The following is a 233501-nucleotide window of genomic DNA, read 5'->3' as shown; positions in this document are numbered from 1 at the left end:
TGTGTGTGTCTCCCCGGATCGATCCTGTCTCGTCTCCCCGTACGCCTGAGGAAAAGAGAAGAATCTCAAGCACATCATACTACCCGTTTGATTTACCATTCTGAAGTCACCTACTCACCTTGCAAGAAACCTAAAGTCACCTGAGTGTCTCACCTGTTTTAATAAACACCTTATTCTCCTTTACCATCTTCGTGTCAGAGTCCATCCATAACAGAAGATAGGACCTACACCGTCACACAGGATGAGCACTCCGGACCCCTTCCAAGAGCTGGTGGATTCTCTTAAAAAGTTGCTCCTACAACTGCCCGCATCAACTAATCCACCAGCTCCACCACCACAACCACCGTCCAACACCACCGTGAGCACTCCTTCCCCGATCGTGTTCGCCAGTCCTGTGGCCAGACCAGCGCCCTTCTCTGGTTCGGCGGAGGATTGCGATGGCTTCATTCTCCAAAGCACCCTGAACATGAATCTGCACCCTCATATTTTCACAACGGATCAATCCAAAATAGCATACATCGTCACCTCTCTCACTGGACCTGCCCTGAAATGGGCCGAAACTATCCTGAACCAAGCTGGACCCGCAACCCAAAGTTTCAATCACTTCATTCATCACTTCAAAGAAGTATTTAGTCTATCGCCTGGAGATTCCACTGTTGGTGAACAGCTATATCGACTTCGTCAAGGTACTCACACCATCCAGCAGTATGCTTTACAGTTCCGCACTCTGGCAGCCGCTAGCGGCTGGAACGAACCATCACTCATCACCGAATTTAGACAGGGTTTAAACCCTCGCCTCCGTCTTCACCTCAGTGCCTACGATGACAATTATGGTCTGGAGAAATTTATCCAACTCGCTATTCGTTGTTCTAATCGTATCCAATCTTGTTCCTTGGATCACACCACCGCCATCGCAACTCCTCCTCCTCCTCGCCGACCAGAGATGGAAGACCCTCCAGAACCAATGCAAACTAATGTGACCCGTCTATCCTTATCAGAACGACAACGCCGTATAACCCACAGATTATGCCTCTACTGCGGAGATGATGGACATTGAATGCTGGAGTGCCCCTTGCGACCACCACGAATCTTGGTGAGTTCTGTCCTCACTCCACTTCCAAAACTCAAACCTCTCTCAACTCACGCCTTGCTTACTGCCTGTTCCAATGTGTTCTCAGTCACAGTCCTCCTCGACTCTGGTTCCGCGGGGAACTTCGTCTCGGGGAAACTCGTCCAGCAACTCCGCATCCCCACATTTGACATCCCAAAAGGTTATGAAGCACAATCCATAACGGGCCAATCTCTCACGGAGAGGATGATTCATCTTTGGACCGAGCCCCTACTATTACAGATTGGTCAATTGCATCAAGAAGATCTCCAACTTCTGGTTCTGGAGGGTTCAACGGTAGACATCATTCTGGGTCGACCTTGGCTGGTGCAGCACGACCCACATCTGTCTTGGAGGACAGGAGAGGTCCTAAAGTGGGGTGAGAAGTGCTTCCATAAATGTTTTCCCAACCTACCTCAACCGAGAAGACTCAAGCAATCTCTTATAACAGTTGGTACCACATCCATTGAAAGCCCTCACCAGAACTTATCCGTCAATATACCTCCGTGCTATTCCCACTTTAGTGACGTCTTCTGTCCGAAGAGGGCTGCCCAGCTACCCCCACATCGGCCATGGGACTGTGCGATCGATCTCCTCCCGGGTGAGCCAGTACCACAAGGCAAAATTTATCCACTATCTCCTTCCGGAGCAAAAGGCCATGGAGGAGTACATTACGGAGGCTTTACAGCAAGGTTACATACTACCATCTACCTCCCCTGCTGCTTCCAGCTTTTTCTTCGTGGGCAAGAAGGATGGCGGCCTACGCCCTTGCATTGATTACCGTAAACTCAATGAAATCACCGTAAAATACCGGTATCCCCTTCCCCTTGTTCCAGCAGCCCTTGAACAACTACGCGGCGCCACCGTCTTCACAAAATTGGACCTCCGCAGCGCATATAACCTCATCCGCATAAGAGAAGGAGACGAATGGAAGACAGCCTTCATCACCCCTACCGGCCACTACGAATACCGGGTAATGCTGTATGGGCTTGTCAACGCCCCTTCTGTCTTCCAGGGGTTTATGCACGAGGTGCTCCGGGAGTTCCTGAACCGGTTTGTTATAGTTTATATAGATGACATCCTCATCTACTCCTGGAGCTTGGCCGACCATCGCCACCACATTGCGGAGGTCCTCCACAAACTCCGTCACTTTCACCTCTACCTCAAGGCCGAAAAATGCACCTTCCACCAACCCTCCGTACACTTTCTGGGATATATCATCGACCAGCGTGGCGTCCGCATGGACAAGGGGAAGGTGGAAGCAGTCACATACTGGCCAGTTCACTCCACAATCAAAGAACTTCAGAGATTTCTCGGATTTTCAAATTTCTACCGACGTTTCATTCCAAACTACAGCACCACCACCAGTCCCCTCACAGACATTCTCAAGGGTGAGAACAAGACCCTCACCTGGACCCCCCAAGCTCAAAAGGCTTTTGACGACCTTAAGCAGACCTTCACCAAAGCACCACTCCTCATTCACCCGGACCCTGAAGTTCAATTCATTGTAGAGGTAGACGCATCCACCACGGGCGTAGGAGCCGTCTTATCTCAGCAGCAGGGGAAGCCTCCAAAACTCCATCCATGTGCCTACTTTTCCAAAAAACTCAGCCCGGCGGAACGAAATTACGATATAGGAAATCGGGAACTATTGGCGGTAAAGTTAGCCCTAGAGGAATGGAGGCACTGGCTGGAGGGAGCAAAGCACCCTTTTCTTGTACTCACAGATCATAAAAACCTGCAATATATCCGAGAAGCCAAACGACTAAACCCGAGACAAGCCCGCTGGGCACTATTCTTTACACGCTTCCAGTTTACAATATCCTACAGACCCGGAACCAAGAACATCAAGGCCGACGCCCTATCCAGGATCCATAGCCTCGAAGAAGATACTCCCGAACCTGAACCCATCATACCTTCTCCCATCATCACAAGTCCCATACAATGGTCCTCTCCACCAGTCGCCTCCACCACGCCTCCCGCCAATCCGCCGGGCTGTCCCCCAAACCTACAATATGTTCCTCGGACCCAACGGACTCCCCTAATCCACTCCACCCATACTTCACTTGGTACTGGCCACCCAGGGGCCAACGCAACTCTCTCGTTGCTAGGAGACCGCTTCTGGTGGCCAAACATGGCCCGGGACGTCAGAAGGTTTGTGCAAGGCTGCCCGGACTGTGCCATATCCAAGAGTTCCCGTCATCTACCAGCAGGCAAACTTCAACCTCTACCCATACCTCAACGTCCGTGGTCACACCTAGGAGTGGACTTCATTACCGACCTACCCGTATCCGATGGTAATACCTGCATACTAGTAATCATAGACCGTTTTTCCAAGTCATGCCGACTTATTCCCCTCAAGGGTCTCCCAACTGCTCTCCAAACCGCAGAACTCCTCTTCAATCACGTCTTCCGATACTTTGGCCTCCCTGAAGATATAGTATCCGATAGAGGACCCCAATTCATTTCCCGAGTCTGGAAGGCCTTCTTCTCCCTCCTAGGTGTGACCGTCAGTTTATCATCAGGTTATCATCCACAGTCCAATGGGCAGACTGAGCGCAAAATCCAGGAGATAGGACGATTCCTGAGAACCTTCTGCCATGGCCGCCAGAACTCCTGGAACCAGTTCTTAGGCTGGGCCGAGTACGCACAAAATTCCCTGCGACAACAATCCACTGGACTTACCCCATTCCAGTGCATACTCGGTTTCCAGCCTCCCCTGTTCCCCTGGTCAGGTGAGCCCTCCAACGTCCCTTCCATCGACCACTGGTTCCGGGAGAGCGAGAGAGTCTGGGACGCAGCACACCACCAGCTTCAACAGGCAGTGCGTAGACAAAGAATGACAGCCGACGCCCACATATCAGAAGCCCCAAACTACCAACCTGGGGAGAAAGTTTGGTTGTCAACTACGGATATCCGTCTACGCCTGCCCTGTAAAAAGCTGTCCCAGATTCGTTGGCCCCTTCACCATACTGGAACGTATCAACCCTGTCACATACAAACTCAAATTACCACACCACTACAGAATTCACCCTACGTTCCATGTTTCACTGCTTAAACCCTTCTCGCCACCTCTCACCACAGGGCCTGACTTGGAGGAAGAGACCCCTCTCCCACACATCCTAGAAGAAGGTACCGTTTACCAAGTTAAGGAGATCCTGGAATCCCGGCGTCGTGGTGGTAAACTCGAATACCTCGTGGATTGGGAGGGATATGGCCCTGAGGAACGCTCGTGGGTAACCAGAGATGACATCTTGGACCCAACTCTACTCGAGGAATTCCATGCAATCCACCCAGATCGCCCAGGACCCTGAGGCAGGGGCAGACCACCGCGACGCCGGGGTCGGCCCTCAGGAGCGGGCCGTGGAGAGGGGGGTACTGTCACGGACCAGTCAGGCCCTTCACTCCACCAATCACATCGCTCCACATCCCCTGAGTATTAATCACACTCACCTGCACCTGATCACCATGCCAATCACCAGCACTATAAAGGATCACCACACACACACTTCAGCGTCCGATCTCGTCATTGCTACGTGGACTCAACCTCTTGGTATCCTGTATCTGAAAAGACCATATCCTTCCGAAAATCTAAGAAATACTTACCCTGTCTGACTTACCTGCTGTGTTCTCCCACCTTGTGTCCTCCTCTTCATAGAGCTCCGTCCTCAAGTGTGTGTGTGTCTCCCGGATCGATCCTGTCTCGTCTCCCGCACGCCTGAGGAAAAGAGAAGAATCTCAAGCACATCATACTACCCGTTTGATTTACCATTCTGAAGTCACCTACTCACCTTGCAAGAAACCTAAAGTCACCTGAGTGTCTCACCTGTTTTAATAAACCTTATTCTCCTTTACCACCTTCGTGTCAGAGTCCATCCATAACAGTGATCTTCTCTTAGGAGATCTTGCGATGCATTTTAAAGCAAAGTTGGGGTTTATTTTGACTTTACACGAACGTAAGTAGAATAAGCTAATTAAATTTTTATGTAATACAAAATATTTTCGTCAGTGATTTAAAAATATGATTTAAAACTGTATTGTTAGCAAGTTTAGTTTGAAAAAGTTTAATAGTAAATAAGACACAATTAAACAGTATTTGAATAAAATAATAACAATAAGAAGAAATATTTATTTGCAACAACTGTTGGAGCGCTGAATGATGCATGCAGGCGCAGCGTTGTCAAGGTAACATTTTGTCCATCATTCCCTTCGCCAAAGGAGTTCCAAATGCTTATATGAGACAGTAATGCCCTACACCCTTTAAAGAACACACTTCAAGGGCTCTGCCCTTCGAAGGGAGTAGGGCATAGGGATGCTCACTTCTGTTTGGAATTTGCCCTATGTCTATGGTGTGGCGCTTATTCTTAGCGTCCATTTCCATAGTGATTCGTCGATTCATCACTCTGTTGAGAATGTCTTGAGTCTTAACCAGGAACATACTCGCAGTTGAATGAACTTACTTTTTGGAACCACATACCTCGAGTAAGCAAGGTTTGGGGTTATTCAACCGAAAGTTCAGGGTTTATCTTGACGGTAAGTTAACCATGCTTTCTGGAATACACCCCTGAGCTCTCCAACCTCAACAGCTTCAAAAACACTACCTGACAGAAACAAGCATATACACTCCCCTTACATGCATAATCATTATTAATATACCAATTTAAGTACTGTCTTAGGGTATGTTTACACGTCAACAATGTACTAAAAGTAGAAACATTTTTCCTGTGCATTTTTCAAACGTTTTTGCATACAGGTGACAACATTGTCAAAACGATCCTGTTTACATGAATCTGCGAGAACTACTAAAACTGCTGTATTATGCATGCCAGGCCAGTAGTTGGCGATGTCACTTTGTAAAGAAACACTACATGCGCATGATGTCACATGCCAAAAATGTCAGCCCAATCAGCAGCAACATGTGTATATAAACCACGTGGTATTAAAGAGACAGCTCGCACAATGGGTCCAAGTGAAGTCGTTTACAAATGTGTCCGCTGCAGCTCGGTATACACAACAATTGAAGATATTAGAAGACATGTTTGTCGTAAGAGTTTTATAGTAACACAGCATATCAACATGATGATGATGAATTTGTAAGTAAATGGAATTAACCTTAAAATAAATTCACAAGAGCAAGTATATTGTTTGCAAAATAACTGAAATAATAAGAGTACAAGTATAGATCTGGAACTTCTTTAAGTCTGTCTAAATATCATGTAGTAATTCCAATGTCTTCTGGTCCATATCCTTTCCTAGACACTGATTAATGTAACATAAAAATACTATACATATTTTGCTATTGTATTGTGGAGTGACACTTTCATAAACTTTTTATGGTCCTCTGATTATATAATGGTAAATATTATTAGCACAACAGTGATCAGCAATAATGAGAAACCTAATAGTTTCTCATTATTGTTTACCTCCTAGTCTCGGAGGTAAGAAGTGGATTATCCTTCACCTGAAATGTTTGTCTTTTCATCCTGAAATGCGAGGCAAATAATTAGGAACCACAGTTTCCACAAATCCCTTCACTCGATTGGGATGATCTCTTTTATTCTGGATATTAAGGACTGTAACATCGAGCATATTTTGCAGAATTAAACACATATTTATCTGTATAAATACATGTTTATTTCTGCAAAATAAGCTCGATTTCAACAGGCTCCAAAGATTCCTCAAAAAGAACACAAAGAATGGCCTTGTCACAGTGCACACACGAGGGAAACGAGGATGAACTCAAAATACAGTCTTCAATCCAAAACTCAACAGGGCAAGACAAGGCAAGCCCGGGACACACAGGAACACAGGGAGTGTAACAAGTAGACCAGACGAAAACTAATTGAACAGGCAGGAACTAATATACACAGGATAATTAACTATACATAGCTGGAACATAATCTAAACAAACTAAACTAGGACAGGAACAGGAAGGACCAAATAATGGCATAGAGGGGGAAACACACAAGACAGACTGACAGGCCTTCTCAGCTGCCATAGTTATTTACGTTGGTCGCCAGCCGCCTTTAAAAACCAAGAAAAAGAAGAAGCAGCTGCCATAGTTGCAACACTTGCGTCATCAGAACAGGGTGTTCAACCCACCACCTTTTCCTTGGTGGGGCTGAACTCAGCCCACAAGTGTGTGTAGAACTTTTCATTACCTAATGGGACACATATAGTGTTATAGCTTTATTTTTGTTTTAAATACTTTGCATTTTAAAATCAACTTCTAAATGTCTGTTCAGTTGATGACATAATTTGTGATCCTTCTAATTAAGTGATAAAAAGCAGCTGCAAGTGTTGTACAAAATAAATATCACCACTACTCATCTTTGTACTAATAAAATGTGCAACACTTTGTTTTTCTACCAAATTATATGTAATATCTAATCATTATATTTAATTTACATTGGAAAGGTTTCCGTAACCCCTCATGAGGTCTCGGCGAAAAGTGTCACGATTTATGTTTATGTTGAGATACACCAAGCCTCGAATAGCACTCTGGGTTGTGTGTGCAAAGGGCACTAGGCTTTGGTGTTTTTAAAACCAAAGACAGGTCTTGCGCATGTTTCATAGTTTACACAAAGACAAAAAACAACTTTTCAAAAACTTGCACTTTGAAACCCGTTTTCAAAAGTTTGCGTTTTAATGCCCCCAAAATGCCACTGTCATGTAAATGAACTACCAAAATGCATAAAACATTTTCCATTTTTAGTTGAAAATGTTGTTGTGTAAATGTCCCCTTGTTGACTCCGTGGTAGAGGAGCGAGGCTGGTGGTGCCTGTGTTAATGAGAATGACCTGCGACACACAGGTCTAAAGGCTGGTGTGTTTGCACAGGTGTTGATCATTAGCACCTCGCTCCCCTCCTACAGCTCTCAGCCTGCCATGCTTCACGTCACAAAGGCCTCATCCCTTCTCTCTTCAAAGTATCAAAGCATTTAAAGGACACAAGGTTTATGTAACCTTCAAACTACAAATTTCTCTCTCAATCTGTCCAATCAGCTAAGGCCTTTAAATTTTCAAAAAAGGTTTTGATATACCAACATTTAAATCTTGCCTATTAGCATTGTGCTCAGAATTGCATTTATGCAAATGTAGTCATTTACCACAAACAAATGCTGAAAATAAACCCAGACTTTCCACACTTGCGGCCTTTAGCCCAATTCGGACGGTTATTGTTTCTCATATGGACGTCTGTAAAAATAAATTTACATGTCACCTCAGTGATAAAACTCATGGATTCGGATGGCGATTTATTCACAGTGGAGGAGTGAGTTCTGTGATCCTACGAACCCGGGAACGCGCTGCTCACATGGTCAGTCGCATGATTGTCTGCTGTAAATAAAATGAATTTTATTTCCAAATTTATTCTTATTATTGTGTAAAATGTATTTTAAAATACTTATTATTATATTAAATGTATTCTTATTATTCCAAGCATATTTTATAATATATAATCCTATTTATTATTTGAAAATGTTTAAAAATAGACTCGCTATAGTTGTATATAATTATATGCAATATATATCTGTTTATAATACACATTTTAAAATTGTATTGCATACGTGCTGCTGCCATAATAAAGACCCATTTCGAATTTGTAGGCTACTTGCTTCCCTTCTCTTTCTGCTCCCAGTCGCTGTGGTGGAGCAGTTATGAAGTATTGTTCTTTTAAATACTTTCCAGTATTTCAGAAATAAATATGTATGCAAATTACACCGACGTACAACAGTTACCATAAGGTGTTCGAGAGTGCTCAAAAAGGGTTTATACACTGAATTTTGAATCGATTTCTTCTCGTAAACTCAGAAATGTGGATTCGGACGGCAATTAAATTACCACACGACCTTGGTGTTTGTCAAAAAACAGTAGGTAATTTGGCCGGGATTTTTACGGGGGTGGTGAGAGAAAAACACTGACATCCTGGATTCGGACGGCATTAAAATCACCAACTACCCCCTGTAAATGGTGAAAATCACTTACGTCCCCCTGAGAAACAATTACTGTCCGAATAGGGCTTTTGACCACTTGACTATTTATATGACGTATTTCCTGTATTTGGCCCAAGTGAGGATCAAGACCACATGTGTGTGTAGAACTTTTCATTACCTGATGGGACACACTTATAGTTTTATTTTAAATTCTTTGCATTTTAGAATCAACTTCTAAATGTCTGTTCAGTAGTCCCTATAACATGACACAATTTAATTTGTGGTGCTTCTAATTAAGTGATGAAAAGCAGCTGCAAAATGTTATATCTGTACAAAAGAAATATCACCACTACTCATCTTTTCACCAATAAAACGTGCAACACTTTGTTTTTCTACCAAATTATATGTAATAATATCTAATTAATATATCAATATTTAACTTACATTGGAAAGGTTTCCGTGACCTCTCGAGAGATCTCTGCAAAAATTTCATGATTTATTCCAAAACATGATGCATGATGGGATACACTAGCCTCGAATAGCACTCTGGAGCGGTAGTGTGGATTTAATGTGCTTTAAGGGCACTGTGCTTTGGAGTTGTTAAGACCTGGGACAGTCTTGCGCACTTACTTTTACTTCCTGTCATTGCACGCGCTCTCAAGTGGCCAAGACCACAAGTGTGGGTATTTGGACAAGGCATGGGGTTATTTTGTTCACTTCATAATCTATGCTTTTCCTGGACTTTGTCTTAGCCAAATGGCCCTAATGTCTCACAATCTTTTCTTTACTTCATATCTGTCTCCTATTTTTAAAGCCCCTCCATTCACCTCTGCATTTGATCAGGGCTACAGGCCTCTCTGTAAGCTGAGCTGTATTGAGGGAGACGTTGGGTGATCTGATCCCCTCTCACGATGACACGACTTCTCAGCACTCAAACCGATCAGATGTCCCTCTTTACCACTTAGAGTCTGTCTCAGTATGTAATAGTGAGAGTTAAGAGGACCAGAGGAGACCCAAAATGAACAGATCAACACAAAGACCAAGTTTCAAGCTAATCAGACAACATGGACTTTACAACTCTATTATTAGGTAAATTAGACGTGTTGAACTTTTGTGTGTTGTTTGTTTGGTCCATAGTGTTATATTACAATCTACTCTACTTACTTCTTAATTCTTCAACTTTGTCTGCTGTCTTTCCCCAGTCAAATCTGAAATCAACTGTATATGCTTGGGTGCTGTTAAGATGAGTGTTTGAAGTAAGTCATGGCTAATCCAGAGGAGCTGGAGTCCACAGCAGGTGTAGATGTTGGGGCTGATATAAATGGAGGAGCTGTTCCTTGTAGAGACACAACACAAGCAGATGGTCAGGTAAAACAACTCATTTATGTTTGCATGTGCCAGTGAGGCTTCAATTATCCTATCGGCCATATGGACTGATTAAAAAAAAAAAAAAATGGTGTAGGATTTACTTTTCACTCAGCTAGTGAATTGCTAGTAAATTTCACAAAGAAACAGTAATAAACAAATTAAATACGACAATGTGAAGTAAAAAGACTGAAATAGGATTTTCTTGTAAAATGCACTCCAATTATCTTTTTTACAACTTTGAAAAATGATTTCTACAGTGTAGTATTATTCTGAGATCTCACCCTTGATCATGATGAATTGTTTTTGATTTGTTGAATTGTTATGATGAATTTATTTCAAAATAATGTAAATATTGACATCAATGACAAAACATATGGAAAGCATTTTCTTCTCCCTTTTAAAATTTAGCTAATTTTAGTATTAGCATTTACATTATTTTCTTTGATGTCCCATCAGAACAGATCCAAACCACTAGTTGAGAACCATTTACAACACTATTTAATCAGTTAATTGAAATAAAGCTGAAATAAAATTAAATATAAACATTACATTAAATAAAATTAAACTTAAAAACAAATTTTAAATGTTGAAGTGCTAATATTAATACAACTAGCATTGGAAAAAAAAGAGAAAGGCATAAAATGACCAAACCAAAAGTATAAAAATAAAAGCTACTTCAAAATATAAATAAATATAATAGTATTTAAATGATAAAACAACAGTGGGTTGACATAAAAAAACCAGAACATTATCCATTAATTTTACTGACATTTCCGTCAATGATAAAAATACAACACGATGCAGTGCAAAGTAAAAAAAAGTTAATTTCTTAATGTTAATACAATACATTGTGCCCTAATTTTTTTTTTTTTGAAAATACCATCTAAGAAAAATCTACACTGTTAGACATTTCAAAGGGTTTTTACAGTAACTTAAGTTACTGTAATTAAGAGTTACAGTAGCAAACTGTATTTGATTTATCAGTATACTACTGTAATTCATTCATTTTAATATAGATTTCATTAGATTTTATAATTTTTATATAGAATTCATTTTATTTTTACTCTACATAGGTACTACTGGCATTCAATTAAAACAGACACAATAATTGCAAAATATCAAATTCTTTATTTAAAACATAATGGGGGAAAAAAGACAAGCAGCCAAATAATACATAGCCATCTGCAAAACCCAGGTGCTGCTCCAAAACGTGGCCACCATCTTTGCTCACCATCCACTTTGACAGAAATGTCTTCTCTGAAAAACAAGCAGAAGAAATAACACACTTTTAAAAGGCAAACCTCACATAGAATACACAAATCTCTCAAAACCATAGTTGTTCTCTTACCATGAATTATCAGTCTCAGGGTGGCTGGCCTGCTCATGTCTTTCTTGATGCTTCATTGCAGTTGCCTTTAAAACAAATACAAAAAAAAAAATCAGTAAATCTTAAATTCCATTAAAAACTATAACAAACTAATTCTAAAACTAGAAAGACAGCTAGCCATAAAACTTGTATAACTTAGCTAACATACAATTTTATTTGCTCAGGGTACTGGCCAACATTAACTACTAACACCTGAACTAAATTTCACATTAGTAAACTTAATGTTAATACAAGATAAGCGTTGCTCGTTGAAATAATTTTAATTCGGTAACTTAACTTAATTCAATAAGCTGACAAAAGTAGTTTGAAAGCGCAGTTTACCATGGTAAAGTTCTGTACCCGCCATGTTGAGGAGTAAAATGTTAAACTGGTGTGCAAAAATCTGACACAAACACACAGACAAACGTACATATATTTTTACCTTGCTTGCTGGTCTTATTCTCTCGTAAGGTGCATCGACACACAGCGTAGATGTTCTCCGGAGCTCTCCCACTCTTGCGGGTTCATCCCCGGCAAAACCCCGCGGCGCTGCCCCGCTACTTCCGTGTTTTCCTCGGAGGCGAGTGGCGCGGCGAGGCGCGACTCGATAAAAAGCAATATAGAACCCATTATATATACTATCCACAGTGGACCCGGACAGTAATGTGATGCCCCGGTATATTTCTGATGTACTCCCAACGCTCTTGCTATTTCTGACACGAACAAACGGATTTTCCAATCATTAGAAGCGATGTAACACATCAGTCAGTCCTAAGCTTTTGCGGCGTTGTAGACACGGTGCAGGGCAAATTGTGTCAATCCAAATGTAAGAAATGAGGAAAATAAAACGACCTCAGTATAATGGCGCCAAAGAGACCGTTACATGAGTATACAGCAATTTAAAAAATATAGTGAGTCTCTGTATGTGGGGTCTGACGTCACGGAAAATTCCCATGATGCAAAGGGTATTACAGTTATTTACTGTAAAGGGAATTTGCAGTATTATACTGGGTGATATACAGTAAATAACAGAAATTGCAGAAATGTCTAACAGTGTATATAAATGATACTTAAGGAAGAATGCTGGTTCACTTTTGAGTGTTCATGCTTCCACACAGGGTACAACCGATCAGATACATCCTGAGAAAATAGAGGTGGTCTCTGTAACTGAGGATGACATTCCTTCTGTGGATACCCCGACCCTGCTCAAGGCCAGTCCGCTGGACAGTTCAAGTGCCAGTCCTGCACCAGATGACAGCACCGTCAAACCAACCAAAGACCCTTTAACAGAAACCCCTTCAGCCCAGCCCAGCCTTTCAAAGCCAGTTACCAAAGTCCAGCCCTTTGTTACAGGTAACAATATACATAATGTGTATTTCATGTTGTACATAGTTTTCTCCTGATATTGATTTGTACAAAATTAATAAAACAAGCAACATTAGCACAATTTATGGCTGTGTGGCTTATAATTACATTCATAATTTCTGAATTTTACATAACCCTTCAATAATGCTGTCAGAAGCATTAGTCCAAACTCACCCAAAAACATTTTAGTCATGCGATACATGAACACTAATTAAGTTTGTTGCTGTCAAGGATTTGCACTACATAGTAAAATACACAAAGATATTCTGTATGTTTCTGTAGCTCAACTAGTAACACGTGATGCAAACATCAACAAGTACATATTGATAAAATGTATCAAGTGTCTTCTAAATCTATACATATGAATCTCTCCCATCTCATGCATCTTATCACCTCATGAAACTGATATCAAGAGGATAAAACACTTAGGGGGAGACTGTTTGCACACAGGATGGAGATACTTATCGGGGCCTGTGTCCTGCTCACCCTCACTATTGTGCTTGGAATTGGATTGGGCGGTGAGTAAATGTCTTTAGGGAGTACTCAGTACACCCAGAGATGTACACTAACACTTCATTGGGTTTTGGAAATTAATATTTTACTTGATTAAAAATATATGAGCTCTTCATAAACGATGTTCCTTGGGTACCTGGTTTCATGTGAACTAGTGTTATAGGGGACCATATACTTTAGTTTAGATTAGTACTGAATGGTTTAGTGTTAGGGACCCCAGGGGACCTTGTGAAGATTGGAAGTATGGCAAGGTGGGTGGAAGGGAAGCTGGAGGAGCTCTAGATCATAACCAACACTTCTTATTACAGTGTTTTCAAAAAGTCAGTGTAAAACAATATTAAATATGTGTTCTGAGTTTGTCACACCACAGAAAAATGCATTATTATCCACCCAGTCAAATATGAATGATAAAAAAATGCCAAGTAAATGAAATAATGTATCAAAATCTTTAAAAAATAAATAAACGGTGTTCTCTGCTCTCAAACATTGGGGGCGTGTCCGCTGTCTGCGCTGAAACCACTGCCTACTCGTGGGAAAGCTCTCGCCTCTCAACTGTCAAATATCGCTACAACCTGAATGGATGACCGAGCTGTTTTTTAAATTATCGCAACCAGGCAATAAGCATTTACGTGATGAAGGCATAGCTAGCTAGCAAACTGTACTCTGTAGCTAATAATTAATGGTAATGATAGTTACTCGCAATGAAGCACTGATGCTAGTGCACTCTAGTTATTTTTAAGCCTCGTTCAGACTGTCAGCCCAAATCCTATTTTGTGCATATCCGGATGGAATCGGATTTGAATAACTGACTGTCCACACAGCATATCGCAACTGTTCATATCCTATTTGTGTGTCCATAAGCCCTCTTTCGTTTTTACTGAATGTGCATTGGTTTCTATGGTAATGCCGTTACGTTGTTATGCCTACGCTAAAAACAACAGTAAAAGCAATACAGTTTGCAATACAATAAATGTTGTCTGACCGTCGCGGTTGCGCTGTATTATTATATTCGTCTTGTGAGGCAGCGGCAGAAACGCAGGAAGCTTGAAATGTGTTGCTTTATTCCTTGTTGCCGTCTCCGGCCGTTTTATTTTTTGGTCTCCGCTGCTTTCAAAACACAAAGAGGTACGTATACTAGCAGTATATTGTTTTTTTCCGCTTGACTTGCACTTCACAACGACACAAGCTTGTTTCTGCAGAGATGTTCAACGCGTCTGATGTGTTTACATTTTATGTGGCATGAGGACGTGAAAAAGCTACGCTAAATCCGACCTGACCGTTCAGACTGAAGCGGATTTCCAGAAATTTAAATAGGATTCCAAACCACATACGAATGTAGCTCAAAAGGGAGAAGCCGAATATTCACCAGAAGAGGCGGACAGCAGCTCGTAAGTGTTGCGATACTTAGTCATAGATCTGTTGTTTAAATTATTTACCTGCTGTTGGGAAGGAATACTTTCGTTTCCTTCTATTTCTATTCTGCATTTTCGTTGAGGTTTCGTTGTTTGATTGCACTTTCTGTTAATTATAATAATTTGCACCTCGGCTAAGAAGGAACCTGGATCATTTTCAGTGCTCCTTGCTAGCGAAGTGTTAGTTTTCTTGAGTTATTTGCACAAGGCTATTGGCTGGGCCAATCAGAAGCCGCCACAGCGACTGTAAAAGTATTTAAACTGCCTGTTCGCTATTACAAGTCGGGAGAAGCCGAATATTCACCAGAAGAGGCGGACAGCAGCTCGTAAGTGTTGCGATACTTAGTCATAGATCTGTTGTTTAAATTATTTACCTGCTGTTGGGAAGGAATACTTTCGTTTCCTTCTATTTCTATTCTGCATTTTCGTTGAGGTTTCGTTGTTTGATTGCACTTTCTGTTAATTATAATAATTTGCACCTCGGCTAAGAAGGAACCTGGATCATTTTCAGTGCTCCTTGCTAGCGAAGTGTTAGTTTCGTCTTGAGTTATTTGCACAAGGCTATTGGCTGGGCCAATCAGAAGCCGCCACAGCGACTGTAAAAGTATTTAAACTGCCTGTTCGCTATTACAAGTCGGGAGAAGCCGAATATTCACCAGAAGAGGCGGACAGCAGCTCGTAAGTGTTGCGATACTTAGTCATAGATCTGTTGTTTAAATTATTTACCTGCTGTTGGGAAGGAATACTTTCGTTTCCTTCTATTTCTATTCTGCATTTTCGTTGAGGTTTCGTTGTTTGATTGCACTTTCTGTTAATTATAATAATTTGCACCTTGGCTAAGAAGGAACCTGGATCATTTTCAGTGCTCCTTGCTAGCGAAGTGTTAGTTTCGTCTTGAGTTATTTGCACAAGGCTATTGGCTGGGCCAATCAGAAGCCGGCCACAGCTGTTTTCACGGTAGTGTGTTAGGCTGTATTTATCAGAGGTCCGGCGCTGGCGGAAGCATCAGCGAAGCGTTCAGCCTCCTCGTGTGAAGACAGGCGAGGGTAAAGACCATCGACTTTTCCTGCGCGACTTTAACCGAGCAACGACTCCGGCGACACACTTAAGTATCTTTTCTTTTTCCCCTTCCCTTACACACTCTCCGTTTCCATCCTCTTTCCTGCCACCTCTATCATGTGTTTCCAAACTATTCCGGTTCTCTCTCAACCACGCTCTAACGTCCCACGCAGACGGCAACGTAATCCTGCTAACCTGCGCCTTATCTCTACCTCCTTCACTACACCTCTTTCCTTCTCTGTGGGTCTCTGGAATTGTCAGTCAGCTGTCAACAAAGCTGACTTCATTTCTGCTTTTTCTTTAAAATCCACGCTCAGCATCTTGGGCTTGACTGAGACCTGGATTCGTCCAGAAGACTCAGCAACCCCAGCTGCTCTCTACTAATCTCTCTTTCTCTCACACCCCGGCAAGTTGGCGGGGTGGAGGCACTGGTCTGCTCATTTCTAACAATTGGAAATACTCAACCCGCTCTTCCCTATGCAATTACAACTCATTTGAATCTCATGCCATTACTGTATCAGCTCGATAAAACTCCAGATCGTGGTCATTTACCGTCCCCTAGCCAAATTCTAGCCACCTTCCTAGAGGAGCTGGACGGGCTGCTGTCCTCTTCGTGGAGGATGGCACTCCACTCTAGTCTTTGGTGATTTCAACATTCACCTAGACAAGCCTTATGCTACAGACTTCCATGCACTCCTAGCTTCGTTTGATCTCAAACGCCTTACCACTACTAGCACGCACAAATCAGGCAACCAACTTGACTTAATTTACACACGCAATTGTACTGCAGATAACATTCTGGTACAACCGCTACATACTGGACCATTTCTTCATTACATTTACATTACACTTTGCTTCTCCTGTGCCACCAACCCCTACCAGTTACTTTTAGACGAAACCTGCGCTCCCTTTCTCCTTCCCATCTTTCCTCTGTGGTATCCTCCTCTCTTCCTTCACCCACCCATTTCTCATCTCTGGATGTAAACGCAGCTACTGAGACTTTATGCTCTACCTTAACCTCTTGTCTAGACGACATTTGTCCTCTCTCCTCTAGGCCCGCACGGGCTGCTCCTTCCAACCCCTGGTTATCCGAGGTTCTTCGTGAACATCGGACTACACTCAGAGCGGCAGAGAGAAAATGGCGCAAATCAAACGATCTGTCGGACCTCAGTAGGTACCAGTCTATGCTCACATCCTTCTCTGCTAAAGTCCACACTGCCAAATCCTCACATTTCCGCAACAAGATCGACAGCGCTCCAGACATGCGTAATCTCTTCAGAACATTTAATTCCCTCCTCTGTCCCCCTCCACCTCCTCCCTCCACCTCTATTACAGCTGATGACTTTGCCACTTTCTTTACAGACAAAACTAGATCAATCAGTGGTCAGTTTTCACCTCCACGCACACAGGACCCTCACCCTACCACATCCACTGCTAAAACTCCCATCTTTTCTTTCTGTCCACTCACTGAAGCTGAAGTATCCAAGCTTCTCCTCTCCAACCATCCTACAACATGTCCTCTTGACCCAATCCCCTCACACCTTCTCCAAGCAATCTCACCCACACTCTTACCTGCACTCACACACATCATCAACACATCCCTACTCACAGGTAACTTCCCCACTGCGTTCAAGCAGGCTCGGGTAACCCCACTGCTCAAAAAACCTACATTAAACACTTCTCTTATAGAAAACTACAGACCTGTCTCTCTCCTTCCGTTCATAGCGAAAACACTTGAACGAGTTGTCTTCAACCAAGTCTCACTGTTTCTTTCACAGAACGACAAACTGGATGCTAAACAGTCAGGTTTCAGGAGGGGCCATTCAACTGAGACTGCGCTTCTCTCGGTCACTGAAGCCCTGCGAATTGCAAAAGCCCATTCCAAATCATCAGTCCTCATTCTGCTGGACCTATCTGCCGCTTTTGACACTGTCAATCATCAGATACTCCTGTCCACCCTCTCATCACTGGGCATCTCTGGCATTCCACTTCGCTGGTTTGAATCCTATCTCACTGGTAGGTCTTTCAGGGTGGCCTGGGAGGTGAGGTATCCAAAGCACATACACTGGTCACTGGGGTTCCTCAGGGATCAGTTCTTGGACCCTCCTCTTCTCCACATACACTACATCACTGGGTCCCATCATACAGGCACATGGATTCTCATACCATTGCTACGCTGATGACACACAGCTCTACCTCTCTTTTCAACCAGATGATCCAACGGTAACTGCAAGGATCTCAGGTTGCCTGGCGGACATCTCGGCATGGATGAAAGAACATCACCTGCAGCTCAACCTGGCAAAGACTGAGCTTCTTGTCCTCCCTGCCACTCCGACTCTACAGCATGACTTCACGATCCAGTTAGGTTCATCAACAATAACCCCATCAACTTCGGTCAGAAATCTTGGTGTAATCTTTGATGATCAGCTGACCTTCAAAGACCACATTACAAAACTGCTCGATCTTGCAGGTTTGCACTATATAACATCAGAAAGATCAGGCCCTTTCTGACAGAGCATGCTGCACAACTTCTTGTCCAGGCCCTTGTCATTTCTAGGCTGGACTATTGCAATGCTCTTCTGGCTGGACTTCCGTCTAATACAGTCAAACCTCTACAAATGATTCAGAATGCAGCGGCACGACTGGTCTTCAACGAGCCCAAAAGAGCCCATGTTACACCTCTCTTTATCTCCCTGCACTGGCTACCAATCACGGCTCGCATCAAGTTCAAGACACTGATGCTTGCATATAGAACAACCACTGGCTCAGCACCCGCTTACTTGCACTCTATTAACAAACTACATCCCTCCAGAAATCTGAGATCTGCTAGTGAGCGACGCCTCGTGATACCATCACAGAGAGGCGCAAAATCACTCTCTAGATCATTCTCATTCACCATTCCTGGCTGGTGGAACGATCTTCCCACCTCTATCCGGAATGCTGGATCCCTGTCAATCTTCAAGCAACAACTGAAAACTCATCTCTTTCGACAGCACTTGACTTCATCCTAAACTTAAAAAAAAAAAAAAAAAAAAAAAAAATTATCTTTACTTATTCCTTCCTTTGGTAGTTTGTATTTATTTGAACAATGTCTGAGACTTGGTGTTGCAAGCACTTCGTATGTCTGATTGCCTCTTCAAGATTAATCGCCGATGTATTCCCCAATTGTAAGTCGCTTTGGATAAAAGCGTCTGCTAAATGACTAAATGTAAATGTAAATGTAAATGTCAAACGGATTTGAACAAATCGGATTTCATGTAGTTCGGATTTGGGCTGACAGTCTGAACCAGGCTTTAGTGTTAGGAGAGAGGCAATGTTCAGTGGCTCCAGTGCGTCATTGTAACAAATAGTCCACAGGAGTCGAGCGTAGTGAGAACCCAAGTGCAGCTTTATTTACAAAAGTACAGTGAAACTCTGGAGGACCTGAGCCATGGAACAGAGGCAGACAGTGAAACCGTGGAGCAGAAGTCAATCAGGTCAGATTCATAGCAGCATGGAGCCATAACGGAGCAGGCAGAGCAGGACAGAAGGGTGGTGCCAGCAGAGCAGGAATCCCAAGGTGGAGCAAAGACATGGACTGTGACAGGACAGGCAGAGAGTTTTTGAGCAGCTTCCATAGCTGCAACATGACAGGCAGAATGTTCATAAACGGCCTCTTTGGTCGTGACAGGGCAGACTATGAGTTCATGAGTTCAGGCGTGGTGGTCTCTTTTGGCCGAGGAATCAGGCATGGCAGCCATCTTGGCTGGGGACTCAGGCGTGGCGGCCATCTTGTGGCGAGACTCTTGACTGGCCTACATGACGTGAGCAGGCTCTGGATTAGCAGGCGTGATGTTAGCAGACTCTGGCTTGGCAGGCATGATGTGAGCAGGCTTTAGCTTGGCAGGCATGACGTGAGCAGGTTCTGGAGTAACAGGCATGACGTGAACAACTCCTGACATGGCGGTCGGGATGTGAAAATGCTCTGGTGCAGAGAGTACAGCACAATTGCGGGGCTCCTCATCCTCAACTCCCAAAGTAAGAGGGGAAGCAGCCAGCAACAAAGCATAGTCAATATATCGCTCCATGACCAATGAATCTTTCCCCCAGGCAACTGAAAACAAATGGGTTCATTTAACCCATTGTGAAATATGTCCTTAAGGGACACACAATTAAAAGCCACCAAATGGTACAGTCCACAAAAGTCCTCAACATAATCCTCTATTGCCCGGTCAGTTTGACGTAGGCAGAGGAGGCGAGAAACTGCTGGGTTCATGGTGCTGGTCGCGTATTCTGTAACAATCAGTCCACTGAAGGCAAGAGTAGTGAACCCAAGCGCAGATTATTTACAAAAGTCATCCAAAAATACAAACATAATCCAAACTGAGACTTGACTTGACTTGAACAGACTTGACTTGGCATGAACAGACTAGACTCACTGTCAGCAGGTTACAACATCAATACACGATGAGAGACAATGGCAACATGAGGGCTACTTATAGCAAACACTAAGGTTCACATAACAAGAACCAACCAATGAGCAAACAGAACTGAGAACCACATGACAGGAAAATAACCAATGAGGAACAAGACACATGACTAGAACAACCAATCACAAATGACACATACACAAGGCAGAAATGCATGAGGGCAAGGGAACACTAACATGACACTAACAGCATGAATCAAATTACAAAATAAAACACATGAAAACAAGAACATGAAACAAACCCCAAAACCAGGCGTGACAGTCATCAAGACATGATTTCAGGCCTGCCCAAAAAATTGTGAGAAAAATGGTGAGAAACTGATGAAAGGTGCAGTAAGTGTGTAAATTTTAGCAGCATCTAGTGGTGAGGTAGAAAATTGCACACATAGAAGCTACGGAGGCCGACACAGGATAAAGATGTTGTTGTCTGACACAACGGTTTCTTTACAAAGGTAAATTAAGGAATTATATTTACTTAATTATTCAGTAAACCGACGTTATTGCAAATTTTATTATTACTTGTTCGTCATTGTGTCAGTGTTTTATTTGCAAGAGCAACATAGTGATGAAACACGCTCTGTAGAGCAGTTTGTCCGTTTAGGGTTACAGTGCATTTCCAATGGCACGTAGCGAGCACAGCGGAGTGAGCGTTTTCAATTGATTCCTATGGAAGTTGAGTTTAAACACACGCACGTGCATTATGGAATTGAAAGCGGCACTGAGAAAGCGCTGAGAGTGGCCGAGAGTGTCAAAAATGCTGGCCATCCCTCGACTTTATGCAAATATCGAGCAAAAAACGCTGGGTGACAACCAATCGCTGTTAAAATAATAATAAGAAACGCAAACAGGGTGTAAACATGGTTTTCAGAGGCGCTCTGCCCTAAATTTGACACTCCCCAAAGCAGTGGCGTTGTAGCGTTGCCAGCAGCTCGGAGCGCAGGTTTGACGCTGTTAGTGATGGGATTTATGGCTCTTTGAGGGGATCCGGATCTTGGCGATCCGTTCCTTTCAAAGAGCCGTTCAAAAGAACGGCTCTTTTTAAATATTTAGTCAGTTTTAAGAAGCCAGCTTGGGGGCATCGCAGTTTATCCTGGAAATAATCACTGGGAGGAATGATGAGGTGAGATTTGTAGTCAAATAATTAAAACTCAGATATCACCAATATCTGAGTTTGAATTATTCTGAAATATTGATTATTACCTCATTTGTCATGTGTGGACTATATTCCATAGGGTTGCATAACATCCCTCTGCTTAGACAGTGACATCACTATTTTGGATTTACCTTTAGTACAAAGTGTGTGTATGTGTAAAGCTACGTTGACTTATGTTATTCATACAATACCTACTCACAAATAAACATCAAAAACAAAGCCGGCTGCAATAAATTTCTGAGCAAAACAGCTTTTACTACAAACACTTCCACACAAGAACATTGTTGTCACACAAGAACATTTTGATAGAATACAAAAAATATTTAAAGTTTTAAATATACTGTAGATAAAATTAGAATAAATAAAATGGAAATGTCTACATACAGTCCACTATTACTGGCGATGTGGTGGGCCCAGTGGGGTCAGAGGCTGCTGTGGCTGCAGTTGCACTTGATGTGGAGGCAGAGGAGGCAATGGACACATCAGTGTCACTGTTGTTGTCTGAGTCTGGCTCTGCTCTCAAACCTGTGACCTGCAGTGTTGGGTGTTGAGTCTTCAAATGCCTGTGTAAATTATTTGTTGACCCAGACTTAAATGAAATGACTTTTTGACAAATGCTGCATGTAGCCTTACTGTTTTCTCCGCGAGAAAAGTGCACCCAAATGCTGCTCCTTTTCCTCTGGCTCATTTTCAGACGTGTCACGTGTGTGTCTTCTTCCTTCGAACGACCCGCTATTACTGACGTTGGCACTGAGACAGAGAGGCACTCGCACGTGTTTTTTTTTTTTTTTTTAAACTCCGCTCCTACCCAATGACAGAGGCACGCAGGAATTTTTTCCACTGGAGTACTCAAGTGAAGGATGCGTGCACAACTATCATCATGCTGTTAGGCAGTAGCCCCTCCCCCTATAACTGTTCTGTCTCGCGGAGGAGCTAATTTGTGTGCATCTGTGTGAAACAAGCATAGGAAAAAAAGAACGACAGAAAGAACGGCTCCCCCCCAGCCGCGACTCGGCTCCCATCGTTCATGTTTATGAGCCGTTCAAAAGAATCGGTTCGTTCGCGAACGTCACAACTCTAGACGCTGTAGTAGAAATGCACCGTTGTAGTAACATGACGGCGCAACATAGCGACTTCCATGTAAGGGGACCCGCAGTGTATGTAGATAGAAATTGACCTTTTTCACATTTCCGGGTTTCTCAGCAGTGGAAGTCGTCATAGTTGGGTAAACTTTGAGAGCAGTGAATGGGAGAGTACCACAAAAATATTTTTTTGCATTCCCATTTGCTCAAATAGAAAAAGAAAAACTCCACGATAGTGTTTTCATGACTTTCAAAAAAAAAGGCCAAAATTCAGAGAGACTGATAACAGCAGTCAGAAGAGAGAACGATGTCAAATTTACTGTCCCTCCGTAGACGCTGCATTAGAAATACCCTCACATTAGCGTTAACTAGTTTTTTGTCATTTAATACAAAGTATAGTGATATAAATGTACATGCATTTAAAAAAAAAATCGAAATATAAAAAAAAATTGCATTTACGATGCTGTTAACCATTGAAATGCATCATCATAGTCTTGTGAAAAGGGTCCATTGCTCATTCTAAGGTAATAAAAACATAACGGTTATTATTTAAGGTCTTTATGCACCTCTGAAAACATAGTTGTGTATATTATACTGCATTTCTGTCAATAGATCCTCCTAAATATTACACACTGCACCTTTAAAGGTCTAACTCCAAAATTCATTGCTACATAGTTCACAGTCTTGGTAACATGTTTTTAGCAATATATTTCTAACACTTTTAATGTGTTTAGTTATCTGAAATTCCTTTACACTGACTTTAATATGGTCATGAACACATTGAGCATCATTGTCAGATATTAAATAATTCATTTGGTAAATTAATTTTTGAATATTAAAAATTAATAATTTTAGATTAAAATAAAGCAATGTATCATCATTAAAAACAAACATGATCTAACAATGAACAAAAGTACACTTAGAAATAAACACTGATCACCCAAAAGTTTAATTTAGCCTATGATCTGCAGAAGAAGAATTTCATACATATTTGTAACAATATGAGGATCAGTAAATGATGATAATTTTAACTTTTTTGTGTGTAAAATATGCCTTTAACTCTTACATATTCTTCCTAACACAGACTCCAGCAACCCAACACTCATCTATGCCATTATTTTTGTTATACAATTTAATACCAGTTATTCAGTTATCAGATAAGTATTTTTCTAATGAGCTGCTTTAAAGTCAGTGTAGATTAAGGTAGGCTATATTTACTTTTACTTAAGTATGACAATGGAAAACTTTATACAACGTAGAACACACCCTTAGCAAAGATGAACCTACACAACTGCATTGAATAATTAACAGATTAGACTGGATTAGATTGCACAACCCAGGATCTACAAACCTTCATAAGATGTCTCCAACTCAGGTTGCACAATCCAGTACAGGCCACAGCCTTGCATTATGGTATCATCTTACTGTATAGTCTTAAAGTGGTGATGTTTTACTTTCATTGAAAGTAGTCAATGAATTCATGAGTCACTAAGCAATGAAACAATGAATGGAAGGATTTACTCACAGTGTATTGTGTCGCTGTCATGTTTCAATTAAAGATAAATGCATGTAATGAAATAAATTACCACTAATCCCACATAATTATTTAATTCTCATATTTCCACTTTAGTTGGATTAAGCTGTACAGGGAAGTTTCGATGTGCCTCTGGGTGTGTTAGCATGTCTGCACAGTGTGATGGGCACTTTGATTGTGAACACGGAGAAGATGAGCTCAGCTGTGGTGAGCACCAGAACACTTAACATTAGCTTTAACGTTCTGTGCTGTTGTTGAATGTTGCTGTTCATATGTCAAGTGTCTATCTGCCTGTGCAGTGCGTCTGAGTGGGAAGAGCTCTGTACTTCAGGTGCTCATTGAAGGCGTCTGGAGGACTGTTTGCGCTGAGAACTGGGACTCTGAGCTTTCTCTCTCTGCTTGCAAACAGCTTGGCTATCTGAGGTACTGAATGCCATCAGGTCTTGACTGAAACCCCCTCCTTTACACACCCTTCCTCTACATATTTGTCCGATCCCACTCCTGGAAGGATGCAGAGTTTAGCTCCCCAACCCCTATTAAACACAGCTGAAACAACTAATCAAGGGCTTTAGGCTTACTAGAAACTTCCAGGAAGGTGTGTCGGGGGAGGACGGTGGTCCACCAGGAGCCAACACCTCTCTTTATATGATGGAATAACATACCCGACATGTGAAAACAGCACAATCGTAACCAAATCTTTAGGTGTGGACTCAAGACTAGGAATTTTGTAGATAAATCATGACAAAAAGCTTGTGCTGACTTGTTAGGTATTGCACTTTCATGGACAGCACCACCTATAGAAATCTGTAATAACCAATTCTGACTGTAGCTCTTTCTAGCTTTTAGCACCAGACTCAACATAGACCAGTCAAACTACAAACATTTTAAGCTTTTGGCTGAGATTTTGTGAAGTTTATCCATTGAAAACTTTCTAAAAATGACATAGACATCTGATAAAAGGATTGGGATACATTGATATTTGATGCTACACTCAGTGATTTATTAAGTAAAAAGTACAGATATCTTACCAGAAAATGACTTTGGTAGAAGTTGGAGTCACCATTTAGAATATTACTTGAGTAAAAGTCTTAAAGTGTGTGATATTTATTGTACTTAAGTATGAAAAGTATTTTTTTTTAAATATTAAACGTACTTAAGTATTGAAAGTAAAAGCACAAGTAAAGGCAAAATGGAAAAGGAGCATATATATATATATATATATATATATATATATAAATGTTCATACTGAGTAGCAAGATTGTGTTTAGTTTTAACTCTTTCTTCCATTTTGTATCTTTGGGTAAGAATAAGAATCTGCATTTGAAGTGATATTTAGATGTATTTACACAGTTCGGTGTAGCTCAGAGGGGATATGAATACATTTAACCTGCAGTTACAGATGCATAAATAGGCCTAATGTTTTGTTTTTAACATAAAATTAATTCAAACGGCTGATTCATTCAATAAGTAAACACCGTCCATTGCTCAGAGATGCAAAACAGTGCTGTGATCTTTGTTTGGAACTTTTTTTTTTGGCAAAATTGAGTTGTCTAAAATGTAAGTCATTTAATGCTAACTTTATTAAACTTGTATAAAATGATTATTACATTTGTTGTCATTCTGATATCTAGGGGAAAAACGGAGACGGTCCTCACTGCAGAACACAAGATCCAGGGGGTGTGGTTGGATCTAGATCAAACTCCTCCCACCTTACATTTACCTAAACCTACCCGTCTCCACCCCCTGATCCCTAAACTCACCCATCTCCACCCCTAAACCTACCAATCTCCACCCCCTAGATGTGGATCCAACCCCGCCCCCTGGATCTTTGTTCTGCAGTGAGGGGCTACTGGAAAAACGGCACTCTTTGTGTGATATAAATTAAGTTAACTATATTAAATTATATAAATATAAAAAGCATACAGAAGCATTTTTGCCGTCTACAATTTGAATGCCTTGAATTTTGTTTTAATAGACTAAATGACATGCGTGCACTCTCTGTGTGTGATTTGGTGATATACTTCGGAAATACCAGATCGCACAACAACACTTTCCATATTATCACATATGATATACTGTATATCGCAGACCCCAGACTCGACTTCATGAGACTGAAATCATGCGCGGTTGTGTGAGCACTTGTTTGCACATAAGCAAAAGTGATTTTAGGAGTCTAACTTGCAAGTGCCAGACCACTGATTCGTCAAACCTTCTTGTGTGCAATTTGTGTTCTTCTGACTTTATTTTGTAGTAAGTAACGAATATGCGTTAGGGAATTGTATCAGAGTAAAAGTATACATTTTAATTAGGAAATGTAGTGGAGTAAAAGTGAAAGTTGGCTGAAATATAAAAACTGTATTATTACTTCGTTACATTACACCACTGGCTACACTGCACACTACCAATATGCTACTGCTGATACCATAACGCCATCAGGTTTTAATACTTTTCTTCTTCTCTCCGTTAGATATGTGGAGTCGAAAGCTCTTCCTCTGTCCTCTATTGAGCAGGACTTCCAAAGTAACCTGGTGTCAATATGTATGAACAACACAAATGTCCAGCAGGCCATCAAGATACACAACATGACCAGTTTCAGGTATAACACCCCCTCTTCATAATTACAGTGTTTGCAAGGCAGCAGTATTCTAAACATTGTCCAGAACTTTGTAAATAGTTTAGCATTTGTTCATGTACAGATCACTTTCAAGCAACAAAGATCAAAGTTCAATTCCAACCCTCCTTCAAACTGCTTGTCCACTTGTTGCTGGATGTTCCTAATTGCTGCTTCAGGTGTGTTTGATCAGGGTTGGAGCTGAATTCAGCACTAATGTAATGATCATAATGATCATAATGTAATAAGCACTAATGTAGATCTCCAGGAACAGGAGTGAACACTCTTGACTTAAAGTGCGGTCACATAGGCTGCATTTGAGTAGGTAGGCTATTTTCTGAATAAGTAATTACTTAAGGAGGGCAGAAAGTGTATGTTCTATAGCAGGGGTACCCAACCCTGTTTTTGGAGATCTACCTTCCTGCAGAGTTCAGCTCCAACCCTGATCAAACAGGACTGAACCAACTAATTAGGATCTGAAGGAGCACTTGATAATTACAGACAGGTGTGTTTGATCAGGGTTGGAACTGAACTCTGCAGGAAGGTAGATCTCCAGGAACAGGGTTGGGCACCCCTGTATGAATGTAATCTGGATGTACTACATTTGCCAGTCAGTGACTACATTTACATGGACATCAATACTCCGATTTTAATACGATTAAGACAATACTCTGATTAAGAATCTACCATGTAAACAGAGATTTTTGATTACCTTAATCCGGCTAAAGTCATAATCGAAGTAAACACAAATTGAATTAAGACGTGGATTATTCCTATTTTAGTCGCATTATTGAAGTGCAGTACAGACATATACACACCTTAATCAAACTATTACCGTTGTGTAGGACTTTTCGCCGCATTTTGCGACAGGATACACATACGGCAGTGGTCAACCGTTTGACGGCAAATAAAAGAGCTTCAACACCGCCGTCGTCTGTATGCACGTACAAATAATTAACTGCACTTGAAGCTTTCATAAAATTAAAAATAAAACACCCAAAACTGTATATGGCATCATTACGAAGACAAACTATATTTTTATATGTGAAATTCTGGAGGGGACGTCGGATGGCATTGCATGTTGACATAATGACATGTGCCATTAATCAATCTACTATAACATGTAAACGGGAACATGAAAGGATTATTCTAAAAGCAACTCATGTGAACACCATCATAATATTGTCTTATTCAAAATAAGATAAATAATTAGATTACTGTTGTCCATGTAAACGTAGTCACTGTCATGTGACCTACCAGCATCAGTTGCGTTGCCTCACAGTCACTGCCAATCTTCTGCAGTGGCCTTATGGGATAGTAAAATGTCCATTACATGCACATTTCAGAATCATGAAGTAGTAGGTCATTCGGGTACTTTTTGCTTATTGTTTTATGACTACTGTAAATTTGGACATACTTCTTTTGTCAGATACTGTTTTTTACCTATGATACTATATAATAGGGAAGTATGCGATTATGGAATGCAGCCATAGTCTATTGTCCATTGTCAATACACCTTTCAATGCAGAAGTAAGCTTTATTCATTAGCCGCTTTGGGTAAATACAATAGTACAATTGTACAAATACTAGTACAATAACCAAGTGCACTAAATGGTAATCTGTGCTACAAATCAGTGTTTAAGATTATACTAATAAATTATAATAATATAATAATAAGTACCAACCAAACAGCATAAATAAGGTGGATAGTGTAGTGAAGTATAAAGCACAGCTCAAACATACGTCACATTCAAACAAAGCAGCTTTCTGTTGATCAATGCATAGAGTTTACACGACCAACGTGAACCTGATGTGATATCTGCTTGTAGCGTTTCGCTACTGATGAACCAGACGTTCTCAGTCGCTCTGTAACTTTATTAAAGCTAGAACTGAAGGAGGTTACTATTTTTGCTGTACCCACTGTCATATATAGATCAGTGGCTGTAACCCACACACAACTGGAAACACACAAAAAAAGATAACACTGCTCTCTGCTCTCCTAACTATCTCTGAACTCTCTTTTTAGCCTGCCCTACCCCCGCGCTGGCCATCTCCCCCACCCCTTAAAGTGAATGAGGTCTAACAGCTATAACCAGTTATTGCTAAATGAACATTGCTGAACATTATGACCTTAACAAATGTCCTTCACATTTGTAACAACATCACAGCATCTACATATATCTTCCTGTTTCCAAATTGATTTATTCAAGTTTCCAAAAGATACAACAGAAGCAAACAGAAGACACGGTAGAAAAACGTCTCTGTTATTTATGTAACCTTGGTTCCCTGAATAGGGAACAAGATGCTGCGATGGCATCATCGCTATAGGAAACACCTCCAGTGTGACGAATGTCTGAAGCCCTTACCATCACACCAATTCATTGGCCAATAGCGCTTAGCACTGCTCTGTGCATATGTCACGTACGCTAATATCAGCATGCTACACGCTATTTCATCAGATTTCCACATGACAAAGGAAGCGCTATCAAAAGTATGGGAATGGCCAGCATCGCAGCATCTCGTTCCCTATACAGAGAACCAAGGTTACATATGTAACCGAGATGTTCCCTTTCATAGGGAGCACAGACATCTTCCATTAAAGACCCCTTAAAGAAAGCCTAAGAAGTAACCATTCACTCTCGTAGAATGAGCACACACCCCTAGAGGCGAAGTCAAGCCACATGCCTCATAGGCCACAAAGACAGCCTCCACTATCCAAGGTGACATTCTCTGTTTGGTGACAGCAGACCCTTTGTTCTTACCACCAAAACATACAAACAACTGTTCAGATCCAAGCCACTGGGCTGTGCGGTCGACATAGATCTACAACGCCCTCACCAGGCAGAGACTCAGAAGTTGAGAAACGTTAGAAACGTACTCAGGCCTAGGTCGCAGTAAGACTTTAATCAGCCCTGGGGCAAAGTCCATTCGAGAAGGGCTGATAGAAAGAGCCTGCAGATCCCCAACTCTCTTAAGAGAGGATAGGGCCACCAAAAGAACTGTCTTAAGGGTCAAAAGTTTCTCTGACACAGACTCCAATGGCTCAAATGGATGGCCTGTCAGGCCTTACAAAATGACAGATAAGTCCCAAGAAGGAATCCATGCCGGGCGGACAGGCCTAAGCATAGCTGCGGAAATGTATTTTGAGCAGGGGGTGCTGTGAAATAAAACCGTCACGTGACGAGAGTGATGCGAGACACTATGATCCAAAAGCGCAACTTTTGTCAATAAAAGTTTCATTTCTTCGTTTAATATAAGCGACATCTTTATTGTTGCTGTGTTTTCATTAAAAATAAATAAATAAATATGACAATGAACCACAAACTAAGCATTTGTTCTAAAAGAGGGAAAACACCTTATTTATTTGGGTTACAAAGGCTATATCCGCCTTATTCATTTTGTTAATAAAAGTTAGATGTTTAATATAGGCCTATGCAAATTTGCCATTATATTATTTTATGGCTGATGTGTTTTAATTAAGGCTAAAAATAAACGACAAACGATCGTTTTAAAGAAAGGGGAAATCCAAAGACCGTTTATTTATTTGTGTACAATACGGGTAAAACAGATTTCCCTTCATATTCATATTGTTAATAAAAGTTCAAAGTTTAAGTGAATTTGTCATTGTACTGTTTTGTTGTATACCCTTTATTATTATTATTATTATTATTAATAATAATAATAATAATAATAATGAGCCAAACTAAGCATTCGTTTGAATTGGAAAATCCAAAAGCCTTTTATTTATTTGTTACAACATGGATATGTCTTTATTCATTCTGTTAATTAAAGTTTTATGTTTAATATAAGCTACTTTGTAGTAGCCTATTGCTGATGTTGTGTGTGGGATTTATTGATTTATTTATTTTTTCATTAAGAGTAATACTGAATCAACCTTAAGCAATAATTTTGTTCCAAGAATAGGGAAGATCTAACGTTAAAGATCAAAATAAGCGCTGCAGATATGAGAATGCAAGATTTCTGCTGAGGTAAATAGATGCTCTTGATCTTTCTCTGCTGTCTCTTTGCAATGGCTGTAGAAATTGTCGTTAATTCTTGATTTGGGTACGGCACAGACAGGTAATAATATGATCAAAAAGTCATGGCAACAAACGACTTTCACAATCAGTTTGATTCAAGTTAATTCGTGTTTTACTGTTGCTTATTGTCATTGTAGGCTTAGGCTTCTTTTTTTCTATTAATTTTAATGAATATACAAATTAACAAAATTAGTTTTATTTATTTTTTGTTACAAAATTTTCATTTATTTATTTTTAACACCGCACCCCCAGCACCCTCAATTTTTCTTGGGCTACACGCCAGGGGGTGCTGCAGCACCCCTACTTCCCGCGGTAATGGGCCTAAGCCATCTCGACCCCTGCATGAAATGGGAAACTAGAGGGTGACGTCCAACGGAAACACCTCCCATGGGTACGTGCTCAGCAGATATGGCTGCCACTTAAACCTTAAGAGTGGCAGGGCCACCCCCTTAGAAAAATGACTTTGAAGAAACTCCATTACCGAGCCTACAGGGCAATGGACTGGGTCCAGATTGCGTTGCCTACATTAGGACGCAAAAAGCGTCCACTTAAGAGCATACAAGCGTTTCATGGAGGGAGCCCTAGAATTAAGAATAGTGTTGGTAATCTCAGCCGAGAGACCAGAAAACATTAACGCAATCTGCTCAGGAGCCACACCCTTAATCTCCAATAAATCCGGACGGGGATGCCAAATCATACTCCGAGCCTGAGTCAGTAGGTCGTGTCTGAGGGGAACCTCTCAAGAAAGGCTGTCTAACAGACTGACCAATTCCAAGAACATTTCTGAGGATAAAGACTGGTCCTGGGCCATTCGTGGGCCATAGCGTCAACACCCAGAGACGACGGAGGAGACAGGGAAGACCAGAACGGGCAATGCGTAGTCATGCTCTGCCATATGAGACTCACCACCTGGGGGTGCAATCTCCGTTCTCCGGCCTCCAAACTCTGTCTTAAGAGTAAGTCTGCTCCTGAGTTCAGGTGACTTGGGACATGGACTGCTCTGACCGACAGGAACTTGGTCTGCGCCCAAAGAAGAACACGTCTTGCCAACCTGCGCAGGGGGCGAGAGCGTAATCCTCCCTGATGATTTAGAAATGAGACCACAGCCATGTTGTCCGTCCTGACCAAAATGTGACAACCCCTCAATTGGGGTAAGAACCATTTGAGTGCTGCCAGCATCTCCAAACGGTTTATGTGATTCAGCTAATATCAGCCAATCATTTAGGTAACTCAACACTCGGACACCCTGGAGCGACAATGGGGCCAGAGACGTGTCCATTCACCTCGCATTCAAGGAGGCAGTTCAAATGGAAGGATACAGTATTAGCAAGCTTTATTAAAAAAGCAAGCCTGAGGAGCTTCCTGTGTCTCTTGATGATCTGGATGCAGAGTACGCAACCTTAGATTGATGGTCACGAACAAATCCCCTGTTCAGATAGAGACAGGATGAACTTCTGTGTCAGCATCTTGAAATTGCTTACTCCAAGCACAAGATTTAGGTCACGCAAATCCAATCAAATGCAAACCAGTCACACTAGAATTCACAGCATTAGTTCCAAAACGGGTAGTCACCGTAGAAGCTGGATGGTGTAACCATACGACTGACTGATCGTACCTCATGAGGCCCCGAGACTCCTGAGTTGCGGGGAAAAACTCTGAAACAGGAAGTAGATTACTAAAATCAGGCAAGCCAGCACCAGCCACAGAACTGGGAGCTTGGATGTCAACATAGACCTTGCACCAATGGCCTTAGGGCTATCCTCTCGATTTCGGAAAGCTAAGTCACGGAGAACAGTCCAAATCAGTCCGAACCGCAACAAGCAGCGGAACAGCTGACAGAGAGGCAAAACACACTTATAGGTTGCCCACATTCATGCAAAATTTTCAGCTTAATGCAACAGCAGAGCTGAAAAGAACATAGTAATTAGTCATGCAAATCACTGCTTGGTAGCATGAAGCGCCCAACGTTTATAGCGCACAATAATGTATATGCTGCAGTCACATAATGCAGCCAGTCATGTGAGGCGAGTGTTGGTAGCATAAGCGCAGCATCAATCACATGAAGTAGGCTGACCATGTAGAGCAGGGGTACTCAACAGGTGGCAGGATGCGGCCCGTCTGCATTAATTTTGTAGCCCCCATCATGCTGAAGATTAATGTATGTTTATTACAATTTGCGCTCAAAATATTAGGCAGTTAGATTGTTTTAATTAAATGTATACAGTAGTAAAAGCTGCTCAGTCTCTGCCAGCAATGTAACTAACGTGCAGTTAAAAAGCAACAGGCGGCACGCCCCAAACAACTTAAAAGACAAGCGTTGTCCAACAAAAGAGGACATTTAATAACATGATTCTACATCAGCCGAGTGTTTGAAATGACTTCATTTTGTGAGCTGATGTGCGGTTTTTGTCACAGAACCAGGCAGATAATATATTCTATACATAATAAAGGCTATGTCGATTAGCATTGGATTATAAATATACTTTATTATTATGAAAATATCAGAAATGGCTTAAAGAACACAGATAAACCATATATTGTCGCGTCATATCTTTACCATCGTATACGGTTGGATAGTAAATAAATAGCCAGTTAGCTAACAGATTCAACCACCCATGCAAACTTGTTAATAAATGACAGGATTGTCTATTAAAGCCCTAATTACACAATGTAACGTTCAAATCTGCGTTCACGCTGCCGCTAATCCAGAGAGAGCAGTTTACGTATATGAAACATCTTTACAAAGTCTTTTGTATCGTTATTTTTGTGTTACAGACATTCAAATAATCACAGAAGTACTGGAATAAAAGTTTATAGCCTGCTGTCTACAGAAGCGATCAAAATAGAATAAATGTGACTCTGGACCACAAAACCAGTCTTAAGTGTCAATTTTTCGAAATTGACATTTATACATCATCTGAAAGCTTTCCATTGATGTATGGTTTATTAGGATCGGACAATATTTGACCGAGATACAACTATTTGAAAATCTGGAATCTGAGGGTGCAAAAAAATCTAAATATTGAGAAAATCACCTTTAAAGTTGTCCAAATGAAGTTCTTCGCAATGCATATTATTAATCAAAAATTAAGTTTTGATATATTTACGGTAAGAAATTTACAAAATATGTTCCGTGAAGATATTTAGTAAATTTCCTACCGTAAATATATCAAAACTTAATTAGAAAACTTGATTAGTAATATGCCTTGCTTAGGACTTCATTTGGACAACTCTAAAGTCCCAATATTTTGATTTTATTGGGACTCTAAAGTCCCAATATTTTGATCAATAACAGATTCAAGTGCTTGGTGCCCCCTTTCACGCTCTTTGAATGAAATGCTTTCACAGCTGCTATGCTTTTCATTTCTGACAAGCACAGGAGATTAGTATGATCCCACAAAATCTTAAAAAAATATATATAATTAATATTTTGTAGATTTACTCAGCATGCATAAACTGTTCCATTTCTGTCATCATTTTCTCACCTCCAATAATACAAACTCTTGATTTTCTTTCTTCCATGGAACACAAAAGGAGGTCGTCTTAGTCATATGATACCTATTCCTCATGTTTCCAAAAAATAGGCCTTCTATCTTCTTTTTTCCCAAAACAGAAGTGGTTTTAGATTAATTAAGCCCATTATGGCATGCCATTTCTTAACCATCTATATCATTTTGTTGACTTCTCTTTCCCCAGTAAAACCCAGTGCAATCTGGGGATGATAACAACACTTAGGTGCATAGGTAAGTAATATCAAATGTTATCATTTACAGGTGCAGTTACTTTAACAAAATTTCTGCAAAACTGTCATAGCGACACATGAAGCACAGCTCACACAAAAGTCATTTTCAAAACAAACAGCTTTTAGTTGGTCAATGTGATGCATCTAAAAATCTGCCTTGATACATTCCTCAATTACATAGTTTACGTTCTTCATTCCCGCTCTGAGATAAATATTCAATATCAATATTCAAGATTGTTCACAATCCTAATGTTTCATACATTTAACATTATAAAGCTTAATGGATGTTTTTTTTTTTTTTTTTTTTTTAATATTAAAGGTATTTTTTCTTTGATAATTTAAATTATTTTACACCTAATGAACAGGACATTTGAGTAATTAATATCATTAAAATGAGGTTAACTACATGACATAAAGACTCCAGACTTTTTCAGTCTTCTAGAAAAAGCAGGTCACCCTCATGTTGGCGCCACCATGTTTATGTCACATTACCAGGTGTGTCGACTTATTATAATAACGTTAAAAATAATATTTACTAGTTTCATTCACATGCCTCAGCCTGTGTGCGATTCACCCCTCTAGACTTAAAAAATACCAAAATATATATATATATTTAGAATATCCAGAGAACAAAATAAAAGATAAACAGAGCTTTGATATGAAGCGGCAACTGTTAATTAAAAAACCTCATACATCCAGGCCAATAGGGGTCATTGTAGAGTTAAAACTATAATAACGACTTTCTTCCTTGTAATTGCTTGCAAAAGTTTATATCTCACAGTTCAGACTTTTCAAAACTGAGTTTATATCTTGCTATTGTGAGTTATAAATTTGCAATTGCGAGTTGATATCTAGGTTTATATCTCGCAATTATGAGTTTTTATTCAGTACTCGAAATTGTGAGAAATCATGACTGAATAGCAAGAAAAAAAAAGTCAGAATTGTGTGAAAAATTTTATTTTTATTTTTTTGTGGTGGAAATAAGCTTCCATACCTTTAAGTGTTTCAGAACTTTATTCATTTTAAAAGATAACCACTTTCTAAACTATAAATTGCAAATGTGAAAAAAAAATCAGTATTAGTAATCAGTAATTAATAAGCAAACATTTGATCTATTTCTGCATAGCTTGTGGTTCCAGACCTAAGTTCAATGCTCGTATAGTAGGCGGTAACCTGTCGGTTGAGGGTCAGTTCCCCTGGCAGGTGAGCCTGCACTTTCAGAACGAGCACCTGTGTGGAGGCTCCATTATATCATCTCGCTGGATACTGACTGCTGCACACTGTGTATACGGGTGAGTTTAAAATGTCCTCATGAAACTATATTCAGGTAGCCACATGGAAATGATCATAGTCTGCTGCTTTCCATGCAGGTTTGCATACCCTGTGCTGTGGAACGTCTATGTGGGTTTGATTGATCAGCCAGTTAATGCAGTCCAGTCTCTCGCTGTGGAGAAGATCATTTATCACAGTCGCTACAGACCCAAGGGCTTGGACCATGATATAGCTCTGATGAAACTGGTGCAGCCCCTCAGCTTCAATGGTACCTTTTGCAAAAGGGGTTCTTTTAAAATGGAAAGTGGTTCTTCTGGAGAACCACATCGGGTGACGTTTATCTCACAAGCTAGTGTAATGATTGGCAGTTACTATGAAAATAAACTTTTAGTCTTATCTTAATAACTTACATCCTCCATGCCCTTGTTTTGCATTCATCGTGACAAATGGCATATCACCAATTTTTCAGGTTTTGTGGAGCCTATTTGTCTGCCGAACTTTGGGGAGAAGTTTGAGGATGGTAAAATGTGCTGGATCTCAGGATGGGGCGCTACAGATGATGGAGGTGAGTCTGGGGATTTAAAGACCATTACACACCAAACAGACATCGAAGAACTAGTGGCAACAAAAGCCAACTATGTTTGCTTGTGTTTGGGCCAAAAAGTTGTGCTTGAACACACCAAAGACTACAGCCAATGGCCAACTAGCACATATTTTCTGCGACTGTGTGTAAGGAAATAACTCATAGAATCTTTAAAATACATCCAAGAGTTTTACACACCGGTCTGTTATTGTGGCAACATTTCCATGCCCCGAAACGTGACGCTGAACGAAAAGAACTGTGACTGGTTGTTTGACATGTCAGTCAATCAGCCTCATGGGCGGGCCTTTGCCAATGAAAGCTGCCATGGATTCCAGACCTTCAGCCGTCAGTCTGAAGGTCTGGCTACGCGAGACTAATCTCATGTTAACCTCATTAATCTCATGATAATCTCATTTTGAGTACCTATAGAGTAGTATTGCATCCTTCATATCGCCGAAGAGTCTTTAGTTTTATCAAATTTATAAAAGACAGATACAGCGTTACGCTTCTCTCTGAAAACAGTGAAGCTCCTGGAGGCGTGCTGTGGGCGGAGCTAAAGCATCACGAGTATGCAAAAGCTTTTGCGTAGCAATTACCTGCAAGATGTGATATTGACATAATTCCCTTAATGCTGGGTTCTTTGGGAAGCTGAACAAGGATGTGAATGCTTTTTACAAGTTGGTATCTTGTAATCAGGGTAATTACGATATGGTTTGAACACACCTTTATTCGAAACCTGAAGAAGTGTCTTTGGCACAGAAATACTCCGTCAAACCCCTAACTCATTTTTGAGACTTTGGTCATGTGTAGCAAAAACGTAGGCCTCAAAGAAAACATTGCATTGCAATGCAAACAGGAAGTCCAGACCAAAACTAACCAGTGTGATTATGTTTTGCTCAGTCAAGCCATTCAGATGAACAGACTGCAATTCTGTTTGGTGCAAAACAATAAAACTACAGTTCACTGATGAAAGACTTTATTGTACTTCTTGTGCCGCTGCTACTTAAGACTGAAATATGCTGTGCTAGCCACAGAAAAAAATGAACAACACACTGATTCTACTGAGTTTGTAAAATGACCCACAAGGAGATCAAATGTCCCATTGTGTTCTATTAGGTGGAGGGAGTGTTTCGCTGCATTCAGCAAGAGTCCCACTGATCTCCACAAAAGCCTGCAGTCAGCCAGAGGTTTACCAAGGTTATATATCACCAGGCATGATCTGCGCAGGATACCTGGAGGGTGGAACAGACTCCTGCCAGGTATATCATCTCACCATAGATTTGTACTTCATTTTATACTGATACTAACATTTTCGTGCACATCAAATTACACTTACTTTATATATTCTATAAGTCTATAATAACCAAATACTGATTAACTTTGGAATATTACTGTGCAAGTCAACATGAAACACTACAGTTTAAAGAAAGAAAGAAAAAAAAACCTTTTTGTCTATGTTGGTAACAGGGTGACAGTGGTGGTCCATTGTCTTGTGAGGATTCCTTCACCTGGAAACTGGTGGGAGCCACGAGTTGGGGGCAAGGCTGTGCAGAAAAGAACAAACCTGGGGTTTACACGCGCATCACACAGTCCCTCACCTGGATACATCTGCAGATGGAGGTCAGCATATGATCATGTCTGTCTGTGAACTTGTGAGACCAGGAAGTTATGTAGTTTGTCAAAACATAGCTATATAGTGAGGCTGTCTCCTTTTAATGAATTTCACATTTTTTGTGCTTCAAATTAAAAGTTTGCAATATTGTGATTCATTCCTTAAAACTAAAATAAAACAAACGAGAAAATACCAGATCCAAAGCACTTGGGAAAAGCTATTTTTGTTGAGAAAGGGTTGAGAAAGGTCATCTTGTCACATGACATCAGGAGTTACGCTAATGATTCAGTGCCCTCTTGTGGTTCGAAAAGAATAATACAATAAAACTATAATTTTCTTTGCCTCTTTTCATACAGAGAGAAGAAATACTGCATCCCTCTGCTACCAGCTCTAATTATTTGAGACATACAGTTTAATTATGGGAAACGCAACATCAGGAAACTGAATCCAGGCAGAGACTCCACAAAAAAACCTGCACCTGTCACTGTATGTCATATAGAGGCACAGCATAAGAAATCATTATATTACATACACTCAAATCTGAAAAAGTTTTATTTGGTGCAAGTAGTCTTATACAGTACTTGCGATTGTTTTAAGAAACACCTGCCAAACACTCCTAGGATGTGTCATGAATGATTAAATACAGAAATATTTCCAGAGACACGCAAGTGACAATGTGCTTGTCTAATATGCAATAAATATGGAGGAAAAAAGGACAAAGGCCCCATCCATGCAAAAAGTATTTTCACTGTTGCAAAACTTTGTAAAGGCTTTAATATGTTATACTATTGTAGTGTTTACAGACAGTCCTTAAATAATTGTTTAAAAAAACAGCACACAATTAACAACATTTAATGTAAAATGGTGTGGCAAAATACTCAGACTTGACCTTTATTTGACTTTCATATGGACATTTTATGCCATAATTCCCAAAGCATCTTTCATAACTCTGATTGTTAAGGGAAGCTTTGTGCATGTTAGATCGAACTACATTAACCTACAGAGCAAAAACAAGGAGGTCCCTCTGAAACGAAGGAACATCTTCAGCATATGGATGACGATGACTGGAAGAGACTGATTTAACTCATCTTACTAAATTTAATCAACATATCAGGCTTTCTGTGCTTATCAGCGGTATAGTTTTACAAAAGAATATGTAAGGCATTTTGTATGTGTGTTAAAACCAATTTACATATTTAGAAATGGTTTATAATCCAACATCTTTTTTTTTTGTTTTTTTCTAAAAAACTTTTAAGTCATCCCCTGAAAACAGGGCAGATAGTATAGTTTCTGTACATAAATATTCCCTATAAAACACAAACTAAAAAAAAAGAAAGAAAAGAAAAAAACAACACTTTTTACAACGTTCATATATAAAAATAATAATCTCTTTTCTCAAACTCCGTCTTGGAGCCTCTCTACAAGCGTGACCATACTGAAGAGAACATGAACATGCAGTGTGAATAAAACCAGCACGACGACAAACTCTTAAAATCTTGGCATTCAAATGAGTTAATATAGAAAACAAAATCATTACAAACATTCACTAAAGAAGCTTAAGAACTTTCCTCTGCGTTCCATTGTTGCAACCTCTATATAAAAGTGCACGCACCTGCACGTCTACGCAATAAAAACAGGTGCTGAAATGCAACAGCTCGCACACTGCATCTTTCAGTAACGTTGTGCTCTCTGTAAACTGTTCGTGTGTGTTTGTGTAACATACAGGCCAACATACAGTACTCTTAATTATTTCTTTTTTTGTAGTGCACAAGTATCAGCTTTGCTGAAAGTCTATGAGGGGACTGGATATCTTGCCACAAGTGTCATGTGCAAGTTTTCCAATGTAAATGTAAGCATGCAGTGTGTGACCTGCGATCCAGGTGTCTTAGTCGCTAACATCTAAACCCAGCCCAGTCATGTTAGCAGATGACAAATCTGCGTCGTCTTCATTGCCGCTTTCCTCCGATTCATCCTCGCTGTGATTTCCCATCATGACTTGCTGCATGGCGAGAGTTGCTCCATCTGATGAAAGCGCTTGGAAGCCATCGACATTCATCCCCACTGTAACCATACTACCTGCACACAATTGCAAAACATATTCCACTGTCAAAAATTAGTCAGTCAATGAAAATCTGTAACGGACTCTTTTTGGGCATGAGTGCTGTAAAAGCACATTGTTTTGAGACGGTACCGTCTGGCATTGTGAGCTGCTGCTGGGTTCCAGTTGAGGCGATGGAGTCAGACCAGAAGCGGTGTAGCGGGCGGCTCTGAGCGGTCTTCTTTTTGGTTTTGGCTATCTCTGAGTTGACATCCAGCATTGGCTGCAAGATCCGTCTTCGAGCATTAATAAACCTACAGGACAGACACAGACAATATTTTGCATCATTCGCTATGCACAGGAGATATATCAGTGCGTGGAAAGTAAATCTGTAGTAATGAATCATTTTGCGAGTTATTTTTAATTCTACATACTCTATTTTAATCATTTTAAATGCGTGATGAACACAAAAATCTGATAAACAGCAACTTTCAAGGTTTATGCAACAAACACGACATCATGTATGAATAAGTGATAGAAAGTAATATTCTTTACATTATGAATTCAGACGTAGTAATTTGGGTTTACTGTTCACATTTTCATTATTTTGCTTTGTTGATGCAACTTCTGTGCATGACATTGTAATTACAAATGCCCATATAGTTGTTTCCCAGCTGCACTTGAAGGCAGGATGTCTGAATATTTTAAGGAAATACATAAATGCACAGCATTTGAGAACTCATTGTAAACGTTTTGTTACACAAGACTAGGAACTTTAAAATAGGTCTGTCATGTTATTTTTGTAAATAAAGAAATGGAAAAATGTGGAATAAATGTGTTTTTGCACATGTAATAATGTGCCAATAACGACTGAAAAAGTATGAAAAAGTAAACCTTATAATTTTAAGACATTATTGAACACTTCTGTTGCAACGCAGATTTTATTGATTGTGTGTTTAATTTCTTAACTGTTGTTGATCCTGTGTAGAAAAGTCAGCCGGAGAGGCTGGAACAGAGTCAATAGCTATGTTTCCATCCAAAAATGCAATTTAAACTTGTGTACAAAACTGGGATATCGCATAAAACATTTGCGAATAAAGCACCGTTTCCATCCAATGAGTCAAAGAGAACAAAATCGTCACTTCTTGATCAACCGGCACTATATATACAGTGAGGAAAATAAGTATTTGAACACCCTGCTATTTTGCAAGTTCTCTGACTTAGAAATCACGGAGGGGTCTGAAATTGTCATCGTAGGTGCATGTCCACTGTGAGAGACATAATCTAAAAAAAAAATCCAGAAATCACAATGTATGATTTTTTAACTATTTATTTGTATGATACAGCTGCAAATAAGTATTTGAACACCTGAGAAAATCAATGTTAATATTTGGTACAGTAGCCTTTGTTTGCAATTACAGAGGTCAAAGCGTTTCCTGTAGTTTTTCACCAGGTTTGCACACACTGCAGGAGGGATTTTGGCCTCCTCCACACAGATCTTCTCTAGATCAGTCAGGTTTCTGGCCTGTCGCTGAGAAACACGGAGTTTGAGCTCCCTCAAAGATTCTCTATTGGGTTTAGGTCTGGAGACTGGCTAGGCCACGCCAGAACCTTGATATGCTTCTTACAGAGCCACTCCTTGGTTATCCTGGCTGTGTGCTTGGTCATTGTCATGTTGGAAGACCCAGCCTCGACCCATCTTCAATGCTCTAACTGAGGGAAGGAGGTTGTTCCCCAAAATCTCGCAATACATGGCCCCGGTCATCCTCTCCTTAATACAGTGCAGTCACCCTGTCCCATGTGCAGAAAAACACCCCAAAGCATGATGCTACCACCCCATGCTTCACAGTAGGGATGGTGTTCTTGGGATGGTACTCATCATTCTTCTTCCTCCAAACACGTTTAGTGGAATTATGACCAAAAGTTCTATTTTGGTCTCATCTGACCACATGACTTTCTCCCATGACTCCTCTGGATCATCCAAATGGTCATTGGCAAACTTAAGTCGGGCCTGGACATGTGCTGGTTTAAGCAGGGGAACCTTCCGTGCCATGCATGATTTCAAACCATGACGTCTTAGTGTATTACCAACAGTAACCTTGGAAGCGGTGGTCCCAGCTCTTTTCAGGTCATTGACCAGCTCCTCCCGTGTAGTTCTGGGCTGATTTCTCACCTTTCTTAGGATCATTGAGACCCCACGAGGTGAGATCTTGCATGGAGCCCCAGTCCGAGGGAGATTGACAGTCATGTTTAGCTTCTTCCATTTTCTAATGATTGCTCCAACAGTGGACCTTTTTCACCAAGCTGCTTGGCAATTTCCCGTAGCCCTTTCCAGCCTTGTGGAGGTGTACAATTTTGTCTCTAGTGTCTTTGGACAGCTCTTTGGTCTTGGCCATGTTAGTAGTTGGATTCTTACTGATTGTATGGGGTGGACAGGTGTCTTTATGCAGCTAACGACCTCAAACAGGTGCATCTAATTTAGGATAATAAATGGAGTGGAGGTGGACATTTTAAAGGCAGACTAAAAGGTCTTTGAGGGTCAGAATTCTAGCTGATAGACAGGTGTTCAAATACTTATTTGCAGCTGTATCATACAAATAAATAGTTAAAAATCATACATTGTGATTTCTGGATTTTTTTTAGATTATGTCTCTCACAGTGGACATGCACCTCGATGACAATTTCAGACCCCTCCATGATTTCTAAGTGGGAGAACTTGCAAAATAGCAGGGTGTTCAAATACTTATTTTCCTCACTGTATAACATATATACATATACATATATATATATATATGAGAAATTCCTTGTGTCTCATAGTGAGCAGATAAAACAATAACTGCGGTCATTGCTTTCAGAGGCGGACGATGCTGTTTAGGAATGAAGTCGTGTAAAACAATTATACAGAAATACTTTGACAACAGACTTGGCTCAGGCGTTTCAGAATGACCATAACAACGTTTTAGATGCTGTGGAACGAGATCGGTCCGCTGGTTAGTCAGGTTTTCCCGTCCCGTCCCGCAAGTCACATGACTTTTTTGATGCGCATGGTGGAATTTATTCGGTAAATGTGTTTCCATCGTAGTTTATGTGCATTTTTTCTTATCGGATAAAAAGTTTATACTACTCAATTGTGCGCACAAGTTTTTAATGCGCATTTTTAAAATTTATGTGCATCTTGTCGTTTCCATCCAGTGTTTTTTTATGCAATATTCCAAAATGTGCATAAAAAGAGGTGGATGGAAACATAGCTTTGCATAGCATAACTTTGTGTTCTTGCTGGATTTACTTACCAGTTGTTGACCTGGAGTAAAGTCAGGTTTGTTTGAGTTGCAATTTGCTTTTTCTCTTCCTCAGTGGGATAAGGATGCTAAATAAAGGAGGTGAACAACGGAGTGTTTATAAATGTATATCAGGTACAACAAAACTTCACGGACTGACTTTAAATGTTTGTTTGCCAACTAACCGCAATGTGCTGGAAGAGCCAGGAGCGCATGACACTGGTAGCCTGTTTGGGGAGAACACCACGCTTGTTTTTAGGGGAGTTATCATCTCCACCAAAGAAACTCAAGTCCTGATTGAGCTGAAGCTGGAGCTGCAGGAAGTAGAAGGAGTCACTGATCAGTGATCATCTGTGTGTGAATGTGTTTGTGTGTGCTCTGCTGGAGTGTCATGCAAACCTGTGAGTTCTGGATGTGTATTGTTCCAGGTGAGATGGCTTGTGTCACCACTTGTCCCTGTGGTGTGACTACCGTCACTGGCTGATACACTGTATTACCTGCAAAGAAACAAAGATTTTTTTAATAAGAGGAACCATCATTTCAACCAAATAGTCACTGATGCCAATTAGACTGAAAAGGCTCACATGTAATAAGCAAAACCTAAAATAATAAACAAAAAATAAAAAATAAACTAAATTAACACGTTTATGCATCAATAACTCTTTCCCCGCCAGCATTTTTGAAAAAAGTTGCCAGCCATTTGATGATTTCCACTAAGATTATGACCCCCAGAATATTTTATTGTATGAATATCTGAACATGCAACACATCAAAATAAAGAACAGACCCAATACTTTATTAAAAAAAAAAAAAAAAAAGTTTCATTCTAGCTTCAAGCATTTTTATTTTAATCAACACTTGAATATAGGTAAGTTTCATTAAAAAAAGGCAACATTTTGAGCAAAAATTCCATGTTTGGCGGGGAAAGAGACCGTAAGTGTATAATTATTTAAATGGAACATTACATAAAAAAACAGCAATGTTTATGTGAAAACATTTGCAAATCAATGTATGAATATATCAACATAAAAGACCACCAATAAATCTGAAAAACATAGGTCTTAAATAATTACGTATAAAACAATTATTTCAGATATAATTATTCAAAATCCCCCATTTTGCAAAAATAGCATTTAAAGAATAATATTGTTGTAGAAATATTGGTCATTTTCACCTTGTACTCAGTTTTGATTCAAATAAACCACATCCAAACAGCTGAACACAACAACAACGTTGTGTTTTAACACAAACTATCCGCAAAAGTTCAAATATGCCACACGATTGTAACCCCACGCAGCTCCCACTTCATAACACAAGAACATGTACCTGCGACCATTTGTGATGGATTGACTGCTGTCACTGTAACATTCCCTTGTTGAAGTCCATGTGAGGGTGCCACAACACCCTGGGGGCTGAGGGCACTTGAGAAAGGGTTCGATAGCTGCAAAAGAATAAATAAATTAAACAATACATACTTGCTGTGAGTGTTAGTGTCTAAAATAAGAGGAAAACGGCCTTTACTTGGTCGTGGCCCGGAGAGTATGGGCTGCCTGGCTCTCCACTCAGTAGTGTCTCACTGTTCATCTTGGTCTTGAGGCAGGAAATGTAACGGCTGCAGAAGTCCTTGCACAGATCACTAACTTTCTCTAGCTCTAACAGATGAATCCGCAGCACCTGGATGGCCTTGACCATCTGAGAGCAAGCATACATTTGTGACACTTGTCAGTGTTTGAAGTTAAGAGCAAAGCTATAGGTAGTCAAGCCAAAAATGATTCAGACACCAGATATAATTTTTTATATTTTTTTTTTACTAGTGGGTGCAGGACACTATAGTACATTTATGTAAGCGAGGATAGCAAAATAAAGTAAACTGTGACATATTATACCCAAAAATTATTCATACAGTGGACTACCAGTAAAACTGATAACCATTTGGGACCAAAAATTATTCAGACACTTAGACCTGACCATGTTCTGCTTAAGTGTTTTTTTCTTTAATTGCCAACGTGACCTTTTTACACCATAGACTGAACCAAATTAAGCATTGCTAAGGGTGGCTTAAAGTATAGTTGTGTAAATATTGTCATACTAACAGTTGTCTGAATAGTTTTTAATACCTTTCTATCAAAGTTATCTGACATTATCAAGATGAACTTGTTCTGACACAGTTTAACTCGGAGTTTTTGTCATATTTTATTAAAGTGCCCCTATTATGGATTTTTGAAAATTACCTTTACACAGCTCTAATTGAATGAAAACATCCTGCAGAGTTTTAAATCTGAAAGTGCACCGTGTAAGAGTCGACTCCGAATCATTGAAACAAGTCGTTTTTAAAACGAATCCCAAGCCGTTTCATGTTGATGTCAACATGAAACATTAGCATATTGCCTGCCCACTTGTTGGTCTTTTCACTTTGGTCTGAATGAAAAAGCAAATTCATTCTTTGCCACTAGGTGCTGCTTTTGGAGCTGTAAAAAAAACAGCGGTTTCCCCGGTAACACTGTACAAGCAGCAGCACTGCTCACAAACGCTGCTTTATCAGGCATTACAGGCGAGATGAATTGAAAATGAGACCAATCAGACCAATCACCGCAGATTAGCGTGACGCAAAGGAGGGGTTTGGAAAAATGAATCATTGAGTGAATCGTTAGGGAGTCATTGAGCAAGTAAGGTAAAAATAAATGCATATTATAAGACAATGAAAGTGTTTTTTGACCTTGCATGCATGTCAACCTGTTGTTGGGACTCCCAAAACCAAAATATGAACCTTTCATTACCCATAATAGGGGCACTTTAACATTTTCTAAACTATAGCGAATAAATTGTGATAATGTGAGAAATGTTGAAGGTGTCTGAATAAATTTAGGTTTGACTGTATATACAGTAATATTAGCTATTTTGTCACCATCTGTCACATCTCTTACCAAGTTGTCAAGGTCTGGGTCTTCACTAAAGAATGCTTTGCCATCTTTCTCCTGACTGCGTACAAAGTTTTCAATGTCAACATCAAAACTGGCAGACGTTACGCAGTCAGAGCCCTGAGTGGACTGCTCACACTTCTCAAACAGCAGGGCTAAGAGAGGGAAGAGGGGATGTCTGTGGAGGAGAAGAACCATGTGTAAGAGACAACACTGTTCAGGGTACTCCTTACAGCACACGCCTGAGAGCAAAATACACCACCCTCCAAAAGCTCAGGGCAGACAAGATTTTTAATGTTTTTAAAAGAACTCTCTTTTTCTCATCAAGACTATTTATTTATATGATCAGAAATACAGTACAGACTGATATATTGTGAAATATTACTACAATTTAAAATAACTATTTTCTATTTGAATTTATATTAAAATGCAATTTATTCCTGTGATTCAAAGCTGAATTTTCAGCATCATTACTCCAGTCTTCAGTGTCACATAATCCTTCAGAAATCATTCTAATATGCTGATTTGCTGCTTAAGAACATTTCTTATTATTAATTATGAAAACCGTTGCACTACATGAATATAAAATAAAAAAAACTTATTTATTTGAAACAGAAATATTTTGTAACATTATAAATGCTTTTGCGATCACTTTTGATCAGAATGTTTCCTTGCTGAACAAAATATTCATTTCTTTTCAAAAACTTTTCAAGGGTAATGTATGTTTATAAAATGTATAGTGTAAATTCGAACACTCATGTCACCTATATATACAGGATTTGTAGACATCCATTTGTGTTTGTGGTTCAGTGGATACAGGGCTGCTGGAGCTTCCTGTGCTTCCATTGGCAAAGCCCTGTTCAAGGTCACTCTCTGACTGCTCCATGACCTGCATCTAAACCAGGAGAAAACAGCCAAAAAGAGATTATATTTCATATACTAGTTCTAACAATTTGCTTGACAGTGGTGTTTTAGCATTTGAAGTGACTTCACATCACTTCCAGATGTACACTTTGATAGTTATACCTGTACTTACAAAGACTCAATGAAATCTTAACATTTTTATAACATTATAAATTTAAAGAATGTTCTCTTAATTTTATATGATTTGCAATTTTTTTGTACAGTTTAAAACCTTGATTTAAGTGATTGTTATTATCTAGCAAGATGGTTCTTTAAATTTCTATTACTTTTATAGGAGATCTGTGCAACGTTTGTACAGTTTAAAACCCTGATTTGTTATTTTCTAGCAAAAAAATAATTAAAATGAATAATCATATTAAATATCATCATATCACTATTACCAATTAAATATGATCAACCAACTAAATTTCATAATGATCAACACTTTTAACAATTTTAATGACTTAACCCGGTTAAAGGCTTTTTATCTTTACTGTACGATTGCCTAGGAGTATTCATCTTTGTAGTTTAAATTTTATAATAGTTCTTTGAATTTCCATTAATTTAACATGCTGTATGACATTTTTGTATGGTTTAAAACCCTGATTTGATTGATTTGTTATCAGTCAAATCAAGATGTTCTAGATGCAAAGACTAGACTATCTAGTTGTTATCCTATAAAGCAATAAAGTATTCAAATTAAATTACTTTTTTGGTAAAAAGGGTAGGATGGTTGAACTTGATGAATTTGTGTAAAACAAAATGTTGAGATTAACTGTCTAAATTTGTCAAATGGGTAACACTTTACAATAAGGTGTCATTTGTTAACATTAGTTAATGTACTAACTAACATGAACAAACAATGAACAATGCATTTATTACACCATTTATTAATCTTTGTTAATGTTAATGAAAATACAGTTGTTCATTGATGTTAGTTGACGGTGCAATAACTAATGTTAACAAACAACTTGTGATTTTAATAATGCATTATAGGGCTGTGCGATTAATCGAAATCGTCATAAAAATCACGATTTGAGCGTGCACGATTTCTAAATCGCTTATACCCCGACCTCCCGCTGTATGCTATCCGATTCAATCAGAATGCAGCGCGCCTAAATGGAGCGCGAGAACAGAACAGACCGGGTATGTTCCCGCCTGTTTCACACATACTCCGTTTGCAGTGCGTATTTTTTCCCGCACCCATGTTAACGGACCAGAGCGTTCACACTGCACGCGGTTGCGGTCCGTGCAGTGTGTTCAGTAGCGGTACAGAGATCGTTTCAGCACAGAGTCTATTTTTGCTGTGCTGCACGCGCTGAATTAAAGTGACAGCGTTTTGTTCACGGTAAAAACGAACATGGATTGACATGGAAATGTAGTAATTTCACAAAAAAATAGATATAATTAAAGTGTTTCACAGGCTTTTTGGCTAGGTTTAAAACAAAGAAAAGTGCACTTTTAGATAAGGCAACAAAAAAAAAAAGTTCTTTAAGACCTCGGGACTGTTTGCAATATAGATTTAAATTAAAATATTTGTGAAAAGTAGGCTATATGCAGTGTTTAAATGTGTTTCCACTTGCTTGATCAACTTAATATACAAATCTAGAAGCCAAATGCATTCAATACGTTGTTTATATTAATTGAGTTTAAACGTGAATACGTTTATAAAAAGATTGTGTAACTGTACTGAGATAAAACTACACTACAATGTGATCACTACAATGCTGAAAAAGCACTTTCAGTATAGGCTAACAACGTTTGGATTTGAAATCAAAATAAATGTTGTGATAAATGATGCGTTTGTGGTTAACAGCCGCGGATCAGGAGCGGACTGTTTCCTGTGCGAAAGCAAAACGAGTCCGTGCTTCTTCACCGCATACACATACAGTATACGCACTGCATACGCAGTATGAACCTGGTGCAACAAATCTATTTCAACACCTGAGACAGTGCCACAAAAAGCCGTATGACCAATGCATGGCAAAAAAATAAATACAAATCCCTAGACACGGGACTTTTTTTTGCCATATGTCTGTTCTAGAGACATTTTGTTACACCTCTACTTAGTGATTATTTTGCCTTATGTCTGTTCTAGAGACATGTTACAGCTTTTTGATAAAACTCTAATTGTTTTTCTTTTGGAAATACATTTCAAAATCACACTGAATGCATTTATGACTGTAACTTGTTCATTCTTAGTTCATGTTTACTAATGTTGTTAACTAATGTTAACTAATGAACCTTATTGTAAAGTGTTACCGTAAAATGTAAAGACTAAGAGAAATTTAGGAAAAATGGGCGAAAATATGATTCATTTAAAACTAGTTCTGTTTCAAGCCAAGTTAATAGTATGTTAGATAATAGTGCATCAAACATATTTATTAATTCTTGGGGAGAAAAAAAAAGGGGAAAAAAGGAATGGGACACTAAAATGTGCGGTTCATGGAAAGTGCCAAACAAAAGAAGTGTGAAATTTGAATAGGTCACACCTACCTGCTGGTCTCCCTCTTGATATTCGTCTATGGACACAGACTGTGCAGCCATCATATTCAAAGTGGCCACTGCCAACCCTGGGGCATTATATGGGCAGGCAACAGGAAACGACCTAGAAGTGACCACATGCAACCTTTTTAAAGGCTCTAATCTCAAACAACATTATACGAGTTATCAAAAACTCCTGTGTAAACCACTTTTTAACTTAACCAACACGAAGATACTGGTTTATTTATTCGTAATCAACATATGCAGCAAATCAAAGGGAGAATGCATGGAGTAAACTTGCAAAGGGAAGCCTGAATGTATTGATATGCAAATCCAATGTTATGTACTGTAGAGCGCCATTTCCATGCTTTACAACACATTCACACACCCACTAGCACATCTGCTGTGGAGGGTGCGAATACTTGCATGTTTATCTCACGTCTTGCGACATCGGTGTTTATCAATATACATGCTATTTATTTCCCAACAAAATGCTACGCTCACTTCACATATTGGCAAGGACGTTCAAGTCAATCTCAATCAGAATGCATTTGATAATTTCGTTAACAAATAAAAATTAAGTCTTGCTAAAGTGTTGTTGGTGTAAAAAACGAAATGTGAAGCAGTAAATTGAGACGCATTACAGTCAGCAGTTCGTTTAGCCATCGTCTCGGACTAAACTTTGAAGAACGAGAGAAGACTCGTCGGTCTAACGTTAGCCTAAATGCTCAGTCACGTTATTTGGACTGGGAAGTAAATGTAGCAGCGGGTGCTAAAGTAGGAAACGCCATGTTCCTCTGTAACAAACGGGCAGAGCAGTTAGCTAGTGCGTTATTAGCCCGCTAGCAAGCCGAGCACAGTCGCTACAGCGGCTCACACACACGGCGAGCGCCAAACCGCAGCACTAATCCTTCACGTTTACTGCACATGAGCACTGTCCTCGACGTCAAGGCAATTTAAAAGACGTTAAAGTGCGATTTTAATTTATGTTAGTTTAAAAACCAAGTCTAAAGCGGGTAATTAAGCCCTGAGACTGTCGTCTAACGCTCCTCTGGCCTGACTGAGAGCAGGGAGACAGGGAGACAGAGAGCTGCTAAACCCGGGCCTTCAGCTATCGCCCTTGCTAGAATGAAACCTCATGTCCCTTCAAAAGCCGACATATTTTTTTTTCTCCATCCAGAGATTTTTAGGACACAAAATTGGCTCGACTGTCCCATGCAACTCCCATGAGCCCCTAACAGCGTATGCTCTCTTTCACTCATCCCCGGGCATTTTTGTGTGTTGCTCGGATTGTTTGATTGATAGGGAGCGGAAAAAGACGAGTTTGAGTGACAGCTTACCTGGGTGCCAATCTTCGTCACACTGACAAGCGGCTGCAGCAATCGGGATCCGCATTTGTCGCGCTACGTCATCACGCACGGGGACGCAGGGCACTCAGCTCATGAATATTTAAGCAGGGGGAGGAGAAGTGACGTGAGACAAGGCAAGGTTCTCGCCCTCAGCGAATATATTAAACACTCCCTGTTATGGGAGTACGAGGATTGAGACAATTAATTTTAAAATATGTGCCATTTAAGTGCAATTTATTTGTTTGATGTTCTGCCCAAAAATGTCTTTTAGACCATTTATTTTAGGTTTGTCTACATTTTAAATAACTCTTTGTACTCGTGAGTTCATTTTAAAGGATTTTGCAGTGGGCAAATCATTTTTAAAAGTACAGTAATACCATTTAGTTGTTATAGAAAAGGCCTTTTTTTTCTTCTACGACTTGTAAGGAAAAAGTCAGAATCATGAGCCATATAGGCTATATATCAGAGTCAGGATTGCAATATATGCAAAATGTCACATTCACCTTTTTATTTTTAATTATGTTGTGGAAATAAAGATGTAAACTCAGGATTCTAAGGAAAAATCTGAATTGCGAGAAGAGATTAAAAAAATCATAGTATTTTTTTCTTAGAATTTCAAGAAACATGATACGAATTGTGAGATGAAAAGTCACAATCACCTAAAAAAAATTTAATTCTGTAGCAGAAACTAATAATTAACATAAGGCAGAAATTGGTCAAAACATTAGAAATTAGGTCATTTCGAACCTTTTAGTCTCACAATTAATTCAGGAAATACAGCATTTCAACCATTTGCCAATTTAAAGTTAGAAGTACACTACCCTCCTTTATGCAATAAACAGTGTGATAAAGTCAAAGCAAGCATAGCCTCATTAGAATAAAGTATAATTTTATATAATTGATCAACACCATTCAAATACTTTAAAAGACAACAGCGACAAATAACTCTAGAACCACTCAGATGAGGTTAAATCATTTTAATTCCATAATTATAGAATTCTAGCATAAAGCTTGAAATTTGCCAGTAAATCGTCTGAGGAACAATGAACATGTGGAAGAAGTAGGGTTGCGGACAAAGGTACCAATAACAAAGGCTCAGTGTCTAGCCGCGGAAGGCTGGGGCAGACGGTATTTAGACAGCTCTACATCCACATCAGAAAAGGTGTACATGTTGTAGTTGTGGTGCTGCTGGTTCTTGTACGTGGTGTTGTCAAAGGGTTCAGGCTCTGGCTCCGGGACTTTCTCTGGGGCTTGTTCTGAGGAAATCAATAATGTAAGAGATTAAATGTAAGACATGTGGAACTGGGAAAAAATACCACTCAAAATGCATCTGGCAGCAACGGAAAGACAAGAAGCCGCTTCAGGAAAAAAGCCCATACAATGAGTACCGTGCCCAAGGAACAAGTAACTGAACATTTCTTTTAGATTGGAAGATAATCTTGAATGAAAATATTTGCACAGGGACAAATCAAAGTAAAAATTTAACTATTTTCTGAAGAAATGTTTGCATTTTTTAAGTGATCATAGAAGGACGTACATCTAAGAGAGCCGAGGAGGAGTCTTCCTGTTAATTCTTTTCTCTTCAAAAGGATTTCTGATTTGAATCTTCACACTTTCATGGCGTTACAGTAATCACTTTCAATCCACAGGTGGTCCTTTACACAAAAAGGTGTGAGGGGCCTCTAGACTACAGGCGTCTGACAGCTTCTCTCACAATAACCTTAATTACTCTGTAATTTTCCGTTTCACCTACTACAGCTCCAGTCAATCAAACCTTAAAGTAAACCAGATGCTTATAAAGACAGGACCTTTCCACATGACTCTATTATTGTGCTCAGTTTTACCATAAATGCTATAAAACAACATTATAACACCCACAAGTTACAGCATAAGTACACAAACTGATTAATCAAACACCCCACATTCATGAATCTCGATATAACACACTAACTTGTTATTACAGAACAAAACATTTAAAGCATCCAAGATTAAAAAGGGAGGGTTATGACTGATAATGTCAGTAAGTAACCTCATTATATATGATCTCAATCGCTTAAAAACATCAATATGGGATGCTGAAACAGGAACATGAATGGATTAACTTCAGTCTTCACATGGGAAAATATTACCATTAACGTAACAGGATCCAACAAACAATATTTTTCAAATTAAGAAAGTATGTACATCTAGCATAACATATAAATAAGCCCTGGGAGTGGAGATATTCATACAAGGGCAAAAAGTGTGAGAGGAACAGGAGAGTGAGAAGTGCTTTGTCCATTAAGAAGAAAAAAAAAAAAAAAAAGACTACTTATTCCAATATCCAAAATTCACAATCTTTCATATGAGCCTCAGCTCCCATAGAGAAAACAAACACTCATCTCCAGTGGACATTTTAAGTAACTGTTTCTTGCAATAAATAAATAAGGTGTTGATCATGTCAATTATGAGGTGAGTTGCCTTTAGTCCTTTGTTTTCTATGGAAAAAATGGGTAACACCTTATTTTAAGGTGTCCTTGTTGCACGCTACATGTACTTACTATTATAATAACAATAAGTTATGCAGAATTACATGCAAGTAACCCTAAACCAAACCCTAATCCTAATCATACAGTAAGTACATGTAGTTAATTAATATTACTCAGTACTTAAATGTATAATTACACTGTAACAAAGACACCTTAAAATAAAGTGTAACCAAGAAATGTAAAGAGCCACAACCATTCTACCCCTCCAACATCCTAAAAATGCGTTCACATACAGCAATTTTATCACTGGAGTGGGAATATTATTGGTTTAAGTAGGCGTTCATACAGTGCTACTGTTATTGAAGAGTCGAAGAGCTTTTGAAAATCTGTTAAAATGCATAATGCATCATATATAATCATCCATCATGACGATGATATGCATGAATGAATCTCTCACAGGAGAGACTACACAAAAAAACTAGTTACTGTGATTTGCCTTTGTGGAGCAGCACTGCATCACTTCTCATTTGCACGAAGAAGATAAACATTTATTTTGTAATTACTTTTACTTGGCTGAGACAATTGAAAGTGGCACGAAACAACTGGATAGGAGAAAAAGAAATAGAACCGATCTGGGACTCAAACTCAGGTCACTGTAAGCTGATTGTCCCTGCTGCTCATGTTATCGGAAATTACAATTACTGTAATTAATAAGTTACGATCTTGCTGTATATTGCTTTACGTGTGAACGCTTTGCTGATGAAAGCAGAAATGCACAGGAGGGGGAGCACTATTACAGTGACTATAGTATATACGGTACTTTTGTTAATCTCACTCTCTACAGAACTATTTTGAAACGAGTTGTATGTTTATTTGTATTATTATACTACAATACAGACAGAAGAGTGGTGAGTAATGAATAGAATAAATAGAAGCCAACCCAAACAGCCAAGTAGAATTAATGAATAAGTCATGCAAATTCATGAAAATACAACAGTTAATAAAAAAACTAAATAAGAAAAAGCAAATCTAATGCAAATGCATATTGAAGATTAAAAGTTGCAAAGCCATTTAAGCAAAGCCTTTGTGCAAAAGCAATCCCACTGCTGCCATAAAAAGATATTAGTGCTGAATAAATGGTAAGAGAAATGTGTTTCTGTGATGTGACGGATCCAGAGAAAGAAACTGAGTAAGGATGTGTGGTGTACCCTCAGGTGTCTCCACAACGTTCGTCTCAGCCCGAGCCTCCACAGCATCAGCGGCCACAGGAGCAGGGTCTGCCAGCTCTTCTGAAGGGGCTGCTGGCATTCCCGCCTCAGCTTTGGATGATGCATCTTCTGGTTTAGCTGCAACATCTCCAGAAGCCTCAGGAGCTGCTCCAGGACTAGCTTCAACGGCGGTTTTGACTATTTCTTCAGGACTGGCTTCTGTGAGGACTTCTGGGACAACTTCTGCCGCAAATTTGACAGCATCTTCAGCTTTGATTTCTGGTTCCTTTTCAACAACAATCTCCTCCACAGGACTAGTTTTAACTTCTGTTGCAGTGTCCACTATCTTATCAGTAGTGTCATCTTTAATGTATTCATTGGACATTTCTGGAATCGATTCGGTTGTGGAGGATGATACTATAGGGGCAGGATCGATAAAGGTCTCATCTGATGCATCTGGTTTAGCACTTGGTGTGGGAACCATTTCTTCAGGACTGGCTTCTGTGAGGACTTCTGGGACAACTTCTGCAGCAACTTTGACAGCATCTTCAGCTTTGATTTCTGGTTCCTTTTCAACAACAATCTCCTCCACAGGACTAGTTTTAACTTCTGTTGCAGTGTCCACTATCTTATCAGTAGTGTCATCTTTAATGTATTCATTGGACATTTCTGGAATCGATTCAGTTGTGGAGGATGATACTATAGGGGCAGGATCAATAAAGGTCTCATCTGATCCATCTGGTTTAGCACTTGTGGGAACCTCTTCTGCTTTTGCTTTAGTCACAGTTTTTGCACTTTCTTGAGCTTCTCCAAATGAGGCAAATTCAGGCTTTGCTTTCTTATCTACTTGTTCAGTCGTCAGACCAGGGGCTTTCTTCTCCTCTGCTGCTTTCTCTCCAGACTGTAGTGTTTCTGGTGTTTCAGTCTTTGGCTTCTCATCATCAGAATCAGAATCAGAGTCTGAATCAGAATCACTGGAGGATGAGGATGAAGAAGAGCTATCGTCTTGATCTTTCTGTACTTTTGCCTCAACATCCGAGGCCTTACTTCCTTCGCTTTTTGTAGTGACTTCATTAGTAGGTGAGAGTTCAGTGATCTTTGCCTCTTCAACAGCAACTTCAGCTGCTGCCGTATCAGCAACTGGACCGCCAGCTGTCGTCTCATTTGCAGCGGCTGTGGAAACAGCCTCAGCGGTTTCAGACTCACCTAAAGCTACATTTTTGGTAAGAAATCCTGTGGTAGACAGCTTAGAAGGGAAGGCAACTGCGGGCTTGTAGGCTAGAAGAGAGGCCCTCTCTTCGGCCTCTATGGCTGAGGAAATGGCAAATGGGATAAAATATATGAGATTGTTTTTGTAGTTTATTACATTTGAGAAACCCTCCTGTTCAATGTAACCATTAAACCAAGCAAACACCTTAAGAAAACCTTGCACACCCTATCAAAGTCCCTGTAAGGCTTGTCACTCCACTTAGCAACCGCCAAGGCAGTTATTTTCTATCTAGGCAAAAGGCATGCAAGTACAGCACTACTTGACTGTGGAAAGACCAATATCTGTTTGCTAAAATAGTTCAAATTTTGTAAGTCTTACAAAAATGTAGGCTGAGCATCTTTAGGAAAACCAGGCTAAAAACTGTATTTTCAGGCTAGTCCTACAGTGTGCATGAACAAGCACACTGTAGAGTAATAATTTAATTTAAAGAAAAAAAAAAAAAAAAAGGTTGTTTTGTGCCTTTAAGTCCTTGTCTGTAATTCTAGAGGCCACCTAAACTACTGTTAAGAAGTTTGGGGTCGGTAAGATTTTTTAAAAAGAAATGTATGCTTTCATTCAGATCAAAAGTGACAGTAAAGACATATAATATTACAAAATATTTATTTATTTATATTTATATATATATTAATTAGTGCGGTCAAATGATTAAATCGCAATTAATCACATCCAAAATAATAAGTTTTTGTTTGCATAATATGTGTGTGTGTTCTGTGTATATTTATTATGTATATATAAATACACACACATGCATGTATATTTTTTGAAAATATGTACTTATATTTACATTCATATAATTTATATTATAAATAAATACATTTAATATATAAAAATAACATTTCTCTGTAATATATACATGCATTTATTTAGATATATATATATATACACACATAATAAATATACACAGTACACATACATATATTATGCAAATAAAAACTTATATTTTGGACGCGCTTAATCGTTTGACAGTACTAATATATTGTATATATATTTATTTAGAATCCTGAAAATATTAAACAGCACAAATGTAGAGTAATGGCTCCTGAAAAATTCACCTTTGCCATCACAGAAAAAAAATACAAGTTTATAAAGTTTATAAATGTCATAATTATTTCACAATTTTACTGTATTTTTGATCAAGCATAAGATATTTCTTTCAAAACCATAAAAAAAAAATATTTTGAATGGTATTAATGCATATACTAATGTACTACTAAAAGATAAAAAAGTTTTTACTAATGATTTCTAAGTTTTAAAATGTTAATTGTGTTAATTCCATGAAATATACCTATACATCACCTTGCACACAAGGGCGTATACAAATTTTGCATGTCCAATACAATACTCTCTTGAATGAAAATGTTTCCTTGTCTAAATTATAAATACCTGCCATAGCAAATCATGGTTTGTAAGTGTGGAGAAAAAAAAGGTTTCAATATGTCCCATACCAAACAACATCATTAAAACCATTACTTTGCACAGTACTACAAATTGTTTGTGAAAATGTGACCTTCAACAGTAAAAGCATTGAAGAATCTCTTGAACAAGAATAGTCATGCAGATATCATTAAAGGAAATTTGTGCATGCTTTTAAAACCAATTAATATAACTGCATGAGCTTCCATTGTATGTCCTCAACCAGCTCAGCCAAAAGTAAATGATGCTTTTGAATGAAATGAAGCACATGTCTTTAGAAAGCATGAGGTTGAAGGGATGGAATCTAGTGATCTATTTCAGAGGGTAAGGGCCTGTCCAAAATTCCCACACTTGCGGTCTTAGCCACATGAGAGCGTCTGCATGTGACAGGAAGTGCGTGCACAAGACTGTCCCAGGTCCGAAAAATGCCAAAAGCTCAGTGACCTTAATGCACACTAAACCCACACTAACACTAATACCGCTTCAGGGTAGTATTTGAGGCTAAATGTATTCCATCATTTATCATGCAACTCACATGCCCCAAAATTGTGAGATATAGATCAAAATGTGCAAATATAGCCCAGTAAAATTGTGCATTTTTTACAACATTATGTTGTAAGTGTGTCCCATCGGATGTTTACACACCCCTGCAGTCTTCATGCCCACTTGAACACTTGGGCTAAATACAGGAAATACACATAATTTATATGAACTCATGTAAGTGCAAAGACAACAAGTGTGGGTAATTGAGACAGGCCCCAAGTATGGAAGAAGATGCAAAATGGCTAAAATCACCCACAGAACCTCAAAGCACAAATATTATCTACACACATAATATAATCATGCTGTAGACAGATTATGAGTGAGGTTGGAGTTTAGTATGTGACCATCACACAAACAGGACATTAAGTGATTGAAACTCAAGATGGGAGATGTATGGAAAGAAAAAGCATGCCCTTACTCTTACTTGAAGCCTTTGCCTTCTTTGCTGTTTTGGGTGGGACGTCCGCTTTAGTGCAGAGAGCTGCAATAAATGGGGTCCTAGGTGTCCCCCAGCCCTCACGCAGGAGACCCTGTATGAACACAGAAAGACATTAATCCAGTAACATTTTTTAATTATTTTAAAATTAAAAATAGTTATTAATACATAGGTTATTTAACGTAATGTAATATTTTATTGACATTTCACTATTAAGGTTACAACGGACAGAGACTTAAATCCTGTTTTAACGTGTCTTCGCCAAAATCTTATGCGAAAAGCTCTTCAAACATATTTACAAACTATCTCTAGAACATCTTAGTAGAAATACTTAGCGAAAATGCATTTATTATTACCTTGACAGATCCAAGTCGACCTAACCTGAGTAGGGACGTCGCCATCTTTGTTCTCCTGTTATTATTGTCCGTGTGGAAAATGAAACTCACGAATCGGTCGTTGCATCAAAATGAAGCGTTTGTTTTATTTTAAAGCAAGAATGAACATAATTAAAGTCCTTCATACTTTTACAGAATAGTGTCCTTGCCATTAAATTTGATGAATGCAGAAATGAAGAATGTTCATCGTAAAATCGTTTGCTGGATGTTTTCATACAGCATTCTACAAACAAATCTATTACGCTCCTTACACATTTAAAATGAACAAAATCGATTTAGATATTAAGTGTATGTCACGTTTTATTATACAGTCATTGCATACCTCCTTAAATTACACCATTTCGGGGCTTATATAGACAACATTCATTAGGCACATCTAAATAGCCCTCATATAATACACAGAGAAGCACAGGTAAAGGGGAAAAAAGGTGAGAATATTGTGAGGATCAGGGGCATGCTCCACATGGAATTTCTTTAAAAAGATATTTGTTTTACATGCTCATTTGTAGTTACTTTGAGACATTTTTAAAAATATATTTTTTATTACTTTTATTTTTTATTCTTATATGTCCAAAACTAATATATATATATATATATATATATATATATATGTGTGTGTGTGTCTTGTTGCAACATTTTACAAAAATCAAGATTGAATATATTTGGTCAAAATCTCATGCTATAAAAGATGAAGTGCTATGCAGACTTTTTATGACAATATTGGCTAATTAGACGGCAATTCTGGCCTAAAATGCAAAATGTTTGCCCCCCTCCCCCACTTTTCTCCACTTCCCATTTAACAGAAAATGTAATGTAATGATTTAAGATTATATTAATAATCCAAAAACTAAGATGAAATATACCACTGCACACGATTTCATAGGCATTTTATTCAAATAATTTCTAAAAATAAAACATTCAGACCAGACAGAAGATGTGTGGCTCAGTTTATTCAGCTCTTTTCCCAGATAAACATTATGAAAAGCAACAAGCATTTATATCACAGCTCAGCTTATGCTCTCTTCCACATGTGCATTATACATGACACGGTTAGTTTTGTCCATAAGACATAAGAATTTCTGAAAAATAGCTATTTAGTATTTAGAGTCTCACAAAATTAAAAATCTCACAAAATGTTCACTTTTACAGATTAAAGTCATTTAGTAGACTTCTTCACAAAATTGCACTGAGGCAACGGAAAGGATCAGAAGTTTACTTGGAGGACATGTCATCAAATTTAGGCTCTGTAAATACAAAAAGGGATAATGTTAGTCAAATGCACTGCAAAAAAATTCAACTTTAGGACAAATGCAATAAAGGCCCATTCACACCAAGGACGATAACTATAAAGATAAAGATATAGTTCTAAAAATCGTTCTAAATATTAAAGAACAGCAGAGTCCACACCACAGCTATAACGATAAAGGCACAGAGAAAAGTTATCGTCGGAATCACTTTCAGAACAATTTTTTCCAGCTGATGAACGATAAAAAACATTGACAGCCAATCGGAATCAATCCTGCTATCACGAGCTCGAGAATTTAAAGTGGCAGACGAGTATGCGCTTAGAATAAACGGAGGATATTGTTCACTGGTGTGGACACGAAGATCGTTATCGTTCTTGGTGTGAATGGGGCTTAACACTTAAACAAAACTGATATGTCAGACCTAAAACTCATATTCTTGATGTTGTATTGTGAAGGAGTATTGGAATTGACAATTTTAGATGTAAATAAATTTACACACCAGAGAATTTGAACTCAGGGAAGGAAGACAGATCACCACCACCGTACAACCGCTGCAGTTTAGTGATTTCCTCAGCAAGAGCCTTCTGATATTCTGGACCAGCATCAACTAGACCACCAGTGGCACTGAGAAAACATGAAAAGTAACCATCAATTTAATTTAAAAAATGTTAGCTCACAAAGAGCAGCATCACTCTTCAGAGACAAGCAAGAGAGTATGATAGTAAAACACCATGTACCCGCTTTTTGTGGAGTATGCACGAATTGAATCTAGGAAAAGTTTCTGAACGGGGTCCAATCCAGCTGACAATCAGGAAACACAACAATTAACAAGTGTTTATATAATCTCTAAGAAACAGACATGTATATGGATTCCAGAATCCTTGATATCTTGTACACTAAAGAGGAAATCAGTCTTCTTTAACCCTCATGCATGAGAAGAGTGCCTGGTTTTGGAGACTAGATCTAGTGAACTAAAGAGAAGTAGTTCAGGCGGTGAGTAACTAGGACAGAGGTTGCATCTACACTGAAATGAAACGGAAGCATTTCATCTCATAAGAGTGATGAGCCATTGTGTAATAATCATAACCAAATGCCCATCAAACAACTCAAGATTATTAATTCAAGTAATTGTCATACATTCTTAATTTTGCATCCTGTAATAAATGGTTGCTTCCATTCCACATCCAGCAAACAGTGCAATCTCAATCTCACTCAATGTACCATACACCATATTGGAAAAGTGGGTAAGGAGCATTTCATATTTAACTTTGACATATAAACCACAGTACACAGGAAAAGATAAGAGGATAATTAACCAATCACTGATATCATGCGACCCCCTGGGAAGAAAAGTGAGACAACGACAAAGAAAGTGCGTTTGAGTGAGGAAAGAGCAACAGGAAAGAAAGGTGAGGTCAAAGTACATTTACATGTTACCATACTTGTAAACAAACTAGTCAAATCACAGCAATGCATCACCTGTGATGATATCTTAAACCTAAAATTTTACCTAACTATGACTAACAGGAAAGAAAACCCAACATTTGTTCTGACAAAGTGACAATTTGTAATAAAGCACAACAAATCGAGTGTTATCTTTACAGATGGGGGAGTTGGGATGGAGCATTAATGAGAAAACAATTGCAATAATAATAATAATAATTTGTATATAATAGGGCTGTCAATTAAATCATCAATCAACGTGTTAATAAAATTGATATGCTGAATAATGAACATAATTGATATTACTGTGACAGACTAAGCATGGAATAAATCTACAAAAAAAGTGGCTTTCAAATCAATATACAGTTTCATTTACATAATAAAATTTTGCTTATATTCAACAGTAATCTATTTCGTCTGTTTTCCTGTTATATACTTAAGGGACATACAGGACCAAAGGTGCTGTATTTCAATTATCAGTCTATGTAAATATGCTAAACATACATGTCTTGTGTCGTATCTCGCTGTTTTTTAGCACCTTGCGCAATGAGCATTTCAAGTTCTTCAACTTAGTTAAATGTGTTATTCTACATGCTTTTACAAATTAAATTAACTAAACTGACATTAAATTGATGGCCAGTAAATTAGCACTTCAGTTTGGGTAAATGTAGGGCTGGGCGGTATATCAAGTTTGTACGATATATCGATATATTCTTTATAAGCGATACGGTATGAAGCAATACCGTTAATATCGATATAAGTAGTTTGATACGAGCGCATCTGAAAAAATATCTAGGGATGACACAGACTGAACTGCTGCGGAGAAAGTGCATAATACAATTTGTTCTACATGTTTCAGGCTTTATATGAAGGGCTTTAAAAAAAAATCGTAAGATATAGTAGCCTATACTTTATAGTTTCAGTTTAAAGCGGCTCTGACAGAAAGGCTGCGTGTGCCGCTGACGGAGACGTGCTGTTTTCCTTAACGCATAACTTACATTTATATTCTCCATCTGTAAATGTTAGAAAGCCATGGAAATATTTCCATTTTGCAGTCAGAAGTACGTGAGCTTTTGCTTTGCGATTCTCCGCTAAACTTCACAGACCATTTAGAACAAGCGTTGCCACGCGCATGCGCGCCAAACAGACGGAGCTCAATGAAATAGGAGCGCAATAACTCTGACTAAAATATACATTTTGCGGAAATATTTGTAGTTGGAAAATAAATGTGACATATGTAGAATTTTAAACCGACAAGTAAGTGTATTTGTATGATAGCACTAACTGTAAAGTGTAATGGGGAAATCAAAATAGCCTTTTTACTCAATTAGTCTGTGCTTTTTTATTATTTTCAATTTTAGTTTAGTAAATTTAACTTCTGCTTTAAAAGCATTATTTTTGTTTTTAGATTGCAATGTTACAATGTTAGAATGAAATGTGATTTTAACCCTTTTTGCACATAATATATGCCTTCATTCTTACATTCACTTTATTTGTTTAATCCAAATACAAAATACCGAGATATATACCGTATACCGCACATCAGCCAAAAAATACAGAGATATGAATTTTTGCTCATATCGCCCAGCCCTAGGAAAATGTGAAAGTTCACATTTTTAACAGAGAAATGTGCAACTATTTTCACAAAATTTCACATATTCAACATGTTACTTGCCGTTCCTTTGTAATTGTGTAATTGTTTCAAATTAAATCCTACACCAAGTTTTTCAGTGTACTGAATTCATGATAAATTGATAGCCCTAGTAAATAGAGTGAGATCATAAATACAAGGACTGAACAAAGACAAAAGATTTCAATGAAAGAAACAAAGGAAGACAGGAGCAGAATACAAGAAGTCAAATACATGGAATAATGAACAACTCCATGAACAGAAACGAAGGAAAAAAGAGACAAGTGTAAAAAAAAGCCCCAAAAATAATAAATATAACTGAAAGGTAGCAGTCAGTGAAAAACATGCATTGCATAACATGAAGACTCAAAAAAATTACAAAACAAACACATATATAATGCAGACATGCGCAAAGACGGATGACAGATAGGCAGACTGGCTATATTCATGGACTGAAAACCAGGGCACAAACTTAAAATACACTATCAAAAAGAAAAATGGTGTGCCATCTCTGCCCCAGCTTAGAAAATGAATATAGCCTTAAATGAGCAACAGTTTCTGTTGGGATGTTGTAGAGAAACAATTAGGGGTGTCACGGTTTCTAAAGATAGTGTTCTGTTGTCACAGTTTTGGTACAGTTTATTAAAAAATAATTTCAAAATTTCTTATTAATTGTGACATTAATACTCTATTAAACACCATGAAGGTTTAATTATCCAATATTAGCCCTAATTAATCAAATGCATAGTGTGACGGGTCTCCTGCTATCCTGCTATAGCCGGCCAGTGGGTGTGGCTAGGAGCCCCATCAGCCAGAACTCATGTCACCAGTTCCTTCCTTCCTCTATAAAACTTTGTGTTACTGTGGATGTGTTGTTCCTTTGGTTGTTTTTGTTGGAGTTTCTTTTGTTTCTTTTTTTTTTTTTTTGGAGCGCTCTATGGCATCCGTGAATGTTTTTTTTTTATCCCGCGGGAATTGGAGCTTGGTAACTTACTATATTTGATGGGTAACACTTGGATTATGCTTTTCCCTGTAAAGGTTTAGGAGGGTGTCCTTAACAGGATGCTGTGATTGTTTTTTTTAGTTTGTTGTGTTTGTACGGTGAACGCAGTTACAGCATTGGCTCGGGAACATGTCCATGTTTTTTAATGGTAACTTGTCAATTGCTTGCTATTGCAAACAATGGTTTACAGTGTATAAAAACCTGCTGCAAGTAACTGTACGAAGACTAGTGTTAAGTTTAGATAAGTTTTGAATAGGTAGATGGAAACACTTTTCCAGTGTTGTTACTCCTCAGATTTTTGTAGGCCTACTTATATTGTCTTACATTTGTTTTGTGTTTCAGTATAGCTTCTAAAATTGAAGAATTTGTTACTGCTCCGTCAGAAGATTTATTAGATGATTTTTCTACAGATCAGCTCTTACAACTTTACGAAATTAATTTGTTGACTCAAGATAAACAAAAGACAGCATTAAAACCACGATAAAGACTGAGTTGTTTGATTGCGGTATTTTAAAATCACAAAGCTGCCGTTAGTGATGACTCGTTTGACATTTGAGCAACAGAAACAGTTGTTGTTAATTGAAACTCAGATGAAAGAAAAACCGATAGAACCACAAAATCATATTGAATTGTCTCAAATTCAATTACAGCAGCAGCAACTTTAACGCTACCGCTTGGACTTGATAAGAGACAGTAAGCTTTTAGTCACTAATGGAGCGGAACGTGAAATTGTTTTGTGGAGATTTGATATTTTGAGTAATATGAAGCTGATTCCTAAGTTTGATGATAAAGATGTTGAGCGTTTCTTTTCGTTGTTTGCGCGTGTAGCTAATGCGCGAGATTGGCCAGATTAGGAACGTACGTTGATGTTGCAAAGTGTTTTTACAGGCAGAGCACAAGAAAGCATATTCCTCTCTTAGTTTGGAGGATGCAGCTGATCATGAGACTGTTAAGACTGCAGCATAAAAGTTTTACGAATTGGTTCCAGAGGACTACAGACAAAAGTTTAGGTCTTGGAATAAAACTGAAAAACAGCATGTTGAATTTGCGCGTGATATTTCGATGTATTTTAATCGCTTGTGTATGGCTTCTAATGTAAACACATTGGACGATTTAAACTATTTATTAGTGCTCAAACAATTTAAAAACTCTATTTCAGATCGTGTAGCAACATTCATAAGTGAACGTAAACCTGCCACTGCATATGAGGCTGCATTTTAGCTGACGAGTTTACGTTGATTCACAAGACTTCTTTTGGTTACAAGACTTATGGAGAAAAAAAAAAAAAAGTTTACCAGTGTTAAACAATTCTGCTGGTGAACACTCACGGAATTCGTTTGGGGATAAATACAAGGATAATGTGCAATTATTGCTATGTACTTGGTCATTGGAAATAAGAATGTCCCCTGTTAAAAGCAAAAGTAGACACTTCAAAAGTGAAATTTAAATCTCATGTGAAACCTGTTGCTTTAGCCGTGTCTGCCCTGCTGTCATTGAATATGCAGGAAAACGTTGCAAAGGGTAATTCAACGTATGTTCCATTTGTTACAGACGGTTTTGTCAGTTTGATTGGATCTGCCGATAACGTGCCAGTAAAGATCCTACACGATATTATCTGAAACTTTAGTTTTACAATTTGTACAGCCTTTTTCCTACACTGGAAGTAATGTGTTGATTAGGGACATTGGATTGAATGTTCTGTCTGTTCCACTTCATAAAGTCTTTTTACAGTCTGATTTAGTCCAGGGTGAAGTGGGATGCGTTCCTGCTTGCCGTTGGATGGAGTACATGCAATTCTAGAAACGATTTAGCTGGTGAACGAGTCTGGCGAGACATTCACCATATCTGGTATTACTCCTTCTCCAATGTTGCTAGAAAAAGGAGCTGAGGACAATTTTGCGTCTTCTATAAGAGAGTTGTCATCGTGTTGTGACGCGGGCTATGAGTAAAGCGCAAGTTGATGATAAATAAAGTCTAAGAACATGGTGAGTAAAAGTAAAAAAATCCCTTGCATTTTGTCTGTATCACATGATGATTTGATAATGGAACAGAAATCTGACTAGCTCTTAATGAGTTGTTTGATCGAGTTGTTTCTCATGGCATTATAGTTCATCTTTCTTCTGGGTATTACCTAGAGGAAGGGTTGTTGGTTCGGAAAGGAGTAAAATTTGGCATGGCCAATTTGTAGCTGGTGAGCCGATTGTACAAATTGGTAATACCACAAAGTCTCCGGAAGCTTGTGATATAGACAGTGCATGATAAATCTGGTAATTTGGGAGTCAAAACTTACAGGGAAGCCTAATCAGTCATTAGAGCCAATGCCTCTGTATCCGATTCCTGCTGTAAGTCAGCCCTTTGAGCATCTTATTCTGGATTGTGTTGGGCCTTTACCAAAATCACAAGCTGGCAGTGAATATTTTCTTATTGTGATGTGTCAAGTAACTCGTTATCCTACTGCATACCCCTTGCATTCTATAACATCAAAGTCTGCCGTGAAAGCGCTCACTCAGTTCATATCGGTGTATGGAATACCTCGAATTGTTCAGTTCGATTTGGGAAGTAATTTTACTTCTAGTTTGTTTAGTCAAGTGTTGAAACAACTCTGCATTAAACATAATCTCTCCAGTGCTTATCATGCCCAGAGCCAAGGAGCTCTGGAGTGATTTCATCAAACTTTAAAATCTTTACTAAGATCTTATTGTACTCAAATGGCAAGGGACTGGGAGACTGGCTTGCCTTGGTTATTGATGGCAGCACGGGAAACTGCCCAAGAGAGTACCAGCTTTGGTCCAAATGAGCTGGTTTTTGGTCACAATGTACGTAGCCCTTTGGCTGTTGATTGGGAAAAGTCTGGCCCCTCTAAGAACGTCTTGATGTATGTTAGTGATTTTTGTTGAACAATTTTTGAAGCCTGTCAATTGGCAAAAGCATGTTTTAGTAAAGCACAGGAACAAATGAAATGTCTTTTTGACCATCGTACAGAGAGACGGGTGACAAGCTGGTGATGGTACTCGCATTGCTGCCCATTGTTGGATCACTATTTCAGGCCAAGTTTGTGGGGCCATATACTGTTGCTTGTCAGATTTCTGATCTTAATTATTTGATTAATACTCCAGATCGAAAAAAGAAGACTAGAGTGAGCCACACAAATTTATTAAAACCTTATGCTTGTAAAGATCACATTGATACTGTAAATTTGGGCGTGGCTGACGCAAATATTAAATATGTTCTTTTGTCAAGTCCTTCTGTTGTTGATTTCACTGTTAAGGTGGGGAGGTAGAAAAAAAGCAATCCTGGGGATTCCACTTTTGGGCAATTGTGAAATCTGAAGCATTACATTTTTTGCATTATCAACTCAATTATTTAACCAACACACAGCATACTGATTTGATTAGTTTAAGAATATACTTCATTATTTCTAATGAAGTAGAAATAGATACTCCCTCTCGCACAAATTTGATTGAACATGACATTGATGTTGGAGATTTACCCCCAATTCGTCAGCGTTATTATCAAGTGTCGGTGAATAAGAAAAAACTAAGGTAATGAAATCGATTACATGCTGAAGAATGATATTGCTGTGCCATCTTTCACGAGGCCTGATTCCTTTCTGTTGCCACGGTTCGAAGATTGTGGTCTTTCGAAACTTGCTTCATATTCGAACACTTTTTGATCGTTTTGTTAAAGCCAATTTGACAGTCAATTTATTAAAATGTAAGTTCACAAAAGCTATGGTTACTTATCTTGGGAAGGTGGCTAGTCAAGGTAAAGTGCGTCCCATCTGCACCAAGTTGGAAGCTATAGATAAGTATCCTACGCCCACTACCAAAAATAGAGTTGATGCGATTTTTGGCCATGGTTGGATTTTATCGTTGTTTTTGTAGACATTTTTCTACTGTTGCAATGCCCCTTACTATTTTTTTGCATACGGAGGCACCTGTATTATCCGCCCCACAATTTGACCACCCTTTCCAATTGCAGGTGGAGGCCAGTAATCTGGGTGCTGGTGCGGTCTTGTTGCAGAGATCTGAAGATGGCATTGATCATCCAGTGGGGGTTCTTCTATAGGAAGTTTAATTCTTTCCAGCTTAATTATTCAGTAATAGAGGAGGCGGCACTGACTCTGATTTGGGCCCTGCAACACTGAGGTCTACGTAAGGTCATTGGAGGGACCTTTAGTGGTCTACACTGACCATAATCCTTTAGTTTTTTTGCACTCCCAAGAAAAACAACCGAGGGAACCAAAGGAACAACACATCCACAGTAACACAAAGCTTTATAGTGAAAGGAACAGGTGACATGAGTCCTGGCTGATGGGGCTCCTAGCCACACCCACTGGCTGCCGTAACAGGATAGCAGGAGACCCATCACAATACTGAACTGTTGTTGTTTTTATGAACCGTTTCACCCCTAAATGCACTTGCATGTATGCTATGAACTAACACATGACAATGCAATGAAATGACAAAAGGTAATGACACATTGTATTGTAACTAACTGTATAAATAAAAGGGTAAAAAATGCATTGTGATTATAACTTTACCATTAGCATTACAATTTGTACATAAAAAACCTGTAACCGAAATTAAGAAAAAACTGCTTTCAAAATTTTGCTGTATCCCAATATATGAAAGGGGGTTATAGGGGATATGGTGAGTACCCTCAGGCGTTTCCACAACTTCTCCTGGAACTTCAGTAGCATCTGAGATCACAGGGGCAGGATCTATCAGCTCTTCAGGAGGAGCTGCCTCTGCAACCACCTCAATAGGGCCAGATTCTCCAACTACCTCAGCAACAGCCTCTACAACTGGGGAAGCTTCCGCCACAACTTCTGCAACTACTTCTGCAACTTCAGCAACTACTTCCTGGACAGGGGCTTCTTCCGTAGGTGCATCTTCAGAGGCTGGTGCAGCAGGGGCTTCAGGAGCTGCAGCTTCAGCTGCAGGAGATGCAGTTTCAGTAATGGCTTCTGAAGGGAAAACTGTGGCCTCAGGTGCAGGTGCAATGGCTTCAGCTGCAGGGGCAGCGGCTTCAGCTACAGGAGTGGCTTCAACTTCAGGGACAGCGGCTTCAACTACAGGGACAGCGGCTTCAACTACAGGGACAGCGGCTTCAACTACAGGGACAGCGGCTTCAGCTACAGGGGCAGCGGCTTCAGCTACAGGGGCAGCGGCTTCAGCTACAGGGGCAGCGGCTTCAGCTACAGGGGCAGCGGCTTCAGCTACAGGGGCAGCGGCCTCAACTACAGGAGTGGCTTCAACTACAGGGGCAGCGGCTTCAGCTACAGGGGCAGCGGCTTCAGCTACAGGAGTGGCTTCAACTACAGGGGCAGCGGCTTCAGCTACAGAGATGGCTTCAACAGGGGCAGCGGCTTCAACTGCAGGGATGGCTTCAGCTACAGGGGCAGAGGCTTCAACTGCAGGGATGGCTTCAGCTACAGGGGCAGCGGCTTCAACTGCAGGGATGGCTTCAGCTACAGGGGCAGCAGCTTCAACTGCAGGGATGGCTTCAACTGCGGGGGCAATGGCTTCAGCTCTGGGAGCAGTAGCTTCGGCTGCAGGTGCAGCGGCAGTTACAACTGGTTCAGGTGCAGGGGCAGCAACAGATGCAGCTTCTGTAGAGGCAGCAGCAACCGAAGCTGCAACCCCTTTCTTGGGGAATTCCACATATGATTTGTGCTGGACAAGTTTTTCTAGATCGAAGTAAGTTTTTGGTGCTGCTTTTTCTAGGATGGAGGGGGAAGGAGGGCAAAAATAGAAATGTAATAATTTGCTTCATCATTTGCATTATCAAGCTGAATGGAGACCGCTAAACTCATACAGCAAAATAACTTACCCAATTTCTTCAACAATTAGAGGCAGATGAGCATCCACTGAGGTGGTGGAGCTTTGAACACCAATATAACCTGACTCATGTAAATCAAATTTGAACTATGGCTAATTAAAAAGAACCATTTGACAAGAAAAGTAACCTAAACATTTCACATTCAGTAAACCCTATTTTCATAAAAAATGAAAAAAAAAAAACAAATTAAAATGCAAAAGATTATTTAATTATAATTATTCAAAAATTTTAGAATTATTGAAGCTAAAGGGCTATATATTCTCATATTACCACTATTTTCAAGTAGAGCCAAGTAACTGTTCTGAATCAGATGACATAACTGTTCAGACTATGTATTTGAATTTGTGGTCAAACATGATCAAACTGTGGTACCAGCACATAATCATCATGATCACTATTAATATTGCTAATAAATATTATTATTAAAATTATTTACAATTAGTTATTTTAAGAGGCATTTTCATATTTATGTAGCAATGTTCAGCACAAAACAGGTTTTGTTCAGCTTTTATTTTCAACAAGAAGTCACTTGTTGGATTATTGGCTTCACCAAATTCTCTTTAATGAACAGAGGGAGTGGCATTCATGCAGTGCATTCTTTAACTCCAAATGTCAAGGCGACATATATAAGTAGTTAGGACGTCCACATATAGCATTAAGCACATATCTGCCAGTACAACACCACATGGCAAGCCCTTTCTCAAGCCCTCTGCCGCCTCTAACCTCAGAGGAACATAGTACAGCAACAATTATGGATTACAGGTTATTAGGTTATCTTCAAGAACTCCATGAGACCAGTTTTACTTGTTTAAAAATGCCCACAGAGAAAAAGAAAAGACCAAGAGTTCAATTTATATTATAATCATCATCCAATTTTTGTGTCTTTATTAACAATATAGATGTGGGTCTGTTGGTGTCGGTTAGTAAAACATTTATTTCTTAAAATTAAATTTTAGTTTAATCACAAAGTTCACAAACTGACTGAAGTTGCATAGACCTATGCAAATTTCTATTTGAAACTACTGTCAAGCCATTTATTTTGCACCAAGGTTTAGTCTGTTCAAGACTCTATAAAACTACTAATTTATGTACTAAAAAAGTGCTTGTGCTTACAAGGTGCTGGCACCACACTTTGATCTTATTGATTTTAGGAGATTCTGGTCCATCTTTTCCTTTTGCATATACAGTCATTGGCAAAAAGTCTGCAAACACTATACATTTGGCTGACAGAGTAAACTGTAAAAACAAACACATTTGATTCCAGAAAACCCTCCTTGGATATGACAGCAACATTTTACATTTTTCAAACATTTTAAATTAAAAAATAATATTTTAAAACACATGCGTTCAGGTTATATTTTTAAAGCTTGTATATTTTATTTAGTCACATATTATTTTGTATTAGAGTTTAACAATATCTTTTCCAAATACATTGTAATCTGTATCTATATTCTATACAAACTTACTATATAAAAAAATTATAGAGCTTATTACTTGTCTGTTTGAAATACCTGATTATGATTGGCCAATCACTGAGGTATTTTGTTTTGTGTGTATGTGTGCATTTAATTCATCATAACAGCAGGCTTTGCATTTGGGACCTGATCACCCTGTTAGAGTTGCATCAGGTGACTGAATATGTGATTTTTTGGGTGAGTGCAAATAAAATTGATTGTAAAGTTTGCTTATTTTAGCAGCTTGTTTAAATTAGAAAAACGTGCATAAGTAAAATATCTTAATATTATGTCAACATCAAAGAGTTTGAACACTTCTGGCAATGACTTTGGTACGGATATTTTTCTTTGCATGGTATAACTCCTACATGACACAGTAAGAGACAGGAACAAAACACACTCCAGCAGGTTCAGAAACAACAGCTGAGGTCAGAGGACCCGTCCCCTGAACCACACAAAACTCAGTTTTCCCATGTATGGTGTCAAGATCTGAATACAGAGCCCTCCTCCCCCAAATGAATGGCACATGACATATACAAAATTATTGTGACAAATTGAAGAAAGATTTACCTTTGTTGGACTTTTTGGACTTCTTGCTGTCCCCAGATTTGGAGCTAAAAGCTACAGCAGGAGCTCTTCTGACAGAGCTCAAGCCCTCCGTCTGCAGACACTGACAACAAGAGACACACAAAAACAACATAGATTTAAAAAAAATCCCTATGTATAACCACAACTACCTTTCTGCAGTTCTATTTGTGGTCTCAAAGAAATGTACCAGCAAAAAAGTACAGTGTTCTCATGGAAACTCTGCGAGTTGACACTTTCAGTTCTTCCAAATGTATATTCAAACGAGAAAAAAAAAAAAAAAAAAAAATCGGCATTTTTAGAAACACTTTCTAAAAGCGAAAATACAGGGGAAGCATATATATATATATATATATATATATATATATATATATATATATATAAATAAAGGAAAATAAAAAGAAACAAACAATTATTTGAAACTCCGACATTTTACAACACTATTTTAGATGCAGGGTTCTGATGCATAAAATCTGATCCACACTAAATAAATGCACTTATTTAATACCAGGAATATTTTCATGCAAATAATGTCGTGCATGTAAATCCAGCACAAAGAAGGTATTCATGCGTCGGGTCTGAATGGATTAAATGCTTCAGTGCTTTAACATTCGAGCAGCATTAGCTTGTGTTCACAAGAGGACTCTGACTACGCAGTTTCACACGTTTAAATAATACGAATATGTAAATGAAATATAATATGCATGCATATTTCATAATAAATGTCGAAAAAAAACGGTGGATTACCCTGAGAGATCCGAGTCGTCCTACCCTGAGCAAAGAGGCTGCCATCTTTACAGCAGAAACCCTGTGAAGAAAAACAGCTGCATGAATCAGTGTTGACAAAGTGTGCTTGTAAATATTTAACATAGTCAATTTAAAGTTCGTGTAACTACTGTTTAGAAAGGAAAAAAAAAAAAAAAAAAAAATGTAATTGTCATTTCATAATTTGCTCGAAATCTGATCTGTTCTGTATTTTTTTTATATGGAGCAGTTAGCGCTGATCTAGAAAATGCAATAGCTAACATTGACAGTGATCGGTGTTTGTTATGCACATCATTTACAAGAAAATGAATAAAAAAATTCTAATTACCTAGATGAGATGTTTTGTGCGTTTGGTGCAGGTCAATGCGCCGCTGAATCCTAAAGTTACCTGACTGTGACAAATCTTTAAATCAAAGCTTCAGTTTGATTAAATGTTCAGAAAGTTACTAAACTCAAGAAAAATACACAAGGTTGCACTGAAGCACAGCACACTAAAGAAGCGCTCTTGCATAACGAACACGCCCCCTCCTGAACCACACCAATAAAATTATAATAATCATGTCCTGTACAAACGATTTTTTTTTCACTTAACAGTGTAAAATATGAAGTGAAATAGAATACTAATAAATCGTTTTTAATAATACTGAAGTGTTATTAGTAGCGAAAGCGTCTTCCTCGGTACACTCTTTATGGCGGTTTCGTGAAGCCAGATTCCTGCACGTTTATGTTAATGACGTATTAAATGCGCGACTGTCAGTTCGCACGTGAACAACAATCATCATGGCAGTAGTGTGTTCAAAGGAAGACTGGTTTGTGTCAAGCTGTTCTACTACTTTAGTTGCCATAAACCTTAAACAGTCTAGGTGAGTAGCTGTATTTTATACTGTCAACTATCTATTCAGTTACAGTAATTTATTTTGGATATCCCAAGTTCCCATGTGCATTCTGCAGGATCCTGTCGCACTATGGTTTCTATACATTACTGTTTACATAGTGCTATGTTTATTTCTCTAATTTTAAATCAGCTTGCTTAATACACGTTAACTTGAAATTAATGCCAAACTATTTGTGATAAATACACAATACTGCATTTGAAGATATAAAACACCAGTTTTTATCCTGTCTTTTTGGTTGAATTCAAACAGGATAGTAAAATGTCATAAAACATTTTTTGAAATTCCTTATTTTGACTTCGTGATTATATTATTATATTTTAATAATCCACACATAAACCAATCAGCTGTGCTGATATCAGTACTGCAGATTGTGTTATTAAATATCAAAAATCTTTATAAAAATCAGATCAGAGCACTGATATTTTAGCATTATATTTGATCATCTCTCAATATTGTCTATTTGCTTCTTTTACTTGTGTGTTTTTGTAATTGGGCAAAAAAGAAAAAGAAAATAGCAGATACTTTTCTTTTCACTTTTTTTCTCATAGAGAGCCATTTGTGTTTGACTGTGCAAAGCTGAGAGAAAACCAAAGGAAGCTGATGGTGATAATAAAAGGTCTTTTTTTATGTTTGTTTTCTCTTTATGAGTTCTTTATCTGAGGGTTATGTCACGAGATGTAGAGGATCACAAGAAACATCTTAAAATATATATTTGCGTATTGCAGTGCTGGGGAAGGATCAGAGGAGAAGGACAGTGGCAGTGACAAGATTCTTGCATTTGCCATCTCAGCGTCTGGGAAGCACGTAGCGCTCTCTGATGACCACAAACGTCTTGTTCTCTTCTGTACTGAGCCATCGTGGCAGTGCATTAGTACACGGTAACAGCACACACTCATTCCTGAGGATATTTAAAGAAATTCAAATTTACTCGCTATCACTCATATCATTCCAAACCCGTAAGTTTCTCTCTTCTGGGGAACACACTTTTCTTTTTGGACTCCTATATTTCTCTTTAATCAAAACTGAAAAATGTGGCTAGAATACTAGTTCAAAAAACTTTGGAACAACATAAGGATGAGTAAATTATGATGCAATTATTATTTTTTGGGGTGAACTGTTTCTTCAATACTAATTTCTCTATAAGGTTGAGTGTATAAGTCTGTGATTGTCCTCTTGTAGGTGGGTTGTGCGGCGATGCACGTCTCTTGTATTTACTCAGGCTGAGGATGAAGTCTTTGTGGCTGATAAGTCTGGAGATGTATATTCATTTTCTGTTCTGGAGCCACAAAAACCAGGAGAGCTGAAGCTGGGACATCTCTCCATGTTATTGGATGTGGTATGATGTACACCAACAGAACAGTGCTTTTCAGTTAGCGCAGTATCCACACAAAGATATTTGGTTTCACTTTATTTTGATGGTCCATTTAACACATTCTATTGACTATAAGTAATGTTGCACCTACATTTCTACTGACTCTCATTAGTGTTAGTAGTGTGTTAGTTGACTGGTAGGGTTAGGGTTAGATTAAGTTGACATGTTCTTGCAAAGTTACTTATAGTCAGTAGAATATCTGTTGGGAGACCAACACAATAAGGAGTTAGTAGATATGAAGCAGACAGTCTACTAATACTCTTATGAGAGTTTGTTGACATGTAGTTGCAACATTACTTAGTGTCAACAAAATGTTCAAAAGGGACCATCAAAATAAAGTGTTACCAGATATTTAAAATTCAATTTATTTTCACTTAATTGTGAAGTAACATGATTTCTAGCTTTAAAAAATGTTAGTTTAATATTTTATCTTTTTGTGTTTACCTCTAGAGATGGTAAAAATATTAAATGGCTGAAATATTTCTTCAGGAGTTAATGCAGCACCCAAACAAAAATATTTAAAATTCTCTTTTTGTTTTCACTTAATTGTGAAGTTATTTCTATGTATCTAATAATTTTCAGCTTTAAAAAATGATGAGCTTAATATTTTGTCTTTTTGTGTTTTCCTCTACAGACTCTTTCTCCTGATGATAGATATATCATAACAGCCGACCGAGATGAGAAGATCAGAGTGAGTTTCCGGCGGTCACCCTACAACATTCAGGCTTTCTGTCTAGGGCACAGAGAGTAAGTGTGGACTGTGGGAAGCAAGTGATATTACACCTCATGTGTTGTTCCCACTTGTTCAAACATGTTTGTTTTCTCGTGCAGATTTGTCAGTGCATTGCTTGTGCCTGTGGGACATCCTGACTGGCTTCTTTCTGGTTCAGGAGTATGTGTTTTTTTCAGTTTACCTTCATTGTTTTACTATAATATTCTGTTGGGATAGTTTATAAGGGTGATATAAGTGTCTTAAAACACTAGGACTGACATGGTTGCGTTCACAGGATGGCACAATGAAGGTCTGGCATTATGAGAGTGGTCGGCGGTTACACAGTGTTGACCTGAGGCAGTTCACCCTTGACTCTGAAAACACAGACACAGAAAAGGTGCCGTCCATATGATTTCAGTCAGCCATTCATGCACATAACACATACAATGTTTAATTATTAAAACATATCATTTTGATCACTTACATATCATATAAAATATGGTTTGTAATTTATGTTTGTCTTGATTTTTCATATGCAAATTTCGCAATATTGTAATGGCAATATTAATTGAAGGTGCTTAATCTGGCTAGAAAGTGAATACCTGGTGAATTCTCCATGTAAAAGAAAAGGTTAAGAGAATATGGCTTTTACATACTTTTAAATATTTTTTTAAAATATGTGTACACCCAATTAGTGTGTGTGGCAGATGACAGCAATATGTAGGACAGCCATGTAAAGAGAAAAAAAACGTAAAGATATTTGCTGGACACATTGCATGTTTTTCAAGGAATGTAATCTTTTATGGTAAAGACATTTAAACTTAGTGAAAATGCATTTTTAAAAATCTAATTTAATTGGTAATTTACAAACATCATTGTGTCATTTATATATGAAATGATCAAAATCAAAATCATGATATTTTAACTACAAGAATATACATTAACAATGTAAAGCATTGTAATATTTGTGACCCTGGACCACAAAACCAGTCAGAAGGGTCCATTTTTGGAAATTGAGATTTATACATCTGAAATAAGCTTATATGAATAAATAAGCTTTCCCTTAATGTATGGTTTGTTAGGATAGGACAATATTTGGCTGAGATGCAACAATTTGAAAATCTGAAATCTGAGGGTGCAAAAAAAAAAAAAAAAAACGCCTTTAAAGTTGTCCAAATGAAATTTTTAGCAATGCATATTACTAATCAAAAATTAAGTTTACAAAATATCTTTATGGAACATGATATTTACTTACTATCCTAATGATTTTTGGCATAAAAGAAAAATCTATTTTGACCCATACAATGCATTTTTGGCTTTGCTACAAATATACCCGTGCTGTATGTAGGATTCTGACTCTACTAAAGCATAAAAATACCATAATATGTTTGCAGATATTTAAGAAACATACTAAGTTAACATACTTGTTTATGTGAAAAACAATGCTAGTCAGTTATTCTCCTTTGAAAATGTGCATTCCGGCCTGGAATGACTGTGTTTGTTATGGTTTGTGAAACCCGCCCACTGCCAGTTTACCCAATTGTATTTCGGCACCGCGGGTTGCCAGTTGGCGGGAAACACAGCGTATTTAATTACCTTCATCCTCATGTGTGCTCGTTCCTGTTGGTGTAGTTAATCTGGCAACCTGCGTGAGCGTCAAGTCTGAGGAGGAGGGGCCGGGTGAAAAAAACCGTCTCCAATATTTTGAATTTGGCCTGCAATACCTAGTTCAATCCTACATACAGCACACATTTGTTAATGATATTATTGAATGTTTTTATTAATAAAATCTACCATTTTCATTGGTATCACTAAGATCCTAGAATTAATTATTACATTTTCAAATTGAATTATGTATCAAAATAATCTAACTGAATTAAACCTTGATTTTTCCCCTCAAGAACTTTTTTTTTTTTATTGAAGAACATACAGTTCTTAACTTTTTAATCACAAAATGAATTGTGGCTGATTAACTGAAAATATCTACCTAGTTTGTGTTAATAATAATAATAATTAAAAAAAAGATTTCTCATTATTGCAGTAGAATTGCTAGAAGAAATATTTTAGACCTTTTGATTATTGGGTTCTGTTAATTTAAATTCAGCAGCTTTAGAGCCGCTGCTATAAAGTGTTTATTTCCATTCATATCCAGGTGTTTATCTTTTGTAATTTACACCAATCTCAGCAAATGACACTGACTATATTTCTTTCTGTCTTCAGAGGTTTGCTGTCAGCAGGATCATCAGCTCACCAGATGGAAAACACATAGCTGTCCAGTGTGAGAGGTGTGTTTCATTTCCTCAGATTACCGTTTATCTTACCTCTAACTGGATTCCGGAGTCTCAGTGACAACAACAGTATTATTTTGTTAAAATAGAAACACACAAGTCTTTACACACCAATTATACAGTTAAAATCATATCCATCTGTGTAGATTTCCCTCAGTTCAGCTCTTCGCGGTGGATTCTGGGACAGAGGGGTGTCTGAGTCCTGCTGAGACTCTTGTTCTTCCTAATGCTCCCTGGGACATGACATTTGATTCACAGAACCAGCTGTGGGTCTTACTGGAGACTGAAGACGTGAATGTGCTCCTGTATCAATACTCAGAGCAGCACTGGAAGGTACATACATGCTGTCATGTGGCTTTCTTTCCATGTTTTGAAGTCAGCTCTGCTCTTACTAACTCATGTTGCTTGTTTATAGCTGTGTGACTCAGAGACTCCTGAACTGAGGAGGGTCACTGAAGTATTACAAGCTCAGTGGAATATCTTTAAAGGTAAGAAATCCAACAAATATTATAATGAAACAGAAAAATAAACCAATAACTAAAATGAAGTCATATAATGACAAAGCAAATTTATGCTTGATCTTCAGTTGAGCAGTATGAAAACAGTCTTTCAGAACTCAAAACTTCCTCCTCAGTCCAAAAAAAAACAAAACAATCTATCAAAACAAAGCTGCAAAAAACACAATTTACTCATAGACACCAATTCAGTTTTGATAAACTCAACCTGGTCCTGTCAAAATAATATGTAACCCTGGAGCACAAAACCAGTCATAAGTAGCACAGGTATATTTGTAGCAACAATAACAATACATCGTATGGGTTAAAATTATTGATTTTTCTTTTATGCCAAAAATCATTAGGATATTAAGTAAAGATCACGTTCCATGAAGATATTTAGTAAATTTCTTAACGTAAATATATCAAATTGTATTTTTTGATTAGTAATATGCATTGCTAAGAACTTCATTCGGACAACTTTAAAGGCGATTTTCTTAATATTTAGATTTTGCACCCTCAGATTCCAGATTTTCAAATAATTGTATCAGCCAAATATTGTCCTATCATAACAAACCATACATCAATGGAAAGCTTGTTTAGATTTCCAAAAATTGACCCTTATAACTGGTTTTGTGGTCCAGGGTCACATATGAATGAAGATTACTGATAACACCAGAAGGACTAACGAAAAGGGTTAAATATGTTCCTCAAGTGCATCTCAGGAGTAAAAATGTATAAAATTACCCCTTAAACCTGTATTAAATAATAGTCAACTCATAGGGTTAATGCTTTATAGGGTTAATGTACCTCTGAAGATCTGATCTTCTTTTTTCCCCCTCCAACCTTTATTCTGAACACTTCATGCTGCATGCTTTCCTCTTGTCCTCTGTTCACAGGTTCTGTGGGACTGGAGAGTCTGTTTAAACACCTGTATAAAGTGAACTTCGACAACATGGCGTCATATTTGCAGAAGAAACAGGAAAGGCTAGAACAGGAGAGTAGGAAGAGAGCAGCAGCAAACGGCTCGAAACCTAACAAGAGAAGTAAAACGCAGAGCGGCGCTGTGCCTGAGAGCACCAGCTGAGAGAATGTTGTCTTATTTTAATTTAGCTTTTTTTGTGTTGTTTATATAATTATACTTCTCTTTTTGTTAATTGACAATGATTATATAATTTTTTTTTATTAATTCAGTAAAGAGTTACAGTTTAAACTACTTGGTCTATTTTCTGAACAGCAAGGTGCTGTAGTCTGCTGTGGCCACTAGAGGCCGCTACACTTCGAGTCCCGCTCAGCTACAGTCAGGGCTGTCACACACATCCTGGTACAATTTCATTAGACAACAGGAATGAACATAATATTTTATTATTTAACAGCGCCCTAAAAATGAGATCTGTGGCTTCAGTTGTTCTTAAAGTTAGACTTTTATTAAAGTTAGTAAAAGTGACTAAAAATCTGTACATCCTGTATAATGTTTATACTTTTACAAAACCAAATAAAAACAACACAAAGGGTTCATAGCTGAGCTGTACATGGTTCAATTCCCTGAAAGATGCTTTGGATTTTCTGAGCAGATGGCCAAGATTTCACTCATTTACTGCCTCTGATGGGATTCCAGCTGAAACAAATAAGTAAAGCTAGGTTTGATTGTAAATATAACGCAAATAATAACTAAAATGCATGCAGTACAATGTTTCGACATTGACCTTGCTCATTTCTTTTTTCCTCCCATTGTTAAATTTTCACTCTTCTTTTTCTGCACCTATGAAAAGAAATAGGGATAATGAGATGGAAATAGCTAATATCAGTTTAAAAAGTAATAATAATTAAATGGTCACTGCTAACCTCATTCATGGCATCATCTATCTGTTTAAGCTCCTCGTATCTGTCCCGGGACTCTCGTAGGGGTTGTACCATTACCTCCTCAATCTGAGGAAACAACTGGAACACACAGAGAACAAACAATATCACGACCTGGTATCTTGGCCACTTTTCACACTTGGTTTGATCCAAACCAGAGTTCGATTTCACCCACTTCCTCCTGTATGTTTCACATTGTACTTTTAGCCTAACCAATTCACCTTCATCACGGTCTCAAACATGGGGATCAGGACAAACTTGATGAAGCCGATCTGAGCAGTGGGCTTGGTCACTTTTTCTCTGTCCATGAAAGGAGCGACTGGTAAACCTTCTGCCTTTTCTCGATCACTCTGTTTGAGAGAGAACACAATTCTGATGAAGAAAGAAGTGCACTGTAAAGATCAAAATGTTGGGGTTGGTATTATTTTTTTTTATGTTTTTGAAAGTCTTTTGTGCTCACCAAGGCTATATTTATCAAAAATGCAGTATGAACAGTAATATTGTGAAAAATTGTAATGAATAACTTTTGGATTAACTTTTTTTATTCAATATATTTTAAAATGTAAGTTACTCCTGTGACAAGTTTAGGGACCGGTTTTGCTGTATGGCCAGGTTTATAAATAGTTGGTTTATAAATAGAATTACAATGTAAAAACATATGGCACAATAAGTGCATTCTATCAAATGATTATTTAAATGTTAGTACAACAAATAGTTACAAATATTTAAAAAGTAGTAAAAAAAAAAAAAGTTTAAAATTGACTCCCCCTCAGGCCATCCAAGATGTAGACGAGTTTCTTCATCTGAGCGGATTGGCAGAAATATAGCATTTTATCACTTGCTCATCGATGGATCCTCTGCAGTGAATGGGTGCCGTCAGATTGAGAGTCCAAACAGCTGATAAAAACACTACAATAATCCACAAGTAAGCCACACCATTCCAGTCCATCAATTAATGTCTTGTAAAGCTGTGTTTGTAAGAAACAAATCCATCATTAAGGCATTTCAACGTTAAACCGTCGCTTTTAACCAAAAAACAGGTCCATAATCCATAATAACTCTTCCTTCAGTGAAAAAGTGTTGTTCTCTCACATCAAAATCCACAGACATATTTGTTTAGAACTGTTCTAGACCGTTTTCACTTGTAAACTGTGTTTGATCTGTGCATATTTCTCTCCTGATTCAGATGAGACAATTTTTACTAGAGAAACCAATGTTATGGATAGAGGACTCAGATTTTTACAGTTAAAAACATCTTGATGTATGTTTCTTACAAACACTCAGTTTTCACCTCACAAGACATTAACTGATGGATTGGAGTCATGTGGATTACTTGTGGATTATTGTGATGCTTTTATCAGCTGTTTGGACTCTCATTCTGACGGCACCCATTCACTGCAGAGGATCCATCGGTGAGCAAGTGATATAATGCTACATTTCTTCCAACCCGCTCAGAAGAAACTCATCTGCATCTTGAATGGCCTGAGGGTGAGTAAATTTTCAGCACTTTTAGATGAACTATTCCTTTAAAGACACTTAAAAAGTGGGACAGATTTTTACATCTCCATTCAATATACTTGTAATCTTGTCTACCTGCATGAAGTACTCCTCCAGCAAACAGTCCACCCACGGCTCAGCGACCTCCATCGGCCGAACCTCATTAGAGATATCACAGCACTTGATCAGCACCATCTTCAGCTGCCACAGATATAGAGATACAAGTTAAATCAGCTCATCGCAGCACTTTCTTTGTAGGTGAATAGTGGCACTGTAAAATGGGTTCAGAAAGCTCACACAAGTAACATGCTCCTCATTAGTGAAGTCAAAGTTATCCACTTTCTGTTTGAAAGAGTCCAGAATTTCTCCATGTCGGGCCATGTCTGTGGCCAGTATCAGGGTGATGGTTCCCTGTCAGACAAAATAACAGACAAAATTATTCATTGTTCAAAGACAAATGTACTACATATGCGTGCACAAAGCTTGGTTTAAAGGCCTGAGGCACACCTGACGAATCTGTTTGAAGGCTTCAGGATCAAAGTTGGCAAAGATGTTGCAGTCAGACTGAGAGAATATCTGGAAGGCCACGGCGCAGTGATGGTTCTCCAGAGGAGAGATGTCATTGTATCTCACCGCCAGCTCTGTGCGTGCATTAATCTGATACCTGCAAAAGAGGGTCCAAAACATTCGACAGGTGCCAAATGCAAATACAAACTGTACTGTAATTGCATTTGGTGTCCAAGTGGAATATGTGGAACACAATGACTTGCTATAAATATGCAAAAATATAAATACAGATATCTTAAATGTGCATGGAAAAAATCTCAATTTTCAAAATATTGGGGTTGTGCAATTTATTTGAATTTAGGCTGAACTTATTTGATTAAAATGCAGCAATACTGTGCAATATTATTACAATTGAAAACTGCAATTGTTATTATTACAAAAATAATTGTTTTTCATTTTAATACATTTTAAATACCAGTAATTTCAAATTTTTTTAATAATTTCAAATTATTTAAACAAACAAACAAACATTTAAAAATATATTAAAATGAAAAACAATTATTTTAAATTGTAATAATACTAAACTTCACTGCTGTATTTTACTCTATTTTAATCAAATTAATTTAGGGAGAAAAACACATGCACTACTGTTTAAATCACTGGGGTTGGTATGATAAAAAATAAAGTCCCTAATGTTCGCCTGCATTTATTTGATCAAATACAGTAAAAATAATACTATTGTGAAGTATTATAAATTTAACTAATACAATAATTTTAAAATAACTGTTTTCTATTTGAATCTATTTTAAAATGTAATTTTTTTTTCCTGTGATGCAAAGATGAATTTTCAGCATCATTACTCCAGTCTTCAGTGTCACACAGAAATCATTCTGTTATGCTGACTTACTGTTTAAGAAACATTTAGTATTATTATTAATGTTGAAAACGTTGTGCATGAAAATGTGGGAAAAAAATGTGGATTCTTTCATGAATAGGAAGATAAATAGAACAGCATTTATGTGAAATCATTTGTAACATTATAAATTACTTTACTACCAAAACTGATCAATTTATTGCATCCTTGCTGAATAAAAGTATTAAATTCTAGTAAAATGAAAGTGCATATTAAATATAAATAATGCAAAAGAAATATTTAAGGCTAATAATAGAAATATATACAGTGGGTACGGAAAGTATTCAGACCCCCTTAAATTTTTCACTCTTTGTTATATTGCAGCCATTTGCTAAAATCATTTAAGTTCATTTTTTTTCCTCATTAATGTACACACAGCACCCCATATTGACAGAAAAACACAGAATTGTTGACATTTTTGCAGATTTATTAAAAAAGAAAAACTGAAATATCACATGGTCCTAAGTATGCAATATAACAAAGAGTGAAAAATTTAAGGGGGTCTGAATACTTTCCATACCCACTGTATATCTGGTAAGAAATATTTATGTCAGCATATATATGAGGGGTTCTTACGTGTTGTTGTACCCAGGATGATCCAGGTCATGACACACAGCTGCTGTCATCAAAATAAGAATATCTACTTGAGTGAACTTTTCCTGAAAAACACAGAAGCACAGCAGAGTAAGACTCTTTCTAAGTGTTGACAGTCATCGTGAGGCCGGGTCTGCACATGTATCCCAGCTCTCCTACACTGCTAAATTAGAGTAAGTAATTGTCCTCTAATAGCTCGGATAATTAATCCAATGACCTCTTAATACACGTCCATGGCAACAGCAGCACAGAGAGGCTGAAAGCATCTGCATAGACGCAGAACTGCTTTTACACCCCCATGCATCACTCATTTATCACTTCGCTATCTCTGTCTCTTTCATTCACCTCCCACTTCTCTGCTACTCCAACTTTCCTGAGCAAAAGAAACAGGTGGCTGTGGAGCAAAACAGGTGTCTTTAAAACACAGTTAACAATGAGAAGCAGAAAGTGTCTTTACCTGTAGGTTGCAGAGGTAGATCATGCTGTACATCATCTGAGTGACGCAGAAGCAGTGGCGGAAATTATGGAAAGGATTGTTCCGGTAATTGTCATGGATGCAAAGCTGAAAGTGGAGAGAGATGCAATCATTATTTTATTTTTATTTTTAAACTTTGACAGATTTTGTTAAATGTTTTGTTTGAAAAGAATCAGATAAGAGAAAAATTTACATTCTTCCCTCCATAAATAAATAAATAACTTAATTAAAAAAAAAAAATGAAAATGCTTCACTTAATTTGTTGTTTCTGGCCTGAAAATCTCTCTATCACCAAATCTTGGATTCATTTATTTATTTTTTTTTCAATTAGCACAGGTTTTGTATTTCTTTTTGGAACCGACTGATCATAGATCATTGATCTGAGCTTATGCACTTCAGCTTTTGAGTGAAAAAAAACAAAAACATTATTTTGGAGTTTTGACACTATTCACTCATTAAGAGCGGTGCATAAGTTCAGATCAATGAGGCCTACGTCCAATACGTTTCCTGAAGAAATACAAAATCTGTGCTAGCTGGGGGAAAAAAATGACAAAAAGATTGAATTCAAGATTTGGTGATAATAACATATTAGAGATTTACAGGCCAGGAACAACAAATTAAAAGATGGAAAGATTTGAAAGAACACAAGTTGAACCACCAACAAAGTGTAACAAGGTGGGATTTCTTTTTTTTTTTTAATACCCTGTAAGAGCAAAGTCAGTAAGTTTTAGTCAGTAAAAATGACCTGAACACAACATATACAGTATAGCCTTACCAGCCATCTTTTCAGCGTGATGGGGTTAATATTAAAGTCCTTTACCAGCCCGAGGTCATGGTACATATGCTCCAGACAACTCAGCATCTTAAAGTACAAAACACTGATGATAGTATCTTCTGCAGTACAAAAAATGTGGTTTTGCATGTCAGTCATTTTCACCAAGTCTCGATAATACATCGTGTGCACTGGTACATCAACTTCAGTAGAACTTTGACATTCTGCATCTTTCATTTGGCCGATCCTCACCTCGTTAGGTTCCCACTGCCACACATCGAAGATTGGCTGCCTCAAAGCTTCTACTGTCTCCTGTGAGAGGTGGTACTACACAAGCCCCACAAACACAAACACAAGCAACACACGCAGAAGAGAGAAAACAGAGGGAGAGAGAAGAGGAGGAAGACAGAACAGTGGCGTTAGACTCTTACCTCGTTGGACTCCCACAGCCAGACGTCGAAGGCGGGTTTTCTGAGGGCATCTATGGTTTGCTGGGAGAGCATGTACTGCAGGTGACAGAGCTCTCAGTTAACCCCCGATAACCAACGCCTGGCTGTGGCCATTGCAAACATTACATTCACATCATGTTCAACATGCCATTTTTAACCCCGAATAAGAATTCTATCTTTCATTACAATTTACTCGTATCATTCCTTACAAATCTGTATGCTCTTTACTCTTTGTGAAATCTATACACAGCTCTTTTATAGTTTATAGTGACCACAACAATAAAGATTCAAAAAATAATAGCATTCATGCAGCCCATAATCTACTATATTCCAAGTCACATACTGAGAGGTCAATAATCACAATAATAATCTAAATGAAATATTGATACTGAATAATCTTGATGTAAATGCAGATCAGATTTGTTGAGATTTCAATAATGACTACTTTGACATTTCTTTTATAGGCTTTTGTTGCTGTTGTTCCGTACATTTTCTATTCATCGATGAATCCATAAATAAATGTTTAGACAAAAATATTAAGCAATTTTCAATATTGGTAATAATAAGAAATGTTTCTTGCGCACGAAATCAGTATATTAGAATAATTTCTGAAGGATCATGTGACACTGAAGACTGGAGTAACGATGCTAACAATTCGGCTTTGCATCACAGCAATAAATGACATTTTAAAATATATTCAAATAAAAAACAGTTATTTTAAACTGTATTAATATTTGAACAGTATTACTGTTCTTATTGTAATTTAATCAAATACAATACAAACCTTGCTGTAATTATTAAATGGTGCTGTACATCCTGTCCTTGATCGAATTATTAAAGCAGAATAAATATACAAAATAATGAAGGAACCCATTACAAACACATCTGCCATTTTACCTTTGGGTATGAAGGCACATCTCTGCGAGGAGTTAACTTCTTGTTGTCATCCAGGAAACTACTGCAAAGGTAAAGAGCATTGAGAGCACAGTAGCTTTAGAACAGAACATGCTGTGATTTTCATTTTTTTTAAGTACCATGTCAACATCTCTCAAAGAGAGTATCTTGAGAATATACAGCTATCTTTGATTCATTTTGAATCTGAGCCTTCAGTAATAAAAGAGCATGTGAGAGCCATGTCAGCTCATTAAGAGTCGAAAGGGAATAGACTTGATCTCATCTGTTAGTATTTTTAACAAGAGCTGACTAAGACAACACCTGGACAGCTTCTTAATTATCCTCTAATTAAAGTTAGTAGTACAGACAGTGCTATCAATAGCCTGCTATAGATACTCCCTTGTGAAAATGAACTACACTTTAGCATATTTTTAAAACGAGTACTTTTTTAGGACACTTGATTCTATTTGAACTCTTTCCCCACCATTGATTGAATTTTTTGTTATTTATGTCACAATGCTACCACTGTTATATGGTAGGGGGCGCTATTAGACATCTTCTGAATAGTACAGAATCTCAGGATCCAAAAACAAGCAAAGAAGAAACAGAAACAAGCAATTGAAGCATTGCTTAGGCACACACGTAACATCTAAAGCATTCATCCAACTTTCAATGGCATATAAATAAAAACTGCCTAATATTACCAAATAAAATGTCGAACCCACAAAGAGATAGGACTGTGCAAACTTTGATCGTAGGCTCGATTTACTTTGATTCAGTCATAGTCATTTTGTAAGTAATTTTCTCAACTTTTTGAAATGCTTTGTTTTAGTTAAAAGCAAAGATTCTGTTCTTTCTTTTGATATACAGTGGGTACGGAAAGTATTCAGACCCCCTTAAATTTTTCACTCTTTGTTATATTGCAGCCATTTGCTAAAATCATTTAAGTTCATTTTTTTTTCCTCATTAATGTACACACAGCACCCCATATTGACAGAAAAACACAGAATTGTTGACATTTTTGCAGATTTATTAAAAAAGAAAAACTGAAATATCACATGGTCCTAAGTATTCAGACCCTTTGCTGTGACACTCATATACAGTGAAGAAAATAAGTATTTGAACACCCTGCTATTTTGCAAGTTCTCCCACTTAGAAATCATGGAGGGGTCTGAAATTGTCATCGTAGGTGCATGTCCACTGTGAGAGACAATCTAAAAAAAAATCCAGAAATCACAATGTATGATTTTTAACTATTTATTTGTATGATACAGCTGCAAATAAGTATTTGAACACCTGAGAAAATCAATGTTAATATTTGGTACAGTAGCCTTTGTTTGCAATTACAGAGGTCAAACGCTTTCCTGTAGTTTTTCACCAGGTTTGCACACACTGCAGGAGGGATTTTGGCCCACTCCTCCACACAGATCTTCTCTAGATCAGTCAGGTTTCTGGCCTGTCGCTGAGAAACACGGAGTTTGAGCTCCTCCAAAGATTCTCTATTGGGTTTAGGTCTGAGACTGGCTAGGCCACGCCAGAACCTTGATATGCTTCTTACAGAGCCACTCCTTGGTTATCCTGGCTGTGTGCTTGGTCATTGTCATGTTGGAAGACCCAGCCTCGACCCATCTTCAATGCTCTAACTGAGGGAAGGAGGTTGTTCCCCAAAATCTCGCAATACATGGCCCCGGTCATCCTCTCCTTAATACAGTGCAGTCACCCTGTCCCATGTGCAGAAAAGCATGATGCTACCACCCCCATGCTTCACAGTAGGGATGGTGTTCTTGGGATGGTACTCATCATTCTTCTTCCTCCAAACACGTTTAGTGGAATTATGACCAAAAGTTCTATTTTGGTCTCATCTGACCACATGACTTTCTCCCATGACTCCTCTGGATCATCCAAATGGTCATTGGCAAACTTAAGTCGGGCCTGGACATGTGCTGGTTTAAGCAGGGGAACCTTCCGTGCCATGCATGATTTCAAACCATGACGCCTTAGTGTATTACCAACAGTAACCTTGGAAACGGTGGTCCCAGCTCTTTTCAGGTCATTGACCAGCTCCTCCCGTGTAGTTCTGGGCTGATTTCTCACCTTTCTTAGGATCATTGAGACCCCACGAGGTGAGATCTTGCATGGAGCCCCAGTCCTAGGGAGATTGACAGTCATGTTTAGCTTCTTCCATTTTCTAATGATTGCTCCAACAGTGGACCTTTTTCACCAAGCTGCTTGTCAATTTCCCGTAGCCCTTTCCAGCCTTGTGGAGGTGTACAATTTTGTCTCTAGTGTCTTTGGACAGCTCTTTGGTCTTGGCCATGTTAGTAGTTGGATTCTTACTGATTGTATGGGGTGGACAGGTGTCTTTATGCAGCTAACGACCTCAAACAGGTGCATCTAATTTAGGATAATAAATGGAGTGGAGGTGGACATTTTAAAGGCAGACTAACAGGTCTTTGAGGGTCAGAATTCTAGCTGATAGACAGGTGTTCAAATACTTATTTGCAGCTGTATCATACAAATAAATAGTTAAAAAAATCATACATTGTGATTTCTGGATTTTTTTTTTTAGATTATGTCTCTCACAGTGGACATGCACCTACGATGACAATTTCAGACCCCTACATGATTTCTAAGTGGGAGAACTTGCAAAATAGCAGGGTGTTCAAATACTTATTTTCCTCACTGTATTTAACTCAGGTGCTGTCCATTTCTTCTGATCATCCTTGAGATGGTTCTACACCTTCATTTGAGTCCAGCTGTGTTTGATTATACTGATTGGACTTGATTAGGAAAGCCACACACCTGTCTATATAAGACCTTACAGCTCACAGTGCATGTCAGAGCAAATGAGAATCATGAGGTCAAAGGAACTGCCTGAAGAGCTTAGAGACAGAATTGTGGCAAGGAACAGATCTGGCTACGGTTACAAAAAAAATTCTGCTGCACTTAAGGTTCCTAAGAGCACAGTGGCCTCCATAATCCTTAAATGGAAGACGTTTGGGACGACCAGAACAGTTCATAGAGCTGGCCGTCCGGCCAAACTGAGCTATCGGGGGAGAAGAGCCTTGGTGAGAGAGGTAAAGAAGAACCCAAAGATCACTGTGGCTGAGCTCCAGAGATGCAGTCAACCATCACTCCAGCCCTCCACCGTCGGGGCTTTATGGCAGAGTGGCCCGACGGAAGCCTCTCCTCAGTGCAAGACACATGAAAGCCACCTGAAAAACACCTGAATAAGATTCTCTGGTCTGATGAGACCAAGATAGAACTTTTTGGCCTTAATTCTAAGCGGTATGTGTGGAGAAAACCAGGCACTGCTCATCACCTGTCCAATACAGTCCCAACAGTGAAGCACGGTGGTGCCAGCATCATGCTGTGGGGGTGTTTTTCAGCTGCAGGGACAGGACGACTGGTTGCAATCGAGGGAAAGATGAATGCGGCCAAGAACAGGGATATCCTGGACGAAAACCTTCTCCAGAGTGTTCAGGACCTCAGACTGGGCCGAAGGTTTACCTTCCAACAAGACAATGACCCTAAGCACACAGCTAAAATAACGAAGGAGTGGCTTCACAACAACTCCGTGACTGTTCTTGAATGGCCCAGCCAGAGCCCTGACTTAAACCCAATTGAGCATCTCTGGAGAGACCTAAAATGGCTGTCCACTAACGCTACCATCCAACCTGACAGAACTGGAGAGGATCTGCAAGGAGGAATGGCAGAGGATCCCCAAATCCAGGTGTGAAAAACTTGTTGCATCTTTCCCAAAAAGACTCATGGCTGTATTAGATCAAAAGGGTGCTTCTACTAAATACTGAGCAAAGGGTCTGAATACTTAGGACCATGTGATATTTCAGTGTTTCTTTTTTAATAAATCTGCAAAAATGTCAACAATTCTGTGTTTTTCTGTCAATATGGGGTGCTGTGTGTACATTAATGAGGAAAAAAAAAAATGAACTTAAATGATTTTAGCAAATGGCTGCAATATAACAAAGAGTGAAAAAAAATTAAGGGGGTCTGAATACTTTTCGTACCCACTGTATATAGTATGTTCAGATATTCATACAACAAAATATTCTGGGGGCCATGAAAGTTTGTGAATTACTAAAAATGCTGGCCCTGGCTGGCAACTTTTTCAAAAAAACACTGGCAGAGAAAGAGTTAATTACAACTGAATTAAAATATATGATATATATTTTTTTAGTATTAATTTATATTAAATGCAATTCGGTGAACTAGAGTGCTTTTGGCACACTTAGTACTGAAGTACATCTTGTATGTAATCATTACTTTTATTGTCTTTTTAATATGGTTAAAATGTAGCTGCCACATGTACTACCAAGCATGGTAAACTAATGCCATTTCTGTGGAAATGTGTATGTCATGACTCATGTATATAAAAATATGTGTAATTACACATTTATAATGATGAAGTTGTACATTTAAAAATATTGTGAATTTTTTTTTTGTTAAATATTAAAGTATGTTAAATGTGATATTAGATAAGACACTTATTTAAAGTGCAAAGTGTATTTCTTTAAATGACAACAAAAGTTTAAAATGCACTTTTAATAAAACTTTTAATTTGACATTATTACAAAGTGCACCATTTACAAGTTAAATTACTTAAAACATTTTGAATTTAAAAAGTACAGATTCATGACATATTTATTTCATTCATATTATATGTATATCAAACACAATTATATTATATTATTAGAAAGCAACTTATACATCACCAATAAACTTATTTTTCACCCCCATCCTTACAACCAAAATCACTTCCTGAAGGATAAAACCTTAACCTACATTTCTTTCCTCATGAAATATCCTGTCTTGCTTGGAAATACATCAGATTACAGATTTAAAATAATTTGCAAAGCACTACTGATATTTCCTGATGATTAAACTTATTCAGTTCAAAAATGGCGTTCCAACATCTCCAGAAAAGCAGCGAGGTCACTGACCTGTTGTTCCTGGAGGCCATTTCCTCCCGCAGCTTCTTGATGTCACTGCGACATTTCTCGATCTCCACCACCTTCATTCCCTCCACTGAAGAGACAGAGAGGAAAATGACGGAAATGCGATACATAATGCATACAAGTATGGCACATAAAAGATGGTTTTACATATTTCAAGTGAGCCAAACACAGAAAATATGGAAATGAGCTGGTGAACATGGGTTGCAGCCACAGGGGTTTTCCTTTACAGACTGCTGAGCCATAAAAAGTACATTTGACACCTGACACTGTTTGGCATGTTTCCCTCCATTGTCCAAAATCATCCTGCTGGTCTGAAGTACAAGCAGCTTTGTCATCTCTTTGACAGCTGTTTTTATTTACATCTCAAACCTTGGTTGTGAGGATGAAGTTATGTCACACAACCTGTCACGTTGGTATCTGTCTAATTTAGCTGCTTCTAGATGAATTTTGAGCCAAAGTGCTGTGCAGTTTGATTAGATGCACGGCCTCTGGACTCATGTTGTATAATTTAATTAGTGTAATCACACACACACATCATATAATCTCTGCACTTCCTGCTACTATTCTGTTTATAGACCGTGCACAATAATAAATCACCACAAATTATATGAGGCTGGTGAACTGTTCGCACTGATGAAGGGGTCAGGGTCCATCGTCTTGGTGACCGATTACATCACGGCTGGATTTGGATTTCTATGGACACACAGACGTGCTGCAACGGAATGAATCCTGGTCTCTGGTGATGTTACAGTTACGTGGAGCGTCATTACCGAAACAACTAGTGTGCAAGGACTGTCACGACTGTCAAAGATGATGCATTTAGCAGCCACTAAACTAAACCTAACCTAATTTGTTTGGAATCATTGTTCAGAACAGTCACAGAATCCACAAATGGCAGTGGATTAGAGGTCAAAAACTTGTCGCTCAAACAGTAGAGATGGTAAAATGTGTACCTTGAATGCAATATAAGCCACTCTGGACAAAAGAGACTATCAAATAGGCTATAATGCATAAAACGTAAAAACATTTCTTATCCTGTGACAGCTCATTTGTAGAAGAAAGTCATTTGTATAAATGTAAACACTTGAATTATTAAAACACAGAACTGTTTGACTGATCATTCCATCCAGCTCAACACAGCAACATTGGCTTAAACAATAGCATGAGTTTGTGGACGTTTGACCAACCAAAGACAGAAAGGAGGAGTGCTTGAAAACAATCAGTATTGTTGCAATTCAATTTATTGATGCTAGTAACTCCTTTACCTTTAACAAGTAGGTAAGTCTTCAAAAAGCCCTCTTAAAAAATGCCCTCAAAAACAAAACAAAAATCAGGGAACTATACCACAACCTTAAATCAATTGATGCAAAAGCTGTAGTTGTCTAAACCATCACAACCCAATTTAATCTGATAGCGGCAAAAGCAATAATTGGAAAAATATCTCTACCTGCTTTACATAAAAAAAGCAAGGAGATATTCAAATGTTTAAATAAATGTTCTCATGAAAGTCATGCTTACAGGAGGAAAAAAAAACAGCTGAATATGAAACTGTTGATACTCTGATGCAAAACAGCACCCTGTACATCGCACTTCAGCCAGATACAGAGCCTTTTAAAATATACAGTGTGAAAGGCTAATGAATAACTTTCCTTTCTTAATACAGTTCAAAAGACTAGAAAAAATAATAATCTACACCAAATAATGTAAATAATATCAGTAACACTTTAGTATAGGGACCAATTCTCACTAGGTTGTTTATTAGCATTAACATATTGGCTAAATTTAACAACTACCTTATTATTAATAAGCAGAAAATCAGGAGTTTATAGAGGCAAAAGTCGTAGTTAATGATTTGTTATTAGCGAGAATTGGACTTTAAAATAAAATGTCGGCTTAATAACTTAGTTTGTCCTCATAGAATCTTATTAAAGTGACTAAATAAAAGGAAACTAATGAGTGAACGGAAAAGTAATAGGTAACCTATGAACTGGAGATATCCCGTAATATCTATAAAGCACTATTACAATTACAAGTGTAGAGTAATGACAATTTCAGATGTTAGCTATTGAGATAAAAAAAATAAAAAAATAAATTAAAAAAACCTGTAAAGAACAGGCCCAGGTCAAAAATAAATAAATAAAAATAAAATCAATATTTTGCATTAAGAATGGAAGCCTATATTTTTTATTATGTAAGACATTTGATATTGGAGAAAAGTATAACCTGAATATGTTTTTGTGTGTTGCACTCAAGATTGTATCTAGATGCTTTATTCTTCATTAACAACAATGCATGTCTCAGAAGCCATGTCTCTAAAAACACTGGGCACAATATGTTCACCTGTTAATGACAAGTGCATGATATAGAAAATGACCTGCATGGACTACAGCATCATCTGCTGTAGCGCTAAATCTTATTGGATATATTGCACAATAAATAGCCGTCATTGATTATTTGAGTTATCAGCTGTGGTATGGAAGGCTTCTTACATGAGCAACTTATATAAATCAAACACAAAACATATCTACTTCCTCATATCATGATCCCTAATGTAAAAGATACAACATGCTGCACTAGGTTCACCATAATGTCACCTATAAGCACTACAGAATAAATGATCAGCAATTCACTGAGAGCCAGAATGTGTTGTTTGTGAAGATTAGCCCTTCAATTTTAGCATGACCTCTGTCCATTAGCAAAACCCCAGACAAGATATTGAGTGAAAACAGTTTAAGACTCACACTCCACTCTCTTCTCCAGCATGGCTAGGCGATTTGTCACCTCAGTCTTCAGTTCGTTGATTTTAAATGCCCTTGGGGAGAGAGCAGCCAGGCAGACCGGTGCAGATGGAGAGAAATATACAAAGATCATTCATCCTTGAAATACCAAAAGGATTCAAAATTCAATCAAAAGAAGGTCATTATAAATTTGCTGAGAGATTGAACATAAAATACACAAGCAGAGACGGCGATAATACCTGGAGAACTGCTCTGCCACCTGGGTCAGAACATTCTGGAAAAGCTCCTCTTTATCTGAGAGATGAGAAAACAAGCCACATTCATAATCATGGCCAAAAACTGATGTACTGTATGAAGTATTCACAGTTTCACATATCTGTGTTTTTGCATTCACATATTGATTTTGCTTTGTTTCACACAACTTATCCGTGTTGGCTTTTGCTTGAATATGCCTTTGTGTCATCTTCGCTTGTTTCCGCGATTGTCGTTGCCATGGTTGTGTATGTACGTGTGGATGCGGAGAATTTTTTTAAGTTTCACTTTCACTTTCGAGATTCGTGATCGCACGTACTCTGTTTATACTATGGAGCAGCAGTACTCAGCCAGTTCTATGGAGTAGGATTCACGCTTCGGGCACACCCCTTAACTAACCCCCCCGAACAAATCCCACGTGCTCTTGTATCAGAGAAATGGTGAGTTCTTACGTAAGTCTTGATACTTACTTATTATATAGAATGAGACTTGATAACAAGTCTAATGTATACACTTACACTTTCTAATGTAGCTCCACTCACTGTCTTGGCCAAAGTTCAGCCTAATAAATGGGCCTGGGAAACAAAAACGTCCTGTTGGCTGGTTGTCATTGCCAAGGGCTCAAGGTTTGGCTGGTTAGCATAGCCTGTTAGCTACTGATGGTAACTGATGGACATTAAATTGATCAAAAGTAATAGCAAATTAATAATGTTACAAAAATCAGCATATTAGAATGATTTCTGAAGGATCATGTGAAACTGAAGACTAGATTAATGGCTGCTGAAAATTCAGATTTGCAGGAATAAATTACATTTTAAATTGAAATTGTTTTAAATTGAAATAAACCTAGTGAAAAATAAATATACTAAAATGTATCTGAAATACATTTATTTAATGCTAAGTATATTACAAATACATTTACATATTTATGTACTTACTTTTAGTATACTAAACTGGTATACTTAAAGTCTGTTAAATTGGAACAACTAATTTTGTATTTAATGCACTTTAAATGAGCAGAAGTAGTGCTGAAGTCCAACTAAGTTTAATTATAATTTTAAAATCGGTAAGTGTCGAGTTATATGTCAGTAAATATGTTAATAGATTTAAACTATACTGAGTATAAAATAAATGTATTTTAAATATATAAATTTTTGCTAGGGAATATTTCACAATATGTTCTCTTGGTGCCAAAAGCCAGTCAGTTTTGAAATGATGCCATTTCCCTGTGACTCCAGAATCATTAGTCACGTGGCATTTAGATTCAGGTGACTGGCTCAACAAAGCCTGCCAAAGATGGCAAACTTTTTAAAAGTGGGGGTCATCTGGGGGTCCAACACCAGCAAAGCAACAAAAGATGAATGGGGATGCTAACGGAAAGATTTCTCTAATTGTTATATGGGTTTTGTTCACTGCATACTCTCTCTTCTCCAAATGACTTCACAGAGGTCAGAGGTCACATCAACTTAACCAGGCTATTGCTGCCTTCATGTCCTCACTTACATGTTTGGAAGTTGCAATTATGATTTGATGTGCTTGTGTGATTTTGGTTGGAATTATATGGGCAGATTGTGTCATTTAATATTTCATTCTGTCTGATAATGACAGGAAGATTTTTGTGTGCTTCTTTTTACAAAAAATGATGAATGAAGTATTTTTATGAATAAATGTAATTTTTCTTCACCAACAACTAAACAAAATTTGCAATTAAAAAGTCTGCTCTGATATGGCACATTTTGCCAAATGTAGTCAATGCATATAGAAACTATGCATACTATGCAGGGTTTTCAACTCAAGGTCCATTTTAGCTTTAGCTCCTTAACAAACACACCTGAAGAAGCTACTTAAGATCTTCAGGATTGCTAGAAAGTTTCAGGCTGGCGAGTTTAATCAAGGTTGGAGCTAAACTGTGCAGAAAAGTGTATCTCGAGGGCCAGAGTTGAGAACCTGCTATACTATATAATGCAGAAATAGTATCATGATAGTATGTTATTCCAAAAACACCCACAGTATTTGTGTGTAATTGACAGGATATTGACAAGCAAAGCAGAAAAATATATGATGTTGACAATAAATCTACTGAGAAATAGTCTTGGAATGCAGATGAATCAGAGAATCTGTCCAAAAAAAGGACCTTGTATATCTGAGTTTGCTTTGAAATCAATAAAAAGTTATAATCACTTCTCTGCTCATGATAACACAGATAGATTGAAAAGACTGCAGTCCACCCCCGCTGCAGGAGTGTTCACACAATGATAAATGGAGTTGCTCTTGTGAACACACGCAGCTTTCCGCGCGCTCCATTTATGGAGATTTGAGAACATATGAGTGATCACTCCAGAGCTTTTTCAGACTTCATAATAAAACAAACCCTATTTCCCATTTCAACCGGAATGTAAACACTATCAGTGAAAGCACAGCGCTGTAGATGTGATTCATACATGCATAAACATTCAGTCAAATTACATAACACATAGAACATCTGACACTTACCTGCAAGTTGTCCGCCAGTTATTGGCACCACTTTGTACGGCGACCTTCAAAAACACCAGGACAGACAAACAAAGTTACAAAGCAGCTGGCGCCACACTAAAACACATCCCCTCTCCCTATAGCACAGTCCAGTTACTCCTCATAACAGCTGCAGCTTTCTTTAGCATTATCGTCCAAGATGTCTACTCCTCTGGCAGTCGACTGTGATGGTGAATGGACACACTTAGACTCTGGTTCTCAAAGAGTAACTTCCCCTTTATCTATATCTGGCCGCCATCCATTGTTTGTTTAGCATGTAGGGCAGATCTCCATATAACCAACAGATAAGGCACAGTAGGCTAGATTACGGGGCTTCTCACCTCTGAATGTTTAAACAACCTCTTTATGTTTCCCTGAGTGTGTCTGCAAATTGGTGTTAAATTGGATCATTGGTTTTATATTCTAAACTTTCCAACATTTAGAGATGAAACACTCTAAAGAGTTGGGCCATTTTAATGAACCTGCAGAAAAAAGGTCCATATTATAATGACTTGTTTGCTTTAATTCTTACCTATAAAAACAGCATATGGTGGACCATTTGCTATAAAATCGGTTTGAAGATATTCTGACTTAAATTAAATGTTTTGACATTAGTGTGTGAAACTGATTCAGAAGTCTACTGCACGTGTATAAGGCACTTTTACAGCTGCAAAGCATTGAATTTATGTTTATAAATGGGATGGAGGGCTAAGTTACCTCTCTGAGTTGTTTGGCATTGTGGGGTCAATGGAGACCATTGCTCCTGTTGAGTCCAGAAGGGAAATGGTTGTGTTCCTGTCAGCAGCAGATACATTCTCTAAATTTGGGAGCACTTTAAAAGTAGAAACACTTCAACTACACACACACACACATACATCGTACTGTACCTGGAGAGCCCTGTGGCAGTGCAGAATAACTCCTTTATATCACATGGGCTGCAGAAACGGCTGAAAACCACCTAACAGAAACAGAAATTCTGATCAGTGTCTCTGAAACATACGGAGCTTCTTCAGTTAGGGCCACTTTTGACTTAAAATCCTGAAAAATAAAACATACTTATGCTTTGTTAAAGATAAAAAGATCTGCATGATCTTGATAGGTGGTTTGGATTTTTAATATTGTGTTCATTGCAACGGTAATGACGTGACGGTAATGGCATATTTCACTTTTTGGGAAAATATTTTGGAGTCTTGGACTTGCCAATGCAACAAGTTGCATGTCAGTTCACATGGAGCTTGGAAAAAATTTGTTTATGAATTAAACTGATCAAATACTGAACAGTTTGGTAATGACACCTAATAAAGCAAATTTTAATTTGAAATAGTTTCACTGTTGTCTTGGCAGAAAAAGAATTCCTTTTCATTCCATCAAAACCAAATATAAATAATTTTGTAAATCCTCAATCGGTTTCTAAAATGTGTGGCATGATGATAATGACAGCAGTATTAGGGACAGCAGTTCTTTGTTATGAAATTATTACATTGTAGGCAAATAATAAAAAAATATATATGTAACTCTAACACTTGATAACACTTTCTATGAAGCCCATATTTATAATACATTATAAGGGTATTCTTAAGGCATTATAATGAATGCATAATGCATTATAAAAATAAAAAAAACCTTATAATATGTTATATCGTCTTATAAATAATCATAACAACAATTATAATACATTATAATGCTTACACATTTGTGGTTATAACTTTTAAGATTATGATTATTTATAACACAATGAACACCATATTAAATCTACTTTTACATTGATAATGGACTATATATCTTGACATTATTTAAGATCTGCATAGTATCTTACTACAGTACATCTTGTAAGTGGTTAGGTGTGGAGTGTTATTTGAGTGTTCCCTGTGGGGCTAATATTAATAATGTCAACTAACTCTCATTAAATTATTACTAGGCTTAGGTTAAGGTTAGGGTCGGTAGAATGTTGACGTACTTGCAAAGTTACTTATAGTCAGTTTGTCTGTTGGGGAACCATCAAAATAGAGTGTTAGCATATATTTAGCAGACATACTACTAATACTCCAATGACTGCTAGTTAACATGTAGTTGTAGAGTTACTTATCAACAGCTGTCTAAAGGGTACCATCAAAATAATCAAACTGATATTAAAATAAAAATAGTTCAAAGCAAATGTGTCATATTACACATTCATCTGATATCTGATCTTATGGCTGTTTGAGAGAAAAAAAAAATATTACTATTATTATTACTATACTTATAAGTGGTCATTGATGGCTTTAAGTAAAGTAGCATAAGAAAGGTGGCAAGATATGAGACTTATAATACATTATAAATATGAGAAATATAATCCATTGTAAAGTGGATGCAACATGTTCACTGTGTTATAAATCATCATACTCGTAAAAGCTATAACCACTAATAAATAAAAATTATAATACATTAAAACCGTTCTTATGAATATTCATAAGATTATATAACATATTATAAGGTTTTTTATGATGCATTATGCATTCATTGTAATGCCTTAAAAATACCCTTATAATGTATTATAAATATGGGCTTCATAGAAAGTGTTACCTCTAATTTCCCAGATTTGAACAGTTTTTAAAGGGGAAGTTCAGAATTCTGGGTGGGTGGCAAGATCAAAATAGCAAAAATCTGTCAAAATTGTTAAAGGCAATTACAGAGATAATAATAATAATACAATTTCATGCTTCTTTTAATCCATCATTTAATACTAAAATGATAGCTTTAAAAAAATACTCATAAAAATCATCTTACAGAGCAAAATCAATGTGGCAAAAAAGTACAATTAAAATTTTACGAGGTACATTTTACGAACATTTTATGAGATAAAGAACATTTTTAAGCGTTAATAAATTGCACTGTGCCATCTCAAATTATAGGCTTAAGTGTAAAAAAATAATTAAAGATGTAATTTGTTCTCTCTTATTAAGACAAAAATACAATTTCACAGATTTTAATACTTTTTTAAGGGGGAAGTTAAAAAATCTGGGTAGGCGGCAAGCTCAAAAAAAAAAGTAGATACAGAAATAATAATAATATAGTTTGAAGCCTTCTTAATCCCTCCTTTACAACTATAATGATTGCTTGAAAATCAATGCGGCTATGATTATCTTCCCGATTTCTATGTATGATGCTGACCATCACAGATGATAGTTTATCGATTATTTGAAACTCCGCACACGGCCAAGGCCAAGTGCTGTCGACTGTCATTTGTATGTAATGTCAGTCCTGACCCTGAGCACTCTGACCCACTTACAACACATGTAAATCTATCATCAGCAGGCGCAACAAGACAGCAAAAACAGGTGACAACACTGAAAAGACAATGGGGTGGGGGGTGCAGCTGACAGACGGAGCGAAGGAAGAGGAAAAGAGAGAGAAAACGATAATAAGACTTTGAGCTGCAAAGACAGATGAGAGTGAGCAAAAGAGTGGGAGAAAGAGAGAGAACGGGGGAATTGTTCCATAATACAATTGCAGGTTCCGAGTTCAAAGATGTGAGAAATACTTATTAGTGTCCAAAAAAGGGCTTCTAATTGAGCACTTTATCAAAGATGAAACATAAAACCCACAACTAACAGCCTTAGAGGACAGAGACGATCAAATGATATACCACCAACCACTGCGCAAAAATCAGTTATAATAGTTTCATTTTAGCAGTGGATCATCTTCTGTATGTACAGTTCACCGAGACGTTTCTAGTATTTTCAAGAGACTATGAGAGATTTTAGGGCTGTAATTGAATATCAACTAAAAAGCCTAAAGACATACAGTTGCACTAGAACAATAATGATATTTCACCACTTCTACTGTCGTATACACTGTGTGTGTGCAGAAAGTGTGGGTGTATGCATACACACAGATGTGCTCATTAAAATGTCCATTTGTTTTTCATTGTGTTCTAAGCTTTTATATGCTGATTATTTTGTTTTTGTCCCATTGCCAAGGCTGAACAATGGCAGGCAGATGGACATTTGTAACTAACAAAACAAAACTATAAGCATGCTCTAATAATGTATGCTAAACACATTAATTTGGTGCAAGTAATTATTTGGTCCCAGTTTATATTGTTTTTTTTTTACTTACTTTTTCAACTTGATAATTATAATGTGTGTATTATGTTACACTGCATGTAATAACACACGTTCATTTCTGTAATCACAGAAATAATTTGCATCATAATTTGCACCAAATTATAAAAAGTGCTATTATAACTAATAAAAAATAGTATTTAAGCTTACTTTTATTTTACAGTGACATTTTGTAGAAGCAAAACTGAATATTATTCTGCTAAACATCATGTAATTATTTTTATATTTTAATGCGCACTGGAAAAGGTTTATGCTACAGTAGGAAAGCTGTTAACTGTAAGTTACCTTACTGTATATAGTGAAAAACAGTCATTTTAATGTAAAATCTGTCAAATGCATGGCTTTTGGAAGTAAAAACTTTGAATTACCATATAATTTAGTCAAAAACTGTAAAATGACATTCCCAGAAATCCCTATGTGACAGATCATATTTGATTATACTTTATTTAAACAGTTTTTATCTGTAATGTGCATTGTTACATTTTCTGTTACTTAATTAATGTTTTTTTGCATTTTTTTTTTTAGTTATTATTATTTTGTTGCATCATTTGGTGTGTTTTGTGTTTGTGTGTATGACCCAGTGCTTTACGAACAGATCAACTCTGATTCATCGTGTGGTCTTCTAGTATACCACCTGTTTTATCATGGTGGTTATCAGTATATTTTGAGATAAAAAGCCAGTTTAGGCAGTTCAAGTAGACTGGTCACTTGATGAAATACCTGAAATATCGTAACCCAATTTTTTTACAGTGAATTTCTAGCTGCTGTTTATTTTACTGTAAATTTAACAATATATTTTTAAAGTACAAGTACATACAGTAGTAGTTAAGACACTTAATATAAAGTGTGACCAACAAACATACAGCAGTCAGAAACTGATTGTTACTTGGATACCTGTAATTTAACTGATAATATCTCAGCCATACCAGATCTATTAATTGGAAGCTTTATTAAAGGCTATCAGGCCAGCTGTTCACTTACAACCTCATATCAGAGTTGAGATTTTCCTGAAAACAGTTTTATAATATGGTAAACCATCATATACAGGCTACTCTACTCTGTAAAAACTAATAAAACGTTTTATGAAGGCAACCTGGAGGCATTAAAAAAGAGGGTGTGAGAAACAATAAGAGTGAAAATGTACAGTTAACAAGTGCAGATCAGCTAAAATTACTAGAATGATTCATATCAATTCTTAAAAAACAGCAAAAATAGAAAACCTACAATGTAACATTAACAGTCTCCAAAGAGCCATATGTGACCCTGGAGCACAAAACCAGTCATATGTAGTGTATATTTGTAGCAATAGCCAACAATACATTGTATGGGTCAAAATTATTGATTTTTCTTTTATGCCAAAAATCATGTTCAATGAAAATATTTTGTAAATTTCCTACCATAAATATCTCAAAACCTAATTTGTGATTAGTAATATGCATTGCTAAGAACTTCATTAGGACAACTTTAAAGGCGATTTTGTCAATATTTAGATTTTTTTTTTCATTCTTTTTACTTTTATGGAATTTAATAATTTTAATAAGAGAGCATATATTTACAATATCTACGATATGTATATCTCCCTTATTATATAGGCTAACACGTTTTAAAGCAATGCTACCAAAAGAGTCATATAAACATGATCCTACATATACTAAAACAGCTGAAACTTTCTGACCAGTTTATTCGTATATATACATTCGAATACATTTATATATTTTTTTACTTTTATGGAATTTTATGGAGATTATATATTTACAATATTTATAATATAATTATCTGTAGGCTATTTCTCCCTTATTATATAACCAGCTCTAAAGCAATGCTACCAATAGAGTCATCCTACATGATCCTACAGATACTAAAACTTTCTGAACAGTTTATTCGTAGGCTATATACTTTTTTCCCCCCCAGTACACTGTCATGCATGCAGTTAAGAGTTTACCTTCTGAATCCGTCCATCCACGTCCAGGTATATCATGCGATACGCCGAAGACGCGCTGCCCATCTCGCTCCCCGCTGCCCTGGACGACCGGCTGCCGTTCGGTGCCTCCGTGACAGACCTAATATAAACTTCTGACCGTTTCGTTAAACTGGAACGGGTTTAATAACGTAGAGACCGTGTTGCTCATCGCCACTGATCTCTCAACTCATCCCCCTTCACTCCCACGAGTGAGCGCGCGAGAAGACAAGAAACTCACGCGCTCGCCTTGTGATCTCCATAGTAACCGAGCCCTACAAGGACGCGCGAGGATGCAGTGTGCCAATCCGAAAGGGTCATGCAGCAGCAGGCTACCAAATAATGTAAATGAAAATGAGTTCGTTTTAATATAAGGTGAACATGAATGTGAATTTTAAGTAATTCCTCTGTTTTTGTTTTAGCAGACTTTGCCACAAAATATAGAATTACCAGATGTTTCTTCATTTTTACTTTAAGCTGCACTATTTATTTTTCTAATGCTATAATGAGAGAGAGTGCAAAACGCGATCTTCTAAAACACGTCTTTACCAAAATACACTAAATAAAGAAAGAAAGAAAGTTGATTTAAAGTCAGATAAATCTATATTAATTGCTTATATTTAGTAGCTGGAAATTGCAAATTTGGACATTTTCGCGGGAAATTGTATGCATATAGCTACTATACCTCATTGGCTCGTTGGAAAAGTAGCTTTTTTTTTTTTTCTTTTGCCCTAATGAGGAAAATTGACCATGGATTATTCAAAACGGCAAACCTCCGGGGAATCACCATCGTAAAACAAAAATGATGCTACTTCTGAGTTATTTGACATTCATCCGCGGAACTGAGCCGAAGCACTGCACAACCAAAACAATGTTCTTCCGCAAGATGCATGCAATTTAATTTGTTTTAACCGATGGGGGCTAAAATTGTTGCTTTGATCAAAATGTTTCAAATAAAAATGTTTTATAATATTATGCATTACATTTGCATTACAAAAAAAAAAAATGGTAATCAGTTTGTATCACTTTCCCTACTATTAATCCTTCCCTTTATAGTACAAAAAAAGCCAGTTCCAGTTTGTGTTTCACTAAATAAATACATTTTTAAATGAACTATATCTTAAATTACATCATCAGGAAGTTACATCACTTTTGGTGGGAAAACAACAGCACATGATTATCAATGGGTTTGATTAATTCTTTCCTTAAATAACAATGAAAACAATTTTTTTTTTTTTTTAGCAGGCACTGCATAACAGGAAGGACCCTAACGCAACATGAGAACTGCTGATACACGTGAAGGCAAAATAATGAATTCATGAAGGTGGGACTGGGTTGTGGGCGGTGAGGTGGCAAAATGAACAGACTGGGTTCTGCACTAGAGTCATTCAGGGGAAGCGTGTGATTCCCTGTGGCAAATCAAATGAATCATCTGTTATACTGTAATGACCCAAGCAGTGAAACACGCTCATTATCCTCAATTACATGCATGTATGAATTCACACGCTGTGGAGCACTTATCCTTTCAATACAGAAAGTGCATCTGTTTTGTTCTCACTGACTGACTGCCACCTGTCTGTGTATGTGCACTGATGAGGTGTCACCTGCACATGGACACTCAAAGCACTCTCAGTGACTCACACGGACCTCTCAAGATGAGACCGGTGTCTGTATAATATCTTATTATCCAGAGATAGAGCTCGACTGCTTATTTATTTTATGTAAAAGAAACAGAAAAATTTAGTTACAATAGTTTCTCCACTTTCTGAACTGTAGATTTTCATGACCACTTTTTTGTTATTAGGCCCACTGGGTAAGGATTTTTCAAAATCAGAAATGGTCAGTGCAATGAATATATATTAATAATATGTATTATCGTTTTATTTGACTTAATTCTGCATTAACTGCATTAATTGTATTTAATTCAAATATATACATATAAAAAACATATATACATACACATGTAATGTATTAATGCAGAATAAAATAACAGTTAATAAACTTTTTATATTATTATTTTAGTTTAATTATTCATTCATTTAGAAATCCGTGTATGAATGTCAATGTGTATATATAAAGTATATATAAGCTTAAATATTATCACTTTTCATATTTAAAGATGCATTAATATGCAATATGTGTATATACTGTATAGTTTTTATACATATACATTTTACATATTCATTCATTTATGAAACCATTTTTTTAGGTGGTGAAAATACTAGTGTTCTAATAATTTTGGCCACCGCACATTCATGAACCTGTGTGTGTATAAAATTATTATAATGTATATAATTAAAAAAATTCTTAAAGCACATAGCTTGCACTGTGACAAAAGAGGGAAGATGTATTGCCTTTTGTGTTTGCTTTATTCAAAATATCCTCTTTGTACACACAGCAACATAGTACTAATTCTCAAACCTCTATTTGTACCAGAGTCTGTAAAGATGCTGATAATAACTTAAAAAAAACTTACACTCCAAAGACATATCCCTATACAAAAACACAAATAGAAAGAAGGCACAATGTATTTTCTCCCGTTACACCAGGGTTCTACCCATAAATTATACGGATACATTCATTTACCTAGATTAGTCGTCCTATAAGGGCAAATGCACACGTGCTACACGTATGATTACATAAGAGGTCCAAACATCTACATGTGCCTCTAGCTCTGCAGAACGACACAATCCTACAGTAACCCGAACATTCAAATAGACACTTTAAATATTTATAGCTGCAGAGGCAGGTGCGGGTCCTAAATGCACATACAATTACAGTCAAGAAGAAACGCTTTGGGTTTGTTCACAGATTTAAATTGTACAGACTGAGCTTAGTGTGAACATTTTAAACCTGGAAATAGAAATGTTTTTAAAATTTTAATACTGCATCCTACAGAGAAAACAAATCATGATGTTGATATATCTTCTATTATTAATATAGAACAGCTTGAATTCTGTTTGTATATGAATGTATAGTAAATAGTGGTTAGATAAAATCTAATGCTAACCTCCATTCATACCGACTCAAAACACAATGTTTATTCCTTAAGTCACAGGCCAGCAGTGAAAAAATAAATAAATATAAAATTAAATTAAGTAAAATCATTTGTCATAATTGGCTAGTGGATCCCCTATATACAAACACAGGATAAGAACCGTTAATGTCACCACAGAAAACAGTCCAAATATAACATACAATTTCTCAACAACTAACAAGATTGGCTTTGGTTTATAGAAAGGCATATATTATATACATAAATAAACTGACCATCGGCTATGCGTTCTATGGGCCTCATTTATATGAAACACGAGCAGAACAAATTTCAGTGTAAATCATTCTTAAACCATTCTTACATAAATTGCCGTGTTCAATTCAATGTGACAATTCATGCAAGAGTGGATTTATGAACTATCTACAGGGACATTTGTTCTGCGTGTTTAATGAAGGCGCTGTATGCCCGGCGGGGCTCTAGAAGTAGAAATTATACTGCATTTATTTTAAATTCCCCTTGTTAGCAGCGAAGGGAGGCTACTTTTGGTTGTGCAATTGTGCATTATTTAACTGGAGGGATATTTAGGCTTGATCTCACATTGAGTCATGTTCATTTGTTTGGGTACCACCAAAGGACAATCACAGGCAGAGCTGCAGGTCCAGACTGATGAACTAAAGACAAGAGAGAAATATTCCTCAGAGTTGCTTCTCGTCTGAAAAAAGGAATAAAATGTCTCTTTGTATAGTCCATTTTCTAAAACAGAGGACTAAGCACAGGTTTCAGTCAAGTTTTGGTCCAGGGTAGAAAGTGGTCAGAGATGAACATTTATATCCAGTGCAAAGTGTTCAATGTTCCTTCAGTCTAGAAAGAAACAGAAAAATAGACTTGTATGGTCAAAACTGTATTTATAAAAGTTAGCAAGTCCCCTGACTGTTCTGGCCATTGATTTGTAAGTGTATCTAAAGAACAAGAACACAACAGCACTCACTCGACAGCAACTCCTGGCCGGTTCCTATGAGAGCGAAGCTCCTTCATCACAAGTCTCAGTAAAAGCTGAAAAACATACAAACAATTTGTGTGAATTCTTTAGTTCATTTATCACTTGTCTTAAATGTACAGTGTGTTGTTAAACTGTATTCATCGCAAAACCTGTTTCCCTACGGGGAAGTAAAACTAGTTTCTATTCTATGTTCCCATACTACAATTAATAGTAACAGCTTCTGTTTAGTTTCAAAAAGGCCCAAAAACCCATAAACATTACGAATAAGTTATATCTGGTACTTCTGTTGTGTTAACAAAGCTGCTCATTTTCAAACGTTTTTATTTACAGAAAGTAGAAGTGGCAATTTATTTCATTCAACAAAATACTTTAAAATAATTAAATTCAATAACAATTCCAGAAGTTTTAATAGCTGAATGTTCTTCAGGGTTTTTATTACTAATAAATATACATGTCTGTCCTAGTTCTTTGTGATTTGTGGGTTTCTGAAATTAATTTGAACCCACAAAAGAACCTAACATAACTAAAAAGTTTATATTCATTATATATTTAAAAAATACTTACAGTATATAGAAATCGCACTTTTAAAATTCCATCATATGACCATGAGAATCCTGTTTCTTTAAACAACAATGGCAAACGTGCCATCCTAAATCTATATTTTCAGCTACTTTAGGTTATTTAAAGCTTATTTGTTATTAAATCATTTTAAGTCCTTTAGAAGTGTGTTGAGGCCCCCTCGTGGGTTCCTGATTCCTGGTTAAGAACCACTTGTCTGGAAGTCTTCTGAAACTAGATACTAATACTAACTATGTGTGAGAAACTGACCAAAATGTAAGTCATTAAAAATGCAGCACGGAGAATAAGATTTGAGAAAAGGGTCAATGAAAAACAACTCAGATTTCAGCCTGTTTCTAAGATTTTATGGCTTCAGAAGACTTGAAATGTACATGGTGTATCGACTACTTTTATGGTGTTTTTCAATTCTTTTCAGAGCTTAATAGTCCCTACGATTTGTATGGGAAAAGCTGCATATAAAAATAAAAAATCATACATACAGTATAAACAATAATGCAGTCGGCATCTATTTCAACTCACCAGCAGTGCTAAAAAGTCTGCGGTCATGAGCATGTAAAAGACCTGATCCCAGCCTTGTGCTGACAGCAGCCCTGCCAACAAAGGTCCCACAGCAGCACCTGCAGAAGATGAAAGGTGCACGAGTGACCTCTGTCAGCTCTGCATGACACAGCGCCACAAGCAATGAGTGTCTGGAGATATGAGAATTATAACACTCTTACCAACAGATCCAGTGCCGTCTATAATAGCTGTAACTGTAGACAGAGCCCTAGCATTGCCCTTCAGACTCTTGTGTGTGCCCTATAGATGAAAGAAATCAAATAATACATCAGAGAAAAACAGCATCTGACAGATGATTACACAAACACACAGACTTGATAAAAGGCAGACAAACACTCACCAAGTCAGCAGAGACAGCGGTTGTAATGAGAGCGTATGGTCCGTTGACTAAACCGCCACACACCAGCAGCATGCCTTCATAGCAAATAGCATACAAACACTAAGCATTTTTACATAGAATATAACAACACATTAAAGGTGGCATCAGCTGTCCACTGTTAATCTCATTAGTTCTCTCATTTGAATCAAAGCACCGTCAAAAGCTCTTATGTAACTCTGAAAGGCAACATTAGGATTGGATATCTTACCAATAGTGGGACCCAGGCCAAACTGACTCATCATAGAGAAGCCGTAGAGCTGTTAAAAACACACACACATACACAAACCACTGTCAATGGTGACACAGCAAAGAGCCTTTAAATGCACAAGCTCCCTGTATTTGATCAGCAGAATGACATACTGTGGGCGCAGCCAGCAGAAGCATCACAGCACAAGTGGTGGCCCTCTTTCCCATCTTATCAGAGATCACTCCAGCCAGGATCCCTCCTACACACACACAAACAGAAATACTTAAGGGTCGTGATTTGATTTTGCATTACTCTACACTGCTTTATCATGGCACTAGATAAACAAGACAAACAAGTTTGATTGTCACAGACTACCATCTTTTGTAATATTATAAAATGTCTTTACTGTCACTTTTGCTCAACTGAATACATCCTTACTGAATAAAATCTTACTGACGCCAAACATGTAAATGGTAGTGTTGATAACAGTAGATATTTTTGCAAGGTTAACAGTGGACAGAACCATTTCACGTCATTTAAGTATTTGAGTGATGAAGAAAAATGGATTAATATGAAAGTACAAGGTAGGACGTGTCCCAAAGAAGTCAAGATTAGGAAGAACTTGTTTGTATTGGGGTTTTATGACACGTCACAATTTCTGTCATTAGTAAAGAAAGCAACCGATGAGTGATCACAGATGTGTGTATATCAACTATTAATACCCACCCCAAATACTAAACATTAAAAAGAAAAATCCATAAATCTACATACCAACAATGCCTCCCACATCAAACAGAGTTGAAAGGTCTCCAGCTTTCTTGGCATCAAGGTGAGCTGAGAAACAGGAAATACATCTTAGTCACTGTGCTATATTAAAGGAATAGTTCACTGAAAATGAAAAATTGCTGAAAAATATACTCATCCTCAGGACATCCAAGATGAGTTTGTTTCTTCATCGGAACAGATCTTGAAAAATTTAGCCTTATATCGCTTGCTCAACAATGGAAAATCTGCAGTGAATGGGTGCCGCCAGAATGAATGTCTTGTGAAGTGTTTGTAAGAAACAAATCCATCATTAAGGCATTTTAACCTTAAACCAATGCTCCTGACCAAAATATGAGCCCATAATCCGAAATAACAATTCGTCCAGGGAAAAAGTTCATTCCCTGTTGTTCTCTCACATCAGAATCCAACAACATATTTGTTTCAAACTGTTTTAGACTGTTTTCACTTGCGTGTCTCTCTCCTGATTCAGACGAGATTACCTTTTTACTGGAGAAAGCAATATTATGGATAGAGGACTCACATTTACATATACATATTGGACTCTCATTCTGACGGCACCCATTCACTGCAGAGGATCCACTGGTGAGCAAGTGATGTAATGCTACATTTCTCCAAATCTGTCCTGATAAAGAAACAAACTAATCTACATCTTGAATGGCCTGAGGGGGAAATAAATTTCAGCAAATTTTTGGGTGAATTATTCATTTAACCACCATACCAAAAAATTTAAAATAAAAATAGTATACATCTGTAGAAGTACAGAAATGAAATATTTATTGTCACAAATGTTGCGAGTTACCTGCTTTAGTGATGTAGAGGGGAAGCCAGAAGAGGAAGGTATAACTGACCAATTTGGCAAACAGCAAAGAAAGAGAGAACTCCACCACTCCCTGCAAACACACACCAGGAGAAACGTCAGTCACGCTGTAACACACGCTGAGTGATGGACAGATAGATGGGCAGCACTCACAGGAATACGTAACGCTCCCATGAAGCTGATGGCTGATGGTTCGGCCTCGCTCTTCACCACCACCACCTGCTGCACAGGAACACACACTCCAATGCTCTCCTGTCCCAGCAGAAGCTCTGTGTCCCAGCTCTAACAAACACAGCAGACAGGACAGTAAAACATCTCAATCAATACTTCTGAAGGAGCGACAGATAAAAAATAAACAGTGAGACAGTGAGGTGGACAAACCTGTGCTTTAGCTCCTGGCTTGTACTGCAAGTAAAGGTCTTTATGTCCATTCACACCATTCCAGTTTTTATGAAGCTTCAAAAAAAAACATAAGTATTCATAATGTCACATTGACAAAAAAGACCAATGCATAGACAGGGTATATTCTGCATTTATTTGTTATATTAATTATATTTTATTATCATGATAACAAAGGACACGTGTAGTTGAAATGACATTTCTTTTTCCCTCTCTTTATTCAGTATTTCATTTATTTAATTAGACATTATGAAGGACCAAATAGGCAAAGGTTATAAAATGTTTTTTTTAAAAACCCTGAATATTTATTTGTAAATACTGAATATAGTTAGAATTCTTAATATGAATGTAAATCCAAATAGTTACAAACTCGATAGTTACAATAAACTGAATATAAAGTAAGAATTCTGAATATATAAATGTAAATCTAAATATATAGTTATAATTCTAAATATACCGATACAAAACAGAATTTATAAATCTAAATCCAAACATTTATTTATAAATTCTAAATATAAAGAAAAATTCTGAACATATAAATTAAGTACAAATATATAGTTATAAGTCTTGATATGCAAATACAATCTGAATATATAAATTGAAATCAAAACATGCATTTATAAATTCATGAAAATATAGTTATAATAAACCCTGAATATATATTAATACATTCATCTCTTATTGAAGCTTTTTATATTTAATTAAACCAAACAAGCTCAGAATTAATATAATTACTTCCTGTTTGGTCCTTCATAATATATGTAAACATTAATTTAACAACTATTAAAAAATAAATGTTTACATTATAATTACAAAAAGAAGAAAAGGAATATTTCAGCCTTTAAATATGTATTTGTCATTCCCTGAAACAAAAAAACAAAAAAACAGTGATATCAGAAAGTTGATTAAAAGTGGTGAGGAACTTAATAAAATCGTGACAAGTTACAGAATGAAAAGGTTTCACTTGATACCTGTTAGAAAAAAAAAAAAGGTATTGTGTCTATGTCAACTACCAATATATTATATATCAAAATGCTAAATATTTGCATATATTTCCAATAAGTGCATCTGGTGCTAGTATCATTGACCCAATTCCCAATTCACTCTAGAGGGGTAGACAAAAATACTGTGGCGTAACCTCCTAAATTGCAATTAATTAATCACTATGAATATTTAAGGATGCTTTAGAAACAAACCAAGAGGTATTAGCATAAACAATGACAGAGAAACAAGAATTATGCAGCAGCAAGCTGAAAAAAAAAAGTGTTTGAAGTTGCTCTTGAATTTGATTAATTCCTCCTCCTCAGTCAAAATGAGGAAAACAGGCATCAATCTACATTTGCTCCTGCTGTCACCCCCTTCCTCCATCCCTAATGTCTCTGTTACTCCTGAATCAAAATCAATCTGATGAAGCGTTTCAGAAATGTGAACTCTGCCTGTGTTAGAAGAGCACCTCACGCTCTACTAAGACTCGCAGGTGTACGCATCACAGGGCCGTTGTCATAGCAACTGCTGTTGAGCATGAGTGCGTCATGTTATCTAACCAACCTTTTCCTCAGACCGCTGGGAAAAGACATTAACTTATGTGAAGATCGCACAGACTCTGGCTCTCTCTCAGGTTTTGTTTCAATAAATAGCAAAAATATAATTTTTCTGCATATCTGATTCAAACTAGTTTTGTTTTTGTCACCTGAACAGCAAAAACCACATGAAATCTGATATTTACAAGCCCAATACAAACCACATTAATTGATTTTTTTGGAATGAATATTGACAGGCCTGTCTAAAAAACAACTGCAGAACTACAGAGCAGACTTCTCATTCCTGAGAGACTGGATTGGAAACCCACATCGGATTTGTGTACAGTATGAACAAAGCCTTAAAGGCATATACTGTACTATAATACGGTTCAAAAATTTGGGGCTGGTAAAATCTTTTTAATGTTTTTGAAAGAATTATCTTATGCTCACCAAAGCTGCATTTATTTGATCAAAAATGCAGTATAATATTGTGAAATAGTTTTTCAATTTAAAACAACTGTTTTCTGTTTGAATATATTTTAAAATGTATTCCTGTGATATAAAGCTCAATTTTAAGCATCATTACTCCAGTCTACAGTGTCAAGATCCTTCAGAATCATTCTAATATGTTGATTTACTATCAAGTATCATTATCAGTTTTACAAAAAACATTACATTCATTATATTCTTGAAAGCCAGTATGACTGGAAATGAAACTAAATAAATGGTGGACTAACCTGATTGCTTGGAGCTGAGCTCTGTGTACTGGCGATCTTCAGATCATTAGGGTCTGGAGATACAGAAGCATTCGCATCAAAACCCATCAACCGCTTTTGACTAGTGCTTTGTGACAATTTTTCACCCAGATACATTTGCACAAATAAATAAGGCAGAGGACATATTCACTTACGCTCTATTAGAAAGAAGAAGCAGATGACTCCCATAGCAGCGATGATAACTCCGGGAACGATGAAGGACAGACCCCAGTTAGAGGAGACAAAATATCCAGCGATCAAAGAGCCCAGAATGTTGCCCACTGATGTGTGAGAGTTCCACAGACCCATGATGAGGCCTCTCCTGACACCACAACACGTACGCAACATTTATTTGTGTGGTAATAACAGATCTGTTACAATTTAGAGTGCAGCAGGTTTATAATGTTAGTGAAAAATGTAATTCTTCTTACCTGCCCTTGCCAAACCAGTTGCCTATGCAAGTCACAACACTAGGCCATCCAGTGGTCTGAACCAAACCATTGGCCACCTACAGACAAAAAAATAAGAGGTACTGCTAAATGAAAATATTAGAATGAGTCTCTAAGACTGGAATAATAATGCTAAAAATTCAGCTTTGCATCACAGGAATAAATGTAAAATATATTCAAACAGAAAACTTATTTAAAATTGGAGTAAAAGCTCACAATATTATGGTTTCGACTGTATTTGAGTCTTGATGACCATAAGAGACTGCTTTTGTATGACACCCACCTGAACAAATATATAGAAGCCCAGGCTATGTATGTCATAGATGTATCCCAGTCCAAACAGACAGGTGAAAAGACCACTGGTCAACATGCCCACAGTCAGGTACAGGCGAATGGGCAAACGCTCTCCAATTATTCCACTGAAAATTTTGTATTAAGAACATTAGCAACAATGAGTAGAGAGGCATATATTGAATAATTTGAGGAAGTTTTTTATGTATTAAAATACTTTAGTAAAAATTGACATCAAAACTCATTATTTCTCAAATTAATTGAATGAAAAACAAAGTAGAAAACATGTCTTGTTTATCGCAAAGGGTCAGCTCAGCTAAAAATTAATATTGTGTCATCATTCACTGACCCTCAAGTCGTTCTCAATCCATATAACATTCGTTCATCTTCGAAACACAAATAAAAACATTTTTATTGAAACCTGAGAGATTTCTGTTTGAGTATGACTTTAGTCAGATTAAGGTAATCAAAAATCTCTGTTTACATGGTAGATTCTCAATCAGAGTATTGTCTTAATCATGTTAAAATCAGAACATTGTTGTCCATGTAAACGCACTGAATGTGTTGGGGGAACAGACTTGGAGGGACAGACATCTCTCAGGGTTTATTAAAATATCTTCATTTGTGTTTTATGAGTTCAGAATGACATTAATTGGTAAGTAAATGACAGAATTTTCTGAAAATCCCTCCACTTTTTAAGCCATTTTAGTGTAAATACATCAATATGAAAGTGTCTGTTCTTACCTGAGATACATGCCTATGGCGTAAGCACACAGGAAAGAGTAATCCATTGCTCCGAGCAACTGCTTATAGTTATTTCTGTCTATAGGGACAGAAAAACAGAGATGCCAAATATTTAATCCACTGGCTGAAAGTGACAAAAACATATATTGCTATAAATATAATATACTATAAAAGGTCTGAATCTTACCGAATGGTTTCCAGCTGCAGTCTAGTTCTGGGTGAAGTACAGGCTGCTGACTGCTGCTGCTCTCTATAGGCGCCTCCATCACATGAGAGCAGTTCTTATGCAGCTCACTCTATATGAACACACACATACATTCAGACAAGGTTGAAACAGGGCATAGGCAGCATATTAAAGGATAGTGAAAATTACCCAATGATTACTCACCCTCAAGCCATATGACTTTCTTCTTTCAGATGAATACAATCAGAATAATATTAAAAAATGTCCTGGCTCTTCAAAGCTTTATATTGGCAGTGAATAGGGGTCGAGATTTTGAATCATATAAAGACCTTCTGAAGCAAAGTGATGTATTTGTGTAAGAGACATGGATGGAATGGATGCACTTTTTGGACTTCAAAATCTCAACCCCCATTTACTGACATTATATAGCTTAGAAGAGCCAGGACATAACTCTGATTGTATTTATCCGAAAGAAGAAACTCATATACACCAAGGATGGCTTAAGGGTGAGTAAATCATTGGCTCATTTTCATTTTTGGGTGAACTATCCCTTTAAGGCTGGCTAAAGTAAGTTCAACATAGTTAGATGGCTGTGTGCCATGCACTCCTGGATTACACTCAGATAAATGAGTCAATATGTGACAGAAAATGGCAAAAAGGCACTTTGAGTTCCAGTAAGCACAAGGGCTGCTGATAATAGTTCTGATCATGCCATCTCAGAGCAATATAGTGTTTTCTGAATGTTATCTCATGCAGAGATGATAAAAGATGGGAATCAGAACAAACTGAATAATTCTGGCTCTAACTATATACTACAAAACGTCGCCTAGTTTATTTTAAAAATACTATTTTTACATAAATACAGATATGACTGTGATTGGCTTCAATGATCATCGGCCCTAAAATGTTAGCGGGAAACAGAAACGTTTTTAAAATTGCAGTACCGAATGGTACCGAAGTCGGTACTTTTGACAACACTACTAAAAGTGTGCGCAAAGAAAATGTAAAATTCAATTAAAAATATAAATATTATTTCTAGCAAATATAAAAATACATTGCTACAATTCAATCAATACAAGTAATCAAGCACTTAAAATATATAATTTAGTATATATCACCACACACGATACTGTACACTATGTATGCAGATAAAGTTGGACATACTTATATTGAATTAAAACTTGTTTCTTACAAACACACATCTTTTCACTTTACAAGACATTAATTGATGGACTGGAGTGGTGTGTATTACTTGTGGATTATTGTGATGTTTTTATCAGCTGTTTGAACTATCATTCTGACGGCACCCATTCACTAACAAGGGTCCATTGATGAGCAAGTATTGTAATGCTAAATTTGCCAGAGGATGAGTATGTTTTTATTTTCAGGTGAAGTCTTCCTTCAAAGGGGTTGTTCAGTTTGACAGGGGTTGAGTTACCTTGACAATGCTGATGGGCTTCCTGGACAGATGGAAGCTTGTGTAGAGCAGGAACGTGAGACCAAACGTGAAGGCCCTGTACCTGCATGAACCAAACACAGCAAAGTTCAATAAGGAAATAAGGACATTTTACAGTGAAATGTCCTCATGTCATGCTCTGTACAAGAGAGATTAAAAGATTGGCTGCATTCCAAAACAAGCCCAAATATGAATACTGGACGTATGCAGCTGGCATTAAACTGTGTAAGGGGTTAATGACATACCCACCCACTGTTCAGATACGCAAACAACTTTGCTTCACGAGCAAATAAATCAGAAAATAACGGGAGCCTGTCTATTGCTTAATGTCATACTAAGAGAGGCAGAGCAAGTCTTTTATCCATTGGAAGTCCACTACTATTTTACATTCTAGCTTAGATAATGTTTGGACACAGCAGCTGAAATCCATTTTTCTGTAGATTTTCCCCCTTTCTGTCACACAAAGCTACTTGTACAGATTCAACGGATTTAAAAGTAGTCTATACAACCCATGTGTTATAAGTGATGTAATGGTAACATCTATTTGAACTACAAAATTCTGTCTTTTTACTTTAAAATGTACTTATAACCACCATGATAAAACGGGTGAAAACTAGATGATCACACACATACACACACAAAACACCATCAGGGTAGCACACAACGCAAAAATAATGAAATAATTTTTCGAATGAAATGCATTTTTTAAAGTGCACTGCATAGCAAGTATGTCTGCTTTAAAAGAAACATCCTGTAACTCTTCCTGTAACTCTACCTGCTAATGCAGCCAGGCAGAAGTTAATATCATCCCTATGTTCTTTTTTGACGTTTATTTAAAGTTCATAAGAATTTGAACACACCTAGTCTAACCTGTGTGTACCTTTAAAGAAACTCACTAAACCGGTTTTTTCACAGTCCATCCTGAAACTGTGTTGATGACGCAGGAATGCAATGGAATGTAAGCTCTGATTAAACACAGACAGGTGTGTATACATTTTTACATACGTCTAATTCAGCTTCCATGGGCAACAGAGAGAACAACGTCTTGGTTTAGTACAGAAAGGATACATTAAAGTTCTAATCTATTCTATACTATTCTCCAGCACAGAGCAGCTATATTAATGCCTGCTTAGCAGATCCAGACACGATCTGAAGATTCTTCTTATTTTGGGGGGAAAACAGGTGGAATTATACAGAATGGATGCTAAATGTGTTAAACATATACTCTCATTGATAGCTGAAATCACAGTCAAATTGACTAAAATATTTCCTAAACAAATTTTCAAAGGCTGGGACATGAATAACAACAAAAGATGTTCCTACTTTAAACCGAAATTAGGGCTGGGTAATTAATTTTATTTATTTGTAATTATGATTTTGATTTTCAACAATTATGAAAACAAGGTAATATATATGCGTGTTGTGTGTATGTATATATATATATACATACACACACACACACACACACATACATACATATATATATTTCTTTTTTTAGCTTGTTTTACCTTTCTTTGTATATATATTTATTTGTGTTTTAGTTATATTTTAATTTAAAGGAAATATAACTATAATAATATATCAATATAACAGTTATATAATATATAAATATAACTGTTTCGAAAAGTTCAATAAATGCATGACGTCTCCAAAGTCAATGAGTAACTGTGATCCCACAATTGCCCAAAGATGATTATGGTTTTTCACATAGTCAAACAGCCCTATAGAATTCTGCAAAGTTTTGCATGTGCAGATTTGGGCCTGCTGATCATCAATCCTGAACATGCAGCCAAAGAAGATTTGAAAAAGAGAAAAACTCACCACTGGTCCCTATTGAAGGATGTCAAGAAGCGGATGCCAGGTGGGACTGGTGCCATGCTTATGTATGTATGTATGTATGTATATGTGTATGTGTGTGTGTGTACGTTAGTGTATTACAGCTGCTTAGTAAATCTCATGAAGATGTTAGGCAGGATGCCTGTAGATATAGTCACAAGACCCATCTCTGACCAAGAGGACCTTGTGATTTGATCAGAAAGGCACAAGATCCCATTATGAAGAGTCGCATCCGTCGCTTTATATCCTGAAGAAACATAAAGAAAGGACTGAAAGGGGGGTGAACACACAAAGCATCACTTAGTTGAACAGCACCATGTTCATTCTGCTGCTCATTTACAGCACATTATCAGTCCTTTCATCTTTTAGGAAATGACTGACCTGTCAAAGCTCATAAATGACGCGACTCACAACGTGTTTACTGTACAACCAGAATTAACCACACAACCCAAGAGCCACAGGTCAACCTGTGGTTAACTATAACACTACCATGATAATAAGCATGCAATTACATTCAAATAAGACTCTGAACAAATGTACTACATTATTATAATTTTGTGTGGTCTCTCGCAGATACTCTCGGCTCGCTTTGTATTACACGTTTTAATCAAATGGGATCTAAAAAAAACACGCCGAGAGAGCATTTGACAGAAACGTAAGCGCATATATAAATGATTTAACTGAAAACAGTCCTGTGGTCATACCGTATCACCGCTCCGTCCAGCGCTGTCTGTGGCGACCGTCTCTCTTTCACTTCCTCGTCCAGCAGGGTGGGATGATGACGCCAACACGAGCAGCGTGAAGAACGAAGCAACCGGAGACTGTTTAACGTTGCGATTTCTGGACGTAAAATATTTCAAAATAAAAGACTCTATTTGGGGGGTAAAACTGATCCATGCAGTATTAGATAACTATTCAAAATATTTTATTTTATTTAAAAAAATAAATAAAATGAATAAGCCCATGAGCAAAGACATGAAATAAGTCACATGTTACTGAATATACATAAAATTTAAAATATGTATTTATTAATATTTATTTCAGAGTGCAAACAATATGTTTTAATTAATTATTATATTGTATTGTAGTATTATTATTATTATTATTATTATATGATAGACTCTTTCAGTAACTGGTGCCTTGTGTGTGCTGGCTTCACATTGCTGTAAGGATCGATGCTCCCTCTGTTGTCCTGTTATATGCCTCTCTACTCAGTTATTTATTTGAGTATCACTCAGCTGCAGATGAATATTATTTTGAGTAATTATGAATAGCGTTATAGGGCGCAGTGACATTGCACAACAATGTTCAATCGTTTACTTGCAGCTAGTGAAAATTAGCCTACTCAGCGAATCGGTTTACCTGTAAGCGGTGTACAAAGTCAAAGTCTATGTGACGGAGTCCGAGCGCCGCACTGATACCGATACGAGCGAAAGCAGCCGGAAGACGAGGTACGTCCACAAAACCGCTTGTTCTGGCTGATGCTGGGGAGGCAGGTTTGTGATTTTTAGCTTCAGCAATAGGCTGTTGTAGTGGGTCATGTTAGTTCTTCTATTCTAGTTATTTGCTTCCTGTATTAAACTGCTGGCTGTTATAAATAGTGATGCTGCTTGGATGTTTCTAGTCTTTTAGATTCCTGTACAAACGTTTACTTTAGTAACCAGCGTTAAAATGCACAAACCCACTGCTACTGTTGTTATTTAGCTACCACTGTCGTCGTAAATTATAATACTTTAAAAGTACGTGAAATTAAATTAAAAAATAAAATGTATTTATTATGGTTTTACAGGAGGAACATAACTATATTTTATAGTAAGAGGTATTTTGGCGGAACCATGCTTACTTACTGTGGTCCAGTTTTGTAAAGAAAGATCGTTTTGCTATTTTTTTTATATAAATAGGCCTATGTAAAATGCCTTTTTTTTTTTTTTTTTTTTTTTTAAATGTTATCAAATAAGCGTAAATGGAGGTGCTTGGCTTTAAGAAAACATTTGTCAACCTGAGGGGTTTCAGCTAAATATGAGCTTTTTTGTTTTGTTTTGTTTCTTTTAAACGATGTTTCCACCAATGTCTCAATACAATAGTATGCTTTCAGTGTTGTTAATAATATTAACTAAAATTAAAACTGCATGACATTATTTTTGTTTATTAAACTAAAGATGAAATAGGCTAAAATAAAATACAAATTAAATTAAATTGTAAATAAAAAAAGTTTAAATATAAAAGTGAAAGAACTAGAAAAATGAAAGAAATGTCTTGGCAATTGAAATAAAATGCATTAAAGTTGAAGTAGCCTACTAAAATTACTAAAACTAAAACACAAATAAAATAAAGCTAAATGTTTAAAAGACCAAAGCAAAATAACTAAAACTGAAAATATAAAAATAAAAGGTAATTAAAAAATATAGTAATAAATATATTAATAAATATACTTTGATTTAGGAGTTTGGGAAAGCCATTTAAAGTTTTTGTTGTTGTTGTTGTTGTTTTTGTTTTTAACACAATTACAATTGAATATCAGTTCAATATAATTCCAAAATTATGGCATAAGTTATTTAATTTGTTTGGCTTTAATTGTTAAGATAAAGAACATTAAGACATCCAGACCATTAGCTTATCTTGCATGTCTTAATGCAGTATTTTTTTGCGTCTAATGGTTAAAAAAAAGTCATGGGACACCAAAATTGTTTTGTGGAATGCGCCTCTTTTTGCTTGTTTATTAACTGATTAATTAGTTTTACAGCTTGTAGGTAAGTGTTGAATGCTTTTACTCTGATCCTTCAGGTGCTGTGATGGTGGAGGACGGGACCCTGATGAGGGGACGGGTAACAGTGTACTCCATGCCAGGCTGTCCACACTGCATACAGGCCAAAGCTACTCTGAGTACATTAGGTGTGCCTGTGTGTGATGTGGATATAAACAAGCATAGAGAATTAAGAGCACGATTGAAGGAGCTCACAGGTCACAGTACCGTACCACAGATATTCTTCAATAACCTCTATGTGGGAAACAACGACGACCTCCAGAACCTGGTGAGATAAGAAACAGTAACTGATATATGATTTCTATGTTGACTAACCGCTGGCTTGATATGTACTTCTGTGGAATTTTTTGTGTGTGTGTTTAGGATCCTGAGCGACTAGAACATCTCATCCTATCAGTAAGAGAGGAACCCGTGCCGCTGGACGCTCCACCTGTACCTGGGGAAAATAGCCTTGACTCTGATGGTGAGATTGATGGAGGTTAGTATGTCATGAACAGGCTGCTTGTTGTTGTTTTCAGAAAAACATGCTCAGATGTTTTCCTACAGTACTACCTTATATTTGTTGCTGGTCTAGAGTGGTGAAGGAATGAGGAATGACTGCTATTTGTGTTGCCCCTTTTTTTCTTTGAACTAAGTAACTATGCAACTTCTGGATTTTTTGTGCCTGCATGTGAGCCAAACTTTCCATATCACCAGCTGTTTCTCCACTGATATCTGCTGTTGTCAGACTCAGTTTATAGTGATGAAAGATAACTGAATCAGTCCATCCCCTAAAGATCTCCCTCTTGTTTCAGTTGCCATCTTTTATACAACTGGAAACTGTAAGTTTATATTTTATTAATGGTTATAACAGAGCCCTGGTTTAGTTCAGAGAAGGTGACAAACTCTATCTATCTGTTTGCTTTGACTACTACAGTATCTTTACTCAGTGCAAACCAGCTTGTTTATTTTTAAGCTCTTTATCAACATAATTTTTGCTATTTTTTTTTTCTTTCCAAAAAGCATTCTTGTTTTTACTAGTTTGTGGTCTGCACGTTTTTTTATGTTTTTGAAAGAATTTTATGCTCACCAAGGCTGCGTTTATTTGATCAAAAATACAATAAAAACAGTAATAATGTGAAATATTATTTCAATTTAAAAGAACTGTTGTCTATTGAAATATGTTTTAAAATGTAATTTGTCTTTCAATTTAATGCATCCTTTCTCAATAAAGTGTTAATTTAAGTAATTTGACATAAATTCTGTTTACAAATTATGCAAAACTTTTGGTATTGTATTCTACATTTCTAGTCTAATTCAGCTGAATTTGAAGTGTGAGAGATGTGGACAGAGAGGAGTTTGATTGTCAGGATTGTACCGGTACTGAGCTGCTGAACTGACTGGCTGTGCAGAGAGAAGGGTGTGTGCAGCTTCATTCAGCCCTCTCTGTGTCAGCAAGCCAACTGAAATTTTTTCAAAACAATGAAGGAATTTATTTAGGTGTAACGTTAATTAACTCACAAAGCCACAAACAGGTTAGTTATGACTAGGACAGCAAACTAAATTTGTATGGGATGAGTCATGACTTAGTGTAGAACCTGTAGAGCCCTGACTCACTGCCCTGTCAGTCAACAACTAAACAGGCAGCACTGTATGAATGAAGCCATATATATATATATACTGTCATGGCCAAAAATATCGGCACCCTTGGTAAATGTGATCAAAGAAGGCTGTGAAAATTAATCTGCATTGTTAATCCTTTTGATCTTTTATTTAAAAAATTCACAAAAATCTTAACCTTTCATTGGATAATAAGAATTTAAAATGGGGGGAAATATCATTATGAAATAAATGTTTTTCTCTAATACACACTGGCCACAATTAACGGCACCCTTTTATTCAATACTTTTTGAAACCTCCATTTGTTAGTTTAACAGCTCTAAATTTTCTCCTATAATGCCTGATGAGGTTAGAGAACACCTGACAAGAGATCAGAGACCATTCCTTCATCCAGAATCACTCCAGACCCTTTAGATTCCCAGCTCCATGACGGTGCTTCTTCTCTTCAGTTCACCACTCATTTTCTATAGGGTTCAGGTCAAAGGACTGGAATGGCCAGCAGAAGCTTGGTTTTGTGCTCAGTGATCAGTGATGGGAATAACGGCGTTACTAACGGCGTTATTTTTTTCAATAACGAGTAATCAAACGAATTACTGTTTCCCCGTTACAACGCCGTTACCGTTACTGACAATAAAATGTGGCGTTACTATATTATATTATTAGAATTTAATTTTTCAGTTCATTTGAATGGATGCGCAGTGTAGCTGTATTTGACGTACCATGAACTCTAGTGTGAAGCGCACGACTCGCCGTCGCTTTCTCTCACATACACGAACACAAAGAAAGATACAGAGCACGAGAGTCTTTCATAACAGGCAGAATTGACGCGCTACATGTAAACGATATTCTTTGTTGTATTTTCCTGTCAAAATAACGGAGTTCCTTTAGAATTCTTCAGCTTTTAAGAACTGCCGGTTTCTCTGGTAGTGGGCGGAACTAATGCGCAAACGACAATCTCATTGGCTGGCGCTCACCTATTATCGTCCCTGTTTTGATTTCAGCAAATCAATTCGAGCGAACGCAGACAACGTGATTAATATTCATGAACCCAGCATCTCATTAATCCTTATGCGTTTTATATTGATGACAAATATGCATTCATACTTGGTTATTCTAATTACTAAAGTTCTATCATCATATAATATTAAATTGTCATAATATTATATTATAATGCTTGACTGACTGATAATAAGTGTCAGTAGATAAATAGTGTAGATTAATGTACAATGTTTTATAATAATAATTTATTCTTTTTAGTGTCCATTTCATTAATTTAACATATTTAATATTGGGGGCATCCAAAGTTATTTGACATTTGAACATTTTTTTAAAAAGTAACGCAATAGTTACTTTCCCTGGTAATTAGTTACTTTTATAATGATGTAACTCAGTTACTAACTCAGTTACTATTTGTGAGAAGTAACTAGTAACTATAACTAATTACTTTTTTTAAAGTAACGTGCCCAACACTGTCAGTGACCCATTTTTGTGTTGTTTTTGAGGTTTGTGTTTGGATTATTGTACGGTTGGAAGATCCAAACATGGCCCATTATAAGATTTCTAACAGAGTCTGTCACTTATTGATTTTTTATCTGTTGGTATTTGATAGAATCCATGATGCCATGTGTCTAAACAAGATGTCCAGGACCTCCAGCAGAAATATAGGCCCACAACAGGCCCCCTTCATGTTTTTTTTCTTCCCATATTCATGCTTAAAAGATTCAGATCATCAAACAAATTTTAATACTAAATAAAGATAATGCAAGTAAATAAAAAATTCTGTTTTTAAATGATGATTTAATTTATTAAGGTAAAAAAGCTGTCCAAACCTACCTGGCCCTATGTGAAAAAATTAATTTCCCCCCTCCTGTTAAATCATGAAAGAACTGTGATTAACCACATTATTGTAGAAAGCTGAGTTAAACCCAGGCCTGATTACTGCCAGACCTGTTGAATCAAGAAATCACTTAAATAGAACCTGTCTGACAAAATGAAGCATGTTTAAAGAGCAACACATCATTCCGCGATCTTAAGAAATTCAAGAACAGATGAGAAACAAAATAGTTGACATGTATCAGTCTGGAAAGGGTTATAAAGCCATTTCTAAGGCTTTGGGACTCCAGCAAACCATGGTCAGAGCCATTATCCACAAATGGAGAGAACTTCGAACAGTGGTGAACCTTCCCAGGAGTGGCCGACCTACAAAAATTACTTCAAGAGGGCAACAACGACTCATCCAGGAGGTCATAAAAGAACCCAGAACAACATCTAAAGAAGTGCAGGCCTCACTTGCCTCAATTAAGGCCAGTGTTCATGATTCAACAATAAGAAAGAGGCTGGGCAAAAACAGCATCCATGTGAGAGTTCCAAGGCAAAAGCCACTGCTGACCAAAAAGAACATAAAGGCTCGTCTCACATTTGCCAAACAATATCTTGATTATCGCTAAGACTTTTGGGCAAATATTCTGTGGACTGATGAGACAAAAGTTGAACTTTTTGGAAGGTGTGTGTCCCGTTACATCTGGCGTAAAACCAACACAGCATTTCATAAAAAGAACATCATACCAACAATCAAACATGGTGGTGGTAGTGTGATGGTCTGAGGCTGCTTTGCAGCTTCAGAACCTGGATAACTTGCCATAATTGATGGAACCATGAATTCTGCACTCTATCAGAAAATCCTGAAGGAGAATGTCCGGCCGTCGGTTTGTGACCTCAAGCTCAAGCGCACTTGGGTTATGCAGCAGGACAATGATTCCAAACACAGCAGCAAGTTCACCTCTGAATGTCTCAAGAAAAACAAAATTAAGGTTTTTGAGTGGCCAAATCAGTCCAGACTTAAATCCAATTGAGATGCTGTGGCATGACCTTAAACAGTCCATTCATGCCCGAAAACCCTCCAATGTGGCTGAGTTAAAACAATTCTGCAAAGCAGAGTGGGCCAAAATTCCTCCACAGCGATGTGAAAGATTCATTGCCAGTTATTGCAAACGCTTGATTGCAGTTGTTGCTGCAAACGGTGGCACAACCAGTTATTAGATTTAGGGGGTAATTACTTTTTTCACGTAGGGCCAGGCAGGTCTGGACAGCTTTTTTCCCTTAATAAATGAAATCATTATTTCAAAACTGCATTTTGTATTTACTCGGGTTATCTTTGTTTAATATTAAAATTTGTTTGATGATCTGAATCTTTTAAGTGTGACAAATATGCAAAAAAAAAAAAAAAAAAACAGTAAGGAGGCAAAAACCTTTTCATGGCACTGTATAGTCTCAGATTCGAACCTGAACCCTGTGTTCAGACACAGCCCTGTTCTTGAATAGTGATGATGAGTTCCTGCCCACAAAGACATTTTTGTGTTTACTTACTCTGAAAATCAGCGAATGGATGGTGTATAACCCATGTTTGCCATTGGTGTTGGCTCTCATAGATCGCTCTGGCTCCACTTGCACTTTGTAGATAGGAAGGAAGCAGGTGAAATTACCTAGAGTTGGATGGTGAGGAAGCATTTGAGCTCTGTGACTGGCTAAACAAAGGCAGTTTGATGACAGTAACGTCTTATTCAAGCTATTGGAGTATATTCCCAACGCAGCCCTCACCTCTGGAGAAACAGCAGCATGCAACCTTATGCCAGCTGCTATAGTTTCATCTTTCTCATTGGAAACCCTATCTTTCTGCCCTCACTTCTCTTAAATGTGCTTGTCTAGACCTGTTTGTGTTTTGCATACGTCTCTAAAGCATGAAGCTTGGGGTTACACTCAAAGATTCTTTAATAATTTCTGAGTTTGGTTCATTTCCAGTCTTATCAAACATTAGTTACCTGCTTGTTATTATTAAAGTGTTTGTAAGGCAGCACTGTATTGATGTTCTTTAATCATTCTGCTCAGAGATTGTTCTAAACCTCTAATATTAAGTATTAAACTGCAGTCAATTAACTCTTCAACATACAGACACCTTTATCATGTATTATTTTTTTATATTATTTTTAGAATATTATTTATAAATAATAATAAATATTATTTATCAAGATTTATACTTTCGTACTTGGCTGTGCTGTCTATTTCTAGTTTTTGTAATTAGGGCTTCACAATTATTTAAATTAATAATCAAGATTGCGGTTACAGGTGCAGTAATGAATTAATCATGACAAGTGTCAATTACAGCGTTCCATTTAAGTCTACACTCGTTGCATCAAAATGTGATACTAAATGTGGAACATTTTTTTGCAGATGCTGAACATTTTAACATGCCTGCTGCACAAATGCAATGGGGAATCAGATTTAATGTTCAAAAGTTTGGGGTCAATAAGATTTTTTTCATGTTTTTGAAAGAAGTCTGTTTTGTTCACCAAGGCTGCATTTATTTGATGAAATATACATAAAACATGCAATATTGTGAAATATTATTCCAATTTAAAATAACTGTTTTCTATTTTAATATATTTTAAAATGTGATTTATTGAATTTTCAGCATCATTACTCCAGTCTTCAGTGTCACACGATCCTTCAGAAATCATTAATATACTGTTTTGCTGCTCAAAAAAAAAAAAAAAAATTACTATTATTAATGTCAAAAACAGTTATTCTGCCTAATAACTTTTAGTGGAAACCATGATACTTTTGTGCAATATTTTTTGATGAATAGAAACTTCAAAACAACATCATTTATTTAAAATAGAAATCTATTATCATTTTTATTGTATAATTTTAAGCATCCTTGCTGAATAAAAGTATTAATTTCTTTAAAATCTTACTGACCCTGAATGTTTTGAACAATTATGATTTGTCATAATTGTGTAGCCCTGTTTATAAAATGTTTTAAGCCTGAAATGATAGAATTTAAATAATATGACAACAACATTGACATCTTCGTAATATTTGCTTACTGAATTAATCTTCTTTCTTAAATGTTTGTACGCTTTTATCGAATAGTTTTGTCTTTTTTGCACATATTTTATCATTTAATCACATACTGATCACTATGACAACGGCAAACCGATTCTGATGCTGCATCTCATTTTCATCAAAACCTAAAACATAAACATACCTATAACTTTAACACGATAATTGTTTTTGCTGCATTACAAATGCTGGTAGTTTCTTCAGGAAACGCATATCTAGTTATAAAAAAATGACTGTTTCAGTCATTCTTATTCTAATTGTGACACTTGCCCAAAGCAGCCTGTGAGCTCTCGGAGGCACTGAGGAATCTGACCCTGCAACTCTACTCTGATCATCTCTCTGAAGATGGCAAGGTAACACATCATCTCATCATCTCATCACACACTGCATATCAAACAGATGCAAAACCATGTTCAATGGATTCACCACAGACACGAACGCTACATGCACTTGATATTTGACGTTTGTGGTGGGTGAATGACCTGAGCATCGTTATGCCACATTATGTTTTAAATAAGAAAGGTACGTGTCATTGTGACCGTCTGGGTCTCCACTTTTGACCAGACAGTTGATTACAAGGCCATATCCAGGAGCCTGTGCTTCGAGCGGTACTGTGATCTAGCTGTCCAGCTTCAGCGTGTGGAGCTGCTGTCTCTGAGTCGTGAAGAGAAACTGGCTTTCTTTATCAACATCTACAACGCCCTCGTCATCCACGGGAACCTGCGTCTGGGCTTTCCCAAAAACATATGGCAAAGGTATCGGGTAAGAGAAGTGGAGATTTTGTGTTTTTATCAACAGTAAAAAGTGGAAATGTGAAATGCTTTCAGTGCTTGTACATTTGGTCTGTTGTTTTCCAGTTCTTCAACTATGTGAGCTACTTCATTGGTGGTGAGGTGTTCACACTGCAGGATATTGAAAATGGAGTGCTTCGAGGAAATCGAAAAGGTGTGGCACAACTCATGAAGCCCTTTTCCAGGAACGACCCTCGGCTGCAGGTATCCCAAAAAGAGGATATATCACTCCGGGTATATATTATATAATACGTTTTTTAATGGGCATCTATAGTTCTGTGAAGAATCGTTAACATCTATGGAATCATTCTTGTTCCGTTCCAAGGTTCTTTTTAGTGGAAAAGTGTTCTTTAAATTATTACAATTTCTTCACACTAAGAAAAAATGGTTCTTTTAAGAACCAAAAGGTTCATTAGGGAACCAAAAATGTTTTGTTTTTTTTCTTGTTTTTTTTCTATGGAATCATGGTGAAAACCCCCACTTTGGTTCTTTTTAAAGACTGTATGTCAACTATGAATTCTGATTTGTATTGCCTGTGATTAATGGCAGAAAGGTACCGCATTTTTAGCAACAACATTTTCAGAGGTTTAAGAAGTTTAAAAATAAGATAAAATAAATTGTTTTAAAAATAAAAAATAATAATAAAAGGAGTGAAAGATATGTGTAAGTGTAAGTCTAACCCTGTTAATTTATGTTGATTATACCAGTTTATACATTTCAAAAGTTTCAAGAGTCAGTAAGATTTATTTATTTATTTTTTATTTTTTGGTAAGAAAGTAATATTTTTATTCAGCAAGGACACATTAAATGGATCAAAAGTAACGACGTGTAAAATGTTACAAAAGATTTCTGTTTTCAAGTAAATACTGTTCTTTTGAACTTTCTTTTCATCAAAAAATCATGAAACAATTATGACAGTACAACTGTTTTCAAGCTTGATAATAATAAATGTTTCTTGAGCAGCAAATCAGCATATTAGAATGCTTTCTGACGGATCATGTGACTGAAGACTGGAGTAATGATGCTGAAAATTCAGCTTTGCTTCACAGGAATAAATTACATTTTAAAATATTCTAAGGTAGAAAATAGTTATCTAAAATTGTAATAATATTTCATAATAGTACTGTTTTAACTGTATTGTTGATCAAATAAATGCAGTACTTGGTGAGCAAAAGAAAATCTCACTACCCCAAACCCCAAAAAGGCTGAGAAACACTGGAGTAAAAGTGACTCCAGTGAATGCTATTAACATCAGTAATGTGTGTCTTCATCCATTAGGTGGCACTTCCTGATGTTGAGCCTCTCATTCATTTTGCACTGAACTGTGGTACAAAGGGCTGCCCTCCAATTAAGACATACACGCCACAGGTTAATACCCAAAGTATTCTCATTTACAATATCTATAAATGTATATACATTCTTTCTGACAGTGTAAAGCCTATTGTGTTTTATATTCAAATTTCCTGCATGTGTCACATCAGGACATTGATAGTCAGTTGCGTGCTGCAGCAGAAGCGTTCATGGAGAATGACGACAGCTGTGTGATTGACAGCGTGGGACGAGAAGTGAAACTCAGCCAGATCTTTAAGTGGTACAAGGCAGATTTTGGAGGCACTGATGAAAAGGTATGACTAAAATACGTGCAGGTGCATCTCAATAAATTAGAATGTCGTGGAAAAGTTCATTTATTTCAGTAATTCAACTCAAATTGTGAAACTCGTGTGTTAAATAAATTCAATGCACACAGACTGAAGTAGTTTAAGTCTTTGGTTCTTTTGATTGTGATGATTTTGGCTCACATTTAACGAAAACCCACCAATTCACTATCTCAACAAATTAGAATATGGTGACATGCCAATCAGCTAATCAACTCAAAACACCTGCAAAGCTTTCCTGAGCCTTCAAAATGGTCTCTAAGTTCAGTTCACTAGGCTACACAATCATGGGGAAGACTGCTGATCTGACAGTTGTCCAGAAGACAATCATTGACACCCTTCACAAGGAGGGTAAGCCACAAACATTCATTGCCAAAGAAGCTGGCTGTTCACAGAGTGCTGTATCCAAGCATGTTAACAGAAAGTTGAGTGGAAGGAAAAAGTGTGGAAGAAAAGATGCACAACCAACCGAGAGAACCGCAGCCTTATGAGGATTGTCAAGCAAAATCGATTCAAGAATTTGGGTGAACTTCACAAGGAATGGACTGAGGCTGAGGTCAAGGCATCAAGAGCCACCACACACAGACGTGTCAAGGAATTTGGCTACAGTTGTCATATTCCTCTTGTTAAGCCACTCCTGAACCACAGACAACGTCAGAGACGTCTTACCTGGGCTAAGGAGAAGAATAACTGGACTGTTGCCCAGTGGTCCAAAGTCCTCTTTTCAGATGAGAGCATGTTTTGTATTTCATTTGGAAACCAAGGTCCTAGAGTCTGGAGGAAGGGTGGAGAAGCTCATAGCCCAGGTTGCTTGAAGTCCAGTGTTAAGTTTCCACAGTCTGTGATGATTTGGGGTGCAATGTCATCTGCTGGTGTTGGTCCATTGTGTTTTTTGAAAACCAAAGTCACTGCACCCATTTACCAAGAAATTTTGGAGCACTTCATGCTTCCTTCTGCTGACCAGCTTTTTAAAGATGCTGATTTCATTTTCCAGCAGGATTTGGCACCTGCCCACAATGCCAAAAGCACCAAAAGTTGGTTAAATGACCATGGTGTTGATGTGCTTGACTGGCCAGCAAACTCACCAGACCTGAACCCCATAGAGAATCTATGGGGTATTGTCAAGAGGAAAATGAGAAACAAGAGACCAAAAAATGCAGATGAGCTGAAGGCCACTGTCAAAGAAACCTGGGCTTCCATACCACCTCAGCAGTGCCACAAACTGATCACCTCCACGCCACGCCGAATTGAGGCAGTAATTAAAGCAAAAGGAGCCCCTACCAAGTATTAAGTACATATACAGTAAATGAACATACTTTCCAGAAGACCAACAATTCACTAAAAATGTTTTTTTTTTATTGGTCTTATGAAGTATTCTAATTTGTTGAGATAGTGAATTGGTGGGTTTTTGTTAAATGTGAGCCAAAATCATCACAATTAAAAGAACCAAAGACTTAAACTACTTCAGTCTGTGTTCATTGAATTTATTTAATACACGAGTTTCACAATTTGAGTTGAATTACTGAAATAAATGAACTTTTCCACGACATTCTAATTTATTGAGATGCACCTGTATATCATCACTCTCAATTCATGCACATGGAAGATGATCTTGTGGTTTGCATTTAAAGCAATAGTTTACCCAGAAATAAAGAATTCACTCAGATTTATGTAAAGGAGTTATTTAGCAGAATGTCCAAGCTGCTCTTTTCCATACAATGCAAGTGGCTGTTGGCTCTGTCTTTAAACATACTCAGTTATTAATGTTTTCTTTTTCAGCTGCTGAACTGGGTGTTTGAGCATATGGGAGCATCACAGAAGAAGAGGACTCTACAGACTCTGCTGTCAGAAGGAAAGGTCAAAGTGAGCTATCTGCCCTATGACTGGTCTATAAACAGCACAGACTGAACTAAAGCACATTCTCATGCACATGATCACTCAAACACTGACTCGTTGCAGGTTCTGTGTTTCTGTTGAACACGTGCAGCCGAGACGAGCGATTCAAAACAGAACTGTATCCTCAAACTATGCATTTCAATCCCTTTACCTTGTTCTTCCACCTCCCAAAGGGCAATGTGATACTGTAGCCTAATATTTCTAACGAAATTTTATACCTATAATTGTATTGCAGTGTTTTGCACTGACTATTATGCAGTTACATGTTTTAAATCTTCTCATGCAATGATGTCTTTAATTTATCTGCATTATTATGTGTATTGTAATGTATCTATGTCAATTTATTTTTTTAAATTTATTTAATACATAGTTTTCAGCAACACTATAAAAAGCAAAAAACAACCCAAGGAAAGTAATGAAACATACCTGCACAGATTGAGAGCTATGGTGCATATTGCTTGTAATATACAATTTTTCAAAAGATCTCAAGGAAAAATAATAATTTATATTATATATCTATATATATGCACCAATTCAACAATACACAGTAATAAACAGCCATATTTACCTATGTATATTTTTACAAAAATATTTCAATGTGACAAATTTGCACGGATGCTTCCAGGATTGTTTTTAAGCGCAATTAAAATAATGTCTAAATCCACAGAAATACATATAAATATAAATTAAAAATATCTAGCTATTCACAATGTTCAAAATTGTGTCTTAATTTACTTACCCAGTATATCACTCTATATTTTTTCTTTTATTTTATTAAACAAAAAGTGGATGGCTGTTGAATTTATACTCCACCACGAAGGAAAAAAAGCATCATAAAGGTATACAACATGACTTTTAAGCTATATTCCGAGTCTTAAAAGAGCTATACAATAGCTTTGTATGAGGATTAGATTAAAATTATTCACAGATGTTTTTTATTTGCTGTACATTCACTGCTGCGGAGTTCACTGTTTTGATCTGAAGGGAAATGTGTAGGACATGGAAAATTTTGAGACATGGATTAGTTTGTGCAACTTTCGTGCTGTTTGTTGTACTGTTGACTCTCACTCTGTCTGGATGATGGATGTCTTCAGCAGGGAAGCGAGCAGCGCACACATCAGTTCATCAGAATGACACCAGCCAGTAGCATCCAATACATTTTGTAATGCACAATGTTATTTGATAAATTATTGAAAGGGCGTCAAGGCTGATGGAGTCTCATAACTGGTTTCTCATAAACACGGCCTGTTTCGTACGATGAGGCTCAGTGCCTGATTTGATCAAGGGTTAACAAGAATTCCCATCATATTTTTATAGAAAATGAGATCTGGACTGAAACTTTCTGAAAATCGATTCTCCGTCTGTCTTGCTTTAGGCAGAGAAAATCCTCCTGAACTCAGAAGCAGTTTTTGTTTTTTTGTTTTTCTGAGACGTGGATCTGGAAAAGGCTCTTTTAATAGATGCTGATTTTCCTATAGGCATGTAATTTAATAGTAATGCATGTGATACTATAGAATAGTATTGCAAGGGCTGACGCTGTGGGATGAGATGCACGAGTGAAATGAGGATCAGTACCTCCTGTTTCAGCCAGTGCCTTTTTACCTCTGCATGAGACTGATATAGTCATATCCCTCCACTTGACTGCACATCCCATTGCTTCAGGAAATCAGTTCATTTGAAACTTTCATCAGCTTGCTAAATCAGAACTCACCCATGAGAAGCTCCCAGAGTTACCTCATCCTTTTCTCTTTTACTTTAAGGAAGGATATCAATGCAATGCAATGAACCTGAACTAAATGTCAAGACTGGACTGATTCTTATGCATGGAGATAATTTATATGATCTAGAGCAATACTGCACTGTCTTTTCTAAATAAACGGCAATTATAAAATATGAAGAAATAAAATATGACATTTCATGTGCACTTATTTTTGTTGAGATGAAAAGCAGGTGCCAGATTTGATCTTAGCATAATGCATTGTTACTGCAGAAAATAAGTGGAGTCACAATTAAAGGGAAGAGAAAATGCTTTTCATATCTTTGGCTGTAGCTCCAATGAAGCTGTATTTTGCAGCAAATTCATCTGTGCCTTGGTAGAAGCAACCAAATTAGACAGATGTAACATGGATAGGTTGTGTGCCAAACACATGCATTATGCATTCAATTATTGACTGCTGAGAGCATGAAACCATTGAAATTTAAGTCATTTAGAAACCAAATAACATGCAAAACAATTTTTTGCATATTGTTTTGCCTATGAAGTTCGTGGTAATATTAATACATTTTGTTTGTTTGCTTTGTACAGAATCATTTTGGGTCACCACTTGATGTCTAATGTACATTCTGGGTTCTGAAGCAAAAGTGGTTGAAAATCACTGACCTGTTGCAGTGTGTGTGATACTCAGGGGGAGGCACTGTTGCTTTATGTTCAATTTCACTAAAACAATGCATGTTTATAAATGTTAATGTACAGATCTAATAATGATCATTGAAAAAGAGAACTGATTTAAAAAAAAAAAATTTATGTGTATATTATGCAACCATTTTTAAACCTTGTTTATGATAAAAATCTGAGTGAAAATTGAACTAACAGTTAACGTGACCTTTAGAATTTTTAGTTTTAGTATTTAGCTTGTCTCTCTTTTGTTTCACTTCAGCTGCATGAACTCCTCAAGTTGATCATGTTTAGATTATCTAATGAAGATAAGATGAAGCAAACTCATACATACATACTTGGTACATTATGTCTAAAATGAAAATGGCAGTTACACCATCTTGCAGTCTTAATTTTGAACACTAGAAGACTTTTGCAGGCTGTTGTGAAGCTTTTTGCACCGCTGTTGCCTTGAGCATCATTTGAGCTCACGACTGTGAGATTGGCTAATTCTTCAGGCCACCAACCACAGCACTGTTGTTTCTCACGAAACGCGTCGAATGGCACAACATATTAACCGCAGTTGATGAGCTCGCCTTGCCACATTGCACACGCAGACATGCTAAATAAAGCCAGAAGATTTAAATGCCCGTTGTTGTCACATGAGCAGAAGTCTCAGCGACATTAAACAAAGATATTGTAGATAAATGAAGCCTTTGAAGAACCACATATGACTCAGATGTTACAAGTAATGTGTGATAAACCAGTTTCTTGGAAAGTACAGTGTTTTTACAGTAATGTTGAAGTAAACAACTTTATATTGCAGGCTCGGTAAAAACCTGAGTTTTTGTCTTAGCTTTATCTGTTGTCTTTTCATTCATTCATTCAAAACATTCAAAATGGCATTCATTCAAATGCCAAGAGTCAATGGAAAGTCATTGGGTTCAACATAGACGGGCCTGAGGCACAGGTGCAGACGTGCACAGCAATCTTAGGACTTATAGAAAAATATTTTATTTTATCTGCATTCAACAGTAATTCCCCTGGTGAACTGTAATGGCTCGACCATATGTGGGTTGAGAAATGTATTGTGTTTCATAAAGAGAGAGAAGAGTAGAGTACATCTATCTGTAAGCTAGATGCCATTTTTGCTGGGGGGGGTTTTAGACCTCCATCAGCTAATTTTGTTTTGGTGAAAAATAAAGGTGGTCTTATGTTCTTGAACTTTGTATTTGCATTTAAAGCACACTGGCTTGATGAAAGCCTTTTTGTAAAGTCCATTTTGACTGGGTGGTTATTGTTTAGGTTGCTAATGTCAGCTGATTTTCAACAATTTGAACAAAAGTTCAAAAATAGGTTTTGAATGAATGCTGAGGTGAGATAGAGAATCAGCAGCTTGTTTTCATGCATTTTTGTCTTTTGTTAACAAAGCACCAAGGTCTCCGTTTTCTGAGAACAACTGAAGAAATTCTCAGTAACGCATGTTTAATGTGCGCTTTAATGTGCATGTTGTGTTTTGGTTAATTCATATGAATTCTTATAATGCTATTTGTACATTTTTGTACAATATGTGTAAAGGAATAGTTTACAAAATAATAATAATAATAATAATAAATGCTTATATATATATATATATATATATATATATATATATATATATATATATATATATATAATAATAATTCACCCTCAGGCCACATAGATGAGTGTGTTTCTTCCTCTGAACAACATGAACAAATTTAGCATTACACTTGCATTACAGCTCACCAAGTGAATGGGTTCCTCTGTAGTGAATGGGTGCCGTCAGAATGAGAGTAAAAACATAATAATCCACACAACTCCAGAACATCAATTAACATCTGAAAATGAACACCAACAAACAGCTTTTCGCTTCACTAGATGTTAATTGATTAGTGTGGATTACTTGATTATTGTGATGTTTTTACCAGCTGTTTGGACTCTCATTCTGACGGCACCCATTCACACATTCAGGATCCATGGTGAGCAAGTGATGCATAATGCTACATTTCTCCAAATCTGTTCTGATGAAGAAACAAACTCATCTATCTGGGATTATATGGGTTGATTGTGCACAGTAAGATATTCATTCTCCAATCCTATTAAGGTATTACAATTACAAAACCTGAAGCTCTCTCATATTATTTCTAAGTCCTGAAACCCAAAATTATTGTAATGTGTTTTTATTAGAGGAAGAAAAAAAACACCTTGAAGTGTTGAAATATTCAACCCCAGTGTTACAGCAGCTCCACGCGCTTACATATAAAAAATAAATGGCCCTAATGAGGACACAGCTGCCTTACATTTGCCTCTTCCGTGAATAATTAAAATAACTACAATGTTTCTGTGTAAAAACCACACAGATAAAGGCTCGTTATTCAGGTAGGAAAATATGAAAATGAAGAGCATTCCTAATCAAACATTTAATGAAATAGTTATTTTTAGGACAATGTAGCCTACAGAATAATATCCAAATGTCTGCATGTCCCAGTGGGCAGTATTATGAGGAGTTATCAGGAAGTGAACACAACATCAAAACAGCCTGACCACATTAAGAGCTTTGAATAACTCTGGCCTATGAGGGAGGGCGGCACAAAAAAGCCATTACTCCGACAGAACCATGTGGAACAAACATTAATAGTGACCTAGCTGCAGTGTGGGAATGATAGTGCGGTCTGATGTGACGGAGATGGAGCTTGTTAATCCCAAATTCAAAGTCGCATGTGCAAATCTGACACTTCCTACACCGCAGAAAGCACATAGTTCATTGTGAAGTACGGTGGTGGCAGCCTCTTGCTGAGGGGCTGCTTTTCATCAGCTGGAACTGGACATCTTGTTAAAATACGAGGGAAATGGATGTCGCAAAATACGGAGAAAGGCTGCAAGAGAAGCTCTGCTGAAAACCGAGGTTTATGAGGAGACACTGGTTCAAAAGAGCAAATCAGCACTGGAGTAGCTTGTGATAAACTCAGTATGTCATTCAATGGCGATGCCAATTTTAATGATGAACTGGAGTGCTATTTGAAAGCGATGATGCTCAGTGCTGCTCCATATTTGATGTAGTTAGTAACCGATCAAAATACCGTTTTGATGAAGCAGTTAGATGCAATTTGAATTTTTTAATACATAGTAATACACCAACAAAATCAGCTGGTGTTTAACAAGCACAAACACAATTATAGGATGTAAATAAGGGTGTTAAATGTGACGTGGAGACTTCTGGGAATACTTTTGAGGGATGACTGAATCAGTTTAATGAACCTGCCAATTGAAATGAACTGTCAAAACAAAATTCTCTAACTAGTGAACTGGAGTCATTTAGTTTGACATATTAACAGTGATAGAGTCTGAATACATACAATATCTGAGTACATTGCATTAATTGTATAATGTTTAAAGGAAATTTCTATTACAGATGAAGCGACTCTTAAAATGACAATATAGAGGTAAAAGGGACGACAGATTGTTATGGCATCAGTTTTAATTGAATACAAGGAAAAAAAATCTGTATATAATGCTACAACAATGAAAATCTACAATTTGCTTTCATTTGTTTAAATTTATGAGATTGAGGATTTTGTGCTTATGATTCGGGATCTGGTGCGTCACATTATATAATAATCAGTACAATCAACATAGTTTATATTATGCAAAACATTTATTAACATGAACAACAGTTACATTGTGAGTATCAGTACAAATATTTTGTACATCTTGGGCCCTTATCAGATCATCAGTTTCTGTAAGATTTTATACAAATTAGTTCTGTTCACATCTTTGGTCTCACTGTAACTTGGAGAAACACACATCAGATAAAACATATAGTAACATTCTTATCAAAGAAATAAACAAATGCACAACATATTTGCCTAGCAAATTTACCTCAGATGCCCAAAAGCAAGTATCTAATAAGCATTTCCATTGTTTGTGTAATGTACAGTTCCAATGAAACGTCTGGACACTCCTTTCTACAAAACTATGAAATAATGGGAAGGTTTTTTAAGATTATGAGAAATATACATTCAGTCCAGTGCGTCCAAGGGTTTGACTGGAAGTATCGTTCTAATTGAATGCAAGTGCAATATTCCCATCTAAATACAGTATATTACATGTCATATTTTGGCCCTTCACATGGCTGAATATTTATGAAATGGGCTGTAAACAGAATTTGGTGACACTTTACAATAATTTATTAACATTAGTTAACAATTAATTGAACAAACAGTGAAAAATAAGCACTTGATGCTAATTACAGAACATTAAAAATATAAGTTTCTGGTAATATTATTTAATGGACCTGAACTAACAATGAACAGTTGTATTATAACTAACGTTAACCAAGATGAATAAATACTGTAACACGTCTGGCTCATTGTTAACGTTAGTTAATGCATTAACTAATGTCAACTAATGAGGCGTTTTTTGTAAAGTATTATCTTGAATTTCTTCCTCTTATGAAAAATAGTATGATTTTCACATACAAACTTTAAGGTTGGTTTGAAATCTATAATGTTAAACCCCACAAAAATATAGTTCAGCTCTTACTAATCTAGTTGCATATACAGATTTCTATCTAAATATAAGACATTTGTGATAATGTATGAAAATGTACTTTTCTGCCTCATCAGAATTACTGAAGTGTAATTTTATATTACACTCGAAAAAACTTTTTAGTTAATTAAATTGTATCCATTTCAATTGGATTACATGAATCACTTTCATACAATAAAATCTTTTCATTTAGTTTAGTACTCTAAATTGAATATTTGCTTATTTGTTACTGTATGCCAAGAAAAAATTATATCAGTAAAATATTATTGACATTCACTGTATCAATGACACCTTAAAATAAAGTGTAAATAAAATAAAGGCCTGTTCACACCAACAACGATAACTATAATAATATTGATAATGATAACACAATAATGTTCTGTTTATTATAAGCACATGCTGCAGTTTTGAGCAGCATAGATTCGCATTGGCTGTCAATGTTTTTATCATTCGTCAGCTGGAAAAAAGCATTCTGAAAGTGATTCCAAAATTATCATTGCTTTGTGTTGTTATCATTACAGCGGTGTCAACAAATCTTAATTATTAACATCCTTGGTGTGAACAGGCCTTTTCTATTTACTGATATAGATCAAAAGCCAATGTTCAATAAATGAAAACTCTTCAGACAATGAACGTGGTCTGATTTGTTGACTAACAGTGACTTTGAACAAGACTACAGCAAATTCATTCAAACGTTTAGTTGTTTTTGTTGTTGAGAAGTAATCTAATTGCTTCAAAAGCAACCAAAAAAATTTTTTTTTTTTTTAAAGACTAAGGGCCAGATTTACTATTCATTTGCGCCAACGCAAACCCTAATTTGGTGTTAAAAAACTACTGTCAGGATTTACGAAAGACACACAGTGGGAAATTAGCACTGAAAGGGCAGGGACACAGTTATTTTTGCAAATCACCTTATTGAATATGCATTTGTAGGAGTTTCCCTCTTGATCGGTAAATTTGTGGGAGGAGAGTATTTAAATGGATCACGCAACATGATTTACTAAGATTTGCGCTCGTCCATTCTCTGGTATTTGCGTCCATTATTTAATGCCCCAAAAAAGCATGTCTTAAAGTAGGCGGTAATTGGTGCTGCTCTTGGTAGATTGCGCTGTTCATTATGGAAATAAGATGTTGCGTCTGTTCTTTAATATGAATCTTGTCAGTAAATTTCCCCCTCCCATCGGCACTTGGAATTGCGCTCTAACACTAATTTGCCCTGTTTAGTAAATCTGGCCCTAAATTTAGTTGTGCAGAATAATAATTTAATTAAGTTCTTTAAACGTTGTATTTTTTTTTTTGAGTGTAATAGTTTCAGTTCACGTGACACAATCCCTTCATTGGCGTTAGAGATAATTCTTGCACTTGATCAACTTCTGAAAAGCCCTTTTGAAATCCTCGTTAAAGATGGTGTAAATCAGCGGGTTGATGAGAGAGTTCAGATAGCCCAGCCAAATCAGAAAGTTGGTCATCTCAGGAGAGAGACTGCAGGATTCACAGATGGTAACAATCACCTCATGGATGAAGAAAGGCAGCCAGCAGATGACAAAAGCCCCCAGAATGAGTCCCAGAGTGGTGGCGGCCTTCCTTTCACGCGTGCTGGAAATGCGACGTCTCCTGACAGACCGCTCTCTGCAAGACCGAGACTTTGGGCTTTTCACAGTGATGCGCGCCCTGTCGCCTTCGGTGGAGGGTTCAGACACCGATTTCTCCGGAGGGCTCAGAGTGTCCGGGGTCGTCGGCTCTCTGTCACTGCACTTGGGAAGCATGTGTCCGTTCATCTCCGGCTTATTGAGGCAACTGGCTCTCCTGTTGTAAAGAGTCTTCGCTGCTCGGTAGATCTTGTAGTAGAGAATGAGAATGAGTACTAGCGGGATATAAAAAGCCCCGAATGTGGAGTAAAGCGCGGAGCCGATGTTATCATGCTTAATGATGCACATGTTTTCCTCCTGGCGTCTCAACAGCATTGGCGGCAGAGAGACGACTATTGAGAGGAGCCACACCACGCTGATCATGATGGCGGCCCGTAGAGATGTCCTCTTTCTCGAATACTCCACGGCGTCCGTAATGGCGCGGTATCGGTCCACAGCGATGGCCGCGAGGTGCAGAATGGAGCACGTGCAGCAGGTTATGTCCACGATTAACCAGATGTTGCACATGACTTCACCCATGACCCACGTGTCCATCACAATGTAGACAATGCTGAAGGGCATGACTAATACGGCCACCAAAAGGTCGGTCACGGCCAGTGAGCAGATGAGATAGTTTGCGGGATGGTGCAGCTTGCGTGTGACAATGATGGCTGTAATGACCAAGCAGTTCATGGCCGTCGTTAGCACAGCAAGAAACGAAAGCGTGAGGGAGAGGATAATCACGTCCCATGCGTTTTTGCTGGGTCCGTCTGCATATGTTTCGTTTGAATCCATGTCTGGGATAGAATAAGACAAGCAGAATCACTGAGATGGGACAAAAAAATCTGTAAACAATGTAGCCAAGTTGTGGCGTGAAGGTAGATGCCATTATGCACCTATACATTACTTTAAAGAGAGCTTACATCCTACTAGATAACCTTTGCCTTATAATGGTGCAACTACATTAAAGCAATAGTTCATCCAAAAAATTAAAGTTACAGAAAATTTACTCATCCTTAGTCCACCCAAGATGTAGATAAGTTTGTTTCTTCATCTGATAAGATTTGATGAAATTTAGTGTTTCATCACTTGCTCATCAATGGATCCTCTGCAGTGAATGGGTGCCGTCAGAATGAGAGTCCAAACAGCTGATAAAAACATTACAATAATCCACACCACTCCAGTCCATAAATCAACATCGTGAAGTGAAAAGCTGCATGTTTGTAAGAACTTCAACATGTTTGTTTCTTACAAACATGTAGCCTTTCACTTCAGACATTAACTGATGGACTTGAGTGGTGTTATTATTGTGATGTTTTTATCAGCTGTTTGGACTCTCATTCTGACGGCACCCATTTACTGCAGACGATCCATTGGAGAGCAAGTGATGTAACGCTAAATTTCTCCAAATCCGTTCAGATGAAAAAACAAACTCTTGCTAGTAAATTTCACAAATAATTAAAAAATAAATGGCAAGTAATATACTGAATTAAACCTGAATTGAGAAATAGTGTTTCTTTTAAAATATATTCCAATAATGCTCGTTTTATTTTCTTATGTTTCAAAAAGTATTTTACAGTGTAGTTACTAAGACTGAAATGTAGCAAGTATGTAACAACACTAAAGTCTGCTTCACAAACACCTTATTTTACAATATATTTTAAATGTAATAAGCTTGAAATGTAACAAAGAGCACACACTTTTTTATATACTGTATTTGCTTAGCATGCAACCACAAACAAATGACCTTTTAATGACTCACCAGTTCCTACATTATCAGTTTGAATCATCATACATTTCATTTTCATCCAAATAGAAATCAACTGAAAACTATTTCAAGGCTATGTGAGTCACATAACAAGAAACAATCTAATGGCCTTCTGTGTACATTTCCTGAGTGTGGCCTCTTGAGTGTGCTCCGTTTGTTTCACTGGGGAACACTTCCGAGTTCACCTGGTTTATACTCTATTGAAATATCATGCAGGGCTTTTCACTGTTCATACCTGTACAAGTGCTGCTTATTCATCTGACAGTTTGTGTCTGTGTGCATTAAGCGAGCTGCACGTCATCACAGCATTGTGTTCAGAGATTTTGCCCAAGGTGGTCCATGCCATCATTTGCCACAAATCATCTGAAAGGCAAGAAGATCAAAAAGAGTGTTAATGTGTAAGGAAAGTTTGTCAGATTGCCCTTGTAGAGCACGGGAGGGAATAGATGTTGTGACTGCCGCTGAGACCATTGATTAAAGAGGAATGTAATTTTCTGATTCGCTCTCTTTTAAAAGGAAACTGGGCCAGAGCCACATAGACCAGACAAAAGAGCTCACCAGATGCTTTCTCTTCAGTACAGCGATGAATTTGACCAACTTGCTTATTTTCATTACATCAGATATCAGGCGTTTATGACTGTCCCTTGAACCTGTATCACGTTTGACATCTTTTTCACAATCTGCTACCGTCAGCATAGCACACAGCCTATATAAATGTATAAACTATTAGTCAAAAGTTTAGAATCATTAGGATTGTTTAATGTTTGTGAAAGATGTCTCTTATGCTTACCATGGCTACTTATGTATTTGATACAGAAAATACAGTAATATTGTGAAATATTATTTTAATTTAAAATAACTGTTTTGCATTTTATATATTTTAAAATGTAATGTTTTCCTGTGAAGCAAAGCTGAATTTTCAGCATCATTAATCCAATCTTCAGTGTCATGATCCTTTTGAAATCAATCTAATATGCTGATTTTCTGCTATTATCATTGTTGAAAACAGTCGAGCTGCTTAATATTTTTGTTCAAATTGCTATTTTTTCCACAATTATTTGATTAATAGAATATACAATATATTATAATACACACACACATGCACATGTACTTTGTATATCTATGCAATGAGCTTAAAAGTGTGAGAGTGAGTAATAAAAACGGTTGTACTGAGGCACACTTCATTACACGCTCGCAGTGTGTCTGTGTTAGTGCTGGCTGTGAGAATATGGTTGTCATAGAGACTCACAGGGACAGGCTTTCTGAGGAAAAGGCCAAAGCTATACAACAAAAATTGATTTTAAACACTCTACAAGCTCTTTCTCTGCCAGCACGATGATGTTAGCGTATTAGTCAGGTTGGTTTTGATTTAAGGTCAGTTTATCTGAAGAACAGATAACATCATGGAATGTGTCTCTGTATGGGAAGAATTACTTCCTTGTCTGACAGATTAGATTATAATTTTGAGAAATGTTTTTGGGGAAAAAGTGACTGGGGTAATAGCTGCTGAAAATTCAGATGAAAAGAGTGAATTTTTCCTTTATATGAATAATATAATATATCAACAAACTTATGAATATATATATATATATATATATATATATATAGCACCAGAAACCAGGCTCTCAGCAAACAGATTTAGTTGATTCTGCAGCTAACGGAGTTATTTAACTCAGTGACACACTGCCACATTGTTAAACTGCTTATATTGATCAGACAACACTCTTTATTGATGAGAAAACTTTTTAGACCGAGACTGCGTTTTAAAGTTTCACTCTTCATAGCTCACATACTGTATTTACTCTTGAAACATTTGGGCATATCATATGGCTGATTCAATCAAATGTCATTTTCCTGCAGCTCCAGAGTAATTAAGTCACATGATATTTACAATGCAGATTATTTCAATTCACATACTCCTGGGTGGTGCATGTGCCAGCCAAGCAACTGCCATTGAGATGAAGGGGAACGTTAATGGATATCTGTCTCTAGCTATTTTAGTGGCAGGTGCTATTAGAGGGAGAGACACGCTCATACTAGACAGCATTTTATTTGACAAAATGCCTCTGAATGCTAAATGCATCATTCATTTTTTTTATTCTCAAAATAAAAAGACTGCAAAAATCTTAAATGTGCATATGAACACTAGCATCTTTACTATACAGTAGATGATTACAAAACCTAGACTAAATAGACTAAAAGCTGCAAAATTCCAATGCTCATGATAACAAAAGCTAAAAAGGTACATCTTTGGTACATTTACCCCTAAATGGTACATTCTAGTTACTTGTTTCTTTTATATCTGCTATATTTTGATGGTCCTCTAACAGACATTCTCCTGACTGTTAGTAACTTTGCAAGTACGTTAACTTATTCTACTAGGCAATGTTGGGAAAGTTACTTTGGAAATGTATTAGGTAACAGATTACAAGTTACCCTATTTAAAATGTAATAAGTAGTGTAACTATTTCAAATACTTTATTAAAGTTATGTAACTGATTACATTTGATTACGTTTCTAAATGTCTAACGAAGGTTTTCAACTGTTAATCATTTTAAAACATTTAAAGCAGGCAGGGTTAACCTTACAGTAGTTCTCAACACTGATTACTGTCAGACTTTCAAAATCCTTCTTCACTTGAATTAAGATTATAAAAAATTTCATTTGAAAGCACAGCCACCACAAAATCAGACTTTACCACCGCTTTTTACTTTGATATCATTCTGGGATTAGGCTAAATATAGATTTAAAATCAGAAGATGTAGTTTAATAGTTATGACACTGTTTTGAAATCAAATCTTTGCATTGCTATGACAGGAAACACTGGCATCTATCAATGCCTTGGATAAAAAAAGTTCATCTTAAAAAATAAAGCATATAGGCCTACATAAACCCACACAGGAAATAAAACGGTAATCAAAAAAAAAAAAAGGTGTCCTGTTCTGTGTCCTAATCTCCTGAAACATTGGTGTCTCATATTTTAGAGAAGTCGAAGCAATTAGGGAAACAAATCAATCATATGTTTATGAGTGAAAATATTCAGATGTAACCCCCTTTGTAATCATTAACATTTTCATAAGTAACTGTAATTTAATTCCACATTTTTTCTCAGTAACTGTAACAGATTACAATTACATTTATTTTGTAATTAAATTACGCAATTCCGTTACATGTAACTAGTTACTCCCCAACACTGCCACTCACTCTAACACTAACCGTCTAATAATACTCTAATGAGAATGAGTTGACATGTAGTTGCAAAGTTATTCGTAGTTAGTAGAATGTCTGAAGACTACCGAAATAAATATTTGTTAACATTGTGAGAAAACAAGAAATTCCACCCGAGTCTTCTTGCATTTTTACCATTTTGCATTTTGTAAATCTCTGCTTTTGTGCTTCCTAACTTCAATAGTTTCTACAGAACAAACTTTCTGTTGCAGTCTGCTGTTCACGGTCTCACCCCACATGCTCTGCTCGCTCTCGTGTGGAGATTCTCTTGGGTACACTGACATTGCCAGAAATAATACAAAAAGGCATTTTGAAAGAACTTCATTGAAGAATGTTGCAATATTTATGCAGTGGAACTTCCTGAAACTGTTACATTTTGACTTTTATTCCTGAAATCAACAGATAAACTGTAAAAACTCCTGTTTAATATAAACTATATATATATATATTAGTCACCACCTGGATTTAACTAAGCAAATAGGTAAGAGCCTCCCATCGGATAATTACTGCATGGATGATTATGTTTAAGCTGGCAACAAGTTATTTAACCCTAACTGATGCAGTGAGTAGCTTCTCATTTCTTAAACAACCATGTCAGAAGACACATCCTGTGGTCATGGAAAAGATGTTAATCTGTTTCAGAAGGGTCAAATTATTGGCATGCATCAAGCAAAGAAAACATCTAAGGAGATTGCTGAAACTACTAAAATTGGGTTAAGAACTGTCCAACGCATTATTAAAAACTGGAAGGATAATGGGGAGCCATCACCTTCGAGGACGAAATGTGGTCGGGAAAAAATCTTGAATGATCATAAATCATAAATAAACAACAGTACAACTAATTGGGACTAAACAGCTGTGTAACCTTAAGAAAACCACTTATCAGTGAAAAAGGCTTCAGTTTGCTAGGGAGCATAATATTTGGACTCTGGAGCAATGGAAGAAGGTCATGTGGTCTGATGAGTCCAGATTTACCCTGTTCCAGAGTGATGGGCACATCAGGGTAAGAAGAGAGGCAGAGGAACTGATCATGTCTAGTGCCTGCCGTACAAGCCTGTGGGAGCAGTGCTATGATCTGGGGTTGCTGCAGTTGGTCAGATCTAGGTTCAGCAACATTATGTGCCCAAAGAATGAGGTCAGCTGACTACCTGAATATAATGAATGACCAGGTTATTCCATCAATGATGGCACGGGCATATTCCAAGATGACAATGCCAGGATCCATCGGGCTCAAGTTGTGAAAGAGTGGTTCAGGGAGCATGAGACATCATTTTCACACATGGATTGGCCACCGCAGAATCCACACCTTAACCCCATTGAGAATCTTTGGGATGTGCTGGAGAAGACTTTGTGCAGCGGTCTGACTCTCCTATCACCAATACACAGGGGTGCGGGAAGTGGGGGTGCTGTTTTTTTCTGTGGGCAACTGTTTAATTGTTGGGAATATTAAAAAAAATAATAAATCGGAGTGTCTATTTAAGTGCAAATAGCTATGTTGTTGGAAGAGGCTATTTATACTAACTCCACCCACAAACGTATGATTAGGATAGTAAATTTGCAAAAGACGGTCATCAATTGACAGACTCAGTGGGGCAGATGGTAAAGCGTGTGCTACCATTCTTTTGACACGATTGACCGGGGTTCGAATCTGCCTTTTGGCAAACTTTTTTTCTCCCTTTTTAAATTTCAAATCACATCAGAAAAGCATTTATTTTTTAATAAAAATGAAGGAAATAATCAAAAAGTTGAACATAAAGTATCGGGTAGGATTAGGGTAGGTGTAGGGAGAGCTTTTGTCCCAATAAGGTGGCATCCATTTAATAATTTGAAATAAACTTAAAAAAATTACACTCAATAAGTTATTGCATACTATTTTATAATGTATTACAATGCAGAGGTGCAGATAATTGCCACTATTTGCAATAAGTAATGTTTTCCTCTAATAATGTTTTTCGCCACAATTAATCATACCTCTTTATTCAATATTTGAAATAAGTAATTAGCAGGGTCCTGCTATTTTAACATAGAATAAATAGAATCTAAAGCTATTTGCACTGTGTAAATAGCATATCACTGAAGAATAATGCTATTTTCACTTAGTGAATATTAAGAGTGTGTGACTGTTTTTTTGGACGGGGAGTGTATATGTATATGTACAATTAGTATTGTATCTTACACTGGTAACCACCATAGTATTACAGGTGGTAAATAAACATGACGTTCACCACAATATGTTTTTCCATGATCTGTGACTAATAAACATGCATAAACAGCAATAGATTCACCCACACAAACACAAAACTCTATCAGTGTGTCTTTTAAGGGGCGCCGAGTGTAACCTGACTATGCAATTTCATGGACTAAATGAACTGCGTGACCCAAAGTGCAGATACACTCTAATGCATTTCATACACAAAATGACAAGCGCCAGTAGCATTTAGTTCAACTCATTTGATGGAGGAAATGCATATCTCATTCACTGAATAAGCATTTTGTGATATGCTGGAACCATTTATTGTCCTGTTAAATCGAATATAATTTTACTCTAGCAGTTTCTACAGCATAGATTTCTAATTCAATTATCAGACTTCACACTCCAGGTCACAGACATTTAACACTTTTAATATTAAAAGCAAAGTTCTCAGAAACGTCAAATGAGGTTTTTTTTTTTTTAATGAACAATGTTCAGCGGTCTTGTCATGATAATTCAGAAGACATACTGGATATATATTCATGGAGGAGAACTTGTTAATTGCTATAAAACAAGTGCACAAATCTATAGATAAGAGAGAATGCCAATTAAAAAGTGTCTGATTAGTTAGAATAATAAGCAAGTGTATGAATAAATAAAACAAACATCTGGCACATAAAATGATTGACAAAGACTTCAATGTCTCAAAAAGTGTAATAAGAGGAAAACATGTAAACAAGGATGAAGTAATGAATAAAAATTGGAACATCTGACATGAAACCTTACCTTGAAGATAAGTTGTTCTCTATTTGCAGTCTGTGAATATTAGGGCAGCCGTTATCTTGCTTTTTCTTTTTTCTTTTATATTTATAAGTTCAAAAAAGTGATTTCTTAGAGTATTTGCAAGCTCAAACCATATGTCATTCATATGTTTTGTTATTGTTAACAAGAACTATTAAAAACCAGTAAAAATAAATAAATAAAATAAAATGTTTTTGGTAATTGAAATAAACCAGAAAAATATAAGTATCAGAGGAAATACATAAAAAAAAAAAAAAATCAGAAATGCTACCTTCACAACTAAATAAACAGAAATGAAGTTTTTATTAAATACATATATGTGACCCTGGACCACAAAACCAGTCATAGGGTCAATTTTATGAAATTGAGATTTATAAATAAGCTTTCCATTGATGTATGATTTGTTAGGATCGGGCAAGATACAAGATATTTGGCTGAGATACAACTATTTGAAAATCTGGAATCTAAGCGTGCCAAAAAATCGAATTATTGAGAAAATCGCCTTTAAAGTTGTCCAAATTAAGTTCTTAGCAATGCATATTACTAATCAAAAATTATGTTTTGATATATTTACAGTAGGACATTTACAAAATATCTTCATGGAACATGATCTTTACTTAATATTCTAATCATTTTTGGCATAAAAGAAAAACCGACCCATGTTGGTTATTGCTACAAATATACCTGTGCTACTTATGACTGGTTTTGTGGTCCAGGGTCACATATATAAGACAATATATAAGAAATATAAGAATAAAAGCTAATTCAAAATATATAAAATAAAATAAGTGCTATAATAGTATATAAATAATACTAAAATAATACTGTCATTACTTTAGAATATAATATATTAAACTATTTTAGATTAAGCCAGCATAAGCAAAACATTTCTCAAAACATTTGTTGAGTTTTAAATTATACATCAGTAGATATAATGATTAAAGGATAAAAAAAGGTATTATGACAACTCCAGGTAGTCAAATATTATGTCCATATTTAATGAGCTACACCTGTGTAAACCCGAGGAGAACTTCACATATCCAGTAAAAATCACATGCCGTTTAGTAAATGCAAAAATGCTGAATATCCCCCCCCGCTGACAATATTCTACTAAAAACGCTGAAATAATATACCCATATATTGCCAATAATATAAAACAGCACCATTTTCACCTGCCTTTGTAGCAAACTGTAGCTAATTGTCACTTAGTTGTAAAACTCTGGCAAAGACTTGAGACTAAAACTGAAAAACATGCTTATCATATCTGTATATTAAAATAGGCAGTATATTACATTTACATGATCAGTGCTGTTAAATGACAAGCACCTCAGATAACAGCTGGAAATACCCATAGGAAAATCAGTCTAGTATTATTCTAAGTGATTCAGCAATACTGTACCTTTATGCAACATCCATCAATATTTGATATCAGCTGTATAAACTTTCACATTTCTAAGATGGTAAGCTATGAATGAAGTTCACGAAGACACAATGCACCACCTGTTGATGTCTCTGCAATCCAGAAAGAGCTCTTAATTGCATTTTGAGTGAGGTGCCTCTCAGCACTGGGTATGAAAATGACATGCTTGATGAGAGTACTTAATACATACTTCCTCTTCACAGCAGGTACTAATGAAAAAGATAACAGTGCCACTTTGCGAGTGATGTCATCAGAGCCAGGACAGTATCAAATCTGACAGAACCGAGAATAATTACACTTACATAAAGTGTGAAAAAAGGGGCGTGTGAGAAAATGATGAACTAAGAAACTGATAGAGAAGACTTGAAAGCAGGGATGCATGCTTCGTTTCTGCTGTCAATTACATTCTGCATATCTTGCTGTGACAAGAGAACGGCAGAAATCAGCAGTAACTGAACGCGTCATCATTTTGAACTAAATGGGAATTATGACAAAGATCCAGGTGTTTCAAGGACAAATACTGTATGAGGCAGCACAAATATGAAGTACCCCGAGCATTGTACGGTTGCTTTATAATTTCCTTCACCACTTGATGGGAACAAAGTGCTTCTTCACAACATGTGCTTTCTTTGTTGAATGACTTTGGGGTTTGGGGAGATACAGTAGCATGACCTTCACCGTCATTATTTAATCAGCCTTATGTCATTTTAAAATTGCATGATTTTTTTCTTCAGTGGAACATAAAAGGAGGAATGCTGAATCACGTATTCACTACACTTTTCCATATAATGAAAGTGAATTAGAATTCAGTCCAGACCACCATCAAAGTATCATAAAGCAATCGTCTATGACTCAAGTTTTCTGAAGTCATGTGATGGATTTGTGTGAAGAACAGACCAAAATGTAGCGCTCATTCACACCTTTGCTTGTTCAAACTTGCTGCATCGAGACAATACTGTTGTCAATGATGATCGGTCATAACCCTGCTGATGTCAGATCTCGTTTGTTAAGGTATCATATTTGGATGTATGTGGAAAGCCAACAAGATCTCATGAGCAGTTGAGTAGTATGTAAAATGTGGTTTTACCACACACACATTTGTTTACCTTTGTATAGATAGTAAAATGTACAATACTGATGTATTTCCAGCATCTAAAATGCATTTGTATTTGTATTTCATTTAAGGACACATACATAATTACATCATTTTAAACAAAATGAAAAGCATTTGTGCAATTGTTTACCCATTACCTATTAATATTTATTTTGTTTGCCATGGAACGAGACAATTTTGACTATAAAACACAAGAAAACAAACCATAAAATCTTAATCTTGTGCTGTAAACCACATATTCAGAATCCATGTGATTTTTTTTTCTTCTGTGGAACTGTTGAATCGAATCATTTCTCTGCGAGTCTAATGGCTTTTGGATTCCTCGAACCGAATCTTTTGGATTGAATCTTTTGAGCTGAATCGTTCAAACAAACTTATGAACTTTTTGAACTGAGGCTTCCAAATGAAATTTTTGAATAATGTTGAAAAGTAATGTTGAAAAGTAATTATGTTAGGTATGAAGTGCACATATAAATACATTTGATTCAAAGGATGCAAAAATATTTTAGTTTCTATAGCTGTAAATATGTAAAACAGCTTACATTTTAGATGTTGTCAGTATGTCCATACATTGTATATTTCAGCATTTACCTAAACCATTATGTGGAAATGAGTGGCGAGTACATTCTTCAACATTTCTCCTTTTGTATTCCAAGGAAGAAAGAAAATCATACGTGTTTGTAATGACATGAGATTGATTAAATAATGACCGTTATGTCATTTTGGTCGAACCGTCCCTTTAACGACTGCTGCACATCTTCAGCTGCGTTTTGATTAAAGTGATTGCAATACTCTCATATGCAGTGTCTGAGATGGGAGAAAAATAGCTGACCTGTCATTCTTTGTGTCAAAGGAATAACCGTTAAAGAGTCTTCTCTTGAAAGAAGTCCCTGTTTCTTTGTTAGAACGATGTCAAACTTGAGCCGAGGCACTTAAAAATGCAATTAACATTACTCAGAGATGCCTGGAGATTGTATGCTATTTCTGTTACATCTGCAGTGTTTCTCAGAAGGTGCTTCATGGGAAAATATGCTTCCTGTTGTCAGTTATGATGCCAGCCGTGGAGAAGGTGTTGGGACAATAAGATATTAAACAGGCCCATTTATTTGGATCAAAGTGATGCAAAGCAGTCGTCTTGCAAATTTCGTCTCTTATGCAAACATGCCGTGAACTAAGACAATGGACGCGGCTGTATTACCCTGTCTAGTCAGAATGGCCATTTCTGGAGACCTTTGGTTTTGTATCCAAGAACACAGTCCACAATTTTAAAAGCACAGTTTTCAAGATGTCTCTGGGGAGGCACTTCATTGATTTTAGCCTCGCCAATACCTACACCTAGAGCTGTGAAACCACATAACCCAGATACATCTGAGCTGTGTGACAAAAGCGCCATTAATTAATCGCTGCTGTGTAATCTTTATCTTCTCAGAGATCAGATAACATTAGATAAGATTATTACATGAGATCAGACAACAGCCTAACTGAGATGAAGGCCTTAAAAAAACGTTACAAGATACATGATTTCTGGCCACAACAGTGGCCGCCCACATTTTCACTGGCCTTGAAAGCATTTTTGCGCATTTATTGTCTTTATTGGCATGTAAAAAATTCTGCAACTAAACCATCATAAACTTTGAAAATGTTAAATATGTGAATATTCATGTCTTTACAGACACAGTAAAAGAGATACAATCATGGAACCAAACATGTCTATATACTTCTTTACAGTGGAAAAGCAATATTCAGAGTATTAATTAATTAAGGTTAATTATGAGAATGAGCTTTATTGCCAGGTATGTTTACACATATGAAGAATTTGTTATAGTGACAGAAGCTCCACAGTGCAACAGAATGACAGCGACAGGACACAGATAATAAAAAGAATAATATACAAATATATAAAATAGCAAAAACACAATATATAATATAAACAATTATGTATGTACAGGTATGATATGTGCAAATTATGTAAAAATGTAAATAAGTATGTGTGTTAAATAAATAATGTTATTAATATGTTTTACACTAAGAATGAATAAAATTTTATTTTATAGAGGAAATATAGTATAACCCCTAGAACTAGCCCCTTTACTCTTCTCTGCACGAGATCTTTGAGAACTGCAATATTCACAAGGATAATTTCAAAACTGCTCACTGAGAAGAAAAAACTAAAAACACCAAGACCGTTCTACCACACACTTCTCTAGACTAAACACAATGACTGCATTCAAGTCTTCTCAACAGAGAAACTCAGACTTGTGTGAAATGACCAGACAAAGTCCATAAGCTCCTCACACTCTAAACCTATGCTGACAAATGCTCCCGAGCGGAGAGTTGCCAGTGCATAACACAGTATCTGTTATTGTTGACAAATGACTCTTGCACAACATATGTTATTGTGCCTCACTGTGTCTGGATGAAGTCCAGAATTCTTTCTTTTCTCTAAAACACTGGTGAGATATAGAGGGTTCTGAGGTAGCCTTTCATCTATCAATTGCATGTCATGTAAAAAGAAAAAATGCAAAGATCATATGGTAAAATATCAAGTGAGCAGCCAATATGCCAATGAAACAAAACAGTATTCGCAAATAACATCTAGCAAAAAAGCGCATGAACCAGAAATCTCCAATAATTGTGTAAACATGAAATACTGACACTGTGTTCTCATGCTGTATGTTGAGATGGAGGCTTTCCTCTGGATTCTGAAAAAGCCCTTCATCAATCATTTGTATGTCATGGAGAGAAGAAAAAAAAAAAAACAACAACAGCTTATCAGGTCATCAGCCAATATGCTAATGAACGGAAACAAAATTTGCCCATAACCGGCCAGTAGCCTATGCTAATGAGACATATAGTGTGGAATTTAGACATGATTATAAATAGCAAAGGACATGCTCACATGCTCAGAAAAACACCAAAATGTGGACCTCAATATTCATCATTCACTACTCTATAGTCTATATTGTCTCCTAACAATCCAAAATTGTTTAAGTTATATATGCAGCAAATGTGTGAAGGGGAATATTAGTTATGTAAACCTGATTATTGTATAAATGCATACACACAATACAAAGCATCCAATACTTATGCACACATACACTGCTGTGTTGCATATTTAGGTTACTTTGAAATTCATAGGACCAATCCTATTTTATTTTATTTTTTCTGTGCACCACTTGACTGCTAATGACACTTTTTCTGTTATCACTGTTTAATGTTGCCATCCACATACTCTAGGATTGTATCAGTATTTGTGTGATCAATTAATGCATCAGTTATGAATCAGTTCAGAGTGGATTTCTATACTCTGTGTATCTGTAAATCACACATCAGTCACCTCATACAGCCATCTGACAAAATTCATTCATAATGACCATCAAACTGATCATTAAAGACGCATCTTGATATAGACTTATGCGTGCAATACAGTACATGTTTTTAATCATAAAAACTCCAATGATTCAGATTAAGAATTAGATAATGACAGATTTGATCTGATAAAATCATGTGTCTCATGAAACTCTTCCGCTCACACGAGACAGGGCAAGAGACTGGAAACAGAAAATATCACACCGCAAGATAAATGATGTGCACTGTTAACATCGTTTTTAATTGAATAGCAGACATATCCGAGTAAAAAAAAAAAAAACTTCCTGTGTCTCAATAATCCAGTTTATTTTAGCAATATTCACTTGGCAACAAGCCATTATCAGGCAACAGTGAAAACTTGATACAACTTTAAAGGCACCAATAAACCGTCGTTAATATCAAACGAACTTCCAGAAACCTCTTGTAGAAACCAGCATATCATAAAAATGAAGTAATGACTTACGCTGTGATGTGATGTGATGTGATGTGTTGAGATGAAGGCATTCCTTTGGAAGGCTCACGCTGTAATGTGATGTTTCTCCTCACGAGACAGATGAATGTCTTTCACAGGTGCACACGAGCGCTCGTGTTCACACTGACGCACGTGCGCAGTGTAAATGAGCTGCTAGACGGAGCGACTGCTGGATACAGGTAAATTTAGTTAGTGTAATCGCTATCTATTATGCACCACACACAGCTCTCTCGCTCTCTCTCTCTCTCTCTCTCTCGCTCGCTCGCTCTCAATATTAAATATTCAGGAGGCTTTACTTGTATTTGCTTAAAAAAAAAAAAAAAAAAAGCGATAGGCGATATAAATATACATAGGCATATTTATAGAAGTAGTAGGCTACACACCTATTGCTGCAACTTAAGTAGCCTACGCAGTTTCCCGCGAAATCCGTCCCGATAAGTTTTAAATAAAAATCATTAACAGTTTACCATAGTGAAACAGGCCAGAGTAAGGCAAAACACGGTTTGAAATTTATTTTGCGCTACCTCATTATTTATATATGGAAAATACAAACAAACAGCAACAACAGAAGACAACTTGGAGCAATTTTTTGGCATCACTGTAGCGAAATGTAGCAAAAACACAATCATTACCTTAACAGAATATGAGTAAAATGTCAGCATTAGCTAAGTGCAAGCCCAAATGTGCTTTTGCAATCACCCTTCCAATCGCTTTTCACAAGTTTGCATTAATATGTGCCTCAATGTCTTACTGAGACATGTTTGTGTAGGCTAATGAAACAGTGCAAAACAGCAGTGCAAATGGAACTTTACGTGTTTTAAAGGATACAGAATAATGCAAAGCATCTTGAGGGCGCAGTATTAAAAAAATATATATTTTGCATAAAATTTGTGGCCCGCGTCATGCTGAAGATTAATGTATTTTTATTAAAGTTTGCGCTCAAAATATTAGGCAGTTTGATTCTTTTTTAAATTAAAAGTAGCCTATACAATCGCAGTAGTAAAAGCTGCTCGAGCTCTGCATTTGCTGTAACTAACCACGCGCAGCACGACCCAAACAGCGTTGTCCAACAAAAGAGGACAACGTGATTTTACTCCACAACATCAGCCGAGTGTTTGAAATGGATATTGTTGGATATTTAAATAAATAGTCAGATAGCGAACAGATTCAATCACCCACGCAATCTTGTTAATAAATGGCAGGATTCATAGCCTATGTTTATTAAAGCCTTAAATCACAATGTAACGTTCAAATCTGCGCTACAGAGAGAGCAGTTTACTTATATGCAACATCTTTACAAAGTCTTTTGTATCGTTATTTCTGTGTTACAAACATTCAAATAATCACAGAAGTAGGCTACTGGAATAAAAGTTTAGTCGGATATAAACACTGCTTTCTAGCGATCAAAATAGAATAAATCACCTTTTTGAACGTGATGATGCTTCAAATAAAGATTATATCAATAAAAATGTGGAGACAAGTGACTTAAACTGAGATTCGTTCAAAAAACATTGATTCATTCAGGAATGAAATAAGTGAAGTCTTTATGAGCAAGTCATAAAGTTGTGAGTTATGAATCATTTGATTTTACTCTTTATAAATTCGTTGAATATTGTATTCTATAAATAGACAGCAGCATTTTTTTCTAGAAACTCTAGTAAATTACATTTTATTTTGTTTAGTTGTCTGTTTTTTTTTTTTTTTCATGGTGGATCAGAATCATGGTTCTATTCATGGTGCTATATCTATTTTAAAAATAAAATATTGATACAATATAGTTAATATAAATATGAAAAAATAATACTTCTTTGTGAACGATGTTTGCTCAAGAATGTTTTTAGTTATAGCATTTTGAGTTTGTTCAATAGACTACTCTGTTCAATATAGCAAAACAAACTTTTTGTTCCAAATTTTTACTCTTCAAAAAAAAAAAAAAAAAAAAATATATATATATATATATATATATATATATATATATATATACATAATTTTTTTCATGCTCAGTCTTACTTTAAATAGGACAAAGACAAGCAAGACTGTATTTCTAAATCAGTAAATCTGCAAATATTGTCTTAAATAAAGTCTGATGATGAAAATTGTAATTTGTGGCCCTTCGCATCGTATGTAGTTTAAATGTGGCCCGCTTGGTCTCTGAACTTGAATACTCCTGGTCTACAGCAATCTTATCACATAATTTTATTATTTAACTTTGTCCTTGGGGTGCTTTTTAGGAGCAAAAACAGCCATAATTTAGTTAACGTGAACATCACTTTTGCAACTTACTGTTTCAATAAATGTGACCCTCTCTGTGAAATCCAGGCTAAAGTCTCAAAATCTAATTATAAGATAACAAGCATCAAAGTTGAATTTCAACCATTCATTTCACTATAATTTCAATCTTTGACATGGCCTTACTCAGTCAATATTAAAGATATGAAGGTTAAATTTTCACAGTCAATGTTCAATGTTCTTTACTTTATGAAGGATGATTTTGTGTAGAAAACAGTAAATCACAAAAAAAGACTCTGGGAGAGAGAGGGTCACAAATAGTTTTTTCCTTCAGAAGTGAAGCAAGTTTCTGGATTTAAAGAGTTTCCAAAGTACAATTTAAGTTGTTTATCTCAAAAGATCAAGGGAATTTTAATTCCTCACAATATCACTTTTTTACTTCAGTGAAGATAAATTTGCCTTTTAAATAAAATTATTTCTTTTTTTGAAGAGGATGTCACCTTTGTGACCTCTAGATAACATAAATAGTTTCCCCATAGTTAAGTGACCTTTTTTTTTTTTTTAATCAGATGGTTACAACGAGAGGAGCTAAATGTAATTTGCTTGCAAGGTTTACATGATGCATAATAGTCTAATAAATTTCCTTTTCAGATATGTACATATTTTTCATGTTTCCATTCACCCAGAGTCTAGAATATGTGAGTAAACTAGAAGCAGCATGTTTCAACAGCCAAGCTGCCTTCCAGACAATGGAGAAAAGCAAAAAAATGAAGGTTTGGGAATTTAATTACTGGAGCTGTAGATGCTGAAAAGGTCAGACTGTCACTGTCAGTGGCCTTTGGCTTTCTTTGTGCATGCAACAGTGAAACCCTTTTTATGAGTAAATTGGTCTCATCCTCCCTCTTTAGCTTGTGGTAAACTGTAAAATGTCTCCAATTAAATGGGCAGTTTCCAAAAACATCCAGAGAATCACTCTACTTGTCTCTCTGAGTTAGCATTCCCAGCCATCTCCATGAGCGTTTGGCCTTTGCCTTATTCTAATCACCTCTAATGCGAGCTCAGTAGTCCAACATTTTAATTTTACAGAGCATGTAATGCAGGCCCGTAAACAACCAGACATTGAGGTGGATGAATCCACCCAATAATTAGAAATGGCCAAATTGTGCTGGTCTGCCTCAGCGGTTTCACAGCGCTCACCAATGTCAACATGATTGAGATGACCAATCCAATCAAAGAAGCCAGACTTCACTGTTCACATAAGCCAAATGACGCTTTAACAGTGCAAGAGTGCGAAGAAAGATGTCAGTGGAAACATTTGATATTTGACAACTGTTTTATGATAGAAATGTCAAACAACCAGTGGCAACATCCAGTAATGTCTACTGTTTTGCCATTTTAAGTATAGGCTCTAATTTATGCGATGCATAAATATGCGATTCATAAATAATGAAGTAGCCTAACGAGACAAGAAAAATTGACGGATATTACATTGGCAAATGAGTGAATGCATACATATTTTAACATAAAATATTATTTACATATAGTTCAAAAATTCATTACAGTAAATCTACATCTTAATGGTTGTATTTCCCTTTCTTTATTCCTCTAAATCCCTTTAAATCTTGAATTATTGAATTGCTATAAATGAAATGGTCATTACCCCCCACCAAAAAAACCCCCCAGAACAGATGGTATTAAAATAAACTTGAATAAACTTGGCATCCTTCCCCAGAAAATCTCATAGGAAAGCATTACAATAAAACATGTATCCTTGCACCACCAAAACATCACAGATTGGACATACAGAGAAAATAGAAAAAATATTTTGTTTTCCAGCAGAAAATCATGCAGGTTTGAAATGACATGAAGGCAAAAGATGAGTAACCAACTAACTTTGGAGTAAAGAAATGGATGGCACAAGACTCGCATTTTGATAGTGTAGGATAAAAGTTGCTAGAAAAATGTCACTTATAAAAGTGAAGTTTTTTTTAAGCACAAATAAACAGTTACTCACTGATGCAGTGAGTAATTGTTTATTTGTCTATTAATGTTCTAACCAAAGCCACATCATATTCTTAACAGAACTGCAGCAACAAAACAGCCTATTTTGGATGAAGGAGGTTTCTTCTCTGTTTCAGCCACCTGCTGGTGGCTCTGTCTCAGTAAAGTCAATTGCTAATACAGAAGCATGTGTTATGCAGCCAGCCACAGATGCGTTTTGATCATTTCTGTTCCTCTTACTGTTTTTGTCAGGTATTGAGGCATTTTCAGACCCAGAGTTCGGGGAATACTTTCTCTCTCTCTGAAGTTGGTCCTTTCATCTTTGTTAAGCCCTTAGTTTTGTGACAAGTATCCGGGAACTGTTGCATAGTGCAGTAGGCTCATGCAAATCAAGCTAACTCTGAACAATGGACAAATTTTCTCTGTTGGTATATGCTGAGAAATCATTTCCCTGATGGCACACGGTCTCTGCAATATGGTTAAAATGGTTTTAGTGAGGAGCAAAATGTACTGTTTTTGATACAGTGAAGAAAATAAATATTTGAACACCCTGCTATTTTGCAAGTTCTCCCACAATCATGGAGGGGTCTGAAATTGTCATCGTAGGTGCATGTCCACTGTGAGAGACATAATCTAAAAAAAAAAATCCAGAAATCACAATGTATGATTTTTTAACTATTTATTTGTATGATACAGCTGCAAATAAGTATTTGAACACCTGTCTATCAGCTAGAATTCTGACCCTCAAAGACCTGTTATTCTGCCTTTAAAATGTCCACCTCCACTCCATTTATTATCCTAAATTAGATGCATGGGAGAAAGTCATGTGGTCAGATGAGACCAAAATATAACTTTTTGGTCATAATTCCACTAAACGTGTTTGGAGGAAGAAGAATGATGAGTACCATCCCAAGAACACCATCCCTACTGTGAAGCATGGGGGTGGTAGCATCATGCTTTTCTGCACATGGGACAGGGCGACTGCACTGTATTAAGGAGAGGATGACCGGGGCCATGTATTGCGAGATTTTGGGGAACAACCTCCTTCCCTCAGTTAGAGCATTGAAGATGGGTCGAGGCTGGGTCTTCCAACATGACAATGACCCGAAGCACACAGCCAGGATAACCAAGGAGTGGCTCTGTAAGAAGCATATCAAGGTTCTGGCGTGGCCTAGCCAGTCTCCAGACCTAAACCCAATAGAGAATCTTTGGAGGGAGCTCAAACTCCGTGTTTCTCAGCGACAGGCCACAAACCTGACTGATCTAGAGAAGATCTGTGTGGAGGAGTGGGCCAAAATCCCTCCTGCAGTGTGTGCAAACCTGGTGAAAAACTACAGGAAACGTTTGACCTCTGTAATTGCAAACAAAGGCTACTGTACCAAATATTAACATTGATTTTCTCAGGTGTTCAAATACTTATTTGCAGCTGTATCATTCAAATAAATAGTTAAAAAATCATACATTGTGATTTCTGGATTTTTTTTTTAGATTATGTCTCTCACAGTGGACATGCACCTACGATGACAATTTCAGACCCCTCCGTGATTTCTAAGTGGGAGAACTTGCAAAATAGCAGGGTGTTCAAATACTTATTTTCCTCACTGTATATGGATTTATTTCTTTGTTCTTTGGAATTCTTTGGACGGTGGAAAATCAATTTGTTTTGGCTGCTGGGAAATTTTTTTAAAAACAAACCTATTGAAAGACAATTTAAACATTTTTGGCAATCAAAAAGTCACAATGAATATAAAGGTGAAGTGTTTTCTTGATGTGAAAATGCTTTCTCCAATCTCATCTTAATATCAAAGGATGAGGTTCGTACTGTATAGTGATTTTCCTTAAAAATGTGAACAGTGTGAAACACTGTGTTTCTAGGGATGCTATTAACATATTGCTCTTTTTGTTCTCTTTGTTGCATCCTGACCAGATGACAGTAGCAAAGATGGGTGCTTCTCAAACAGAAGACTGTCCCCCTTAGTCCTAGGCTCTCAGAAAAAAAAAAATCACAAAATTGTCACTGAGACGCTACCCAAAAGCTAAAAGGTACATCTTTGTACATTATTTACCCCTAAATGGTACATATTAGTACTTTAAAAGTACATACAGTATTGGTACTTCAAATGCACAAATGTTTTAAATGGGCAGTGACAGTTTTGTACCTTTTTTCTGGGAGTGTAATCTAGATTTCTCCTCAACAATAATGCTAGAATGAGACTGTCAGTTAAATCTGCATGGCTGTCATAAAGGTTTCCCGTCACTTTAGTCATGACACATGTTTAAAAATTAATTTTGGAAAAATGCTTTTTAAAAACCTTTATTAAAACTGTCTATCGTTGCACTCTAGTGAATGAGAATTGCATGTCATAGTCAGTTTTGCATTATGTGATTAACCTTACCACAAAACAAAAGCCTTTGTGTCCAAAGACTAAAAAGGAAAAACATTTCTTGCCTTGCATTTCATAATGAATTTGGGCAAGATCAGTGCGACTTATTTTTTGTCTTTTTTTTTTTCATAAATTGGAACGTGTGTGAAGGATTGTGAGTGATTGGATGAATGCGAAGGATACACTTGATGCATTCTTCAAAATACGTAGAATAAACGAAACAAAATGAAGGCGGCCTTCCAAGGATCCTCCAAATTGAGGCAGCCTTCAAAGGTGACATATTCAGCCTTACTAAGATGCAGCCTAGCATTAGAGAGGCACCCTTTGACTCCAGTGGTGCGCGTTTGGAGTTGGATAGTTTGTCTGACTAAAACCTGTTACTAGGTGTGTTCGACCTCATACAATGCATGCTGGTTAGAAATTTTCTCTGATTTGAGACTACGGCGATGCCATCAAAGTACCTCAAGTGCATTTCGAGAGCAGGTGGCTGGCCTGTTCTGTGCTGTTTCTCCAGAATGGCTGCTGTTTTCATGTGAACTTAAAGGGATGGCTCACCCAAAAATGAAAATTCTGTCATTAATTACTCACCGTCATGTCGTTCCTCATTTTTGATGATATCTGACAGCTTTCTGACCCTCCATAGACAGCAAGGGTACTACCATGATCAAAGCCCAGAAACGTAGTAAGGACATCATTAAAATAGTCCATGTGACATCAGTGGTTCAACTGTAATTTTATAAAGCTACGAGAATACTTTTTGTGTGCAAAGAATACAAAAATAATGACTTTATTCAACAATTCTTCTCCTCCGCGTCACCCTAAGGCGCCATTTTGGAGAGTATCACAACGCATACGGGTCCTTTTCCTGCATGTAAATGTTCACGTGCATAGGCTGCGCCTTGTTTACATTTAGAAGAGAGCTTCCCCAAAATCATTCTCATAGCTTTACTACGTTTCTTGATCATGGTAGTACCCTTGCTGTCTATGGAGGGTCAGAAAGCGCTCGGATTTTATCAAAAATATCTTAATTTGTGTTCTGAAGATGAACGGAGGTCTTACGGGTTTGGAACAACATGAGGGTGAGTAATTAATGATAGAATTTTCATCTTTGCGTGAACTATCCCTTTAATGTTATATTGTCACATTTATCAAAATAAAACGGGTGAAAATGTAGATAAATGTAGTATATGATTATGTTCTTGTGCATTCACTGTATTAGGCAGTACATATAGTATTAAATTAAATGTGCTTCTGTTGTTTCATGAAAACATCTGAAACATTGGTGTATTTGCCAAATACTGTATCTAATCCACTTTATCTTTGATAAAGAATGCAAGCAATGTGCAAGGGTCACTATGGCGAGCAAAAAGTGGATAAATACTTCTCTTGTTATTGCTGCAGTGAACTACGGTATATGCATACTGTTTCTTTATGCATCGCCTCTAACAGAGCACACTGCAAACTGCACACTATACCCCACAATGCAATGCACATTACTTTCCATTTCATGTGTACATGAACTACAAGTGAAGTAGCAATACTTGCAATTTTCAGCTGCCATTTTTACATAAAATTGAATGCAAAATAAAATTAAACATGCAACATGATGAGGTTGTAAAAAAAACAAAAAACATTTATTGTATATTAATGCTAAATAATGCAGTATTTATTAAGTATCGTAAGGTTTCATTCCAAACATATTTTTGCAATTTTCTTGACACTAGTGGCACAGAAATTACAGCTAAGAGTGTGGCAAATATTTTCAGAAAATCAGTTTAGTTCCTTGAAATCTCAATGGCACTTTTTCATAAAATATTATTTTAGTGAAATCACATTGAGTTTATTTAAATTCTTTTAAAAAGCAACTGACTCGTGGTATTTAACTGCATTTTCATTCTTTTTTCAGAACTTAAAAGGATATTTCACCCAAAAATGATTTATCTGCTTACCCTAAGGGCATCCGAGATGTAGGTGACTTTGTTTCTTCAGTAGAACACAAACAAAGTTTTTTAACTCAAACCGCTGCAGTCTGTCAGTCATATAATGGCAGTCAATGGTACTCACGGCTTTGAGAAACAAAAAAACATACACAGATAAAATCAAATTAAACCCTACGGCTCATGAAGATACATTGAGGTCTAAAGACACGAAACAATCAGTCTGTTCAAGAAACTGAACAGTATTTGTATAGTTTTTTACTTCTGATCCGCCGCACGGTCCAATTGTCCTGAGCTCGTTCACAATAGCAGACGTGACGCGTCTTCTTCTTCTTGCTTTACGGTGGATCGCAGACTTATAAGTGCATTATCGCCACCTATCTCTCAAATGGACCATTGACACTTCTAATTGAGATTGTAGATAGAGTGTCAATGGTCCATTTCGTCATGGGCCGCACGGTTCAATTTGGTTTTGTCTGTGTATGTTTTTTCTCTCTCAAAGCCGTGAGTCCCATTGACTGCCATTATATGACTGACAGACTGCAACGCTTTGAGTTAAAAATCTTTGTTTGTGTTCTACTAAAGAAACAAAGTCACCTACATCTTGGATGCCCTTAGGGTAAGCAGATAAACATACAATTTTCATTTTTGGGTGAACTATCCCTTTAATATTAGTAATAATAATAGTGCTTCATGTGCTACATGTGGTGTTTGCTAAAGCGTGTACAGGGTTTAGTTCATGTGCAAACTCTACCACTCGCATACCACCACTTCATATAATCATAATCTCTCAGACATATTTGTTTTGACATAAGTTTTATTTGATTAAAATAGCACGAGGTTGTGGCGTGAAGCAGTAGCTACCACAGCCCTGCTTTAGGACAATGGGGAAATAAGCACACTGATAAGCCCAGTAGAATTACACTCAAGATGAATTAAAATGTCAAAGAATTCAATTCCAACAAGCAAGGGAATGAGGAAGCTGATTATCTGAGCCACCAGGTGTGTTTTCACAAGCAACGTCAAAGCAGTGCCTCCTGTTTACTAATGAGAGTTTATTTTAGCTTTTTAATTAGATATGCACAACCTGCCATGACACTGACAGTCGTTGATTAATGTTGACTGGCCTAGTCAAGAAGTGCGTATTATGTGACTCTGTCCTATTTCATTCAGTTTCCAAATCATAATTAAACTGACCCTGGGATTATATATGACTAACATACATCTAACCATCTAATACTCATTATATTTAAAGAGATAGTTCTCGAAAATGAATAATTTACTCTCCCTCATGTCATTTCAAACCCATATGAATGTCTTTCCTCCATGGGAACACAAAAGAAGATGTTTGGCTGAATGCCTAAGATGCTCTTTTCAGAAATAAATGGTGATTAATATGTCGAAACAACATTAAAGGCAACATTATGGCATAAATTAGCTTCAAAAGACTTGAAATGTTGTGCACGAGTCATATTGACTTTGTTTTAGAGATATTCACAGCGTGAAGAGGAGCAGCATGTCAGTCTAAAATCTCATTTTGTGTTTTATGGAAGAAAAGCGGAGAGGTTTAGAATGACACGATGGTGGATAAATGATGACAGCATTGTCATTTTGGGTGAACTGTTGCTTTAATAATAGATAGCAATGAAGGTAGCTTTTCTTTGGCCTTTCGTGCTCAGTCATAATAAAAACATGTGGTACAGTTCTGTACAGCCAGTGACATGAACAATAAAATGATGAATTATTTATTTCAATGGACTGTTATGACCTTCTTGTTCTTCATTCATGTATGTTTTATTTTTGCATCTTACAGATCATTAAATTATACAGACTGACATCATACAGGCAGCACGTTTTTAGTGCTCAAACAATATTCTGAGTTTATAAGTGTGGGGATTTTTTGGCAAGACAAATCTTTTCTGATGTCATGTCATATATATATATATATATATATATATATATATATATATATATATATATATATATATATATATATATATATAAAATAGCCAGACATGTGAATGTATGAAATGTTGAAATCAAATGGTCAGCACCACTGTTATTTCTAATAGGTTATACAAGTGAAAGTAGCCATAAAAATGACCAGGGCATAATCACTTGGCATAATTGCACTGTATCACATCATGTGTAATTTCCACTTTCACAATTACTGTCCATTCTGGCTCCCTTTTGACAATAATACAATAAAAATCCCAGTTGGACATTTGCACTTTGAATGGTCTTCATGTTCTGCTTCAATGGGAAATTAACAGAGCTCGCATAGGAACCTCATGCCGTATAACTCGCAATTAAAGCTTTAACCTTTGTAGGATTTGAAATGATTACTTGCTAATGATTATGCCAGTTTGGTATCTGAAGCATTGCCGTTTCTTTTAAACTTTTGGCTGAAAAACTGTGTCTGAAACACACTTTCTCGGGAGGTCTTTGGGAGGAAACTGTCAGATTTAAAAAAGTCTGAAAAATATTAAAATCATAAATCATTCAGCTCAGTGAATCAAAGACGTGGCACTCTTTGAGACACTGCTCTATTTTGCAGTTCCTTTGAGGACAGACTGACAGCAGCTGGAGGGCTTGTTGAGACTTGAATTCAAAATTTCTTATTATGTTTGCTTTTATTCACAGAAATTAGAAATAATATTAACGGGGAGTCTAACCAATTACAAATGAGCTGCAGCCCACATGAAAAAATACTATAGTAATTTATAGTAAATACTATAGTGTTTTTGAACCATACTATAGTAAAGTACTTGAATTAATTTGTTGTGGTAATTCTATAGTTGCTGTGCTAATATAGCAACTATAGTATTATAAACAAATTACTTTACCCAATACTGTAGCTACTAAGTTTTCTACAACTATAGGGTATATTATACTACAATTCACTACAGTTTACTCTAGTAAAAACTAAAGTATACTACAATATTTATTACAATTTATCAGTTCACCATAGTTAATACTACAGTATGCTGTAGCATTCATTAACAAAGTGTTGTAAATACTATATTATATATTAATACACTTTACTATATATGGTTCAAAAACACTATAGTATTTACTATAAATTACTATAGTATTTTTTTCATGTGGGAGGGGTAGCTAACAATTATTTTAAAAGTATAGTTGATTTAAAAAAAACGTCCAAATTTTAAACTGTTGTCTATGTTTTTTATAGTGTAAAAGTCTTTGTACTTGACATTAATTTAGTTATTAACAGTTTAGAAAAAGATGTAGTTTTCAAACAACATTAATTAATAGCAAATAAATATTTGGAAATAATATCAGTAGGCCCTACGCCTATATATATATATATATATATATATATATTTATTTTTTTTTATTATTATTTTTTACTGTATATATATATATATATATATATATACTGTATATATATATACAGTATATATAAAATAAATGATAAAAAATAATGGCTTAAGAAATTAGGAAAAATAAAATTACTTTTATTCAAAATGTGATTATTATGAATGAATTGTGAAAAATGATGAATTATGGGAAAATGTTTTATTGAAAACATTAATATTATACAATTATGTGACTGTCTCAATTATGAAAAACATGAGAATGTGGTATTCATAAAACATTTTTACATTAAAAACATTTAAAAATCATGGACATTTTGAAAAATATGACAATGTGATATTCAGAAAGTTTTAATTAAAAAAACATTAATATTAAAAGATATTAATCAAAAAAAAAATGAAAAACAGGAAATGTATTATTCATAAAAAGTCATGAAAGTAATTTTTCACTGGATGAAAAAGTTAGCAGTTCTGACTGAAAATTGGCACCTTCAAAAATGAGGCATATATATTGCAGCATCTTAATGGTGGTGATGCATAATAAATTCAACATAGCGTAATATAATCATAAATAATAGTTAAACAACTAGTATGTATTTCAGAATTGACCAGCCTCTTGGCTGCAATCAGAATGATGTTTATTTATTTATTTTAATGAGAGCTCCTGCTTCAGGTCCCAGAGCATCTTTATGAAGATCCAGTGGCCTTTTGTTTCTCTCCCTCAAGAAAGTGACAGCAATACTTAATTAGACTTAAAATTCACTGCGGTGCCAGCATATGGCGATGCTTTCCTCAGACATTTTCTTAGCAAAGTGTGATTAGAACAGAATTCCACAGAGCTTTGCTAATGAGGATGTTATACATGTGCTACACAGCACTGCAATTTCCTGATTTCAAGATTTCCCAGCCATACCAGTCGTGTAATAATGTTTATCTTGAGCCACTCATTATTTTCTCTGCGCAACCATTCCCAAGCCGCAAATAGTTCTGAATTACTATAATTAAAAGCTTGCAACAAATGTGCAGCAATTTCAGAGGTGTTAAGGTTAGTACATTATTTTGCGTAACACTGAAGCGGCTTCTAGCGTCTGCTATACATTGCCATGTTTCAGCTGCTGATAGACATTAATTAATGACTCAGAATATTGCCGTTTTACACACTACATCTCTCCAAACTATGGTCAGTTCTCTCCAAACAATCATCATGACCATTGAAACAGACTCTTAATTTAGCAAAACAGTTCAGTTCCACTGAATAAAGAAGTACCTCTGACATTTATTAAAAGCAAATACTGGCATGAGACCGTTTTTTATTGATTACATGACACAATCAGCTACAGACACAAAGCTTCTTCATATTTTGAAGTATATACCACAAAGTGAGAAACAGTAACGTTCAAAAGTTTGTGGCAGTAAGATAGATAGATAGTTTTTTTGTTTCAAATAAATGCTGTTCTTTTGAACTTTCTATTCATCAAAGAATCCTGAAAAAATTTATCATGGTTTCCACAAAATTATTAATATTGAAATGATTTCTGAAGAATCATGTGACATTGAAGACTGAAGCAATGGCTGCTGAAAAATCAGCTTTGCATCACAGGAATAATACAAATATATATATATATATATATATATATATATATATATATATATATATATATTCAAATAAAATTGTAATAGTATTTTGTAATATTACTACTAATAATATATTTTATCATTTTTAAATATATCTTTTCACTACATACTCCAATTGTTCTCATTCCACACATTTTATTTGGTTATTCAGTATCATATTATATCATATGTATGAGATTTAAAGAAATTACATTTATTGATGATAAATATATAAACCTGTTTATTGCGTATTTAAAACACATTCAGTTTATAAGTATTACATATACCTGTTTCATGTATGATTGTAAAATCTGTATCACATTAAGTTTATTAGTTTGTTAATGTGTAATTGGATTGGATGTCAAATTTTATACGCAATTCAAATACATAAATCTTAAGTCTAGTCCTAAAAAGGTACACCAAAAAAAAAAAAAGTACAATCTGTTTATGAAAACTGTGTAGTGTTCAGATGTTTGTGTTAATTGTCTTGGGAGCGCTGACCCATAGTTTAAAGGAAATATGTAAAATCATTTGAGGAAAAACTTTGAATAAACTGTAGACGAGTAACGCTTTGAATGCGGTGTGTGGGCTCCGTGAAACAACATTATGTTTTAAACAGCGATGAGCAGATGAGAAACAGATGGACTAAAAAGAAATATGACCACGGGTTTCCAGGCAGCTGCTGATTTTGGTTCATTACAGCCAGAAAACTCCCCTCATCTCTCTTTTTGCCAATCAATCTGTTCCTGGTACCCTGTCTGTTTGTTTCCCATTCTGTTTGCATCTTTTGTCTCTTTTACAGTATGTCTTTCATTTCACAGAGCATTATATGAAGTCATCTGATTTTTGTCCTGGTGGTTAAAGAGCCATGAAATGATCTAGCTGCCTGAGTGTCTGTATCAGTCTTTTATCTCCCACTAACAGCCTGTCACCAAAGACTTTCCTCTTTAGCCTCCGCCATTAGTCTTGTGAGACATCACAGTTTGTGCCTTCACAGAGGTTACAGCTGTATGAATACTGATATACTGACATTAGTATTGACTGGATTGCTGAATTCAAGGAGAACATTGCAGCAAGCATCTTTTATTCTCAAACGTCTACTTTAGATGTGCAGTACAATTTACAATTTAAATTGCATACAGTATTGCAGTGAATAAAACGGCGGATGAAGAGTCCTCAGGATTTTTTCCTTTTCCATTCACATAAATGTCCTCCATTTTTGGTTCCATTCTAATCAAGTTTTGTTCTTAAACAAATAGTTCATTAAATAGTTCAATAGTTCAAGATTTACTCACCCTCAGGTCATCCAAGATGTAAATGAGCTTGTTTCTTTAGAGGAACAGATTTGGTGAAAGTTAGCATTACATCACTTGCTCCCCGAATGAATGGGTGCCATTAGAATGAGACCCCAAACAGCTGATAAAAACATCACAATAATCCACAAGTAATCCACACCACTCCAGAACACCAGTGAATGTGTTGTGAAGTGAAAAGCTCTGTGTAAGAAACAAATGAATCATTAAGGTGTTTTAACATTAAACTGTCACTTCTGGCCAAAATACAAGTCCTCTATCCATAATATTGCTTTCTCAGGTCACCTCATCTGAATCAGGAGAGAAATATGCACAGATCAAGCAATGTTTACAAGTGAATGCACTCCAAAACAGTTCTAAACATAATATGTTGGTGAATTTTGATGTGAGAGGACAACAGGGAATGGACTTTTTTTTAAAGGGTTCATCGGATGCCCATTTTTCACAAGTTGGTATTCTTTAGGTCTATAACATTAAAAGTCTATAACATACTTTGGTTAAAACATAGTTTTAGCTCTATTTTCAGTAAGCCATTCTAGTCCATGTTGCTTTAAATGCTAATGAGCTCTGCTGACCCCGCCCCTATCTTCCGTGGAGTGACGAGCAAACTGTAAACTTCAGCCGCGAAACTGGCTAACTAGCACATTATTAGGAAAGGCGATTTGCAAAGATTCATAAAAAACCCTTATACTCACTTCTTCTGTAGATGAAGTTGGATTACGAATGATTCGCGTGAACATAGACGCAAGGCAGATGCGTCCAAAAACAAAGTGGCTCAGATGTCGGGAGTAAATAAGGACTGTTATATTCATGATTACATCCAACAACAAAACACCTCAATCGCTCAATCGGAGACATCTTGACTTCGACACAAAGCTCTCAGCTCACTAAGGGCGGGTCTAAGGTAAGACGGCCTTGTCAATCAACTATTGTGGGAGGGGTCTGTGCAGAACTACGTCATTCTGACAGGAATCTCAGAACAGCCTGATTTGAGAAAGGGGATTTTAAACTAGGGATTTAAAAAAAAAAAAACACTGGGTGGATTTTTATCAGTATAGGATGGATGTGTACACACACATTTATGTTCAAGTATAAGTCGAGACGTATTGTCAAGTATGGTGACCCATACTCGAAATTGATGCTCTGCATTTAACCCATCCAAGTGCACACACACAGCAGTGAGTAGTGAACAAATGCACACACACAGTGAACACACACCCAGAGCAGTGGGCAGCCATTGCCAGGGAGCAATTAGGGGTTCGGTGCCTTGCTCAAGGGCACCTTAGTCATGGTATCAAAGGTGGAGAGAGTCCTGTTCATTCACAATCCCCACCTTCAATTCCTGCTGGTGCGAGAATTGAACTGGCAACCTTCAGCTTTCAAGCCTGATCTCTAACCATTAGGCCACGTCTACCCCCAAACAACTTGTAAAGTGAATTTTGCATCCAATGACCCCTTTAATACTTTTTTACTGTTCTCTAAATGTTCAAAATATAATTTTTTTTGCAATGTTATTTTATTATTATTATTATTTTTTTTTTGGTTATGTGAACGTTAAAGTAAACATTAGGGAAACGTTCCATTTGATCATTTTGCATTATGGGACATTATGGGAATGTAGTTTTTGAATGTTCTCTGAATCATATGAAACTAGTAAGTGGTAACGTTTAATCTTTCAGAAAAATGTTCCATGGACAATGTATAAATAATAGGGGTTTTGACACAAATTTCATGATCCAATTCAATTATGACTCAGTTTTCAATCCGATTCGACTTCTGATTAAATTCGATTCGATTCAATACCGATTATTCTGGATATCAGGTACAGTACATGCCAAATTTTCTCAAGGAAAAAAAAATCTTAAATATGAGAGTCAGTTGGTAGCCTACTACATTACTAAATATAAAAGGTTAAAATGAACTGATTTATACACAAATGCTTAAATTACACTCAATGAAGTTTTCATAATAATAAAGTCACAATTACATAATTATATTTCTACCCGAATTCGTTTTTGGTTTTTTTTGGTTTTTTATACGAACATTTAAATGGTGGCTGTCATCAGGGGCGCCGTATGGTTTCCGGGCCCAATTAACATCATTGACTCGGGCCCCCCTGGGACCAGTGGGGTTGTGCCCAGGCCGCGTCTCCCTCGCTGGGCCCTTGGAATTGTCCTAACCTTCCCACCGTTGACGGCACCCCTGGCTGTCATAAAAACATGACAGATTTATTCAAACATAAATTAAACATTGAAGAAACAGAGACAGGATACGGATTTTGGTAAGTTGTATTCTTTCTTTTAAATTCGGATGTTTATTCATGTTTATTTTGTGCTGAAACTGGTATTGAAGCAGAGAAGATGATCAGTTCACGAGCACTTCGCCCTGCCGCTTCTCTTGAACTGAATCGCTGATCTGTCACGTCACATTAAACAGCGCCAAAACGCTATTTATTGTTTGAATACTGTAATAAAATGGTAAGAATTTGAAATCTGAGACTTTGTTACATATCAAAAGTAACAAAGCACAAAGGTGTGCTACAATGTTCCGATTCTTGGGATATAAGAATGAAATCTTTTCATAAAATGAGAATCGAAAAAAATCGAGAAATTTATATTTTTTTATCCAGTCCTAATAAATAATGTTTTTGTGCTAAAATTTTAGGAATATTTTTTCAGGACCAGAACTGCATTCCTGACTGTTAAAAAAGGATGTTCTAGTGTAAATATGGAGAGTATTAATTAAATTCAGACAGAGCTACTACAGCACTACATCTGCCATGATAAGCTATGTTTCTATTTTTATGGAAATGCCAAGATACACATAAATTCTATAAATGCGCATAAAAACTTATGTGCACAATTGAGGATAAATTGAGGATAGCATTCTATTAACATTACTTGAAGAATGTTTTAAAGAAACTTTGAGAGAACCATACCAGAACATTAGCCAAAGTTCTGAGAACATTCCCTGTTAGTTGCACTTGTTGCTAGAGCTTTTTTAGAGGTCTTTTGAAAGCACACTAAGGAAACTGACGTCAACTGACACATCACACATGCTGACTTTCAAATGGAGCTGCTGCTTGGACTCTTTTGATTCTATTACTATAATGTGTCTGCCATTCTCTTTGGTCACACCCTACAATGAAACTCTTAACTTAAAACGACTTTCTAGACACTCATATTAAATAAACCCCAGCGTGTCTGCTTTGAATGGGGATGAGGAGCGAGCCAATTGTGTTAGTCCCAACAAAGCTTAAACAGTAAAAATGACATCGGCTCTTAAGCGGACAATTACGGCCCTTGTACAAGGACACTTCACATTATCCTTTGATAACACTCTGTATGGCGTTATATTGATGAAGCGTCCCAGAATCCAAAAGATTAAGGTGAACTGCCATGAGCCTGCTATAGTTAATCTTGAATCTCTGTCCAGTAAGATAGCGGCAGGCCACTTTCATCGCCGTCTGTTTGATCTCAACCTCCAGGCTCATATTAAAGGACCAGCAGTAGCCTATCATTAGCTGTGGCACTTTTATCTGCAAAGGCTGCATCAAAGCCACTGATCAGACAATACTGACCATAAATGGTGATGGCAATGCCATCTGGTTACCATTTTAACTGTGCAAGAACATTGAAAGTCTGAATGTTTATTAGCATCTTTTTTGAGGTAGACTTTACCTAGTTCATTATTTTGATTTCAGATCGCAAAAAAAAGCCTTGCTTTCTAACCTTAACCTCTTGCCTTGGCTGATTAGCGTTTGTCAGCTAAAACTAAAAGTGAAGCTAATTATTATCTGGGCTGCAAACACAGATGCTAGGTAAATGAGAGTGCTGCACAGTGAATAGGAGATGAGGATGTGTCAGACTCACAACATTATGACAGCTTCTGACTGAGCCCTAAGGGGAACTGTCAATATTTACCAAAAGCATCAGACCTATTCAAATGGCCCCATCATGACTCATACCCCAAAAAAAAAAAAAAAAAAGTTATAAAGTGGCATGGTTATTGTAGGTAAAAATCATTTGTCTAAAGTGCTGTACACCACGAAAATAAAATAAAAAATTAATTTATGTTACACTTTATTTTAAGGTGCCCATGTTACAGTGCAATTATACATTTAAGTACTGAGTAATATTAATTAACTACATGTACTTACCATGTGGTTAGGGTTTGGCTTTGGGGTACTTGCATATAATTATGCATAATTTATTGTTATTATAATAGTAAGTACCTGTAACATGTGTAACAAGGACACTAAAATAAAGTGATACTGTACTTTTGCACTGTTTTAGGTTTTGATTGATTGAACTTAAATTTACAGTAAAAATCTGCATTTCATTAACTTATTAATATTAATGTTAATATACCAACCTAATGAGGTACTAAAATCTGTTTTGAACCTTTATAATAATGTGACAACCACCAAAAAACACAGGTGGTGATGAGAAAGTCACACAGTAAATCAAAGCTCACCGCAAGTAAGCTGATGTAAATGCTAATATAGAAGGTTCACATTCACACACAAATACGAAACACATATGACACTAAAATAATGCAATAAACATTCATTTAACAACATTAGATGCAAAATAAATCCCTAAACAACAACAACAACAAATAAAACAACGATTATTGGAGTAAGTTTTAATAGAAAGTACTATTTCATTGTTTCTTCTTTAAAATTTCACATTCTATTCAATGTGTTCAATAAACTGTAAAATTTACTAGCAATTTCTGAATGAAAATGGTTTCTACACCAGTTTTTATTAAGAAAGGTACACACATCAAATGTGCCACACAGGGAATTGTGGGAATGCCAGTTCACTGTTTTCCACTGTAAATTATAGATGACTGGTTCTTTTTAACGTTTAAAAACTGAAAATTTTGCAATATTTTAATTACTCAATGAAACATCCCTTTAGTTTATTATTATTTTTCACTGTGTATTGCAAAGGGAACTTCCGGTTAACAGTCGACTCCACCATGGCTCCTAGCTCCCTTGACTCCAGCGTGGCCCATCAGTCCACCAGCTCCTTCGGGCTCCCTCGTCCCTCCAGTTCTGCCTTGGTCTGTCGTCGACCATCCACCGCCTCGGGACTCCACTCCTCCGGCTACACCTCGTCCCTCCGTCCCTCTGGCTGTGTCAGGCTCCTCCTTCCCTCTGGCTCCACCTTGGTCCTCTGTCGCTCTGGCTCCACTGCGGCCCTCCGGATCCCCACCTGCACCTCTGTCGCCAAGCCATCTGCTCCGCCTTGGCCCTCCATATCCTCGCCGTCACCCTGGCTCATCGTCTCTCCATCTCCGTCTCCGTCAGTGGGCCCACTGGAGTTGTCATCCTTCCTCCACCACGGCTCCTCCCTCCATCGGCTCCACCATGGGTCGCCATCAACGCTGGAGTCTGGGTCCTGCCTGGCTCCTCCTGTTCCCTCCTGTCTTCTCCATGGCTCCTCCCTTCATCGTCTCCTCCCTGGATTCTGTCTGTCGTCTTCCTCCCGGGAGTCCATCCTCCGCCCCAACCTCCACCTGTGTTGTCCACCTGCCTTCTTGCCAGCCCTTTGCTTTCCCTTCTCCACTCCTTTTGTCCTCTTTCCAAGCAACACAAAATCTGTATGACTAAAGGTTATTACACACTGAGTCCAAAATATTTGCGTGCGTTTTTTTCCCGTATTCCTCATCCTTTCCTATCAAATGCATGCTACGGATGCAAAAACGCAGAAAATAGAACCTGATCCAAATTTTTTTATGATGGATGAAAGTTTCGGAGGCAGTGTGTAAACGTGATTGACATCAAGGTCGTATTTATTTTTTAATGTGTGAAAATTTCTGAATCAGTGCGCAATGACCTTAATTCCAGTAGACTAAAGTTATTTAAAAGTGTTCTTTTCTTTGGTCATATCTTATCTCAACTGCAGCTCCATGTCATCCTGGACTGCCATGGTGCCCTTTAAAAAAAGGTGTATTATGCCCCTGATATTAACAATTCTTGAAATGAGTGTAAACTTACTTACGCACAAAATACTTACTATGAGTAAAATGATTAATAATACAATAAATTGTGGTCTTAATTGTAAAGATACACGATATTGTATCTCAGTTTATGAGTCTTCCTTCTAAATGGCTCCACCAAAATAAGTCAGTCCGGATACAGGAAGAAATAACAGCATCTATCAACAGCAGGCGCGTGTGTCAGTGAATTGAGGTCATGCAAAGGGCCTTTCTGTGGCTGTTGTTGAGTGCTCTGAATCTTCTGGCGGACATGAAAGGCCATTGTTCTGTGCCGAAGTATCCTTTTGAGGTTCACAAGTAGACATTGTCTGGGAAAGCCTTTATTACTGTGACTGGACCACTTTTACCTGTTTTCTGTCTCTGAAGGTCATCTACCCTAACTAGACATTTTCTGGGTAAATTTTTAGAATTTTACATTTGGAAAAACCTGGTACATTATAAATACCTGTCATAAATTGCACAGTTATTTTTGATCACTCCATAAAGAGGAACAATTCTGAGGATAACAAAAAATGTAGATAGGTTACTATCTAGTGTGCTTTGGTAGACAGCAGCATGATATGCAGAGCGTATCTTCTGTCCACAGCAGCAAACATTCCTCGCTCAGCCTGTTGCTTAGTTACCAACAATTTCTAAATGTTTCCATCTTACGTCGGTGGGCGATGTGGATTTAATCGATTTTGCTGTGGATTTCATCCTTGTCACCATTCATCGCATTACATATGCACTGATTTTGCTCATTATCATAAAAATATAAAATATGTATTTCTTCAGCACACGTTATGAAAATACATCAGCAAGTGAAATATTTATAGGAAATTGTCAAGTAAAGTGAATAAAATTGATAATTATTTCAAGGCTGACTTGTTATTGACTCACAAATATCAATATTTAGAGACGAATGCTGTAAACTGCACAGTCTGGACACATGATGAAAATGGAGAAGGTATGAATGAAGCATTTGGAAGCTGCATAAGTAAACATTTAAAACTTCACAACCTGATGTTCACGCTTGAAAGATGTGAGGCTGAGAGAGAGAGTTTCATACAGGTGGAGCTCCGCTAAAACTCTTTAAACATCACACATATTTTAATAATTGTTTTTTTCGAGAAATGATAAATGCAATGCCTTGGGCGAGTTCAGCACAGTTCAGCAGACTGTCGTACCGATGGATGCTTTTGGATGCTTTTCAGTCCACTGGAAAAATATACAGAGAGAACAAAAAGTCAGGTTCTGCTTGAAAGGTAGGTACTTTTTTCCCCATTTTGTATAAAATAATAAGTCACTTAATTCAGTGAGTCAGCATGTTTATCTTTTGTGCTGTTTGTTTTACATCTTGAGTGTTTTCACGATTTAATAAAAGGCCCTACTAGTGAAAATAAATTTGTATGAACAGTAATATTATACCAAACCATATTATGCAAAATACACAGCTGGAAAATTCTGCAAAAATATGAAATAATTTATAAAAACAAAAAATCAAATTAAAGCAAATTTTCAATAAACCTCACCATGTTTTGCAGTATCTTAAAGGCTCAGAAAAAAGGTACAAAAGCTGTCATTGGGGCAGGACCTTCTCAAAAGGTACAAATATGTCCCATTAAGGTACTAATATGAACATTTTAGGTAGTAAAATGTACCTTTAAGGTACTTATATGCACCCTTCAGGAGTAAATAAGGTAAAAAATAATGTCCCAGTGACAGTTTTTGTACCTTTACTGTAGCTATACAGTACGTCAAATGAAAATGCATTTTTAATCTTAAAATATGCAATTCATTAACTAAATGAGAGCAAACAAGAGGAAAACAGATTTGCTAAAAACCGATAAATCGTGTGGACTGGAGTGGTCACTAGCAAGCTGGTTTTCTTTAACCTTTCCGAATAAGGGCTGATGTTGAATATACTGATGAAATTACCTTTATTGCCTCGGTTTTTGCGTGTTTATGCATTGAAGTCTGAATGACTGATCCCGCTCGGCAGATGTTTCAGGACTTAAACATAAGGTTCTCTTGATATTCATCAGTACACTGGGTTCGGCAATAGATCATGTTTGCATAATGAATTAAGGAATTAGGGCTGGGAGCTGCTGCTTGCTTTGCTCCAGAGCTCTGGCCTGTTTACTTGCAGATGACATTCATCACAGCCAAAGTCAGATGCTTAATGTGCATGAAACGAACACAAGCTACAAGCTCCTGTCTAAAGAGTCAACGAGAAACTTGGTAAGCGACGTTTTCCAGCACTTCAGAATTACAAATTTACCATTTCTCATCACACACTGTGAGAGAGAAAACCAGGGGTAATGACTGTTCAGCAATGTAATTAACAACGGCCCATCTCTTCCTTAATTTCCTATTGACCGCGGGATCCGTGCTTGGTCTGCCTGACTTCAGATTTGAATTTATAGATGTTTCCTAATGCATAGTGAATAGTTTGAATTTGAACATTTTCAACTTGCTTATTATACATTTGAAATGGAAAACACAAGCATTTAAATTAGTAGTTTATTTTGTTTTTTTTATATATATATATATATATATATTAGTGCTGTCAAACGATTAATCGCATCCAAAATAAAAGTTTTTGTTTACATAATATATGTGTGTACTGTGTATATTTATAATGTATATATAAATACACACACATTCATGTATATATTTAAGAAAAATGTTACGTTTATATATTTAATATATTCATATATTATATAAATTACATTAATATAAATATATACATGTAAATATTTTCAAAATATATGCAGTATGTGTGTATTTATATATACACAATAAATATACACAACACACACACATATGTTATGTAAACAAAAACTTTTATTTTGGATGCGATTAATCGTGATTAATCATTTGACAGCACTAATATATATATATATATATATATATATATATATATAGTAAATGAATAGATAATTTATAATATAAAAGTACAACAATAATATAGAAATAAATAATACATACAAAATACTGTTCACATTTTTGGGGTCAATACGATTTTTAAAAATAAATTAATACTTTTATTCACCAAGGCTGCATTATAAATACGAACAAATACAAATAAATGCTGTTATTTTTTACTTTCTATACATCAAAGAATCCTGAAAAACAAAAGGCATCACAGTTTCCATAAAAATATGAAACAAAATATTGTTTTTAACAGTGACGATTTCTGAAGGGTGACACTGAAGACTGGAGTAATGATGATCTAAACTCAGCTTTACTGTCATAGGAATAAATAAATTATTTAGAATATATAAAAATATATTCATAAAATATATTTCACAATATTACAGTGTTTTATGGCATTTTTTATCAAATAAATACAGACTGGGTTAGCTGGGTTTTTCCAAAAACATTAAAACAATCTTACTGACCCCTTTTTAATATAATACAATAAATATATAGTTTAGAGAAACAAAAACAAAGTGGAAAATTAGTTTGTCTTCAATTTTAACATATTATTTATTAACCATCAGTTAGATTTTATTATCATTGATTTTCCTGCTTGCCTTATCAGAACAGACCTGTGACCCCTTTTGGGGTCGCAACCCACCAGTTTAATCAATAAGGAGTTTTTTCCACACACACATTTCCAGAATTAGGAAGGTGTACAGTACATGTGTGTCTTGTGTTAGATGGATGTGATACCTGTGAGAAGGTGTGTGATGGTCATGTTCCCACTGCAGGGCTGGATCAATGGCTGAGGTGTGTGTATGTCAGGCTGGGGTGAGGACCCGGTCAGGACAGGTGCAGGGGCCGAGCGCTGGTCCTCAGCTCATGCTCCCAGTGCTAATTACGTTTAGGGGCTTTGTGCGGCCGTGCTTGGTTACTCTGGCAGGCTACGAGGACTCAATGTGCAGGGATTTACCTAAGAGACGTAATGAACATGGTCTTACTTCTTCAAATCACATGTCCTTTGTTCATTCTCATGGGAAAGGGTCTTCTTCACGCTCCCCTTAATCCTGTGCTTGAAGCCTGTTTTTACTGGGCTTCCCTTTTCTCTCTCACTCTCTCTCTCTCCATCTATCTCTCTGCTTCACCCTCCATCACAACAGAAGCTTGTAGCTACAATAGGGGTTATTTTAAGAGCAGACACTAACTCACTTGGGACATGTGTTGCACTCACCTCCATTGGTCACTTCCTTTGACAGGCCGGAGGATTAGAAGCTGCCGCCGCATTACATACTGCAGGACTTACTGCAGTTACAAATCAGACTGATGTATTGTTAATAATAATCCTTCATTTTTAATAATAATAATTAATTTCTTAGTCGCTTAATTACTTTATAATACTGCATTCATTTAGAATTTCACCAAAATGTTAATGGTCAAATATGCCATTATTTTGGTGGAATATTTTTTATGCATATGTGCAGAGTTTAAGCCATTCTTAGGTTGATCCCAAAAAATATGACCTTTGTGTTGGCTCTCAGAAAAATACTGTGTTTGTTTTCGCTAAGGAGGTTTTCTCTGATACCTAGAGAAAGCATGTGTTAGTGTTCCTCTCAATGGCCGTGACTTGGCTGGCACACAGCACCCTGGTAATACATGATATTACAAAAAAAAAAAAAAAAAAAAAAATACTTATTTTATTTTATCTATTTCCCAAGGTATTTCTCATTGTCCTTTAGTTTGATTTGATGTACTAAAACTACTAAACTAAATACTGAAATAAAAATTAAATACTATAGGCCTATAAGCATATTTTAAAAACCAAAACTAATAAAAACGACACAACCACACAACAAAATTATTAAAACTTTAAATTAAAAATAATTTAAAACAGTTTTTATAATTTGATTGCATCACAAAATCTTCTGACTCTTCTGATTGTATTGGAACTAGTTGCAATTGCAAGTTAGACGACGTAGACTACATTCTAAAAAAAAAAAAAAAAAAAAGGTGCTAAATAGCAGTAAAAGTGTTTAATTGGCTCATAGGGGAACCACTCTAAAGGGTTAGTTCACCCAAAAATGAAAATTAGCCTGTGTTTTACTCACCCTCGAGGCATCCTAGGTGTATAAGACTTTCTTCTTTCAGACAAATTCAATCGGAGTTATATTAAAAATTGTCCTGGCACTTCTAAGCTCTATCATTGCAGTCGGTGGGTGTTTCTGTTGAATAGTCCACAAGACGTCAAATAAAGTGCGCACATTCATAATAAAACATAAAACATGCCTCACACGGCTCCAGGGGGTGAATAAAGGCCTCCTGTAGCGAATTCATGCTTTTTTGTAAGAAAAATGTCCACATTTCAAACGTAACGACGAACGAGGAGAGAGAACAAAACAAAACGCTGGTCACGAATTAGAAGTACAAACCGAGGATTTGTAAAGAAAAATTCGATATAAGCCAAGAGGAGACTGGTTTTGCTTTGCTAAAGTAAGGAAACTTTGCTTCCTTTGCTCCTGTAAACAAACTCACGAGACTAGCATATCTCAGAGGCGTGCGCACTACGCATACATCCTACGTCATCCGCCGGAACGCCTTCCACGTACCACAGATACCGGAAGTGAGTGAAAAGTGTTTATTACGTTTGAAATGTGGATATTTTTCTTACAAAAATGCATGAATTCGCTACAGGAGGCCTTTATTCACCCCCCGGAGCCGTGTGAGGTATGTTTTATTATGGATGTGCGCGCTTTATTTGAAGTCTTTTGGACTGTTGAACAGAAACACCCGCCGACTGCAATTCTAACGCTTGGAATAGCCAGGACAATTTTTTATATAACTCCGATTGGATTCGTCTGAAAGAAGAAAGTCATATACACCTAGGATGCCTTGAGGGTGAGTAAAACCCTTTAATATAGCACCTTTGTCTGTTATACTTTCTGCGTGCACGAGTCCGCTATGGTCCGCGTGGTGTAAAAATCGTCATCGGAGGGTGTGTGCGGAGGCTCTGTGCTGACATCCGCGTGCCTCTCATTTTTTTGTGACTGCACGTACTTGTAGGTCAGTAGGCTACAAAAGCACCAACTGTGTGAAGAAGCCTGTTGCTACTCGAATCTGTACAATCCGTCGATAAATCAATATAAAGACAGCCAGATGTGCAGTAACTCTGGGCAATCGTTTGTTCATGTTTGTTTACTGTTAAAGCCGATCTACTGTGCATGTATGGAACACGTCCGCGGAGAGGACCACCAGCGTACACTATCGGTAGTATAAATACAAGTAGTCCGCTTCCGTGCTGTCCGTGTACACGTCTGAATTGCCCACGCAGAAAGTATAACACAGGCTTTAGATTCCAGATATGTTACTCCACTCTCATGTTTGCTATGAATGGGAATTTACTACAATGGCAAAAGCTGTTTTGAATCACTTTTATGCTTTTCTGAGGTCAAAACGTCTCTTGTGGGGGCCCTGGAGTATTTCCTTATAAGGCTGAGAACCATGTTATCTTCAGGAAATACACTGTATTTTAATGTCCTTTTTTAATCCTTTCCCCAACTAAACTAAGAGAGAGAAACTTTAACGAACTATACAGGGGCTTAATGGGTTCTTTGTGTGGAAGTGGTGCTATAGAACTTTAACCACCCCAAAGAACCACTGAAGAACCACTTTGTGTGTGTGTGTGTGTGTGTGTGTGTGTGTGTAACAAATTATATTACAGTTAGTGTGTTACTATTAGTGTTAAAACTGTTTATTTCAGTTAGTAGTATTAAATGGGCTATATAGGGCCCTATGAAATCCGCTTTATTTTTTCCCAAATTACGTTTCATGTTTTTCCAAATTCCGTTTTTTCCATTTTAATTTTTCTGGATTCCATTTTTTTCCGTTTGAATTTTTCTAAACTAATTTTTAATGGTTAAATTGAATTTGATTAATTAAAAAGCATGTCTAATATATGTTTAATAATTTTAATAAAAAATTTAACATCAGTTTATGAACTGTGAAAATGTTTTATTTTTTCACACCTTTTTTTTCACATGACTAATTATTTGAATGCATAAAAACATTTTTTATTTATTCTTACAATAGCCGTGAAATTCTGTGTTGTGCATATACATTTTTCTGGTTATCAAACGAAGGCATAAAACATGAAAATGAAACAAATGTTATTTTTTGGCCAATAAATGGGATTGTCTAGTAAAATTAAAACATGGAAGAAATATAGTGTGATTATTCCTTAAAAAAATAAAGTTTTATAAATTTTTCAACAGTTCTAGTAGTAGTAGTAGTATTACCATAGACTGTATAAAAACATGGGCGTAGTGTCCGTGATGTCACCTGTAGGTTTCTGAAGAGCATTTCTGAAGCCTACAGTGGGCGGAGCTGACCGCCGCCATCTTGGCAAGCACATCACCACGCATCACTCCCGGATAATCGAAAATGGGCAAAAAGGCGGGACGTGGGTGGAGCTGGTTGCTGAAACCACGCCCACCTAGCTCGCCAGTGGTGACAGCAGCTGCAATCCGCCTGTCACTCAACTGGTCACTCTCTTAATTATGCAGAACTTTAAGGGTCAATATCATTTAAACAGATGAGTTCTAAAAAAAAAAAAAACCCCTCACAGTTGTCATGAAGGGCAAAATTAGCTATATAGACCAAAATCATTTTTTGAACCAGGCTGTAAACATGTTTTTTTTTACTGTAAAGTTGGGCATTTTAACATGGGGATTGACTCCCTTTTGCAGCCAGCCAGTTGACGAATTATAGTTTAAATCATTTCCGTGTTGGTTTCACGAGAGAGAGCGGGAGGTTGCCGCTTGAGTATTACTTAAATTATACTGAATTATAGTAATATACTGTATTTCTGCCATAATGTCTTCAAGTTAAACCAAACTTTTATTTTGAACATGAACGATTCATATTTAAAATGCTTTTTTGTAACTTAATATTTACAGATACTAGTCCATATCGCAATTTGATTGAAGTGTAATGACGTACTTTTAATTAATTCATCCAAGCTTTGACAAATTCCGTGATATTCCGTGTTAAACTGTAAATTCCGTTTTTATGACCGGATTCCACAATTCTGTTTGCGTTTTCCACATCGTGGAAATCATAGGGCCCTAGCTACATGTAGAATTCAGAAACGCTTGTCATTAGCAACACCGGTGGCTGTTAAGCGAACTGCAGCCAGCAACTTACTTTCTACAAGAAGTTAAACATAATTCAGTACACTGATAAAAAAACAAAACAAAACAAAAAACAATCAGTACACTGATATACTCACACAGCTAAGTTCTTTTTTGTTCTTTGATTAGAAGTAAAAAGAAGTTGACATACTGTTAACGAACATCCAGTAGCCATCCACGCTTCTGACGGTGGCGTTTAGATGTAAATAGGTGCCATGCGCTCTCCTCTCAATAACGAAATAAACACACAACAAAAATTACAATGCTGAGAAAGCAGCAGCTAAAGAAATCATTTGATCATAAGGATATGTTTGAACGAGCTCTGCAATTCACCGGCATCATGTACAGTTAAGGTATAGGCTAGGCTAATTAAAATTACTCTATTATGATAGTTTGATTATAGGTACTAAATCTTACTATTATTCCATGGTCTGTCTGAATACTGGATTCTGATTGGCTGGCAGGTATGCAGTAAAACTGTTTAATGCACAGGTAGTTCCAAGTCAGTTTAATCACCGTCCTATATTAATGCGCTGCTTTAATTGATGCACACAAACCCACACACACACACACACACACACACACAGAGAGAGAGAGAGAGAGAGAGAGAGTCGGAGATCGCAGATCACACATAAACTTGTTGTCAATGCTTCCCTGCAATTTTTATTAATAAAACAGCCTAGATACTAGATCACTACATTATATTCCTCAGCAACGAGGTAATAGTAGTTAATTGTTACACTGTAAAGAAAAAGAAAAAAGTTGAGCGAACTTAAAATTTGTTTTACCAGCTTCAGCAGATTTTTGAGTTTGCTCAACTTATTTTTGTGGGATATTCTCAAATTTTTGTTGTATAAACTTAAAAGGACAAGTTGAGAAAACTTTAAAAATTTTAAGTTGGCTCAACTTTTTTTTTTTACAGTGTAGTAGAGAGAGGCGTGCAGACGCAGCACACAGGTAAGGCACACACAACTGTCATCTCTTTCTCTCTCTCTCTCTCTCTCTCTCTCTCTCAATCGATAATAAATTGAAATAAATGCTATAATTCATTTAAATAAATGTGATCTTACCGCACTATTTCATCTCTGTGTCTGATTTGAAGCAGGCGGAATGCTAGAACTAATATGCCATAACTGACGAAAATTTCCATTCGGTCAAATATTGCACTGCAAAGAGCAATACTAGTTTTAACTTGTCTATAACTTGGCAAAATGACCATGGACTAAGCTGGATAATCAACGGCTTGCCGTGCATTAAAGCATTTTAAAGGTCGGGTGGTTCTTGGCCTCCACGTCGTGCATTTAAAATCCTTTATCCCTTACTTATATGGAAATGGCTGTGTGAATGAACTTTTCTTTATATGACACACTGATATTACAGTACAGAACAAGAGGCTCTTGAAAGAGAGATCTTCCGGGAGCATGCATAAACGCCACTTCCTTTTGATTTATCCTACTCCTTTACATAAAAATCAGTCTACATGCTTTTATAGACAACCTAGAAAGTTGGGGAAGGTCTCGTTTTTTATGTTTTGTTAACTATTACATGACATGTAAACCTAGACGTGGATGTATAATGGTGCATTTCCATCACTGAAATCCACGATTAAGACCTTAATAATTTACAATTCTGCCGTATTTATTAATCAGCCATTGTGTGTGAGATGCCTGAAAAAAGTAAAGAAAACATACACTCTGCAATACAACAATTTACAACTCTGATGAGAAATATTCACCACATCCTCTTCAGTATGCAAAGGAAGAATAGTCTTCAGGCGATTAATTTGTCATTCCGGCACAAACACAAAGACTCCCAGTGTTGTGTTGAAGTGAACTATTGTGCTGTACCTGAGCCTGCAGATGGGCACCTGCTCAGCTAAGCAGAGTGATTGAGATTATCACAAATAAAACAAGTCACAACATCTCTGTCTCAAGAAGACTAGGGCTTTTGGAGCTTATTTTAACAAACACATGAATGTGCCAGAACACATACAACACAAACTAATTGTCCAGCGACCAGATGGCCAGCAACACACCGGTCAAGTAAACAATCACACTCGTGTGGAATCAAGCCAAATCATGTTTCACTAAACCAAATGAGACATTGTTCTGCTGTCAAGAGAATAACTATATCACAAATATATCACACTGACAGCAGTATTTTGAGAAGTTTAAGATAAACATCAGCTCACTCATGTTTGTCATATTTTTTAAAACTGTATTTGAATGCTTGAGATTAAATTTCAAGCAGTTTGACATTCTGTAATTCATCAGCATTTCGACATGCTTTAATTTAATCTAAAATTGTAAAAGTTTCAGCTCCTCTATAATTATTCTTTTTATGACCTTGTGTTAATTGAGAAACTACATGAAATATTTGTGCTTTTAGAAACATATTCGTCAAAGTGCAGTTTCTTTTAAAAAGAACTACGTGGAGGCTTTTTGGTCATGAAAAATCGAGAAAATTAGGCATGTATCTTGAAGTCTTAAAAAAGCAACACAACAACAACAACAACAATAATAGTAATAATTACACTCTTGGTGCCTAGAAAATAAGATTACAATATTTATTAATCACACATTGAAATTTTGTGACAACATGCCCCATTAGTACAGTTTTTAAAGAAACAAAAAAATAGTGTTGAACATGATTTTTAAAGCAGTTTGACATTCTATAATTCATCAGCAGTTTGAAATGCTTTAGATAATCTAAAATTAATGCTTCAGCTCCTCTATATTAATCTACATACACTTTTTATGACCTCACATTAATTGAGAAATATTTGTACAAGAAATATTTGTGCTTTATTTGTAGTAAAACATATTTGTATAGTTTCTTTTAGAACTAGTGAAGGTGAAACTTAACAAAAAAGCATAATAATAATAATAATGATGATTCCACCTTTGGTGCAGAGAAAATATGGTTAAAATATTAACTGATAACACTTTGAACTTTTTTTGACAACATGCCCCGTTAGCACAACTATATTACAGACCTCCATCAAAATTTAAACTGTAAAACAGTTATGAAACACAATCAAATTTAATTAAATATGTATAAAAATCATGTAAAGAAACAAAAAAAATAATTGTTTTGGCTAACACTGTATGCATGTGTAATTTTAATTAAAAATCTTGATGTTCAATAAAAAAATGACCTTTTTTTATATAAATATAATATAATTAATAAATTAATGTGCTTCTCAGAATTCTTTATCACTATACCATGGTTTAATACTGTAAAATTAGTAATACCATGTAGACTTTTAATACTAATATAAATCAAATTTTTTTCCATCATACATTCAATGATAACGTCATATTTACGTAATCACTCCCTCATTACATCTAAAATGTAGCTAAATGTAAACACATCCTGAAATTAATTAATCTTAAATCCCATAAGCTGTGGTTTGTCAGAACTGTCGCTGGTGTTTGTTGGAAGCCACACACAGTGGAAATGGACAGTATCAGATTGCACCTCTTTGCCCTAATTACCAGAGCTTTGCCTCAGCAGGCCGTCATGGTTTGTTAACAGCAAGAGCTCATCAACATGGATAAGGGGGTCTGAGGGGGCTCAGTATAAATACCTGCACACGCCCTGCTCATGGCACACAGGTGGGACCCGGAGTAGGTGAACATCTAGAGTCATGACCTGCCAGGCCTTCAGCACCAGCGATTCCTTCACTACTCTGAGCGGAGACTCGGCTGCTCTGCCACTGCTCATGCATCACACCGGTGCCGCAGACTGTCTGCCCGTCACCAGCCACACCGCCAACATGGTGCCTTCAGGTAAGTCTCATGCTCTTGGACGATCACACAGTGGTTCTCTACTGAGAAGAGGGAAAAAAGTAACACTAAATGCTAATAATAAAATGCACCTAACTGTATAGTGGTGCAGAGCTAGGATAGCTAAAGAAATAATTGTATTAACTGTTTAAATGCATGAGAAATTGTTTACCATACCTTTTGTTGTTGGTGTCAAAACTGTTTTGGTGCAAACCCATCTGGCATTTGGCAATGATACTAATGAAACATTTGGTCCAGTATTTGTCCCATGTGTTTGGCTGGTACAATTCTGCTGTTATTTATTTACAAAATTGTCAGTTTTCCTCCTCTACCACATTGCAATGGTTTATTTTTTATTTATTTATTTATTTTTTTATTCAATTAATTTAAAAAAAGACCAGTTGAGAACTAAAAACCAAATACTATAATTATAAATTTAAAATGATAAATTTAATTAAATGCACACACACACTACAGTTCAAAAGTTTGGGGTCTGTAAAATGTTTTATTTGACCAAAAATACAGTAAAAACAGTAAAATATTATTGTGCTGCTGTTGAAACTGTGACTTTTTTTGTTGTTGTTGTTCTTTTATGAATAGAAAGTTCAAAAGAACAGCATTTATAAGTTTTTTTTTGACATCATAAATGACTTTTCTGTCACTTTTGATTAATTTAATGCATCCTTGCTCATTAAATGTATCCATTTAATATGTCTGTGGAAGACAATGACATATTTCTTTAATCTTTGATGAATAGAAAGTTCAAAGAAGAGTATTTATTTGAAGTTTTCATATTATAAATGACTTTTCTGTCACTTTTGAACAATTTAATTCATCCATGCTGAATAAATGTATTATTTTTTTCAAATAAAAAAAAAAAATAATAAAAGTGTTATATCAACTAAATAAATCTATCACTATTCAATTAAACACTTCCGAATGGAAAAACCCCAACTCACAGAAAGAAGTTGCAAACATTACATCTGAAATAAGTTGGAAAGTTGTACTTGTATAGATCAATCACTGAGATGACAGCATTTGTCCACTGGGAATACTTTCCTTAGAGGTTTTTATGAAAAACACAGAACAAGCTCAAGGTGATGAAAGAGAGAGACACTGGACTATAAGCGGATGTCCTTTCGACCTAGTCTATATGACCCTAAAGTTCACATATTATTTGGTATTATCTCCAGTCCTCACTGCTGTCATCACTCACAATCTGTCTGACTCTCACTCTGAGGAAGTGACCTTTCCAGAGATCACATCTCTTTATCCCAGGGGAAATGTTTCTGGAGATATATCACCAAATCAAAAGGATAATGCATTGAACAATGTCTTTTTATATCAGAAATACTTACTTTAATGCAATTCAAATCAAAGAGGCAGGTGAGATTATATAATGTTTTTTTTTGTTTTTTTTTAAAGAAGTCTCTTTTGTTCACCAAGGCTGCCTTTATTTGTATAAATAAGAAAAGAAAAAAATCGATTCTATTTTAATATATTTTAAAATGTAGATTATTTTCAGCATCATTACTCCAGGCTTCAGTTTCACATGATCCTTCAGAAATCATTCTAATACGCTGATTTGCTGATGAAGAAACATTTATTATTATTATTATTATTATTTTGTTGAAAACAGATGTGCTGATTAATATTATCTGAAAACTGATACATTTCAGGATTCTTTGATGAACAGAAAGTTCAAAATAACATTTATTTGAAATATTTTGTAACGTTATAAATGTCTTTATTGTGACTTTTGATCAATTTGATCCATCTTTGCTGAGTAAAACTACTAATTTCTTTCAAATAATAATAATAATTAAAAAAAAACTTACTGGCCCCAAACTTTTGAAAGGTAGCGTGTATTTTGTCAGACGGTTTTTAGTGACACCTCTCACAGTCATTGTAGGGAGCGAGAAAAGACAAACAGTAATTTGTTGAAATAAGTAAAAATTATGTAGACGTGGCTAATCAGCTCAATTTGTACAGCTGTTACTTCTCCGCAGATAATTATCAAAGCAGACATATTATTAGTTTGACATGTTGATGGCTAAATTATCATGCGCTTATTTTGTCCCAGTTTTGTCTCACACGCGAGAGAGCATTAGTGAAAGTCTTGTCAGAAACTCAATGAATTCTCAAATCTCTGCTCATTGTTTGCCGTAGTAAATCATAGTTCTTATGCATAATTACTGAACTGTGCAATTGAACTCAGGTTCTGAGCCAGAAGATGCAAAACTCTCAAATGAAATGTTTTGGCATTTCTATTCATGCACATATGCCCTCTGTTAACTCAGGCCCACTTGCACCTGTGGAAAGTGGCTGGGGATGTCAGAGTTTACAGCTATCTGAAGTTTGAAGAGTTATTTATCATAACGTGGCTGTTAGTGTATCTGAGCACTTGCTCTGGATAAAGCAATGGGTGTTTTTAATAAGGGATCAAAGGTTGATTGCATAATTTCAATGCCAATCTTGTGCATGCACTACTGTACAAGGCCGGCCATCATCTTGACATGAGTGTTAGTGGAGGCTGGTCTCAGAATGACGTAGCGGTGCTTGTTGAGTTTGATTACCACCCACGGGTTTACTCTGATCTGAACCAAATTCAATTGAATGTTCTGTGCGGCTCTGACAGCCGGAGGTCACTGTGCATATTACGAACTATTATCTGTATTTACATACTTGCTTTCCTTCATTAAATGAGTTTAATTTTATTTTCAGATGCGTTTGATGAAGGAAGGAATTATACAATCTGGTATTCATTATTACTGCAATAATGAATTATTTGTGTAAATGTCACCTCTGCAGAGACGCGATGAGGTTCAGGAAATGTGGCAGTGCTTCTTCTGCAAATTCAAAGCTAAATTATCAGTGAAACAAGTGCCCATAGTCACATGAATGGAGATATATTGTAAGATTTTATATATGTTAGGTTAAGGATTTCTAGGGGTGCCATTCGGTTTGGCACAGATGTCATTTTTTCTATCATTTTTTGAGACTAGCAGGCACAAAAAGAGCTGGTTACCCGGAGAGCAAAGAGTGTGTGCTTACTGTAGGACAGGAGAAATCAAGACAGATGTGCACTTCCTCCTTCACTGTTACAAATTTAAATCAATAACAGACCTCTATATGAACAAATTCACAAACATCATAAGGAACTTCACACATACTTAGGGTCACTGTGGTGGACAGGGAAACACACTGAGGTCAGACATAATACATCCAGTGGGTCAAAATGCATGTTACTGTTCTGAATAAGATATTTCGCAAAAAACCTTTACATAGTCCACAAGAGAAAATAATAGTGGAATTTATAAAAATGGCCTGTTCAAAAGTTTACATCCCCTTGATTCTTAATACTGTGTTGTTACCTGCATGAATCACAGCTTTTTTTTTTTTTACATTTATTTATTTTTGTCACTTGTTTGTGCTGAACAGTTAAAACTGCCCAATGTTTTTAAGAAAAATCCTTCAGGTCCCAGAAATTCCTTGGTTTTCCAGCATCTTTTGCATATTTGAACCCTTTCCAACAATGACTGTATAAATTTCAGATCCATCTTTTCACACTGAGGACAACCGGGGGACTCATACGCAACTATTACAGAAGGTTCAAAAGCTCACTGATGCTCCAGAAAGAAAAACCGTGCATTAAGAGCCGAGGGTGAAAACATTTTAAATTTGAAGGTTAAATAGGGTACATCGAACTTATTATGTCTTCTGGGAAACATGTAAGTATCTTCTGTATCTTCTGAAGAGCAGTACTAAATGAAAATAAGAAAAATGTACACAATAAAGTTTGCTCCAAAGATTTGCTCATTGTGACTCAGTTTGCCATCACAGGTCACATTTTGTCTTGTGGACAATATGTAAAAATGTTTTATGTGAAATAACTTCAGTACTAAATTTCAGGACAGTACTAAATAAAATAAAAAATAAAAAATAATAACATTTTGATGATCCCTCTTATTTTGGCAAAACAATTAACATTTTTCAGATACTGTTCTAATTTGTTACACTGTTTACTTAAAGGGGTCATCGGATGCCCATTTTCCACAAGTTGATAGAAGATGATTCTTTAGGGTCTTAATGAAAAGTCTGTAACATAGTTTGGTTAAAATTTCTCAGTGGTAGTGTAAAACAACACAGTTTTTACCCTGTCAAAAACAGCTGTTATTTTCTTGCATGCTGTTTTAAATGCAAATTAGCTCTGCTGACCCCGCCCCTCTCTTCCAAGGGCTCTCTGAGAGACAGTAAACTTTAGCCGCATTCATTGTGAAACTTGCTAATTAAATTTGAGGGTATGAGACAGCTCAGCTTTGGTTTAAAAGAGTTCAAAAATGTTTGTTATCAGTCATGACTTAACGGGGAAAAATAGAGCAGACACTAAACATGGATGAAGCTTTCTAGAGTGCATGTGTCGACCGATTGAGTTCGCTCACAACTTCAAATGGAGTATACTTTGAAAGGCTACGCGTTCGACTGTACACATACGCTAGCATGCGCATACAAAAACGAAGTATACTTAGGAGTCCTTTAGGAGTTATTCTTGTCTACATCTGCTCCGGCGGTGAAACAATGGTGGACTGATGACAGCTCACTCAGGGCGGGACTAGTCTGTGCTGAAACGCTACTGTCAATCAAACAATCGTGGGAGGGACCTGTCAGTGTGACGTCACACAGACAGGCATCTGAGATTGGCTCGATTTGAGAAAAGGAAATGATTTAACGAGATTAAAAAAACACGGGTGGATCTTTATAATTATAGGGTGGTTGTGTACACACACTGCCAACACACATTTCAGTTCAAACAGCTTTTAAAAGTGCATGTCCATCTGATGACCCCTTTAAGTTTAAATTACGTTATGTTTTATTCTATTATTTTTTATCATGTTTTTTTGTACATATATCAAAAGCTTTGGCAATCTTGCATTGTTCACAGTCATGCCAATAAAACAATTTTGAATTTGAAAGAAAGAAACAGCAAAGGCATTTCTTCACAGCTAGTTTTTGCTTCTATTTTCCAAGCGTGTCATAATAATGGAGGATGTCAATCTCTCTCTCTCTCTCTCTAGCTAGCTAGCTGTCTGTCTAGGATGTATCATAGATATTAGTGTTATTCCCCTCAGGTCTGCCACTGGTCCAGTCGTCCAAACGCTCTCATATGCACCTGTCCACTTCTGCTTTGGGCAATGCGTCAGCCAGCCTGCACTACCCAATGCCCCCATGTCACTATAGCAACCAGCAGACCACCTATGGCATGATGGCAGGTACGTCAAGTTATGCACAAGTTACGCACAAGTTACGCAGGTGGTTCAAGTATTGTTCTTCTGTGCATATGCATTACTGTACATCATAAGCACACACAGAAATACAGGATGTAGCTTGAGTGTGTGTGAGTGTGGTAATGATGTATGATCTGTGTCTCCAGCACAGGAAATGCTCTCTGCCAGCATCTCCCAGACCCGCATCCTGCAGACCTGCAGCGTGCCTCATGCCAACATGGTCAATGGAGCCAACTCGCTGCAAGGTACAACCTGTGCTTGAATCCAAACCTTCAGCCCCATGACATTCCCGTGTACGCAGAGTCCTGGCAAACACAACAACAAAGTGTACATATTTTAAAAGTTCAGAGTCAGTCAGAATAATAATGTATAATCAGAGAAAAATGGTTATCCATGACAATGACTGCAGCGTGTGCTGGTGTAATTGTGCCACACTTAACTTGTAGCCTACTTCTAGAAATGTAAGATTTTACCAGGTAATTTCAGTGTGTTTGTGCTTCCACCTTGTGCCTGTAGTAAGAAATAACAAGTGTGTGCAGCGTTATATTCAGTGATGCATACAGAAGAGATTTAAATTGTCAACAGCAAAAAAAACAACAGCAACAAGAAACAAAAACGGTATAATTAACCCTTAAATTAACCTCTGAAAATTTAACATTTTTGTCTTTATCTTTTTGCCTATACTGCATTATAACTCATAGAATTAGAATCATGTTAATGTTTATGAGTTATTATAAATGTTTATGCTTAATGTGAAATTAGAAATACATTGATTTGCCTTTTGGATTGTACAATTCTCGCCACTGAATTCAACTAGGCTGTCTTTTTCAAACATAATCAAAACTGAATACAGTCTGTGTGAGGCAGAGGCAATATTGCCCTGAAAATATCTATCCACTAGAGGGAGATGCAGATCAATTTATTGTTAAAACAGTAACGCCTCAGACACATTCAGAAATATTTTATATCCCCATTATATGTATGTAATATATTGAAATATATATATGTGTATATATATATATATATATAAATATTTTTAATGGAAAATCTTTTTTTTTATTACAATCATATATTTTTTTCAATACAAAATTGCCACTTTTGCCCTCTAAAACAGACTATTAAAAAAATGCAGGTATTTAATTTTTCTTAATATTCCCAAAAATTTGGAGAAAGTGACAATTAAGAAATATTTCTTTCTCTCTCTCTAATTTAAATATTTCAAACGAAATGTTTTATTGTGTAATTGGTAATCCTTTTATATTTTTTTCTGTGTCCCTAACATATTCCCTTAACAAAAGCCAATTCTGTAATACATCATCTTTACAATACATATTAATCTCTAAAAGGTGATTTATGAATTATACCAGATAGATCTCACTGAAATAGACTTCACAGCATCTTTAATACTGAATAGCCTATTTTGGCTGTTTGAATCTGTTGGTGTTCAGAATTACTCCCACAATATAGTTTGCAGGGTACTGAAAGATGTCCCAGTGTCCCTTGTAGTCTTCAAAATAAATGATGGTTAGATATTCTAAGATTTGATCTCCTTAAACAGTCATCGTTCCCTCTAACACACAGCCTTCATTTGTGTCCTGTCGTCCCGCAGGAGCTCTGGCTCCACGCTTCTATAAGTTCCCAGAGCACAGTTTGGGTGGGGGCTCCTGTGCTTTGACCCACAGTTTACCACCGCTACCCCAGGCCCTGCTCTCGGACGAGCCCACCCTAGGTGACATCAAGCAGGAGCTGCGCAGGAAAAGCCGGCCCCTGGAAGAGCCCCCCGACATGGACTCACCTCAGATCCGTGAACTGGAGAAGTTTGCTAATGACTTCAAACTGAGGAGGATCAAACTAGGTTTGTTTTCTGAGCTGGGCCATATTTTTATAAAATTATGTAAAACATTGCCACACCGTATTTATTATATCACTCAGGTTATATTTAGCTTAGCTGATTAATTTATATTAGATAAGAAGTTATTACTGTGACGTTCTACTATGTTCTCTACATTCAACTACAGACTTTGTTTGCTTGACATTTGTTTGGTCATTTACACAACCTTCTCTGCCTAAACTGGCAACTCTTGGTCAGAATAATCTGCAAAAGTAAAGAAGATTTGATGCAGAAAGTCAATTTTTTTTAAAAGTAAAACTTTTAATTTGACATTATTACAAAGTGCACTTTTTAAAAGTGTATTTACTTTAGTTTACTTTAATGTTTAGAAACATAAACCTTTTTATTTCGTTAATATACCAACCAGCAAAATATGTTCTAGTTTTGTCAAAACATTCAGAACTTCCATTTTTTAAATGTTTTAAAAATGTTTTTCTTGGTTATGTGAACATTAGACAAAATATTAAAGGAATGTTAGATTTAATCTTTTTTTGAAACATTATGGGAATGCTACTTTTGAATGTTGTTTGAAACATATGAGACGTTATATGAACATCCAACTAAAATGTTTTAGAAAAATTGCATGAATGTTATAAATAGCATACAGTATAAAATAATGTTTTTTGTATAATATACTGTAGTATAATATAGTATAAATAACGTTTTTATGCTAATATTTTGATAACATTACTAAAGACCAGATAACTATGAATTAACATTTTTACTTAAATTTCTATTAAAGGGATAGTTCACCCAAAAATTTAAATTCTGTCATTAATTACTCACCCTCATGTCGTTCCAAACCCATAAGACCTTCATTCATTTTCGGAACTCAAATTTAGATATTTTTGATGAAATCCAAGAGCTTTCTGACCCTGCATACTGCAAAGGCAGCAACACAACTGACATGTTCAAGACCCAGAAACTAGTAAGGACATCATTAAAATAGTCCATGTGACATCAGTGGTTCAACCGTAATTTTATGAAGCTAAAAGAATACTTTTTGTGCGCAAAGAAAACAAAAATAAAGACTTTATTCAACAATATCTCCTCTTCCGCGTCAGTCTTTGCCAAGCTTTCAGAAGAGCACAACACATTTAAATATCTTAATTGGTGTTCTTAAGATGAACGAAGGTCTTGCAGGTGAGTAATTAATGACAGAATTTTTATTTTTGGGTAAACTATCCCTTTAACTTTACTGGAAGAACCTTGAGAGAACACTGCCAGAACACGAAGCCTGAGAACGTTCCCTGTCAGCTAGGATTATATTAACTGCAAATACATTTTTTAAATAATCTTGAAGATTTGAAGTACATTAGAAGTGCACAATCAGTACAATTAAGCACACTTCTTTTTCACAAGGGTTAAAACTTCTAACTTTTAGCTTTGATTGACAGGTTACACACAGACCAATGTGGGTGAAGCCCTGGCGGCTGTGCACGGCTCTGAATTCAGCCAAACCACCATCTGCCGTTTCGAGAACTTGCAGCTCAGCTTCAAAAACGCCTGCAAGCTCAAATCCATCCTGGCAAAGTGGCTGGAGGAGGCTGAGCAAGCCGGTGGTGAGTCAACACAATCCTGAGTGAGATCGCCTATTTATTTATTTATTTAACTACCACTATCTTACCATTATCCCTAAGTTTTTAATGAAAACATAAGATGGCAGAATCACTACTCTAATTTGTGACTCCCATCAGCTCTTTTTAATGAGAAGATGGGCATGCATGAGCGTAAACGCAAACGGAGAACAACTATCAGGTAAATGGGGAATCTGAACTAAATTATACACAGAAAACAAAAGCCATTATATCAGCATCTCCCTCTAATTAATACCTAATTAGTTCTTAATTTCCTCCCTCAGTCTTGGGGCTAAGGAAGCCTTAGAAAGTAATTTTGTGGAGAAGAGTAAGCCGTCATCTCAGGAGATTGTGCGGATGGCGGAGGGTCTCCATCTGGAGAAGGAGGTGGTGCGTGTTTGGTTCTGTAACCGCCGGCAGAGGGAGAAGAGGGTCAAAACCAGCCTACACCACAGCTCCTTCATGGCCAAAGAGATCGTGGCCTGTAGACCTTGAAGATCCAGGGTCTCAGTGATGCTGATGTGTGATTATCTACAGGAAAAAAACCAACACAAATGTCTGAATGTTATATCATCAAATATCAAACCAAGTGACGAGTTTGAAAAGGTCTCTAGGCGTATTTAGAAGATGTATGAAGTCAGTTCTCCTCAAGTTCACACAGGAGTCCTATCAGAGCAAGAGGTGTGGAGAATCACATTAATTAATTAATGAATATATGATCCACTAACGTTTCACAAATACTAGTGCGACAATACTTTCTCTTGTTTATGAACATCCACGGTTTTATCGTTTAAATCTCGACAAATTTCTGATGACTTTTGTTAAATGTTTTATTTGAACAGGTTAAAATAAATGCCAATTGGTTTGATATTGTTGCAATATAATGACATTCATAGATTTTAAGGGGTGCTTTTAGTGTCCAAATACAATTTTTTTTTTTTTTTAACTTAAGGTTAAAATAAAGGTTATATAATGCAGTGACATTCATAAATTAGTGTCCAAACTGTATTTTATTTTATATCATTTCTTTAATGAATAAGACGATTTAAGCAGCCCCTTCACAGGAATTTAAACTTGAGCTATTAAAAGACATAACATTTATCACATTTATTTTTTATAGAGTGTTTTTGCTCACAAATGGGATACTTCTGAAGATAACATTTAAAATGGCTTATAAGGGCAGAATATCATCATGGTACTTTTTTAAAGTATTTAAAATAATTTATTCATCATTAATATATTTAAATGCTTTCCAATCAAAGTTTAATATATTAGCAAAATATGCAAATATTCTGAAAGCATATCCTGGAAATGTGTCATTGCACTGTAGAGTTTTTTATGAAGCAAGCAAACCTTTTTGTGATGTACTGTAATTTGTAAAGAAATGATAAATTTGTCCAAATAAATGACTAATAACGTGGTCATGCTTGGTTTGTCATATTATAATAAGATCCTGCAAGTCATTAGCCGCTCTGCAGCAATCTGTAATGTCAATTACATGCTTCGCATGAATTGTAACAACATGGTAAGTCTGTTGTGATTCAGATTATTAGATATAATCAAACATCATTGCATTGGGAGAGAATTAAGCATCTATCATGTGTGTATGTGGCATGTGTTTAATTTGTTGTCTACTGCATGCAGTGGAATCTTCAGAGCTCTGCTGGGTTTTACTGAGGGATTATTTACAGTATTACATTGTTCCTGACAGTGTTATAATGAGGCAGCACGGTCTCTCACCTGCACACAAGCGCTCTCAGCAGAGAGATATGGCTGATGATCTATATGATCATCATCTCCTGCCATTGACTGTGTCAGCAATACATCCCTTACTGTCCCATGTGATCTAATAATGCAATAAATACAGTATACTCTGGGATAATGTTGGCAGAATTTGACATTTTCAGTATATATCATACATAAAAAATCATATAATAAAAAAACCCATAAAAACAATAAAATTATTGATTTTTTTCCATATGTATTCCAGCTGATTCTGCACTTGACAAGTTTTTCAGTCCTACAGAAATGCTTGCAGCAGTTACACATCCATACCACATTAAATGACTTTAAAATTAATGGACTGCACCATGGTTCATTTAAGAAAGGTCACTCTACAAACTCATTAAGACCTTATTTAAAAACCATGTTTCATTGTGATTATGACTAATGATGTCTAATTTAATGAAATGCTCTAAAAGGCCATTAGAACAATTGTAGAGGTTCATAACATTTTGACTACTAACAAATCAGTACAAGCTACCCTCTTATTTTCAGCTGGCCTCTTAATGGTTGTACAAATTTGCTGATTAGCTTACAGTAAACATGTTAAACACCAGTTATTCACAAATATGAAGGTACTTTATTAATTAGAAAATCAAATCAAAGCATAAACTGTACATTTATGTACACACTATTGGCTAGAGTGGAAAAAAAACCTTTTTAAATAGTGCTGAGAAGTACATACAGATGAAGTTGAAAAGAAAAACTGATACTGTAGTTCTTCTATAGGCTGGAATACAATCCAAACAGATTTTAAAACATGACGTTTGATCTCATCCAATTGGATGGACTTGTGGTCTGAAGCTCAAAAACTGTGGTCTGTGCCCATCATACACGATGTGATTTTCGGTGAAATCAGTCAACTCCGACTTCCCGAACTCTGCAGACTGATTTTGACTACTGGAAATCAGTGCAAATATCAAATGTGTATTCCAGCATTACATGAACTACAATTATATCAGAGACTGACATGGTTATGGGATTTTACAATACCAGCTGAGACAGCAGTACAAAGAGTTGTTGCAGAACAACATATGAGCAGATCTGTCGGTAACACTGGTTCATTCACACGGTACTGTATTGTTCACCTTTAGTGATTACAATACTGAAATCACCTCTAATCACGGGGTTCAACACCAAGTTATTGGTTGCTCTAAATCCTCATATTAAAAGTATTGATTAAACAATGTAAACAGAGTTTGAAATCCCACAGGATTGATTATTTCTCCTCAAAATATTTTCACAGCATTGACATGGTATGATGGTATGTTGCACATCATTCAAGTTGTACCATTGTTTTACCTACCAAGATCATCAGACAGTAGAAGGGTCTTAATGGTTGGATTGTTTCAAGGTTGACAAGTAAAGACTTCATCACATTATCATATCAACAAAGATTCTCATGCAAGATATGATTTGTATGTATGTATGCAAGAGTTTATACCAAACCTCACTGCAAAGGAAAACTGTTTTCCGTAACTTACTTCCTTAAGTCATACATAACCTAAAAAGACATGAAAATACACATAATGAGCATCTTTTAACTAGCATGACATGAGATGATTAGCCCTATAATACATGGGAATCCCATGGAGTACCAAATCTTCCAATTCATGGTCACAGTAATAGCACCCTTTAAAGTTAAAAGTAAAGTGTGTAATTTTTGCACACTAGCAGAATCAGACTGTTACAAAAGTATGCTCTAATAGTGCGAATGCAATCCAGATGTACTATATTTGCCATGTTATCATGTCAGTTGTACCACTACATTGTTATTCACAAATCCACTCCGAATGGGACAGTAAAATGTCCATCAGATGTGCACTTCAGAATTTCGACGAATGTAGTAGGTCACCCAGATAAATTTAGTCTACTATTTTATGAATACTGTGAATTAAAAAAAAACATACTACTCTGTTTACATACTAGGGAAGTATGTGATTTTGGCCATTAACTTTTCAATATCCCCATCCCCTAATTTGTTATTGGTCGCCCAAACAGATAGCTCCGCCCCCCGCCCGCCCAATCATGCTACATTTGGAGCCTCTAGTGGTGCAAAAATGACATCCTTCACCTTTAAATATGTGCAGCAGATTTGGACAGCATTTTGTCAGAACGTCTAAATCTGCTGTATATATCTGACCACAGAATCTCCTCCAGTATCTCACTGCCATACTCCAATAAGAGTATGTTTATTGACATTCTTCTTTCATTTATTACTTAGAAACTCCCTTTTCCCACTCTGAGTCCTTTGGTGGCAGTGGGTACGAATGTGTGGAGGGTGAAAAGATTTAGTCCATTCCCAGAGCCTTCAGCTGTCTCTCGATCTCGGCGTCTGTGATGGTGGCCGCTTTAGACTTTGCTGGAGAGGCGCCAGGGAGGATCTTTCCTGCTGAGGGGGCTCTTACCATCTGCGGAAACAATAACAATTGTAGCCCTTTATTAGAGCAGTAAAACTTCAGATTTCACAGATCACCTGGTGCTACAACTCTACCAGCATAAGCCTCTGTTTAATTGTTGTTTTGGGCAATAGATGTGGTGCCAATCAAATCTGATCATTGTTTATCCCAACTGTTCTATAGAAACAGAGCCCAAGCACTTTATTTGTGGAAAAACAGGACAAAGAATCTGTGGAATATGGTAATATGAGTATTACATTTTGGCCCAAGGGAATACACATCTGCTGTAATCAGATACAATGATTCTGCATCTCATGAATCTAAAGAAAGGCCTACAGTAATCACAGCCAGGGTCCAGCCATCTGCTCAAAGCTGCCGCTGGGGCCGTCGCTACAACTGCACAGCGTCTTACCTTTCCTGAGATCTCTATGCCGATCTCATCCAGCACCTGGTTCACGATGTCCTGGCTTTCTTCCTCATCACCCGATTCATCAAAAATCTCATCCAGTGTATCGTTGACTGAGGACAGAAAATTTGACAGAATAACCCAATCTCTAGACCAGTGAGTCTGAACTGGTTTTGTTTTAGGATCCAGATGGAATTAAAGGGATAGTTCACTCAAAAATGAAAATTCTGTCATTAATTATTCACTCTTATGCTATTCCAGACCTGTAAGACTTTCTTTCATCTTCTAAACACAAATTAAGATATTTTTGATGAAGTTCAAGAGCTTTCTGACCCTCCATTGACAGCAAGGGAATTACCATGTTCAAGTCACAGAAAGGTAGTAAGGACATAGTAATTCAGCTGTAATTTTTATGAAGGTCGAGAATACTTTTTGTTCGCAAACAAAACAAACAAACGACTTTATTCAACAATTCTTCTCTCCCGTATCATTCTCCACTGCGCATTCATGACAGTACCATGCGTGTGGTGCTGCTGATGTAGAACACGCTTGCGCTGCGGCTTGTTTACAAGCGGAGGAATGCACACACATGCTTCGTGATACTCTCGTGAACTCACGTTGAAGATTGAGGAGGAAGAGAAGAAATGGTTGAATAAAGTCATTATTTTTGTTTTCTTTGCACACAAAAAGTATTCTCGTAGCTTCATAAAATTATGGTTGAACCACTGATGTCACATGGACTATTTTAATGATGTCCTTAATACCTTTGTGGGCCTTGAACGTGTCAGTTGTGTTGCTGTCTATGGAGAAAGCTCTCGGATTTCATCAAAAATATCTTAATTTGTGTTCTGAAGATGAACAAAGGTCTCACAAGTTTGGAACGACATGAGGGTGAGTAATTAATGACAGAATTTTTATTTTTGGGTGAACTATCCCTTTAATGTTTATTAATCCAACTGGAAATCAAGTTTGTTTGCAAGGTAAGAGACTGAACGAGAGCTTCTGAGTATCTCAGGTTAGTGGCATCAAACTGTTGAAAGATGTTTAGAATTTAGTTTGAAGTACTTACTAGCAACTCATTTTATTAATTTTTTTTTACTACTTAATTCATTCTCCTAATTTATTATTATCCTTAGTCATTATTGATTTTGAAATTTTGAAATTATTTTATCTACAGTTTTTTCAGCATTTTCTTTAAAATCCACCCTAAATAGCAGATAAAACCAAAATAGGGCACATGAAAAAACAAAAATGGTGGTTGGTCACTTACATGACACTCAAACTATCTCTTCCTGTCTAAACAGGCAGTTTTTGGCTACAATGTGGATTAAGACTTTTGCCGTAAGGTCTAGCTACTGAAAACTAGTGGCAACCCAACACAGTGCCAAAATTGTTAATTGCACAATAACGAATTTGGATGGTTTCATGCTGTCTGTAGCCAATAATTCACAGAACTCACTGTGTGCGCAAACTATGCCCTTGTTGCAAGTGAGCCAGTTTTTATGTAGTCTGATTCATATTTTCCTTTAATTTATGCAGTTTTATACATGGTTTTTGAGGATGAGAACATGCCACACAATCTGTCCAGGTTGGCATCTACCTTATTTGGCTGCTTCAGCCAGGCGATAGATAAAATGTGCCAAAGTTGACTGGATGAATAGCTTATGATGTGAAGTAAAATATGGGAAGTGTTGTTATTTTGCTATCCTGACTATGCGCAATTATATGGTAAGGTGAATTTAAAAAAATACAATGCAACTCAATATATAATACATAGTCAGTATATCATTTAGCATCATTTCTTTCCCCTGAACAGATCCATCAGTTGAGAACCACAAAACCAGACTAATGTGTGTCAGGCACGTCGAAGAACTTACTCATGTCCTCTGTCATTCCTATTTTTAAGTTCTCCTTCTGGAAGTCCTGCATCGTCTGCAGCGTCTTCTTGGGGTCCAATCTTTTATTGACAGTCTGCATAGTCTGAAAGACAGAAAGAGTTCAAGCCATCCATCACACTCCCAGAGAATAAATAGAGCATCCTTACGGTGCACAAAACGGTAATAAAAATAACACAAGCGCTGACAAAAATCCACCACGGACGAATACATTTTGAATGCAGCTCAACATAAATTTCAACTTCACACCATTTGGTGAGAAGGGGGAGTACAGTAAGTAGATGACACAGAACATAAAAATAGGTCGCATGGAGAGAAGTGTGTTTTACTGTCCCTCTGGGCTTCTAGACTGTGGCAGGGCAGACACACACACACACACACACACACAGGAAGAGTCCTATCTGATTACAGAGAATTATTTACACACAGCCTCATTATCACCCATCTCATATCTATTACACTAGCTACCTTCTTATGATTGACTACAAATCCCATGATGCATTAACAATCAGGTGAGGAAATATTAATAGTTTCCTTCCTCATACAATATGGATTGGATACACACACATTCTATTCTCATGGCAAAAGCTGTGCTGTACAGACTTTTTTTTTTCCAAATACATATAGAGTTGTCTAAAATAAAATTGATGGAAATGTTTTTCAATATTTTAATGATCAATACATTATCTTGACTACATTTTTGAAAAATTATTTAGAAGGGTTATTACAGTTAACTAAAACTAAAACTAAAACAATAAAAAATCTCATTACTTGAAATAAAATAAAATATAAAGAACATAAACCTTTTTTGTCAGCTAAAAAGTAATGGTTCATTTATATTTTCATTTTAGTTTAATGTACTGAAATAACTAAAACTGAAATTAAAATGAATAAAAACTATACAGATAAAACACACACAAAACCCCCCCGAATAAACTAATTACAAAAACACAACCGAATTACAAAAATGTTAACTAAAGTTGAAATAAAATAAAAATTAAAACCAGCTGAGAAAAAAACTTCTTTATAAAATTAAATTTAAAATGCTATAATGTGTTTTAACAGCTCAGGTTTGAATTCCAGTGAGGAGGTTAAATTCTGCTTAAATTCTCTTATAATTAATTTGATTTCATAAAATAAAATAAATAATAATAAAATTACACAGGGTGTTTTAAATGCAATAAAAACTTTATATTATATACATATAAAAATTCAAAAACTTCTGGAAAGATCTTATTAAACAAGTCCTTAAGAGAGCTTGCTTAAAACAAACAAAAAAACCCACCATATTCATTGCATTTATAATGTCCTTCTGGTTGACTGGCATCACATTTATTAAAGAAAATAGATTAGCCAATTAATTCAGCTGCTCTAAGTGCCATAGAGGAACAACTTGTCTCATATTTCAAATTCTGTTCAAACATCATAGAAAAACCCTAAATGAACAGTAATGAGGACAGTGTGAATCAACACATAGAGATTGCCCTGATAAGAGTTCTTTCTAAATGTAGTGCAGAAACTATATAAACTGGGTCACAATAATAGCAGTGAAGTAAGGAGCCCCTCAACGACATGATAATTAAACCCTGTTTAAGGATTCTTTTGAAGTTCTTCGCTACATAAGGGATTCTGTTTTTCCAGCACTTCCCGGGAACATCAGGCTGCATGTGAATAATACAGAGCCGTCATCGGGGGGTGGGGGAGAACTGGGACTTTTGTAGAGCCCTGTAATGAGGAGGTCCCACTAAAGTCCTCCATGGACAGCAATGGAATAACTAATTTGGTAGTTATGCAGATCCATTCAGAGGTCTGAGCGTCTTACCTTCGCTGTGGTAGACATGGCTCCAGCCATCTTCATCTGAGAGTTCATGACCTTGGTCTGCGTGGACATGGACGTGACCTTAGAGCTCACGGCGTAGGTTCGGTTCTTCTGTTTTCTGAGCTGTACAAGCTGTTTGGCTAGTATCTTGCAGGCTTCTCGGTTTCCAGTCTTGGCCATTTTTTTGATTTCCATTTCCTGTCAAGAATAAATGCATCCAGTGAACAATGGGTGTTTCTACATGTAATTGGAACAAAACTGAGTTTTGACTTCTAAAACAGAACAAGAAGTCACCCAGACATGTTCATGACCAACTTGTGCCATGTTTACCCAGAGGTCTGTGTTTCTTTACATTAGTAAACATCTGAAAACAGCTCCCTGCCCTGAGGAACTTCAAGCAGTTAGGTGTTTTTCAGATGTAATGTGGGAAAACTGAGTGTGAGTGCCTGCAGAGATCTCCCATGAGAGTGTGTGCCCTTCAGAATTAAAGCCTGCAACACATAGAAAACACTACAACACACTCCAGAAGAAGTGTTTTGAGAGTTTATTCATCAAAGATGCATTACACTAACCAAAAGGGACAGTCGAGACATTTCTAATGTTACAAAAGATTTCTCTTTCAAATAAATGCTGTTGAACTTTTTATTATCAAATAATCCTGAAAAATTCATCACGGTTTCCACAAAAATATGAAGCAGCACAAGTGTTTTCAACATTGATAACAATTAACGTTTCCTAAGCAGCAAATCAGCATGATTTCTGAAAGATCCTGTGACACTGAAGACTGGAGTAATTATCATCAAAGGAATAAATTACATTTTAAAATATATTAAAATATAATATAAAATAATAATATATAAGTTTGCAGTTCTTTTTGGTTCCAATAGTTGTCCAGAAATGATCAAATTCACCTTAAAGTCAGTCATTATTAAATCCATAATGTAAATCCCAGGCATATTCTTTCTAACATTTACCTCAGCAGATCTTGTTTTCTCCTGTGTGCTCTTAATGTTAGTCTCTCAGGTAAACTCATGCTGATCAGCTAAACAGACACATTAGACAGAATGAACTCTAATGATACACACATTAGAGCAGGTGCTGCATTCACCTCGCATGATGCCTGCTAAGCAAAACGCAAGCAGCCACATTAACTGCGTTCACACACACACACACACACACACACACACACACACACACACACAGCACTGTCCTACTTTAACACAACGACGTTTCATGACAGCTTCTGCCTATATTGCCCATGTTTGCCTGTCACTAACAAAATATGACTGGAATAGGGCATTTTTTACTGTTTTTCCATGATAAAAAATGATGTGCCATCATTATAAATATTCATGTATAGAGAGCTGAGTGAGATGAAGCTGTAGCATCAGGCTTATTAGAGATGTTTTATTGTCACGTCAGCCACTAGGCAGCACTATAGATTGAAAAACTAGAATAAAAGTGACAGACTGATGTGCTTAACAAAGCCCTTTCAGAAACCAGATAATGAAAAGTATGACCCACTTCAGATGACTAATAATTATCCAGCAGTTGATGGATATGACGCCATCTGGAGCAGTTTTTTTAGAGGTGAAAAACAGAAACAGTTCACCCAAAACTCAAAACGTTTTTTATCATTTCCTCACCATCCAAAAACTCTTTAAATTGTACCCCAGCTTTTCAATGTGTGTGGGATATTAAAGCAGCGGCACATGACCACCCTGCAGCTATCTTTTAATATAGGTCATTTAAAAAAAATGAAATAGACAACACAGCATATCCATGTCTAATTACAATAAAGATGAAGAAAAAAGAACCCCCCCCTTGGGAAGCAATTATGCACATTTCTGTGTTTACATAGAAACAATTAACGTGAACGGAGGGAGTGAGCGGGAGTGTTGGATTCTTCTGAGCTTTAACAGTGTGGTGGGCCGACATGAACACTCAAGCCATCCTCCTGAGTATTGAGCCATGAACAGTTTTTAACTGTTTTAGGCCACGTGATACCTGTTTCTAAGTGCAATTAACAGGATGATCAAAAATAAATTAATTAACTAACTCTATTCTTTGATGCAATAAAAAGAAATCAAAGAGGGTCTTTCTGGCACAAGCAGCGACGCATGGTGCTGGAAGGGAAGAGGTGGACGTTGGGAGTTGAAGTCAACTGATATGAAACTGCTTTGTTCCACTCACCATTTGCCTCTCCTGTCTCTCCAGGGCAGCTCTGTCTCTGGTGATTTGTCTTTGGGTGCCTCTCAGCTCTTTGGTCTGCTCTTTAATGATATCTGTGACAGGATGGGGCAGAGAAAAACATGCAATAAAACCTTCTGGAAAATCCTCATACAGTTCACTGATCTGAAACTGAGAGTTTTTTCTCCTCCCTCCCCCCCTCCCTTAGTCTTTCTCTTATTCAGCCACAAAAAAAATGTAAAGGCGTTTGGCTGACAGTCTACAGTAACAAAGTTCTGCTACAACTTATTTACACAATTTTTTTATATACATACATATATATATATATATATATATATATATATATATACACACACACACACACACACATTACTGTTTAAAAGTATGATAAGATTGAATAAGATTACAAAATATTCATTTTTTAAGTATCACAGTTTCTACAAAAATATTAAACAGCAGATGTTTCAACATTAATAATAATAATAATTGTTTCTTGGCCATCAAATCAGCATATTACAAGGATTTCTGAAGGATCATGTAACACTGAAGACTGGAGTAATGATGCTGAAAATTCAGCTTTGCATCCACAGGAATAAATTACATTTTAAAACACAATCAAATATAAAACAGTTATTTTAAATTGTAAAAATATTTTTCATTATTACTGTTTGCATTATATTTTTAGTAATAACTAACTTCTAAAGAAAATATGAGTGGTTTGCAGGTATTGTGTGATTTTGTTTTCTACTTGATTAAAATAAAATGAAATAAAATAAAACAAACAGGTAAGCATCCTTTAACATAATGGTCCTTCCACATCATGCTTACAATAATTATCGCTGCTTAAGCTACATTTGTTTGTATTACTATTTTTGTTGTTTGTTGAAGAATACAGCTAGTATTTTTGGTCAAGAAAAACTGATATGCTCCGGTTCAGGAAGAAAATCTATTTAGGCAAATTAACCACAAGAGCAGTTAAATGGGCTTGATTCACAGTCTATATTGGATCTGAACATTGCAGTTAATGAAATCTGCTTGCATGGGCCTGGGGAGCCAAAAAAAACAAAAACATTTTTTAGGAGCAAAGCCAGCAAGATCATGCTCTTCCTGTTTCCATGCATTTGAGGGACAAGCTAAACACGTGCACTGAACATAAGGTTCCTCTTCATACTCCACCTCTAAGGATGGCAGAGTGCAGCCACAACGCCTATAGGGAAGATACGCTCTCCTACACAGCAATCAGCCCAACATGTGCCCTCATGAATGCCAATTATTTCATAACATCCCGTGAGGTTACACAGTCAATATGTGACCCTGGACCACAAAACCAGTCTTAAGTCGCTGGGGTATATTTGTAGCAATAGCCAAAAATGCACTGTATGTGTCAAAATTATAGATTTTTCTTTTATGCCAAAAATCATTAGTATATTAAGTAAAGATCATATTCCATCAAGATATTTTGTAAATTTCCTACTGTAAATATATCAAAATGTCGTTTTTGATTAGTAATATGCATAGCTAAGAATTCATTTGGACAACTTTGTGATTTTCTCAATATTTAGATTTTTTTTTTGCACCCTCAGATTTCAGTTGTATCTCGGCCAAATATTGTCCTATACTAACAACCCATACATCACAAACAAACATACAGCTTTCAGATGATGTATAAATCTCAATCTCGAAAAATTTACACTTAAGACTGATTTTGTGATCCAGGGTCACATATTAGAAGCAACAGAGGGCGTAGTAGGAGGACAGCGGGTTAAAGAAAATACAAGAAAAATTATTAAGTAGTAAAAAGTGGAGTCTTGTAAGCTAATTCATAGTTGTAACTAAAAAAGAAGGGGAAAAGATGTAGTTAACAAGTAAATGAATTAATCAATTAAAAAGTAAAAAAAAATAATAATAATAATTAAATTAAAAAAATAAGATAGGAAAAAAAAACATGCAAATTGATCAGTTATTAGCAAATCATAAAAGAAAATATATATAAAAAATAAGTAATATAAGTAAGAATATAAATAAAAAGAAAAATCTAATTGTAGTTTAAATATTAATTTAAAATTCTGAAAAGTATGAAATATGTATTAAATGTATGAAAGTAGAAAATCTGGATAGAATTCTACATATATGTCAATAATAAAGAGAAATAAAAACTTCATTAGTATTGTACAAAAATAGGAAAAGTACAAAAAAGTCACAAAAAGTTTGTAAATATTTTTTTACATAATTATCATAATAATTTTGTTACTTGCCCATCCCTAAACCTTGATGAGAGAGTTTGTGTACACGTATAAGTCTACGCAAAAGATGACGTATCGAAAACGTAGTATTGAGGGAGGGTTATCGTCCACAAAACTCGCTGAGCTAAACCAACTCTGCCATCTGAGAGGATACTTTGGCACGATGATGCTTGGCTCACCTTGGCACGAAGGTCAAGAGGACAAAGGCTCGGGAATGATGGGAATTCAACTTGACCATGACAACAGCATCAGAACGTGAGTAAATACTATGACTGATTCAAATGATTTTATATCAGTTTACCTCCAACTCTTCTGCTTTACTGATAAACATCAGTCATTTATTATAGATTATACCATGTGTGTGTGTCTGTATAGGCAGTAGCTATTTTTATAGCTGATAAAAGCAAAACAAAAAATAATAATAATAACTTTAAAACATTCTCTCAAATTAGGAGGGTAAAATTAAAAAAAAGATCAGTACGGACTTTGAAATGTTGTATGAACTGTACGAATGAGTTATGAATGAGTGTTTCTATTGTTAATCACTGGAGACAGATTTAAATGAAAGTGTTTGAATGATAGCTACAATGATCAGTTGAGTGTCTTGAGGCAGATAACCTGTTAATCTAACCAGCTAACTATGCCAAATATTCAGAACTCAGTTTGATCTTTACAATGCTGTCCACTGAGGGAATGTTTGTTTTGCGTGTTGAGCTCTCAACATCTATAATGTAAAACAAAAAACTGTTTCAATGTAAAGGAATGTAAAAAAGACCTGTAATTTATGAGGTAACCAACATGATACTGAGTGGCTTTGTTACTTTTTACGATGAAATATTGGTTTTAATCGTTTTCACTTTTGGTACAGTGGATAATCATATATGTAAAAAAAAAAAAAAAAAAACATTTTTTTTTTTTAATGTAATTAATGTCAGAAGACATAACGCATGGATCAGACACATGAGTACAACTGTCATTTTTTTTATGAAACACCTGTTATTATAATGAAAGTACTGTTTATTCACAGTCATTATTAATAACAAAAACATCTATATAAACACATGTAGCAAATATTCCGCCTTTATGACTGTGACTTCCGTACGTAAACATAGCAAAACAGGTGAAACATGCTGATAAAGTTTCAAAAGATGCAGCAGGCAGACAGGTGTAAATTATAACATGGATCTGACCATGAAAAACTATAATAAAACAATTAACAAAGTGACTTACCGTCAGCTGTCTTCTTTTTAAACAGAGATGCCATGATAACTTAACTTAGACTTTGTTTTTCTCTTTAATTCAATGTAAAACTAGTTTCTCTATCTAACAGCCTGAGCCTAACTGTCTATCGATCCACTCAAAGGTCTCGTTTTCCTCGTTCGTCTCAGCACATGATCCCACTGAGTCACCGAGCGCGTGACGTCACGCGGCGCAGTTCTCCTTCACGTCCTGTAGGGGGCAGCGCCTCACTCCACAAAATCCTCCGAGGTTCTGTTACTTCAGCACGTGGCTGCTGGGTGATTGACATTTCCAGCAGTGTCCTGGAGTGTAAGTTGCTATAATTCATCTAAAACAATTTCTTCTATATTATTATACATGCAGTTTTTATGAACTCGCAGTAATTGAGTTTTTGTACGCTAAAAAATGAATTCGTCACACCGACCGCAGAACCATTTAAAATGAAGAAGTCACGACAAAATGTGATTAACATGCTGGATGGTTTAAACGAAACTGCCACCTTTCGCTTTCATATGTAAATGGTTAATTCATTCCTAATTTAGGCTATGAGTTAAACAAATAAACAAAAGATCAATATGTCAACTAACCACATGCCTAGTCAAAACAATCCTTTCTCCCCCAATTTATTCCAACAAATTTATTGGATAACAAACAAAAACACTATGCAATATAAACAAAGGATATTCTTCTGGAATATCCATCACTCCAGTGGACTTTACTGCAGGTTATAGATGCCATAGCATTGTCAAATGGCAAATTTAATATTCTTATCAATTTTACGCTCCATCCATCTGAACAATTTGTGGCTCGGTTCCTTGTGGGTGTGATTCTCATGGTATGGTAAAGTGGAGCAGACAGGAGATTACTGCCCCACAGCAAAGAAACCGGAGCCAACGAGACAGGAGGAGCAGTGCGGGTGACTTTGGGAGGGATAGCGGATGTGTTGCCTCCAGCACATTATACCCTCTCTCTAAGGAGGACATGGCGCATCCTGGGGCATTATTCTCGTTAAGGTTATTAGGGAGATGTTTTCCTACAATCAGCAAGGTTGGCAACAGGGACTAGCACTAAATGTGCTAATAATGGTAATAAGCCCACTGGTGATCCATCTTGCCCCAAGCACACAGACCAATTCTAGCCTGCAATAATGAGACAAAACTACAATTTTATTTGCTATTGAGGGTGTCTTTAAAGTATATTAAAATCTCCATTTCATATTAGAGAGAATCTTTCTCTGTGCCTTCGGAGAAGTCCCACAGAGAGTCCTCTGAAACATTTATCTATCTGCTCTGTTCGTGCATTTGCCCGAGGCTGGCAGACGTTTAATGCTAATGTGCTAACTATGTTTCCAGACAGTAATATAAAGTAAGATATCTCATCTGTGAAATTAGATACTTTCACTATTCCTGTTATAGTGTAGATGTTTAGAAGAGGTGTACTGATCCAGAATTCATTGCTAATCCTTCCACTTTGATGCTGTCAATATCATTTATTTAAAGAGATGCATTAGTTCAATCAGAAATTATATTTCTGTCATTCCAAACTTGTATGACTTTACATCTTTCAGTGTTTAGCAAAGGAGATGTTTAGCAAAAAGAAATTTGGCATTTTTATGTATTTATTTATTTTTAAAATTAAATAAACATTGGCATGCACTTTCATTCAAATGCGAATATTGAACATTATACAATTATGAAAAAAAAGATAAAAACATAAATACATTTTTTCTTAAAAAATGGTATGTTGGTATAAGTTTAAACGAGATTTATTTAACCTTATTTCTAATATAAAACATCAGGGGTAATAAACAAATAATTTAAAAAACAAACAAACAAAAAAAACATGATATTGCATAGTAACAATTTCTCTTTGAAAACATGTTTGGGATTTAACCGCAGGGAATAGTGGTGCTGCAGCACCCCATTTAGCAATGCAATCACCCTATATCAGATTAATTAAAACAATAAAAAATAAAGATAAGTTAATGAGAATTCATTTATGTTGTCTGAAAAGAATGAATAACACAATAAACAAATAATTTAAGCATTATATTTTCACTTTGGTGAATCACGTGACGCGTTTCACCTATGTCATTGGACGAAGTTTCGTTGAATATGTTACGTATCAGAAAGGTAAATTGCACAGTAACGTATCTTCATTTCTTATCGAAGTAGCAATAACAAGTACATGGACAATAATGTAGGACGTTGTTTTTTGCATTTTATTTAGAGGGTTGCTGCTGCGCAGTATTTCTCATTGTCTTTGTTATGCTGGGTTTTGTTGGTCTGTATCTCTTTCTACACAATTGTATTTTTCTGTTATTTTCACTTATTGCCATGAGAAAATCACATGACCATCAGCATAATATTTACTGTAATCCTCACTAATTAAAAATGTACCACTAGGTGTTGGTAAACGTCCAAGATGGCTACAATATTGGCCTGCGTACCCTAAAATCACACAAAAGGCTATACCGATATAATACAATAAATTATGCGATGTAAAATAAATCACCTTAGACTGTCAAAATAATCTTTATGACACAATAATGCAAGTGTTTAAGACATGACTGTTAACAAGGCAGACTTATAGATGTATGCAAACAAGGAGCGTTGAATCTGGGTCTCATCACGCTGATTTAGTAGCCACATCTTCATGGTGATGAATGCGTTTTACCTGACTGCTTTGAACTGGTGGCAGGGCGTTAATATATCGAGTGACTGACTCCACTCCATCTGCCCCGGGAAGAATATAGAATCAGAGTGTCCCATGCCATACTGCACTGGATCCCAACCAGGGATTACGGGTAATGAGAGATTATCACCCCTGTTGAGTTTTCCTAACACACACACACAGGAGTGCAGCGACACATTCTGCATGAGCGCTTGTCACATACTACACCGTTAATGACCACATAATTAATCAGTCCATTGCATGGATAGTGCCGCACAATGACACCCTCAGCCTTTGAAATGATCAAGTGAGGTGCTGCACACCTACAAAATGGGGTCCCAGTGGCAGGTCTTCTTCTGTACTGTAGTAACTACAGCCTTAGGGTTAAACTGAGGCCAGAATTATTCAACTGAGGCAAATGAATGGTATTTGCATGGGGAATTAGAATCATTAAAGGCAGAAGGGCATCGGGAGGACGAGTCCTTCATAGAAGAAAACGCAGTCCTTCAGAAATAGAAAGTCTAGACAGACTTTGTGTGCCAGCAATGCTCATGGTCTAACAGAGGTCTCAGTGCAAGCTGTATAATTATAGCAATTCAGGCAGAGATGCATGGGAATTAACCGCATTCTCGGTTAATTACTAAAAACGCTGGCACAGCAGAATGAAGGACCTGTGACTGAATTTGTGAGGTTACTAACAATAGCTTGCTTGATTGTGTTCTGAACAGCTTTCCTAAAATGGAACGTTGTGTCTAATAAGCCCATTTCCAATCAAATTCAATTATCATAATGGAAAGACTTCATCAGACGGCAAGTGTCCTGACAAACACTTTTTCAAACAGGGTTTCTGCATGTCTTAAAAAGGTTTTTAAAAAGTCTTATTCAGCCCTCCACAGATAAAGGTCTTAGCAGTCTAAATAACCAAGTCTTAATAGAGTCATGGCAGTAAATGTTGCATGTTGCAAAAAAGAAATAAACAAACAAACAAATAGATAAATTAGGGTGTTTTTTTTCTGAGATTATTTGCAGTGTGATTATTTATCAATTATTTTCATATTCTAGTGGTTGGGAGGTATTCAAGCCTTAAGGCATTTTTTTTTTTTTTTTGTGGAAGTTGTATTTTCACACTTTGACAAGTTAATACAAGACATTTACATGTCTTGACATCTTGACTTATTGTTCTTTTCAATTTATTCCTTAAATTTTCTTTACTTTGTCTTAAAATGTCTTACATTTGCATTCACAAAACCTTCAGAAACCATGTTTTAAACAATTCTTTGTTGATAACAATCCAAAAGTATATTATCTGATATTTTCAATGACATTCAAAGAGTAAAGATCAGTGTGATTGTCTCAAACAAGGAAGTCTTTGAAATTTTTAAACATGACATTAATCACTAATTTTCTTCAAAAAGCAAATTCTCCAAAAGGGCAATATTTTAATACAAAAACAAACCATCCAATTATCTGGTGCTCGTAGACCAAGTCCAATCAGTGCTGAAGATGGTCCTGATAGAGCGGCACATTTATTTAAATGAACAATAATGAAGGTGACCAATTAACATGAAAAGCCTAAGTCTGAACATGCTCCATGGTGGTCACACCAGCAGGAATGAGCCGCCTTTCAAGAGTCGCATATGCAATTAACATTTAAATTTGTAATGCAGGACGACTGTGACCATGGGATTTCTGAACCAGCTGGATCGTTTCTAAACAATTAAAAATGTGAAGAGGATCTTTGTGTCCTAGGACATGCTTGTTGATGTTCCCATTAAGACCTCTGTGACATATTTCACTATTTGTCTTGGGGAAGGATTTTAAATTTCACCAAGAAATGATGTTCTTTGATTTTGCCCGTGACACGAATTGAACCCCATTAAACCTTACGCTTCACTGATGTCATAGAGATAACTGCTAACACTGCCTTAAGGCATGATGGGATAGTTATGCACATGATTACCTCATTCTGGTGGAGATATTGCTGTGTTCTCGGTGTCTTGTGAAGCTTATGAATTATAGCACTCTAGAGAATACATGAACCTCTAATTTAACACAATTTGTGGCTCATTATGTGGAAATAAGATGGCTTGAAAACATAACTACATTCATTCAACCTTCATTTTAACAATCATGACATATCATAACACATCGATTGACCATAACATTACTGTTCAACTGGGCTCTTCTTAAACTAACTCCAGCCACGACAGCAAGGAATTCCTGACTTTCAAATATTAAAAAGAGAAATAACACATGATGAAAATGATTTAAGTGGAATTTTCAGTAAGACTGTCAGTAAATTCTTGCTTTAAGTATTAAGCCTTGTGCATTGAAATGCAATGCCCCACTAACACAATTGGTTTTTATCTGACAGATTGCTGAACATACAAGCAAGTTCTCTCCCGTTGAGGGCTTCAGTAAGTATTAAAGCAAAGACGAGAAGGAAAGAATAAACATTTAAGAGCTCCTGCTTTCTGAGACTCTTGGGATTTATCTATTCCTGAGGGCATCGCTTCTGCACAGCCATCTGGAGGAGAGGAAGAGAGGATGTTCAAGAAGAACTTTCATGAAGATAAATCCTGCCATGGATACACTTTATTTCAAGGAGCTCAACATTTTTTAAATAAAAAAATAAGTATTGTATCTTGATTGTATCTCGACCTAGTAAGTATTACATGTTTTTAAATCGATAGACCCCTCACTAAGAAGCACTCCACTGGACCTGCTCAACAATGTCTGTTTATTCAACAGGACAGTGTAGACAGTTTCCAGCCACCTCCATGCAAAAAGTGGCGTGCATAAATCAAAATCAACAAGGAACACAAGACAGAACCAGAGAGAGAAGATTTTACAAAGAATGTTATTAATGCAGTACTCAAAATGGCACAAAGGAAACAGCTGAAAAATAGTATATACAGTAGTAATGTAAATAGTTCATATGAGTACTTTTTATATATTTGTACATAGTGTTCTATATTTATATCTCTATATATGGGTCATTTCTGGGATTCGGTAATATTTTAGTCCCCCAGAGTTCTTAAAGTTGTGGTTTACCAAAATGAATTGTTAGAGGCTTTTCACAATACTTTGGTATTCCCATTATAATGAATAAAAATAATTATTGAATTTCAATCGTTTTTAGCATAAAATAGTGTCCAAGTATTTTGTCATGTCCCTGAGGCACTTCATTGAGTTTGGACTTGGAAAATTGTTTATTTGTGTTCCTTTCTAATGAAAAATACATTTCTAAAAAAAAAAAAGCAAGATATTTTATGAAAAACAGACTATAAAAACCCGCCACACTAACCATTCCATGCCTATCATAATTTAGACTCCATTCATACATTTGCAACATCATTTACCAGAAATGACATCATTCAGGTCTCTTTAATAATGGTGCAGAAAATGGTCAGTAGTATCATCCTTTTTATTCATATTTTTGAGGTGTATTATAGTCAGGGAGGGTACTGTCAAGCTTACCAACTCAACCCCATCACATAAAATTAAGATGGAAAATAATTATTTTTCAACATTTTATTTTAATCTATTAGTATATACAATGTACTTATTTTATTGCTGCCATATATGGTCTACTCTCCTAACTACATGAGGAGCAGTGACCATGTATCAAAAATATACAGGTGCTGGTCATATAATTAGAATATCATCAAAAAGTTGATTTATTTCACTAATTCCGTTCAAAAAGTGAAACTTGTATATTATGTTCATTCATTACACACAGACTGATATATTTCAAATGTTTATTTCTTTTAATTTTGATGATTATAACTGACAACTAAGGAAAATCCCAAATTCAGTATCTCAGAAAATTAGAATATTACTTAAGACCAATACAAAGAAAGGATTTTTAGAAATCTTGGCCAACTGAAAAGTATGAACATGAAAAGTATGAGCATGTACAGCACTCAATACTTAGTTGGGGCTCCTTTTGCCTGAATTACTGCAGCAATGCGGCGTGGCATGGAGTCGATCAGTCTGTGGCACTGCTCAGGTGTTATGAGAGCCCAGGTTGCTCTGATAGTGGCCTTCAGCTCTTCTGCATTGTTGGGTCTGGCATATCGCATCTTCCTCTTCACAATACCCCATAGATTTTCTATGGGATTAAGGTCAGGCGAGTTTGCTGGCCAATCAAGCACAGTAACACTATGGTCATTAAACCAGCTTTTGGTACCTGTGGCAGTGTGGGCAGGTGCCAAGTCCTGCTGGAAAATGAAATCAGCATCTCCATAAAGCTTGTCAACAGAAGGAAGCATGAAGTGCTTTAAAATTTCCTGGCAGATGGCTGCGTTGACTGTGGACTTCAGAAAACACAGTGAACCAACACCAGCAGATGACATGGCAGCCCAAATCATCACAGACTGTGGAAACTTCACACTGGACTTCAAGCAACATGGATTCTGTGCCTCTCCACTCTTCCTTCAGACTCTGGGACCTTGATTTCCAAATGAAATGCAAAATTTACTTTCATCTGAAAAGAGGACTTTGGACCACTGAGCAACAGTCCAGTTCTTTTTCTCCACAGCCCAGGTAAGATGCTTCTGACGTTGTCTCTGGTTCAGAAGTGGATGCACTCTTGATGCACTGACTCCAGCTTCAGTCCTCTCCTTGTGAAGCTCTCACAAGTGTTTGAATCAGCTTTGCTTGACTGTATTCTCAAGCTTGCAGTCATCCCTGTTGCTTGTGCACCTTTTCCTACCCAAATTCTTCCATCCAGTCAACTTTGCATTTAATATGCTTTGATACAGCACTCTGTAAACAGCCACACCTTTCAGTAATGACCCTCTGTGACTTACCCTCTTTGTGGAGGGCGTCAATGTTCGTCTTCTGGATCATTGCCAAGTCAGCAGTCTTCCCCATTAATGTGGTTTCAAAGAACAAGAGATAACCAGAATTTATACTGTAGGGATGGTCATTAATTGAAACTCAAATGTAAATATTCTAATTTTCTGAGATACTGAATTTGGGATTTTACTTAGTTGTCAGTTATAATCATCAAAATTAAAAGAAATAAACATTTGAAATACATCAGTCTGTGTGTAATGAATGAATATAATATACAAGTTTCACTTTTTGAATGGAATTATTTAAATAAATCAACTTTTTGATGATATTCTAATTATATGACCAGCACCTGTATGTATTTCTCATTGTTACGGGGTTGTAAACTTGTGACAGGGTTGAGTTATTTATATTATTTGATGTAATATGTCCACTTAAACTTTGACAAGCATTATACATCAGAAATTGCACTCACATTTGTAGCAGAAAGACAATGTTGGCCGTGCAGATATTTTGACCCAGAGAGAAGGGGACTGTATGAGACAGAGACAAAACCAAAAATTCTAATTGAAGGCAATGTATGCCTTCAAATGTGTTATAGTCTTCAACCCTGTCACACCTTGTCACATTAATATATTTGGGAAAAAATAGGGAAGACGATTAAGAATGAAAGCATTTCTTGCTGATTACCATCTGACATGTTTAGGACTAAAACAATAAAATTGTGGTTTTAGTCAAACTTCTAAATTAAAATTAATTTTTACAACAATAAAGAGACCATAGACACACAATTTGTGTATTTTTAGCTTCACTCCTATACAAATGTGAAAATTATGATAAATATTACATTTGTTATCATTAAATTGTAATGAGGGACACGTGAGCAGTAGATGTTTGATCTGTGTAAAATCCTTTTAAACCAATTCCATGTTGTTGAGAAAAAAAGGTGTCTAAATCTGAAAAAAAAAAAAAAAAAAAAGCTGAAAATAATAAAAAGGTCTTTAATGCCTGAGGTGGGAAAATATATATATATTTGTATTTATTTTTTATTTTTTGGAGGTTTGATATGTGCCCAATGATGTGGGGTATTTAGAAAATGAATTATGTAGCTGAAAAAAAAAAAAAAAGGAAAAAAAGTATATTCCAAGTTGAAATATTTCAGAATCTCAGGAGTGACCCATATTATAACCTATTATATTATATAACAAATGTCTAGACAAACTGTCAGACTGTCAGGTGGATTTCAGATCAATGGGTGTAGTTCTTATCTACAGTGTCTAACAGATTTTGGTAATGTCAGTTAATCTCCATCTTCATTTGTCAGTACAGTAATGCAGCACTAACAAAGTTGCTGTGTTACTCTAATTTGCATTTAATTGGAGGTTAATGCCACTGAACCTCTGGACAGAAGTCTTGTCTGCAGGCAAATTCTCACATGCAAAGGTCATGTCTGGAGTGATTGTATTTAGATTGCATAATACATCAACCTGTGTGCCTTTTGTTCCACACCTGTGACAACTTCCACCAGTGTGGATTGTAAAGAATACAGATAAAGAATACAGCTGAAACATTGCAGCATTCTCATTTCAGTTGAATGAGTTCATTTCAGTTCACACCGGGCTTTTTATGTACAGTAGATCACTTTTTTTTCAGCAAGTGGATTTATATAATGATTTATTATATTTTTATTATTTTCTCATTTTTATTCCATCTCCTGAAAAGTCTATCTTGCAGGATTGACTAAAAATGAGCTCCTAAAACTTACTGCCAGATTCTGGAAGATACATTCTTCAAACAGTGGTACAAGAGGATGTGGTGCTGGTCCTTCAAGAGTCACTCTCAACTTATCTGTCCATAAAGCCTATAAAAAATTAGTCTTAATGTATTTCACAACACTTCAGCATGTTATTCTTATTAAGTGAGGGTCTTTTTTTTTTTTTAGGATTTTTTACCCAAGCAAAGTCTCTGAGAACCTGACACCTTGTAATTCTGGAGACTCCAGGAAGGTCGCAGTTCTGGAAAATGGTGGCGCTGGAGACTAAATGGTTCTTGTTGGTTTTACACCTAATTCTTCACATTAATTCTTAATTCTTTTGTAGTTAACACCTGTTTTTTCTGAACCCGCTGTCCCAGTGAGCATTTTGCTGTCCAATGGTCATGTCTTTGCAATTTCTGTATTGCATTAGTTTTGAATGTTTCTCATGGGGATTTAATAATTTTTGACTTTTCAGTCTGAGTTAAACCTCCTTTTTGGCTCATAAGTAAAAGAAAACATGCCTAATAATTCTGCACACCTGAATATAAGGAGTTTTTCACTTCCGGCCTCCATGGACAATTATATATCACTTATTAATGATTAAATACAAAATTAATAGTAGTTATTAAGATTGATGTGGTTTGGTATTGGTAAAATGTGCTTGGAAAATATCATAAGAATATCAATGTGCCTAATAATTATGCACATGGTGTATAGTTACAGGTACTGGCATTGGCTATTAAAAACCTCTTTCTGTCGACCTCTAACCTTTCTCGACCCTAAACATTAACTTTGTTTTCAATTCTATTGACACCCTGTGGCGCCTTGGCACTAGTGATATGAAAACAACTGAATGTAACACAATGGCTTTCTACTCTAAAGATATTAAAAAGAAGGAAAAACCTTAAAAAACAAAAGAAGAAGAACGATCACACTTTATTTTACTGTGCTTTAATTTCCTTTGTTCTCAAGTAAAATGACTCCACCACATGGGGGATTTATTAAAATGTGTGTCAGTGAAATTTTAGGCTTTGAAGCATCCTTTGTGAGCTGTCAGGCTGAGAGAGAACTAATTCACTACTATAGCTCCTCTGTGTTTCCTGCTCAAACGCTTATGAAAAAAAATTATGAACATGATAAGAATTATCATAAGAGTTATATTAGAGGAAAGTGGAACACTGTGGTGAGATTCATTCAGTTAGGCCTGTAGCATTAACTTGGATCGACAAAGAGAAGTCTTCATTGCACTGTACTGAAAGTGTGTGTGTGTGTGTGTGTGTGTGTGTCCTGTTGTGGCTGTAAGTCCCTACTCAGACTGTGCCCTAGATAAACTTAGTATCACAACACCACTGAATTATTCACATCTCTTTCTGCATTGTGTCTAACCATCAGAGTGAATAAACCATTTGCCATGACAAGTTCAGCCTTGTCTACATGAGTAAATGAGATCAAACATCAACTGGGAACAGAGCTAGGCAGAGCAAATTAATAATATAATGAACCATCTTGTATTTTCTAAATGGCTCCCCATCGCATTAGGTTGCTTTGTTACAATGAAAAAGTACTCTGATGCTGCTCTCCTGTTCTGTAGTTGACTACAGTCTTAAGCAATGTTTTTTTTTTTTTTAAGTTTATTGGTACATTGATATGATAATAAAATATTGATAAAATGATCAAAATGTTGATCCATTACTTTATAATAGGCCATGAATATAAGCAATCTTGCTATGTTTGCAAATGATAAATGGGTCATGGGCATGGCTTTAACAATGATTAACTGACACACACAATGTTATTATAGTGATTCTTCATAAAAATAAGCACCCCCCCCACACACACACACACACAACATATATATATATATATGTGTGTGTGTGTGTGTATAGAGTTTATTTGCAAAAATTGATAACTTTTTTTTTTCAAAAATCATGTTTTTTTAAATTATTTTTATTATGTTATCATGATGCTTTTATTGTGTTAGTTAGCTGTATTAGTTTACTTAATCAAAATAACCCAACTGCAGTTTGATTGAGATTAATTGGAATGCACAAAGAAAAAACATGATTTTTGAAAATGGTTAAAAACAGAGTTATGTTTTTGCAAATTAACTCTTTTCTTCTCACTCCTATCTCCCTGCCATTCATTTCCAACTTCTCTCTCTCTGTTATAGGAAATATTCCATTTTTATTTAAAATGGAAATAAAGACTAGTATTGTATATATCCTATCTATTTTAAAGACTTGAGGTTGTGTCCTCATGTGTTAACAACCTCATCTGGTTTCCAACTTTGCTATTAAATTAACATTCTTTCATCACTTCATCTGTTTAGTCATCCCTGTTCTCATGATTTTGTACTGTAAACAATTAATTACTGAAAAGTGGATATTTGTAGATTTATAAAAAAAAATTAATAAAATAAAATAAAAACTGTCGACCTGTTACTTTTTTTGCTATAGCTAAATCAGAGTTTAATAGAAAAAATATATATAATTTAACATAAATTGTTATACATAATATTATTAAAATTACTTTTAAATAATACAATGCAGTTTATTAAAACAAACAAAAAAATATTAAGGATTCTTAAAAATATTCTTTGTAATTCTTTGTCTGACAGAATGTTTAAATGTCTAATGTTAAATCTGAAAGAAAATCACCCAGTAAATTGCGATTTGGACACTAATGTAGTTGGTCTACAGCAGGTGGCAGCACATGCCTAACCCAAACCTATCTAAATCATTGATAATTATGAGGACAGGACGTAACATCAAAACCTCAGTTATTACAATTTCCCCTCAAGCGATTAACATATTACCATTAACGTTACCAACTAATATACCATATTATCGAAACGCATATTAGGCCACGAGCCACAGAAACATAAAGGAAATTTAGGAATGCAAAGCAATAATGCAAATAAAGGCGTAATGCTCTTGATAACCTCAGCGAAGTATCTGTTAAGTATTCTTTAAGTGTTAGCTTTGAGCGTTTACAAGATAACTCATTAGCAAGCGGTTGGTCTTTTACTAGCCGTGGTTTATGAATATTTGTTTCAGTTTATTCTGCGAAGCCCTGATTCCACCAATCAGATTGCAGCGCTCCAAACTTCCCACCAATCAGAGAAGCTCCTGTAACTTCAGCTGCAGTCCGCGTCTGTCGCTCTGTTTTGATGCGCTGTCTGTCTGTAGGTGGTGAAGCCTCGATGGGGACACTTTTGTTTTTATGCTAATATTTTCTTTTACAAACTGTGGCGCTTTTGTCAACGCTCAGGTTTATATTGGGGGGAATGATGGCAACATTTATCTGTGGTTGAGGAAGCTGCCGTGTCTCTGAAGAGCCTCTTGAGATCGTCTAAGCCTCTGCCATGAGTTGTTTGGATGTTATGTATCATCAGAGTTATGGAGCTCATCACTACTTGCCCGCGACATCAGCAGCAGCGGCAGCAGCGGCTTACAAAGCGGCGTATTACCATCACCATCAGCAGCAGCAGCAACAACAACAACAGGTAGGTCATATATCAGGGCTGACACACACAACTCATGAAGAGTTAGAAAAAGAAAGTTCTGCTTCAGACATTTTTGCGCTAAATGTTACATTCGTGGTCATTATTTGTTAATTCTATTAATCTTTTCAATCAAATATTTCTGACACAGTTCAACTCTGATTTCTTGTCATATTTGATTTCCATTTTCTAAACTATAGCGAATAAACTGTGATAATGTGAGAAATGTTGAAGGTGTCTGAATAAATTTTGGTTTGGTCAACAAGTGTTTGGACCCTGTTTAAAAACATCTCAGAGTCAGGATGCAGTTCATGAAGCATAGCTTCTTTAACATTTTAGGGTTACACTTTATTTTAAGGTGTCCCTGTTACAGTGTAATAATACATTTAAGTTTGAGCAATATTGTACTTACTATATGGTTAGGTTTAGGATTTGTCTTAGGGTTGCTTGCATGTAATTATGCATAATTTATTGTTATTTTTACAATAGTAAGTACATGTAACAAGGACACCTTAAAATAAAGTGTTACTCATTTTAGTTATTCCTATACTTCCATTTGTAGATTTGATGATTTTATTGTTACTCTAAAAAGTGTAAAATAATAATAATGATATGAGAAGGTGTCTCCAGACTGATTTATTATCTAAATACTACTGTTATCAAATAAAACCGCATGACATTCGATATAGAATTCTTCAAATTCCATGCAGTGAATTACAGCTGAATGTGTTTATACAGTCTCTCGTACGGAAATCTTCACGGGCGTAAATCAGCGTACTGCTAATGTGCCAAGTGTGGGCACTGGGCCATCGATACAGAGACAATCCTCAACAGTCTATTTTGGTCGAAGACCAGGTGGTGAATGTGTGCTATTAACCTCTGACCGGTTATTCTTCACATTTAACACTATCTGTGTCTTTTAGCAGAAGAAGTTCAGTGCCTACAGCAGGATGCAGGAGTCTGAGGAGTTTCCCTCTCCCTGTGGCCAGAGTAAGCAGTCTGGAGCACTGAAGCCCCGTCCTGAGCCTGAGCTTCCTCGAGAGGAGGAGCAGAGCGCTGGCGAAGAGGAGCGCTGCAAGGAGACACAGCCCGCCGAGGCCGAGTACTTGAGTGCCAGGTGTGTGGTGTTCACCTATTTCCGTGGAGACATCGGGGATGTGGTGGACGAGCATTTCTCACGCGCGTTGAGCCAGCCCAGCGCCTTCAGCAATGACGCCAAGACCGGCAGGCTTCACTCTGGAGGACCATGGAAAGGTAGAAGACAATATTTCTAATCCTAAAATGCAATAATAGTGCTTATAGGTAAATGTAGTTATTAACTGAATTGCAACGGAATAGTTTTATACAGTTCATTATCAACCATTGTTATGTTCAAAATTTAATGAATCCAGTCACTCTATTGACATTAATAGTTCTCACAAATTAAAAAAAAAAAGATGAATGTATTTATAAATTTAAAAGTGTATGTAACATTTTTGTGCATTTTATAAACAGTATTGTAACTATTTTTTAAACATTTTAAGTAGAAAAATTATGGAAAAGTTCTTCTGTGTGCTTTCCTGAAGTTCAAACAGTAAGATCATCCCAAAGCCAAAATTATGGATCCGATACCCATCAAAATTGGGCACACAGGTCAAACTGATCCAAAAACAAACATCATAATCATAATAGAAATTTTGTATGCACATTCCACAACACATCAGGTTGTCAAAACTTTGCATGCATGCTGATGAATCTAAAAGAGAAAAAGTTTTCGACAACTCAAAAATAGACATTATAGTTCCAGTCCTGGCTTCTGATTGGTCAATCAGCCAATTAATTCGCTGCTTAGCTAAACACATTCTGTATTTGTGAACTGTTTTTTTTTTTTTTTTTTTTGTCAACATCAAGATTTTATATTAAAATGTATATAAAACTATATTGAAAAGTGTATATCTTTACATTGTTAATCACTTTTTCATGGTATGACAGAATACTACAAAACCATTTAAATCAGATATCCAGATATTATGGCACTGAGGAACTAACTGTTTGTTGTGTTTCAGAAGGAAACTCCCACTCCGAGGGTCAACCTTTATCGTCGTCCCTGTGGGGTAGCGGCTACCCATCTCAGACCTCTTCTCACCCTGACTTCCCCCACGCCGCTGCCTTCCACCCTGCAGACACTGGCCTCTGGAGCAGCCACAGCCTCTCGCAGACCGGCCTGCCTCCTCCCTCTGCTCTTACTGACTCTTGGCACTACGCCCTGGGAGCGCAGGGTGGAGCGGGATACCCTCACGTACACGAGATGTACCCTCACATGCACCCCCGTCACCCACACCCACACTCCCACGCCCACCATGTGCTCCATCACGCCCACAGCCCTGCTCTGGACCCGCGCTTCAGCCCGCTTCTGTTGCCCGGCGTAAGAGCATCTTGCAGCCCGACGTCCTGTGCAGATGGAATCAAAACTGAGCTGGAACCGAGTAGCATCCCAGCACCAAGCTGGCCCGCTTCGTTCCATGGGTCAGTGGACATCTATCATGATACAGGTGAGACAAGATGAGAGAACAGATCAGGAAGCTGCACGCTTCTACAGCATGGGTATATATGCAGTGTTATGGGTTGTGTAAATTATCATAGTATAGTCATTTTTGTTGGAAATAACCATGTGATTATTGGAAGATTTAGAGAATTAAATACTTTACAGAGTCATCACATTTACTATACCTTTCAAACATTTTCGGTCAGTAAGACTAATATAAGTGTTATGCTCAGCAAGGCTACATTTATTTGATTAAAAATACAGTAAAAACGGTAAATTTGTGAAATATTATTACAATTTAAAATAGCTGTTTTCTATTTAAATATATTTTAAAATGTAATTTATTTCTGTGATGCAAAACTGAATTTTCAGCATCACATGATCCTTCAGAAATCATTCTAATATGCCGATTTGATCATGAAAAAAGTCTTATTAATATCAATGTTAAAAACAGTTGTGCTGCTTAATATTTTTGTGGAAACCATGATACATTTTTCAGGATTATGTAATGAATATCAAGTTCAAAAGAACAAAATTGATTTGAAATAGAAATCTTTTGTAACATTATAAATGTCTTCACTGTCAATTTTGAACCAAACTTTTGAACAGTAGTGCATATGACAAATTAATAAGTCTAGCATCAGTGCAAAGACAGCTTCACACTAAAATGAAAGGATAGTTGCAACTCATATTGCCTAATAATCCCCTTTAAGAACTAGATCTTCCTTGTCTTGACTAGTTTGAAAAATGTCAAACTTTTCACATTGTTCTATAAATTGCTTTTACATCTAAATAATGTAAAGCCGGATTTATATATTTGGATGCATGAAATATCACTACCATATCAGTTACAGGCTAATATTTTTGGGGCAGTTTTGGATATGTTAGTCGATGTTGGATACTTGTGCATATTGAATAATTGTGCATCATTATTTTCTCTATTTTTACATTTAGATTCCTTTTTCTTTTTACCCTATTTTATGAAACATTTTTAAATAGAATTTAATAACACTTTAACGTAATCTTCAGAATTTAATGAACATCGTTTTTAAAAATTCTGTACATGTTGTGATGCCTAAATTCATTATATATATATATATATATATATTTTTTTTTTTTATTGGTTTATTTTTAATGTATCCAAAATATCATGAATGTAACATAAACATAACTATCAGCCAGAATTTGAATACTGTTGCATTCCTACTAATATATCTTCTGCTATATAAATGACATATGACACATTTCTGTTTTCCTACATGATAAACCATCATACCACCACACAACCCAAATGTTACGTTGCTGAGTAAAGCAAACATGTTTTAACGATTTATTTGCTTACCCACAGTGCTTGAGCAAGACAAAGCGAAGGCCAGTGTTTGGTTCTGAGACAGAGAAGCTTCACTGGACTTCATGCCTGAGACTGGACCACTTCTGCAGCCGAGGCCCACAGCACTGCGTGTGGATTCCTTCCTCGCAGGACTTTCTTGGGAACTATTCAGGGGAACATCAGTCTCTATCAGTGAGACAAGGACAAAAACAGCTTTGGGGAAAACTAGTGTTTTTGTAAAGCATACCATCCTGTCTGAGCTTGTGCCCGCTCATGGACAGAGATCCAGATCAGGATGCTTCTGTAAAGAGCTGTGGACCCCAAATGAAGTTTAAGAGGTATATCTCCCCGTTTCTTTACACAAAGGAGGTTTTCTCGAGACGGTTGATGCTTTTATGTACTTATCACAGGTTCTGTTGAAAGAACTGATTGTATTAGTACAGCAGGCAGAAATGTGTGAGAAAATCTTGACTTACTTTAATATATTTGTCTTGTGACTTTACTGATTGGTGTTTTCTGTTCGTTTTAATAGATTATTTTTGATGTCAAATCGTCTGCCTTGGAGGAATAAGTCATTAGTTTTACTGCTCTACATAAACTGCTAAGTTTTATTGGCAAACAATCTGTTTTGTTTGGATGGATTTATTAAATCATTACAGTGATTACTGTCTCTTTAAATGTTGTCAGTCGTAGTGCTTTATAATTCCGCATGTATTTTAAATCTGTTTACTTTCCCTCATCAATAAGGCATTTGAGAGGTCAGTGACACCAAAACACGCTGCTTATGCAGCTCTTGACCAATTTTGGGAAGGAAATAAGGAGAACGCAAAGTCCCAGAAGGGATAGTGTCATTCCATTCACATTTAACTTCATCTCTCGCAAAGCTGCACAATCTGGGATGTGTCATAAATGGAGTTATATTGCAAAAATGTTTATGTGAATGCTCTTAAATGTCAAAAGTCGGTATGCGCTTCCTGTCTGGCGATCCAAGACGACTTGAACAATTGCAGTTAAAACAGACTCCTCTCATCCACTGCAGATACGTCCTAATAGAGGTCCAGATAAACCGAAAGAATGTAACGATCGGCCCCTCCGTCTATCTTCGACCCAAATCCGCACGAAGAATGCAAAGAGCCTAGAATGTGCAGTCTGGTGTGAAATCGAACATTATTTTGGAGAGCTGCAGCTTTAAATATTTTTATGCAAGCACAGTGCCAGATATTGCATTATATTCGTTGTAAAAGACAGCTGTTGGGCTGGTTGTCCTGTGGCAGTGTGAATGCAGGGTTCGAGAGTGAGATCTCTGACCAGGTGGCGGCACTGACCCTCACATTCCTGCCGCTGCGCACAGAGCATCAGCAGCTGCTCCGCACCGAGGCACAATTAGACACTACTCCATGATAGAGTTCTCCAACTCAAAGACTGAATGTACACTTGTGGTGTGTGTGCTTGCAGATAATATAATATTACTCATTTAAAAGGCCACTGAAGTACATGTTTAAAAAGTACACTTTGTAATATCGTCAAATAGATTTTAAATCATTGTTTTAATATTTGTTTGTCATGCTTTAAAGAAGTACACTTATTTTGATGTTTTGACTAACATACTAAAGCACATTAAAGTAAAGACATTTTAAATGTACTATATAGCAACAAATTACAAATATATAGGTGACACACAAGTATCGATAATATTTTAGTTTACATAAATGCTTGTCAGTACATTAAACATTACACTTTAACCATATTTATAATTATCATAATTCTGAAATTACACCGTTAAAAAAAAATAAATAAATAAATAATAATCAAGTCTTTTTATTTCAAAATTTCACATTTATTTCAGTGTGTTACTTGCTGTTTCTAGTTACTTGGAAAATTTGGTAACACTATTTCGATAGTCCACTTTAGACATTCTACTAACAGTAAGTAACTTTGCACTCTACATGACAACCAGCAGTCATTAGAGTATTGTCTGCTTAATATCTTCTAACACTTTATTTTGATGGGTCCACAACATACAACATACTGAGTATGAGAAACTTTGCAAGTATATGTCAACTTATTCTACTAACCCTAAACCTACCCTACTGAGAGTTAGTAGACATGTAGTTGCAAATTAGTGAGAATTAGTTGACATGTAGTTACAAAGTTAGTTGTAGTTAGTAGAATGTCGAAATAAAGTACAGTACGAAATAATGTACGAATATTTACAGAAAATTGCTTCATATTTTTTTCAGTGTACACAGAATATCCCACAAAAATAAGTTGAGCAAACTCAAAAATCTAAAATTTTAAGTTTGCTCAACTTTTTTTTTATTTTATTTTTTTTGTGTACTTATAAAGATCTACAGTATGTCAAAAAAGAACTAAATGCCAATGGCAATTAATATTAACAAATAATATTAATTAAAATATAAATTTAAACTATATTGCATTTCATTAACATGTAATTAAGTGTAGTACATGTAAAACATTACATCCATTACATTCAGTTTGAACTTATTACTTTGAAGTATATTAATATTATTAAGAGTAATACATACTCTTTATTATTATTATTATTATTATTATTATTATTATTATGGTTTTAAAGTTTTATCCACAGAGCATTTATTGAAAATACTGAAGATGTAAAAAAAAGAAAAGAAAAAAGCTTTATAAACCAGATGTTTTTTTATGATGTTTTTTTTTAGGAGAACAAATGTACAGGAAAAAAGAAGGGGGTTATACAGAATACACCATCATTAGATGTCCTTGAGAGATGAGAGGTCCCCATAAGTACTCTATTTAAAAGTAAATACTAAAGTGTAAAGTGTTTTAGTCATATTTATATATGATATAAATTATATGAATATAAATATATAGCTGTAAATTTTTTCAAAATATAAGCTGTATGTGTGTGTAATAAATATACATTATATATATATATATATATATATATATATATATATATATAGATAGATATATTATGTAAACAAAAACTTTTATTTCGGATGCGATTAATCGCGATTAATCGTTTGACAGCACTAGTTTTTTTTAGAAGAGTCTAATCCCCATAGTTTTAGAATTTTGTAACAGAACAAAAAAAAATTTTTTTTAATGAAAATGATGATCCTTCACAGCAAGAGTCCACTTCTGCACTCCTGTGTCTAACAGTCATTGTTATACCTTGATTCATCAATATTCCTCAATGTTTTTGCCTATGTTGACCATTAAAATAAAATGATGGGTCTTGAATGATGGCTGTTATCTTGCTCTAGTGGATGAACAAGCCTGTTCATATCAGACAGATACACCATCGCTCTGCTTTGCTAATTGCTGTACTTGATTATATAAGTTTTGCGATGGCCCTGTGATCACAGGCAGTAGAGCTCATCAAGCAGCAGATAAATGAGGGGTAAAGAGACCTGCCAGCTACATTCAGCCACTCTCCACAAGAGTGACATAAACAGCAGTAAACACACGGCCGCTCTTATGAACAGGAAGCTGGCAGAGACAGGTCAGTGTGTGGCACTCATGTGACTGATGTTCAAAGACAACAGGGTGATACTAACTGCAAAGTGACTCTTACAATAAACCAGTGGTGTTTATGATGCCAAAGTCTATTTATCTTAGCAGATTCATCTTAATTTACAGTTTTTAATATTATATCAGGACCTTTTAAATGTCAGGACTTCTCCCCGTTTGTAGCTCACACTGATTTTTATGATTATATTTTTTCTACTTATTTATTTCCTCTCTGAAATTGCTTGTAAATTTCATAAATAATTGCATGCACTGAATTAAACAACGATAATGTTTTCACTGTCCCCACAATTAAAAATATGAATAAATAAAATATTAAAATATCAAAATATTTGACAAGTGTCATATGAAATTAATTAATTAATGAATTTATTTATTTGAATGAATGGATGCATGAATGAATTCATTTTTTGCTGTTTCATTTGCAAAGCATAAAAACAAATACATAACAAGCAAAGGTAAAATATAGAGAAAGCACAGTTTCACAGTTCTGTCAAATTATCTATCTGCTCATTCTTTTTGTTGAACCATTTCATATATGTGACCCTGGACTATAAAACCAGTCATAGGGGTCAATTTTCTGAAATTGAGATTTATACATCATCTAAAAGCTGAATAAATAAGCTTCCCATTGATGTATGGTTTGTTAGGATAGGACAATATTTGGCCAATTTGAAAATTTGCAAAAAAGCAAAATATTGAGAAAATCGCCTTTAAAGTTGTCCAAATGAAGTTCTTAGCAATACGTATTACTAATCAAAAATGAAGTTTTGATATATTTAAGGTAGGAAATTTACTAAATATCTTCATGGAACATGATCTTTACTTAATACTTAAGAAAAATCGATCATTTTGACCCATACAATGTATTGTTGGCTATTGCTACAAATATACCTGTGCTACTATCCAGGGTCACATAGTTTGACCTCTCTGTTTAGTTGGTTACTGTTTACTTTTCTAACGTACTAATAATATTTAGGGTTGACGTGGTTAAAAGATACATATTAACAAATAATTTACATGAAATTGGAAATGAAATCGTTGAAAAGGGTATGTATTTATTTACTTTTATTTATCTGTTTGTCATGAGTGACCAAAAACATAATAATCTATTTCAGCTAAAACTTGTAAAGTCCTCATCACTTCTCAGATGGGCTTCTGTGCTCGGGACTAAGAGGCGAAGATGGCTCTTGCTGTCTCAGCGGTGTACGAGGAAGCTGAGTTTGCTCCACAGGCTCTGCCCCTCCTTCAGGAAACCGTCCATTGGAGAGACGGAGCCCCTGCCTGCAGGAGCATCAGACTGCAGTCCTCACATTAGCATGGGATGCACTTCCTGTCAGCTCTCCACGGCACCCCTCCGAGATGCTACAGCCACTTCAAACCAGGCCACTGATACAGGACAGGGTCTAATCCATCTTAAACAAAAAAATAACTTCATTGAAATCGGAAAGTTTGCATTAAAAAAATGCTGTTTAAAATGAAGACAAATTGTATCATAACAATTTGAGGTTTTCAAAAAGAAGTTAATTATGTTAATGTGACGAACTTTAACGACACCTGTGTGAACTTGAGGAGAACTGACACACATCCACTAAAAATCACCAAACCACAAGATTAAAATGATTGAATTCAAAATTCAGAATTCAAAATTATTGAACAAAATGAATTTTGTTCAGAGGAAATGCTATTTGTTTGATAGTTTGTTGTCATATGTTCGAATAAATTTTTGGGCCACTACACTATAAAAAAAAATATATATATATTGAGCCAACTTAAAATTTTAAGGCAACCAGCTTCAGCAGATTTTTGAGTTTGCTCAACTTACTTTTGTGGGAGATTCTCAAATTTTTGTTGTATAAACTTAAACCGACAAGTTGAGAAAACTCAAAAATCTGCTTAAATTTTTTCAATTTTAAGTTGGCTCAACTTTTTTTTTTTTTCTTTTTTTTTTTTACAGTGTATATGTAATTGACATTCATGGCATTTGTAGCAATGAGTACAAAATAATTGACAAATTAAATACTTTAAGTAAAAAACAAACTAATTATATACCCAAGACACTCTTAAAAAGACCTTTTTTCTTTTCGTACTTGTAAGTTGTACGTCCAAGTGCTGGAGTAAGTCTATGAATTAATTCTTTTCATTACAGCTCAGAATCTGCCAATCAGCTCAAATACTTCCTTTAAAGTCATTGAAATGAAATGAATGGCTTGACTGTGTGTCAAACAAAAGCCCTGTGCGCAAAGGCTGGAGGGTCACGCCAATTCACCCCAGGAGACTGAAAAAGGCCAGATAAAGCTCTCGAGTCACATTTTATGATGATTCTTTTGCCGCTTTAATTGATCAAACTGTCACACAGACTGTTAACACAGCTATATGGCCTTATGGACTGAACAAATTACAGAATTTTAACATGTTCAGAGTTATAATGTTTAAATATTTCTATGTATTTGCAAATCATTCATTTCAGTTTGTGGGACAAAGTTAACTGTTCATGCTTGTGACAGAAAGTACTAACTATAAAAAATCTAATACATTTTGTCTTAATGATTAAACTTTACATTTTAATGTCAAAATAGGGACTGTGAAACCTCATGTATGAATAAAAGAGGTAAATTTCTAAAGTAACAATTTTCCTTCTGGCAGGACATAGTAATATGAAGAAAAGAAAAGATAAAAGATACATATTTATATATATATTTTTTAATATATGTATCGATATATATGAAGTCTTGAGTTATTATCTGAAGAGAAAATGAAAGTATTATTTTAATAAAATAAAAAATGTGCGTTCTAGTGACCATCTGTGATTCATTTCAAAGTAATATTGCTGTTTTTAAAACTATTTCCATATAAATGGTGTCAGCATCTCATTATAAAAATTCCATAATTTCTCAAACAAAAAAAATATTTTGATGAAAAAGATAAAATACCCTAGTAAATAATTGATTTAAAATACATTTATTTCATACTAAGTATACTTCAAAACCATTTACATATTTATTGACAGAACACTTGAGACTTGCTGATATAAAATTATAATTAATTTTTATTTGGAGTATTTCTTCTACAATGCACATTTCTTAATATTAAGCCTAAAATGTGTTTTAATGTCACTGCTGATGAGGATTGTATGATCTTTGAATAATATTGGTCTTTAAATGCAAGATATTTAAAGCGCACAATTAAAGTGCATTAAGTACAAAATTATTTAGCAGACTTTACGTATACCAGTTTTGTATACAAGTACAATTGCAGGGTATTTTTATTACGTACATAAATATGTAAATGTATTTGTAGTATACTTAGCACAAAATAAATGTTTTTCGAACAC

The 233501-nt window shown here is 36.5% G+C and overlaps 12 protein-coding genes and 1 long non-coding RNA gene across 31 annotated transcripts; 5 read left to right on the top strand and 8 right to left on the bottom strand.

The window, feature by feature from the left end:
• The first annotated feature begins 9899 nt into the window (after positions 1-9899).
• On the top strand, positions 9900-38831 carry tmprss3a (transmembrane serine protease 3a). 3 transcript variants are annotated; one of them, XM_058787348.1, is made up of 14 exons: positions 9900-10130; positions 10244-10409; positions 12894-13128; positions 13554-13658; positions 24458-24568; positions 24661-24784; positions 26829-26957; positions 34709-34755; positions 35881-36046; positions 36125-36294; positions 36496-36591; positions 37726-37868; positions 38077-38229; positions 38578-38831. In XM_058787348.1, exons 2-14 carry the CDS (start codon positions 10305-10307, stop codon positions 38635-38637), a joined length of 1644 nt encoding a protein of 547 aa, XP_058643331.1. In that variant the 5' UTR covers positions 9900-10130; positions 10244-10304; the 3' UTR covers positions 38638-38831. The 3 variants fall into 3 exon arrangements, 2 of the variants coding, with proteins under 2 accessions (XP_058643331.1, XP_058643332.1); XR_009272833.1 differs by lacking the exon at positions 38578-38831 and having other exon boundaries at positions 36125-36356; positions 38077-38212; XM_058787349.1 differs by lacking the exons at positions 9900-10130; positions 10244-10409 and adding an exon at positions 12606-12740.
• Positions 11553-12352, bottom strand: LOC131547073 (uncharacterized). Its single transcript, XR_009272834.1, has 3 exons — positions 12218-12352; positions 11758-11822; positions 11553-11666 (listed from the first exon to the last, which is right to left on the bottom strand). It is a non-coding gene; the product is annotated as an uncharacterized LOC131547073 (long non-coding RNA).
• Positions 38832-38976: 145 nt separating the features above from the next.
• pknox1.1 (pbx/knotted 1 homeobox 1.1) lies at positions 38977-51301 on the bottom strand. Its single transcript, XM_058787350.1, has 11 exons — positions 51183-51301; positions 49855-49966; positions 47220-47350; positions 46462-46633; positions 45059-45229; positions 44864-44978; positions 43937-44034; positions 43723-43851; positions 43550-43626; positions 40413-40573; positions 38977-40297 (listed from the first exon to the last, which is right to left on the bottom strand). The coding sequence occupies exons 2-11, from the start codon at positions 49906-49908 to the stop codon at positions 40107-40109; spliced, it is 1299 nt and encodes a 432-aa protein (XP_058643333.1). The 5' UTR covers positions 49909-49966; positions 51183-51301; the 3' UTR covers positions 38977-40106.
• Positions 51302-52153: 852 nt separating this feature from the next.
• ndufv3 (NADH:ubiquinone oxidoreductase subunit V3) lies at positions 52154-59032 on the bottom strand. 2 transcript variants are annotated; one of them, XM_058786319.1, is made up of 4 exons: positions 58886-59032; positions 58512-58623; positions 54868-56178; positions 52154-52447 (listed from the first exon to the last, which is right to left on the bottom strand). In XM_058786319.1, the coding sequence occupies exons 1-4, from the start codon at positions 58928-58930 to the stop codon at positions 52287-52289; spliced, it is 1629 nt and encodes a 542-aa protein (XP_058642302.1). In that variant the 5' UTR covers positions 58931-59032; the 3' UTR covers positions 52154-52286. The 2 variants fall into 2 exon arrangements, with proteins under 2 accessions (XP_058642302.1, XP_058642303.1); XM_058786320.1 differs by having other exon boundaries at positions 58518-58623.
• An 822-nt stretch (positions 59033-59854) lies between these two features.
• On the bottom strand, positions 59855-73528 carry si:ch211-140m22.7 (uncharacterized protein LOC570370 homolog). 2 transcript variants are annotated; one of them, XM_058786322.1, is made up of 8 exons: positions 73224-73528; positions 72878-72938; positions 72116-72215; positions 69545-69972; positions 68908-69484; positions 60909-60972; positions 60671-60795; positions 59855-60168 (listed from the first exon to the last, which is right to left on the bottom strand). In XM_058786322.1, the coding sequence occupies exons 2-8, from the start codon at positions 72920-72922 to the stop codon at positions 60137-60139; spliced, it is 1371 nt and encodes a 456-aa protein (XP_058642305.1). In that variant the 5' UTR covers positions 72923-72938; positions 73224-73528; the 3' UTR covers positions 59855-60136. The 2 variants fall into 2 exon arrangements, with proteins under 2 accessions (XP_058642305.1, XP_058642304.1); XM_058786321.1 differs by having other exon boundaries at positions 68908-69972.
• A 132-nt stretch (positions 73529-73660) lies between these two features.
• On the top strand, positions 73661-80177 carry wdr4 (WD repeat domain 4). The gene is given in 12 exon segments (XM_058786323.1): positions 73661-73758; positions 74340-74359; positions 74362-74407; positions 74517-74669; positions 74971-75127; positions 75798-75910; positions 75995-76055; positions 76171-76272; positions 78096-78160; positions 78310-78496; positions 78579-78651; positions 79557-80177. Coding segments are annotated over 12 exon segments (1248 nt in total). The 5' UTR covers positions 73661-73675; the 3' UTR covers positions 79745-80177.
• pde9aa (phosphodiesterase 9aa) lies at positions 80063-103985 on the bottom strand. Of its 4 annotated transcripts, none has more exons than XM_058786314.1 (21): positions 103841-103985; positions 103141-103258; positions 97983-98053; positions 97813-97890; positions 97078-97121; positions 94572-94626; positions 94336-94406; positions 91580-91664; positions 86622-86682; positions 85707-85781; positions 85528-85587; positions 85279-85365; positions 84486-84590; positions 84011-84093; positions 82522-82678; positions 82312-82425; positions 82111-82215; positions 80739-80867; positions 80503-80598; positions 80364-80419; positions 80063-80275 (listed from the first exon to the last, which is right to left on the bottom strand). In XM_058786314.1, exons 1-20 carry the CDS (start codon positions 103843-103845, stop codon positions 80369-80371), a joined length of 1650 nt encoding a protein of 549 aa, XP_058642297.1. In that variant the 5' UTR covers positions 103846-103985; the 3' UTR covers positions 80063-80275; positions 80364-80368. The 4 variants fall into 4 exon arrangements, with proteins under 4 accessions (XP_058642297.1, XP_058642298.1, XP_058642300.1 ...); XM_058786315.1 differs by having other exon boundaries at positions 85528-85542; XM_058786317.1 differs by lacking the exon at positions 85528-85587.
• A 1526-nt stretch (positions 103986-105511) lies between these two features.
• Positions 105512-120880, bottom strand: slc37a1 (solute carrier family 37 member 1). 2 transcript variants are annotated; one of them, XM_058787038.1, is made up of 21 exons: positions 120862-120880; positions 118795-118930; positions 118076-118337; positions 116237-116318; positions 114802-114910; positions 114615-114693; positions 113863-113998; positions 113562-113638; positions 113286-113452; positions 113113-113165; positions 110838-110912; positions 110610-110738; positions 110439-110529; positions 109625-109687; positions 109027-109112; positions 108875-108923; positions 108628-108701; positions 108449-108527; positions 108249-108346; positions 107139-107203; positions 105512-107011 (listed from the first exon to the last, which is right to left on the bottom strand). In XM_058787038.1, exons 3-21 carry the CDS (start codon positions 118129-118131, stop codon positions 106996-106998), a joined length of 1584 nt encoding a protein of 527 aa, XP_058643021.1. In that variant the 5' UTR covers positions 118132-118337; positions 118795-118930; positions 120862-120880; the 3' UTR covers positions 105512-106995. The 2 variants fall into 2 exon arrangements, with proteins under 2 accessions (XP_058643021.1, XP_058643019.1); XM_058787036.1 differs by lacking the exon at positions 120862-120880 and adding an exon at positions 119453-119544.
• zgc:152951 (uncharacterized protein LOC569013 homolog) lies at positions 119233-135292 on the top strand. Of its 7 annotated transcripts, none has more exons than XM_058787045.1 (10): positions 119233-119541; positions 120875-121122; positions 121218-121332; positions 127629-127705; positions 127917-128114; positions 128210-128377; positions 129422-129511; positions 129625-129768; positions 131578-131655; positions 131758-135292. In XM_058787045.1, exons 2-10 carry the CDS (start codon positions 120883-120885, stop codon positions 131773-131775), a joined length of 1128 nt encoding a protein of 375 aa, XP_058643028.1. In that variant the 5' UTR covers positions 119233-119541; positions 120875-120882; the 3' UTR covers positions 131776-135292. The 7 variants fall into 7 exon arrangements, with proteins under 7 accessions (XP_058643028.1, XP_058643025.1, XP_058643027.1 ...); XM_058787042.1 differs by having other exon boundaries at positions 131578-131661; XM_058787044.1 differs by having other exon boundaries at positions 119234-119541; positions 127632-127705; positions 128210-128347; positions 131578-135292.
• Positions 135293-137565: 2273 nt separating this feature from the next.
• htr1fa (5-hydroxytryptamine (serotonin) receptor 1Fa) lies at positions 137566-155179 on the bottom strand. 3 transcript variants are annotated; one of them, XM_058787251.1, is made up of 4 exons: positions 155012-155179; positions 154620-154794; positions 142269-142396; positions 137566-141062 (listed from the first exon to the last, which is right to left on the bottom strand). In XM_058787251.1, exon 4 carries the CDS (start codon positions 141058-141060, stop codon positions 139981-139983), a length of 1080 nt encoding a protein of 359 aa, XP_058643234.1. In that variant the 5' UTR covers positions 141061-141062; positions 142269-142396; positions 154620-154794; positions 155012-155179; the 3' UTR covers positions 137566-139980. The 3 variants fall into 3 exon arrangements, with proteins under 3 accessions (XP_058643234.1, XP_058643233.1, XP_058643235.1); XM_058787250.1 differs by lacking the exon at positions 155012-155179 and having other exon boundaries at positions 154620-154875; XM_058787252.1 differs by lacking the exons at positions 154620-154794; positions 155012-155179 and having other exon boundaries at positions 142269-143523.
• A 32010-nt stretch (positions 155180-187189) lies between these two features.
• On the top strand, positions 187190-196576 carry pou1f1 (POU class 1 homeobox 1). The gene is made up of 7 exons (XM_058787803.1): positions 187190-187331; positions 192443-192598; positions 192760-192858; positions 194223-194468; positions 195902-196066; positions 196202-196262; positions 196366-196576. Exons 1-7 carry the CDS (start codon positions 187190-187192, stop codon positions 196574-196576), a joined length of 1080 nt encoding a protein of 359 aa, XP_058643786.1.
• A 1864-nt stretch (positions 196577-198440) lies between these two features.
• chmp2ba (charged multivesicular body protein 2Ba) lies at positions 198441-210236 on the bottom strand. The gene is made up of 6 exons (XM_058787342.1): positions 210046-210236; positions 206576-206667; positions 204386-204580; positions 202546-202648; positions 200675-200781; positions 198441-200274 (listed from the first exon to the last, which is right to left on the bottom strand). The coding sequence occupies exons 1-6, from the start codon at positions 210077-210079 to the stop codon at positions 200155-200157; spliced, it is 651 nt and encodes a 216-aa protein (XP_058643325.1). The 5' UTR covers positions 210080-210236; the 3' UTR covers positions 198441-200154.
• Positions 210237-222133: 11897 nt separating this feature from the next.
• vgll3 (vestigial-like family member 3) lies at positions 222134-228117 on the top strand. 3 transcript variants are annotated; one of them, XM_058787376.1, is made up of 4 exons: positions 222134-222788; positions 223709-224039; positions 224834-225316; positions 226658-228117. In XM_058787376.1, the coding sequence occupies exons 1-4, from the start codon at positions 222648-222650 to the stop codon at positions 226696-226698; spliced, it is 996 nt and encodes a 331-aa protein (XP_058643359.1). In that variant the 5' UTR covers positions 222134-222647; the 3' UTR covers positions 226699-228117. The 3 variants fall into 3 exon arrangements, with proteins under 3 accessions (XP_058643359.1, XP_058643358.1, XP_058643357.1); XM_058787375.1 differs by having other exon boundaries at positions 222274-222788; positions 223712-224039; positions 224831-225316; XM_058787374.1 differs by having other exon boundaries at positions 222296-222788; positions 224831-225316; positions 226658-228116.
• Positions 228118-233501: the final 5384 nt, after the last annotated feature.

The sequence above is a fragment of the Onychostoma macrolepis genome, chromosome 09, assembly GCF_012432095.1.
Source record: "Onychostoma macrolepis isolate SWU-2019 chromosome 09, ASM1243209v1, whole genome shotgun sequence".
Lineage (NCBI taxonomy): Eukaryota > Metazoa > Chordata > Actinopteri > Cypriniformes > Cyprinidae > Onychostoma > Onychostoma macrolepis.
Note: the sequence above shows the minus strand (reverse complement) of the source record. Positions and strands in the feature narration are given on the sequence as shown.

Excerpts from the sequence above, each read along its gene's own strand:
- tmprss3a (XM_058787348.1), top strand. The coding sequence starts at position 10,305 with ATGGCTAATCCAGAGGAGCTGGAGTCCACAGCAGGTGTAGATGTTGGG. Across the intron at positions 24,569-24,660 it reads AGAAGATGAGCTCAGCTGTG|TGCGTCTGAGTGGGAAGAGC; the intron begins GTGAGCACCAGA and ends CTGCCTGTGCAG. Across the intron at positions 26,958-34,708 it reads CACAACATGACCAGTTTCAG|TAAAACCCAGTGCAATCTGG; the intron begins GTATAACACCCC and ends CTCTTTCCCCAG.
- pknox1.1 (XM_058787350.1), bottom strand. The coding sequence starts at position 49,908 with ATGATGGCTGCACAGTCTGTGTCCATAGACGAATATCAAGAGGGAGAC. Across the intron at positions 44,035-44,863 it reads TCCATCACAAATGGTCGCAG|GTAATACAGTGTATCAGCCA; the intron begins GTACATGTTCTT and ends GTTTCTTTGCAG. Across the intron at positions 43,852-43,936 it reads TACACATCCAGAACTCACAG|CTCCAGCTTCAGCTCAATCA; the intron begins GTTTGCATGACA and ends TACTTCCTGCAG.
- ndufv3 (XM_058786319.1), bottom strand. The coding sequence starts at position 58,930 with ATGGCGACGTCCCTACTCAGGTTAGGTCGACTTGGATCTGTCAAG. Across the intron at positions 58,624-58,885 it reads GTCGACTTGGATCTGTCAAG|GGTCTCCTGCGTGAGGGCTG; the intron begins GTAATAATAAAT and ends GTGTTCATACAG. Across the intron at positions 52,448-54,867 it reads CGTTGTGGAGACACCTGAGG|AACAAGCCCCAGAGAAAGTC; the intron begins GTACACCACACA and ends TGATTTCCTCAG.
- si:ch211-140m22.7 (XM_058786321.1), bottom strand. The coding sequence starts at position 72,922 with ATGGCAGCCTCTTTGCTCAGGGTAGGACGACTCGGATCTCTCAGG. Across the intron at positions 69,973-72,115 it reads GTCCAAAAAGTCCAACAAAG|AAAAAGCAGCACCAAAAACT; the intron begins GTAAATCTTTCT and ends CCTCCATCCTAG. Across the intron at positions 60,169-60,670 it reads CCCTGAGTTCAAATTCTCTG|AGCCTAAATTTGATGACATG; the intron begins GTGTGTAAATTT and ends TTGTATTTACAG.
- pde9aa (XM_058786314.1), bottom strand. Across the intron at positions 97,122-97,812 it reads ATGCCAAACAACTCAGAGAG|GTCGCCGTACAAAGTGGTGC; the intron begins GTAACTTAGCCC and ends GTGTTTTTGAAG. Across the intron at positions 80,599-80,738 it reads TGTTTGAGACCGTGATGAAG|TTGTTTCCTCAGATTGAGGA; the intron begins GTGAATTGGTTA and ends TGTGTGTTCCAG.
- slc37a1 (XM_058787038.1), bottom strand. The coding sequence starts at position 118,131 with ATGGCACCAGTCCCACCTGGCATCCGCTTCTTGACATCCTTCAATAGG. Across the intron at positions 113,166-113,285 it reads CTTCTTCTTTCTAATAGAGC|ACCCTAATGATCTGAAGATC; the intron begins GTAAGTGAATAT and ends CTGTATCTCCAG. Across the intron at positions 110,739-110,837 it reads AGCCAGGAGCTAAAGCACAG|AGCTGGGACACAGAGCTTCT; the intron begins GTTTGTCCACCT and ends TGTGTTTGTTAG.
- zgc:152951 (XM_058787039.1), top strand. The coding sequence starts at position 120,883 with ATGGTGGAGGACGGGACCCTGATGAGGGGACGGGTAACAGTGTACTCC. Across the intron at positions 127,706-127,916 it reads ATCTCTCTGAAGATGGCAAG|ACAGTTGATTACAAGGCCAT; the intron begins GTAACACATCAT and ends ACTTTTGACCAG. Across the intron at positions 129,769-131,577 it reads TTGGAGGCACTGATGAAAAG|CTGCTGAACTGGGTGTTTGA; the intron begins GTATGACTAAAA and ends TTTCTTTTTCAG.
- htr1fa (XM_058787251.1), bottom strand. The coding sequence starts at position 141,060 with ATGGATTCAAACGAAACATATGCAGACGGACCCAGCAAAAACGCATGG.
- pou1f1 (XM_058787803.1), top strand. The coding sequence starts at position 187,190 with ATGACCTGCCAGGCCTTCAGCACCAGCGATTCCTTCACTACTCTGAGC. Across the intron at positions 187,332-192,442 it reads CGCCAACATGGTGCCTTCAG|TGTTATTCCCCTCAGGTCTG; the intron begins GTAAGTCTCATG and ends CATAGATATTAG. Across the intron at positions 192,599-192,759 it reads CACCTATGGCATGATGGCAG|CACAGGAAATGCTCTCTGCC; the intron begins GTACGTCAAGTT and ends CTGTGTCTCCAG.
- chmp2ba (XM_058787342.1), bottom strand. The coding sequence starts at position 210,079 with ATGGCATCTCTGTTTAAAAAGAAGACAGCTGACG. Across the intron at positions 206,668-210,045 it reads TAAAAAGAAGACAGCTGACG|ATATCATTAAAGAGCAGACC; the intron begins GTAAGTCACTTT and ends ATCCTGTCACAG. Across the intron at positions 202,649-204,385 it reads CCATGTCTACCACAGCGAAG|ACTATGCAGACTGTCAATAA; the intron begins GTAAGACGCTCA and ends TCTGTCTTTCAG.
- vgll3 (XM_058787374.1), top strand. The coding sequence starts at position 222,648 with ATGAGTTGTTTGGATGTTATGTATCATCAGAGTTATGGAGCTCATCAC. Across the intron at positions 222,789-223,708 it reads AGCAGCAACAACAACAACAG|CAGAAGAAGTTCAGTGCCTA; the intron begins GTAGGTCATATA and ends TGTGTCTTTTAG. Across the intron at positions 225,317-226,657 it reads GGACATCTATCATGATACAG|TGCTTGAGCAAGACAAAGCG; the intron begins GTGAGACAAGAT and ends GCTTACCCACAG.